The sequence below is a fragment of the Salmo salar genome, chromosome ssa07 (assembly GCF_905237065.1).
Source record: "Salmo salar chromosome ssa07, Ssal_v3.1, whole genome shotgun sequence".
NCBI classification, from domain to species: domain Eukaryota; kingdom Metazoa; phylum Chordata; class Actinopteri; order Salmoniformes; family Salmonidae; genus Salmo; species Salmo salar.
In genome coordinates, this window is record NC_059448.1 from 20,559,585 (window position 1) to 20,812,379 (window position 252,795).

The 252,795-nt window shown below is 43.4% G+C and overlaps 7 protein-coding genes and 2 long non-coding RNA genes across 11 annotated transcripts; 7 read left to right on the forward strand and 2 right to left on the reverse strand.

The window, feature by feature from the left end:
* Positions 1 to 1,137: 1,137 nt before the first annotated feature.
* Positions 1,138 to 23,667, reverse strand: LOC106608779 (arf-GAP with coiled-coil, ANK repeat and PH domain-containing protein 1). 2 transcript variants are annotated; one of them, XM_014206906.2, is made up of 23 exons: positions 23,008 to 23,667; positions 20,251 to 20,308; positions 18,292 to 18,411; positions 18,047 to 18,100; positions 17,804 to 17,862; positions 17,439 to 17,622; positions 16,879 to 16,923; positions 16,606 to 16,701; positions 13,651 to 13,725; positions 13,008 to 13,120; positions 12,623 to 12,674; positions 12,344 to 12,444; positions 11,095 to 11,206; positions 10,767 to 10,975; positions 10,609 to 10,678; positions 8,851 to 8,945; positions 5,297 to 5,493; positions 4,671 to 4,721; positions 4,374 to 4,552; positions 4,162 to 4,271; positions 3,980 to 4,090; positions 3,839 to 3,900; positions 1,138 to 1,907 (listed from the first exon to the last, which is right to left on the reverse strand). In XM_014206906.2, the coding sequence occupies exons 1-23, from the start codon at positions 23,058 to 23,060 to the stop codon at positions 1,810 to 1,812; spliced, it is 2,304 nt and encodes a 767-aa protein (XP_014062381.1). In that variant the 5' UTR covers positions 23,061 to 23,667; the 3' UTR covers positions 1,138 to 1,809. The 2 variants fall into 2 exon arrangements, with proteins under 2 accessions (XP_014062381.1, XP_045577663.1); XM_045721707.1 differs by lacking the exon at positions 23,008 to 23,667 and adding an exon at positions 21,596 to 21,750.
* A 3,240-nt stretch (positions 23,668 to 26,907) lies between these two features.
* LOC106608781 (arf-GAP domain and FG repeat-containing protein 2) lies at positions 26,908 to 43,950 on the forward strand. The gene is made up of 13 exons (XM_014206908.2): positions 26,908 to 27,624; positions 32,184 to 32,277; positions 33,780 to 33,895; positions 35,739 to 35,886; positions 37,215 to 37,341; positions 37,587 to 37,691; positions 38,485 to 38,709; positions 39,954 to 40,026; positions 40,298 to 40,341; positions 40,743 to 40,835; positions 41,079 to 41,198; positions 41,790 to 41,860; positions 42,881 to 43,950. Exons 1-13 carry the CDS (start codon positions 27,458 to 27,460, stop codon positions 42,926 to 42,928), a joined length of 1,431 nt encoding a protein of 476 aa, XP_014062383.1. The 5' UTR covers positions 26,908 to 27,457; the 3' UTR covers positions 42,929 to 43,950.
* An 815-nt stretch (positions 43,951 to 44,765) lies between these two features.
* Positions 44,766 to 130,660, forward strand: LOC106608778 (insulin receptor substrate 1-B). Its single transcript, XM_014206905.2, is given in 5 exon segments — positions 44,766 to 45,603; positions 84,015 to 84,319; positions 86,271 to 89,258; positions 89,260 to 89,422; positions 127,879 to 130,660. Coding segments are annotated over 5 exon segments (3,813 nt in total). The 5' UTR covers positions 44,766 to 45,254; the 3' UTR covers positions 127,887 to 130,660.
* Positions 130,661 to 159,874: 29,214 nt separating this feature from the next.
* LOC106608776 (E3 ubiquitin-protein ligase KEG) lies at positions 159,875 to 163,950 on the reverse strand. The gene is made up of 2 exons (XM_014206904.2): positions 163,424 to 163,950; positions 159,875 to 161,092 (listed from the first exon to the last, which is right to left on the reverse strand). The coding sequence occupies exons 1-2, from the start codon at positions 163,866 to 163,868 to the stop codon at positions 161,034 to 161,036; spliced, it is 504 nt and encodes a 167-aa protein (XP_014062379.1). The 5' UTR covers positions 163,869 to 163,950; the 3' UTR covers positions 159,875 to 161,033.
* LOC106608777 (uncharacterized) lies at positions 163,180 to 166,101 on the forward strand. The gene is made up of 2 exons (XR_001329580.2): positions 163,180 to 163,277; positions 165,580 to 166,101. It is a non-coding gene; the product is annotated as an uncharacterized lncRNA (long non-coding RNA).
* A 10,025-nt stretch (positions 166,102 to 176,126) lies between these two features.
* si:ch73-335l21.2 (E3 ubiquitin-protein ligase rnf152-B) lies at positions 176,127 to 177,283 on the forward strand. The gene has a single exon (XM_014206947.2). It carries the CDS (start codon positions 176,314 to 176,316, stop codon positions 176,959 to 176,961), a length of 648 nt encoding a protein of 215 aa, XP_014062422.1. The 5' UTR covers positions 176,127 to 176,313; the 3' UTR covers positions 176,962 to 177,283.
* A 339-nt stretch (positions 177,284 to 177,622) lies between these two features.
* On the forward strand, positions 177,623 to 196,748 carry dvl2 (dishevelled segment polarity protein 2). The gene is made up of 14 exons (XM_014206899.2): positions 177,623 to 178,109; positions 186,700 to 186,769; positions 188,072 to 188,232; positions 188,916 to 189,025; positions 189,564 to 189,784; positions 189,914 to 189,983; positions 190,469 to 190,608; positions 190,743 to 190,819; positions 190,937 to 191,004; positions 191,660 to 191,791; positions 193,756 to 193,887; positions 194,076 to 194,252; positions 194,476 to 194,709; positions 194,882 to 196,748. Exons 1-14 carry the CDS (start codon positions 177,949 to 177,951, stop codon positions 195,451 to 195,453), a joined length of 2,325 nt encoding a protein of 774 aa, XP_014062374.1. The 5' UTR covers positions 177,623 to 177,948; the 3' UTR covers positions 195,454 to 196,748.
* A 9,094-nt stretch (positions 196,749 to 205,842) lies between these two features.
* On the forward strand, positions 205,843 to 215,799 carry LOC106608774 (cytokine receptor common subunit gamma). 2 transcript variants are annotated; one of them, XM_014206901.2, is made up of 8 exons: positions 205,843 to 206,111; positions 206,517 to 206,647; positions 207,017 to 207,170; positions 207,630 to 207,729; positions 208,033 to 208,208; positions 208,477 to 208,610; positions 213,048 to 213,186; positions 214,329 to 215,799. In XM_014206901.2, the coding sequence occupies exons 1-8, from the start codon at positions 206,030 to 206,032 to the stop codon at positions 214,382 to 214,384; spliced, it is 972 nt and encodes a 323-aa protein (XP_014062376.2). In that variant the 5' UTR covers positions 205,843 to 206,029; the 3' UTR covers positions 214,385 to 215,799. The 2 variants fall into 2 exon arrangements, with proteins under 2 accessions (XP_014062376.2, XP_014062377.2); XM_014206902.2 differs by lacking the exon at positions 213,048 to 213,186.
* Positions 215,800 to 237,140: 21,341 nt separating this feature from the next.
* On the forward strand, positions 237,141 to 239,332 carry LOC123743745 (uncharacterized). The gene is made up of 3 exons (XR_006770579.1): positions 237,141 to 237,264; positions 237,420 to 237,530; positions 238,828 to 239,332. It is a non-coding gene; the product is annotated as an uncharacterized lncRNA (long non-coding RNA).
* Positions 239,333 to 252,795: the final 13,463 nt, after the last annotated feature.

The following is a 252,795-nucleotide window of genomic DNA, read 5'->3' on the forward strand; positions in this document are numbered from 1 at the left end:
ACAGTATTTGACTATAACTTCACATACACATTTTTTGGGGGAAACCATTTTTTTATTTTGTTATAATTTGTATCCAATGGCAGGTTGTGAGCATTTTGAGAAATATGTCAGTCTTACAGTGTCATTATCCTTATACAGCATATGTAGGATGTGAATGATTTGGTGCAGTGAACAAGTTACTTTTTGAATTTGTTTGTTGTACTTAGTCAATTAAAAATGTGCTTAGTTTTGAAACATTAACTATTTTGATAATCTGTTTACATTTGTGCTTAGTTGTGAAAATTGTACCAAATTCAATGAAATGTTCTTATATCTTATGGAAACTGAACTGCAATTCAGTTTTATTGTAAACTGCCAAAGTGTTTCATTGTGGCACATGTATTTGTGTAAATATAACCTATCTGTCTAAAATTAATATTGCAGAATCGACTCCCCTTTTACTGCAACACAATGTACAGGCAATAATGTAAGGTGCAATATGTATGTCCCTTTTGAAAAACATACTACATTTAAGCCGATTGGCCACTCTTTAAGGGCCGCAGATTAAGCAGCAACGCTCCTCTGGTTGTAAACTCTGTGGATTTGGAAACTATAGGTGGTCCTGGGTAAAAATGAACCCCGTTTACTGCAATACAATGTACAGGCAATTAGATCCAGTCAAATACATTTTAGGACTGGTACACAAAAACATAGTTAACACAAAACGTGGTTGTCCATTTAGGCTTGAAAAAATAAACAAATAAATCACATGTACCCTTATACCCATGCAAACATGGCCAGACGTGACTTAAACCAACTCTGCCTCAATTGTAAAGCTACAGGGGATACAAATGAAAGGAATATTTGAGACCTTTCTCTATTAACCAATTAACTGTACATATGTTCCGTTTTCAGTTTGTGAGTGTGTGATATGGGGGTATAGAAAAGTTTATTTAGACATTTATAAAGAAAAACTTTTATATAGCAGCTATGTTGACATTGCCATGTTGATCTGAGCCTTGCTTTTGGCTGTCGCAGATACACCTCTCCCCCCCACTTCACTCGCTATTTTCGTCTACAGTCGACTTCGTTCGGCTTACTGCTTAAACACACCCAGTATATTTAGGTCCACTGAATGACTTTACACAGAAACTGAAATAAACTCTGGTATTTTAATTTTCCGCAAGAAATACATCTCTTGTACCTCACGCAGTCAATAGACCCCCCCCCCCAAAATAAACATGATATACAAAGAAACATCACATCTGAAATTATGAAGAAAAGTACAAGAGCACATACAACAGTTTTACCCTTTGCTTCAAACATATCCCTCCTTTTCTTTCTAGTCACAACAGTACTTTGAGGAGTATCAACAGAAAGCAAAACAGCTATTAAAATTGATTTTTTTTTTCAACAGTAGTTGTGGGAAACCTAGCCTTATAGTCGAGTCAACGAGACGAGATTAGGGTCGGATGGCTCCGCTAGACTATGGTTAACCAAATTAAATTAGGAAATAAATCGTTCATTGGGAAGTTATTACTGTATCAGCTGTCATTATTAGGCTGTACATCTTCTATCTCCTCCAACAAGTGTCTCATGTAGCCACTAAGCCTGAGTGTTCTCCTCTGGCAGCCAAACACAAAGACATTACTGTTGGACCGGAGCCGCTACTAAAGTAATCACCAGCTGAGCAATGACCTAACGCAGAGCAGGTGGCCAGCAAATGTGTGTGTGTGTGTGTGTGTTTGTCTGTGTCGGCGTGTGTGTGTGACAAAAAAAAAAGGAAAACAGCATAACAACAGCACACAAAAGAAACAGCTGTTGGGTAGGTCAAGTTTTAAAGTCCGTGCTGCGGCGTTTGAGTTTCTCCGGGTTGTTAGATGCCATGTGAGAGAAGTCCCTGAAGATGTCCTGGTACGTTTCATCACCTTAGAAAAACAAGACATGAGATGAAAATTCAGGAAAAGAGGATTTAGACATTTATAATTTGCCCACATTAGGCTACTACTATAAACACTCATGCATACACGCGGAGGCACGCACACACACTGTTTACCTGTAGCGCTGTAAGGCGGTGGCATCAAGGGACACACTTTGCAAGCAGCGCAGAGCAGGCAGTCGCCTCATTGGACAAACACAAAGGCTCACAAAACAACAATGAGAAAGCACTGCACATCAGAGACTGACAGAGAAATTAAGCATTTCCGAGTATAGACATTACATGAGCCTCACAACCTCAGTCCTCCAGAGCCAGAGCCAGACAAATTATATGAGTTAGGATATTTCAAACCAGGATTTGAAATAGGGAGTTATTGTGACAGTACTGGAGTAAATAACTTGGACTTGAAACAGACTTGGCAAACAGTTTGGCTATGGAGGAATGGATGGGTCACCCTCTTTCGCATACAACACCGCAAACAATATTACAGCTCTACCCTTTGAGAGTCCACTGTTCCAGCCCAAATTGGTTGCATCAGCTAGGCCTACTGGCTAGCTGATGGGTTTAGACCAGTGGTTCCCAAATGTGTAATCATGGTGCATTGTTCATTGTCCAGATAGACACAAACATGTTTATAACAGCAACGACCCAGGCTTGACCAGCAGCCTAAGACTGGCCACAACATAACCCACCAGTGGGCCCTGAGCCACTGTTAGGACAACACTGAACTACAATGGACAGAGTGGCTCATTACTTTCTATACAGCTTCATGTTCTCAGCACCAAGTTCTAATTCTTAAGCAAAAGCAATGCTTAAATGGTGGCAGTGTGTATTTGAAACCGGTCAAACACAATAATAACCACTTAGGTGTGACAAAAGAGTCCGTTTGAAAAGGTTAAAGTAAGCCCGGGGGAACATACAGTTGTATAATGGAAAAACCCTCAAGTGAAAATACCATTGGTTGTTGGACTTATGCAAGGTGCATAAAATGTACATGACGAGACAACCCTAACAATCAGATTCATTCTTTTTCAAGCAGCATCCTGTGCTATCATACAATACATTCATACATAAGTCCATATAGAACTCTACACTTATATATAGGTGTATAAATACATGTTAAACATGGCCAATGCCCAGTGTTATCATACACTGTGATCTACATTGAGCTTATATGGGCTGTAAAGTGCAGGATGACTAACTGCATTCATTCCTTCTACATCAAAGTGCAACGTGGACTCTCTCGTGGTGTGCATACATAAACACTCCCTTTAAACGTCCCTCCTTCCTCTTCTATGGTATGTTCTCTCCTTTTCCCTGTTTTTCCCTTTACTATTATATTCCCAAAATGGCCGCATCTTCCAACATACAGAAAGACTACAGTATAGAAGCCTCTTGTCCATACATTTACCCTGTATTCTAGTTATCCCTCTACTCAAACTGCATTCACTCCACTCCCTCTTTGGAGATTCAGCAAATGGCCCCTACCCAGTAATCCAGTTAACAACTCTCAGTTCCAGGAACGTTCCCCATATAAGTTCCAAGAACGTTCCCCCTAACCTCTTATTTGTCCAGATTTCTTCTGAAAGCACTCTAGGAAGGGTCCAGTAATGATTCCAGAAATCAATCAAAACATAACTTGAACATCATGCTTGACTGTAATGTTTAAAAAAAAAAAAAAAATCTATTTTAATGTTACCTCAACTTACTGGGAACTGTTAGACGAGTAGCCTACGCACCTCAGAAGTGCCCCTCCTCCCTATCTGTTCTCTCCTCAATTACGATGCCAGTCCACCCCTCTCTACTCATTCTGCCCCCCTAGTGCCCATCCACTCAGTTGGTTCTTCAAGGCCTGAAGTCCCTTCCTGGTTTGGCCCATCCCACTCCCTGTCCCGCCCACTCCCTGTCCCCCTGAGTGACCTGATTGGCCAAAGGCTCCATCCATCTCCCGCATCTCCTTGTTCATCTTGGCAATTCGCAGCCTGTCAGGAGAAAGCAGAGTCGTGAGAAAAATCAATCAAACCTTCTAGTGTCAACAAATCAACTGAAGTTTATACTCACAGGGTGACGATGTCAGCGTTGGCTGTCTCCACGGCGATAGTAATGGGGTCTTTCTGGGTGTTGTCTCTGGCGTTGTAGTCCGCCCCTCGCTTCAGGAACAGACACACAAGCCTGGGAGACGGGGACCAGGTTAGTGCGTGTGTGTGCGTGCGTATGTGTGCGCATGTGTGTGTCCATCCTACCCAGTGTGTCCCAGTATAGTGGCGTGGTGTAGAGGTCCTCTCCTGTTGCTGTCTGCTGTGTTGACATTGGCACCGTTCTGTAGCAGGAACTCACACGCTGCCAAGGAGTTCTGGAGAGACGGGTCAGAGGGCAGGTGAGCATATACGCACAACAGATACATTCACACAAACCTGCTTGCTCTCTTATAAACACTCTCTCTCGCTCTCCTCACCGCGGTGACGGCCTGTAGGAGTGGGGTGCTGGACTCCTCGGCTGTGTTGACCCAGTTGACGTCAGCTCCGTGGGCCAGGGCGTCCGCCATGACAGGGAAATGCTGCAGCGCTGCAGACCGATATAACAACGCCCCGGGATGAAGACCAGACAGGTCCTCCTCTTCGTCATCTTCATCATCTGTGGAGGGATGACAGGGGGTTTAGTGCGCGCGTGTGTGTGTGTGTGTGTGTGTGTGTGTGTGTGTGTGTGTGTGTGTGTGTGTGTGGTGGGCCGTCTCTGTGTGTGTTTGTGTCACCTTTGTGAATGCCCGTATTGTTCTTTTGGACAAGGTCACTCTGATTGAGCCCTGAGGGGAGAGAGAGAGCGTCACATGACATTCCTTCAGTATAGCAACAGGCAACGAGATGACAGGATTATCCTGTTAACTATAACAATACACACATTAAAACAATGTACCAAGCTTGTCGCTTTTTACTGTGTCACCAGGTTTATGGATGATGTGCGTGTGTGTGTGTGTATGTGAGTGAGTTTAGGTGCAGCGAGGCTCAACATTGTGTGAATATCTGATATAAATTCTTTCCTAGCTTGATAAGTTGTGGAATTTCTGTCGTTGGTGTCTATGCTCTTATCTATCCCTTGGACAGACACAAATAACCCACAGCAACTGCATCGCTTACATTCCTGACCTGGACACACATCTGTACTGGATCAGGACTGATATCACTTCAACACCTACCAGTCCATCAGCAGACAGCGAAAAGAACATCAACATCTCTTTAATAGGAAGCAGAAACGTATACACTATTGATTTGAATACCTGATCAGTTGTAATGTAATGCTTAACAAGGCCAGCCTGGTACATGTCTGCTCGGTTTGGCCCTATAGTGTGAATCAGATGAGCGTGTATGTCCTGTCCAGTACCTGCGAGTCGTGGCAGGGTGGCCCGGGTGGGTTTGGGTTTGAGTGGGGGTCGGGCCTCGGCTGGCCTCTCCTGGGTGTTAGCCCTGTTCCTCCGGGCGCTGGAGCGCCGCAGGGGAGCTTTACGTCCCGTCTCCGGGAGTTTCTGGATGAACTTCTTCTCCACGTACTTAGAACGAATCCACGACTCCTTATCACCCCTGAGAGAGCAATAGAGAGAGAGAGAGAGAAAGATGGAGAAAGAGAGAGAAGGGGGACAGAGAGAGATGGAGAACGAGAGAGATGATAGATAGAAATAAAGGAAGGCAAGAGAGTGTCAGATCATTAAAGTAATTTGAGTAAAACAATATATCAAATCAAATGAATTTCATACACAGTAATGCACATTATCAAACCATCTTATCATATTATAACACAGCAATTCAGTTCAATTCAATTTGACAAGCCAGCCCTCCCTGTACTGTATTACAATATGGTTGACTGCATTCTACTTTACATCCAGAACACATACACAAAGCCATGCAGTTGCACAGCACATCTCTGGGGGACAGTTTAGTTATGACACAAACCACAGTCATTGTCATGTTACGACACAAACCACAGCCGTCGTCATGTACCTGTGTCACTTCCTGTCTGAGGTGCAGCAGAAGAGAGGAAAATAGGAAGTCAGATTCAGTGCCTTCGGAAAGTGTTCAGACCCCATAATGAGAGCAAAAACAGGCTTTTAGAAATTTTGGCAAATTTATAACAAAAAAAACTGAAATATCACGTTTACATAAGTATTCAGACCCTTTACTCTGTACTTTGTTGAAGCACCTTAGGCACCGATTACAGCCTCAAGTATTCTTGGGTATGAGGCTACAAGCTTGGCAAACCTGTATTTGGTGAGTTTTTCCCATTCTTCTCTGCAGATCCTCTCAAGCTCTGTCAGGTTGGATGGGGAGCGTCGCTGCACAGCTAATTTCAAGTCTCTCCAGAGATGTTCAAAACGTGTCCTGAAGCCACTCCTGCGTTGTCTTGGCTGTGTGCATATGGTCCTTGTCCTGTTGGAAGGTGAACCTTCACCCCAGTCTGAGGTCCTGAGCACTTTGGAGCAGGTTTTCATCAAGGATCTCTCTGTGCTTTGCTCCGTTCATCTTTGTTTCAATTCTGACTAGTCTCAAAGTCCCTGCCGCTGAAAAACATCCCCACAGCATGATGCTGCCACCACCATGCTTCACCGTAGGGATGGTGCCATGTTTCCCCCAGACGGGACACTTGGCATTCAGGCCAAAGAGTTCAATCTTGGTTTCATCAGACCAGAGAATCTTGTTTCTCATGGTCTGAGAGTCCTTTAGGTCCCTTTTGGCAAACTCCAAGTAGGATGCATGTGCCTTTTACTGAAGAGTGGCTTCCGTCTGGCCACTCTACCATAAAGGCCTGACTGGTGGACTGCTGCAGAGATTGTTGTCCTTCTGGAAGGTTCTCCCAGCTCCACAGAGGGACACTGTCAGAGTGACCATTGGGTTCTTGGTCACCTCTCTGACTAAGGCCCTTCTCCCCCGATTGCTCAGTTTGGCCGGGCGGCCAGCTCTAGGAAGAGTTGGTGGTTCCAAACTTCTTCCATTTAAGAATGATGGAGACCACTGTGTTCTTGGGGACCTTTAAAGCTGTAGAAATGTTTTGGTGCCCTTCCCCAGATCGGTGCTTCGAGACAATACTGTCTCTGAGCTTTCCGGACAATTCTTTCAACCTCATGGCTTGGTTTTTGCGCTGACAGGCACTGTCAACTGTGTAAGCTTATATAGACAGGGCTCCCGAGTGGCGCAGCGTCTAAGGCACTGCATCTCAGTGGTAGAGGGGTCACTACAGACCCTGGTTCGATTCCAGGCTGTATCACAACCGGACGTGATTGGGAGTCCTATAGGGCGGCGCACAATTGGCCCAGTGTTGTCCGGGTTAGGATTTGGCCGGGTTAGGTCATTGTGAATAAGAATTTGTTGTTAACTGACTTGCCTAGTTAAATAAAGGTTAAAAAATATATATAATAATAATTAAAAAATAATAAAAGACAGTGTGTGCCTTTCCAAATCATATCCAATCAATTTAATGTATCACAACACTAATCAAGTTGTAGAATAATCTCAAGGATGATCAATGGAAATAGGATGCACCTGAAGTTTCCAAAACTGTTTGAATGGTGCCTGTGAGTATAACAGAACTCATTTGGCAGGCAAAACCCTGAGACATTTTCTGACAGGAAGTGGATACCTGATGTGTTGTATTGACTTTAAACCTATCCCATTGAAAAACACAGGGGTTTAGGAATATTTTGGCACTTCCTATTGCTTCCACTAGATGTCACCAGCCTTTACAAAGTGTTTTGAGTCTTCTGGAGGGAGATCTGACCGAACAAGAGCCATGGAACGTTGATGTCCCATTAGACACCTGGCGCGCTAGTTCATGTTGGGTACCCTCGTTCCAATACGTTATAAAAGAGTATGCATTCGTCCACCTTGAATATTATTCATGTTCTGGTTAAAAAAGGCCCTAATGATTTATGCTATACAACGTTTGACATGTTTGAACGAACGGAAATATATTTTTTCCCCTCGTTCATGACGAGAAGTCCGGCTGGCTTACATCATGTGCTAACGAGACGGAGATTTTTGGACATAAATTATGAGCTTTTTTGAACAAAACTACATTCGTTATGGACCTGTGATACCTGGAAGTGACATCTGATGAAGAGAATCAAAGGTAATGGATTATTTACATAGTATTTTCGATTTTAGATCTCCCCAACATGACGTCTAGTCTGTATCGCAACGCGTATTTTTCTGGGCGCAGTGCTCAGATTATTGCAAAGTGTGATTTCCCAGTAAGGTTATTTTTAAATCTGGCAAGTTGATTGCGTTCAAGAGATGTAAATCTATAATTCTTTAAATGACAATATAATATTTTACCAATGTTTTCTAATTTTAATTATTTAATTTGTTACGCTGACTTGACTGCCGGTTATTGGAGGGAAACGATTTCCTCAACATCAATGCCATAGTAAAACGCTGTTTTTGGATATAAATATGAACTTGATAGAACTAAAAATGCATGCATTGTCTAACATAATGTCCTAGGAGTGTCATCTGATGGAGATTGTAAAAGGTTAGTGCATCATTTTAGCTGGTTTTATGGTTTTGGTGACCCTGTCTTTGAATTGACAAAACATTACACACAACTCTTGTAAATGTACTGTCCTAACATACTCTAAATTTATGCTTTCGCCGTAAAACCTTTTTGAAATCGTAAAACGTGGTTAGATTAAGGAGATGTTTATCTTTCAAATGGTGTAAAATAGTTGTATATTTGAAAAATTTGAATTTTGACATTTATTTGGATTCAAATTTGCCGCTCTTGAAATGCACCTGCTGTTGATGGAGTGCACCACGGGTGGCACGCTAGCGTCCCACCTAGCCCCAAGAGGTTAATAAACCTGCAATGAAAACACACGGCAACACTATTACATCTTGACTGTGTCTATGTGACCCGAGGAATGAAAATGAGAGTGGGGAGTGAGATACCTTGGACTGGATGGGTGGGGTTTCTTGATGGTGATCTCATCAATTCGCCCCTCGTAGATCCTGTTGATGGCTGTGTTTCCCAACTCACACATCAACTACAGGACAGGGAGGCAGGGAGGATAAACACACACACGTCAGTTGTGTTTTTATTGAATAAAGAAAGTATATATATATATATATATATATATATTTCTACATAGACTTTCAACACATTCTAAAACGCATGTACAGTCGTGGCCAAAAGTTTTGGGAATGACACAAATATACATTTTCACAAAGTCTGCTGCCTCAGTTCGTATGATGGCAATTTGCATATAATCCAGAATGTTATGAAGAGTGATAAGATGAATTGCAAAGTCCCTCTTTGCCATGCAAATGAACTGAATCCCCAAAAAACATTTCCACTGCATTTCGGCCCTGCCACAAAAGGACCAGCTGACATCATGTCAGTGATTCTCTTGTTAACACAGGTGTGAGTGTTGACGAGGACAAGGCTGGAGATCACTCTGTCATGCTGATTGAGTTCGAATAACAGACTGGAAGCTTCAAAAGGAGGGTGGTGCTTGGAATCATTGTTCTTCCTCTGTCAACCATGGTTACCTGCAAGGAACCACGTGCCGTCATCATTGCTTTGCACAAAAAGGGCTTCACAGGCAAGGATATTGCAGCCAGTAAGATTGCACCTAAAGTTGATTCAGCTGTGGGATAGGGGCACCACCAGTTCAGAGCTTGCTCAGGAATGGCAGCAGGCAGGTGTGAGTGCATCTGCACGCACAGTGAGCTGAAGACTTTTGGAGGATGGCCTGGTGTCAAGAAGGGCAGCAAAGAAGCCACTTCTCTCCAGGAAAAACATCAGGGACAGACTGATATTCTGCAAAGGGTACAGGGATTGGACTGCTGAGGACTGGGGTAAAGTCATTTTCTCTGATGAATCCCCTTTCCGATTGTTTGGGGCATCCGGAAAAAAGCTTGTCTGGAGAATACAAGGTGAGCGCTACCATCAGTCCTGTGTCATGCCAACAGTAAAGCATCCTGAGACTATTCATGTGTGGGGTTGCTTCTCAGCCAAGGGAGTGGGCTCGCTCACAATTTTGCCTAAGAATACAGAGATGAATAAAGAATGGTACCAACACATCCTCCGAGAGCAACTTCTCCCAACCATCCAGGAACAGTTTGGTGACGAACAATGCCTTTTCCAGCATGATGGAGCACCTTGCCATAAGACAAAAGTGATAACTAAGTGGCTCGGGGAACAAAACATCAACATTTTGGATCCATGGCCAGGAAACTGCCCAGACCTTAATCCCATTGAGAACTTGTGGTCAATCCTCAAGAGGCGGGTGGACAAACAAAAACCCACAAATTCTGACAAACTCCAAGCATTGATTATGCAAGAATGGGCTGCCATCAGTCAGGATGTGGCCCAGAAGTTAATTGACAGCATGCCAGGGCGGATTGCAGAGGTCTTGAAAAAGAAGGGTCAACACTGCAAATATTGACTCTTTGCATCAACTTCATGTAATTGTCAATAAAAGCCTTTGACACTTATGAAATGCTTGTAATTATACTTCAGTATTCCATAGTAACATCTGACAAAAATATCTAAAGACACTGAAGCAGCAAACTTTGTGGAAATTAATATTTGTGTCATTCTCAAAACTTTTGGCCACGACTGTACAGTAACCCCCCTTGACATTAGTCTAGTAATGCTACACTATTGAGATGCATCCAAAGGTAGCGTAGTGGATGTATTCTTACCCGGACCAGCTCTGGTTCCCAAGAGTCCAGGGTGAGGGAGCGTACTTTGGAGAAATGGACGCCCAGACTCCTGTCAGAAGGACAGAAGGTAGTTACATATTAGTTTGTGTGTGTGTGTGTGTGTATGTGTGTGTGTGTGTGTGTGTGTGTGAGTGTACCTGTGTATCCCCGAGCAGACGATGCAGAGGGTGATCCCCAGGTTGATAGAGGCCCAGTCCGGACTGGGCTCTCCACAGTCACAGCACTGCATGTTCCCCGGGATGGCTTGGACCTCCTCCAGAGCCTCGTGGCCCCCCGTCTTCTCCTGCTCCCCACACAGCCCTCCTCCTCCTGGGCTGCCTCCCGACACAGAGCTGCAATGCTCCCTCTGTGTGAGAGAGCGAGAGAGAGACACACACAAACAAACTTTGTGTAGGGAATGACCTACAAACCTGCTTCTGAAACACATGTGTAGTGAGAATGAATAATGTTTGTATGTTTTCTCACTGGACAGTGTGGGTCTTCTCTGCGTTCCTGGAAGGCTGAAGCGATGCTGTTCTGGACAGCACTGATCCAGCCCTGCTGCTGACGCTCGGAGTCTGCCTGTAACAGACAGCTCCTACACACACAAAATCACCATGTTAACACTAAACAAATACACTAAACAAATATCTAAAGCAACATCAACACACACACACACATCCCTACTTTCCCTCTACCGTAAATTCCGGACTATAAGCCGCAACTTTTTTCCCACGCTTTGAACCTCGCGGCTTAAACAATGACGCGGCAAATATATGGATTTTTCCCGCTTTACATTTTTTTTTTCCAAAAAAACACATTCTGTGACGTGCTCAGTTTTTTGGCGGCATGAAGCTTTCATTAGACCAATGAAATTGCCGAACGGGTTAAGGTCAAACAGTGACGAGAGCGACAAACAATGAAAACGATCCAATATCGGATGAAGCAATTCTGAGGCTATTCAACTCCGACACCGAAGGAGATGACTTCAGTGGTTTCAGTGCACAGGAGGAGGAAGATAGTGACCAATGACTTTCTTGGTATGCTACCGTTTACTGCTAATTTTTTATTTTTTATTACAAGCCGTGTTTCGTTAAAGTCTATTTATTTTTGTTACAAGCCGTGCTTCGTTAAAGCCTATTTATTTTTGTTACAAGCCGTGCTTCGTTAAAGCCTATTTATTTTTGTTACAAGCCGTGCTTCGTTAAAGCCTATTTATTTTTGTTACAAGCCGTGTTTCGTTAAAGCCTATTTATTTTTGTTACAAGCCGTGCTTCGTTAAAGCCTATTTATTTTTGTTACAAGCCGTGCTTCGTTAAAGCCTATTTATTTTTGTTACAAGCCGTGCTTCGTTAAAGCCTATTTATTTTTGTTACAAGCCGTATTTCGTTAAAGCCTATTTATTTTTGTTACAAGCCGTATTTCGTTAAAGCCTGTGTAAAGTTCATTTGTTAAGTTCATAAAGTTCATTTGTGTACCGGTAGGCACCTGCGGCTTATAGACATGTGCGGCTTATTTATGTTCAAAATATTATTATTTTTAAAATTCAGTGGGTGCGGCTTATATTCAGGTGTGCTCAATAGTCCGGAAATTACGGTATATACCGATACACACACACACAAAATCACTATGTTAACACTAAACAAATACCCTAAACAAATATCTAAAGCAACATCAACACACACACACACACACACACACACACATACACACACACACACAGCTGTAGACTCACTTGGATGGAGAGACCACCTCGAAGCAGAATCGTCTCTCGTTGTCAACGCAGACCTTCACTGTACAAAGACGCAGATCCTCAATCACTACTGTGGGCTGATCCTGAGAGAAAGAAGGACACGGTCAGGCTGTGTGTGTGTGTGTGTGTGTGTGTGTGTGTGTGTGTGTGTGTGTGTGTGTGTGTGTGTGTGTGTGTGTGTGAACGTCACTAACTTTGTCTCTGCATGGATTGCTATAAAAAATGCATTGAAAAGTAAAGCAGTGGCTTTCAAAAATTCACCTTGAATTTCTTCTGATAGACCAGTTGATTTTTCTGAATAGAGAACCAGCGCCTACCGTTGTGAGACAGGAGATCAAAAGGAGATGAGAATGAATAATGCAATCATCAGATATATCATGATTCTACCCATCACTTTCCTAGCAGTGGAGGCTGCTGAGGGGAGGCCGGCTCATATCAATGCCTTGAATAGAGTCAATAGAATGGTATCAAACGTGGTTTCCATGTGGTTGACACCGTTCCAGCCCTTTCTATAAGCCGTCCTCCCCTCAGCAGCCTCCTCTGCTTCCTAGGCTATAGCCTTAAAAATATCAGAGAGAGAGAGAAAGGCAGAGAAAGAGAGAGAGAACAACATGCAGTAGAAAGAATGTGTGGTGGGGTAACATACCTGCTCCAGGTCTTGAAGGCATTGCTAGCTCTCTTATACAGGTAGCCCTCCATGGCAATACCGTTGGCGGCATCAGCACAGAAATCCATTAAGGAGTTATCATAGGAGACATCCTGCCAACACAACATAAACACAACGATAAACATTACTGTAGGGAAGGGAAGGGATGTTAGTAAATATCATTGTAATACAGTGATGCCAGTAGACCACCAAGCTATGTCTAAAAGGAAGTGATGACGTCATCAGGTTTGACTAGCTGTATCTTCACAGGTTGGAGACTTCTAGCACAGATAGAATAGGTTCTAAACAAAGTGAACTACATTTTTTAGACTTACCCTTTGCAAAAAAGTCTAAAAATCACATTGTTAGAAGGATTGCAAAGGAGAATTGCCCACACTCACTTCACAGAGGTGGCATTCCCTAAGGGAAATATGCAGATACATGCTAGAACGCACCAATTGGATCGCGCTAGCTCGTGCTTGGCTCTGCCCACCTACTTGCTTGTTCTGCCCTCATCTGTTCCCATTGGAAACAACAAGTTGTGGTCTACCTTGGTTTAGTTACAAAGAAAATTTGCTTCTAGTGTCATAACATGGCAGCCAACTTGGTGGCCTGTGTTTAGTTTGGATCCAGCAGTGTTCACCTTTTTCTTAATGGCCTCGTGTCTCTGTTCCATGTCTCTCTTCTCCCTGGCGGAATTCAACACTAGTTGAGTGTGCTGTGTATGAGAGAAAAAAAAAGAGAGAGTCAGGCACAAACAATTTGATTTAAAAAAACACAGAATACAATATGTTTCAAATGATGCACATTATCTTAAATCACACGCGGCAGTGCAGCATGATAGGCCAGTTTGGCCAGGGAACAAAATATAGAGAATAATGTACACAGTATACTGGAACAGTGTATGTTTTTTATGTAGTTGTAGAGATTAATGTAGAAACTGTTGAGGAAAATCAGGCTAGGAGATTATGGACTTCTGGCTTGGACAGCTTTTAGCTAGATGTCAGGGAATCCATCACTCCAGACTTCGTCCTCTTGGGGAAACAGGAAGGAGGAAGTGCTGAACCTGTCCCAAATCCCTGTTTCTGCATGGAGGATCGAGGAAAAACCTCAAGCAGCTTCCTGTAGCAGCTTTACTTTCTCCCTCTCTCTCTCTCACTAAGGTTTCAGGACTCCCTAAATCTTTCTCAGATTATTACCAATCCCACAAAGTATGACTCCAAACATCCAGAAAAGGCTACTCTCCTTGATGTTATCCTCACAAATAATCCTGACAGGTATCAGGCTGGTGTTTTCTGTAAATACCTTAGTGATCACTGTTTTACAGCCTGTGTTCATAATGGCTGCTCAGTGAAACGACCTGTCCTGATTTGTCATAGACGCTTGCTAAAAAACTTTAATGAGCAAGCCTTCCTTCATGACCTGGCCTCTGTAAATTGGTAAAGAATCAGCTTGATCCCCTCTGTCGAAGACACTTGGACATTCTTTTTAAAAATATTTTCAGTGGTATTATTAACAAACACGCCCCCATAAAAATAATGAGAATTAAAAACAGGTTCAGCCCCTGGTTCGACCATGATCTGGCAGAGTTACTCCACCTCAAGAATTCCATTTGGCGAAAGGCTCGGCAAACGCATACTCTCGTTCAGGCAAATGAGAAATAAGTGCACTCAGGCTATCCGGAAGGCTAAAGTTTGGTCCTATAAGGAGAAGTTCTCTCTCCGTGGGTCTAACCCCAAGAAGTTCTAGAAAACGACCTGGTGAATAAACCCTCCTCCTCACAGCTTTCCCTTCATGTTGATGATGTGGTTGTTACTGACAAGGATCACATGGCTGAGTTCTTTAATCACCACTTCATTAAGTCAGGCGTCCTATTTGACTCCGCCATGCCTCGTTGCCCGTCCAACATTTCCTCATCTCCCACCCTTTTTAATGCGACTAGCCCCAATGCTTTTCCCCTGCCCCGCTACAAAGTTTCTCCTTGCAGGCAGTCACTGAGTCTGAGGTGCTATTAAACTTCACCCCAAAAAACATCTGGGTCATATGGTTTAGATCCTTTCTTCTTTAAGGTTGTAGCCCATATCATCGCCAAGCCTGTCTCTCCTCTCTGGGCAGGTTCCCATTGCTTGGAAGGCAGCCATGGTGAATCCTTTATTTAAAGGGGGAGATCAAGCTGATCCTTACTGTTATAGGCCAATTTCTATTTTGCCCAGTTTATCAAAAGTGTTGGAAAAACTTGGCAATAATCAACTGACTGGCTTTCTTAATGTCTATAGTATTCTCTCTGGTATGCAATCTGGTTTCTGCTCAGGTTATGGATGATGATACCATTGCCCTTGATTCAAAGCAATGTTGTGCTGCTATTTTTATTGACTTGGCCAAAGCTTTTCATACGGTAGACCATTCCATTCTTGTGGGCCGGCTAAGGAGTATTGGTGTCTCTGAGGGGACTTTGGCCTGGTTTGCTAACTACCTCTCTCAAAGAGTGCAGTGCATTAAGTTAAGTCAGAACATCTGCTGTCTCAGCCACTGCCTGTCACCAAGGAAGTAACCCCAAAGCTCGATCCTAGGCCCCACGCTCTTAATTTACATCAACAACATAGCTCAGGTAGTAGGAAGCTATCTCATCCATTTATATGCAGATGTTACAGTCTTATACTCAGCTGGCCCCTCCCCAGATTGTGTGTTACCCCAGCTGCCAAACAAACCATGATTCAGATGATTTAGATTTGCCATCAATGCTCCTTATAGGACACATCACTGCACTCTATACTCTGTAAACTGGTCATCTTTGTAAAAATAATAATAATAAAAATAATAACATAAAAATATATTTATATCAGTTAATCCAGCAGTCTTTAAGCACTTTCTGCAGGTATTTTTACATGTTCTTGCCCTCTTGTTCTTTCTCTCTCTCATTCTGCCTCTCACTCTTTCGCCATTTCCTGTAACAGCAGGAAGAGTTAAAACAGTCTTTGTGGCTTTAATGCTCCAGTGAAAGGTGTCTTGCTTTCCGGTTTCAAGCTTCTCTCTGACTAACCTTCCTGTTAGTTTTAGTCTACTGTTGACTTCAGGCCTAGAGCTCCATGTTTGGCAGCTCTTCCAGTTATGCTACAGTGCTATTCCAGCGTAGCACTAACGTTACTGTTTGACTAGATGAAAACACGCATGCACGTGCTCGCACACACACACACACACACACGAACGCACGCAAGCACAAACTTTCTCAGTCATGTGAAATGTTTCCTGTTGACGGTGCCCACACGGTTTCCTGTCACGATGAGAGGGACGTCACCTTGTGACTTCCTCATCCCTCTGGAGCACATTGTTAGGACTCGTGTACGAATGAATCAATGGAATCGACTATTCGAATAAACCTTTTCACCATCCTTCTAAGAGGAGATGAATTCATCCCCCTCTTCTCTTCCACTCACTCTCATAAACTCTTTTTACCCCGCTCTCTCTCCCTCGCCGTGTTCCCTAATTTCAAAATCTGAACAATGTACTTGAACAGATCTCTTCCTCCGCCTATGAATTTGGTTCATCCAACACACTTATGTCCCGCCCTCCCTCTCATTCCTTCACGTGTCCTTGTTACCTCTTCACTCAGGGTGCGACGGTAGTCGTCCAGCTCCGAGAGGGACTGGTGACCTTGCTGGAAGAACTGGGACTGGGCCTCCATCATAGACACCATCTTGCAGAAAAACACAGAGAAAAGCGTTTTCATACAACCAACTACATACTAAACAATACAGGCAAGCATAAAATGAACTCAACAACTGCTCAAGTAAACAAATTATTAGACACCCACATGTGTGCTTAACCATGCAACGTTTTACAATACTCCCAACGATAACATGACGAAACTCACCGCCATCAGGATGTCCGTCTTCTTCTTGGCCTCGATGACATTGACCTAGGAGAGTTTGTGAACAGGAGGGAACAGAACATGGGTGTGGTTATGATTGCAGCTAGTACGAACCTCTGGGTATTAATAGTGACCAGCCTGCTACAGGGAAACCCTCAGGCAATGCTGTTATCATTCACCACAGCAAAACACATGTCCCTAAACATGGGTGCCGTTGCATATTTTATTAATTATTTTGTTCGAAATATGGCCTGGTCCTGGCATCTGTTATGTGTAAAATGATGTAGCATTCTGTTTGAGGCATTTGAGTAGTGTCCATATTCTCAAAAAGCCATCCGGCTGTGGAATGAGAAAGACTCCTGTCTAGAACTGATCGTTTCAATACTGGCCTGTAATTAAATTTAAAGCAAACCACTCAAAACCATTTCAAAGTCAAACTAACATGCTGAAAATGCATTTGGGAGAGTCAATTAAAGCATGTTTCTACAGCCATGCCAGTGTGTATGCACAGGCAAACACTCACCCCTCCATCTCCCTCAACAATCCACCTTGGATGCCCTCACCTGCAGTACGTAGTCGAGGGCTCCGGAGCGGAAGGTCTTGCGGGCGTTGAGGAGGGCTTGGCTGACCTCTTCTACCTCGTGCTGTTTTCCCCGGGGGGCCTGAGCGTTCCTCCCCAATGCTGCCTCCAGACTCTCACTGCCCCGCTCAAACTCCTTACGCACATCCTTGAACCGACGCACATCCCTGGGAGAAGGAGAAGGAGAGGGGGAGGGGGAGGGAGGGATAAAGCGGTAGCATAACTGAATGCTAGGGAGTGGCCCTTTCAGACCAGAGGTGGGTGGGACTGGATTAGTTGTGAAAGCAGTGTATGGTAGTAGTTTGGGCAAAGAGGACTGAATGAGAAAGGAGTGCCAGACTCACTCACTCTTTCACAAAACTCAGCAACTTCAACTTCACCGACTTCTGTGTGCTTTCAATCACTTCCTATGAGAAAAAGAGAGTAAAAGAGAGAGAGAGAAAGAGACAGAGAAAGAAACAGAGAGAGACAGAGAAAGAGAGAGAGAGAGAGAGAGAGAGAGAGAGAGCTACTCAGACACCTGACATGTAATAGTGGTTGCTACAGTAACTAATGTTGAAAGCTAGTGATGCACAATGGAGTCCAACTCACCCCCTGAGCTTCCAGAATCACTGCCAGCTTCTTGGAGAATTTCTCCAAACACTCCTGGATGAGAAAAGAACATTGAATTAGTCAGTTTAACTTTTTTTTATTATGACGGAATACAATACAACGGAACTTTCACTTCCCTTCATAATAATTTACTATGAGTAATATGACCTGTACAGTTAGGTTCCTTCTACAATGATCCCAAATCAGTGCTTGGAGGTTATTACCCAGAATCTCTATAGACTCACCCCCATCATGTTGTCCCCAGAACAGTGGTGGCCCAGCTCTTTGAGCCCTGTGACAAAGCTCTTGCTGGTCTGACAGTAGGCCCTGCCAGCCTCTAGCATGGAGTGGCACTGCTTCACCAGCTACACAACACAACAAAAGGTGTCAAGATACAACACAACACAACATGGATACTACACAATGCTAAATGAGATGGCATAGCACTACCAACCAATATGATCACTGTTCAGACACAGAATAGGTTGAGACTGAAAAGATTTGGCATGGGTCCCCAGATCATCAAAAGGTTCTACAGCTGCACCATCGAGAGTATCCTGACCGGTTGCATCACCGCCTGGTATTGCAACTACTCGGCATCTGAGCATAAGGCGCTACAGAGGGTAGTGAGAACGCCCCAGTACATCACTGGGGCAAAGCTTCCTGCCATCCAGGACCTACATAATAGGCTGTGTCAGAGGAAAGCCCATAAAATTGTCAGAGACTCCAGTCACCCAAGTTATAGACTGTTTTCGCTGTTACCGCACGGCAAGCGGTACCGGAGCGCCAAGTCTAGGACCAAAAGGCTCCTCAACAGCTTCTACCCCCAAGCCATAAGACTGCTGAACAATTCATAAAATCGCCACCGGACAATTTACATTGAACCACCCCTCCCTCCCTTTTGTACACTGCTGCTACTCGCTGGTTGTTTGTTACCTATGCATGGTCACTTCGCCCCCACCTACATGTACAGATTACCTCAACTGGCCTGTACCCCTGCACACTGACTCGGTACTGGTGCCCCCTGTATATAGCCTCGTTATTCTTATTGTGTTATTTTTTCTTATTACTTTTTATTTTAGTCTACTTGGTAAATATTTTCTTATTCTTGAACTGCACTGTTGGTTAAGGGCTTGTAAAGTAAGCATTTCACGGTAAAGTCCACACTTGTTGTATTCAGCGCATGTGACGAATAAAGTTTTGTTTTGACTCTCAAGACTCTGAACTGTAATGACCAGAGTATGCATCTGAAAATGTTATGCACACCAAACCCTTTAGGGAATTAGGAATATCAATTGATTGAAAGGAGAGTGTGATCAAGTTACATTTTCTCTGGCGACAATAGAGTGGGGAAGCAGCAGTAAAGTTAACTCCCTACAACGCAGGTAAAACACCACCATGTCTCTCTCAGTTCATAGTCACTATTCAGAGAAAAGGGATGTGTACAAAACTAACCCAGTCCAACTACTATTTACACTCTACTGTGTGGATGGCTGGGAATGTTTATACTGTAGAAGTGGTGTTGTGCTCATATCGAGAGCTTTGATACTCGGAGCAACGTAGCAAAAGGTGGGGAGGAGTGTGTGTGTGTGTGTGTGTGTGTGTGTGTGTGTGTGTGTGTGTGTGTGTGTGTGTGTGTGTGTGTCTTGTTCTTCTATCCTTGTGGGGGACCTGAAATCCCCCAAAGTCCCCACAAGGATAGTAAAACAAGATCATTTCTCCCTTGTGGGGACATTTCCACCATCCCCATGAGGACAACGGGTATTTTAAGCTCAGGGGTTAGGTATAGGGGCAGCAAGTAGCCTAGTGGTTAGAGCGTTGGACTAGTAACCGAAAAGTTGCAAGATCGAATCCCTGAGCTGACAAGGTAAAAATCTGTCCTTCTGCCTCTGAACAAGGCAGTTAACCCACTGTTCCTAAGCTGTCATTGAAAATAAGGATATGTTCCTAACTGACTTTCCTAGTTAAATAAAAGGTCAAATAAATAAAAAAAATAGGGTTAGGTTTATGGGTTAAGGTAAGGTTCTGGGTTAAGGTAAGGTTCTGGGTTAAGGTAAGGTTCTGGGTTAAGGTAAGGTTCTGGGTTAAGGAAAAAAGGATTTAGAATGGAAATCCATTTTAGGTCCCCATGAGGATAGAAACAAAAGGTGTGTGTGTGTGTGTATGTGTGTGTGTGTGTGTGTGTGTGTTTCACTGTCGCTCACCTTCTCTAATCGCGTTTCCAATTCACAGACATCTCCTTCCACCACTTCAATGGCGGCCCTGGATGAAACACAGACACATACATTGCCACATAACTTGGCAAATTAAGCCACATCACTTAGGCAGAAGGTATTTTCCCATGCATCCACACCCTGCTTGGGCAATACCATACTGGTCTGAATGTTGAACTTCTGGCACAATGTTAGCACATGTACAGTAAAAATGTCTGTGGCTCCAATCCATTTTATGGGCGGTAATATCAGACGTCATGAGAGTTGAAGCAGTACACTTGATGCTTCACATGGGATCTAGTATACATGGTTAAAGCCTGTAAGAAGGCCAGTGGAAGGAGATTGTGGCTGTTGTGACTGTTTGTCTGAGTCAGTATCTCCTCTCCTCTGTCTGTCTTTCACATCAACAGCCTTACAGTGTGGTTTCCGTTGCCTTCCACTAAAGACAGAGTGATACTGACAGAGAAAAAAGACAAAAAGAGAGAGAAGGACATGCTGATAAACAGAGTTACGACAGAGAGAGAGAGAGAGAGAGAGAGAGAGAAACAGAGAAACAGAACAGACAGCGTCTGTTTGTCTGCTGGCGGTGAAGTAGAGACAGTGGCTGCAGGTCTTGGGTCGGTCAGCTCAGTATCATTCATATTCAAATCGCCTAGCCCAGCGTGACAGGGGTACAAATACAAACAGGACTGCCAAAGGTTTGGTGGAAAATATAATTGATGAGGTTGGAACAAAGCCTGTGTCATTAGACACACATTGTAATCATTACTCTGTGTGTGTGTGTGTGTGTTTCGCGCCTGTGTTTGTATGGTGATAAAAAGGAATGTGCATCTGTGTGTGTGAACGTGCATGAGTAAGTGTGCCTGAGAGAGAGAGAGAGAGAGAGAGACCTCAAGTTTCTGCAATGATCCACCCCCAAAAACACACTTCCTGTCTCCTATTTATCATCTCAGTATCTCTTGCCTACTGTTCCACTCCACAACCCCAGCCCACCCCCATGATTACCTAGCAACGGGAGGCAGCGGTTTGACGTGCTACCCACAAGTACTCGGCCTCTATGTCTGTATGTGTACTGTAGTACCCTCTCGCTTTTCCTCTTTCAATGCCTCTTTCCTGAGAAGTCCCTCTCTCTTCTATCCTTCTTTCACTGATATGTCTGTCTCTTTTCTTCTCTTTCAAAGCCTGTTTTCTCCTAACATCACCCTCTACTCCCTTTCACACTAGCTGTCTGTCTGTCTGTCTGTCTCTCTGTCTCTGTGTGTGTGTGTGTGTGTGTGTGTGTGTGTGTGTGTGTGTGTGTGTGTGTGTGTGTGTGTGTGTGTGTCTGAAGGCCTACCTCTGGCACATTCAGTTTGAACTACATCTAAAACCTTCTCCCTCTCGCTGTTCTTGGTCAAACACGAGACCTTGCCACTGCAACTTGCACCACTGACTGCCACAGCAAGTCAAACTTTCCGACACTGTGTGCCTCCCAGATAGACCATGAGCCAAGAAGGAGGGAGGAGAGAGAGAGAGAGAGAGTTAGATGGGGAGGAAGGGAGGAGAGAGGAAGAGAGAGTTATGAGCTCTTTCACCACTTACAGGTTAATCAAACAAGAATTAAGAAAGGATAAAACAGCCAAGACAAAGACAGAGAAAGGGAGAAAGGGAGAGAGAGAGAGAGAGATGTTTATTACCACTGTTACTCCTGATCTCCCAGACAAAAAAGGGAGGGAAAGCACACCCAATGCAACAAAAAACTATTTTATTAGCTACTTTCAAACCCAACACAAAATCCACTTCCCTTTTGGCTTCAAATTGTGTTCCTTTTAGAGTTTAAATTAAAAATATATATATATTGACTCTCAGAGATTAAGCCAAGCAGAACTCCAAGGTTGGTGTGTGGCATTCGTACATTGATTTACAAACTCGGCTTGCAACCATCTTGGTGGCATATGCTCCTAAATATTGTGCTGTGTGACCTGGAATGTTGATTTGACAGCACCAGTGCACCGAATGGCAAAATTATATTTGTGCCATTGGGCGCAAACACATTTGTTATGTTTGTGTTGTGTGTCCGGTGCAGCTGTTGTTACATTTGTATCATATTTGTTTAAACTAACACTTTAAAGTTGAGACCACCAGTGCTACCAATGAAAATGTAAATTTAGAGCTCTGCTTACAACAATCAACAAAGTTGTATAAATTCACCAATTTATTCCGACACACAAAGCCAGTCCCATTAATGAGAAAAGGCGGTGTCTCGCCCCTCATGTCAATGCCCAGACTCATTTCATTCATCGCAGTGACAAATCTGGTCCCAAGCAAGAGGCATGGCCACAAACCATCTGCAGGACTGACACTTTCTAATCTGACAAGTGCATCCTCTGGTTGTGCTGATTGAACTAGAATGGTGTGACACTGCCAATACTCAGCATCTATTGAGATTTGCTCAGTTACCTGTGCAAACATTTGTAGCACTACTCTATTTCCTAACTGTTAGGGAGGATGCCCTGTGTGTACATGTTACAGTTGTGAAACGATCTAAATAACTGACTGCAAAAACATACAGTAGGACTACATAGGCTACCCTTGATTGCAACTGTAATTTGCCGGCAGTAAGTAGGCTACATACATTTATGCAGCATTTACAAATTAGCTCTCACTTTACAATGCTAATAATGTAACTGCATGAATAATGCCTGTAGCTTATGTAAACGGTTGCCCCAAGTCATTCAAAATATTATTCAAGGGTTAATCATGACCTACCTGAATCGGGGGGAGTCTTTGAGACACTCTTCAAAATCCAGTTTGACAGTCATCCTTCGGTTTTGACACAAATTACAACAATAACACAACCGCAACTATTTATATTGATGTTGAATGTGACATGGGAGTGAGTGCGTGAGAAAATAGATTAGCTCCTTTTGGCCATGTTTTTCCGCAACAAGCAATACTCAAAGTATACTATTTACATATTGAACGTATATTGCATTGTTTTTAGGTTTTTCAATAAATAACTTGTGTTGTCTTGAATTCTATTCTTCTCGACATTAAATCATGACATTACGTATCAGTGAATCGCGCCTTTCTCTTCTTGGAACAACAGGTTATTACGTATTGATTAGAATAAATTAAGTAACCAAATAACTGCAATCGATGAATTTATTATTGGCAAGTTGTTCCACTTCGCTCTTGCTCTGGTGCGCGCTTGAGTCAGGAAAATGAAGAAAAAAAATCCCAACAGTTTCTCGACAGTTTAGATCCTTTCACCGTAAAAAAAAAATCCAACATCAATAAATTAACTGTAAACGTACAGCATTTCCCTCGAGGACCCCGGGGTGACTAGACTGGCACACTAACGAAAAAAATATCCTTCCTATCCTATCTCTCTCGCTTGATGCCTTCGTCCTCCTCCTCACACTATTTCCGGGTATGCAAGTGCCATTGCACTAACCTAACAGCAAAAAGCCAGTTCTTGCAGTGTTGTGGTGGTAGGGAAGTTGTTCAAAAGCAGGGGATATGATTAAATAGGTTAGAAATTGCAATTTTGGAATTAAAATAAGTCGAATATTAGGCTTACATTCATTATAAGAGGCACTGATTATAACCATGTGGTTGCATACATTTTTAGGCGTATTCATAGTTAGCTTAGGCAGCCGATAGTGGGTGGTAATACACTCGTGTCACCCGTCGACCGGCTAAATGAAGCATCCTCTATTCAGGCTGCAAATATATAATTTTACTCCTTGAAAAAGCTTTGATTTCGTGCCGACGGAAAAAAAAAACAAGAAAAATATGTGTAGGCCTACTGTTTAATAAAGCACCATTTTCGGACAATTTAGCATGTTGCACAACCTTGGCTGAACACGGTGTGCAACATCCTAAATTATCAGAAAATCCGAAAATGGTGTTGGAATATTGTGTTATTAAAACAGTACACATATCATTCCAGTTTGCTTTATGCATGAGCCGGTCCACCGGGGGACTCAACTGAGAATGCACATCAGTCATAGAAGATGTAGCGCCCACTATCGGCTGCGTATGCTAAATTAGCGTATACATCTCAGAAAATACCACATATGTCCATGTGGCTTTTATGTTGAGATCACAACTTCTGTGGAGGCTGACGAGCTATAGGAATATATTTGGAGCAAATATAGGCCTACTTTTAGCTCCCACCAGTGCTCCATTACACAAAACCCAGCTAAAAACAAACGTTTCCACAACTGTGGAGAACGTTCCCTTAAAAGTCTCATTAAGTCATTACCTAATGTTTTCATAGGAATGTTCCAGTGATGTGTAAGGAGTTTCCAAGAGACCATTCCCCTAATGTCAAACAGAACTTGCCCAGAATGTGGTTACCATGTTCTCAGAATATTCAATATGAATGTTATAGACACGTTACATTATAACGTTGCAAGAATGCGGTGTTCAGTTTTCTGGGGGTTAGGAGATTATTCCATCAACGTCACACCAAACATACACAGAACATGGTTGCCATGTTCTCAGATAAGAATGTTCTAGACACGATTCATGGAAACATTGCAAGAACATTCCTGTGTCCAATGACGTTTAAAACATAGGACGTTCTGCCATGGTCCCCTGGAGGTTTTGGTTAGGGACACACTCACACAATGCTTTTAACACACACTTTTTCAATTTACATACATTACCAGTCAAAAGTTTGGACACACCTACTCATTCAAGGGTTTTTCTTAATTTGTACTATTTTCTACATTGTATAATAATAGTCAAGACATGACAACTATGAAATAACACATGGAATCAACATGTCTTCACATGGGATTCAAACTCACAACCTCTTGGTTCACAGCATTCCGCACGTTGCGCTACACCACCATGTCTGTGTCAGTTATCAATTCATCTGACTATTCGCTCATCATAGATTTGATTTACTTATTTCAGAATTACAAACACATAGTTGTCTCATGTTGTTGGGGCATATTATTATTTTTTAATGTTACTCCTTAATCAAGAGGTTGTTCAAATCCCAGGTGAGGACAAGTTGAATAATAATTACTGTATAAATGAACATGCACAATGTCATGTATGTCAAATATGTTAGTTGAAAACGCTGTATGTTGAAAACAATCATCAGGGGAATGTTACAAATCAAATCAAATCAAACGTTATTTGTCACATGAGCCAAATAGAACAGGTGTAGACCTTACAGTTAAACGCTTACATATAAGCCCTTAACCAACAATGCAGTTTTAAGAATAAAAAAAAATATATATATATAATACGAAAAAAACAGGTAACGTTACAAAAACGTTCTCTCACAATGGTTCAGTCTTGTATGTATTCCCAATAACCAGTCAATTTGTGATTTATTCGTATAGAGAGAGTGAATGTAGTTTGGTCAATATGTTTTTATGTGAGATAATTATGCTTGGTAAGGGCCATATACTCCCTTAATCCCATACCAATGTTTAGAAAGAGGTACAATTTCGGTGGTTAGGGTGTGTATTCTTGTTTGGCAACCTCTTGAAATTAATGAAGATACTTGTATTTTGTCTTGCTGAGGCAAGAAGCCATCCAATTAACATAAACACAGACACGTGTGCGCATACACACACCCACACACACACATATCGCATCTCCAAGAGGGCTATTTCAAAACAGAATGTTAAAAAGTCCACATATCCTTGAGCATTAGCTCTACCTCAACACAACATACAGTTCTGTGTAACCAGAGAGGTCTGCACGCCACAATAGCTAGTCTGTGGTTGAGTGGCCTACACAGACCTATCATTACAGAGGCTGATGATCTAGACCCATCATTTATGTCTCTCTGCATGGCCTAACACACGTACATGAATACAGACACACACATAGCCTACACGCACACACACACGTATGCACACACGCATACGCACAGACACACACACACACACACACACACGCATGCACACGCACACACACGCATGCACACACACACACATACGCACAGACACACACACATACACGCATGCACACACACACACACGCACACACACACACGCATGCACACACACACACGCATGCACACACACGCATGCACACACACACACACATTAGGGCACAATGTTCACATTAATAGAATAGAGATGTATATTGTTAAAAGGCCTTACTCTGCTGAAAAGCTGCTACATAGTATGCATGCAGGCCTACAATGTTCACATCCTACACCACCATCAGAAGAGCTTGTAGGATCAAATCACAGGTGTGTAACAATTGCTGCAGGGACTCACCCAGGCCGACACCACCTGACCTGCCTGCACATGGCTCTCCTTTGTAACCAAAAGACATCATTACATTACATGCATTGGCTGATCTGCTCTGAGTGTAAACTCTGAAAACAATCTCAAGTGTTAAGGAGGGATTTACTTTGCGTAGGCTATCTATCTTGAATCTGTTTAATTACTACATGTGCGTAATGACGCGTGCGTAAACCCTTTGGGACCTGTATAGTAACCTATCATATATTGCTTTTTACTGTTCTAAATGGATAGGGTTTTATCAGAAATCGATGTGAAGAGTTAACAAATTCAAGACAGCTAAAACAATTTTTTCATTTCGGACGTCATAATGCAATGGGCGTGATATAGTCTCCCCATGACAGGCATTTAATGTGTGTTGCTGTTACTGTGAAATTAAACTCACATCAGACAACTCAAATAAAATAATCTAGTCATATAGAATAGAATTTCGTAATTATAATGGTTCATTTTTTCTCTTCTCTGTTGGTTAGTTTATTTACCGCTCTGTGCTATGTGTGATCCTCTGTCCTTTCCTTAGCTGGCAATCTGGGTTCCAAAAATCTGTCACCATTCCAAAGCAATGCGTCTTCGTATGTCGAGCAGAGAGCGGGGAGAGATATTTAGAGCGAGACATATTTCCTTCTCCACTGCCGAAGAGAATACCGCAGCTATTAATAAATAAATAACGACGTAGTAAAACTGTTTGACAGTATGACAAGATCTCCTCTGACTTCTTCTGCTAAAGACACGAATTAGCCTGACGCAAACATGTCATATGGGTCTCAAATCACGTTAAAGCGAGCTGCATAAATAATGCGTGCGTGAGTAACATATACTGTAAACGAAGGGAGAAATCAGGGAGGATAGCGGAGGGCCAGTGGTAAGCGGCTCACCACTACGAGCCTGTCGTCTGTGCCAGACCAAAGGCGGGGAAAGCGGGCCGAGACATCAACATGTCGAACCGAAAACATCGGGACAACCAAGAGATATGCGCCCGCAAGGTCCGGGAGTTGGCCCAGGCTGGAGTAAACAAACACTGCTTCGAGTGCAGTCAACCCGGGGTGACTTACATCGATATCACCGTGGGCTGCTTCGTTTGCACGTCGTGCTCTGGAATGCTGTAAGTATGGAAAGCTTCTTCTATAACATGCATATTGCGCATAGGCTATTAGGCTACTTATGCCTACAATTATAATAAAACTATACAACTAAGCCCATTGCATGCCAACCCGGACTCATGGGTAGACGTAACATAGTAAATGTAAATTTGTGTTTCTCCAATTAAAATGTTATGTATTAATTTGTGGGTGTCCATGATCCATTTTGTATGATATGTTATGAATTGCAATTCGTACAATATGCTACAAATTACAATTTGTACAATATGTTACCAATTTGCAAAACGAATGATATGTTACGAATTCCAATTTGTTGTGGCTAATGCTAATGTTAGTTAGGCTAGGGTTTAGGGCAGGGTTTCCCAAACTCGGTCCTCAGGACCCCAAGGGGTGCACGTTTATTTTTTTTGCACTAGCACTACACAGATGATTCAAATAATCAATTAATCATCAAACTGTATAGTGTTAGGGCAAAAACCAAAACATCAACCCCTTGGGGTCCTGAGTACGGAGCTCGGGAAATGCTGGGTTAGAGGTTAAGGTTAGGGTTAGGACTTAAGTTAAAGGGTTAAGGGTACAGATAGGTGTTTGCTAACATGCTAAGTAGTTACAAAATAGCTAAAAAGTAGTAAGTAGTTGCAAAGTTGCTAATTAGATAAAATGCTAAAGTTGGCTGTGATGAGATTTCCACACACAACCTTTGGGTTGCTAGAAGTTCCCAGTATACGCCCACCCATCCACCCTGACCAATCACCCAACTTAATTTTTGTTCCTTAATTAACCTTCTGTCTTATGTAACCATACCAATCGTAACATAATTTGAGTGTCACCGGGGGCACACTGCACCGGGTGCACACTGCCTGCCCTCCAGAACATCTACAGCACCCGATGTCACAGGAAGGCCAAGAAGATCATCAAGGACCTCAGCCACCCGAGCCACAGCCTGTTCACCACGCTACCATCTAGAAGGCGGAGATAGTACAGGTGCATCAAATCTGGGACCGAGACTGAAAAACAGCTTCTATCTCCAGTAGGAATGCACAATATATCGGTAAGCATATCGGAATTGGTCGATATTAGCTAAAAATGCCAACATCGGATGTCTTGTTTAACGCCGATGTACAAAATCGATGTCAAAGCTGACGTGCATACCTATCTAACATAGGTAGATGGCGTAATGACGCCACAAAAAATATAGCACTACACGTGCAACACAGCATTCCTAACCTAGCCCACAATGTCTGCTGTGTGGATCGCGCAGTCAACAAGTCGAGCAGTCATTTGAAAGAGTAAGAACATTTCAGTGAGGCAACTCAAAGGCGAAATCCATTAATGCCAAGATAATGGAATGAATTTCCCTTGACAATCAACCGTTCTCTGTCGTGGATGATGTTGGCTTTCGCAGACTGGTCGAGCACCGGTACACACTACCAAGTAGGCACTATTTTTCAGATGTTGCCCTACCGAAGTTACATAGTATTGTTGAAACTCACATCCATGAGCTACTTGCTATGGGTGTCACTGCTATTAGCTTCACAACTGATATTTGGACCAGCGATGTCAGCCCCATGAGCATTATGAGTCTGACAGCACAGTGGGTCCACGAGGATTTCGTACTGAGGAAAGTGCTCAAGAATGTCCTGGTTCTCATACCACTGCTGCCATTTCAATGGCATTTGAGATTGTTTGAAACCTGGAAACATGAACACTCCTAGCTCCATTCGTACAACTGACTCGAGAAATAAGCTCAACTGCGTCTGCAGGTGACGTGATACCCTGTCATGGCATTGAAATGCCTGCTCAACAAAAATGCCAACACAGACCGTCGGTTAACTTGGAAAAATACTCTACTAGAGGCTGTGAACAAGCGATTCGATGGCATTCTCTGAGCCTCTAATTTGTCGCCACCATGCTCGATGCTAGGTACAAGGACCGCTACTTCGATGCAGACAAAAACAGGGTTTACGTGAAATGTTACAGACACAGCTGGACAAGATGGAAACGGACACAGTGACAGTGCCCACCAAGGAAGAGGCCACGGACAGACAGAGCTGAAACTTCACTGCTTGACATGTATGACGAAATCCTGGTTGAGACTGAACAAATGAACAACGAAACAGCACAGCAAGTAAGTGAAAGAAATAGGTTTTGATTTTGTTTTACTGGTAATGGGGACATACGTAAATGCCAACAAAATTACTTTTTGGTCAGTGTGTGTGTGTGTTGCAACTATTTAACTGTACTAGAATGCTTAAAAGGCTGCACAAATTTTAAATATTGGTTATCGGTATCGTTTTTTTGGGGGGCAAGGAAAATATTGGATATCGGACAAAAATGTCATATTGGTGCATCCTTAATCTCCAGGCTTTCAGACTGTTAAACAGTCACCACCTCCCGGCCCAGAACACTGCCCTGAACTTTAGTCACTGTTACTAGGCCGGCTCAATCCTGCACCTTAGAGACTGTTGCTGTAAGGACCGACGCCGGAGACAAGAAGCAGGTACAGGGAGTTGACATTTAATTAGGAACAGACAAAGAGCAAGACATAAACAGCATCAGCACATGGATTCACAATGACAAACGACAATCAATGCAGCAGCGGGGAACAGAGATGGGGAACTGACAAATATAGGGGAGGTAATAGACAGGTGATTGAGTCCAGTTGAGTCCAATAATACGCTGATGCGCGTGACGGGGGGAAGGCAGGTGTGCGTAATGATGGTGGCAGGAGTGCGCAATGCTGGGGAGCCTAGCGCCCTCGAGCGCCAAGGAGGAAGAGCGGGAGCAGGCGTGACAGTACCCCGCACCATCCCGCACCACCCGGCATCCCATCCGGGCGAGCCTGACGGGCCGGCCGAGGGCACGGGTGCTGGACAAGCCGGCTGGGCGTGAAACCCAGACGAACCGGCAGAGGCGTGAGAGCCTGGCGAGCCGGCTGAGGCATAGGAGCCTGACGATCCGGCTGAGGCATGAAGGCCTGTCGTTCCCGCTGAGGCGTGGGAGCCCGATGATCCGGCGGAGGCGTAGCAGCCTGACTAGCTGGCTGGGCATAAAAACATGACGATCCACGTGAGACCTGACGTGGGATGGGCACCTTCTGTGCCAACCGGGGCAAGAAACCTCTCGAGCCAGCTAGGGCGTGACAGCCCGATGAGCTGGCTTAGGCACCCCCGGTTCCATTGGTGTCGGGCCCTGGACCCGACGTCACCACCAACCGGAACGTCAGTACTCCCTGATGCTTCGTATGATAGCTGCTGCATTCTGTAAGGACCGACGCCGGAGACGAGAAGCAGGTACGGGGAGTTGACATTTAATTAGGATCAGACAAAGACCAAGACAGAAACAGCGTCAGCACACGGATACACAATGACAAACGACAATCAGTGCAGCAGCGGGGAACAGATGGGGAACTGACATATAGGGGAGGTAATAAACAGGTGATTGAGTCCAGGTGAGTCCAATAATACACTGATGGTGGAAGGCAGGTGTGCGTAATGATGGTGGCAGGAGTGCGCAATGCTGGGGAGCCTGACGCCCTCGAGCCTCTGGGGGGAAGAGCGGGAGCCGGTGTGACAGTTGCCCTATGTACATAGGCATTGACCACAGGTCACTTTAATAATGTTTACATACTGTTTTATCCGGACTCTGACATTGCTCGTTCTAATATTTATATATCTCTTAGTTCCTTTAGATTTTGGGGATTTGGGTGTATTGTTTTGTATTGTCAGGTATTACTGCACTGTTGGAGCTAGCAACATAAACACTTTGCTACACCTGCTACATCCGTGCTACACCTGCGATCTGTTAAATATGTGTATGCGACCAATAAAATGTAATCTGATTTGATTACTATGTTACGTCAGGTCTATGAGACCAGGCTGTGCATGCCGATAATGATTAACCAGTATGTTGCATCTGCAGATTCAATTTTAGGATGCTGCTGTTACATTTGAGTATTGACAAGAAACTGTAACATGTGTCTCTTCCTCCCCTTGGTGTCCTATGCTACAGTTAATCAGACTACTTTATCATTTTCAGGCGTGTCCGTAGTCGCGCTCGTGTTACGTTTCATTTCGGCATGGCTCCAGGTTTGGCGTTCTCTTCAGGCTCATGTATTGTATTCTGCATGCAGACCATAGCTCAGATCCCCAACAGATTATAGGCTGTGGCTGAGGGACATTTCGCAAGGTTTCACTAATTCGCAGCGGTGAGATTTCAGCACAGGTTTAGAGTCTTGGACATGCTGTCTCACTCCAAAGAACAGTGCATGAGCACAATATTATGTACTGTTGGGTAAGCCTTCTCTACACTGTATACATTTTCACTATGGCCATTTTCACTGTAACAATTCATTTTCACTTTTTCTCACAGTCACCTGTCATTGCATCCATTTTTTTGAAAAATTTAAATACCCTCTGCAGCCCTTTCCTCTTTTAAATGCTGTATCACAAGTGTTCGTCTTTAGCGATTTATGTTGTTATAAATGTGGAGTGCCCCCATTCACATATCTTACATATCTCTTTTATCGGTTTCTCTTTTTCCAATCTCTCTCTTCTCTCAGGAGAGGACTCAACCCTCCCCACAGAGTCAAGTCTATCTCCATGACAACCTTCTCCCAACAGGAAGTGGAGTTTCTGCAAAACCATGGCAATGAGGTGAGTGACAGTCAGGTGGGCTTGTAGGCGGGACTTAACAGTATTACACCTGTATTTCACCCACCTCATTTCAATTCTGGGCATAATGCTCAAATCTCAGCTGGATACTTCAAGATTTCAACAGCAGGAAAAGGTGAACAAAACGCAACCATGACGCATACTTGGACTCCTAACATTCATTATTAAATATATACATGTCCCATGATGAATAGAGCAAGAATAGATTATATAGATATTATAAATAGATATCATAAATGATAAATGTACATCCTTGGGCTGAGGCCACCAGGAGAGGGATTGAGGCCACATGAGATGGATGAATCTATCTCTCTAAGGAATAGTTTTTTAATGTGAACTAGACTAAATAAGGTCCAGCTAAAATCTCATCCATCTTTATGAGATAGAAGAGGATGCTTGATGCTTCCCTCTCTTGTACCAGTCAGACCAATAGAGTGTAGCACTGTTTGGTGGTTACAGGCTGTTTCTGGAGGAATGTAGGTGCTCTGCCCAATTTGTGCAGTGAATCGGATCGAACATCGCAGTTACTGTACACCCAAACCACCTCATCACTGTGTGTGTGTGTGTGTGGGAGAAAGAGAGAATGTGTGTGTGTGTGTGTGTGTGTGTGTGTGTGTGTGTGTGTGTGTGTGTGTGTGTGTGTGTGTGTGTGTGTGTGGTGAGAGAGCGTGTCTGCAGTGAAAGGGATCAAACTTTACAGTTGCACACAATAATACAATTTAGTTAGAAATGAGTTCATGAGTGCGTGCGTACATGAGTGTCTGATTCATTGCACCGATATCGGGTAGAAAAGTCTGGATAGTCAGATTTGGTTAGATCAATGTGTTGATGTTGATGATTCATAATTAATCAGTGAGCTACAGTAGTGTCGATCAGAGGATGTGACTCTAGCATGTTAACTAATGTGTTGGTAGGCAGATGTGTCTATTGCTCATTTTCTACATTATGTGTGTGTGTGTGTGTGTGTGTGTGTGTGTGTGTGTGTGTGTGTGTGTGTGTGTGTGTGTGTGTAGAAATGTTTAACTACACTTGTGGGGTTCAGCAGTCCCCACAAGAATAGTAAACTAACAAATATTGGACCAACTGGGGACATTTTGTTGGTCCCCACAAGGTCAAATGCTATTTCTAGGGCGTTTAGGGTTAAGGATAGAATTAGTGGTAGGGTTAGAATTAGGTTTCAGGTTAGAGTTAGGAGCTAGGGTTAGTTTTAGGGTTAGGAGCTAGGGTTAGGTTTAGGGTTAAGGTTAGGTTTTCGGTTTAAGGTTAGGGTAAGGGTACTGATTAGGGTGAGATTCAGGATTAGGTTTAGGATTTTAGGGAAAATAGGATTTTGAATGGGACTGAATTGTGTGTCCCCACAAGGTTAGTTGTACAAGACTGTGTGTGTATGTGTGGTGCCTATTGTTGATGTTCTACATCATTATTTGTGTGTTCGTGATTGTGTGTGCGCACGTACGTGTGTCTGCGGCTCTGCACGTGTGTAGGTGGGGAGGAGGACCTGGCTGTGTGTCTTTGAGCCAAAGACAGATGGATGCTTCAACACAAGGGACTCACAGAAGCTCAAGGAGTTCCTCCAGGACAAATACGAGAAGAAGAAATGGTGAAAAAAATCAATAAAGATATCATATCTCCATAAAGATATCTACAGTTGAAGTCGGAAGTTTACATACACCTTAACCAAATACATTTAAACTCAGTTTTTCACAATTCCTGACATTTAATCCTAGTAAAAATTCCCTGTCTTAGGTCAGTTAGGATCACCACTTTATTTTAAGAATGTGAAATGTCAGAATAATAGCTTTTATTTATTTTATCACATTCCCAGTGGGTTAGAAGTTTACATGCACTCAATTAGTATTTGGTAGCATTGCCTTTAAATTGTTTAACTTGGGTCAAATGTTTCGGGTAGCCTTCTACAAGCTTCCCACAATAAGTTGGGTGAATTTTGGCCCATTCCTCCTGACAGAGCTGGTGTAACTGAGTCAGGTTTCAAGGCCTCCTTGCTTGCACAGGCTTTTTCAGTTCTGTCCACAAATGTTCTATAGGATTGAGGTCAGGGCTTTGTGATGGCCACTCCAATACCTTGACTTTGTTGTCCTCAAGCCATTTTGACACAACTTTGGAAGTATGCTTGGGGTCATTGTCCATTTGGAAGACCCATTTGTAACCAAGCTTAACTTCATGACTGTTGTCTTGAGATATTGCTTCAATATATCCACATCATTTTCCTTCTTCATGAAGCCATCTATTTTGTGAAGTGCACCAGTCCCTCCTGCAGAAAAGCACCCCCACAACATGATGCTGCCAACCCCATGCTTCACGGTTGGGATGGTGATCTTCAGCTTGCAAGCCTCCCCCTTTTTCCTCCAAACATAACGATGGTCATTATGGACAAACAGTTCTTTTTTTGTTTCATCAGACCAGAGGACATTTCTCCATGTGCAGTTGCAAAGCGTAGTCTGGCTTTTTTATGGCGGTTTTGGAGCAGTGGCTTCTTCCTTGCTGAGCAGCCATTCAGTTTATGTCGATATAGGACTCGTTTTACTGTGGATATAGATACTTTTGTACCTGTTTCCTCCAGCATCTTCACAAGGTCCTTTGCTGTTGTTCTGGGATGGATTTGCACTTTTCGAACCAAAGTACGTTCATCTCTAGGAGACAGAACGCGTCTCCTTCCTGAGCGGTATGACGGCGGCGTGGTCCCATGGTGTTTATACTTGCGTACTATTGTTTGCACAGATGAACGTGGTACCTTCAGGCGTTTGGAAATTGCTCCCAAGGATGAACCAGACTTGTGGAGGTCTACATTTTTCTTTCTGAGGTCTTGGCTGATTATTTTAGATTTTCCCATGATGTCAAGCAAAGAGGCACTGAGTTTTAAGGTAGGCCTTGAAATACATCCACGGGTACACCTCCAATTGACTCAAATGATGCCAATTAGCCTATCAGAAGCTTTTAAAGCCATGACATAATTTTCTGGAATTTTCCAAGCTGTTTAAAGGCACAGCCAACTTAGTATATGTAAACTTCTAACTCCATGGAATTGTGATACAGTGAATTATAAGTGAAATAATCTGTCTGTAAACAATTGTTTGAAAAATTACTTGTTTCATGGACAAAGTAGATGTCTGAACCGACTTGCCAAAACTACAGTTTGTTAACAAGAAATTTGTAGCGTGGTTGAAAAACGAGTTTTAATGACCCCAACCTAAGTGTATGTAAACTTCCGACGTCAACAGTATATGTCAGACGTACCACCTATTTCGAACTCATCCCAACTCAAAGTTGTACACTGAGTTGAATGTGTTAAATGTCCATTCAAATTATTTTTAGCACAATGCATTTACTTACATTGGAAAAAATGATTTTTTTATTAGTTTAGTCTCATTGAACTAAAATCTCTTCTTCAAATGTAGTCACAGCAACATGGAACTATTTTTCAGGCATTTTTCGAAGAACAAGAGCCGGAGGGAGGTGGAGGGACCCTGGAGCCCGCCGGGGGTGCAGGCCTTACCCTCCTCTCACGGCCCCCCACCCACCCAGGCCCCATCCCACGCCATGCCCCCCTCCGCCAGACCCATACGCACACTGGTGAGATACCTATCTCCTCCGATGGATAGAGGGATATTTCATGTATATAAAGCTTTATTAAATTAAATTGAAGGAGAAAGTGAAGAGGAAAGGGGGGAGAGAGAGAGTGAAGAGAGAGGGAGAGAGAAAGGAGGGAGAGAGGGAAAAAGAAGTGGAGAGAGAGAGATAGAAAGTAAGAGAAAAAGAGAGAGAGAGGTGCTACTGTGGAGAAGAGTAAGAGTTAGTGAGAGTTGTTACTGTGGAGAAGAATAATGGAGTTAGAAGTGTTACTGTGGAGAAGACTAATAGAGTTAGAAGTGTTACTGTGGAGAAGACTAATAGAGTTAGAAGTGTTACTGTGGAGAAGACTAATAGAGTTAGAAGTGTTACTGTGGAGAAGACTAATAGAGTTAGAAGTGTTACTGTGGAGAAGACTAATAGAGTTAGGAAGTGTTACTGTGGAGAAGACTAATAGAGTTAGGAAGTGTTACTGTGGAGAAGACTAATAGAGATAGAAGTGTTACTGTGGAGAAGACTAATAGAGTTAGAAGTGTTACTGTGGAGAAGACTAATAGAGTTAGAAGTGTTACTGTGGAGAAGACTAATAGAGTTAGAAGTGTTACTGTGGAGAAGACTAATAGAGATAGGAAGTGTTACTGTGGAGAAGACTAATAGAGATAGAAGTGTTACTGTGGAGAAGACTAATAGAGTTAGAGGTGTTACTGTGGAGCAGACTAATATAGTTAGACTAATAGAGTTAGAAGTGTTACTGTGGAGCAGACTAATAGAGTTAGAAGTGTTACTGTGGAGAAGACTAATAGAGTTAGAAGTGTTACTGTGGAGAAGACTAATAGAGTTAGAAGTGTTACTGTGGAGAAGACTAATAGAGTTAGGAAGTGTTACTGTGGAGAAGACTAATAGAGATAGAAGTGTTACTGTGGAGAAGACTAATAGAGTTAGAGGTGTTACTGTGGAGAAGACTAATAGAGTTAGAAGTGTTACTGTGGAGAAGACTAATAGAGATAGAAGTGTTACTGTGGAGAAGACTAATAGAGTTAGAGGTTTTACTGTGGAGAAGACTAATAGAGTTAGAGGTTTTACTGTGGAGAAGACTAATAGAGTTAGAGAGAGGTGAATACTGTACCTGAATACTGTACCGATAGAGATCCAATGACACAGAGAGACAGAGACGGATGACCAAAGAGAACCCACTCCAGGTCATCTTCACAGCAAAGATAAAGGGGTGAATAACAGATGAAATGTTAAATGAGGATAATGTAACACAGAGGAGAAATACACCAACCCACTATGTGGTCCCCCCCCCCCCTCACATCTCCCCTCTCCTCCAGTCCCAGTCCCAGCTCTCGTCCTGGGGGGACAGAGTCCCTGCCATCTCCCCTGCGGACATGAGGGCTGATGTGTTTACCGCCCGTGCTCCCTCACGCTCCCAGAGCTTTAGAGACCCCCCAATGAAAGGTAGAACCGTTCACATTCTTTTTTGGTACAATGAATAATGGAGCCTGAGGCAACATTGTTTGACGCCTGTTTCTTCTTTCTCTTTCCACCTCTCTCTATCGTTATGAATGTTTCTTTCCCTTTCTCACTCTTTCTGTTTCTCTCCTTGCCAATCTCTCTGTCCTCTCTACCGCTCTCTCTCTCTCTCTCTCTCTGTCTGTCGCTCACTCACTCTCTCTCGCCCTCTCTCTCGCTCTCTCTCTCAGAGTCTCTACTGAGAGGTATAGAGAGACAACGTCCAGGCTCTCTGTCTTCAACAATGGGACCCCAGAGCCACGCCCCCTCCTTTCCAGCCCTCCCTCGACCCTCAGGTAAAGACCACACCCTTCCCTACTTACATATCTCTCCATTTCTCTCTCTCAACTTTTACCTCCTTAGCCAGTAGCACTTTCAAAAACAACTTCACTTTAGTTGTTTTTTTACCTTTCTTTAACTACGCAGGTAAGGCACGAACCCGTACTGTAATTGATTGTGTCCTGAATTTTTATTCAGAGGTATAGAACAAAACAGAATACAATAGAATATAATATAGCCTTGGTGGGAGTGCATACTGGCCAGTAGTCCTGTACTCTTCTGCTATTAATTCTGATTAGTCCGTTTCTCGCTTCAAAGTCCCTGATCGGAGAACTGGCCAGGTCAAGTAGAGACGCACTGTACCCTGAGATAGATAGATGGAGAGAGAGAAATAACACGAATAAAACTATTTTTAGAGAGTGGACAATGCCCCATTCAACAGGGGCCCAATGGTATTTCACAGCTCAGAATTATGCTATGATTCTGTCCAGGACAGACCCTATCTAGGAACATATTCAACTCCTGCTGGCTGCTAATACATGTAGCATGCTATACGTTTGTGCAAAGCTAGGATTTCCCCAATAATCCATTGAGGTTCTATTTGCTATCTTGTTTTGGTGAGGCTATTGGATGGTCAAGTCACATGGAAAAACATGCATGGGTTGCGTCTGAAATGGCACCCTATTGCCTATATAGTGCACTACTTTGTAGGCCCTGGTCAAATGCAGTGCACTATATAGGGAATTGGGTGCCATCTCGGACTCACCCCCAGCCTTCCTTATCTCGGCCATCTTTGTTTGGTCCTCTCAGGTCGTACAGTGTCCTCCTCGGGGGGCTTAGCCCCCTTCAGGGCCTTCCCTAAGTCTCTGAGCGTGGATTTTGGGGGGCTCAGCCAGCAGCAGAGTCACAGTGCCCTCAGCATCAACCCCCCAGCCCCCAGCCCAAACACACACACAAACCACCAGGACCGCTATGCTGCCCTGTCCCAACTAAACAGTGTCTTCTCTGACACGTCGCCTGGACCTGGACCTACAGGTAAGGGTAGAAGGAGTGTGTGTGGGGGGTGGGAGAGGGTGGGTGTGTGTGTGTGTATGTGTGTGTACACATTTTAGTCCTCACAAGAATAGTACACCAACAACAATTCAGAGAAGTGAGGACATTTTGCCGGTCCTCACTCGTAAAAATACTATTTTAGGCTTAGGGGTTAGGTTTAGGATTATGGTAAAGTTTAGGGGTTAGGTAAAATAGGATTTTGAATCCCAAAAAGACCTCACAAGTATAGTAAGACATAGTGTGTGTGTGTGTGTGTGTGTGTGTGTGTGTGTGTGTGTGTGTGTGTGTGTGTGTGTTAACTAAGTGAGTGAGAGAGTGAGATTATTATCAGTTACATTGCATAATGCCTTACTCTAAATGCCAAGGTTTTACTAAGTGAATGATCCCATTGTGTTTTCTGCACTCAATACTAAACCGTTGGGTTGTTACAGAACAACCTTGGAAATATGTTCCAGTTTAGATTTAGCAATACTACTAACTGCTAACTAATAATAACATAAATGTGCAGGAACAATGCCTTAGGCATATATTATTGTTTTATTCCCATGATTCAATACATAGTATCTCTCCCCTGGGCAATAATATACTGTAGGTAGATTTATGTGTATTTTCTTTTGATTAATATAGCATTGAACTATAAGCTGTTTTTTTTTTACACTGCACAGTCAATAGTTACACCTTGACCAATCACACACTGAGCGTGGAAACTTTGCACCCTATGTCAAATCAAATCAATTACATGTGATCTCTGAAATTAGCCCCCAGCTGAGCCCTGTGCTTATAGACTGGGTGGCTGACAACGTTACAAGGCAGAAGGCCGTATGGTGTTATGATTCAGAGAGGTCTGATAGCTAGCAACAATGACAAGAAGCTGCCATGTGGGGAATCGTATGTGGCTCGTCTCAGCTCGTTGTAGCTTTTTATTGATACCATGTCTTGTTTTGAGGTGTTTTGACTCATGTCTTGTCTATGCTAATATTGGCTAAAATTCGCTAGCTAGCTCACCAACAACTGTAATGATGAATTTGAGGGACAAGTGCTCATTGTGCAAATGTATTTATGTTTTCAATAAACATTTGGAGTCAAAATATAGTTTACATGTTGTCAACAATCTAAGCCCACCCTGTCTGTTTTGCCCCATAGTTGCGCACGCGTCGGTTTTGTTGTTAACCCTAGACAACCAACCCGTCTATGGTTTGTCTATTTATTTGAATGTGTGTTTTCAGCGCCCCCCGGCGGACTACCCCAGTATAGCACCCTATTTGGAAACCGCCTGTCCTCCAGTTCCACTCCTGCCAGGTAATGAATGCAATGTCAAGCAAATACACTTAACATTCCTATTTAATGCATTGAAGAAGTGTAGACTCTGTTAAAGTGCACCAGTCCCGGTACAAATACATTGTTTTATTTGCTCAGGATATCTGCATGCCCTTGGTTTAGTAATTCATGACAGACCCACATCATAGCGGGAGGCAACTGCAATATTAAATTGACTTGTTTTTAATGTTCATGCATGTAATAATATATAGTTGGTCTTAACTCTTTCCTCTTCTTTTCCAACTTTCTTCAGCTCTCCAGGCGTGGATGCTGTGTCGGGATCCCAAACATTTGCAAGTAGGCAGTGTTACAAAAATATGAATCAATCATGGAGGCAGAGGCGCAACCTTTGTTTTAGAAGTTGGGGGGGGACATCTTTTTTAATTTAATTTTTTTAACCTGTCGGTTAAACACTCCAGACACCCTACCCGACAGCCTACCGGTCCTAAAGCACACCTTTGCCTCGTTTTGTATCACGCTCCAATGATAAAACTGGAGGGGACAAAAATGCAATTTCAGAATGTCCCTCCCCCCGTCCCCAGTGAAAGTTGCGCCCCTGCATGCAGGTGTATATTTTTCATGAAAAACTTTGAAAGGCTTGAACATATCCATGAACTATTGTCTCTGTCTCTCTCTCGCTCTCGCTATCCTTGTCTCTCTCTCTCTCTTTCTCTCTGTCTCCTACCTCCATGTCTCAGACTTCCCCAACCCGTTCAGCTCCAGTTCCAGCTCTCAGCAGCAGCAGCCTGCCCTGTCCCCCAGTAACCCCTTCAACAGGTCCACCTCAGGAGGTAAGCTGCCAGCAGAGCACTTCTTATTCAGCCTGGGGGCAAAGGTCAACAATGTACAGTAACAGGGGTAACTGTATATAAGTAATTTATAGACAGTCTTCATTAGTTAATAGTTCATGTAGTTTAGGAATCATTAACATACAGTTATAATGGAGATTTGGGACCCCTGGATTCTTGGTTTATTGTAATATTTCAATGTACTGTGTGTGACTTAACACCCTTATGTTGTGTTTCCCTATGCAGGTGACTCCAGTGGGTTCGTCAGCTCTCCAACCTCAGTGTTCCCTCCGTCCGCCACCTTCCCAACTCCCGCTACCCAGAATGCATTTCCACACAAGCATGCCAACAACCAGGAAGCCAACGGCAAGTATAAGTCTATTCTAATTCTCGTGCTATTGTTTTCGATTCTCGCCAAAATAATTTTGAAAATTTTCTCCAACCGTATAGGACAAGAGCACACAAAAAGTGTTTACCATTTGGTGTTCTATATATATACAAATTACAGTACATGCTTTGCCAAGAAACAAAACAGTTCATCACTGCAGTGCTGCATGGATGTGTTCTCTGGCTGGCCTGCAACAGCATACCCTGTCATCTGTTATATATGGGGGTTGGCCTGTGATCAAAAACAACTCTGCCTCCTCAAACCCTAAGAGGCGCCAACATCACAGCTAATGATGATCACAGCGTCTTCTCCCATGCTTACATAATACCAACTCAGTCCCCAAATATAGAGTTAGAACCCATGGATTTAGAATTAGTGAAACTTCCATGGTCTGAGGGTGTGTTGTCTATTCTAGTAATTATAATTCTAGGTTAGCACCCACTTTCATGTTGGATGCTGGATGATTTCAATGTGTTTGAATAGGGTTCTATGTTTGTCAGACTAGTATTGGATGTATTAGTCTTTGGTCCTAATGTATCTCTGATTTTGGGGTGTTGTTGGGTTTGTAGGTTTTGCCTCTTTCCCTGCATCGGACTCTCAACCCAAAGTTCCTCGTCCAATGTCAGTGAACCCATTCACTGTGAGTATCACACCACACCACAGCAACACTACAATAAGCATTGAGTGTACTTCAATAGATTTGCACAGTTTGTTGGGGATTTGGACCGCTACCTGCTTAATTCTCATGCTAATGCTTCATTCAAAAGGTTTTAGAGGGCTTTTCTGGTGATGTAGATGTACAGCAGGAACTCACCCTCTCCCTCCCTCTCTCTCCCTCCATCTCTCCTCACCCTCTCCCACTCTCTCTCTCCCTCCATCTCTCCTCACCCTCTCCCTCTCTCTCTCCTCACCTTCTCTCTCTCTCATCTCTCCTCACCCTCTCCCTCTCTCTCTCCCTCCATCTCTCCTCACCCTCTCCCTCTCTCTCTCCCTCCATCTCTCCTCACCCTCTCCCTCTCTCTCTCCCTCCATCTCTCCTCACCCTCTCCCACTCTCTCTCCTCACCCTCTCCCTCTCCTCACCTTCTCTCTCTCTCCCTCTCCTCACCCTCTCTCTCTCTCTCCCTCCATCTCTCCTCCTCTCCCACTCTCTCTCCCTCCATCTCTCCTCACCCTCTCCCTCTCCTCACCTTCTCTCTCTCTCTCCATCTCTCCTCTCCCACTCTCTCTCTCCCTCCCTCCCCTCTCTCTCCTCACCCTCCCCTCTCTCTCTCTCTCATCTCTCCTCACCCTCTCCCTCCCTCTCTCTCCATCGCTCCTCACCCTCTCCCTCTCTCTCCATCTCTCCTCACCCTCTCCCTCTCTCTCTCCTCACCTTCTCTCTCATCTCTCCTCACCCTCTCTCTCCCTCCATCTCTCCTCACCCTCTCCCTCTCTCTCTCCTCACCTTCTCTCTCTCTCCATCTCTCCTCACCCTCTCCAACTCTCCTCACCCTCTCTCTTTCTATCTTTCCCTTACCCTCTTTCCATCTCTCCCTCCCCATCTCTCCCACCCTCACTCTTTCCATATCTCCCTCACCCTTTCCCTCCTTCCATATCTCCCTTATCCTTTCCCTGTCTTTCCATCTCTCCCTCCCTCTCTCTCTCTCTCCATCTCTCAGGGGAATGTTTACTCGAGTAGAGGAACATCGCGAAACCCTTTCATCTGATACCGGCGCCCCCGGCTACCCCCCAACCACCCCTGGGCACATGAAGACCAGTGAACTTTAGGAGCTTCTGCCATTTCAATGCCTCTAGAGTATTTTCGCCTTCAGAGAGAGGGGAAACCTTCATGCAGGCTCCTCTCCCCTCTACGTACATGTGTGTGTGGAGTCTCTGTACAGTAATGTTGATCTGTTGAAATAACGTGTACAAATGCGTGCCTGTGTGTGTGTGTGTGTGTGTGTGTGTCTGTGAGTGACCATATATTAAAGGTGTTTGTATGACAATAGAATCCACCTCAGGGCTCAGTGGGTGCCATCAACAAGACACATACACACACACACACACACACACACACACACACACACGCTTCGCTGTTTCTCCCATGTCCCGCTTTTGTGCAACAACAGTCCCATTTGTAAAACAGTACGCCAAATCATCACATTCGGCTTGCTTTTTGGAGCCACCTCTGAAAACGGCCTTCAAAAACTCCCCAAAACTAGCCAGTCCAGTTAGTCAGTCAGCGTGTATCAAGTTACAGAAGGGAGAGATATCCCACTTCAAGGCTATGAGAGCTGAACAAGATGACAAGAGCAAAAAATTATGACAAGCAAGCATTTTTTTCCCATAGTGATGGTTATGGCAGCCTTAACACAACATCCTCCTAATGCATGTAGATAGGAGGACATTACAGACAAGCCTGTCTTTCCCCCCATGTGCTGTGTGTATGTATGTGGAAAACACGTTTGTATTGTTTTATGTCCGTTTTTGTCTTGAGTAAATCATTTGTGTTTCAGTCTCAGACTGCATGCGCTTGGAGGGCTTCAAGAGGAGATACTATTGAATGTAAAAGCTATTTTCAAAACAAAACTGTTTTATTTCTCCCTGTAATGGACCAAATGTTTGTTATTTTGGGTGAAAATAAGAGATTAAATTGATCTCGTGCAAACAAAAGAAAGAGTTCTATTGAGAAAGTGTTTGTAATGATGTGTCCATGTTCATAAATTCAAATATTTGTCGCGTCTTTAAACAGTGTCTAGTTCTTTATTCGGTGTGTGAGAGAAAATATTTCATGATATATAACTTGTAACAAACTATTTGGATAATCAAATATTTACCCAAGTAATTGCTTCCGTTGGCTTTCAGCCAATTATGGATAGCCTATTTAAAAACTTCCCTATTGACAACTTGAAATAGGTCAATTCAACCACCAGGTGGCGTATGTTGCACAGTTTTCTAGCCTTGTCCATGAGGTGGCATATACGCTAAGTATACAAAAGATTAAGAACACCTGTTCATTCCATGATATGGACTGACCAGGTGAATCCAGGTGAAAGCTTTGATCCCTTATTGATGTCACTTGGTAAATACACTTCAATCAGTGTAGACGAAGGGGAGGAGACAGGGTAAAGAAGGATTTGTAAGCCTTGAGACATGGATTGTGTATGTGCCATTCAAAAGACTTAAGTGCCTTTTCTAGTAAAGGTGCCAGTCGCACCGGTTTGAGTGTGTCAAGAACTGCATCGCTACAGGGTTTTGGTCCACCACCCAAAGGACAACTTGACACAACTGTGGGAAGCATTGGAGTCAACATTGATTGAATCATGTAATTATGCCTACACAATGTCAATTTTTCCTACTACAATTAAATCGATCGCACTAACAGCTGTAACTGGGTTAAACTAAAAAGCACAAACAAGCCAATGGTACACAAGAGGTTCGTTCCATCATCGGGGTGAAATTTGATGAGGGTTGCATTTCTGGTTATAAAAAGTCTCAATCGTGCAGCACATCAAATGATCTTCAAAATAACGTTGCTAGTTTCACAATATTGGCTGAAGCGCATAGGCATTCTTATAAGAACGAAACGTCATATGAAATTCGATTCAAGTTCGCACATGAACTCAATACTCTCTCTCTTTCCTTCTCTGCATACTGTCTCTCGCCCTCTTCTGTCACTACGGACAAGCGTTGACTGACAGCTTTTCACAGTAGCTCCACGCCATAGAGGGGACAGGAGGGGAGAGGGCAGCAGTTGCCGCGAAGTATTCAGTACACTGCTGCCAAGCTATACAATACATGGATTAAAGCACTCAGCTAGCTAAATAGTAGTAGCAGACACACTACTGCACAGAGAAAGGGAAGGTAATATTTAGTATAGATTTTAAAATACTGGAGTGGACTAGAGGACCTCTCTCCCTTGCATACATGTGTTAAAGGGAGGGAGGGGGACGAGACTCAAGGATGTTTGAATTATCTAGCTAGCGAAAATATTTTTGCTGTCATTGAATAGAAGTTTAGGTTGTAGTTGAGAAAAACAAGAACTCGAGCGCGATGGAGTGCCAACCACCCGACCCGCAAAGCTACGAGGACGTTCGAAAGAACGGCTACCTCCGCAAGCAGAAATCCATGCACCGGCGATACTTCGTCCTCCGGACGGCCTCGGAGAGGGGTCCCGCCCGGCTCGAATACTACGAGAGCGAGAAGAAATTCCGCGGAAAAACACCCGTCCCAAAGAAAGCCCTGGTGCTGGAGACGTGTTTCAACATCAATAAGCGGGCTGATGCGAAGAACAAGCACATGATAGTGCTGTACACCCGAGCGGAGAGCTTTGCCATCGCGGCAGAAAACGAGGCGGATCAGGACGAATGGTATCAGGCCATGGTGGAACTGCAATGCAAAAGTAAGTAAACATATATATATAGCTACCAAACTACAACGAGCTCTGACTGCAACCCGAGCTCTATATGGCTGCCAAGCGTTAGCGAAGTGGCCACAGTATTATCTGAACGTGGCAGTGTAGCCCACTGCAGCAATTGCTGAAATACAACTTATAAGTTCTTCTTTTTTAATGACATCCAGGATTATGTATATGGTTCTCAATGGGAGTAATTTCACATTGCATGTCAGCAGCGAGGGGTTTCCCACTATTTACTACCAGCGCTGTTTTGCAAATGTCGGTCCCGATTTTATCATAATATTTTGAGGCATGCTCTGAAACAAACTGTGGTGTCAAAATATGTCCAAATTACAATGTGTGGTTACTGTACTTAATATGAAATGCTGCCTATGGACCATCACTTAAATATTATGCAAAATTGCAGTGCATACTTCTTAATAATTAATAATTATTTACCAAGGTACACCAAAAACTACAAATCTCATATTCCAAGTTGCCATGTGTGCTTATCATTGACACCACCCTGAGAACATATCTACGTTATCATACTTTCCTTACTACCAGATGGTCTACTTGCTTCAAAAGTTCAGATGTGGACAAAGAGCTGGTGGTTTGTACAGCGTTTTGAGAAGGGGGGGAAAAACAAGTCGTTTCATTAAAATGTTGCCAGTATCAAGAGTAGTCTTAGCTAGCAGATTGTAACGTCTAATGTGATGCTCAATTAGCCTTTACAGGTTCGGTACTGCAGCGATTTTTCAGCCATTGTAAGCCTTGGGTTGGCATAAGCGTTTTTTCAGGTCGCTAAAATCCAAACATTGAATTAATTATTTTTTTACTTTGTATGAATGGGATGGAAAAACGCTATAAGTGTATCCAGATATAAAGTATGCAAAGAAAATAATGTGTGTGTGTGTGTGTGTGTATGTATATATATCTTTATCTTTTTGAGAACTAACAATCACCAAAATAAAAGCTAGACAGTTGGGAGATTTGAAAATTCACAAAACAATTGATTTAGCAGTATTCATTTTGTTATTATGTTTGAGCAAAAGAGCACAGCATTTTTCCATGGCAAAATGCATATAATTGCAGGAAACTAGCTTTAAAACAGCAACATTTTCTCTCCACTCCATTGTAGAATCACAGGAAATTAGCTTTAAAACTACAACAATTTCTCTGGCTGCATGGCAAAATGTTTAGAATTGCAGAAATGTAGTTTTAAAACTGCAACATTTGTATCTCAGCTCCATGGAGAAATTTGTTTTAAAAAATGCACAATTGTCTCTGTAGTGCCAGGATGGGGACCTCAATGTAGCCTCATGATGGCTGACTGTGCTCATTGCCACGCCCCCCTGCCACTCTCACCACCTAAGCCCCTTTCCAATCCAGAAAAAAATCCCTGTACATTTGGCGTAGCACAGAGAATTTTCGACCTACCTTCCCAACTTGGAAGACAACCAATATCTTCTAAACATACAGTGCATTCAGATAGTATTCACACCCTAGACCTTTTCCACATTTGTTTTCTTACAGCCTTACTCGAAAAGATATATATTTTTTTATTAAAAAATAATTCCTCAATCTACACACAATACCCAATAATAACAAAGCAAAAATAGTTTTTTGAAATTATTGTATAAAATGGAAATATCACATTTACACAAGTATTCAGACCCTATATTCAGTACTTTGTTGAAGCACCTTTGGCAGCGATTACTGCCTCAAGTTTTCTTGGGCATGACACGATAAGCTTCGCACACCTGTATTTGGGGAGTTTCTCCCATTCCTCTCTCAAGATCCTCTCAAGCTCTGTCAGGTTCGATGGGGAGCGTTGCTGCACAGCTATTTTCAGGTCTCTCCAGAGATGTTCGATCAGGTTTAAGTCCGGGCTTTGGCTGGGCCGCTCAAGGACATTCAGAGACTTGTCCCGAAGCCACTCCTGTGTTGACTTGGCTGTGTGCTTAGGGTTGTTGTCCTGTTGGAAGGAGAACCTTCTCCCCAGTCTGAGGTCCTGAGTGCTCTGGAGCATGTTTTCATCAAGGATCTCTCAAATAAAAGAAAATTGTTGGTCACATTCACATGGTTAGCAGATGTAATTGTGAGTGTAGTGAAATGCTTGTGCTTTTAGTTCTGACAGTGCAGCAATATCTAACCAGTAATATCGAACAATTCCACAAGAAATGGAATGAGAATATATAAATATGGATGAGCAATGACAGACCGGCATAGGCTAAGATGCAATACATAGTATAGAATACTATGTATTGCATGTATTGCATCGGCAGAATACTATGTATTGCATCGGCAGACTCAGTATCCTTGGTTTCTCAAACGATTGCGTCGCCTGGTTCACCAACTACTTCTCTGATAGAGTTCAGTGTGTCATATCGGAGGGCCTGCTGTCCGGACCTCTGGCAGTCTCTATGGGGGTACTACAGGGTTCAATTCTTGGGCCAACTCTTTTCTCTGTATACATCAATGATGTTGCTCTTGCTGCTGGTGAGTCTCTGATCCACCTCTACGCAGACGACACCATTCTGTATACTTCTGGCCCTTCTTTGGACACTGTGTTAACAACCCTCCAGACGAGCTTCAATGCCATACAACTCTCCTTCCGTGGTCTCCAACTGCTCCTAAATACAAGTAAAACTAAATGCATGCTCTTCAACCGATCGCTGCCTGCACCTGCCCGCCTGTCCAGCATCACTTCTCTGGACGGTTCTGACTTAGAATTTGTGGACAACTACAAATACCTAGGTGTCTGGTTAGACTGTAAACTCTCCTTCCAGACTCACATCAATCATCTCCAATCCAAAGTTAAATCTAGAATTGGCTTCCTATTTCGCAACAAAGCATCCTTTACTCATGCTGCCAAACTTACCCTCGTAAAACTGACCATCCTACCAATCCTCGACTTCGGCGATGTCATTTACAAAATAGCCTCCAATACCCTACTCAATAAATTGGATGCAGTCTATCACAGTGCCATCCGTTTTGTCACCAAAGCCCCATATACTACCCACCACTGTGACCTGTACGCTCTCGTTGGCTGGCCTTCGCTTCATAATCGTCGCCAAACACATTGGCTCCAGGTCATCTACAAGACCCTGCTAGGTAAAGTCCCCCCTGATCTCCGCTCACTGGTCACCATAGCAGCACCCACCTGTAGCATGCGCTCCAGCAGGTATATCTCTCTGGTCACCCCTAAAGCCAACTCCTCCTTTGGTCGTCTCTCCTTCCAGTTCTCTGCTGCCAATGACTGGAACGAACTACAAAAATCTCTGAAACTGGAAACACTTATCTCCCTCACTAGCTTTAAGCACCAGCTATCAGAGCTGCTCCCAGATCACTGCACCTGTACATAGCCCATCTATAATTTAGCCCAAACTACTACCTCTTTCCCTACTTTATTTATTTTATTTATTTTGCTCCTTTGCATCATATTATTTATATTTTAACTTTGAACTTTCTTCATATAACAAATCTACCATTCCAGTGTTTTACTTGCTATACTTTATTTACTCTGCCACCATGGCCTTTCTTGCCTTTACCTCCCTTATCTCACATCATTTGCTCACATTGTATATAGTCTTATTTTTTCTACTGTATAATTGATTGTATGTTGTTTTACTCCATGTGTAACTCTGTGTTTTTGTATGTTGTCGAACTGCTTTGCTTTATCTTGGCCAGGTCGCAATTGTAAATGAGAACTTGTTCTCAACTTTCCTACCTGGTTAAATAAAGGTGAAATAAATAAAATAAAATAAAATAAAATACAGTATGTACTTATGAGATGAGTAATGCAAGATATCTAAACATTATTAAAGTCACTAGTGTTCCATTTAGTGGCCAACGATTACAAGTCTGTATGTAGGCAGCAGCCTCTCTTGTGTTAGTGATGGCTGTTTAACAGTCTGATGGCCTTTAGATAGAAGCTGTTTTTCAGTCTCTCGGTCCCAGCTTTGATGCACCTGTACTGACCTCACCTTCTGGATGGTAGCGGGGTGAACAGGCAGTGGCTTGGGTGGTTGTTGTAGTTGATTATCTTTTTGGCCTTCCTGTGACATCGGGTGCTGTAGGTGTCCTGGAGGGCAGGTAGTTTGCCCCCTGTGATGTGTTGTGCAGACCGCACCACCCTCTGGAGAGCCCCGCGGTTATGGGTGGTGCAGTTGCCGTACCAGGCGGTGATGCAGCCTGTAAGGATGTTCTCAATTGTGCATCTTTAAAAGTTTGTGAGGGTTTTAGGTGACAAGCCAAATTTCTTCAGCCTGCTGAGGTTGAAGAGGCGCTTTTGCGCCTTCACCACACTGTCTGTGTGGGTGGACCATTTCTGTTCGTCAGTGACGTGTGAGCCGAGGAACTTAACTTTCCACCTTCTCCACTGCTGTCCCGTCGATGTGGACGTCTCGTTTATTTTGTTGACGTTTAGTGAGAGGTTATTTTCCTGACACCACACTCCGAGAGCCCTCACCTCCTCCCTGTAGGCTGTCTTGTCGTTGTTGGTAATCAAGCCAACTACTGTTGTGTCGTCTGCAAACTTGATGATTGAGTTAGAGGCGTGCATGGCCACAGTCATGGGTGAACAGGGAGTACAGGAGGGGGCTGAGCATGCACCCTTGTGGGGCCCCAGTGTTGAGGGTCAGCAAAGTGGAGATGTTGTTTCCTACCTTCACCACTTGGGGTCTGCCCGTCAGGAATTCCAGGACCCAATTGCACAGGGCGGGGTTGAGACCCAGAGCCTCAAGCTTAATGATGAGCTTGGAGGGTACAATGGTGTTGAATGCTGAGCTATAGTCAATGAACAGCATTCTTACATAGGTATTCCTCTTATCCAGATGGGATAGGGCAGTGTGATGGCGATTGCGTCCTCTGTGGACCTATTGGGCCGGTAAGCAAATTGAAGTGGGTCTAAGGTGACAGGTAAGGTGGAGGTGATATGATCCTTTAGTCTCTCAAAGTACTTCATGATGACAGAAGTGAGTGCTACAGGGCGATAGTCATTTTGTTCAGTTACCTTTGCATTCTTGGGTACAGGGACAATGGTGGCCATCTTGAAGCATGTGGGGACAGCAGATAGGGAGAGATTGAATATTTCTGTAAACACACCAGCCAGCTGGTCTGCGCATGTTCTGAGGACACGGCTAGGGATGCCGTCTGGTAGCCTTGCGAGGGTTAACACTTTTATGTCTTACTCACGTCGGCCACGGAGAAGGACAGCCCACAGTCCTTGGAAGCGTGCCGCGTCGGAGGCACCGTATTATCCTCAAAGCGGGTAAAGAAGGTCTTTGTTTCTCTGGAAGAAAGATGTCGGTGTCCGTGACATGGCTGGTTTTCCTTTTGTAGTCCGTGATTGTCTGTTGACCCTGCCGCATACGTCTCATGTCTGAGCCGTTGAATTGCGACTCCACTTTGTCTCTATACCGGAGTGGTTTTGGGTCGTCCTCTGGAATCAGTTCAAATGCCTTGGGTGGTGCGGACAAAGGATCTGCTTCGAAAGTGTTATTCCTGGTTGTAGTGCTGATAAGTTGACGTCGCTCTGATATCCAATAGTTCTTTCCGGCTGTATGTAATAACATTACATAGATTTTCTGGGCTAACAATGTAAGAAATAATACACAAAAAAACAAAATACTCAAGTTTCCTAAGGTCTAGAAGCGAGGCATCCCTCTCTGTCAGCGCCATTGGGTTGTACAACTCTCTGTACTTTGCTACGTTCATCTTTGCCTCAATCCTGACTAGTCTCCCAGTCCCTGCCGCTGAAAAACATCCCCACAACATGATGCTGCCATGCTTCAACGTAGGGATGGTGCCAGGTTTCCTCCAGATGTGGCGCTTGGCATTCAGGCCAAAGAGTTCAATCTTGGTTTTGTCTGACCAGAGAATCTTGTTTCTCATGGTTTGAGTCATTTAGGTGCCTTTTGGCAAACTTTAAGTCGGGCTTTCATGTGCCTTTTACTGAGGAGTGGCTTCCGCTTCACCACTCTTTCATGAAGGCCTGATTAGTGGAGTGCTGCAGAGATGGTTGTCTTTTACTGAGGCGTGTCTTGCATCTGGCCATCGGGTTCTTGGTCACTTCCCTGAGTTTTGTCGGGTGGCCAGCTCAATGAAGAGTCTTGGTGGTTCCAAACTTCTTCCTTTTAAGAATGGAGGCCACTGTGTTCTTGGGGACTTTCAATACTGCAGAAATGTTTTGGTACCCTTACCGAGATCTGTGCCTCGACACAATACTGTCTCGGAGCTCTACGGACAATTCCTTCGACTTCATGGCTTGGTTTTTGCTCTGACATGCACTGTCAACTGTGGGACCTGATATAGACAGGTGTGTGCCTTTCCAAATCATGTCCAATCAATTAGAGGTCGACCGATTATGATTTTTCAACGCCGATGCCGATTATTGGAGGACCAAAAAAAGCCGATACCAATTAATCGGCCGAATTTTTGTTTTCATTCATTTTTTCTAAATGTTTTTTTCTTATTTTTTTTTTTTAATCTTTAGTTTTTTCTTTTTTTCTTTATTTGTAATAATGACAATTACAACAATACTGAATGAACACTTACTTAATATAATCCATCAATAAAATCAATTTAGCCTCAAATAAATAATGAAACATGTTCAATTTGGTTTAAATAATGCAAAAACAAAGTGTTGGAGAAGAAAGTAAAAGTGCAGTATGTGCCATGTAAAAAAGCTAACGTTTAAGTTCCTTGCTCAGAACATGAGAACATATGAAAGCTGGTGGTTCCTTTTAACATGAGTCTTCAATATTCCCAGGTAAGAAGTTTTAGGTTGTAGTTATTATAGGAATTATAGGACTATTTCTCTCTATATACAATTTGTATTTCATATACCTTTGACTAAATCAAATCAAATCAAATGTATTTATATAGCCCTTCTTACATCAGCTGATATCTCAAAGTGCTGTACAGAAACCCAGCCTAAAACCCCAAACAGCAAGCAATGCAGGTGTAGAAGCACGGTGGCTAGGAAAAACTCCCTAGAAAGGCCAAAACCTAGGAAGAAACCTAGAGAGGAACCAGGCTATGTGGGGTGGCCAGTCCTCTTCTGGCTGTGCCGGGTGGAGATTATAACAGCACATGGCCTAGATGTTCAAATGTTCATAAATGACCAGCATTGTCAAATAATAATAATCATAGTAGTTGTCGAGGGTGCAACAAGTCAGTAACACAAGAGTAAGTGTCAGTTGGCTTTTTCATAGCTGATCTTTGAGAGTATCTCTACCGCTCCTGCTGTCTCTAGAGAGTTGAAAACAGCAGGTCTGGGACAGGTAGCACGTCCGGTGAATAGGTCCGGGTTCCAGCAGGTCTGGGACAACAGGTCTGGGACAGGTAGCACTAGTGGATGTTCTTATAGGCACTTTAGTATTGCGTGTAACAGTATAGCTTCCGTCCCTCTCCTCGCTCCTACCTGGGCTTGAACCAGGAACACATCGACAACAGCCACCCTCGAAGCAGCGTTACCCATGCAGAGCAAGGGGAACAACTACTCCAAGTCTCAGAGCGAGTGACGTTTGAAACGCTATTAGCGCGCACCCGGCTAACTAGCTAGCCATTTCACATCGGTTACACCAGCCTCATCTTGGGAGTTGATGGGCTTGAAGTCATAAACAGCGCAATACATTGCGAAGGGCTGCTAGCAAAATGCACGAAAGTGCTGTTTTGAATGAATGCTTACGAGCCTGCTGCTGCCTACCACCGCTCAGTCAGACTGCTCTATCAAATCATAGACTTAATTATAACATAATAACACACAGAAATACGAGCCTTAGGTCATTAATATGGTCGAATCCGGAAACTATCATCTCGAAAACAAAAAGTTTTTCCTGTCAGTGCAATTCGGAACCGTTCCGTATTTTATCTAACGGGTGGCATCCCTAAGTCTAAATATTCCTGTTACATTGCCCAACCTTCAATGTTCTGTCATAATTACGTAAAATTCTGGCAAATTAGTTCGCAACGAGCCAGGCGGCCCAAACTGTTGCATATACCCTGACTCTGCGTGCAATGAACGCTAGAGATGTGACACAATCTCATGTTAGCAGGCAATATTATCTAAATATGCAGGTTTAAAAAGATATACTTGTTTATTGATTTTAATGAAAGGCATTGATGTTTATAGTTACGTACATTGGTGCAACGACTGCTTTTTTCGCAAATGGGCTTGTTAAATCAACACCCGTTTGGCGAAGTAGGCTATGATTCAATGATAAATTAACAGGCACCGCATCGGTTATATGCAACGCAGGACACGTTAGATAAACTAGTAATATCATCAACCATGTGTAGTTAACAAGTGATTATGTTAAGATAAGTTTAATGCTAGCTAGCAACTTACCTTGCCTTCTTGCTGCCCTCGCGTAACAGGTAGTCAGCCTGCAATGCAGGCTCCTCGTGGAGTGCAATGTAAGGCAGGTGGTAAGAGCGTTGGACTAGTAACCGGAAGGTTGCAAAAACGAATCCCCGAATCCCCCCTGAACAAGGCAGTTAACCCCAGTTCCTAGGCCGTCATTGAAAATAAGAATGTGTTCTTAATCTGACTTGCCTAGTTAAATAAAGGTGTAATATATATATATATTTATTTATTTATTTATTTATTTATATAAATATATATATTTATATTTATTTATTTTATATATATATATATATATATATTTGGCAAATCGGTGGCCAAAAATACCGATTACCGATTGTTATGAAAACTTGAAATCGGACCTAATTAATCGCCCATTCCGATTAACCGGTCGACCTCTACAATCAATTGAATTTACCACAGGTGGACTCAATCAAGTTGTAGAAACATCTCAACGGTGATCAATGGAAACAGGATGCACCTGAGCTCAATTTCAAGTCTCATAGCAAAGGGTCTGAATACTTATTTACATAAGGCATTTCTGTTCTTTATTGTTTATAAATTAGCAAGAATTTCTAAAAAACAGTTTTTGCTTTGTCATTATGGGGTATTGTGTGTAGATTGATGAGTGAATTTTTATTTTTTTTATCCATTTTAGATTAAGGCTGTAACATAACAAACATACTTTCCGAATTCACTGTACATGTCTAGTTGTAAGGGGTTTGCTGAATTTAGAAAACGCTCCGTTACTAAATGTAAAAAAAATAAATTGCTCCATGAAGTAATCCAATAACGTGTATGCATAGATCGAGACGGGTGATGTAATCATGACATGCAGCACACCAGTGGCGCTCGGTGCCGTTTTTATGAGAATTATTACAGCATATTGGATGACTGTCCTTCATATGCCATTCACCCAGATAAATGTAAAATTGATGAGTTTAGGCTACTACATGATACTCACATTTTCCCTGTACCCATCATGAGGTTGCTACAACCTAGCCTATGGATGAAAGTTTACAACGTATTGTAGGTGCACAGTTCAAAATAAATGTCTGTAACCTTGATTACACACATTGAAACATTCAATACTGCCTTTCACACTCTTGCCTGCATCTAGCTGATCTAGGTTGTAATCATTAGTCCAACAGTTGCAAATGAGAGTTTCTATTGGACAAATTCAGTTATGTTTATCCCTGTTTCATTCCGTTTGCTTCTGTTTAAGAAACGTTTTTCAACAGAATCGGCGGAATGAATACACCCTTTATCACATGCAAACACAGTTCACTTTCATAGCAGCCACATACAAACAGCATGATCCATTTGGTCGTTGTTCCCACATCTACGCACTCCTCCGCTCACCTTTTCCCTTCACTTGTGGACTTAGGTGCACAACACATCAGCTGTCTGTGTTCAGGTGAAAAAATATATATATATATATTATTATTATATATATTTTTTTCATTTAACCTTTATTTAACTAGGCAAGTCAGTTAAGAACAAATTCTTATTTACAATGACGGCCTACCCCGGCCAAACCCGGACGACGCTGGGCCAATTGTGCGTTGCCCTATGGGACTTCCAATCACGGCCGGATGTGATACAGCCTGGATTCGAACCAGGGACTGTAGTGATGCCTTTTGCACTGAGATGAATTGACATTTCATATGTCACAACGATTCATTGATACGTATGCTATGATGCTGGTAAAGTTGTCTCGCGCACCTACAGTTCTGGTCATTAAAAAAAACTAGATAGCTCCTGGATGTAAACAATGTTCTTCCCCAAAAACATAGCAAAACGACATCTGTTTCAGTAGCTATAGTTAGCAAGCTAACTGTATAGCTAGGTGTCATCATCTAAAATAACCATAATTTATAAGACGGTTCTTATTAGATTAATGGTGGTCAGACATATCTATGTGAAGCTAGCCACAATAAGGATTAGCCACAATAGTGGACTTTGCGGTTAGCCTTCAAAATAAAAGTATGGCATTTTACTATTTTGCATTCATTTGCATCACTGTCAGTGACATACTTTTATTTTGAAGGCAAACTGCATTATTCCACTAGTGCCTAATCCTTATTGTGGCTAGCTTCACATAACGCATAACCCGGTCCGTTCGAGCCTCACTAGCTAGATGAAGCTAGCTGGCTTCTTATAACGTTAGCTTTGGGCAACAGGGTTAAGTAGCTGGCTAGCTATTTATTTTCATGAACTGAAGTTCAATTTCAATAGGTGAACAAGTGGCAACCAAGCTAATACTTACTCACAAGGATTCCTAAATCATTGCTAAGAATAATGAAAATGACTGCAATTTGTACTGGTCATTGTTTTCAGGCTGGTTGTATTGGTGCTAGCTAGGTACCAAGCAAAAGCTAGCTACCCCAGTAGTTGCGGTCGAACAAATGATGCTTTATTACCAACGCGGTATTGTAAACACATCGTTCGTGTCTGGGGTTTGCTTGTTTGCAGACTTTTTTGTACAGCTTTGACAGTGCTACTGTATCTTTTTTGACACGCAAAGACCCAAACGGCATTCCATAGTATATATGTCGTGAAGCTAATAGCAGTGATGCTATTACTGTGTAACTCCGGTAGGGCAACATCGGGAAAATAGCGCACTTGGTAGTGTTAACCGGTGCTCAACCAGTCGGCGAAAGCCAACATCACCCATGACAGAGAACGGTTGATTGTCAAGGGCAATGAATTCCATTCTTTTGGATTTAATGGTTTTGACCTTTTGAGTTGTTTCGCTGAAATGTTGTTACTCTTTCAAGTGACTGCTTGACTTGTTGACCGCTCGATCCACACAGCAGACATGGTGGGCTAGTTTAGGAATGCTGTGTTGCACGTATAACACACATTTTTGGGTGGTGTCATTACATCGTGTACCTTCGTTATATTGATATGCACGTCAGCTTTGACATCGGTTTTGCACATCAGGCGTTAAACTAGACATCGGTCGATACCGATGTTGGCATTTTTAGCTAATATCAGCTGATTCCGATATGTTCACCGATATATCGTGCATCCCTATTTTTAAATGTTTCACTTTTTTTTATTTTGTTGAAATTCACTGAGGAGGATGGTTCTCCTCTTCCTCCTTTGAGGGGCCTCCACTGGTGGACACCCACCTGTCTCAATCAGTGAAAGAATATTTGAAATAGACAAAATGGCCATAAATTCAAACAAACCCCCTGCTACTAGTCATTGAAGTTTAGAAACATATACACTACATGGGCAAAAGTATGTGGACACTCCATCAAATTACTGGATTCGCCTATTTCAGCCACATCCATTGCTGACCGGTGTATAAAATCGAGCACACAGCCTTGCAATCTCCATACACAAACATTGGCAATATGGCTGTCCAACAGACGAATCTGGGTTTGGAGGATGCCAGGAGAATGTTACCTGCCCCAATGCATATTGCCAACTGTAAATTTGTTGGAGGAGGAATAATGGTCTGGGATTGTTTTTCATGGTTCGGGCTAGGCCCCTTAGTTCCAGTGAAGGGAAATCTTAACGCTACAGCATTCAATGACCTAGACGATTCTGTGCTTCCAACTTTGTGACAACAGTTTGGAGAAGGCACTTTCCTGTTTCAGCATGACAATGCCCCCGTGCACAAAGCGAGATCCATACTGAAATGTTTTGTCGAGATCGTTTTGGAAGAACTTGACTGGCCTGCACAGAGCCCTGACCACCTCCATCGAACACCTTTGGGATGAATTGAAACGCAGAGTGTAAGCCAGGCCTAATCGCCCAACATCAGTGCCCGATCTCACTAATGCTCTTGTGGCTGAATGGAAGCTAGTACCCGCAGTAGTGTTCCAACATCTAGTGGAAAGCCTTTCCCAGAAGAGTGGAGGCTGTTCTAGCAGCAAATGGGGGACCAACTCCATAGTAATGCCCATGATTTTGGAATGAGATGTTCGACAAGCAGGTGTCCACATACTTTTGGTCAAATAATATCAACTCAGGAAAAAAAAACATCCTCTCACTGTCAATTGTGTTTATTTTCAGCAAACTTAACGTGTAAATATTTGTATGAACATAACAAGATTCAACAACTGAGACATAAACTGAACAAGTTACACAGACATGTGACTAACAGAAATGGAATAATGTGTCCCTGAACAAAGGGGGGGGGGGGGTCAAAAGTAACAGTCAGTATCTGGTGTGGCCACCAGCTGCATTAAGTACTGCAGTGCATCTCCAACTCATGGACTGCACAAGATTTGCCAGTTCTTGCTGTGAGATGTTACCCCACTCTTCCACCAAGGCACCTGCAAGTTCCCAGACATTTCTGGGGGGAATGGCCCTAGCCCTCACCCTCCGATCCAACAGGCCCCAGACGTGTTCAATCGGATTGAGATTCGGGCTCTTCGCTGGCCACGGCAGAACACTGACATTCCTATCTTGCAGGAAATCACGCACAGAACAAGCATTATGGCCAGTGGCAGGCATTGTCATGCTGGAGGGTCATGTTAGGATGAGCCTGCAGGAAGGGTACCACAGGAGGGAGGAGGATGTCTTCCCTGTAACTTATAGCGTTGAGATTGCCTGCAATGACAACTAGCTCAGTCCGATGATGCTGACACACACCGCCCCAGACCATGATGGACCCTCCACCTCCAAATCGATCCCCCTCCAGAGTACAGGCCTCGGTGTAACGCTCATTCCTTCGACGATAAACGCGAATCCGACCATCACCCCTGGTGAGACAAAACCACAACTCGTCAGTGAAGAGCACTTTTTGCCAGTCCTGTCTGGTCCAGCGATGGTGGGTTTGTGCCTATAGGCGACGTTGTTGCAGGTGATGTCTTGGCTGATTTCTTTTGATTTTCCCATGATGTCAAGCAAAGAGGCACTGAGTTTGAAGGTAGGCCTTGAAATACATCCACAGGTACACCTCCAATAGGCTAATTGACATCATTTGAGTCAAACAGAAGCTTCTAAAGCCATGACATCTTTTTCTGGAATTTTCCAAGCTGTTAAAAGGCACAGTCAACTTAGTATATGTAAACTTCTGACCCACTGGAATTGTGATACAGTGAATTGTAAGTGAAATAATCTGTCTGTAAACAATTGTTGGAAAAATGACTTGTGTCATGCACAAAGTAGATGTCCTAACCGACTTGCCAAAACTATAGTTTTGGAAAGTACACATTTGTGGAGTGGTTGAAAAACGAGTTTTAATGACTCCAACCTAAGTGTATGTAAACTTCTGACTTCCAGTGTGTATGTATGTTTGTGTGTGTATATGTGTGTGTATATATATATATATAACACACACACATGTCGTTGTCCTGTTATACACACACACGTATATATACATGCATACATACACACACACACACACACACACACACACAACACACACACACGTCGTTGTCCTGTTATATACACACACGCACACACAGTTATATATTATACACACACACATACAGTGGCAATAAAAAGTATGTGAACCCTTTGGAATTACCTGGATTTCTCCATGAATTGGTCATCACATTTGATCTGATCTTCATCTAAGTCACAACAATAGACAAACATAGTGTGCTTAAACTAATAACACAAATTATTGTATTTTTCTTGTCTGTATTGAATACGTCATTTAATCATTCAGTCTATGTTGGAAAAAGTATGTGAACCCTAGGCTAATGACTTCTCCAAAAGCTAATTGGAGTCAGGAGTCAGCTAACCTGGAGTCCAATCAATGATATGAGATTGGAGATGTTGGTTAGCGCTGCCTTGCCCTATAAAAAACTCTCACAAAAGGTTTTTAGTTTGCTCTTCACAAGAACCATTGCATAATGTCAACCATGCCTTAAAGAAAAGAGATCTCAGAAGACTGAAGATTAAGAATTGTTGACTTGCATAAAGCTGGAAAGGGTTACAAAAGTATCTCTAAAGGCCTTGATGTTCATCAGTCCACGGTAAGACAAATTGTCTATAAATGGAGAAAAGTAAAGCAATGTTGCGGTTCTCCCTAGGAGTGGCCGTCCTGCAAAGATGACTGCAAGAGCACAGCGCAGAATGCTCAATGAGGTTAAGAAGAATCCTAGAGTGTCAGCTAAAGACTTACAGAAATATCTGGAACATGCTAACATCTCTGTTGACGAGTCTACGATACGTAAAACACTAAACAAGAATGGTGTTCATGGAAGGACACCACGGAAGAAGCCACTGCTGTCCAAAAAAAACATTGCTGCACGTCTGAATTTTGCAAAAGTGTACATGGATGTTCCACAGCGCTACTGGCAAAATATTCTGTGGACAGATGAATCTACAGTTGAGTTGTTTGGAAGGAACACACAACACTATGTGTGGAGAAAAAAAGGCGCAGCAAACCAACATCAAAACCTCATCCCAACTGTAAAGTATGGTGGAGGGAGCATCATGGTTTGGGGCTGCTTTTCTGCCTCAGGGCCTGGACAGCTTGCTATCATCAACGGATAAATGCATACCTAAGTTTATCAATACATTTTTCAGGACAACGTTAGGCTATCTGTCTGCCAATTGAAGCTCAACAGAAGTTGGGTTATGCAACAGGACAACGACGCAAACATAGAAGTAAATCAACAACAGAAGAAAAAACAGCTGCTGGAGTGGCCCACTCAGAGTCCTAACCTCAACCCGATTGAGATGCTGTGGCATGACCTCGAGAACAATTCACACCAGACATCCCAAGAATATTTCTGAACTGAAACAGTTTTGTAAAGAGGAATGGTCCAAAATTCCTCCTGACCGTTGTGCAGGTCTGATTCACAACTACAGAAAACGTTTGGTTGTGGTTATTTTTGCCAAAGGAGGGTCAAATCCAAGGGTTAACATACTATTTCCACCCTGCACTGTGAACGTTTACACGGTGTATTCAATAAAGACATGAGTGAATAAAGACATTTGTGTAATTAGTTTAAGCAGACTGTGTTTGTCTATTGTTGTGACGAAGATGAAGATCAGATCAAATTGTATGACCAATTTATGCAGAAATCCAGGTATTTCCAAAGGGTTCACATACTTTTTCTTGCCATGCCTATCAGCCATCTGGAACAGAATAATGGTCAGACTAGATTAGATTTTTTATAGCTAGAGTAGGGTATGTTGGAGCCAATGTGTCACTGCCAACCTGCCTGCTCCTTCTTCTTTTCCAAGTCAACCCAGGCCTTTGCTGAAACATCCAGATTCCTGTTATGAGCCTGATTCACTGTTTACTTAGTATTTTCTCTTTTTCTGCTGACATGACAATATTTGCCCAGACGACATTGATCACAGTGGAGAAAACACTCAAAATTATGAACAAGTTTATACAAGTATCATATGGTTGGATACCTGTGCAGTATACACACATGTCAGTAGGCCTGCTCATTTTCAATAATACTTTTTGGGGGTATTTATGAATATTTGCAATTATGCACACAGTAACAGAAAGCATTGATTTCAATGTAGACACACTTTCAAATCCTTCCTGATATCAGCTGTTGATCAAGCATTTTGTGCAAACACAACGCTCAAGCCAGTGGCTGACTGGCCGCAATCGGCAGGTTTGTTCTGCGGTCTTTCAATGTGAAAGCTCATAGACCGGCAGTGACTGGGGTGGGGAGGACACACATGACGCAATCTTGGCAAACGAAGGTAAGGGGTCATGGTACTTACAGCTGAGCTGCTGGCTTGCATTATGTAAAAGAGCTGATTAGAATGAGGGCACTAAACTAGGTGCCGCAACAAGAGGGAGAGAAACACAGAAACCTCTTACTGTGTAGATGTATTCCATGTCCCAAACATTCTGCACCGGTAACAATGATCAAGAGGTTGAAATAGAAATGGACCTCTTTTAACTTGGTTAACCTGTGCCTTAACTAATGGCGTATGCTGGCATATTACCTCTGCTCCAGGCTGTCTCAGGCTTTAGTTGGCCCTACGAACAGATCTAGGATCAGTTTTCCTTACTCCAGTCCTAACTGTAATCAACTGGACAGAAAACAGCAGCAACAATAGTCTACATAGGCCTAACTGATCCTGGCTCTTTGTCAAACGTTTCTTCCCCACTCGCAGCACTACGCTTGGAAGAGACAGAAGCAAACAGCAGCAGAGGAGCTCCTTCAGAGACCTCCGAGTGGGTATGGGATGTGGTTGCCAGATTGGGGACGAAAGGAGGAGGAGAAGGGGTGTCTCACACTCCAGTTGTCAGCCATAAAACAATCGGAGGCGCTAACTAAATCAACGACTCTGTCAACTGTTTGTCTTGACAAACATTTTGATATCTGTCTCTTGGCATTTCTTCTGTCCATTTTGTCACTGTTTTCTCAGCTTTGTGGTGTTGTTGAATGAGAGCTACATTGTTCAGAACTGCTACCCCCACTCCTCCTGTTTCTTGAGTGTTGTGTCATAGCATGTCCATCTCTCCTCTGTCTGGTCTGAGCTAGCTACATCAATCTACATCCATACGGTTCATATTGCATATAGGGTCTAGGTCATGTGGTTCCAAAATATCCATCTCTTTCATGCTAACGTTTGCTGGATTTTTCTTTAGGGGAATGAGGCCAACTTGTGTGCACACCCAACCTTGGAATTCCAACCTATGTATACAGTAAAAGGGTGTGGCTGAAATGTATGTTATACTGGGGTTGAAAACAGTTGACAACAAGATCCTCACATTTTCAAAGATGCCTTTGTGAAAAGATCTAGGCTAAATGAGCAGAGTTTCTGTGTCAGGGTCCATGCAGTCTTAAGGGTTTTCATCCAGTAAGCTGAAAGTTTATGGGGGTAACGTGAACCCCCCACCTGTAGGGAGAGCAGAAGAATTCACACCCACCCAGACAAATTGGCTTGGCCCTATAGGACAAATGGGGGGGCTGGAGGAGAGATGCCCCATTGCAACGCATATTTTCCTCTCTGGAAATACCTTTTCAGTCAAGAAAATACTGTGCCACTGCCACTTTCAAGTCATGTCAGTCTTCTTGGTCCTGTAGGTGTGGAGGGGTGTTTTTTGACATGCTATGGCTTATATTACGCTTCTGGGCCTAAGCTTTGAGAAATGTGTTGACAATGAGAGGTAGCTATTATTAACTATAGTTGGGGGCAGGGGATACAAAAGGGAGAGAAGTGCATTCTCTCTCTCTCTCTCTCTACATACACACAGAAAAAGCATAACAGACATCACAGCAGTCAGTCTATGCAACCATAGCCCACTTTGAATAACTGCCCCAGTCTCCGATGCTTTCCGTGCTGCGTTCTGGTAAACACGCATGAAGCAGCCAGGGACCGTCTTCATCTTAATATCTTGAAGGCAATCTCCCTCCCTCTGCCAATCCATAATTTGCACAAATACAGTCCAGCTGCCGAGAGAGATATGTGTTAAGCTGGGTTCAAGGAGTCCATTTGGCCAGTAAGAACTGTATCAAGCTGTAAGAGAAGCTTATGTACCAAACTATTTATATTCACTGGAGTGTATCAAGGCTGAAGCAGGGTATAAGTGTGGGGCATCATCATTTGCCAGACAAAGTCCACTGGCTCACTAAGCCACCTGAAGAACTGTTGTTGACCCTTGCAAACAACAGAGCAGTGCAAACTTGAGGTGAGGAGATACACTGTGTGTGTGTGTGTGTGTGTGTAATAAAAAATATATACACACTACAAAAGTAACTGTTTTAAAATGTTTGTTTTTACAACTTTTTTGTTACTTTTATACACCATAATTACCGTAAAACTTCAATTAAACGATTAAACGCTAAGTCTCAGATAGCCACCTGTTAGTGATGTGCGGGTCAGCTGTTTTGTTCACCCGCACCTGCCCGCAATTGCTCATAACCCATCTGCAACCGCCTCACTATACAGTATGTGAAAATCTGAGGCCCGCACCTGACTCTAGCCCGCTAATATAGAAAATGCACTGTAGGCTATAGTCAGAGACGGCGGAAAGATTATTTGACAGGAGTTCATTTAGGTCTCTGTTTCTGCTTATAATTTCCAACATTTTGGTAGGCTATTTGTTAGTCAAGTATAATTAGATAATTGCAACTTCTCTTTTATTTGGTGTTCTATGTGGCCATAGAACACTAAATAAACATTGGTAAAATGTTCTGTCATCTCTGCTTCTTGCGAGGAGCAAATGCATTTAGGGACCGGGAGAAAATGCAGTAACTCCCCATAAAACGGGAAAGATTTTTAGTGCAAAACCTTCAGATGACTTTAGTTTGACCGGTTGTAAGGAAATACAAAGCTGTAATAATGACCCAATGTGTCTGATAAGATTTAATTTTGGCTTGGATGCTTATTTTATGTGGTTGCAATACTATCATCTTTTATGATGCTGAGAAAGATAGGGTAACGTCTGTAGGTGCTAACTTGCATTAGCATTCTCTCAAGATGCTGAAAGAAAGACATATTTCTTCACTCTTTTTTTCCCCCCCGAGTCAACATTTTGGCTACATTTGGTATATCATTTTACTGCAAGAAATGCTTAATTCTGCAGGAGTTAATATTAAGGCTATGTTAGAGGTTAGAGGCCTACAGTCAGTGTCCAGATTTCAGTTTCCATTTAACCCATCTGAACAACAGACTACAGCTCCCCTGACATGCCATAGGCCTATTTGAAGTCCCCATCTCGTGACTGTCGAATCTGTATAGCGCCTCACAATCATCAAACATAACTATCATCCTCTTTTACCACTTCAACAAATCTTTCCCAAACATTACTTTTCTGTCCCTCACTTTTCATTATTTTCAGCTCCCCATTTCGCAGTTTCTCTCTTATTGAATTTGCATCCGTGGATCGATGTTCTAAATAGAGGCATACTAACAAAAAAGAATCGTGACACAGTATGTAAATTATAACACAGTGCAGGAAATGAAGAAATGTATTAAAATGCTGGAATTAAACAATTAAACTATGCAAATGAGCAAAAGCAGTGTGCATTAAGGAAATAGAAGCCTAGCTCAAATAAGCCTGTCTCTAAATGCTTGTTGTGTTCAGTGATTTTAAGCAAATAAATGCCCATGCTATTAATGGAAGTTTTACGATACATGAAGTTCTTTTTAATTTTTTTATTATACACATTACATTTTGGATAGATAGTACTCCGACATCGCAATAGTGTTTTCAGTAATAACTATTACCGATCGTGAACTTTATAATCCAAAACCTGTGCTACTATCAGCCATCCTACCTTGGTAACTCCTTGCACACGAAGTATACAAAACATTAAGAACACTTGCTCTTTCCATGACAGACTGACCAAATGAAAGCTGTGATTCCTTACTGATGTCACTTGTTAAATCCACTTCAATCACTGTAGATGAACGGGAGGAGACAGGTTAAAGAAGGATTTTTAAGCCTTGAGACAATTGAGACATGGATTATGTATGTGTGCCGTTCAGGGGATGAATGGGCAAGACAAAGAATGTAAGTGCCTTTGACACAAGAATGTAAGTGCTTGTGAACAGGGTATGTTAGTAGTATGTGTCAAAAACTGCAACCCTGCTGGGTTTTTCACGCTCAACAGTTTCCTGTGTGTATCGAGAATGGTTCACCACCCGAAGGACATCCAGCCAACTCGACACTACTGCGGGAAGCATTGGAGTCACCATGACAAGTCCATGCCCTGATGAATTGAGGGCATTCTGATGGCAAAAGAGGGTGCACCTCAATATTATTCTATTTGTTAATTTACTTTCTTTTTAACTGCATTGTGGGGAAAGGTTCATAAGCATTTCATGGTCAAGTCTACACTTGTGTTCGGCACATGTGACAAATACAATTTTATTTGATCTACTAGACCATCTTCTGTTGATTTCCACGTGATTTTCATGTTTTACAACTGTGCTGCGATGTCTTACATGAATTATGAACCATTCTAAGTTAAACATGAATGTTTTTCCGAAAAGTATTAGTACATTGTTGATTGATTGACTATGGCTTTCCAAATCGCCCAACACTGCTAATTGAAGGGTTCATTTTAAATGAATGTTGTGATTTGTCAGCCATTCCTGAACCTGTGACCAGAAACAAGCTACATGGGGACAATACCACAATAAATGATCTAGTGATTCTGTTTCTTTGCAGCAAAATCTGCAGTGCTGAGATGATTGTATGCCCCATATATATAACATTGGCAAGAATTTAGTGGCAAGAATTAAAATGTATTAATTTAAATCACATGTCAAACTCATTCCACGGAGGGCCGAGTGTCTGCAGGTTTTTGCTCCTCCCTTGTACTTGATTGAGGAATTAAGTTCAATTATGAAGGAACTCCCGACACCTGGTTGTCTAAGGCTTAATTAAAAGAAAGACTAAAAACTTGCAGACACTAGGCCCTCCATGGAATGAGTTAGACACCTTGAAAACAAACGTACTGTTGAATCAAGCGTTGTTTTGTGTATCGGAAGATCATCTCTTCCCAGCTATTTTGCAACATGTATGGCGCGTGTAAGCTGCCTCCAACGTCGTTTTAGAGAATTTGGAAGTATGTCCAACCGGCCTCACAACCGCAGACCACGTGTAACCACGCCAGCCCAGGACCTCCACGTCCGGCTTCTTCACCTGCAGACCAGCCACCCGGACAGCTGATAAAACTGTGGGTTTGCACAACCGAAGAGTTTCTGCACAAAATGTTAGAAACCGTCTCAGGGAAGCTCATCTGCTTGCTTGTAGTCCTCAGCAGGATCTTGACCTACAATGAACACAATTGCATTTTATGGATGGCAATTTGAATGTACAGAGAATCTTGTCCCAGTATATGAGGCCCATTGTCATGCCATTCATCCGCTGCCATCGCCTTGTGTTTCAGCATGATAATGCATGGCTCAATGTGACAAGGTTCTGTACAGAATTCCTGGAAGCTGAAAATGTCTTCCATGGCCTGCATACTCACCAGACATGTCACCCATTGAGCATGTTTGGAATGCTCTGGGTCGACATGTACGACAGCATGTTCCAGTTCCCACCAATATCCAGAAACGTTGCACAGCCATTGAAGAGGAGTGGGACAACATTCCACCGGCCTCAACCAACAGCCTGATCAACTATATGCGAAGGAGATGTCATGCTGCACACCAGACTGCTTTTCTGATCCACGCCCCTACTTTTTTTTTATTTTTTAAAAGCTATCTGTTACCAACAGATGCGTATCTGTATTCCCAGTCATGTGAAATCCATAGATTAAGGCCTAATTCATTTATTTCAATTAACTGAGTTCCTTATGAACTGTAAGTAAAATCTTTGAAATTGTTGCATTTTAATTTTTTTGTTCTGTGTGTGTGTGTGTGTGTGTGTGTGTGTGTGTGTACAGTTGAAGTCAGAAGTTTACATACACCTTAGCCAAATACATTTAAACTCCGTTTTTCCTGACATTTAATCCGAGTAAAAATTCTCTTGTCTTAGGTCAGTTAGGATCACCACTTTATTTTAAGAATGTGAAATGTCAGAATACTAGTAGAGAATAATTTATTTCAGCTTTTATTTCTTTCATCACATTCCCAGTGTGTCAGAAGTTTACATACACTCAATTAGTATTTGGTAGCATTGCCTTTAAATTGTTTTATTTATTTTATTTCACAATTATTTAACCAGGTAGGCTAGTTGAGAACAAGTTCTCATTTGCAACTGCGACCTGGCCAAGATAAAGCACAGCAGTTAGACACATAAAACAACAACAACACAGAGTTACACATGGAATAAACATACAGTAGGGGAAAAAAAGTCTATATACAGTGAGTGCAAATGAGGTAAGATAAGAGAGGTAAGGCAATAAATAGACCATGGTGGCGAAGTAATTACAAAATAGCAATTAAACACTGGAATGGTAGATGTGCAAGTAGAGATACTGGGGTGCAAAGGAGCAAAACAAATAAATACAGTATGGGGATGAGGTAGTTTGATGGGCGGTTTACAGATGGGCAATGTACAGGTGCAGTGATCTGTGAGCTGCTCTGACAGCTGCTGCTTAAAGCTAGTGAGGGAGATATGAGTCTCCAGCTTTAGTAATTTTTGCAGTTCGTCCAGTCATTGGCAGCAGAGAACTGGAAGGAAAAGTGGCCAAAGGAAGAATTGGCTTTGGGGGTGACCAGTGTTATATACCTGCTGGAGTGCGTGCTATGGGTGGGTGCTGCTATGGTGACCAGTGAGCTGAGATAAGGTGGGGCTTTACCTAGCAGAGACTTGTAGATGACCTGGAGCCAGTGGGTTTGGCGACGAGTATGAAGCGATGGCCAGCCAACGAGAGCGTACAGGTCACAGTGGTGGGTAGTATATGGGGCTTTGGTGACAAAACGGATGGCACTGTGATAGACTGCATCCAATTTGTTGAGTAGGGTGTTGAAGGCTATTTTGTAAATGACATCGCCGAAGTCGAGGATTGGTAGGATGGTCAGTTTTACAAGGGTGTGTTTGGCAGCATGAGTGAAGGATGCTTTGTTGCGAAACAGGAAGCAGATATCTAGATTTAATTTTAGATTGGAGATGCTTAATGTGAGTCTGGAAGGAGAGTTTACAGTCTAACCAGACACCTAGAATATGTGGACAACTACAAATACCTAAGTCAGAACCATCCAGAGTAGTAATGCTAGTTCGGGCGGGCAGGTGCGGGCAGTGATTGGTTGAAGAGCATGCATTTAGTTTTACTTGCATTTAAGAGCAGTTGGAGGCCACAGAAGGAGAGTTGTATGGCAACTAAGCTCCAGACGAGCTTCAATAACACAGTGTCCAAAGAAGGGCCAGAAGTATACAGAATGGTGTCGTCTGCGTAGAGGTGGATCAGAGAATCACCAGCAGCAAGAGCGACATCATTGATGTATACAGAGAAAAGAGTCGGCCCGAGAATTTAACCCTGTGGCACCCCATAGAGACTGCCAGAGGTCCGGACAACAGGCCCTCCGATTTGACACACTGAACTCTATCAGAGAAGTAGTTGGTGAACCAGGCGAGGCAATCATTTGAGAAACCAAGAATGTTGAGTCTGCCGATAAGAATACGGTGATTGACAGAGTCGAAAGCCTTGGCCAGGTCGATGAATACGGCTGCACAGTAATGTCTCTTATCGATGGTGGTTATGGTATCGTTTAGGACCTTGAGCGTGGCTGAGGTGCACCCATGACCAGCTCTGAAACCAGATTGCATAGCTGAGAAGGTACAGTGGGATTCGAAATGGTCGGTAATCTGTTAAACTTGGCTTTCGAAGACCTTAGAAAGGCAGGGTAGGATAGAAATAGGTCTGTAGCAGTTTGGGTCTAGAGCGTCTCCCCCTTTGAAGAGGCGGATGACCACGGCAGCTTTCCAATCTTTGGGAATCTCAGACGATACGAAAGAGAGGTTGAACAGGCTAGTAATGGGGGTTGCAACAATTTCGGCAGATCATTTTAAAGACAGAGGGTCCAGATTGTCTAGCCCGGCTGATTTGTAGGGGTCCAGATTTTGCAGCTCTTTAAGAACATCAGCAATCTGGATTTGGGTGAAGGAGAAATGGGGAGGCTTGGGGCGAGTTGCTGTGGGGAGTGCAGGATGCAAATTGCTGCTTGAAAAAGCTATCCTTAGCTTTCTTAACTGCCTGTATATATTGGTTCCTAACTTCCCTGAAAGTTCCATGTCACGGTGGCTATTCGATGCTAATGCAGAACGCCACAGGATGTTTTTGTGCTGGTCAAGGGCAGTCAGGTCTGGAGAGAACTAAGGGCTATATCTGTTCCTGGTTCTACATTTTTTTTGAAAGGGGCATGCTTATTTAAGATGGTGAGGAAGGCACTTTTAAAGAATGACCAGGCATCGTCTACTGACGGGATGAGGTCAATATCCTTCTAGGATACCCGGGCCAGGTCGATTTAGAAAGGCCTGCTCGCTGAAGTGTTTTAGGGAGCGTTTGACGGTGAGGTCGTTTGACCGCAGACCCGTTACGGATGTGACACACCTCCCCAGACCATGACAGACCCTCCACCTCCAAATCGATCTCGCTCCAGAGTACAGGCCTCTGTGGAACGCTCATTCCTTCGACGATAAATGCGAATCCGACCATCACCCCTGGTGAGACAAAACCGCAACTCGTCAGTGAAGAGCACTTTTTGCCAGCCCTGTCTGGTCCAGCGATGGTGGGTTTGTGCCCATAGGTGACGTTGTTGCCGGTGATGTCTGGTGAGGACCTGCCTTAGAACAGGCCTACAAGCCCTCAGTCCAACCTCTCTCAGCCTATTGCGGACAGTCTGAGCACTGATGGAGGGATTGTGCGTTTCTGGTGTAACTCGGGAAGTTGTTGTTGCCATCCTGTACCTGTCCCGCAGGTGTGATGTTCGGATGTACCGATCCTGTGCAGGTGTTACACATGGTCTGCCACTGTGAGGACAATCAGCTGTCCGTCCTGTCTCCCTGTAGCTCTGATTTAGGCGTCTCACAGTACGGACATTGCAATTTATTGCCTTGGCCACATATGCAGTCCTCATGCCTCCTTGCAGCATGCCTAAGGGACGTTCACGCAGATGAGCAGGGACCCTAGGCATCTTTCTTTTGGTGCGTTTCAGTCAGTAGAAAGGCCTATTTAGTGTCCTAGGTTTTCATAACTGTGACCTTAATTGCCTACAGTCTAAGTTGTTAGTGTCTTAACGACCGTTGTACAGGTGCATGTTCATTAATTGTTTATGGTTCATTGAACAAGCATGGGAAACAGTGTTTAAACCCTTTACAATGAAGATCTGTGAAGTTATTTGGATTTTTACAAATGATCTTTGAATGACAGGGTCCTGAAAAAGGGACGTTTCTTTTTTTGTTTATAAACACACTCACACACACACACTACCTTGACACTCCCACACAAAACCCACAGACATTCACATACACACACACAGACCGACACGACACACATACACATTACACACACACACACACTTTTACACTCATCATATACTGCTGCTTATTTTACTATTATTATTATCTATCCTGATGCCTAGTCACTTTACCCTGCCTTCATGTACATGTCTACTTCAAGTATCTCGTACCTCTGCACATTGATCTGGTACTGGTAATCCCTGTATTTATTTATTTTAAAATTATGCATTGTTGGGAAGGGCTCATAAGCAAGCATTTCACTGTAAAATCTACACCAGTGGTATTTGGCCCATGTTGCAAATGCATTTTGATTTATTTGATTTGAGAATGGCGTTGCAGTAGTCCAGGTGTGATAAAACAAAGGTGTGAATGAGGGTTTCAGCAGTGGGGCCAGTGAGAGAGGGTCTGAGTCGTGAGATGTTTTTAAGGTGGAAGAAGGTCAAGTTAGTTTTGTTCCGGATATGGGGTTCAAATCACAGAGTGGAGTCAAATATAACACCAAGGTTCCTGACTATGGAGTTGGAGTGAATGTTGCAGCTGTCAATTCTCATGTTGAGTTGACCCAGTTTCTTGACGAGGGAGTTCGGGCCCATGAGCATGATCTCTGTTTTGTCGTCGTTTAAAAAAGTTATTGCTCATCCAAGTTTTCACTTTACGGAGACAGTCAACAACAAAGGGGGGTGCCAGAATGGGTTTTGTGTGGTTGTGGGTTTGTGTGTCATCTGCATAACAGTGAAATCTGACTCCAAATTGACAGAGGATCTGAACAAGGGGTAGTATACTAAACATTAATGGACTTAACACTGAGCCTTGTCGGACATCTGGTGATACAGGGGCTGCGGGAGACCTGTAGTTGCCAAGGGAGACAAACTGTTGTCTATTAGATAGGTGGGAGTGGAACCAGGCAATGGGTGTTCCAGAAACTCCAAGAAGCCTCTCAATAAGGTCAGTTAAAATCTTATAACCGACAGTGTCAAATGCTGCAGAGGGGTTTTGTCACACAACACTATGCCACAGATGTCTCAAGTTTTGAGGGAGCGTGCAATTGGCATACTGACTGCAGGAATGTCCACCAGAGCTGTTGCCAGAGAATTTAATGTTAATTTCTCTACCATAAGCCGCCTCTGTATTTCTGTCTATAATAAAGCCCTTTTGTGGGGGAAAAACTCACCCATGGCTGTTTTCCTTGTTTAAACTGTAATTCAGTAAAAAAAAAAAATACTTGCGTATTTTTGTTCAGTATATATTCATTCTGTTTTAGCCCGTTAAAGCCTGATCGTCTTATTATATGCTAAGCCCTTACGATTATAACTAGCTATACTTATTTCACAACTTACCATAATGAGATACAAGTTTCCAGTATACTTACCATAAATCATGCCTGTAAAAGTACCATGATGATCAAGCTGCTAGACACAGCTAGCTGTACATGAGAATTACAATGTATATAACTGTCCCTCCCCTAAAAAGTCTCCCCCTATCCTGAGAAAGCCTTATCAACCCCCTCTCCGAATTTCACGTCTTGCACCTTTCATCACTTTCCTAATCACAGAGTGCATGACACGCCACATGTCCCATACTTAACCACATTATGCCTCCCAGCTTAAACCTAAAGGTCTGAGTTTGGAGATACATTTACTCGGTGGTCATTATAGCCTAGATAGCTGTGGTCAAAATCAACAACAAAAAAACAGGCCAATAACTCAAAAGTGGAACAAAATGAAAAAAAATTAAACTGGCAAGGAAATAGACTAGTGATTACCCAGGCGGCAGGTGCACACACACACACACTAGGAGGCAAACCGCTCATTAAACTATAGTGTCAAACTTGACCAGCAAGCCACAATCCAGAACAAAGGCCCTTCCAAGTCCGTTACTAAGCTCTGATCTACAGTGAGTTTTGCCTTTTCGCCTCACATAAAACACAGTCATATTAGCTGATGTTTGATACACTAACCTCCTCATGTCAGCTCTGATCTACAGTCAGTTTTCCCTTTTCACTCCATATAACGGATATGACTGTTGTCTCATACTCTGACTCCATATCAGTGCAAGTCAAGAGGCCACTTCACCCATGAGGATACACTTGTCTCATGGTTGTAGTGTAGTATTTATACCCAGCCCCTGTCAGTCAGTCATCCAGGCAGGCGGTGGGATCTGGATCTCACCTGTGGCCGCCTGGGCCAGAGAGGCGATTAAACATTAAACCGCTGCTCATCTCCCTAATTAGACAGTAATTATTGTCTCTGAGTCAGCCCGACGCGGCGTTGCCTGACGGGACAACCGGATGGTGTGGGTGTGAACGGCCACTGGAGCTAGCCTAGCGCTATTTTAGCCGCTAAGACCCAGGGGCGGTGTCCCAAATGGAACCCTATTCAGTGCACTACTTTTGACCAGAGCCCTATGGAACCTTGCCAAAGGTAGTGCACTATATAAAGAATGGAGCACCATTTGGGACGCAGACCAAGTGAGCGGTGTGAGTTGGATCAGAAGCCAGCCAGCCCCATCCAGCCGGGTGCCGGATCCTCCCTCCTCCTCCTCCTTTTCCCTTCAACCACAGCCACAGGGCCTCAGCAAGGTCGTTTCCTATGCAGAAAATAGTTTACACCATTAACACCCTGTAATTTCATTTAACATGGGGCTAGACAGTCTTTTGCTGGGTGGGTAGATCCCCTGTTGCGCAATAGCCCCATGTTCACTCTCAACAGTCAACTACTGTAAAATATCAACCTTAAGTCTTGTAGACTTAACATAGATCAATGTAAAGCCTGCTTCAAATGCATGTTATATTTGCAACAAGCACAATTTATCCAAAGGATCGTCAATAAGTGGACCCATATTCTGATTTAAATGAAGGACAGGCCGAGAGAAACGCAATCGAGCTAGTCGATGAGTGTCCATGTCACGCCCTGACCATAGAGAGCCCTTCTTTCTCTATGGTGTAGTAGGTCAGGGCGTGACTGGGGGTAGTCTAGTTTATATTTCTATGTTGTGTTCTAGTTTATATTTTCTATGTTGGTGTTTTGTATGATTCCCAATTAGAGGCAGCTGGTAATCGTTGTCTCTAATTGGGGGATCATATTTAAGTAGCTATTTTTCCCAGCTGTGTTTGTGGGATATTGTTTTGTTTGTGCACCACATAGTCACTTTTAGTTGTTTGTTAATTTGATTTATTTGTTTTTACTTGAAGTTTCACTTTGGAATAAAGATGTGGAACTCTACACACGCTACGCCTTGGTCCCGTTCTTACGACAACCGTGACAGTCCATATGCCACACTGAGCTGGGAGCTGAGGTTTATGCGAGTAGAAACCTTTTTATGGTGATATTGATTTGCTAGTTGATAGTACATTATATAACCACCAGCTCACCCCTCTATGGTGCAGAACCAGGTCAATGGGTTCGTCATAAGGGTTAAAACCAGGGTTCCCAATTACTCTCAGCCGCTGGATGTTTTTCTTCTTGAGCGGATGGTCGGGTCCGGAATATTGTTGTAGATAATTTGGTACACTGCAAAAACAGATATAGTATTTGACAAAAAGAAACCTTGATTACACATTGGGATACAATCATGTACAAAACATTATGAACACATGCTCTTTCCATGACAGACTGACCAAGTGTATCCTTCAAAATGTCACTCGTTAAATCCACTTCTACATCAGTGTAGATAAAGGGGAGGAGACAGGTTTAAATAAGTATTTTTAAACCTTAAGACAATTGAGACATGGATTGAGTATGTGTGCCATTCAGAGGGTGAATGGGCAAGACAAAATATTTAAGTGCCTTTGAATTGGGTATGGTAGTAGGTGCCAGGTGCACCGGTTTGTGTCAAGAACTGCAACACTACTGGGTTCTTCACACTCAACAGTTTCCCATGTGTATCAAGAATGGTCCACCAGCCAAAGGACATCCTGCCAACTTGACACAACTGTTTGGAAGCATTGGAGTCAACATGGGCCAGCATCCCTTTGAAATGCTTTTGACACCTTGAAGAGTCCATGCCTCAACGAATTGAGGCTGTTCTGAGGGCAAAAGAGGTGGGTGCAACTCAATATTAGGAAGGTGTTCTTAATGTTTGGTTTACTCAGTATATACAGTGCACTCGGAAAGTCATCAGGCCCCTTGACCTTTTCCACATTTTGTTACGTTACAGCCTTATTCTAAAATGTATTCATTGTTTTTTTTCCCCCCTCATCAATCTACACGCAATACCCCATAATGACAAACCAAAAATAGGTTTTTAGATTTTTTTGCAAATTTGATAAAAAATGAATAACAAAAATATCACATTTACATATGTTTTCCGACCCTTTACTCAGTACTTTGTTGAAGCACTTTTGGCAGCGATTACGTCCTCGAGCATTCTTGGGTATGACGCTACAAGCTTGGCACACCTGTATTTGGAGAGTTTCTCCCATTTTTCTCTGCAGATCCTCTCAAGCTCTGTCAGGTTGGATGTGGAGCATCGCTGCACAGCTTTTTTCAGGTCGCTCTAGATATGTTAGATCGGGTTCAAGTCCGGGCTCTGGCTGGGCCACTCAAGGACATTCAGAAACTTGTCCAGTAGCCACTCCTGCATTGTCTTGGCTGTGTGCTTAGGGTTGTTGTCCTGTTGGAAGGTCTGAGATCTGCTCTGGAGCAGGTTTTCATCAAGGATCTTGCTGTACTTTGCTCCATTCATCTTTCCCTCAATACTGACTAGTCTCCCAGTCCCTGCCGCTGAAAAACATCCCCACAGCATGATGCTGCCACCCATGCTTCTCCGTAGAAATGGTGCCAGGTTTCCTCCAAACGTGAGGCTTGGCATTCAGGTCAAAGAGTTCAATCTTGGTTTCATCAGACCAGAGAATCTTGTTTCTCATGGTTTGAGTCCTTTTGGTGCCTTTTGGCAAACTCCAAGCGGGCTTTCATGTGCCTTTTACTGAAGAGTGGCTTCCGTCTGGCCACTCTACCATAAAGGCCTGATTGGTGGAGTGCTGCATAGATGGTTGTCCTTCTGGAAGTTTCTCCCATCTCCACAGAGGAACTCTGGAGCTCTCTCAAAGTGACCATTGGGTTCTTGGTCACCTCCCTGACCAAGGCCCATCTCCCCCCATTGCTCAGTTTGGCCAGGTGGCCAGCTCTAGGAAGAGTTTTGGTGGTTCCAAACTTCTTCCATTTAAGAAAGACGGAGGCCACTGTGTTCTTGGGGACCTTCAATGCTGCAGACATTTTTTTGGTACCCTTACCCAGGGGGGATACTTGGGATTAGAATTCCTAAAGTAAAATCACTTTGGGCTGATAACCTGGTGATTTTACAGTATTTTATGTCCAACAACGAAAAGTATATAAAGTGTGTGTGTGTGTGTGTGTGTGTGTGGTGTGTGTGTATTGTATTTATTTTTGTTCAGAAAACTTGGGGGGGCCAAGTTTGGGGAACCCTGGTTAAACTGAAGCCACTTCATCTCCAGCTGCACTGCCATAAAGAGAACTGGACAGGTTAAATTCCCCTGGTGGTCCTCCTCCGCCATGATACTTTGGCTTACCTTGTATTTTTGGGTAAGTGATGAAGGAGAGGAAGCAATTTAGAGTGTGACCTCAAAGGCCTTGACGTGGCGGTGTTTAACTCAGGACTTGGCCAACTGTCAAGGTTTTCAAGATGGCTGCCAGGTTGGTGAGGTTGTTGTGAAGACAATCTGGGGAAGACCGACTAGCACACTAGCTAACCTTCACGCTCACTTTCATGAGGCGCTTCGGGTGATGACAAAGCTGGATGCCTCACTGATAAGTTTGTGAAATGAACCTTGGGGAGGTGGTGGTGTCTTTCTCTCCTCGGGGGCCTAGAGAGGCAGGGGGGTAGGTAATGAGAGAGAACGAGGGAAGGAGAGATTGGGAGTAGAGGAGACAGACTGGGACACTTGGCAGCAAGGGAGAACTTATCAAATCAAACTTTATTTGTCAAATGCGCTGAGTACAACAAGTGAAGACTTTACCGTGAAATGCTTACTTAAAAGCCCTTAACCAACAGTGCAGTTCAAGAAGAGTTGAAAATATTTACCAAGTAGACTAAAATAAAAAGTAATATTTAAAAGTAACACTAAGAATAATTAGGCTATATACAGGGGGCACCGGTACTGAGTCAGTGTGCGGAGGTACAGGTTAGTTGAGGTAATTTGTACGTGGGGGTGAAGTGACTATGCATAGTTAATAAACAGCGAGTAGCAGCGGTGTACAAAGGGGGGTTCAATGTAAATTGTCCGGTGCCGATTTTATTAATTGTTCAGCAGTCTTATGGCTTGGAGGTAGAAACTGTTGAGGAGGCTTTTGGTCCTAGACTTGGCGCTCCGGTACAGCTTATTGTGCTTTAGCAGAGAAAAGTCTAACTTGGGTGGCTGGAGTATCTGACAATTTTATGGGCTTTCCTCTGACACTGCCTATTGTATAGGTCCTGGATGGCAGGAGGATTGGCCCCTGTACTCGGCTGTTGGCACTACCTTCTGTAGCGTCTTAGGGTCAGATGCCGAGCACTTGCCATACCAGGCGGTGATGCAACCGGTCAGGATGCTCTCGATGGTGCAGCTGTAGAACCGTTTGAGGATCTGGGGACTCTTGTTTGTCTCCTGAGGGGGGAAAGGTTTTGTCTTGCCGTCTTCACAACTGTCTTGCTATGTTTGGACCATAATAGTTTGTTGGTGATGTAGACACCAAGGAACTTAACTCTCAACCCGCTCCACTACAGCCCCGTCGATGTTAATGGGGGCCTGTTCGGCCTGCCTTTTCCTGTAGTCCACGATCAGCTCCTTTGTCTTGATCACATTGAGGGAGAGGTTGTTGTCCTGGCACCACACTGCCAGTTCTCTGACCTCCTCCCTATAGACTGTCTCATCGTTGTCGGTGATCAGGCCCACCACTGTTGTCATCGGCAAATGTAATGATGGCGTTTGAGTCGTGCTTGGCCACGCAGTCGTTGGTGAACAGGGAATACAGGAGGGGACTAAGTACACACCCCTGAGGGGCCCCAGTGTTAAGGATCAGCGTGGCAGACGTGTTGTTGCCTACTCTTACCACCTGGGGTGGCCTGTCAGGATGTCTAGGATCCAGTTGCAGAGGGAGGTGTTTAGTCCCAGAGTCCTTAGCTTAGTGATGAGCTTTGTGTGCTCTATGGTGTTGAACGCTGATCTGTAGTCAATGAACAGCTTTCTCACATAGGTGTTCCTTTTGTTCAGGTGAGAAAGGGCAGTGTGGAGTGCGATTGAGATTGCGTCATCTGTGGATCTGTTGGGGGCAGTATGCGAGCTGGAGTGGTTCTAGGGTGTCCGGGAGGATGCTGTTGATGTGAGCCATGACCAACCTTTCAAAGCACTTCATGGCTACCGAGTGCCACGGGGCGGTAATCATTTAGGCAAGTTACCTTTGCTTCCTTGGGCACAGGGACTATGGTGGTCTGCTTGAAACATGTAGGTATTACAAACTCGTTCAGGGAGAGGTTGAAAATGTCAGTGAAGACACTTGACAGTTGGTCCACTCATGCTTTGAGTACACGTCCTGGTAATCCGTCTAGCCCATTGGCTTTGTAAATGTTGACCTGTTTATAAAGGTTTTGTTCACATCGGCTACCGAAAGCGTTTTCACACAGTCATCCAGAACACCTGGTGCTCTCGGGCATGCTTCAGTGTTGCTTGCCTCGAAGCGAGCATGAAAGGCATTTAGCTCGTCTGGTAGGCTCACGTCACTGGGCAGCTCACGTCTAGGTTTCCCTTTGTAGTCTAATAGTTTCCAAGCCCTGCCACAGCCGACGAGCGTCAGAGCCTGTGCAGTAGGATTCAATCTTAATCCTGTATTGAAGCTTTGCTTGTTTGATGGTTCGTCTGAGGGCATAGCGGGATTTCTTATAAGTGTCCGGATTCGTCTCCCGCTCCTTGAAAGCGGAAGCTCTAGCCTTTAGCTCGATGCAGATGTTGCCTGTAATCCATGGCTTCTGGTTGGGATATGTACGTACAGTCACTGTGGGGACGACGTCGTCGATACACTTATTGATGTGGCTGATGACTGAGGTGGTGTACTCCTCAATGCCATTGGATGAATCCCGGAACATATTCCAGTCTGTGCTAGCAAAACAGTCCTGTAGTGTAGCATCCGCGTCATCTGACCACTTCCGTATTGAGCGAGTCACTGGTACTTCCGGCTTTAGTTTTTGTTTGTAAGCAGGAATCAGAAGGATATAATTATGGTTAGATTTGCCAAATGGAGGGCGGGGGAGAGCTTTGTATGCATCCCTGTGTGGAGTAAAGGTTGTCTATGATTTTTCTTTTCTCTGGTTGCACATGTGACATGCTGGTAAAAATGTGGTAAAATTGATTTAAGTTTGCCTGCATTAAATTCCCCGGCCACTAGGAGCGCCGCTTCTGGGTGAGCATTTTCTTCTTTGCTTATGGCCTTATAGAGTTGGTTGAGAGTGGTCTTAGTGCCAGCTTTGTTCTGTGGTGGTAAATAGACGATTACGAATAATATAGATGAGAACTCTCTTGGTAGATAGTGTGGTCTACAGCTTATCATAAGGTACTCTACCTCAGGCGAGCAATACCTCGAGACTTCTTTAATATTAGACATCGCGCACCAGCTGTTATTGACAAATAGACACACACCCCGACCCCTCGTCTTACCAGAGGTAGCGTCTCTGTTCTGCCGGTGCATGAAAAATCCTGCTAGCTCTATATTGTCCGTATCGTGTTTCAGCCACGTCTCGGTGAAACAGAAGATGTTACAGTTTTTGATTTCCCGTTGGTAGGATAATCTTAATCGTAGGTCATCAATTCTATTTTCCAATGATTGCACGTTAGCAAGAAGAACGGATGGCAGTGGGAGTTTACTCACTCGCCTATGGATTCTCAGAAGGCTGCCCGATCTGTGGCCCCTTTTCCTGCATCTTTTCTTCACGCAAAAGGCGTGGATCTGGTCCTGTTCCAGTGAAAGCAGCATATCCTTCTCGTCGGACTCGTTAAAGGAAAAAGTTTCTTCCAGTCCACGGTGAGTAATCGCTGTTCTGATGTCCAGAAGTTATTTTTGGTCATAAGAGACGGTAGCAGCAACATTATGTACACAATACGATATAAAATAAGTTACTCAACTTCACTGCTGCTCTTCATTATGTATTAACACCTACCATACCAACACATATGCTCTACTTCACAACAGGGCTACTCCACAGAACCATGTCCATACTGTTGACCTTCATTAAACAGGGTAGCCTAGCCAGTGTGTGATAACAGTTATCACTAGGTCACACTCCGGTCATCGCTAATGGAAAGGGCTCGTCAATATCCCATTAGCCAGCTAGCACACACAGCTAGCAGCCCTGCAGGTTCATGGGCAAAGGACAAGCAGCTGTTATGGCCCCCAATAAAAGCTGACCTGGATAAGGAGGCTGGGGAAATACCGTGGTGCTTTGGCGCCAATGCCCTAAGTCATATCTAATGGCCTGTGGAGAGAGGCCCAGCAAGAGATTCTAGTCTATATGGTCATATTTGTCTCAAGGGGAGGGGACAAAAGGTACAGTGAATAGAGACGTGTGTGTGCTAGACTTCACACTGCAGTTGGTTGTAGACTAGCCACACGTGAAGCAGAATGTATGTATGTAGTTAAGTAATTTATTACAACCTTATTATAACCTATCTTGTATGAATAGTGTGTGTGTGTGTGTGTGTGTGTGTGTGTGTGTGTGTGTGTGTGTGTGTGTAAAACGGCAGACATTTACAGCCATTAATAACATGTTCGGGATTGGAATGTTGCAGTAAGGTCGAAATACAGTAAAGATAGGCTACATGAATAGAGTAGAAAGCGTTCTATTCATACTGCGGTTGGCTGTAGCCACTGACTAACCACGTGGAAAGGCCATGTGAAGCTGAATGTTGCAATAAAAGTTGCCTTATGGTTGTCATGCTAACATGAACCGTCTTACTGTTCACCCAGAGAGGTGCTCCATGTAGTCCAGGTGCACAATGTCACTTTGACTATTATTGCCATAATGTTTTCTTATGAATCATCAAGACTGCTGCTGAGGGCTTAATAAATGATCACTGTGCGTGAGGGCTGAGCTCATTTGCAGTGTTATCTATCCAGGATGGGTGTGAACGTTTAAACGTTAAGACAACATTGGGATGTTAACGTAAAGAAAAAATCCCTAACCAAAAGCAATGGTTTTTTTTTTCCTTACACAAAATTAAAATCACAGTGCATTTATCACAAAACTACCACAAACAGGTCCCAATCATCATCATTAAGGGAACATTTTAAATGAACCGATTTAACAAACGCATCAATGCTGTAAGGAGATATGTATCCTTCGTGGAACTAGCCAGCAGCAGGCAAGCTACAACAAGCTAAATCAGCTGATGAAATCACTGGCGACCGATATACTTGCACATATTTTGTGTAGGAGTAGAGATCCCTTTTTGTCAACTTTCTTACTGTATCAGAGTATGAGTCTGTCTGCCCCAGTGCCCATGTTTCATAGCGAGCGAGTCATGCACCAGACAGGCAGCGGTAGACAATGGCATGCGCGTTTTGGAATATTGATAAGTGGCAGTTGTGACGTCAAGTACGCATAGTCTCATTGCTCATTTTGGCCAAAACACTTGAAGACTCAAGTGATCACTATTGAACACAACAGCAAGTGGCACTTGATAAAGGGCTTAGGGGCCAAATGTTCGGTTTGAGATTCAGCCTAGGACTGAGGAAGGTAGAACTTGATGGAAAACAGTTTTTTTAAACATTTTCCATTTGTCACATCCTTAATATCCAGGTGACTTCATGCTGGTGGTCCATCCCTGGTCTGTGTGCTGGACTTGACTGTACGGTTACCTCACTGGCTTTGCATTGCGTGAGCTAAAACCCTGCTCCTTCTCCACCGCTGGCTCTGTTAGCACTACTCTGCCAGGGAAAGGTCCCTTGGAGGAAGGACCAGTCACATCTATAATTCACACACTTCTGTGTAATATCAAATCCACCTCCCTCTTATGTAACGTTAGATGGATATAGCTTATTTGGTCACTTTAAGGCTATAAGAATTTCAACAGAAAGGGTACCAGTGCTACTGAGGTTTTCGGCTGCTCTGATTGCTGCAGAAGGTGCACATGGATCCGTGCGTGCATCTCATTAGCAGGTGTAGGAGGGGAAACGGTGGCCTTGCGAGACCCAAGATCAAAGAAGGAGTTTGTAGGGTTATTGAGTGTTGAAGTGGGATTCACGACGCACAGCTGATTTCTAACAATGTTTTAATAACAAACACAGACCTGCTTCACAAATAGCTGAGGAGTTTTCTAGGAGAAAATAAATACTTGGTTTAGCAGTATTTGGCATAGGGATCTGAGGCCTTGTGTGGGAAGGAAGGACAGTAGAGTGGAGTGGGATGGTAAGACGGTGACCGGGAGGGAAATGGTAAGGGAGCCTTGACACTGAAAGAGAAGAAGTGTAAGGGAATGAAGGGGATATATTTTTAAATCGATTGTTATTGAGTCTTGTTCAATGCCAGTCAGTACCATCCAGGAAGTCTACCTATTTTCATTCCTCTGATTTCATTAATTCTTTCTTTACATTTTTTCTCTTCTCCCTTCATTTTTTCTCAAGGATGTTTTGTTTCCGATCTGCGTTCCCTCATCTTTCTCAGTCCCTTTGCCGCAAAATCTCAAAAGCATCTCTTTCCTTTTAGTAAATCCAAATGCAGCTGGCAAGACAGGACTACACACACACACACACACACACACACAGCGGCCCATTAAATAGTAATGTGTGGCTCAAGAGTGACTCATCTAATCTAGGGGACGTGCCTCATACACAGCCACTGGTCTACTGTCTAAGCCACTGGCATGGACTCTAACAGAACACAACAGCTATTCTGGTTCATCATTCATTTAGTTGTAAGAGAGCCAGAAGAACAGACATGCAGGTTCCCCATACTGCGACCGCAACTAAATGTTTTGGAAATGGTTGTGGAAAAGTTAGTCATAACGGAGGTTGAGTCTGTCGTTGTGCGTTCGTGCCGAAGGTTTTTGTATATATATGGTTGTGATTGCTGGGTTGAAGAGAAGGCACGGTAGAGGCAGAGGAACAAACACACACACACAGAGGGCCAAGTTTCCCTGCACCTAATTGAGTCTCTACTATCCAGAAGACAAGACAATGCCACTTCTTGGAAGTACGTGAACACATGCCCACTCTCAAGTCTGATAATAATGTTGGAGGTTATGGAGGAGTGGAGGGTCTCTTCTGTTAAGGTGAAGTTGTCAGAGGTGCCTGTATGAGCTAGTAGTCTAATTGTATAGTTTCAGAGTGTGTGGGTCAGTCAAGGGATCATTGACCCCATTCTTATCCTATGAAAGCAGTTATTAAACAGGTGTTCTGGTCAGCTTGCATACCATTGATATTGACAGAGGATGTCATTGTTCCCTATCAGACCAGGTGAGCTCAGTCTCAGGAAAGGTGTGGTCTTCTCTCTCTATACGGTGAATGAGCTGTAAATGAGTGTCTTCCTACTGTAACTGAACTCTATACAGTAAATTAGCTATTCTATAGGGTTCTAATGTATTCAGAACATCTCAAATCTGCAAACACCAACCAAGTGTATGGAAAGAACTCCGCATAAGGGCCCCAGATGGTAGATGGTATCTGTTGCAGTGTCAGTTAAATTATTTTCACAACAGTTTTGTCTTTTTTTTTTTTTCATAGTCATTGTCCTTTTGAAGTGTTTGAATCCTCAACAGTTAGAATTTTCCGTGTGTGTGGCCACCGAGTTGGAACATGCAGGTGCAGGGAGAGCGGGACTCGCAAGCCACTGCATGCTCGCCTGAAAAGCGGATTGTTCAGAATTTGCTAAAAAGCTCGATATCAGCAGAGCTTGCATAATGGCGGAGGCTTGTTCTCGTGGGCTACGTAAATAGTGCTTTCACCTCACATTCCCTCTGGCAACTGATGCACGACGGTCATGTTGGTCCTTTACAACGTTGGTGATTTACCACTTTGTTTCTTTGTGAACCTCCTCACAACCCACATTAATAACTGATGTCTCTCTCTCTCTTTCCATCCCTTTATCCACCCACCTGCTTCTACCCCTGTATTCCATCCCTCTCTCCACCCACCTGTCCCTCATCCTTTCTCTTTCTTGTTCCATTTCTCTCTGTCCCTCTCAACCACTTTTCCTTAACTCTCTTCTCTCGGTCTTTATACATCTCTTCCCCACTCTCCTCCTTTCCAGGTAAGACGCCTACTACTGACACGGGTGCTGGAGGGGACTACGGCGTGCCCACCCCAGGCCCTGCCTTCAAGGAGGTGTGGCAGGTCAAGGTGTGGCCTAAAGGGCTGGGTCAGGCCAAGAACCTGGTGGGTGTCTACCGGCTGTGCCTGACTGACAAGACGGTCAACTTTGTCAAGCTCAACTCGGACGCGGCCGCCGTGGTCCTGCAGTTGATGAATGTGCGCCGCTGCGGTCACTCCGAAAACTTCTTCTTTGTGGAGGTTGGTCGCTCTGCGGTCACGGGCCCCGGGGAATTCTGGATGCAGGTGAGATGAAATGTAACACAGGCCCAGTCTCTGGGGTTACAGCTGTGAATGGCTATGGTGTTTTAATTGGCAAGCAGTGTATTCCTCCTGATGCATGACCATTTGATGTTGGCTAAATTCAAAGGAAAAGTTACAGTAGGGAATTTGTTAAGGGTTTGGTTGAGGTTAGGTTAGGTTAAAGCAGGGGTCCCCAATTACAGTACATTCAGCCGTGGGCTGATTTTTCCTTTAGTGGGATGGTCGGGGGGGGTACATAGTTATAAAACAATATATATACAGTACCAGTCAACTTTGGACACACCTACTCTTTCCAGGGTTTTTCTTTATTTGTACTATTTTCTACATTGTAGAAAATGGTACAAAACTATGAAATAACACATGGAATCATGTAGTAACCAATAAAGTGTTAAATAGATTCTTTAAAGTAGCCACCCTTTGCCTTGATGACAGCTTTGCACACTCTTGGCATTCTCTCAACCAGCTTCATGAGGTAGTCACCTGGAATGCATTTAAATTAACAGGTGTGCCTTGTTCAAAGTTCATTTGTGGAATTTATTTTTTCCAAAATGCGTTTGAGACAGTCAGTTGTTCTGTGACAAGGTAGGGGTGGTATACAGAAGATAGCCCTATTTGGTAAAAGACCAAGTCCATAGTATGGCAAGAACAGCTCAAATAAACAAAGAGAAACGACAGTCCATCATTACTTTAAGACATGGTCAGTCAATGGGGAAAATGTCAAGAACTTTGGAAGGTTCTTCAAGTGCAGTTCCAAAAACCATCAAGTACTATGATGAAACTGGCTCTCATGAGGACCGCCTCAGGAAAGGAAGATCCAGAGTTACCTCTGCTTCAGAGGATAAGTTCATTAGAGTTAACTGCACCTCAGATTGCAGCCCAAATAAATGCTTCACAGAGTTCAAGTAACAGACACAACATCAATTGTTCAGGCCTTCGTGGTCGAATTGCTGCAAAGAAACCACTACTAAAGGACACCAATAAGAAGAAGAGACTTGCTTGGGCCAAAAAACACTAGCAATGGACATTAGACCGGTGGAAATCTGTCCTTTGGTCTGATTTGTTCAAATTTGAGATACTTGGTTCCAACCGCCGTGTCTTTGTGAGACGCAGAGTAGGTGAATGGATGATCTCCGCATGTGTGGTTCCCACCGTGAAGAATGGAGGAGGAGGTGTGATGGTGTGGGGGTGCTTTGCTGGTGACACTCAGTGATTTATTTAGAATTCAAAGCACACTTAACCAGCATGGCTTCCATAGCATTCTGCAGCAATACGCCATACCATCTGATTTGCACTTGTTTTTCATCCGGACAATGAACCAAAACACTCCTCCAGGCTGTGTAAGGGCTATTTGACCAAGAAGGAAAATGATGAAGTGCTGGATCAGATGACCTGGCCTCCAAAATCACCTGACCTCATCCCATTTGAAATGGTTTGGGATGAGTTGAAAATCGGGATGAGTTGAACCACAGACTGAAGGAAAAGCAGCCAACAAGTGCTTAGCATATGTGTGAATTCCTTCAAGACTGTTGGAAAAGCATTCCTCATGAAGCTGGTTGAGAGAAAGCCAAGAGGTCATCAAGGGTGTCTACTTTGAAGAATCTAAATTCAAAAATGTATTTTGATGTCTTTAATGCTTGGTTACTACATGGTTCTATATGTGTTATTTCATAGTTTTGAGGTCTTCACTATTATTCTACAATGTAAAAAATAAAGAAAACCTCTTGAATGAGTAGGTGTGTCCAAACTTTTGACAGGTACTGTATATGTACTTTGTTTTGCTCAGAGAACTTGGGGGTGCAAATAAAATCACGTGGGCTGAATTTGGGCCGCATATTGGGAAACCCTGGGTTAAATGTTAAGATTATAGATTAGGGGTTAGTTAGAACATGTGGTTGTAAACACGTAGAGTATGACTGTGTTGTGCCTCATGCAGGTGGATGACTCAGTGGTGGCCCAGAACATGCATGAGACCCTACTGGAAGCCATGAAAGCCCTGAGTGAGGAGTTCCGCCAACGCAGCAAGTCACAGTCCAATTCTGGGCCAGGTGGGGGAGCCACCGCCTCCAACCCCATCAGCGTCCCCTCGCGACGCCACCACCCCAACCCGCCCCCCAGCCAGGTGGGCTTCACCCGTAGGCCTCGCACCGAGCCGCCCGGAGGGTCTGGAACTGGAGGCAACAGCGCCAACACATCACCCACCCCCCGCCACAGTTTCCCCAGGTCAGGCACAGCCAGCGACGGGGGTAAAGGAGAAGAAGGCGTGGGGGGAGCGTGTGGAGGTGTAGGTCAGAGTTCCAGTCCTACCACCAACGGGTCCTGCTCCACCACGCCCATCCTCAGGTCCAAGTTGGCCCGTTCTGCCTCCACCCCAACCAAGAACAACTCCCTGAGCCTGATGCGCTCCGTCTCCACCCCAGCCCCCTCCCAGGCTCCAAGCTTGTCCTCCAGCTCCAGCCATGGCTCTGAGTTTGGGGTAGTGGTGGGTGCAACCGGAGGAGGTGGAGGAGCAGCAGGGACCGGTGCCTACAGCCGCCTCCCCTCCCACAACGCCTCCGTGTCAGGCTCCCCCAGCGATTATGGCTCCTCGGATGAGTACGGCTCCAGCCCTGGGGAGCACTCTGCCCCCTCCCCCAACATGCCTGGAGGGTCAGCCAGGTCAGGCCGTTATCAATCCCTGGATGACGAGGCTGCTAACTACATCCTAATGGGCCAGCGTGGTGGTGGTGGAGCTCCAACATCTGGCTCTCTGCCTGCTGGAGCATCCAGCTCAGCCCCTTCCCACCAGCCCCAGACCAGGAGGGTCCTGCGGCGCTCCTCTAGCCGGGAATGTGAAGCCGAGAGGCGGTTGCTGAGCAAGCGGGCGTCCCTGCCTCCCATGGCCCTGGAGCGCCTGGCCCCGCGACCCCACAGGGGGGAGGAGGAGCAGGATGAAGACGCGGCGGACTACGCCATCATGTCCCGCAGCACCAGTGGGGATTCCTTCACCACCTGCATCTCCTCACAGAGAGACTCTGAGATGAGCCCCGGTGGAGGCGGGGGATACCTGGACGTGGCTGTAGAGTTGGTTGGTAGTGGAGGTATAGTGCGGGATAACGGCTATATGTCCATGCTACCGGGAGGAGTTACCCAACCTCCAGTCTCCCTCACCCACTCGCTTTCCGTCTCCGTCGCCGACTCGGAGTCCAAGCCAGCGGATGACTACATGGCCATGACTCCTAACAACAGCGTGTCCCCCCCGCAGCAGATCCGGCCCCCTCCCGGCTCCGGCGACGGCTACATGATGATGTCACCCAACAGCAGCTGTTCTCCGGACCAGCGTGGCTGCTTGGGAGGCGTGGCCTGGGTGGACAGCAGCAGCGCCGACAGCCGGGCGGGCAGCGACTACATGAACATGTCCCCCATCAGCATCTGCTCGGCCAACAGCAGCCCCCCTCCCCCCGAACAACCCCCTCAGACAGACCACCACCCCTCACTGCAGGCCCCCAAGATGGTCTACTCCTACTACTCACTGCCCCGCTCCTACAAACACACGCCACCTGGTGGACACTTTGAAGACGGCCCCGGCCGAGGCAGGAGGCCCAATGGGAGCAGTGATGTTAGAGGAGTTGGCAGGGCGGTGGTGGTTCGTCAGGACCCCAATTTGGGTGCAGTCCAAGGTCGCCACCTGTCCCTCTCCTCGTCCTCATACTCCTCCAGCTCTGCCAGCAGTGAGAGCCTAGGGGAGAACGAGGACAGGGCTCTCCAGGGAGCAGGGTCCTCAGGTGGGGGAGCTCACTCTAAAGACATGGGGCTCCTCCAGCAGAGACGGGCAGCCCCCAAGCAGGGCCAGCAGGGGGGACCCAGGACCCGACCTGTCAGCCTGTTTGTGGACGTGTCCAAAGCCAACACCCTCCCCAGGGTCCGTGAGAACCCCCTCCCCCCGGAGCCCAAGAGCCCAGGGGAGTACGTCAGCATTGAATTCAAGGGAGACAAAAGCACCAGAGGAGGGCCAGGAGGTGGGGGAGGGAGGGGACTCAGACACGGGATGTCCCTGCCTCACGGCTCCAGCCAGCGCCCTTCACACCGGCCCGCCTCTTGCCTGGGGGGGTTCCTGCCCCTCTCCCGAAGCCCCTCCACCCCCCAAACCCCCCTCACGCCCCTCACCCCTCCATCCGCCTCAGAGTATGTCAACATGGACCTGCGGCCCTCACCGTCCCCCTCTCCCCTCTCCCTGACACCACTGAGCTTCCCCTCCTTCCCCACCCCACCAACGCCCCCTCCAATGATCCTGGTCCCCAAGGCCCGCAACGAGTACAGGGTGGCCCTTCAGCAGCAAGGCGGGCCAGAGGGTGCTGAAGCGGGGCCCAGGACAAACAGACAGACTACCCATGTAGTGGTGACTCAATCAGAGTCCCCTACCTCCTGCGGGGACTATACAGAGATGGCCTTCAGCCTGAAAAACAACACCGTCCCCAGCTCCACGTCCAACAACACCTTCCCCAAATCCCCCTCCCCAGCCGGGCCCGATCCCCCAGTTCCTGTCGTCACCCTGGGCCTGGACTTCCCCCTGCCTAAACCTGGGCCCAACCCGGACCACGGGGCTAAAGTGATCCGGGCCGACCCCCAGGGCCGCAGGCGCCACTGCTCCGAAACCTTCCTCGCCTCCCCCTCTCTCCCTCCCCCGTCCTCCAACTCCTCCTCTGCTGCCTCTCTCTTCCCGGAGCAAGCCCAGGCCGTGGCTCGCCGGCTTGGGTTTGAGGGCATGCTGTGGGGGAATGGAGTGTCGGCCGAGCATCTCCCCTCGCAGTTCCTCCACCCTGGGCCTGGTCTACCCGCTGCCCAGGCTTTGTCCATGGAGCAAGGCCTTAACTACATAGACTTGGACTTGGCCAACAAAGAGAGCCCTCATTCAGCCTTAGACGGGTCCTCAACCATACAGGCTATCCCCCCCTCGCCTCTACTCGTCCGTACTGAATGGGGGGGTGGGGGTGTCCGGGGCGGGCATCGGGGGCAGTGGAGGCTCCAACCTCAACACCTATGCCAGCATTGACTTCTACAAGTCAGAAGAGCTGCGGACGCATCCGAATGGAAACAAAGACGGTACAGGTGAGAGTTAATTTCTACTCATTTTGCCATATTTGGGGGGGGGGGAGTCTAAATGTCCTCTCTCTGTGATGTTTTGTGTACAGCTTTGGTTGCTCTCCTGCTTCTCTTCCTATACCACCCCTCTCTTTCTCTCACTCTATTTCTCTCTCTCTCTCCTCCATTCCTGTCTCCTGCTGCTACTGTCTACATTTTTCAGATGAAACGGTGGCATTTTAGATTCTGTCCATCTATGCTTATATGCAGGCCCACCTGGTGCTGGATTACCCAGCAGTCACCACAAGCACAAACACACACACCAATCAGGTCTTTGTTACTGTCTATTTACGCCTAAATTAGAAGAGATATGGTGAGTCTGCTATCTTTAGCTAAGTACATATGGTTTTTATCTTAGTACATATTTATGCAAGTTTATTAGCAGGAAATGGCTTCAAAATAGAAATGTGGAAAAAAGTAAATAGTTGGACTCACACTCAATATCACCAGCTGACATGTAGCTTATAACTCCTATCCTAGCCTTGCACTTAGCTCCATTTCTGACAAACATGTTCTCTGAGAGAAGCCACTGTCCTCCCTGACTTAGCCAGAATTGGCTCATTAGAGAAGTCTGTCTGCTATTTAAATAGATAGACCCCAGTTAAACCCTGAGTGGGGATTTATAAACCAGATTAAGTAGTGAAGTGCTGAGTCGTGCTAGGCTAGCTAGCTTTCAAACAGTGGGCCTTTATGGAGAATGTTAGCACCGTTAGCGAGCCTTCAAACAGTGGGCCTTTATGAAGAAAGTTACCCCTGTTAGCTAGCCTCCACAGTGGGTATTTTGGGGAAATCTCTGGCTGTGCGTGTTAGCATGGTCGCGTCAGCGAGGCAGCGTGGGGCAGAATGTTACACGTTGGCTGGGAATGTTGAGAGGGGGCCAGTGTTTCACTACCGCAAACTGCTCCCAAATCAAATGCCTCTGTACAATGTCCCCTCCTCCCTTCATCCCTCCAGTCTATTCCGCTTCCCCCCTTTTTCTTCCTCCAATAAATGATCCTTTTGTTCGGGTGTTTCTGCCGTGGTGTCTTTCTTTCTCTCTCTCTCTCTCTCTCTCTCTCTCTCTCTCTCTCTCGCTCTCTCCTGTCTCTCGCTCTCTTTCTCTCCTCTCACTGTCTCTTTCTTTCTGTTCTTTCCCCCCCATCTCTCACTCTCTCCCTCTTTTTTCACATTGGCTCGCTCCATCCCAGAACGATTCTCTTATTGAGAAGAGAGGAAAGAAACTAGGATAGAGAGAGTGAAGTGTGGAGTACCCAAAAGTACAGATTGATCCTTGGATTACGGAGCGGTTTGGAAGCAATGAATCGTTTCGTCTGTGCATTTATTTAGGCCTAAAAATGTTTGGTCAACTAACTCCATGGTAATTGTGGGGATTTCTTTTTTCTGGCCTGCGTGTGTGTGTGTGTGTGTGTGTGTGTGTGTGTGTGTGTGTGTGTGTGTGTGAGAGATGCAAACTAGTCACTTTTCGTCGAAATTCACCGTTTTGTATCGAAAATAGGTGATTTGTGTAGATCCGATGAGAAAAGTGGGGGGGGGGGTTTGGATCACTATTGGCTGTAACGAACGAGTGATGCGCATTTGGCGCAATAGTGGCTGTATCCAAGGCTCAGCCAATCGTTCACATAACAACAGAATGCAGCATGCATTGGTTCGAATCCAGGCTGTATCACATCCGGCCGTGATTGGGAGTCCCATAGGGCGGCGCACAGTTGGCCCAGCGTAGGTCGTCATTGTAAATAAGATTTTGTTCTTAACTGGCTTGCCTAGTTTAAATAAAAGGTTACAAAAAAAAGCATGCGACTGAAGAGAGAAGAGACAAGCAATTTTCTAGTCACAGCATCAGCACATGCTCTGGAAAGAAAGCTGGGAGTGGAAAGGCAGGTAGGTGAGAAGCCTGACCACGGAGACGGGGTTGAGAAGGTGATGAAGCCTACTTAATGAGTTGTAACCGAAAAACAACTGGCATTTAGAAAGTTTGAGGTGAGGGAGAAAGTGTGGTGGAACAAGTATTGTTAGCATTGTTAAGTATCTTGCTAGCTGGATCAAATTCTCTGTTAGCTAGCCAGAGAAATGTTGAACAACATTAGTCAGTCAGCTAACGTTAGCTAGCTAACGTTAGTAACCTAACCAATTTGCTATAGTATTAACTGGTATACGACTCCTTGCCATTCCTCAAGTTATAACGCGTTAGTTGCTTACTGGACCCTGGCAATCTATGTGAAATGTTTACTAGTTAGTAGTTATTTCATTAGCTAGTTATCTGTGAACCAATGTTTTCCCTCTACAGTATGTGGTTAATTTTCAGAATGAGAGAATTAGGTGAAAATGAGACGTTGCTTGTTAAGCAAGTGGATTTAGGCATCAAGCGTAGCTGGAGCTGGGCCTGGCTCAGGCTTGGATGCCACTAGAGGTGAAAAGAACACCACACACTTTCCCTCTTTCAATACAGTGGATAAAAAGGGGTGATGCCAGGTGTACTCTCTGCCTGAAAGAGATCAATAATGCCAACAAAGGGTCTCATGCTCTGCTGGCACATTGTAGAACAGGCAGAAAGTGTACAATGTAATAATGTGCAGTGTAGCCCAAAGATATTGCTTTTATTGTGTTGAACTTGACAGTAACTGTGAGGAGGGATTATTATATATTTTTTTACTCAGTGAATGTTATTTTTGCACACATGTACAGTAGCCTTGTGCACTTGATTGATGTCTACTATAGTGGCCACTATAATAGAGAAAAAAATAAAATGGCAGTTTGTTTCATTCTATTTCTACTTTAAGATGTTTTTTTCCGAAGTGCAATATTTAGATGTGTGTGGTCACAAGCATTCTATTATAAAGGCTGTTATGGCTAACTGCAATATTAGTGTATTGTTTTTTCTCAATACTTGAGTGTAATTTACAGTAAAGTCTAGGCAACAAATAACATTGGATTGCACTTTTTATTTTAAACAGACTGATCATGTAGATCATAATTTTTTTATGTATTTTTCATTTCATTTTTTTACCCCTTTTTTCTCCCCAATTTCATCTTATCCAATTGGTAGTTAGTCTTGTCCCATCGCTGCAACTTCCGAACGGACTCGGGAGAGGCGGAGGTTGAGAGCCGTGCGTCCTCCGAAACACAACCCAGCCGTGACGAAATACTTCTTGACACAGTACCCACAGTACCCACACAGTACCCACCAGCCGCACCAATTTGTCGGAGGAAACACCGTACACCTGGCGACCGTGTCAGCGTGCATTGCGCCCGGCCCGCCACAGGAGTCGTTAGAGTGCGATGGGACAAGAACATCCCTGCCGGCCAAACCCTCCCCTAACTAAGATAACACTGGGCCAATTGTGCCCTTGGGTCTCCCGGTCGCGTCCGGCTGTGACAGAGCCTGGCCTCAAACCAGGATTTCTAGTGGCACAACTAGCACTGCGATGAAGTGCCATCGAGCACCGCGCCACTTGGGAGGCCCAATATTCATTGTTAAATTAGTTAAAACCTGCATTTCCTCCTAGCACTGACTTTTCTTGCATGTTTCAATGCCAAAAAAAAAGGTGCCACCTTTTTGGGCTCCCAACCGGTTTGCATCCCTGATGTGTGTCAAATGAAATTTTATTGGTCACATACACATGGTTAGCAGATGTTTTTGCGAGTGTGGCTAAATGCTTATGCTTCTAGATCCGACAGTGCAGCAGGAGCTAACAGTATCTAACAATTCCACAACAAAACCTAATACACACAATCTAGTAAAGGAATGGGATGAGAATATATAAGTATAAAATATATGGATGAGCAGTGACAGAGCGGCTAATATGCAATATATGGTAAAGAATATATAGTGAAGGATACAGTATATACATATGAGATGAGTAATGTGAGATATGTAAACATTCTTAGTGGCATTATTAAAGTGACTAGTGTTCCATTTATTAAAGTGGCCAATGATATCAAGTCGGTAGGTATGCAGCCACCTCTCTGTGCTAGTGGTGGCTGTATAACAATCTGATGGCCTTGAGATAGAAGCTGTTTTTCAGTCTCCCGGTGCCAGCTTTGATGCACCTGTACTGACCTCGCCTTCTGGATGGAAGCGGGGTGAACAGGTAGTGGCTCGGGTGGTTATTGTCCTTGATGATCTTTTTTGCCTTCCTGTGGCATCGGGTGGTGTAGGTGTCCTGGAGGGCAGGTAGTTTGCCCCCGGTGATGCGTTGTGCAGACCGCACCACCCTCTGGAGAGCCTTGCAGTTGAGGGCGGAGCAGTTGCCGTACCAGGCTGTGATACAGCCCGACAGGAGGCTCTCGATTGTGGATCTGTAAAAGTTAGTCAGTGTTTTGGGTGACAAGACAAATTTCTTCAGCCTCCTGAAGTTGAAGAGGCGCTGTTGCGCCTTCTTCACCACACTGTCTGTGTGCGTGGACCATTTCAGTTTGTCGTTGATATGTACACCGAGGAACTTTCCACCTTCTCCACTGCTGTCCCGTCGATGTGGATAGGGGGTGCTCCCTCTGCTGTTTCCTGAAGTCCACAATCATCTCTTTTGTTTTGCTGACATTGAGTGAGAGGTTATTTTCCTGACACCACACGCCGAGGGCCCTCACCTCCTCCCTGTAGGCTGTCTCGTCATTGTTGGTAATCAAGCCTACCACTTGTGTCGTCTGCAAACTTGGGTTGGAGGCGTGCATGGCCATGCAGTCATGGGTGAACAGGGAGTACAGGAGAGGGCTGAGAACGCACCCTTGTAGGGCCCCAGTGTTGAGGATCAGCAGAGTGGAGATGTTGTTTCCTACCTTCACCACTTGGGGGCGGCCCGTCAGGAAGTTCAGGACCCAGTTGCACAGGGCGGGGTCGGGACCCAGGGTCTCAAGCTTAATGATGAGTTTGGAGGGTACTATGGTGTTGAATGCTGAGCTGTAGTCAATGAACAGCATTCTTACATAGGTATTCCTCTTGTTACGAATCCCTTTTGGCCCTGCAGTCTAGGGGGGATGGAAATGGGACCCGTAACATAACTCCTGCAAATTATAATCGTGACAAGTAACAGTGAGAACAAATAACCACAGACAACTGAAATCTACCGTCAAACACTCAGGGCTTATTTTAAACACACGGTAAAGGGGTGTGAGAAAAGGGGCTGAGCTGGACCCAAGCAAAGAAACAATAATCCAAAACACCCCTAAGCTAGACTAGCCTACTTCAAGAACAGCTAGCTAACTAACCAAAAATACAGTGGGTGGTCCGCCCAGTTCTAACTAGGGTACTTAGACAAAGTATTCCTACGGGTAATGTATGCCCATGGGCGACTTGTCTTGGTACCCCCTTTTCCCACCAAACAAACAAACAGTCAAACAACAAAACAATACTCACAGGATAACCAGACATATGTGACATGTAGTTGCAAAACAAAAGAGATCAATACAGAGCGATAGAGCTGGAGACACAGAGATTAAGAGAATGAACACAAACATTGATCTGGGGAGAAAACAGCTGAATGGGTTTTTAAACCAAGGGAAAGGGGATGTGATTGGATGAGGGAAGAGGAGCAGGTGTCTTCTGTTTGGGGACTGATTGGTGACTGATTGGGGAGTGATGATTGTCACCTGTGAGGGGAGAAGGAGAGAAAAGAAATACACATACAGGATACACACACAGGATACCTGTATCCGTAACACTCTGTTCCAGATGGGATAGGGCAGTGTGATGGCAATTGCATTGTCTGTGGACATATTGGGGTGGTAAGCAAATTGGACTGGGTCTAGGTTAACAGGTAGGGGGGAGGTGATATCCTTTATTCTCAAAGCACTACATGATGACAGAAGTGAGTGCTACAGTGCGATAGTAATTTAGTTCAGTTACCTTAGCTTTCTTGGGAACAGGAACAATGGTGGCCATCTTAAAGCATGTGGGGACAGCAGACTGGGATAGGGATTGATTGAATATGTCCGTTAACACACCAGCCAGCTGGTCTGCGCATGCTTTGAGGATGCGGCTATGGATGCCGTCTGGGCCGGTAGCCTTGCGAGGGTTAAAACGTTAACCCCGTAATTTCCGGACTATTGAACGCACCTAAATATAAGCCGCACCCACTGAATTTAAAAAATATATATTATTTTGAACATAAATAAGCCGCACATGTCTATAAGCCGCAGGTGCCTACCGGTACATTGAAACAAATGAACTTTACACAGGCTTTAACGAAACACGGCTTGCAACAAAAATAAATAGGCTTTACCGAAACACGGCTTGTAACAAAAATAAATAGGCTTTAACGAAACACGGCTTGTAAATCCATATATTAGCCGCGTCATTGTTTAAGCCGCGAGGTTCAAAGCGTGGGAAAAAAGTTGCGGCTTATAGTCCGGAAATTACGGTAAATGTTTTACTCACGTCGGCCACGGAGAAGGAGAGACTACAGTCTTTGGTAGCGGGCCGTGTCGGTGGCACTATATTGTCCTCAAAGCGCGCAAACAAGTTGTTTCATTTGTCTGGGAGCAAGACATCGATGTCTGCGACGGGGCTAGTTTTCCTTTAGTAATCCTTGATTGTCTGTAGACCCTGCCACATATGTCTTGTGTTTGAGCCGTTGAAGTGCGACTCTACTTTGTCTCTATACTGACGCTTTGCTTGTTTGATTGCCTTACGGAGGGAATAACTACACTGTTTGTAGTCGGTCATGTTTCCAGTCGCCTTGTCATGATTAAATGCGGTGGTACGTGCTTTCAGTTTTGCGCAAATGCTGCCATCAATCCCCGGTTTCTGGTTAGGGTAGGTTTTAGTAGTCTCTGTGAGTACAACATCTCCTAAACACACGCGTATACGTCAATGTTATTGTCTGAGGCTACCCGGAACATATCCCAGTCCACGTGATCGAAACAACATTTGTGAAGCGTGGAATCCGATTGGTCAGACCAGCGTTGGATAGACCTAAGCATGGGTGCTTCCTGTTTTTAGTTTCTGCCTATAGGAGGGGAGCAACAAGCTAGAATCATGGTCAGATTGTGTTACTCGTTTGTGTACTGCAATCGATATGCTGATAGAATTTAGGTAACCTTGTTCTCAGATTAGCTTTGTTAAAATCCCCAGCTACAATACATGCAGCCTCCTGATATATGGTTTCCAGTTTGCATAAATTCCAGTGAAGATTCTTGATAGCTGTCTTGGTATCCGCTTGCAGGGGGATATACAGTTGAAGTTGGAAGTTTACATACCCCTTAGCCAAAAACATTTAAACTCAGTTTTTCACAATTCCTGACATTTAATCCTAGTAAAAAATCCCTGTTTTAGGTCAGTTAGGATCACCACTTTATTGTAAGAATGTGAAATGTCAGAATAATAGTAGAGAGAATGATTTATTTCAGCTTTTATTTCTTTCATCACATTCCCAGTGGGTCAGAAGTTTACATACTCAATTAGTATTTGGAAGCATTGCCCTTAAATTGTTTAACTTGGGTCAAACGTTTCAGGTAGCCTTCCACAAGCTTCCCACAATAAGTTGGGTGAATTTTGGCCCATTCCTCCTGACAGAGCTGGTGTAACTGAGTCAGGTTTGTAGGCCTCCTTGGTCGCACACGCTTTTTCAGTTCTTCCCACAAGTTTTCTATAGGATTGAGGTCAGGACTTTGTGATGGCCACTCCAATACCTTGACTTTGTTGTCCTTAAGCCATTTTGCCACAACTTTGGAAGTATGCTTGGGGTCATTGTACATTTGGAAGACCCATTTGCGACCAAGCTTTAACTTCCTGACTGATGTCTTGAGATGTTGCTTCAATATATCCACGTAAATTTCCTTCCTCACGATCCCATCTATTTTGTGAAGTGCACCAGTCCCTCCTGCAGCAAATCACCCCCACAACATGATGCTGCCACCCCCGTGCTTCACAGTTGGGTTGGTGTTCTTCGGCTTGCAAGCCTCCCCCTTTTTCCTCCAAACATAACGATGGACATTATAGCCAAACAGTTCTATTTTTGTTTCATCAGACCAGAGGACATTTCTCCAGAAAGTACGATCTTTGTCCCCATGTGCAATTGCGAAGCGTAGTCTGGCTTTTTTATGGTGGTTTTGGAGCAGTTTGGCTTCCGTGCTGAGCAACCTTTCAGGTTTTGTCGGTATAGGACTCGTTTTACTGTGGATATATATGCTTTTGTATCCGTTTCCTCCAGCATCTTCACAAGGTCCTTTGCTGCTGTTCTGGGATTGATTTGCACTTTTCGCACCAAAGTACTTTCATCTCGAGGAGACAGAACGCGTCTCCTTCCTGAGCGGTATGACGGCTGCGTGGTCCCATGGTGTTTATACTTCCGTACTATTGTTTGTACAGATGAACATGGTACCTTCAGGCGTTTGGAAATTGCTCCCAAGGATGAACCAGACTTGTGGAGGTCTTGGCTGATTTCTTTTGATTTCCCCATGATGTCAAGCAAGAGGCACTGAGTTTGAAGGTAGGCCTTGAAATGCATCCACAGGTACACCTCAAATTGACTCAAATGATGCCAATTAGCCTATCAGAAGCTTCTAAAGCCGTAACATCATTTTCTGGATTTTTCCAAGCTGTTCAAAGGCACAGTCAGTCAACTTAGTGTATGTAAACTTCTGACCCACTGTAATTGTGATACAGTGAAATAATCTGTCTGTAAACAATTGTTGGAAAAATGACGTGTCATGCACAAAGTAGATGTCCTAACCGACTTGCCAAAACTATAGTTTGTTAACAAGAAATTTGTGGAGTGGTTGAAAAATGAGTTTTAATGACTCCAACCTAAGTGTATGTAAACTTCTGTCTTCAACTGTACATGGCTGTGACGATAACCGAGGAGAGTTCTCTTGGGAGATAATACGGTCTGCATTTGTTTGAGGAATTCTAGGTCAGGTGAACAAAAGGACTTGAGTTCTTGTGTGTTACAATTACACAATGAGTCTTTAATCGTGTGCGTGTGCGTGTGTGTGTGTGTGTGGTATGTATGCTCTTAGTACAGCCTCAAGGGTTCATTGAGTCCATGGGAGCACTTCCCAAACTTTAACAGCACATGACTGCAAATTGACACTAGAAAATGCAGGAGGCCCCACTTTGAAAAATGATATTCCCGAGTTACCGCTGGGTGTTCGCAACACATAACAACATGAATGTGCATCCTAATAGTAGTTGAAACTAAGAAAGTTTTATTCTATAACCATTTGAAGAGATTACAGATTTTCTCATGGGACCCCATTTCAACTTTTGGTGACCCCACATGGGGTTCTGACCCCAGATTTGGGAACCACTGATCTAGAGTGTGATCATTTTATGTGTTGTTGTACGGGAGCTCATACTGTAAATGATTTAGATGACAACTGCATACGTGTCCCTTCCTGAAGCAAACAACCATGTTGTTCCACCTCATGCCTGTGTGTTTCAACTACAGCACCTGGAGAAAGGTTATTTCAAACTGAGTGGGATGGATGGGATGAGTGCATGTGTTTACCAAGGAGTGAATCACATTTTTCTTTCTCCCCTAAAAAGTCTGAGGATGGAAATCAAATCACCCTGTGTAGGCCATGCCAACATGTTCCAGTAAGACTTGACTCTATTAACCTTCTCATCACAATGTCGCTACTTGCCCCTCTATCCTTGCTCGTTTGAAATAAACGACCAATGCTAAACCGACATCTAGCCCCTACCCACTGTGAGTTGCCCCCAACCACTGACACAGGATCTCATACTTTTCAACCTTTTCATTTCAATAAATCATATTTTATCTCCCTAAAGAGGTGGCACAAAAACTCAGACTAGTGAGACACAAAACAGTGCAAGAAATGAGGTAAAACAGTTCAAGAAATGAGGTCACTGCCCATTTGGTATAGCCTGGTCTAGCCGGTATACATGCCAGTAGCATGTCGCTGCCCAGTAACACTGTAACGCTACTCTGCTTCCTGGCAAGCCTGAGGGCGACATGGCATGTTGGCACCTCCTGAAAGCCCCATGCCACGTGTGGAATTCCTGCTTGCTCGGGGGGCACACACACACACACACACACACAGGGGTACACACACACACACACACACACACAAAGGGGTACACAGACTTGGGAGGGAGGGGAACAATAAGAACCATTTACCCAAATCTAACTCTCTCACCCTCTCACACACACACACACACACACATAGAGAGATCTGGCCTCGCCTCACTGTGCTGTGGTGGCTGCTCATCCTGTGGTAAGTGCCTCAAGAGATGTGAGGGATAGAGGGAAGTTGAGCCAAGGTAGTTTAGAAGTATTTAATCCATCTCCCCCCTCCCTCTGCACCCCCCACCAGAAAGAATGGCTCTCCTTGTTGTTGGAGTTATATTAGAGCTGCCACCCAATACACACACCCCCCCTCTCTCTCTCGCGCTCTCTCTCATACACACACACACATTGCCCTGACCATCATCAGCGGAGTTCCATTTAGAGACAGTTTTACATAACAGGACTAGCCTATAACCCATGGTTCCCCTGGATTACAGGACAGAATACTCAGACTAACAGACTGAACAAGTCTACTCTGTCATTTAATCCCTGACCTGTAACCATAGCGATGCTTATTTATATGCTCCCAGTATTTTAACTCTCCTTTTGGACTTGTTGTATGATGACGGCCGTCAGTGCACAGCATGTGTACTGCGTTTGGTGTACAAAATACCCTACTTTTTTACATAGTAGTGTAATACTTGCAGACTACAGCATCTGACTAGATATGACATTCTGTACAGTTAGTCATACAATTAGTTGCCCCTTGGTGACATTTTGACACTAAAAATATACGGAGATGTTACCAATACTCAACGTGACACAATTCAAAAAGTATTTCCTAAACGGTCAAATAAAGTGTTACGGGAGGTTTTGAATATTGTACAGCTCGCCTATTGAATCACATGCATCACTCCCTGCCTTCTCATGGATCATACCGAAACAGGTTGTTATGAAATGAATGCTGCTACAGACATTACGTGATACGATCCGTTTTGATAACGTCTCCACATTCTTCCACTTTCAAATGTTAGGCTAGTTTCTCTAATTTAGTGCATGCATTCACATGTAGAATCTGGATTCGACTGTACTTTTGTTTTCTATTTCTAAGGCCATAATTTCCATGTCTATAGCCATGTGAGTGAAGTCTGGTCCTGGAGGTCCTTGGGGACCAGATCCAGTGGTTGTTACTGGCTCAGCAATGGTTCAAGTCAACAGAAGAGAGATGGAGATTAGACTATGTTTGTAATCCTCTGTCTAGTTCTACCCATTTATATCCCGCTGTGATCTACTGTAATGTATTCTCCCCCATGTGCCAGGCCTGTACACCACGCTCAGCAGCCCACCGCAGATTATACACAGCCTATATTGGGTAAAATGTGAGCTCTGTTATGGATTTACCTCTAATCTAGATATAGAACTGATTACTATTGTCAGTGTTGCAGTTCTCTTAAAACAATGAATGTCCTAATCGTGTCTATGGCAGAATTGGCCTGGAAGTTCCACTGTTTTAGAAATATAAAATACAATATAAATACATTATACAGTCACTATATATTTCTAATGTAGCAGAACCTAACCCAGCTCAACCTTTTCCTGTTTTAGTCATGTGTTGTTTCCTGTTAGGGCTTGTACATCTGTCCTATTGCCATCTACAAATGATACTGGATATTGCTTTCCACAACTCAGTAGCTACAGCACTCTACTCAACCAGTGATCTCACGGTACAGATATGCTTGTTACAGACTTGTATGAAACCATTTCAAGGATATTTTTTTAAGCTCCCTGTTGTTATCCTGTGTTGGTCTGAGTCTCACAGTCCCTTGTAAAGTACATAGTGGTGTGCATCCCTAATGGCATCCTATTCCCTATGGGCCCTGGTCAAAAGTAGTGTACTATATAGGGCCGGTATTCCCAAACTGTGGTACGCTTACCCCCAGGAGTACGCGCAATGCCGTTGGGGGTACGCCAAATTAAAAAATTTTATAATACATTTTCAAACAGTCCATTTATATTTTCCAACTGGGCTGTACATTTGGGTGCTGTTTTTTTTCTTGCCTGAATAACCTCATTTCACTGCCAAAAATAAAATTCAACCATCTAGTGTTCAGCGAAATAACAACACAATGTTAAATACAGGTAGCCTAGTCAAATAATCAACATCCAATCACATTAACTGTTACTCTCTCGCGGGAATTCCACTATCGGTCGGTATGTAGCCAAACGTAGCTGCTGCTCACGTTGATATCTGTACTGATGGCGCAAAAGCCATGACAGGGAGACATAGTGGAGTGGTAACGCACGAGACGCCACTTGGGTACACTGCAACATCCACCGAGAGGCTCTTGCTGCCAAGGGAATGCCTGACAGCTTGAAAGACGTTTTGGACACTACAGTGAAAATGGTTAACTTTGTTAAAGCAAGGCCCCTGAACTCTCGTGCTTTTTCTGCACTATGCAATGATATGGGCAGCGACCATGTAACGCTTTTACAACATACAGAAGTGCGCTGGTTATCAAGGTGCAAAGTATTGACACGTTTTTTAAAATTGAGAGATGAGTTTAACATTTTCTTTACTGACCATAATTTTCACTTGTCTGACCGCTTGCATGAAGACGAGTTTCTCACACGACTGGCCTATCTGGGTGATGTTTTTTCTCGCCTGAATGATCTGAATCTAGGATTACAGGGACTCTCCGCAACTATATTCAATGTGCGGGACAAAATTGAGGCTATGATTTAAGAAGTTGGAGTTCTTCTCTGTCTGCATTAACAAGGACAACACACAGGTCTTTCCATCATTGTATGATTTTTTTGGTGTACAAATGAACTCAAGCTTACGGACAATGTCGAATGTGACATAGCAAAGCACCTGATTGAGCTGGGTGCGCAATTACGCAGGTACTTTACCGAAACGGATGACACAAACAACTGGATTCGTTATCCCTTCCATGCCTTGCCTCCAGTCCACTTACTGATATCTGAACAAGAGCCTCATTGAAATTGCAACAAGCGGTTCTGTGAAAATGTAATTTAATCAGAAGCCACTGCCAGATTTCTGGATTGGGCTGCGCTCAGAGTATCCTGCCTTGCCAAATTGCACTGTTAAGACGCTGATGCCCTTTGCAACCACATACCTATGTGAGAGTGGATTCTCGCCCCTCACTGGCACGAAAACTAAATACAGGCACAGGCTGTGTGTGGAAAATGATTTAAGACTGACACTCTCTCCAATACAACCCAACATTGCAGAGTTATGTGCATCCTTTCAAGCACACCCTTCTCATTAACCTGTGGTGAGTTATTCAAGATTTTCGATGAACAAATGAGGTTTTATATGTTAGATGGCTAAATAAAGAGCAAAATTATTGATTTATTTGTGCCCTGGTCCTATAAGAGCTCTTTGTCACTTCCCACGAGCCGGGTTGTGATAAAAACTCACACTCATTCTTATGTTTAATAAATGTATCATATAGTGTGTGTGTGTGTGGCAGGCTTACAATGATGGCAAAAAACAACATTTGAGAGTGTGCTGACCCTGGTGCTAGAGGGGGTATGCAGCTGGAGGTTGAATGTTTGAAGGGGTACGGGACTATCAAATGTTTGGGAACCACTGATATAGGGAATATGATTCAATTTGGAACGCAGTAGTGTTTGGGTGAGCACCACATTCCATTTAGTGACATCATCTCTCTAGTTCTCTCATTACACCAAGTCATGAATCCAGTTGAATGTTAGTGAAGTAGCTCGATGTACCCCTACATGGGTGGACCACAACCCAAACCAAAATCCCTGGAAGTGGGTGATCTAACCACACACACAGCAACAGTCAGCAAAACGTGATGTGGTGCAGCAGCTTTCAACATCAGGGCACCACACGGTCCCAGTCCACACTGGAACACAACACAGCATAGGCAGGGGAGGTTTACCACACACACACACACACTCACTCAGAGGTTTTTTATCATAGAGCTCAACAGAGTGGATCTTTCCACTGTACTGTTGAGAGTAGGAGAGTGATGTGAGACAGCAAAGCACACGGGCCAGCAGAACAGGACAAGTAAAACCAGAAATGACATGTTTGTTCTGTGTCACCGTAATGTCACATGTGACCTAAGTTTACCAGTGTACATTTTGTAAGAGAGTGTGTGTGTGTATTTATGTCCTTTAAAGTTCACCTGCTCGTGTGTGTTGCGTCTGTCCCTGAAGTACTGGCTTGCGCGGCCTCATCTCCGAGAGAGAGAGAGAGAGAGAGAGAGAGAGAGAACGCCGCAAATGTAGTAATAACCACTTGTTTCATCATATGCATAATATTACCATCATTTTGCTTGTCAGTTGTATTCTATAATGTTCCGTAATCTTTCTGCTCCATTCTATTCCCTCTATGTTGTAATGTTCTAGGTCAGTGGTTGATATTGATGGAATTCGAAAGCCTTTTTACTGCTTGTTGTGGACAGTCTACAGTGTTGGCTTTAGTACACAGGCTGGAGAATGGAGCGCTACACTTGTCATGGTGATAGTCCGACTCAGAAGTTGCACAGGAACAAATATTGAGAGAGAACATGGGAGGGAGAGGGGAAGAAAAAGAGGGAAGGAGAAAGAAAGAAAGAAAGAAAGAAAGGGGGGAGAGGGAAGGAGGGAGAGAGCGAAGGGGAGGGAGAGAGTGGTTTTCTTGGAATTTTTGCCCGCAGGAGAGGAAGTGTGTTTAGTTTAGCGCTGTTTCCTTAGCGATACAAATGAAAGAAGTACAAATAAAGTCTCTCACTCTGTCCTGCTCTTTATCTCTCCATTTAGTCATTTAGCAAACACTCTTATCCAGAGCGACTTACAGGAGTAATTAGGGTTAAGTGCCTTGCTCAAGGGCACATCAACAGATTTTTAACCTAGTTGGATTTGAACCGGCGACCTTTCAGTAAATGGCTCAAAGCTCGTAACCACTAGGCTACCTACCACACGGCCCGTACACCCTTTCTTTCCTTCTCTCCTTCTGTCTGTCTCTCTCGCCTTCTCTCCTCTCATTCTCTCTCTCTTTCTCCGCCACTCTATCAGTTAACTCTCCATGTTATCCTATCAGTCTCACCTCTTTATCTCTCCTTCTCTCACTCCACTCTGTCCAATCTCTTCCAACCATCTCCCATATTCCCATTTGTTTGTCTCCTCAGTTCCGTTCTGCAAGCACACACGCACACACACTTGGTGGGAGGTTGCTGATGGTGCTGGGAAATGTTGTGTGTGAGTGTGACCTTGTTGTTCATGGAGGTCATGGTGAAAGACCTGACTAGCTTCATTCCTATGCTCAAGAGAAAGGCAAGGTGGGAGAAAAGAGGAGGAGAGAGAGATATGGGGTGATAAGGAGAACCCAGTGTCACAATAGACCTCAGTGCTTTTGTGTGTATTGTATGTCTGGGCGGATGTACACGGATATCTGGGTGTGTATATTTGTTGAGTAAATGCAGTACGCCACTCTTGTTAAGGTCCAGTGTTTCCCCAAGGATTTTACACATTTTGCCATGGGGCTGAGGGAACATTTTCATATTTAAAGCTAATTTTCTTGTCAATTAAACACATTTTTCCAAGTCTTATGCCTTGTTCTTATGCCATCTAAGTGACTCAAACCGTAAAACAAAATCAATGGGGGCCCCATGCCATGATGTATTTTTAATTTAGTCTAGTTTTTATTTAGGTGATTGTTCGTTCTCAAAGATGATCTTATTAAAAAAATATACTGCTCCACTATATTTTCTACATATTTTATGTCTGGTTTTAGCCGTTGAAGTTCACACTGAAAATGCTTTACCTTCCCGAAACTTCTGCTGCAGAAGGAAAAGAGAGAGCCATAAGAGAACTAGTTTTGATCAGTCATTGAAATAAAACTGCTGAAAACAAATTGTCTCACTATTTAAAAAGACGGAGAACCAGCTATGAAGTAAAATTACTGTAGTTTTGGTGCAGGTACAGCCGACTAGCTCAAAAATAGTATAGCGATATTGTAAAAAATAACATTGCGATCTAAACTCAGCAAAAAAAGAAATGTCCCTTTTTCAGGACCCTGTCTTTCAAAGATCATTCGAAAAAATCCAAATAACTTCACAAATCTTCATTGTAAAGGGTTTAAAAACTGTTTCCCGTGCTTGTTCAATGAACCATAAACAATTAATGAACATGCACCTGTGGAACGGTCATTAAGACGCTAACAGACGGTAGGCAATTAAGGTCACAGTTCTGAAAACTTAGAACACTAAAGAGGCCTTTCTACTGACTCTGAAAAACACCAAAAGAAAGATGCCTAGGGTCCCTGCTCATCTGCGTGAACATGCCTTAGGCATGCTGCAAAGAGGCATGAGGACTGCAGATGTGGCCAGGGCAATAAATTGCAATGTCCGTACTGTTAGACGCCTAAGACAGTGCTACAGGGAGACCACGTGTAACAACACATGCACAGGATCGGTACATCCGAACATCACACCTGCGGGACAGGTACAGGATGGCAACAACAACTTCCCAAGTTACACCAGGAACGCACAATCCCTCCATCAGTGCTCAGACTGTCCGTAATTGGCTGAGAGAGGCTGGACTGAGGGCTTGTAGGCCTGTTGTAAGGCAGGTCCTCACCAGACATCACCGGCAACAACGTCGCCTATGGGCACAAACTCACCGTCGCTGGACCAGACAGGACTGGAAAAAAGTGCTCTTCACTGCCGAGTTGCGGTTTTGTCTCACCAGGGGTGATGGTCTGATTCGCGTTTATTGTCGAAGGAATGAGCGTTACACCGAGGCCTGTACTCTGGAGCGGGATCGATTTGGAGTTGGAGGGTCCGTCATGGTCTGCGGCGGTGTGTCACAGCATCATCGGACTGAGCTTGTCATTGCAGGCAATCTCAACGCTGTGCGTTACAGGGAAGACATCCTCCTCCCTCATGTGGTACCCTTCCTGAAGGCTCATCCTGACATGACCCTCCAGCATGACAATGCCACCAGCCATACTGCTTTTTCTGTGTGTGATTTCCTGCATGACAGGAATGTCAGTGTTCTGCCATGGCCAGCGAAGAGCCCAGATCTCAATCCCATTGAGCACGTCTGAGACCTGTTGGATCGGAGGGTGAGGGCTAGGGCCATTCCCCCCAGAAATGTTCGGGAACTTGCAGGTGCTTTGGTGGAAGAGATGGGTAACATCTCACAGCAAGAACTGGCAAGTCTGGTGCAGTCCATGAGGAGGAGATGCACTGCAGTACTTAATGCAGCTGTTGGCCCACCTTTTGTTCAGGGACACATTATTCAATTTCTGTTAGTCACATGTCTGTGGAACTTGTTCAGTTTATGTCTGTTGAATCTTATGTTCATACAAATATTTACATATGTTAAGTTTACTGAAAATAAATGCAGTTGACAGTGAGAGGACGTTCATTTTTTTGCTGAGTTTATGTGGTAAATTATATCCTGATATATGGATTTTTTTTCCCCCTCCATCACTAATATCAAGTTCACTCAGTGACAGTTAAGAAATTATTCTCTGACAGACAGGGATGGGCAAAATTTCAAAATACAATTGCAAAATACCATGAAGATGAATATATCAAAATAAACTACAAAATACTTTTTTGAAGTGTATTTAATTAAAATACATTTGCAAGTAGACGGCCGAACAGCAAGAACATTCTCAGTAATGGTAATAGAAACGTTTTACTTGCTATGGCTGTGATATGTTGTTGTTTATCTAGTTCAGGTATTCCCAAACTGGGGTACACGCAATGTCGTTGTGGGTACGCCAAATAAAAATGTGATACAATTATTTTATGTTTATTTTTATTTTTAGTACTTCTTTTCACAATTTCCAACAGTCCATTTATATTTTCCAACGGGGCTATACATTTGGGTGAGGTTTTTTTCGCCTGAGTTGCCTCGTTTTACTGCCAAAAATTTAATTTAAACCATCTACTGTTCAGCGAAATAACCCAATGTCAAATACAGGTAGCCTAGTCAAATAAATAACATCCAGTCACATTAACCGTTACTCTCTCGTGGGAAACCTTCACTCTTGCGCAGACATTTAGAAACGAAACATGACAATTTGAAAAATAAGCCTTGGGAGTTTTTTGAGCGAGAATAAAGACAACTTTCGAGTAGTAAAACATGTATAAAAGCAACAGATACCATTAATAAGAAGGGGCTAGAAGAGTCTTATATGGTGAGCTACCGAGTGGCTAGGACAGGCAAGCCCCATACTATTGTGGAGGACTTTATTCTTCCTGCTGCCGCGGATATGGCTGAGACCATGCTGGTGGAAAAGGCAAAAAAAAAATATAGAGACAACGTCAGCTGCACCATCGAGAGCATCCTGACCATAAGGCGCTACAGTGGGTAGTGCGAACGGCCCAGTACATCACTGGGGCCAAGCTTCCTGCCATCCAGGACCTACAGTTGAAGTCGGAAGTTTACATACACCTTAGCCAAATACATTTAAACTCAGTTTTTCACAATTCTTGACATTTAATCCTAGTAAAAATTCCCTGTCTTAGGTCAGTTAGGATCACCACTTTATTTTAAGAATGTGAAATGTCAGAATAATAGTACAGAGAATTATTTATTTCAGCTTTTATTTCTTGCATCACATTCCCAGTGGGTCAGAAGTTTACATACACTCAATTAGTATTTGGTAGCATTGCCTTTAAATTGTTTAACTTGGGTCAAATGTTTCGGTTAGCCTTCCACAAGCTTCCCACAATAAGGTGGGTGAGTTTTGGCCCACTTCTCCTGACAGAGCTGGTGTAACTGAGTCAGGTTTGTAGGCGTCCTTGGTCGCACACGCTTTTTTTTTTCTGCCCACAAATTTTCTATAGGGTTGAGGTCAGGGCTTTGTGATGGCCACTCCAATACCTTGACTTTGTTGTCCTTAAGCCATTTTGCCCCAACTTTGGAAGTATGCTTGGGGTCGTTGTCCATTTGGAAGACCCATTTGCGACCAAGCTTTAACTTCCTGACTGATGTCTTGAGATGTTGCTTCAATATATCCACATAATTTTCTTTCCTCATGATACCATCTATTTTGTGAAGTGCACCAGTCCCTCCTGCAGCAAAGCACCCCCACAGCATGATGCTGCCACCCCCGTGCTTCACTGTTGGGATGGGGTTTTTTGGCTTGCAAGCCTCCCCCTTTTTCCTCCAAACGTAACGGTGGTCATTATGGCCAAACAGTTCTATTTTTGTTTCATCAGACCAGAGGACATTTCTCCAAAAAGTACGATCTTTGTCCCCATGTGCAGTTGCAAACCGTAGTCTGGCTTTTTTTATGGCAGTTTTGGAGCAGTGGCTTCTTCCTTGCTGAGCTGCCTTTCGGGTTATGTCGATATAGGACCCGTTTTACTGTGGAAATAGATTCCTGTTTCCTCCAGCATCTTCATAAGGTCCTTTGCTCTTGTTCTGGGATTGATTTTCACTTTGCACCAAAGTACGTTCATCTCTAGGAGACAACGCGTCTCCTTCCTCAGCGGTACGACGGCTGCGTGGTCCCATGGTATTTATACTTGCGTACTATTGTTTGTACAGATGAACGTGGTACCTTCAGGTATTTGGAAATTGCTCCCAAGGATGAACCAGACTTGTGGAGGTCTACAATTGTTTTTCTGAGGTCTTGGCTGATTTCTTTTGATTTTCCCATGATGTCAAGCAAAAAGGCACTGAGTTTGAAGGTAGGCCTTGAAATACATCCACAGGTACACCTCCAAATGACTCAAATTATGTCAATTAGCCTATCAGAAGCTTCTAAAGCCATGACATAATTTTCTGGAATTTTCCAAGCTGTTTAAAGGCACAGTCAACTTAGTGTATGTAAACTTCTGACCCACTGGAATTGTGATACAGTGAAATAATCTGTAAACAATTGTTGGGAAAAAATACTTGTGTGGCTAGGACAGGCAACTCCTAACCGACTTGTCAAAACTATAGTTTGTTAACAAGAAATTTGTGGAGTGGTTGATAAACGAGTTTTAATGACTCCAACCTAAGAGTATGTAAACTTCCGACTTCAACTCTATATAATAGGCAGTGTCAGATGAAAGCCCATACAATTGTCAGAGACTCCAGTCACCCAAGTTATAGACTGTTTTCTCTGCTACTGCACGGCAAGCGGTACTGGAGCGCCAACAGCTTCTACCCCCAACCATTACACTGCTGAACAATTCATAAAAATCGCCACCGGACAATTTACATTGACCCCCCCAGCTACTCGCTGTTTGTTTGTTACCCATGCATAGTCACTTCGCCCCCACCTAAATGTACAGATTACCTCAACTAGCCTGTACACAGACTCGGTACCGGTGCCCCCTGTATATAGCCTCGTTATTCTTATTGTGTCACTTTTTATTCTTATTTTTATTTTAGCCTGCTTGGTAAATATTTTCTTCTTCTTGAACTGCACTGTTGGTTAAGGGCTTGTAAGTAAGCATTTCACTGTAAAGTCTACACTTGTTGTATTCGGCACATGTGGCAAATAAAGTTTGATTCAATTTTTTGATTTGAATGCCTGACAGCTTGAAAGATGTTTTGGACACTATAGTGAAAATGGTTAACTTTATTAAAGCAAGGCCCCTGAACTCTTGTGGATTTTCTGCATAATCCAATGATATGGGCAGCGACCATGTAATGCTTTTACAACATACAGAAGTGCGCTGGTTATCAAGGGGCAAAGTATTGACAAGTTTTTTTATTTATTGAGAGACAAGCTTAAAGTTCTCTTTACTGACCATCATTTTCACTTGTCTGACCACTTGCATGATGACGAGTTTGTCACACGACTGGCCTATCTGGGTGATGTTTGGTTCTCGCCTGAATGATCTGAATCGATTACAGGGACTCTCCGCAACTATATTCAATGTGCCGGACAAAACTGAGGCTTTGATTAAGAAGTTGGGGCTCTTCTCTGTCTGCATTAACAAGGACAACACACAGGTCTTTACATTATTGTATGATTTTTTTTGTGTGCAAATGAACTCAAGCTTACGGACAATGTCGAATGTGACATAGCGAAGCACCTGATTGAGCTGGGTGCGCAATTACGCAGGTACTTTACCGAAACGGATGACACAAACAACTGGATTCGTTATCCCTTCCATGCCCTGCCTCCAGTCCACTTACTGATATCTGAACAAGAGAGCCTCATTGAAATCGCAACAAGCGGTTCTGTGAAAAATTGAATTTAATCAGAAGCCACTGCCAGATTTCAGGATAAGGCTGCGCTCAGAGTTTCTTGCCTTGGCAAATCGCACTGTTAAGACGCTGATGCCCTTTGCAACCACATACCTATGTGAGAGTGGATTCTTGGCCCTCACTAGCATGAAAACTAAATGCAGGCACAGGCTGTGTGTGGAAAATGATTTAAGACTGACACTCTCTCCAATACAACCCAACATTGCAGAGTTATGTGCATCCTTTCAAGCACACCCTTCTCATTAACCTGTGGTGAGTTATTCACAATTTTCGATGAACAAATAAGGTTTTATATGTAAGATGGCTAAATAAACAGCAAAATTATTGATTATTATTTGTGCCCTGGTCCAACATTTGAGAGTGCGCTGACCCTGGTGCTAGAGGACGTATGCAGCTGGAGGTTGAATGTTTGAAGGGGTATGGGACTATAGAAAGTTTGGGATCCACTGATCTAGTTGAATGCACTGACTAAGTCACTCTAGATAAGAGTGTCTGCTAAATGACCAAAATATATATGTGAAATGAACATGCCAAAATTAATACTGGGTATTATTATTATTGGCCTCGTTTTGGGGTCATGTCTAGGTGGGATACAGCTTAACCTACTTTTCCTAACCTGCTACATAAATTCTCCTAAACCTGCTATGAAAAGTCAATTTTTACAAAAGCTGTATCTCTTCTAGACAAAACCTTGTTTCTGGGCGGAGCTCATTAGAATAATACTCAAAATACTTTGAAGTTATCCATTTTTACACAAACATTTATATTTAGTTAATTTAGCAGACACTCTTATCACACCACAGTGCCATCAGACTTCTAATACCAATGTAGGGTGAAAGGGGACCACAAAATGGTGGACCTCTATAAAAAAAAATGGTATAGAAAAGTATTTTTGTATTTAGAAAATACATATTACAGCTGTAAAAAGTATTTTTCTACTAAGTATGTAGTTCAGTGTAGTGTAATACAAATGACAAAATACTGAGAAGTAATTGAAATACATATTTCAAATATATAAATGTAATTAATGTAATCTCTGCGCACACACACACACACACACACACACACTCGTTCTCACGCCGTCTGCCAGTCTGGTTGATTCTAATGAGGAGATATAATGACTCAGTAGGCTAGTCATGTTTAGACTGCTCTTCTGCTTTATTCAAATGCACTGGGGAACACACACACACACGCACACACACACACACAGTGTTAAAACCTCTCTGGTATCATTGGGACGCTAGCGTCCCACCTCGACAACAGCCAGTGAAATTGCAGGGCGCCAAATTCAAACAACAGTAATCCCATAATTAAAATTCCTCGAACATACAAGTATTATACACCATTTTAAAGATAAACTTCTTGCTAATCCACAGTGTCCGATTTCAAAAAGGCTTTATGGCGAAAGCACACCATGTGATTATGTTAGGACAGCGCCTAGCCACAAGAAACCAGACAGACATTTTCCAGCTAAGGAGAGGACTCACAAAAGTCAGAATTAGTGATTAAATGAATCACTAACATTTGATCTTCATCTGGTGGCACGCCCAGGACTCCATGTTACACAAATGTTTGTTTTGTTCAATAAAGTAACTGTTTATGTCCAAAAACCTCAGTTTAAATTGGCGCGTTATGTTCAGTAATGCATTGTCTCAAATAACATCCGGTGAAATTGCAGAGAGCCAAATCAAATTACAAAAATACTCATCATAAATATTGATGAAAGATACAAGTGTTATACATAGGATTAAAGATAAACGTCTTGTTATTCCAGCCGCTGTGTCAGATTTCAAAAAGGCTTTACGGCAAAAGCACACCATGTGATTATGTTAGGACAGCGCCTAGCCACAAGAAACCAGACAGACATTTTCCAGCTAAGGAGAGGACTCACAAAAGTCAGAATTAGTGATTAAATGAATCACTAACATTTGATCTTCATCTGGTGGCACGCCCAGGACTCCATGTTACACAAATGTTTGTTTTGTTCAATAAAGTAACTGTTTATGTCCAAAAACCTCAGTTTAAATTGGCGCGTTATGTTCAGTAATGCATTGTCTCAAATAACATCCGGTGAAATTGCAGAGAGCCAAATCAAATTACAAAAATACTCATCATAAATATTGATGAAAGATACAAGTGTTATACATAGGATTAAAGATAAACGTCTTGTTATTCCAGCCGCTGTGTCAGATTTCAAAAAGGCTTTACGGCAAAAGCACACCATACGATTATGTTAGGACAGCGCCTTGCCTCAAGAAACCATACAGACATTTTCCAGCCAAGGAGAGGACTCACAAAAGTCAGAAATAGCGATTTAAATTAATCACTTACCTTTGATGATCTTCATCTGGTGGCACTCCCAGGACTCCATGTTACACAATAAATGTTTGTTTTGTTCGATAATGTCCCTCTTTATGTCCAAAAACCTCAGTTTTGTTGATGTGTTTAGTTCAGTAATCCAAAGGCACAAAGTGCGCTCTCAACATCCAGACGAAAAGTCAAAAAAGTACAATAAAAGTTCGTAGAAACATGTCAAACGATGTTTAAAATCAATCCTCAGATTGTGTTTGTCATAAATAATCAATAATATTTCAACCGGACAAAAGCTTCGTCAATAGAAAAGGAGAAACAAGAAAGGCGCGCTCCCGATCACACGCTGGACTCATGTCTGGAAATGTCCACTGTCCACTCATTGAAAGTGCTGTATCTCACTCATTTTTAAGAGTAAAAGCCCGAAACAATGCCTAAAGACTGGCCACATGTAGAAAAAGCCATAGAGATCGTGAACTGGGTCCTAAGTCTTTGTATGGTGGATAGGCTTTCAATGGAAAAACAGCCTTTCAAAATAATAGTACTTCCTGGATGGATTTTCCTCAGGTTTTCGCCTGCCATATCAGTTCTGTTATACTCACAGACATTATTTTAACAGTTTTGGAAACTTTAGAGTGTTTTCTATCCAAATCTACCAATTATATGCATATCATAGCTTCTGGGCCTGAGTAGCAGGCAGTTTAATTTGGGCACGCTTTTCATCCAAAATTCCAAATGCTGCCCCCTACCCTAGTGAAGTTAAGGCAACATGTCACTTGGCAGTCAAACCAGTCAATGGGGCACCGGACCATGCCCAAGACGAGGGCGAAAGAGTGGGTGTGTTCCTCAAATCAAAGTTGTTAGATGGTAATACGCTCTCTGGTTGCTGTGTTTATATATACAGTACAGTCACACACGTGTTTGGGGCTCCTCAATAAGAAAGGCTCAGACTGATCTGGAAGCCAATCAAATCACAGGAAAAAGAGATCGGCGAAAAGCCTCTCACCTAATGCCCAAAGTCCTCCGCCAGCCTCAAGTCTGCTTTCTTGGCAGTACACCCACACACTCTCTCCTTTTCTCTTCCTCTCTCACCACTTTTACTCTCTCCCCCTTCCTCCCACCCTCTCTCTTCTTTTCTTCTTATCATGTTCTGTGGATTAAGGAGAGTTCCGCCTGGTGTGTGTGTGTGTGTGTGTGTGTGTGTGTGTGTGTGTGTGTGTGTGTATACTAGTACAGTATATAGTTCCTTGATGGTTGTGGCTGCCTGCCAGGAACTTTGTGGATCAGTTTTACAGTAGTACAGAGCAGTGATTGTCTGCTGTGGTATGGTGTGTGTGTGTGTGTGTTTGTGTGAGCAAGTGCGCTGTGGTGTGTGTGTGCTCGTAGTACGGGCTCAGGGGGTCATTGAGTCCATGGGAGCACTTCTCTATTCACTCTCAATGACACACACCCTCTTTCAGGCATTTCCTGTCTTTCTTTTTCACCCTCTCTTTGTTTTTGCCATTTTGTTTGTTTGTTTCATCTATGCTCCATCTTTCTTGCATTCTCTCCCTCTTCTCTACCACTCTCTCTGTTTTTGCATCCTCTCCTCTTGCTCGTCGTCTTGCTCCAATCAATCTCTCTCTTTCTCTCTCCGTTGCACTCGTTCGCCACGTTGCCTTCTCTCTTTATCTCCTCTCTTTTTATTTATTTTTTTTATTTCACCTTTATTTAACGAGGTAGGCCAGTTGAGAGCAAGTTCTCATTTACAACTGCGACCTGGCCAAGATAAAGCAAAGCAGTGTGACAAAAACAACAACACAGAGTTACACATAAACAAACATACAGTCAATAACACAATAGAAAAATCTATGTACAGTGTGTGCAAATCTAGAAGAGTAGGGAGGTAGGCAATAAATAGGCCCTAGCGGCAAAATAATTGCAATTTGCATTAATACTGGAGTGATAGATGTGCAGATGATGAATGTGCAACTGGTGTGCAAAAGAGTAAGAGGGTAAGTAATAATATGGGGATGAGGTAGTCGGGTGGGCTATTTACAGATGGGCAATGTACAGGTGCAGTGATCTGTGAGCTGCTCTGACAGCTGCTGCTTAAAGCTAGTGAGGGAGATATGAGTCTCCAGCTTCAGAGATTTTTGCAATTCGTTCCAGTCATTGGCAGCAGAGAACTGGAAGGAAAGGCAGCCAAAGGAAGTGTTGGCTTTGGGGATGACCAGTGCAATATACCTGCTGGAGTGCGTGCTACAGGTGGGTGTTGCTATGGTGACCAGTGAGCTGAGATAAGGCCATGCTTTACGTAGCAAAGACTTATAGATGACCTGGAGCCAGTGGGTTTGGCTGCGGATATGTAGTGAGGGCCAGCCAACGAGAGCATACAGTTCGCAGTGGAGGGTATTATATGGGGCTTTGGTGATAAAACGGATGGCACTGTGATAGACTACATCCAGTTTGCTGTGTAGAGCATTGAGGGCTATTTTGTAAATGACATCGCCGAAGTCAAGGATCGGTAGGATGGTCAGTTTTACAAGGGTATGTTTGGCAGCATGAGTGAAGGATGCTTTGTTGCGAAATAGGAAGCTGATTCTAGATTTAATTTTGGATTGGAGATGCTTAATGTGAGTCTGGAAGGAGAGTTTACAGTCTAGCCAGACATCTAGGTATTTGTAGTTGTCCACATATTCTAAGTCTGAACCGTCCAGAGTAGTGATGCTAGTCGGGCTGGAGGGTGCGGGCAGCAATCGGTTGAAGAGCATGCACTTAGTTTTACTAGCATTTAATAGCAGTTGGAGGCCACGGAAGGAGTGTTGTATGGCGTTGAAGCTCGTTTGGAGGTTTGTTAGCACAGTGTCCAAAGAAGGGCCAGATGTATACAGAATGGTGTCGTCTGCATAGAGGTGGATCAGAGAATCACCAGCAGCAAGAGCGACATCATTGATATATACAGAGAAAAGAGTCGGCCCGAGAATTGAACCCTGTGGCACCCCCATAGAGACTTCCAGAGGTCCGGACAACAGGCCCTCCGATTTGACACACTGAACTCTGAGAAGTAGTTGGTGAACCAGGCGAGGCAGTCATTTGAGAAGCCAAGGCTATTGAGTCTGCCGATAAGAATGTGGTGATAGACAGAGTCGAAAGCCTTGGCCAAGTCGATGAAGACGGCTCTCTTTTCCCCTTCAGTTTTGCAACACCTCCTTCGCTTACTCCTCCTGTTCTCCCGGTGTTGAGTAACTATTGTCATCAGTATTGCTGCGAACCCTAGTGTTCTAGAAGTTACTGTCCCTAGCCCGGCCTCTCTCTCACTGGATTTGTCTGTAAAGAGCTTAGCACCGGTGGGCTTTTGACAACACTGCTAATGATAATGAGAAGTTCTCACGCGGGGAGGGGGGAGACGTGTGTGTCACAGGCTGGGGTCAATGCTGAGGCAGAGGGTCTCATGGGTCGGTGGGAGAGATAAGAGAAATGTAAAGGGCACGTAGGGGTCAGGGGTTATAGTGCATGTAGAGGATCAACCCAGGGTGATAGAGAGAGGGGATGTGGTGTTAGACTGAGTTGAAGGGTCAGGTTAGTGATATTGGATCAGAGGATGACTCACTGACTGCACATACACACACACACACACACACACACACACACACACACACACACACACACACACACACACACACACACACACACACACACACACAGGCCTATCTTTGTGTAGATCTCGGCGTACACACTGATTCTCTCACACACACACTCTCTGAGACACCCCCCCTCAGGGCAAAGACTGGTTAAATCATGTAGAGGAGAACAATGTGTGCTCCAACTAGAGATAGTTGAATGATGTCATCAATGTGTCAGCGAGGGCAGGCAGAGGTAGATGACAGTGAGAGTGAAGATGTTTGTTCTGTCCCATTATGTTGCCTGGAAATGGTCGTTAACCTTCAAGGTTTCTGCCACTGAAACAGAAATAAAGGTCTCCTGCAGAATGTCATGGACACTCTGAGGAGTGTGTCATCGTGGAGGCTGTATTTTGTGTGTGACTCAATATGTTGTCACAGAAATGCCACAGAGGATAGTGTTTGTGTGTACCTGAAAGCGTGTATTTGTGTGCTTCTGTGTCTGCATCTCTGCGGTGCGTAAGCCTATCTTTATTGGTATGTGTACTGCTTTAATATGTGTGTTTGTCAATTATGTACATCTGTGTCTCTGTCTCTCTACCATTTTGAACACGTCCCATCCCATTCGGATTGTGATGCTCAGTGAGCCAGCATCAGTAATTAGCATCCGTCACACAATGTTCTCCCCACCGAAACATGTAGGACCTAATCTTTGGTGCATTAGGCCTTATAAAAGGATTGACTCACACTCCAGGGATGGGGAGGAAATGGGCACTATACCCCCCCCCCCATTACCACTGGCTTGGAGTGTGTGTGTGTGGTTGGAGGGCTGGCTTACGTCAACAAATGAGTGGAGCGAGGGATGACAGATCAGGATCCCACATGCCCTCCCTGGCTTTGTCGTTATTTTTTTCATTTGATATACATTTTTCCTTTACCTAGCCTAGTGGGCTGGAGTGGTGGGGTTAGGTGTGTGTGTGTGTGTGTGTGTGTGTGTGTGTGTGTGTGTGTGTGTGTGTGTGTGTGTGTGTGTGTGTGTGTGTGTGGTCATGGAGTGGTCACGTGTTTTCGTAGTGAGGTCAACTGCAAATAAATTGAAAAGGCTTTTAGAGTACAAATTAATATAAATCATATTAGGAACCAAAACACGCGTCAAGCGCCACTGCTGTGCGTCATGCCAGGGCTAATTTACATATGTAGTGGTGACTGTGCGCCCAGGAGTCGGGCAGAGTGGTAACATTTGCATTATGCATGACTGTGTGTGTTTGTGTTGTTGAGTGTTGTTGGTTGAGATTGTGTGTGTGTGTGTGTGTTTTGTAAAGGGAGAATGTTGTGTGTTTTTTGTGTGTGTGTGTGTGGTCTGTGAAACGTGTGTGTGTGTGTTGGGGGCATAACCTCCTGGGATGGTTAAAAACAGCAGCGGTGCAGTGACATGCTTTATGACTAGCTTTCACCACAGACAGCTACTGTTACCCTGCTGTCCAGCATGACCACTGGATCCTACTGCTCTCCCTTACACACACACACACACACACACACACACACACACACACAGACCTATTTCCACCTATACGTAAAACATTTCTGCACGCTTGACTGTAAGTCACTTTGGATAAAAGCATCTGCTGAATGCCATATATATAATTGATGTATTATATATTTAACCAGCAACACTCCCTCCTCAGCACACACACACACACACACACACACACACACACACACACACACACACACACACACACACACACACAGCCCCATACAGTGTTCAGTCTCTGCCTTGTCTATGCTGCTCAGACCAGGTTATCTGTTCACCACAGAACTCCAAAAAATAACATTTTATTAGGATGAGGAGAGCAAGAAGCCACACTGTAAATCTACCAACCTACGTACATGAGAGGGAGTGATGGAATGAGTGAGAGAGATGGAGGGAGGGAGGGAGGATAGTGAGGGGGTCTAGGAAAGAAGAAGTAGAAGATTATTTCTGGTTTCTCTTTCTTTTTCCACTGGTGGAGAAAAGGGAAGGAGGGAAGGGCCCCTACTGGAGCGCCCAGCATTCCCCATGCTCATACACAAATATTTGCGGTGCCATGTTGGGCCATGCCTGGCTGTCACATACACACTCACACACACACACATCCACACTCATCCACATACACACGTTCCACGCTCACAAACTCTTACATACACACACACACACACACACACACACACACACACACACACACACACACACACACACACACACACACACACACACACAGTCTCTGAATTAAGGTACTAAGGTTACACATGGTAACTCTAAACACCACAGGGGGAGGAAAGAGGGAAGGGTTTGGAGGACGGACTGTGAGGGGGTCTGGATTGATGGGACACCACTTACAACTTTATTAATGATTACACAATTTATCAGGAGATCTCAGGATGGGGGTATGGACTGGCGACATGGACACAGACACACACACACACACATATCAGTTTCTCCCTCCTAAGTCATGGGACAATGTTTCTTAATAATAAAGCTTGGTCAGCAGTTTTGTTCTCTCTTTGTCGAAATTTCCCAAAAAGTTTGTCAATCAATCCTTTTGGGGTTCTAGACTAGTAGCCAAAACCTCTGACTTTGCAAAATGCATATCAAGTGAAACAAAGAAACAGGGGATGTGAAATAGCCTTTGAGATGCAAGTTTTTTTTAACCCTCCCCTAACCTCTAACCTTAATTAACCACTCTGCGAGTACACACAAAACTGACCCAAGATCAGTGTCTGGACTCTAGAACCAAAACCTTATTTACTCTACATACAGTGAGGGGAAAAAAGTATTTGATCCCCTGCTGATTTTGTAAGTTTGCCCACTGACAAAGAAATGATCAGTCTATAATTTTAATGGTAGGAGTGGGACAAAATCCCTCCTGAGATGTGTGCAAACCTGGTGGCCAACTACAAGAAATGTCTGACCTCTGATTGCCAACAAGGGTTTTGCCACCAAGTACTAAGTCATGTTTTGCAGAGGGGTCAAATACTTATTTCCCTCATTAAAATGCAAATCAATTTATAACATTTTTGACATGCGTTTTTCTGGATTTTTTTGTTGTTATTCTGTCTCTCACTGTTCAAATAAACCTACCATTAAAATTATAGACTGATCATTTCTTTGTCAGTGGGCAAACGTACAAAATCAGCAGGGGATCAAATACTTTTTTCCCTCACTGTAGAGCGATTCCACCCCTAAACGGTGCAGAATAGCGTTGAATGTTAGCCTATATGCCTCATCTGTTGCTATCTCGTCTTGTGTTCTACTTCAGAAGGGTGAATGAAGTACTGCGTTTTCTGGGAAGGGTATTAAGAAGAACTACAGCGGAGTTGCCGGAGGGCTAGAGCCCCGTGCTGCCTTGCCTCTCCTTTATGGTAGTAAATCACCTCTCTGAACTGAACAGTGTTTATTCTGGAGCTTTCTCAGAACACTTTGGCAGAAAAGTGGCAGAACTGGTAGAGCGACGGAACAGAGAGGGGGGGAGAGGGGCTGAGTCAGCAAATGGGCTGGTTGGGGGGGTGTACGGTGTGCGTGGGTGTTTTTATATAATTATTTAGCAGAATGTTCCCTCCTATAATTTCAATTTCTGTGGATAAATTAAATCACTGTATGATTTATGTCCAAACTGTTGAACATAAGGAATAGATAAAGCATACTTGAGCCCTGAACTTATGCCCTACAACACAGTTCTCTAATGCTAATTTGCATTATGGAATGAATATTCGCGTGTAGCCTACTGCCTTGTGTGCATTGCTGCGGTTATAATGTAAAGAAATAATAGTTGATCAACATTTTATGCTAAACATTCTGATCTGTTGCATGAGCCTCGTTGCCATTTTTTTTTTTAAATGGGGATGTAGCCTAGTCCTACTGGTTGTATGAATTTGTTATCTGTCGTCCCACAACTGTCCCAGAGTTTGTTTGGAATAGGCTATTTCTTTCCGCACAGAACGACAAGCTGACCAATAGAATAGGTCAACTTTTCTACTATGGGGGATAGTAGATTGAGGTAGGCTAGTGATTTTGCTGTTTGTTACTCATCTCATTGGCTGAGGAAAAGTAAAATGTGGGCAGTTATTCTAACATAGGCGTGTGAGTTTCAAGCTTGGGAAAGCACATTTTCACCATAAAAATGCACCTTTATAATAAAGCATTCCTTGCATCCTCTCATTTGCAGACTTATGTAAAATAGCCTAACTTATTTCCAAGTTGATGATTAGATTGGATAGTCATAATTTAGGCTAATAATATAGCTTAACTCAATCACTGTTTGCAAAAAAGACTGTTCAATGCAGAACGTAGTGGCTTAAAGTAGGCCTAGGCTATATCAAATAGCCTACATTTATTCTCCTTCCGTTGCACAGGAAAATTATGACCTTTTTCTAAATGCAATTCTACTACACTTTAAATGACTGGAGACATTAGCAGAATCTTTTTTAATACAACAAAAATGACCGGGTAGCCTACTCTGCTGACACTGACAAACAGATCAATAAAAACGACGTTTGATCCATATATTAGGCCTACGAAAGGGGAGACTGTCCTGTGTCTGTCCGATGTTTTTTTATTTACATTTTATAAACTTGTATTTAACCCTATATTTTTGGCACTAAATAGTCGCCATATATACAAAAAAAATCATTTCTGGAATTTCTTTCCTTAATGCGTTTGAACCAATCAGTTGTGTTGTGACAAGGTAGGGTTGGTATACAGAAGATGGCCCTATTTGGTAAAATACCAAGTCCATATTATGGCAAGAACAGCTTGAAATAAGCAAAGATAAACAACAGTCCATCATTACTTTAAGACCGCCTTTCTTAACGTATGGGTCGTCGCGGACCTGTTAATGGTGGGTCGCGACGTGTCAGTGTACATTTATAATTGTTAAATGAATTACTGGAATTGATTTGGCCAAGTGGATCTGCGCTCTCTGTTCAGTGCGCTACCTGTTTAAGCAGCGGTCTCTGCTCAGTTTGGCAGCTGCGCGAGAGGGAGAGTGAGATGCCTGTGTGTTTCGCGGTTTACCGGATCTTTTTTCTGCAGTTCTCTTGAAGATCACTCCGCGACACACACGATGCAGCGCTGTCGTTCGGCAGCAGATGATGCGCTGTCAGCCACTGACTTGTAATTCCCACTCGCCATCACTCACAGTTGTCATCCAATGGACTCATGCTAGCCGGAAGTTCTCACTGGATTGTCATGAAACGCATATACAGCGATGAGTTTCTTTCTCTTTCATACGAACTTAGAACGAGGAGCGCCCACAATGTGTTTTGTGTGTGGAAGTGCTTAGTAATGAGACTCCCATAACGAACAAATTAATAAAACGACACCTCCTGACCAAACATCCACAGCATGATGGTAAACCCAGGGAGTTCTTTCAGAACAGGGCAGAATGCTTCAGGAAATGGTGCTTCGACAGTGGAAAAGTAAGTCAGCTAGCAAGGCATTGTTGTCATTTTATAACAGTAATAAGGGAGTACTATCTCTCATAGTAGTAGATGTGAGTTTCTCTTTCAAACAATCCCCTGGCCTTGTACACAGCTAATAGCTAACATTCGCCAAGGCGAGCTAATTGTTATTCTTAACTGGAATAAACTGATTCAAGCAAGATGCTTTTTGAGGCAAACACACACAGTTCTGGGTTGCTCATCTACAGCAGGAAGCAGTCTCCTCTCTGACTGAGAAAGATGTTCTGGTCCAGTTTGGCACCACATACCTATGCGAGTCAGGGTTCTCAACTCTGACATACTTAAAAAAACAAGTACAGAAACAGTTTCAAGGCTGAGCATGACCTGTGTTGCACTGTTAAAAACAGAGCCCAGAATAGACCTGCTCTCATTAGGACTGTGTGTGTTTTCTGGTCTACAGATGTGATCAATCAGTTTATTCCAGTTCAGAATAAAAAAACATGTATGGTGTTTTAACGGCAACAGTTCCAACCTAGACTTTCTTTCAACAATCATTTCTACAATAAGATGTACAGTAGGCCTGACCATTTTTCATCTGTACTGTTACGTAGGGTTGCACTATCAAAAAGCCTGTGTGTGTGTGTGTGTGTGTGTGTGTGTGTGTGTGTGTGTGTGTGTGTGTGTGTGTGTGTGTGTGTGTGTGTGTGTGTGTGTGTGTGTGTGTTCTGTTATTTGTCTGTGTGATGTGATCAATCTGTTTATTCCGGTTCAGAATGAAAATTATTTATTGTATTTTAACAGCAACAGTTCCAACCTAGACAGATATTTAAGAGTGTATTTAATGGGGGAAAATAAACATTAATAAATATTTATATGGATATTTAATTTCATTGTTATTTGTTTTTGTCTATATTGCATTTGTTTTAGGCATAAGGGCAATGAAATGTACCGATATTTACTTACGTATAGTTGCATATTCCTAAGCTTCGGTCCCAGGAAAACACAGAATTTCTCATTTGGGTCCCAGGCTGAAAAAGTTTAAGAACCCTTGCTTTAAGACATGAAGGTCAATTTGGAAAATTTAAAGAACTTTGAAAGTTTCTTCAAGAGCAGTCTTAAAAATCATCAAGTAAGACACATCTCATTATCAACTGTTCAGAGGAGACTATGTGAATCAGGCCTTCATTGTCAAATTGCTGCAAAGAAACCACTACTAAAGGACACCAAAAAGAAGAAGAGACTTGCTTGGGTCAAGAAACATGAGCAATGGATATTAGACCAGTCGAAATCTATCCTTTGGTCTGATGAGTCCAAATTTGAGATTTTTGGTTCAACCGCAGTGTCTTTGTGAGACTCAGAGTAGGTAAACAAATGATCTCCGCATGTGTCGTGGAGGAGGTGTAATGGTGTGGGGGTGCTTTGCTGGTGACATCGTCAGTGATTTATTTAGAATTCAAGGCACACTTAACCAGCATGAATCTATATGGTCCAAATCAGGATGATCCATACTTCTTCTAAAACATTTATACCAATTTATTGAACTTACAGGCAACAAATGATCAAATCATTATGGTAGGAGACTATAACACAGTGTTAAGTACCTCAATGGATCGTAAAGGTAATCACTCTACAAACTATCATCAGCGTGCCCTTAAGGAAATCACACATATTATGGACACATTAGCAATAGTGGATATTTGGAGCCTAAAAAACCCCGACCTAGTGAGATATACATGGAGGAGACTTAATCAAGCTAGTCGTCTTGACTACTTTCTTGTCTCTTTCTCTCTTGCATCAAAGGTTAAATAAAGTTTTAATAGGAGACAGAATGCAATCGGATTATCATCTAATTGGCATTCACATAATTTTCCACGTGGACGGGATATTGGAAATTTAATCAAAGTTTACTGGAGGACAACTTATTTTTAACTAAGACAAAATAATTTATAACTGAATTTTTCAAGTATAATATACAGTTGAAGTCGGAAGTTTACATACACTTAGGTTGGAGTCTTTAAAACTCGTTTTTCAACCACTCCACAAATTTCTTGTTAAGAATTGTTGCACATTGATTGTGCTTATAAAGCACATTTCACTCCAGCTGCAATAGGAGCTGTAGCAGCCACTCTCACGCTGTCTGACTGATTTTCCGCTTAAACTAGGCTCTGTATCTGTATGCTGTGCGGGTGATAAATAAGAATCATAACGACTAACAAAATACACACGCCAATTTAATTCCAATAAAATATTAAAATGCATGACTGGTCAAATGTATTTAGATCGACTGGTATTTTTTTTTATTTCACCTTTATTTAACCAGGTAGGCAAGTTGAGAACAAGTTCTCATTTACAATTGCGACCTGGCCAAGATAAAGCAAAGCAGTTCGACACATACAACAACACAGAGTTACACATGGAGTAAAACAAACATACAGTCAATAATACAGTAGAAAAATAAGTCAATATACAATGTGAGCAAATGAGGTGAGATAAGGGAGGTAAAGGCAAAAAAGGCCATGGTGGCAAAGTAAATACAATATAGCAAGTAAAACACTGGAATGGTAGATTTGCAGTGGAAGAAAGTGCAAAGTAGAAATAGAAATAATGGGGTGCAAAGAAGCAAAATGTAACGAGGGTCGTATAAAGGGGACCAAGGCGCAGCGTGTAGAGTGCTCATAATTACTTTAATGATGACACTTAAACAGAAAACGACAGCCAACATATCCATCAGGTACTACTTACAAAACGGGAAACAACTACCCACACCAACACAGGAAAAATAGGCTGCCTAAGTATGGCTTCCAATCAGCGACAACGATAGACAGCTGCCTCTGATTGGAAACCATACCTGGCCAAAACATAGAAAACAAAAACATAGAATGCCCACCCATCTATCACACCCTGACCTAATTAAACAGAAAAACACAGCACTCCTAGGTCAGCGTAACACAAAATAAATAAATACAATTTTCATCAATGAATAGGCTAAAAAGCATTGTTTTGAAATTGGCCGGTGGCTATTTTTATTTATCGTCTTTACATTTATTTTTTGGGGCCAAAATCCGTCTATTACCGGCTAATGTTGTGATCCACAGCACATACATCTCCCAGATGTCACACGCACAGAGAGAGAGAGAGAGATCGCCTTACTCACTCGATCTCTCTCGCTCTGCTCTTTGCACTGATCCCCTCTTCCCTACTGGCTTTCATAACACCCTCTCTTTGCTAGGCAGAGGCCTTCCTATGGTGATGGGCTCTTGGTTAAACAGAATGTTATATAACTTGACAGCTGTGGCTCCTGGGGCATGGAAGTGATTGGCGGTGCAAGGGTCAGAGGGGAGAGCGAGTGTATGCGATTTTGTGCGTGTGAGAGAGACGTGTGCCCACTTGCGCAGTAGCAGTATGTGCTCGGCCAGTGTCAGTCTATTGAGGGACACACAGATCTAAACTAAGTCCAGTGACCCCATCGCAGACAGACAACTGACGCAGACAGACAGACACAACTCTGATCAACAGACTAGTGTGTGTCACACACAGAACAAGGCATTGCATCTTATATTCATCTTACATCATCGCAGAGACTGACTCACAGACTGACAGATGCTAGGGTGACACACAAATACACTCAAATGAATCTACTTAAAGGCACAGAGGGTGCCTTATCCTTAATGAGCCACTAAAGTGAGCCGTCAAAGAACCGGACATTGACGGCCCCAGGCAGACACACACACACGCACCACATTGACTGCTTCATCCAGTGAGCCATCACTTTGACTGCCACAGATAGACACATAGACCGACTGACATAGGGACTGATGTAGAGAGGGAACATTTTATAGGCCAGACATTGGCTGAGATCATAGCCCCATCTGGCTTTGGAGTTAAAGAGCCAGTCACACTTACTCACAGAGGCATCATCGATTAGAGCCCAGAACGGAGAGATGACGCAAGGAAATGATTGAAATCGATGAGAGAGAGAGAGAGCGATTTAAGAGAGAGAGAGCGATTTTAAAGTAGTTTAGAAAAGGAAATGCTTCCTGTCTGGTTGCATATAGACCACACTGATGTCAGTAGTTAGTGTGTGTGTCATGGTTCGCATTTAGATTATATATACTCACTGACCCCGGCCTAATGGATTGGTGTGTTTTTGCGTGGGGGGGGGGGTGTTAGGTTTACAATTAGGGTGAAGGATATAATTGGGGTTAGAGCAGGGTTTCCCAAACTCGGTTTTGGGCCCTGAGGGGTGCTCATTTAGTTTTTTTGCCCTAGCACTATACAGCTGATTCAAATAATCAACTAATCATCAAGCTTTAATCATTTGAATCAGCTGTGCAGTGTTAGTGCAAAACGTGCACCCCCCCGGAGTCCTGAGGTCCGAGTTTGGGAAACGGTGGGTTACGGAAAATAGGATTTTGAATGGAAATACATGTTTGTGCCCCATGAGGATAGAAGAACAAAACGTGTGTGTGTGTTTAGTATGCTCTTATGTGCCATCCATATTTACCCGGTCACTGTGTCCTCAGTGTGTGTGTGTGTGTGTGTGTGTGTGTGTGGTGTGCCAATGCGTGGGTGTGTGCGCCCTCACAAATAATTGCCTGTGAGCGCTTCTGCACCAATGTGTGTGTACCAATGCGTGCCCTGTCTCCTCCGGTCTCCCTGGGTCCATTGGGCTGATTGTTTGTTTGGCTCTCTCAGGCTGAGCTGCACTAGCTGCTGCTGTTAGCTGGCACCGTCTGTGCCGGGACGCTAAATATAGCACTGCACCAGGAAGAGAAGAAGGGGGCGGTGGGGGCACCAAAAATATAGAGGAGGCACTTTTTTTCATCGACAATTAGAGAGCAGGGCTGGGAAATTTAGGAAAAGGAACAAAGGACTCCTTTCTCTCAATCAGTCACCATTCGTCATTACTGTTTTGGTTGATTTGATGTTTCCATCATGCGGCCCACCCGCCCGCAGCGTTTCCTCGTAATTAAAGTGGCCTTTAATGATGATGTTAATTACATGACTATTGTTATTATTATAGACCTACAGTACATACTCATTTTTTACATTTACATTTTAGTCATTTAGCAGACGCTCTTATCCAGAGCGACTTACAGTAGCGAATACATACATTTCATACATTTTTTTCTCTGTACTGGTCCCCCGTGGGAATCGAACCCACAACCCTGGCGTTGCAAACACCATGCTCTACCAACTGAGCCACACGGGACCATACTCGTCATGTGTGACCGCTAGTTACCCCCTAATAAAGGGACATCGACCAATCGAGAGGAAGATGTATGAGAGTCGTGTTATGGTGTGCATTTTCAGTCCTTTTCCTCTTCGTAGCATCAATATCCTCTGTCAGTCCGTCAGTACGACCCTCGAAGGCGTTATCAATCGTACAAGAGGTTCCATAACAAAGACAAGTTTGTGTGTGTGAATTTGGAGCTCTCAACGGTTCCATGTTATTGAAAAAATGAGGACATTTTCTTAATGACATACTTGCTTTAGTTACGTAATATAACAGGAAAAGTGTAAATTGACCTAAAACAATAGATGCATACACACACACACACACCCTGCAGTGGTGGTTGCCCTCTCTTTCCCCTTATTTTTTTCCCCCTCTTTCCCCAAATTTTTTTCGTTCTTTTCCTCTCCCTCCCTCTCTCTCCTCTCGCTCTGTGCGGTCTCACTCGCCTCCCTTCCATCCCTCAGTTGAACTTCTCTGTATATGTAATTAAAGGAACACAGTGTTCCCCTGTGGATAAGCAGACATAGATATCTTATTGTAGATTTGAAAACAATGTTTGTGATAATGTGTGGTAGTCAGTAGATAAATGTAGTAATATTTGGTTAATCTTCATATCATATGCTATTGTTTACTGGTCTTCTAACCCGGCCATTTACTCTCTGTTTTCAGAATGCTGATGTCTTTGCCCTTGCCTTGGAATTATGGGAAATAAATAAGAGATCCTGAAGCTCCTCCTCCTCATCCTTGTGTGACAGCCAATGGGAAGACGGGTTGCACTGGTCACACCTCTGAAGCACTTTGGAAGGACTGATGGAAAACCTTTATTTTTTTGCTTTCAGTTTATTGGTTGTGATGACCAATGGGGATGCGTGCCAATGATATTCTGAAAACCTATTGGTTGCACATAGCCTGAGAAGGGAGGACTCTAAGCCAATCAGAGAAGAGTATAAAGACTGACTGCTGACTGGGAGCCAATGATATTTTTCGATCATCAGCTTAAATGGAAACCCAATTAACCAATCAAAAAGAAGGATTTAATCTAATGACGGCTGAATATACAAAGTATAAAAACAAAAAAATATATAGAAATATATATCTGCTCAAAAGTGCCTCATTTTTTTGATTGTAGACATTTTACAAAGAACTTCAACTTAGCATTGACTAAGGAAGTGAAGAAGCTTCAGTATTTGTGCTTGTTTTGAAGTAGCAATATGTTGTGGCAGGTGTAAGAATAATAAGGATGATGATGATAAAAATACCAATTAGCTGGCCTTTACTGTCTTACTGTGAGAGATGTTGGCAGCATAGCTTCTATTCGCTTTAAGCTCATTGCTTTAAGCTCATGTAACTGACAGATTTCTCCCTATCTCTCTCCCTCTTTCAAAATCTCTATCTCTCTCTGCCCATACCTCTCATCCAAGATTGCAGTATTCTATATCACATACCAATCCACCCACATACTTTACAATAAGACAGTCACCCTTCACTGTGAATACTGTCTCTGGCGCTGGACAATATGTATTTAACACACAAAGACAAACACTTGGCACTTGTTGCAGGTAAAGACAGGTGCTCTGTTCCAAAATCTACATTAACATACCACTTGGAATGAAGTGATGCGTTGTGGAATGCATGCATTCTGAGCAGTGGTGGAAAAAGTACTCAACTGTCATATTTGAGTAAAAGTAAAGATACCTTAATAGAAAATGACTGAAGTAAAAGTGAAAGTCACCAGGTAAAATACTACATGAGTAAAAGTCAGAGTATTTGGTTTTAAATATACTTACGTATCAAAAGTAAATGGATTTGCTAAAATGTACTTAAGTATCAAAAGTATAAACAATTTCAAATTCCTTATATTAAGCAAACCAGACGGCACAATTTTAATTTTTAAAATGTATTGTCAGGGGCACACACTCAGACATAATTTACAAACGGAGGATTTGTGTTTCGTTAGTCTGCCAGATTAGAGGCAGTACGGATGACCAGGGATGTTCTCTTGATAAGTGTGTGAATTGAACCATTTTCTTGTCAAAATGTAATGGGTGTCAGAGAAAATGTATGGAGTAACGAGTACATTATTTTCTTTAGGAATGTAGTGAAGTAAAAGTCTGCAAAAATATAAATAGTAAAGTACAGATACCCCAAAAAACGACTTAAGTAAAAATACTTTAAAGTACTACTTAAGTACTTTACACCACTGATTCTGAGTGGTGTAAATGGGCTCCTGTGGATGTTGGAACATAGCCATTCAAAATAGGGGAGAGTGGGGTAAGATGAGCTCAACCACTCAACATACCCCATTCTCCTCTACCTGGGTTGGTCAGATTATTATAGCATTTGTGCTAGGTAGATGGTAAATCCCTCAGCATTGTGCTAGCTAGGTGGTAAATGGCTAGTGTTGTTGATCACAGCTCAGATATAGGTATGACATTATTATCCTACTCAATCCAATTATCAGTTAAAACGTTAGCATCTATTATCTCAAGACAGTTGCAGGTCTTTTCATCCCCATCGTGTCAGGAGCCTGTAAGCGATAGGATGGTAGCTATAGTGTCCATAGAGATAATGGAGGCGCTGACATTAGCTGTGCTAACTATAGCCCTCGCTAAAGTCGTCTTGGCTAACGTCTGGATTTGATAACATGGGCCTCGCTAGCTGCGGGGAACGTGCTAACTTCAGCCTAGTTATTAAAGTATTTTGTTAGGGGGCATAGATGGCCACAACCCTCCTTTCTGTTTCTCATTCTCCTGTTTTCTCTCTCTTTTTGTCTCTTACTTTAAACTCTTTCTGCTATGCATTAGCACTAAAGTGCCTGTCTGTATGTCTGTCTGTCTGTCCCTTTCTTCCCCTTTAGCACTATCAGGGCTATCCTCTCAAAATATATATATTGTCTATTTTTATGTATATTGTTCTCTTAGCGTATGTACAATATTGTGTAACCTCAAGGTACCCTTCCCTTATTGAGGATTCAATTATGATGTTCAAGGATGTAGTGACCCATGAAATGACTTGACCAATTGCCCCTGACTTCATCACGTGTTTGTATTGGGTTGGTGCTGGAAAATGTAGGCCCCGAGGAGGACCCCATTGAGGACCTCGTCTATGGATGGCCGTATTAGTGCCAAAACAAAAATACGCTGTGACTCTTTCAGACAATACATTAAAAAGCTACAGTAGCTACTTTGAATAACTACTATGAGCTCTCAAGTTCTGACGTTTTATATTTTTCTTGGTTGTTAAATGCTATTATAACCTTGCCTGCTCTCTTGTTGTTTTCTTTACCACCGTAAAAAACCAAAAAAACCTGTCTTGGATGTTTTGAGATATCTTGCCTCATAGTTTGCCTCTGGGACACTTGTGAAATTGTACTAAATGAACAATACTTACTGTAAGTTGCCAATATGAGCAATCACAGAAAGAGAAAAATAGGGGGGGAAACACCTTTAAACAGAACGAAATGTGTCTGTCCGTTTCACTACCACCACATTTGTATATGGGCTGGCTGTCTTATGCACTTCCTTCTCATTTGAGTCACGTGACTTTTGGTAGCATAACAAAGCGGCTTTATTGCTACCAGATTGGGATCTGTGGTCAGGACAATTGGCCATAATGGTTTCTTAATGCAGAGGTGGGGTTAGGAAAGTAGTTGGGACTCCAACCTCACTGTGCCGGGTTTGTTTCTGTTCACTGCATGGCACAAAGAGGCAGCGACACACACACACACACACACACATTAAACACAAACAGTGTTTTGGAAATGTTATATTTTTCTCATAATGACTCAACAATCTTCCAAACTAAAGCCAGATCCTAGCTTCCAGTAATATGGGGGAAAATGCACAAAAACAAGCTTAGTGCAAGAGTTAATTCTGAAATCAAAGTTAAATCCAACACTTTATGGCCTCAAAAGTGGACAATGCCCATGAGCTCATTCACTGTTGAGTTCTAGATGACAAACTTGAATTTTGGAGTGAAGTGTCACTTTAATTCTTAGAGAAGCAAGGTACTTGGAGGCAAGAGTGTCATTTCTCCATTTAACATACCTACAGTAGCGACCCGTCATTCAGGGCAGGTGGGGCAGAGCCCTACCTGTTTTAGCCCCACCTGTTAAGCTAAAAAATATATATACTTTTTTAGTTTTATATGTTTCGCATGTTATTTTGGCATTAGTACATGTCACATCAGTTTGCAAACAATGTAAAAACATTTTTTGGTTGAGTTAATAAAGCTGCATAAAAACATGGTCTCTTTTTTGCTTTCTTGAGTAAGGCAGCTCCAAAATGCAGGTGTTTCTGCCTAGATCAGTGATTTCTGTGGTGGTGGGGCAGCCAGCTGAAAATACGGAGCATAGGAGTTGGTAATGTTCTCTAGTTGCACCGTGATTGGCTCAGTGTTCTGTCACTCATGGGACCACGCAGCCGTCATACCGCTCAGGAAGGAGACGTGTTCTGTCTCCTACAGATGAATGTACTTTGGTGCAAAAAGTGCAAATCAATCCCAGAACAACAGCAAAGGACCTTGTGAAGATGCTGGAGGAAACCGGTACAAAAGTATCTATATCCAAAGTAAAACGAGTCCTGTATCGACATAACCTGAAAGGCCACTCAGCAAGGAAGAAGCCACTGCTTCAAAACTGCCAAAACTGTCACCGCAAAATCTACAGGGAGAGCTTGAAAATTCAAGCCCCTTCGGTGCTGCCATAAATTTACATTAGAAGTACCCATCAAAGAAGGCTCAAAGCGATTGGCCACAGATAAAATGATGTTAAATCACGTTATATCTACCATAACTTTGATTGGACTTATCACGTCAACATCATACTTTCAAAATCTTAGCTAGCAAGCTAGACATCAGTCATCATCATGAATTAAGTCGACAATCTACTGGCAAATCCTTTTCAATCCTTGTCATATGAAGAGAAATTATAGATAAAACGTATCATTGCTCATCGGCCATTGGAAATAAACATTGCACAACAAGTTGGAAATCACAAATTCAACAATGAGTTGTTTGGAAGGAATCTGTGGCAAACTGTAAGTGTTACAAAGCAATCACTAGCCTGCTATTCATTGGAGAGGGTGTGTGGTCCAAGTCTGTGTTTAAGGGTTTCTTTTCCAAGCTTAAAAGGATAAACATTCACATGCAACACCATGGCCAGTAAAGGTTGAATACATTGGCCATGCTGTCAATCCAGCATGACTTCAGTGAGTTCAAGACAACTGGGAACTGAAAAAAAACGAGCTCTGACTGAGAAAATACGTTTTGAACGGTCATCTAACTCGCAATTCCAAGTCATAAACTTGGCCTCTTCCTAGAGCTCCAACCTGAAGATCACTGACGTCATGATTCGACCTTGTTTTTTTCCGTGTTCCCAGTTGTCTTGAAAGCACCGTAAATGCAGAGAATGCCAGAGTTTGATGGCAAAGATTGATGACAAAATTTGCCCACGACCACCGCGCCACCTTCCTGTTCAAGTGAGCACAGCACAACATGGTGAGTCCAAAAATGTATTGTATGCTGCTGCATAAATTATGTAATATGCCAGGGAGATACAGTTGAAAGTTTACATACACTTAGGTTGGAGTCATTAAAACTTATTTTTCAACCACTCCACAAATTTCTTGTTAACAAACTATATTTTTGGAAAGTCGGTTAAGACATCTACTTTGTGCATGACAAGTCATTTTTCCAACAATTGTTTACAGACAGATTATTTCACTTACAGTGAATTATATCACAATTCCAGTGGGTCAGAAGTTTACATACACAAAGTTGATTGTGCCTTTAAACAGCTTGGAAAATTCCAGAAAATGATGTCATGGCTTTAGAAGCTTCTGATAGGCTAATTGACATCATTTGAGTTAATTGGAGGTGTACCTGTGGATGTATTTCAAGGCCTAACTTCAAACTCAGTGCCTCTTTGCTTGACATCATGGGAAAATCAAAATAAATCAGCCAAGACCTCAGAAAAATAATTTGTAGACCTCCATAAGTCTGGTTCATCCTTGGGAGCAATTTCCAAAAGCCTAAATGTACCACATTCATCTGTACTAACAATAGTATGCAAGTATAAACACCATGGGACCACGCAGCCGTCATACCGCTCAGGAAGGAGACGTGTTCTGTCTCCTACAGATGAATGTACTTTGGTGCAAAAAGTGCAAATCAATCCCAGAACAACAGCAAAGGACCTTGTGAAGATGCTGGAGGAAACAGGTACAAAAGTATCTATATCCAAAGTAAAACGAGTCCTGTATCGACATAACCTGAAAGGCCACTCAGCAAGGAAGAAGCCACTGCTTCAAAACTGCCATAAAAAAATCCAGACTACAGTTTGCAACTGCACATGGGGACAAAGATTGTACTTTTTGGAGAAATGTCCTCTGGCCTGATGAAACAGAAATGGTACTGTTTGGCCACAATGACCATCGTTATGTTTGGAGGAAAAAGGGGGAAGCTTGCAAGCCGAAGAACACCATCCCAACCGTGAAGCACGGGGTGAGAGCATCATGTTGTGGGGGTGATTTGTTGCAGGAGGGACTGGTGCACTTCACAAAATAGACGGCATCATGAGGAAAGAAAATTATGTGGATATATTGAAGCAACATCTCAAGACATCAGTCAGGAAGTTAAAACTTGGTCTCAAATGGGTCTTCCAAATGGACAATGACCCTAAGCATACTTCCAAAGTTGTGGCAAAATGGCATAAGGACAACAAAGTCAAGGTATTCGAGTGGCCATCACAAAGCCCTGACCTCAATCCCATAGAAAATTTGTGGGCAGAACTGAAAAAGTGTGTGCAAGCAAGGAGGCCGACAAACCTGACTCAGTTACACCAGCTTTGTCAGGAGGAATGGGCCAAAATTCACCCAACTTATTGTGGGAAGCTTGTGGAAGGCTACCTGAAACGTTTGACCCAAGTTAAACAATTTAAAGGCAATGCTTCCAAATACAAAATGAGTATATGTAAACTTCTGACCCACTGGGAATGTGATGAAAGAAATAAAAGCTGAAATAAATCATTCTCTCTACTATTATTCTGACATTTCACATTCTTAAAATAAAGTGGTGATCCTAACTGACCTAAGACAGCGAATTTTTACTTAAATGTCAGGAATTGTGAAAAACTGAGTTTAAATGTATTTGGCTAAGGTGTATGTAAACTTCTGACTTCAACTGAATATATACTGTAGCTAAGAAAGTAATACTAAGTGTATGTTGTGTAGTAGGCTGTTAGTAGCCCTTGTGCCTCACCCTAATAATTTGGTCCCTTTCCCTTTTTTCATAGCTTAGCCTACTCTTCTGACTTGGGGGTGCACATGTAGCCTATAGCCTGTTTTAGAGAAATGTTATCATCAAATATTGTAAGAGCTTTCGTTATCTGCTTATATGCACCCTTTATATATCCTACGGTTCTGACTTGGTGTACAGGGAGAATACTGTAAGAACAGCCCATGTTCTAAATTCTGTCACTGAACATTTCAAAAGTGCTGAACAAATAATTATATTGACTACATCCGTCTTAGCTTGCTCATTAATGTCTTAATCGAAATTACGGATTGCCTTTTCTCCACTCATCATTCCCTTATGCCATAGTTTGTACATCTCAATTGTCAGTAGAAACCACATTTGTCTAAGCAAGTCAGCCATATCAGCTATGTTTTTTAAAAAGGCAGTAAATGAGGCTGAATGAACTGTTTCACTGCCAGACAAGGCTCCGCTGATAGCCAGGTGTAGCGATGGTAAGGATTCACTTCATGGTGCTGAAACGAAAGCTCTGCTGTTGGGACAGCTTTATGTAGGCCCTGACAGTTTGTGGGCACCGTTTGTCGCCATCATAGTGCAATTAATATATTGTTTAGTGTTGTGTAGTGGCTTTGCTGGCATGCATCTAAAACATTTTTGGGAGTTTGCCCCACCAGGATTTACATGCTAAAATCAACACTACATACCGACCACCCTGTTCCAAACGGAGAGCCGAGCCATGCTATGTTAATATGAAATTAATTGATGGTCATAATGATGTGTCATGAAGTTTAATGTGTCAGATAAGTTGCTGTTCTCCATCACGATAGGGGGCTCTAGATGTTCTACGGAGGAGGGGAGGAAGGGAAAAGGCAGTTTGGGGTTCTAGATGTTCTACGGAGAAGGGGATGAAGGGAAAAGGCAGTTTGGGGTTCTAGGTGTTCTATGGAGGAGGGGATGAAAAGCCAGTTTGGGGTTCTAGATGCTCTAGGTTCTAGAAAGGGAAAAGCCAGATTGGGGTTCTAGATGTTCTAGGTTCAAGGAAAGGGAAAAGCCAGTTTGGGGTTCTAGATGTTCTAGGTTCTAGGAAGGGAAAAGTCAGTTTGGGGTTCTAGATGTTCAACGGAGGAGGGGAGGAAGGGAAAAGCCAGTTTGGGGTTGTAGATGTTCTAGGTTCTAGGAAGGGAAAATGCAGTTTGGGGTTCTAGATGTTCTAGGTTCTAGGAAGGGAAAAGCAGTTTTACAGTGTTTCTTTCTTTCTCTTATTTATTTTATTTCAGGGATAATTCTGAATGGGAAATTGTGATGATATTTGCCTGTGCTTGAGAGAGGAAAAAACTAAACAGCAAAAAAAAAAAAGGCTAACAAAGAAATGTGCCGTTTGTTTTTATTTTGAAGATGAAGATGGAATTGTCCTTTTATCAAAATCTCATAAAAAGAAGAGTTGACTGGATGGATGTCTGTGGGGAGGGACAGATGGAGACATTAGGAAAACATGAAGACTGATAAGCAAAGTGACAGGCACAGACAGTTATACAGGCTCAGGCAAGAGATGACATTTGCACACTGAACTATAGTGACAGACAGACACACACACACACACACACACACACACACAGAGAGAGAGAGACACACACTCACAGACACACACTCCCACACACTCACAATCAAACTCATGAAGGTTTTAACAATCACAACTCAGATATTCTGATGGCATGTAAAATACAACTGTTTAATGATTTAATTACTGTACACACAAAGCCATTGAATTATATTAGTCATCATCTCTCAGTGATAAGATCAATGTGACTCTGTAGTGGCAAGATGCCAACAGGGTTTATCACGCATCTGACTGGAATGATGACCAACTGCTTTTATGTGTGTGTGTGTGTGTGTGTGTGTGTGTGTGTGTGTGTGTAATGCTCTCTCTCATTCACAGTTTCATTGGGCATTAAGATAAGTCAGTATCTCACATCTCCCTCCCGCTTTTCTTTCACTCTTTCTAATACCTAATGAAGTGTGTTGTCTGTCTCTCCCAGATGGCCAGGAACCTGGACCCCAAGTGATCTGTCCACTAAATCCCAGTTGGCCTGAATAGGAATGAACACACACACACACACACACACAGCCTGCGCATGAATGAGAATGAAGCAGATGCTCTCACTTTCTCTCATCCCTGCCCTATGAATAGGAAGAAATATGTGTGTAAATTGCACGTCATCACCTGTATGTATGAGGGCAGGGATGGACAACTGGGAAAATAAGTTTTGAACGGTCATCTAACTTGGAATTCCAAGTCGGGAACTCTGGCCTCTTTCTAGTGCTCCGACGTGAAGATCACTGACGTCATGATATGACCTTGTTTTTTTCCGTGTTCCAAGTTGTCTTGAAAGCACCATAAATCCAAAGAATGCCAGACTTTGATGACAAAGTTTGATGACAGAATTTGCCCACAAGAAGGACCAACGCGCCCCCCTTTTGTAGACCCGCGGATCATTCGGGGTCTCAGTTTACTGTTGAGAGTTAGAATAGTACAATACACAAAGTGCAATTTCGATATTTGGTTGTGCATCAGCAGTTTTTATCTTGTTCTGACAGTCACTCAACTGACCAAATTTTTTTGATTGGTAAGTTAGTCTAGCGGCCAGCTATCTACACTTGCGGTAATCATGGTCAAATTTCTCACTCGGATATCATAGATTTCTCGCCACCCCATAGCGAAATGTGTAGAATTGCACAAAATGAATTATAAAATTGCAAAATCTTCTCTCAACACCATGGCAAAATGTGTAGAATTGCAGAAAACGTGCTTTATAACTGCACCATTTTCTCTACTCCCCAAGGCAAAATTTGTAGACATTTTTCAAGAGGGCGGCTGCTAAAATATTTTGCTTGCAAGGTGGGGGGGGCTTCTTTTTTTGTTGCTTAGGACCCCCAAAAACGGCTAGGGCTGGCTCTAACTGAATGTGTGGGTATGCAGACCTGCAAGCCACTGCGGCCTACCCATGATGAGTTCTGATTATATGTGCCTCCCTCACCAGAAAGCCAACAAAAGCTCTATATGTATAGAACCAGTCAAAAGTTGGGACACACCTAGTCATTCAAGGATTTTTCTTTATTTTTTACTGATTCTACATTGTAGAATAATAGTGAAGACATCAAAACTATGAAATAACACACATGGAATCATTTATTAGCCAAAAAAGTGTTAAACAATTCGATATAGATTTTATATATTAGATTCTTCAAAGTAGCCACCCTTTGCCTTGATGACAGCTTTGCCCACTCTTGGCATTCTCTCAACCAACTTCACCTGGAATGCTTTTCCAACAGTCTTGAGGGAGTTCCTACATATGTTGAGCACTTGTTGGCTGCTTTTCCTTCACTCTGCAGTTCAACTCATCTCAAACCATCTCAATTGGGTTGAGGTCAGGTGATTGTGGAGGTCGGGTGATTGTGGAGGCCATGTCATCTGATGCAGCACTCATCACTCTCCTTGGTCATATAGCCCTTACACAGCCTGGAGGTTTGTTCTCGGTCATTATCCAATTGAAAAACAAAAAATAGTCCCACTAAGCGCAAACCAGATGGGATGGCGTATCGCTGTAGAATGTTGTGGTAGCCATGCTGGTGAAGTGTGCTTTGAATTCTAAATAAATCAGAGACATTGTCACCAGCAAAGCACCCCCACACCATCACACCTCCTCCTCCATGCTTCATGGTGGGAACCACAAATGCAGAGATCATCTGTTCACCTACTCTGTGTCTCTCAAAGACATGGTGGCTGGAACCAAAAATCTAAATTTGGACCAAAGGACAGATTTCCACCGGTGTAATGTCCATTGCTTGTGTTTCTTGGCCCAAGCAAGTCTCTTCTTCTTATTGGTGTCTTTCAGCAGTGGTTTCTTTGCAGCAATTCGACCATGAAGGCCTGATTTGCGCAGTCTCCTCTAAACAGTTGATGCTGAGATGTGTCTATTACTTGAACTCTGTGAAGCATTTATTTGGGCTGCAATTTCTGAGGCTGGTAACTCTAATGAACTTATCCTCTATAGCAGATGTAACTCTGGGTCTTCCTTTCCTGTAGCGGTCCTCATGAGAGCCAGTTTCATCATAGCGGTTGATGGTTTTTGCGACTGCACTGGAAGAAACTTTCAAAGTTCTTGAAATGTTCCACATTGACTGACCTTCATGTCTTAAAGTAATGATGGACTGTTGTTTCTCTTTGCTTATTTGAGCTGTTCTTGCCATAATATGGACTTGGTCTTTTACCAAATAGGGCTATCTTCTGTATACCACCCCTACCTTGTCACAACACAACTGATTGGCTCAAATGCATTAAGAAGGAAAGAAATTCCACAAATTAACTTTTAACAAGGCACACCTGTTAATTGAAATGCATTCCAGGTGACCACCTCATGAAGCTGATTGAGAGAATGCCAAATTTGTGCAAAGCTGTCATCAAGGCAAAGGCTGGCTACTTTGAAGAATCTCAAAGGGAGGGACATGTCCCACCCATAAACACACATGGTCACAGAGACTCTAAAATTCCAGAAAGCTTGGCCCTAGGTGAAGTAAGTATTGCAGCTAACCGCTAGCTGACCACTAACTGCAAACACACTGCTTCCCTCCGTTAGGGCTGCTTGTACATAACAGCGACCATTGTGATCAGCCAGGTGACAGGACAGTAGAGGAAAGTCTTTCAAAGAGCCAAACAGTGGATGGATGGATAGAGAGGAAGAGAGGAGAAAAGAAGGGTTGAGATGCAGCCCTTAGAGCCCCCACATCGAAAAGAGAGAGTGCTCGAGTGAGAGACCGCCGCCATCTGGTCGTCATGGAGACGCAGAGTCAATGCTTGTGTTCCGTTGCGTTGGCGGCAGCTCCACAGTTGACCCCTCCCATGAAAGAGAGAGCGAGAGAGAGAGACAGATGAGTATTCTGGGATGGTGCCAAGACGAGGTAGAGGACACTGGGTTCAGACGGGCACCCGTCACAGACAGACAGTGATGTCATAAACCTAGAGGAAACAAGGGATAAAAATAGAAAAAGGGAGGGGGAGAGGGAGGGAGGGAGGGAGGGTGGTAAGAGCTGAAGATGGGGAGTGACAGAGATGGAGAGAGCAGCTTGGAGGCCAGTAGTAGACAACTGGTAGGTCTGTGGGAAGATTCAGAGGCCCCTCCCCTTCTCCTCCAATGGGTTTTGTTCAGGGGACGAGGAGAGAGGATGCAAGGATTATGCAATTGAGATCTTCCCTCTGTCTGCAGTGTTTGGGCTGTTAGCCAAGCCTCCATCTGGTGTGTGTGTATGACCTGTGAACTTTAGTTGTAAAACTAGGCGGAGGGACATGTCCTCTGTATAGCAGCATCTTTTGGCTCTCACCCTCAGCCACGTGTTAGGGTGAGCGAAAGGAGCATGCAGACCCACACACACAGACTAGACAATTGTAGGGCATTAACACATTAACAACAGATGTGTGTTTACAGTGTCTATGTTATACTTATCAGTAGACTATAGGGGAAACCAGAAACAACTGATGATATGATACTGGGCACAGTCCATACTAAACCATCATTGTATTTGAGGAACCAAAATGTACAAAAAGCTTTTAACATGTTTCAGAATTACTTGTGTGTGTGGGGGGGTATTTAAAGCCTGTCTATGGGGGATTAAAAAGTATATTTATTAGATTTGAATCAATATAAAAAATTTAGGCTGGATACATTTGAATACATTTTATTTAATTTCCCATCTGTTGTTCATCACCTCCAACCCCCATGATGTAGCAGCATGTAACGGTACTCACATCCATCGGCACGTGGGTAATAATACAGGAAGTTTTCCTGCTTTATGACTTCCTCTCTGGCACGGACAGACAGGAGCTCACTCCGTGTTTGTCACGGCAATAGCCAAGCTCTCTGAACCACACACACTGAAATACACTGTGATACCAGTGGATGCTCCTCAGAGGAGGAAGGGGAGGACAATCCAACTCAGTAAATTTCAGATTTTTTTACATTTTAAAACATTAAAAAAAAGTTTTCTTTTTAGATAAAACGACCTATTGGAGCTCTGTCAGCATGAACTGACAGAAACAAAGGATCAGAGAATTAATCTAGTACTGAAAGCATAAGCTACAACTATCTAGCACTGCAGTGCATAAAATGTGGTGAGTATTTGACTCAAAGAGAAAGACAATAGTTGAACAGTTTTGAACAAATGAATTTCTTCAAGAATTAAAGAGAAGCAGCAGAGAGAGAGAGCGAGAAAGATCTAGCTATATTTCATTGTATTCTTTTCACTTTCACTTACTTAGCTAGCTAATGCAGCTACCTAATTTAGCCTGCTCAAACACCTGGCTGAAACAGAGGTGAATGCTATTTATGTTAGCTAGGTGGCTATGGCTATCCAACACTTGAAGGTAAGAGGATGAGAGCTCGTAGATGCAAGACGGAAATATACAACGAACAAAGTGATGATGCTGTTTCTATGTGGCTGCTATCAAAGTGACCAGTGTGTGTGAGTGATCAGGGGGGTATTCATTCTGCCGAATCTGTTGAAAAACTTTTCTTAATAAACGGAAGCAAACGGAACAAAACGGGGATAAACTTACCTGAATTTGTCCAATAGAAACTCTTCTTTGCAACTGTTTAGACTAAGGATTACAAATTAGGTCAGATAGATGCAGGCAAGAGTGTACAACACAGTATTGTCTGTCACCTTGATTACTCCAATTTGTCTCTCGACCTACATTATAAACTTAACCTTTTTTATTTTTTTATTTCACCTTTATTTAACCAGGTAGGCAAGTTGAGAACAAGTTCTCATTTACAATTGCGACCTGGTCAAGATAAAGCAAAGCAGTTCGACACATACAACAACACAGAGTTACACATGGAGTAAAACAAACATACAGTCAATAATACAGTAGAAAAATAAGTCTATATACAATGTGAGCAAATGAGGTGAGATAAGGGAGGTAAAGGCAAAAAAGGCCATGGTGGCAAAGTAAATACAATATAGCAAGTAAAACACTGGAATGGTATATTTGTAGTGGAAGAAAGTGCAAAGTAGAAATAGAAATAATGGGGTGCAAAGGAGCAAAATAAGTAGGGGAAGAGGTATGTGTTAGGGCTAAATTATAGATGGGCTATGTACAGGTGCAGTGATCTGTGAGCTGCTCTGACAGCTGGTGCTTAAAGCTAGTGAGGGAGATAAGTGTTTCCAGTTTCAGAGATTTTTGTAATTCATTCCAGTCATTGGCAGCGGAGAACTGGAAGGAGAAACGGCCAAAGGAAGAATTGGCTTTGGGGGTGACCAGAGAGATATACCTGCTGGAGCGCGTGCTACAGGTGGGCTGCTATGGTGACCAGTGAGCTGAGATAAGGGGGAACTTTACCTAGCACAGTCCTTCTCAAATAGTGGGGTGTGCCCCCCTGGGGGGGCTCGGAGCAATGCCAGGGGGGGCACGTGTGACCCCGGGGAACATGTCTTTTTTTGCCGCAGGGAGTAGGGTTTTTTTTGCACCGAACAAGAGCACGCAGCACAGAGCAGGAGATATGAAGTGCAGATAACAAACCCTTAAGAGACACCATGGAAAAATATTTAACAGGGATGAAAAGAAAGACAGAGAGAGACGGAGATAATGAGGCAAACGTAAGTCTCCCGAAAGCTAAGACGAGGAAATATGACGAAGCGTATGTAGCGCTTGGCTTCACTGTGACTACGGTGGGAGACGAGGAAAGACCAGTATGTTTACTGTGTCTAAAAATGTTGGCAGCGGACAGCATGAAGCCAAATAAATGAAGGCGTCACTTAAAGACATTACACCCCAATCACGCTGATAAGCCGCTTGAGTTTTTTCAGCGAAAACGTGCCGAATATTGCCAACAATCGTCCCGCTTTGTGAATGCTACTTCAGTAAACCAGCAAGCACTGTTAGCATCATATAAGGTGGCGTACGACCAAATTGCTCAGTGAAAAAAAAACGCCCAATAGCAGAGGAGCTGATACTGCCTGCAGCATTAGACATGGTCTCTGTCATGCTGGGTGACGCAAGTGCTGCAAAAATAAAAACTATCCCTCTGTCCAATGACACTGTCGCCAGACGTATAAATGACATTGCTAACGATCTTAAAGAACAGCTGGTAGATAAACTCAAAGACAAACGTTTTGCCTTACAGTTCGATGAAGCAACTGACAGCAACAAAGACTGTTTGTTTATCGCTTATGTACGTTTTGACATGACAAACTCCCTGTGTGAGGATCTACTTTTTTGTAAATATGTCAGAGACAGAGCCACAGCTGAAGAGCTATTCAAAATGCTGGACTGCTTCCTGACTGAGAATGGGCTAAAGTGGGAGAACTGCATTGGTGTTTGCAGTGATGGTGCACAGACCATGGCAGGGATGAGAAAAGGACTTCGGGCACTCATCAAGAAGTCCTCACCTAATGCTGAGTGGACACACTGTGTTATACACAGAGAAGCATTGGCGTCAAGGCACCTTTCCTCTGAATTAAGTGAGGTTATGACTGACATTGTAGGTGTAGTCAATTTTATAAAGACCAGACCACTAAAAACAAGAGTCTTCTCTGCTATCTGTGAGGAGATGGGAGCTGAACGTCAAGCTGTGCTGTTTCACAGTGAAGCAAGGTGGCTGTCACGATGGAAAAGTCTTGTCCCGAGTTTTTGAGCTCAGAGAGCAGATAAGAATGTTTTCGGAGTATGACCTCGCAGAAAAATTTTGTGATGAGAACTTCCTGGCAAAACTGGCCTACCTGAGTGACATATTTGGAAAGCTAAATGAACTAAATCTACAGCTTCAAGGGAAAGATAAACGCCTCCCTCAGGTCACAGACAAGATCAGCTCTTTCACTCGAAAGCTTGCAATGTGGGGCAGGCGACTTGATGAAGGAAATACTGATTCATTCGAGAACCTGCATGAATTTGTTGACACTACTGACTATGATGCCACCTCAGTGATTCCATATATTAAGGAGCATATTTCATCACTGATGGGATTCTTTAAAAAGTACTTCCCTGAAAACAGTTCCCAATATGACTGGGTGAGAGATCGTTTCAATGCACCAGCTCCAACTGGTTTCAGCTCTGCAGAGGAGGACCAGTTCATTGATATGACGTCTGACTCCACATTGAGACTGAGGTTCACATCACAGACACTGAGTGAATTCTGGCTGAGTGTAGAGAGGCAGTATCCACTCTTAGGGCAGAGGGCCATGGGCATTCTTCTTCCTTTTGCAACATCTTATCTTTGTGAGACTGGCTTCTCTGCTGTTGCTGCACTGAAGACCAAGTACAGGTCCCAGCTAAACATTGAGCAGGAGCTGAGAGTTGCAGTATCATGCTTCAAACCCCGCTTCGAAAAACTGCACAAATTGTTTTATTCATTTTTGTTTTATAGGTCAAAGTGTTTCATATATTGTGCTCCTGAGTTAATGTTGCTGATCAATTTGAATTTATTATTATTTATTGATTATATTTCATTTTCTTTTTCAGTATCAAATGGTCAAAAAATGTTTACAGTTTAAATAAGGCTTGAATTTTTTATTTTATTTCAGGCAAATTGATGCACTTTAAGTCTTTTCTGTTACAGACTAAAAAACAATGTTAATAAAGTTATTCTTTGTTGTTAGTTGATCTATATTTCTTTCTTTTTTTCTTTTTTTGTTTTCTTTAATGTTAATAAGGATACAATGTTATGCAGAGGTGTACTTATAACAATTTTATAGACAAATTATACTATTTACAGTTGCGGCGGAGAGTTGGGGGGCGCGAAATGTTTACTTCTTTCTAGGGGGGGCGTAACAGAAAATAATTGAGAAGCACTGACCTAGCAGGGTCTTGTAGATGACCTGGAGCCAGTGGGTTTGGCAACGAGTATGATGCGAGGGCCAGCCAACGAGTGCGTACAGGTCGCAGTGGTGGGTAGTATATGGGGCTTTGGTGACAAAACGGATGGCACTGTGATAGACTGCAACCAGTCTATTGAGTAGGGTATTGGAGGCTATTTTGTAAATGACATCGCCGAAGTCAAGGATTGGTAGGATGGTCAGTTTTACGAGGGTATGTTTGGCAGCATGAGTGAAGGATGCTTTGTTGCGAAATAGGAAGACAATTCTAGATTTAACTTTGGATTGGAGATGTTTGATGTGAGTCTGGAAGGAGAGCTTACAGTCTAACCAGACACCTAGGTATTTGTAGTTGTCCACATATTCTAAGTCAGAACCGTCCAGAGTAGTGATGCTGGACGGGCGGGCAGGTGCGGGCAGCGATTGGTTGAAGAGCATGCATTTAGTTTTACTTGTATTTAAGAGCAGTTGGAGGCCACGGAAGGAGAGTTGTATGGCATTGAAGCTCGTCTGGAGGGTTGTTAACACAGTGTCCAAAGAAGGGCCAGATGTGTACAGAAGGCTGTCGTCTGCGAAGAGGTGGATCAGAGACTCACCAGCAGCAAGAGCGACATCATTGATGTATACAGAGAAAAGAGTTGTCCCAAGAATTGAACCCTGTGACACCCCCATAGAGACTACCAGAGGGCCGGACAACAGGCCCTCCGATTTGACACATTGAACTCTATCAGAGAAGTAGTTGGTGAACCAGGCGAGGCAATCGTTTGAGAAGCCAAGGCTATTGAGTCTGCCGATGAGGATGTGGTGATTGACAGAGTCAAAAGCCTTGGCCAGGTCAATGAATACATAACCTTCATAGGATAGGTTGTAGCAACCTCAGATAGGGAACATTTGAGTATCATGTAGTAGCCTAAACCTATCGCTGTTATATTGAGCTGGGTGAATGGAATATGGATGACAGTCATCCAATATGCTGTAATTGAAATAAGGCAATGCTCATAAAAAAACGCCACTGTGTGATACAGATCCTCATTCACATGACACACATCCAATGAAGAGTACTTACATTTTTGAGTTTTTCTTTTGCAAGACTCGATAAACTGGTCTACATAGAACATTTTTCCAGGAATCAAACTCTACATTAGAATACCGTCTCCTTCCCATACTAAGATAGTGTGTTGTTTTTAAAGCTTTAGATTTCTGTCTTGTGCGCTGGCACTAAGGGGATAAATATGTTTTTCTAGACTGATAAAGATCTGAACTCGAGATAATAACCGTACTGTTTCATGCATTTCAGTTAATCTGGTCGCAGTTGTAAATGAGAACTTGTTCTCAACTAGCCTACCTGGTTAAATAAAGGTGAAATAAATAAATACAAAAGAATCACCCTTTCCTTCACATTCTCCTTGTTTAATCATTTCCATTCTATTTGGTGCACTTGTTTAAGTTAATTTCTTATGAAAAGGTTGAGGGTAAACTTTGCTGCAGTGCAATCAGCAGAATTACTACAGTTCAAACTAATATGGATATAGTCAAACCCAGCAAATCCAATACTTCTGGCATCTGAAGTAATTTGATCTGCAAATGCCACAGCAGACTCAACCATTTCTAATGTATTTTCAGCCCCTTTTCTCGCCCCCCCCCCAGTCTCCCCTCCTCCCTTCCACTCTTTCACATAGTGTACTTAGCCAAACAAAAAGCCTTTCTCTTTCTTTCTTTCTTTCCCTCCCTCCCTGCCTCCCTTTTTCGCTCCCCCACCCCGTAATCGTACTGCATGGGGAATGTGGAAATCATTTTTGATGTGCCTAGTTTATGTAATGCTGCGTACGTAGTCAACTCGGTTACTCTGTCATTTATGTATCAGAGAGAGTAAGAGAATGAGTTAGAAAACATAAAACTGCCACATGGAGCGAGAGAGGGACAGGGAGTAAGAGAGGGAGGAGAATAAGGAGGAGGGGAAGAGGAGGAGATGACTGGGAGGCCTATGCTTTATTTTCCTTGAAAGCTCCCTGAAAACCACAGACACATGGTACAGAATTCCCCTCAGAGTGAGAGAAGGAGGGGGGCCAGGGGGAGCCAGTTTTAAAGAGAAAACATGTCACACACACATACACACACACACACAGATACATACACACAGATGCATGCACACACAGACTTGCACATACACATTCATAGGCATGCACACGCTCACGGGCACACAGAGAGAGAGCTTAGAAAGACCTGCCAGTTTACCTTTGCTTTGTAACGTTCCAAATCAGACAGACATAGTTCATGGGACAAGAAAACGCTCCCCTTACACAATATGGCTTTAATGGGTTTGAACTCTGAAGGGGGGGGGGTGCTGTAGGGGAGTTGCATTAATCCAATGTACAATGTATTTCAACTTGATTGACAGATCCCTCAAGCTTACCCCTAGCCTTGGCCCCCCCACTGCTGGATCCTGAATGGAAGTGGGTATTTTGGTGAGGCTCACTCGCTGGGAAAAGGTTAAGGGTCATCCTTCATAAATGACTGTTAGCGGTGTAATTTGAGCAATAGCATGGACACATGGAACCGTGCTAAATCACTGGTGGCTGGACCAAAGCAACAACATCCCTGTACTTGTGAAATGTTTGACTCTTGTTGATTCAGACTGTGGAAAACTCACAGTAAAACCAAACTAAACTGAGGCCTATGGCTATTCTAGCAATAATGGTTATTATCCAGTAAGTATTATGTGCAAAGAATGTGTTTTATAGTTTTCTTTCATCTTTTTGAGTTGTGTTCTTTCCATATTTCTCCAGATTCCTGTAGTAAGTAACCTAACATGACACTTCTTCTACTAGGGGAAACCAAAGGGAAATGACAAGAAAAAAACCCCACCCCTTTTGGTTTTCAATGATAGCACATGCCACCTTGTGGATAAACTAAGCACTTGGAAAACGTGAACATCAGTCATAGACTCCAATGCAAGTCTAGACATGCTATGATGATGCTTCAACTGGACTGCATTTAGGCCTATGTCATCTTGTCAAGAAAGAACATTTCAACACATTTTTCCATCTCAATTGACCTATTTTTCCATCTCAAGTTGTGTGTTCTCTTTCTGGCAGCAAGGTCAAATAAACCACACTTTTGATAAAATAATTTGTAAAATAGACTCTCATTTTGGCATTATCATAAAATGATAATGTAATTTTGTTGGACATCATCATAAAAATAATTTCTTACAAAGGGTTGAACAAAAAAAATGTCCATGTTGTTTGTCAACTCAGGGACCAGCATGCCAAATCCTCCCCACTCCTCAAGCCCTGATAAGGGATGGAAAGTCTGTGTTAGCTGATTGGAGAGGGCCTCTCTGGCTAAAGGGGACTAAACTGATGGGAAAACTATCATTTTATCAACAACAAAAAGAATCCAATGTCTTTCTCCTCCATAATTTCCACCAACTAATAATACCCATGACAATATAAAGACATTCTTCCTAAACAACCCTGATATTATGTTCAGTGGACCATGAGTGCGTCCCAAATGGTACCCTATTCCCTATATAGTGCACTACTTTTGGCAAGGGCCCATTGGCCTCCAGTCAAAAGTAGTGCACTAAATAAGGAATAGGGTGCCATTTGGTACACAGTCGTGTCTGACCCTTGGAGGTTTCCCACATTGAAAAATGTATTGGTTTTATTTTAGAATGGGCCTCTTGGGGTGAGATGTTAAACCATTATTTATTATAATCTATAATTTTGTCTGTTTACTGTATTTTGTCCTTGGGATGTCAGTGCTTGAAGTGTATAACTGTTGGTTAATATAATACATTTATAGGCTAAGCCCATGCCAGATATGGATAACCAGATAGATGTAGATAATTAGAGACTAAAAGGTTATTGGTGAATTATTCAATGTGTGAATATGATTAATTCCACATACAGTACATTCTTCCCAAAGAGAATGTATAACTGACATTACACATTAGCAACACTCTATGAAGTCACCTGTATAAAATATACTTAAGTATCAAAAGTAAAAGTATAAATAATTTCATATTCCTTATTGAGAAAACCAGACCACACCATTTCTTGTTTTTTTTAATGTTCGGATAGCCAGAGGCACACTCCAACACTCAGCCAGCATTTAAAATGAAGCATGTGTGTTCAGTGAGTCTGCCAGATCAGAGGCAGTAGGGATGACCAGGGATGTTCTCTTGATAAGTGTGTGAATTGGACAATGTTCCTGTCAAAATGTACTTTTGGGTGTCAGGGAAAATGTATGGTGTAAAAAGTGTATTATTTTCTTTAGGAATGTAGTGAAGTAAAAGTTGTCAAAAATATAAATAGTAAAGTACAGATACCTATAAAAACTACTATAGTAGTACTTTAACGTATTTATACTTAAGTACACCACTGAAATTTACAAGCACAACAATATTCTGAATAAATACTTGGGAACAGGGCTATGGGGCCAGGTCACATCTTTCATGAATTCAAACCAGACTTTATTGAGGAGAGAACCTGCAGATGTCCTCAAATAGTTAAGTTCTGATGCCTCTTCAGATTGAGGCATTGTCAGTAGACTGCAGAGGGCACATCCGACCCATCTAAAGGTACATTTTCTTCACTTCTCATGCCCCGTTTCACACTAATGAAGACCCCTACCTTACTTTGGATGTCCCGTTTGACACTACTGACATCCACCTCTCCACTCTGAGCAGCATCAGCTTCACAGGGGAACAGTGGGAGCGGGACAGCCTTCACGTCCCCTCCTTTACCTTGGGGTGACCACGACCCTCTGGGTGTTGGTTGATCCTTGTCCAATGCACCTCCATCTTGGCCTGACACTGTGGTAGTGGATGTTTGGCTTTACACCGGGTCTGAAGCCTCCCTTGGGTCGGACTCCACTGAAAGAGGCACTTCCTTGGATATCGTTGGAGGGAGAGGAGGCATCGGAGGAGGAAAGATGATTTTGGCCCTTCACCTGCTTTCCCTTGACAGGTTTGCCCTTTATAACGCTGCTGGTGGAGTTGCGACTCTCAGCGAGTTCAGTGGTGCTTGGATCTGGTTAGATTTGGACACCGGGAGGGCTTGGGTGGACACTGGAGGCAGAGATGGGTGTAACTGGGGGTGGATGCTCTTCACTGGCCTCAACTGATCCAGAGACAGGTGGAACCTTACTGGGGGTGGGGGTGGTTGTGGTGAGAGGCACATTTTGGGCACCGAGGTCAGCATCTTTCTTTGTCCTGGGTTGACCCTGCTTTGCCCATATGTTTTTGGAAGCCCATGAAAGCATAGCCGTTCTAGCTTTTTGTGAGTTTACCAGATTTGTACCAAATGGGATTGCTTGACATTTCGTTGCTTTCTAAGTCATGCAGGGGAGACTTGTGGTCTTCATAACTAGAGTGATCATCAACAGTTTTGTGAGATAGAGCACTACTTTGGCTCTGATCGGCTGATGTATTAGTGGAAGTGGACTGGATTTCAAACTAAGGACCTAGTTTAGCCTGGGAGCTTTATGTCCAGATCACCTTCATTCTATTTGGACCAAGAACCTTTGGGCCTTCTGTAAATTCCAGACTCCAACTTTTCAAATTTAGACTTGAAAGGGGATGAGCGTATTGGACCAGGTTTAGCCTCTCCAGTGGTAGAACTGACATGGACATCATTGTTGCTGGGAAGACCAGAGCTTGGCTGGATATTGTTTAGAGTCTCACTCTGGGGAGATGGTGGTTGGGTTGGGGCTGGTTTGAATCCCTTGAAAACATGGCAAGTTTTAGCATTGTTATCCTTGCCAGGTGTGTAGCTGAGAAACCAAGGCCTACTAACTCTCTGGGTAGAGCGAGGCATGTCGGAGGTAGTAGTCTGCACTGAAGAAGACATGAAATTGCTGGGGGAATGCAGGCTGCTTCGAACAGAAGTATCAGAAGATTGTTGGACCACACTGGAGATGGAAGTTTCAGTGATAGGCACATTCTGGATTGCAGCGTTAGTGCCCTCCATCTGTAGTGAAGCAGAACTGCAGGGAGGTGCATTGAACCCCTTTGAGCAGAGACACTCTGAAGTTCTTGAATTGCCTGAGACCTGACGTGTAGGAGCTGTGGTCTGTGTCAGACCTTACCACTTTAGGAGTAGGTTACATTTTTCTATGTTAATTTCCACCATGTGTGGAGTCTGTATTGCTAGAGACAAGGTTATCTTCTGTGGACATAAGTTGGACTCCTCGTGGGCCTGATTTGAATGTCCTTGGGACTAGAGTATCGATTGGGGCGGGGGAAGCTGTAGTGGAAGCTACTCTATTCCTCGGGTCAAAGCCATACTTTTTAAATATGGATACCTACTGACAGAACCCATTTTCATGTCCCTAGGTGTACCATGGTTTATCTCCAGACAGTACTTTGACTCTTTGCAGTGTTTGTGTTGATTGAAGGTCTGATAGCAACAGAGGGTTGGTCTTCTTCACTCACGATGAGAGCCAATGTTGTCTTGGGAGCTTGATATTGGAACCCTCTGAACCCAAAGTGCGTGTTGACGTTTGTGGATCTTTCAGGCTTGTAACAGCATGTGGCTCCTCCGTTCTGACCTTTGGCTCCTCCGTTGTGTGACCTCTGGCTCCTCCGTATTGTGACCTCTGGCTCCTCCGTATTGTGACCTCTGGCTCCTCCGTATTGTGACCTCTGGCTCCTCCGTATTGTGACCTCTGGCTCCTCCGTATTGTGACCTCTGGCTCCTCCGTATTGTGACCTCTGGCTCCTCCGTATTGTGACCTCTGGCTCCTCCGTTTTGTGACCTCTGGCTCCTCCGTTTTGTGACCTCTGGCTCCTCCATTTTGTGACCTCTGGCTCCTCCGTTTTGTGACCTCTGGATGAGTTTCTTAGCCCAGAACAAACAGTAGCTACTCTTGGTTTTGAAAGACTGGCCACGGGCAGGACTATAAGGTGCAGCTTTTCTCTCTGCAGGCTCAGAGGGACTTGGGTGGGTTGAGTTGCAGTGGGAGCTACTGCGTTAAGGAAAGAACCAAACCTACTATGAGGTTGAATTCTGCTGAAAGCACTTCTAGCCTGAGTATCTACCACTTTAACAGGGGAATAGCATATAGGGCTACCTCCACTTTGGGCAAAGCTAGCACTGTCAATTATGGAAGGGTTTGGTGATACTAGTAGTATGTTGGGCTTCACTGGTACTGTAGCATCTACTTAAAAAAAAAAAAAGCTGATTGGCTCAGAGTTGGTGGGTGCACTTGTTCCTGTCGTCCATTGGCAGACTTAAAGGATATAGGGTACAATTGAGAGCCTATGTAGCCATAGCCCCCTTGCGACATATGTGGATCTTCTAGGCCCATGAACACTGGGGTTTCCTTCACTTTGGGTAGAAGAGGAGGCACCAAGTCAACTGATTGTCTTCACTCCTTCACTGGAGTCCTTATGAGTGGTTTCAGAGGTGCTAGAAGTGGGTTGGGATTCCCCCGAAGAGGTAGGAAGACAGAATCTTTCTGTACTTGGGTTTGTCATTGTTGCTTACAGGGTTTTCAGCCTGTTGAGCTGGGATGGGGGTGTGTTCAACGACAGGAGAGCCAAATCTGTCCTTGACAGGTTGCAAACTACTGGGGGCAACATGGCTACTTTGTATCACAGGGTTTTTGACTGACTGAAAGGTAGTGGAGGCTCCCCAGGTTCTGGGGACAATTGGGCTACCTAGGCTAGAAGGGTAGGTACGGTAATGGACAGTCTTTTTAGGCACAGAGCTATTTGGAAATCTGCTAGAACGACTGTTGAGGGGCTAATACTCCTCTCCATCAGGGGGACCTTCTCTCTGGTTGGCCACAATGTTGTTGGTCCCAGGTTGGATTCCTGATCTTAGGCTAAAGATCCTCTGAGCCTGGCCAGTTTGGAGATGGTTGGGGACCGGTTGACTAGGGCTAAATCTCAGGCTGTGGCTGGGGTTGTAGAGAGGCCTCCAGCTTCTGAGCTCCTCTGTGCCAAGAGAACATCTTTTTTCCTGTACTGTTCTGCTGCTTATGGCTACAGGGAAATGAATAAGTCACATCATTCAGTTTCATAAAACACGTTTAAGTATAATTTATGTATTTCATTATAAATGTCTGAATACTAAAACCTCAATCAACACATTTCTAAATAGTGATTATCAAGTTATGGTATGAATTGCCTTGCTGAATTAAATGAACAATGTGTTTTTGTTATAAGTAGTGCCCAGAGTTTTTTGTCCTTACATAACATTTAATATTTGTTTATAGGTCACTAATAAAGTAAGATATGGAAGTTCATTGAGCTTGTTGATGTTTTCAAACACATAGCCTAAACCATCATATCTGGTCAAGGTAAACAATTTCATGTCACAAGATATCTTGAGGTCAAGCATTGACAATTTGATAAACACACAAATCATGTAAGGACACAATCGGAACAATAACCCTGAGTGCCTGGATATTGTTAAACATTTGCCCAACTGTTGTGTATTTAGGTCTATAAGACAAACAAAAACTATTTGAACTTTATGGACATAGGTCTAAATGACCCAAAACAACCTTTGCTCACTTTTTATGCAATAACACAAGCATGATAATTAAATCAAATCAAGCTTTATTTATACAGAACATTTCAGATATGGAATGCGATGCAGTGTGCTTAACAGGAAAAAATCAATAAAAAACAAATAAAAGCTGAAATATTTACTGTACAACAAACATATGATAAAAAATAAAAGATTTACACAAACTGAACGAAAAGCACCATCAGGAAAAGCAAAGCTATTCCAGAGGCTGGGGGGGATAATAAGTAAAGGTTGCCTCTCCATGCCTCTTGGTCCTAGGCTTTAGGATAGTTAAAAGGCCAGTGCCAGAGGACCTGAGGGACCTACTGGGTACATAACTTAAAAGCATGTCTGACATGTATTGGGGTGCACAATCATGGATTGATTTAAAAACCAATAGAATAATCTTAAAATGTATTCTAATACTCACAGGCAACCAGTGCAGAGACCTTAAAACCGGCGTAATGTGTGCTCTCCGTCTGGTCTTGGTCAGTACCCGTGCTGCAGCATTCTGTATGTTTTGCAGTTGATCAATGGCTTTCTTGGGTAGATCAGACAGGAGAGCATTACAGTCTCTCTGTATCAGCCTGAGAGAGAAGCAGACGCATCTTGGCAATATCCGTCAGGAGGTAAAAAGCAATTTTGGTCACATTCCTAACGTGTGATTCGAAATTAAGTAAAGAATCAAAAATAACACCTAGGTTTTTTACCTGGTGTTTTATCTTTATTGCCTGTGAATTAAAATGTGTGGCTAGATTCTCTCTCTGTGCTTTGGCTCCAACAATAAGTACATTGGTCTTGTCTTGATTTAGCTGGAAGGAGTTGTGAGTCATCCAAGTATTTAAATCACTAATACAGTTTAATAATTTATCCGTGGAGCTAAAATCCTCTAGTGACACAAAGGTAAAGTTGTGTATCGTCTGCGTAGCAGTGAAAATCAATGTTGTGCTTTCTGTTAATGCTGCCAAAAGGGTAACATATATATATATATATATATATATCTCCTATCTGGTCTACTTGATCAACTGCAAAACATACAGAATGCTGCAGCACGGGTACTGACCAAGACCAGACGGAGAGCACACATTACACCGGTTTTAAGGTCTCTGCACTGGCTGCCTGTGAATTAATGTGACAAGATCCTGAGGCCCATTGTCGTGCCATTCAATCACCTCATGTTTCAGCATGATAATGCATGGCCCCATGTTGCATCTCTATACAATTCCTGGAAGCGGAACATTTCCCAGTTCTTCCATGGCCTGCATACTCACCAGACATGTCATGCATTGAGCTTGTTTGGGATGCTCTGGATTGACGGGTATGACAGCGTGTTCCAGTTCCTGCCAATATCTGGTGACTTTGCACAGCCATTGAAGAGGAGTGGGACAACATTCCACAGGCCACAATCAACAGCCTGATCAACTCTATGCGAAGGAGGTGTGTCGCGCTGCATGAGGCAAATAGTGGTTTTCTGATCCACGCATCCCACGTTTTTTTTAAGGTATCTGTGACCAACAGTTGCATATCTGTATTCCCAGTCATGTGAAATCCATAGATTAGGGTCTAATGAATGTATTTCAATTTACTGATTTCTTTATATGAACTGTAACTCAGTAAAATCTTTGAAATTGTTGCATTTATATTTTTGTTCAGTTTAATTGCCTTGTTATATATGCCAAGTTGCTCTCCAATGGTGGAAAAAAGTACTCAATTGTCATACTTGAGTAAAAGTAAAGATACCTTAATAGAAAATGGCTTAAGTAAAAGTGGAAGTCAGCCAGATAAATACTACTTTGAGTAAAAGTATAAAACTATTTGGTTTTAAATATACTTACAGTAAGTATTAAAAGTAAATGGAATTGCTAAAATGTACTTAAGTATCAAAAGTAAAAGTGTAAACCATTTCAAATTCCTTATTTTAAGCAAACCAGACAGCACAATGTTATTTTTTTGATGTACTGTATAGCCAGGGGCACACTCCAATACTCAAGACATACTGTAATTTACAAATGAAGCATTTGTGTTTAGTGAGTCCGCCAGATCAGAGGCAGTAGGGATGACCAGGGATGTTCTCTTGATAAGTGTGTGAATTGGACAATGTTCCCGTGAAAATGTACTTTTGTGTGTCAGGGAAAAAAGGACATTATTTTCTTAAAAAATTTAGTGAACTAAAAGTAAAAATTGGCAAAAAATATAAATAGTAAAGTACAGATACCCCAAAAAACTATTTAAGTAGTACTTTAAAGTATTTTTACACCACTGTTGCTCTCTCAGAATATCATAATGGTCCTGCAACTTTGACTTTCTCCAATTTCGCTCTGCCTTTCTACAATTTCTCTTTAATTGATTAGTTTCCTCACTCATCCAAGGGGCTCTCCATTTGGATGTGTCCTTCCTCAAATGTACTGGAGCTATGGCATCAATTGTTGTCCTTGCTATTAAAGTTATTAACTAAATCATCACAAGAGATAAGGGGCGGCAGGTAGCCTAGTGGTTAGAGCTTTGGACTAGTAACCGAAATCGTTTTGCCCCTGAACAAGGCAGTTAACCCACTGTTCCTAGGCCATCATTGAAAATAAGAATTTGTTCTTAACTGACTTGCCTAGTTAAATAAATGTAAAATAAAAAAAACTTAAACAAGCATAATACTGTACATTTTCTCTCTCTCACCACTTGATGGAGCTAAACAACTAACATCTACAGCAGCTATCACCAGACACACAAACAGAAGTCTGTAGGACAAAATAAAGTTTTATTACAATAGTGCACTGACTATTGTGAGAAAACGGTCACTTTTCTATATATAAATGTTAATGGTATCAGTAACTTTCATTAGGTTAGTGACATCAGTTACGTTCCTTAAATATAATTCAATTTCTCAATGCTATCACAATACAAAGTGTTGGGAAATAGTCTGTTGAGATGTTGAGGCTACTTGAGTAAAGGCCGATTGCAGTCAAATACGTGATTTCCCTGTATTTTATATACACTGAGTTTACAAAACATTAGGAACACCTGCTCTTTCCATGACATAGACTGACTAGGTGCGAGCTATGATCCCTTCAGCCTTGTTCACACTGCAGGCCTTAATGCTCAAATCAGTCTTGTTTTTCAAATCGGTTTTGGACTATCATCTGTCCCAACAGAAAGTTACAGGTGACCAAATCGGATGTGTGTGCGTTCAGACAGCAGTCATTTGCTGACATGGCTACGCTAATTGCCCTAGTATTGGCGGGTGTGTGTGCAGTGGCGTAGGCTGATTGGTGGTGGTGCTCATGCTTAGTTCCTATCACTCAGAAGTTATGTAGCAGTTAAGGTGACAATGCCTCCCATGGACATTTCCCAGTTGCTTTGAATGGTGAAAATCATAGTGTTCGAACACTTCAAAAGCCTCAAAGGACAAGATGATGTAACTTTCAAAACAAGTACGTTTTGGCTGGTCACAGCAGTCAACTAGCTAGCTAGGTAGCTGTTTAGCTTTCTAGCACATCCACTAATTTGTAAACAATTAAGTTAGTTAGCGATCACATGTCCTTGTCAAACTATCAACAGAGTAGCTAGCAAACAACAAGATCTGCCAAATAACAGTTTAAAAGCAACTTCAGGGCAAATAAATCAGATTTGACCGTTCAGACGAGCGCATGGCCAGGAATCAGATGTGTATCGGACTTCAAACCACTTAGGAAGGTGGCTTGAAATATCCGATTCCATGTGCTTTTTGCTGTTCAGACTACATGAATAAGAACAGATTCGAATCAGATATGCAATGTTTTTCACTTCCAATCTGAACATGTCTTAAGAGTCCTTGACACCGTTGCTGACCATCCACCAACCAACCAAAAGACAGAAATGCAGACAACACAGCTCAATCGGAGAGTAGTAGATTGTAACTGACAAACAAAGATTTCAAGGTAAAAGCCTTAGAATAGGCCAGGGAATCAAGTTAGCTCTATTGTTACTCTTGTTACATTTCTATTTGCATTCTGCCAATCTTCTGAATCTTTCACCTCACTGAACACACCCCCAGGCCCATGTGAACACAGGTACAACCATTCATGTCGATTGCCTCCTCCAGAATTTCGGAGGAAAAATTATACGTCATAGTAAAATTCAAGGGAAGGCATTAACCTGATGGAAACTTGGTTAATGCCTTTCGTAATTTGTCGGCAAACTTTTCAAATGTTGACAAAACAAAATACGCTAGACAAGATGGGATCTTTTTGTGTTGGTAAAATTAATTATGAGAGAAATTGTGGTGGAAATGCCTTTATGTGCAAATATGGATACATACTGAACAAAAATAGAAACACAACATGCAATGAGGAAAGCAGTCAATTAAATTAGGCCCTAATCTATGGATTTTACATGACTGGGAATACAAATACGCATCTGTTGGTCATAGACACCTTAAAAAAATGGGCCTCACAATGAGCCTCAGGATCTCGTTATGGTATTTTGTGTATTCAAATTGCCATCGAATAAATGCAATTGTGTTCGTTGTCCGCAGCTTATGCATGCCCATACCATAACCCCACCTCCACCATTGGGCACTCTGTTCACAACGTTGACATCAGAAAACCTCTCTTTTTTTCTGCTCATGAAACATGGGAAATACACTTAACGTGTTGCGTTTATACACTGCTCAAAAAAATAAAGGGAACACTTAAACAACACAATGTAACTCCAAGTCAATCACACTTCTGTGAAATCAAACTGTCCACTTAGGAAGCAACACTGATTGACAATAAATTTCACATGCTGTTGTGCAAATGGAATAGACAACAGGTGGAAATTATAGGCAATTAGCAAGACACCCCCAATAAAGGAGTGGTTCTGCAGATGGGGACCACAGACCACTTCTCAGTTCCTATGCTTCCTGGCTGATGTTTTGGTCACTTTTGAATGCTGGCGGTGCTTTCACTCTAGTGGTAGCATGAGACCTGAGTCTACAACCCACACAAGTGGCTCAGGTAGTGCAGCTCATCCAGGATGGCACATCAATGCGAGCTGTGGCAAGAAGGTTTGCTGTGTCTGTCAGCGTAGTGTCCAGAGCATGGAGGCGCTACCAGGAGACAGGCCAGTACATCAGGAGACGTGGAGGAGGCCGTAGGAGGGCAACAACCCAGCAGCAGGACCGCTACCTCCGCCTTTGTGCAAGGAGGAGCAGGAGAAGCACTGCCAGAGCCCTGCAAAATGACCTCCAGCAGGCCACAAATGTGCATGTGTCTGCTCAAACAGTCAGAAACAGACTCCATGAGGGTGGTATGAGGGCCCGACATCCACAGGTGGGGGTTGTGTTTACAGCCCAACACCGTGCAGGACATTTGGCATTTGCCAGAGAACACCAAGATTGGCAAATTCGCCACTGGCGCCCTGTGCTCTTCACAGATGAAAGCAGGTTCACACTGAGCACATGTGACAGACGTGACAGAGTCTAGAGACGCCGTGGAGAACGTTCTGCTGCCTGCAACATCCTCCAGCATGACCGGTTTGGCGGTGGGTCAGTCATGGTGTGGGGTGGCATTTCTTTGGGGGGCCGCACAGCCCTCCATGTGCTCGCCAGAGGTAGCCTGACTGCCATTAGGTACCGAGATTAGATCCTCAGACCCCTTGTGAGACCATATGCTGGTGCGGTTGGCCCTGGGTTCCTCCTAATGCAAGACAATACTAGACCTCATGTGGCTGGAGTGTGTCAGCAGTTCCTGCAAGAGGAAGGCATTGATGCTATGGACTGGCCCGCCCGTTCCCCAGACCTGAATCCAATTGAGCACATCTGGGACATCATGTCTCGCTCCATCCACCAACGCCACGTTGCACCACAGACTGTCCAGGAGTTGGCGGATGCTTTAGTCCAGGTCTGGGAGGAGATCCCTCAGGAGACCATCCGCCACCTCATCAGGAGCATGCCCAGGTGTTGTAGGGAGGTCATACAGGCACGTGGAGGCCACACACACTACTGAGACTCATTTTGACTTGTTTTAAGGACATTACATCAAAGTTGGATCAGCCTGTAGTGTGGTTTTCCACTTTAATTTAGAGTGTGACTCCAAATCCAGACCTCCATGGGTTGATAAATTGGATTTCCATTGATTGTTTTTGTGTGATTTTGTTGTCAGCACATTCAACTATGTAAATAAAAAAGTATTTAATAAGATTATTTCTTTCATTCAGATCTAGGATGTGTTGTTTAAGTGTTCCCTTTATTTTTTTGAGCAGTATATTTTTGTTCAGTGTAGAAGTAAACTTGGAGTCACGGGTTGATATATTGTGTGGTCCTCCCACTACGACTCAGGAAAGCATGCAGTTTCTTAGGCTACAGATGAAATAAATTATGAACTTCACAGGGTGGTGAAAGTGCATGGTGATGAGCTTTATGCTCCTTTCCAATGGTAACATGATGATCGATGCTTGGCTGCTGTTTGACAAATCAAAATAATCTCGCTCTTTTGTCTATAATCTCATCATGTAGGCTATACCCGCAATGTATTTGCAGGCTCCATATGCAAATTGTTGGCTGGCGCGCAACTTCCAAGACCAGAGTGGGCACATTCGCTATATAACACAAAACATTTTGTGACAAAACCATCAGTAGAATTGAAAATAAGATGGAAACCCATTAAACGTATATTTTCTAATCGGTAGCCTACTAGGGAATTTAAACGCAGAAGAAATGTTTATGTGGAGTACGTCATCACGTACATCTTTTTATTTGCAACAAGTCAATTTGATCGAAACGTCTCTGGTGGGAAAATGTGCATAATGTTTTTATGCCATTGTTGAATATTCGCATGAAAATCTGTTGCTAATTGGATGGAAATGTAGCTTTTGTGAACATTTATTTTGTTGATTATTGGATAGGCCTATATGGTATGAGCTTAAACTCTGTCTTCTATTCATAATAATGGTAAACCGAGCAGAAGTTCATAACTGTATCCTTTATTCACCTAAATGATGAACTTATTCTTATCAGTTACAGCTGCAACTTATTTATCCAGGCTATATATGAAAATGAACGAACAAGACAATAATATTGGTATGCCTATATGCTTTTATTACAAAAAAACGTAGGCCTACAAGAGGTGCACAATCAATGAAAGTGAAATAAATACACTGAATTACATATTGAATTATATTAAGTTTGTGCTTGTGAACTTAGCACCAACAATATTAAATACATATTCTAATCGTTGGAAATGGAAAGTCATAGGGTTTGGCCTGGGTAGGCCATCATTGTAAATAAGAATTTGTTCTTAACTGACTTGCCTAGTTAAATAAAGGTTAAATAAAATAGGCTACTTCAAAGCACCAAAGACAATTTCATACAAAAACATTTCATTCGGTAGCCTCATGGCTTCAGAGAAAAGCCTATATATGGTCTTGTCATTTTCGGCCTTTACAATTCTGTTTTACCATTGTGTTTATGTTTGGTCACCACCAAATTATGACATGCAAGTGAGAAGAAATTGACATTTAGGCCTAGTTGGCTATTATAGAATTCACAGGCAGCCCAATTCTGATATTTTGTTTCCCCAATAATGGGTCTTTTGACCAATCAGATCAGCTCTGGAAAAGATCTGATGTGAAAAGATCTGATGAGATTGGTTAAAAGACCAATTAGTTCAAATAAACTCAGAATTGGGCTGCCTGTGTAAACAACGCTATATTCCTGCTAGTTTATTCTTACAATGTGTGTTTCTTTTTACAATGTGTGGAGAAAAAAAACAACTTTCCTCAAATTGACCAAATTCACATCCTATCTTCCTAATGGTGTGCTGCAATCTAGGATCACATGGTAAAATCACGTGGAAAACTGGTAGGGAGTAGGGAGTGAGCTTCATAAAATGTATATTTAAACATACTTTTTTACCATAGTTCACACATTGTACAGCCCGTACCGACAGGTAAATAGGATTATAGAATTGCCTTCAGTGACGGGTAAAGTTTCTCGTAAATAAACCGGAGGGCTGGTAAATATGTTATTCGGGGTAAGGGATGTCGCCTTCAGCAACGGGAGATCAACGTGTACAGGTCTCCCGGTGCGAAGAGGCTATATTCTTGCTTGGTCCAACTGGACCCGCCAGTCTTCTACATTCTAAATACTGTAGCGTAGGCTCGTGGACAGCAACGCCCTCTCTGATCAATCAGGTGCAGCAGCAGCTGTTTACTTTTTTTCCAACGAAGTCCTCATCAAATGATGTAGCATGACATCATGGCAAGGTCTCGTAGGTCCTCATCAGTCATACAATCTGTAAAGGGAGAATAAATATGTAGACGTATGAAGAAAAAAAAAACTATAAATAGTAGGCTTTTTTTGCATAACCACGGGAAGTAATCTGGAGAAAACAAACATATATACAGTGCCATGCTAAAGTATTCATGCCCCTTGGTGTTTTTCCTATTTTGTTGCATTACAACCTGTAATTTAAATGAATTTTGTTTTGGATTTCATGTAATGGACATAAACAAAATAGTCCAAATTGGTGAAGTGAAATGAAAGAAAAAAAACTTGTTTCAAAAAATATTAAAAAAACTGAAAAGTGGTGTGTGCATATGTATTCACCCCCTTTGCTATGAAGCCCCTAAATAAGATCTGGTGCCACCAATTACCTTCAGAAGTCACATAATTAGTTAAATAAAGTCCAGCTGTGTGCAATCTAAGTGTCACATGATCTCAGTATATATACACACCTGTTCTGAAAGGCCCCAGAGTTTGTAACACCACAAAGCAAGGGGCATCACCAAGCAAGTGGCACCATGAAGACCAAGGAGTGCTCCAAACAGGTCAGGGACAAAGTTGTGAAGAAGTACAGATCAGGGTTGGGTTATAAAAAAATATCAGAAACTTTGAACATCCCACGGAACACCATTAAATCCATTATTTAAAAAAATGAAAGAATATGGCACCACAAACCTGCCAAGAGAGGGTCGCCCACCAAAACTCACAGACCAGGCAAGGAGGGCATTAATCAGAGAGGAAACAAAGAGACCAAAGATAACCCTGAAGACCACGAAAGCTCCACAGTGGAGATTGGAGTATCTGTCCATAGGACCACTTTAAGCCATACACTCCACAGAGCTGGGCTTTACGGAAGAGTGGACAGAAAAAAAGCCATTGCTTAAAGAAAAAAAATAAGCAAACACGTTTGGTGTTTTCCAAAAGGCATGTTTGAGACTCCCCAAACATATGGAAGAAGGTACGCTGGTCAGATGAGACTAAAATGTAGCTTTTTGGCCACCAAGGAAAACACTGTCTTGTGCAAACCCAACACCTCTCATCACCCTTAGAACACCATCCCCACAGTGAAGCATGGTGGTGGCAGCATCATGCTGAGGGTATGTTTTTGCATCGGCAGGGACTGAGAAACTGGTCAGAATTGAAGTAATGATGGATGGTGCTAAATACAGGGAAATTCTTGGCAGAAACCGGTTTCAGTCTTCCAGATATTTGGGACGGAGGTTGACCTTCCAGCAGGACAATGACCCTAAGCATACTGCTAAAGCAACACTCAACTGGTTTAAGGGGAAACATTTAAATGTCTTGGAATGGCCTAGTCAAAGCCTAGACCTCAATCCAATTGAGAAGCTGTGGTATGACTTAAAGATTGCTGTACACCAGTGGAACCCATCCAAATTGAAGGAGCTGGAGCAGTTTTGCCTTGAAGAATGGGCAAAAATCCCAGTGGCTAGATGTGCCAAGCTTATAGAGACATACCACAAGAGACTTGCAGCTGTAATTGCTGCAAAAGGTGGCTCTACAAAGTGTTGACTTTGGGGTGTGGGGGGGGGTGAATAGTTATACACACTCAAGTTCTGTTTGTCTTATCTCTTGTTCGTTTCACAATAAAAAATATTTTGCATCTTCAAAGTGGTTGGCATGTTGTGTAAATCAAATGATACAAACCCCCCAAAAAATCTATTTTAATTCCAGGTTGTAAGGCAACAAAATAGGAAAAATGCCAAGGGGGGTGAATACTTTCACAAGCCACTGTATATACAGTACCAGTCAAAAGTTTGAACACACCAACCCATTCAATGTTTTTTCTTAATTTTTACTATTTTCTACATTGTTTAAACTATTATTCTACAATGTAGAACAAACTATGAAATAACACATATGGAATCAATTAGTAACCAAAACAGTGTTAAACAAATCCAAAGATATTTTATATTTGAGATTCTTCAAAGTAGCCACCCTTTGCCTTGATGACAGCTTTGCACACTCTTGGCATTCTCTCAACCAGCTTCACGAGGAGTGCTTTTACAGTCTTGAAGGACTAAAAATAAAGAAAACCCTGGAATGAGTAGGTGTGTCTAAACTTTTGACTGGTACTGTATATATTTCACAAAAGTAGTGCACTGGGCCTTTAATAGTCCTGTGTTAGCGGACACACAGACGTCCGCTGCGCAGGCAACCCCGCTATGCTTCTTTGGGTAGGTACAGAATATAATAACTTAAGTAGTGAAAATGCCATAACAGTAGCCATAGGCTATAAATATAATCTAATTGAATATGAATAGTCGTGTTTTATTATTGTGAAAACTAAATTACAGTACTGCAATAGAATAGAGCAATTTACCCGCTCTCCGTTGGTCATGATTCCGAGTTAATTTGCCCCAGACGCGCCTCAGCGAACAGCGGAACCTTCCAACTATGGAACCCGAAGATGAGTCCCTTTCCTCGGCTGAGTTCTCCTGAGAAGTCTCATCATCTTCACTATCCTCCTCGTCGTCTGTCATGCTTAGTACGCCAGATAACACCATGCGCTCAAGAATACCTTCGTCTACCCGAAGCGCTGCCCTCACTTTACCCGAGACCGACGTTGTGTACCGGCACAGTGGGCAAACAATTGTCTTGTCCTGCCGCGAACATTCCTTCCTGGATTCCACTTCACATACCGAGGGTCGAGAAAGAGTCACGATACAGCTCTCACAAAAGCTGTGCTTACACTGTAACTCACGAGGACACCGACGATCCGTGTTGTAGCTTCTGTAACAAATTCCGCACTCATGTTCTGAACACATTTTTGTTTCTCTTTGGGTGCTGTTTATTCAACGAGAATGAACTATCGGAATGATGAGACTATGAAGCTACAGTGTGTTTTGATTTTTAGAGGGGGAAGTGCGTGGGAGGAAGGGACTCACTTGACACCTTGCCAAACATACTGTCAACAGATGACTAATCTTTTAAAATACAGTGATGTCATCAAAGAGAGAGGCAATTCCCACATAGGCTCATCACTTGTTTATTTATTTTTATTTTATTTCACCTTTATTTAACCAGGTAGGCTATTTGAGAACAAGTTCTCATTTACAACTGCGACCTGGCCAAGATAAAGCAAAGCAGTGCAACACAGACAACACAGAGTTACACATGGAATAACCAAGCCAATAACACAATAAACAAGTCAATGACACAGTAGGAAAAAAAGAAAGTCTATATACAGTGTGTTCAAAAGGCATGAGGAGGTAGGCAATAAATAGGCCATAGGAGCGAATAATTACAATTTAGCAGATTAACACTGGAGTGATAAATGAGCGTATGATGATGTGCAAGTGGAAATACTGGTGTGCAAAAGAGCAGACAAGTACAAATAAAAACAGTATGGGGATGAGGTAAGTAGATTGGGTGGGCAATTTACAGATGGACTATGTACAGCGGCAGCGATCGGTTAGCAGCTCAGGTAGCTGATGTTTAAAGCTGGTGAGGGAAATAAAAGTCTCCAACTTGTTGACTGTTAACACAGCCGCAAAGCCAAATTACCTACAAAGGCATAAGGTTAGCAGTGTGGTTAGGGTTTACAATCACATTTTAAGAAGGTAAATGGTAGAAATGGGCGGGGTTTAGCCATAATTATGACTTTGTGGCTGTGTTAACTTGTGACAACCCTCACATTGTTGAGCCATAACCCTTCTCCCACTCTTTATCCACACTTCCTTTAAACTGTATATATAATAAAGTTAGTAGGCCATTCTGCTACAGTTTGGCCATTGTCTGTCTGATATTATCACAAACATTTCCAAGATATAATAGAGAACCATAAATGTAAGACAAAGTGCTTGAGTCAGGGTTTCCTGTCTTGTGAAATACAGTGATTATGATATTATTCTGCATCAAGCTGGCCCCTGTCTGTGCATCTGTCTGTATGTCTTTCTGTGGGGAGAGGAGAGACCGGGGAAGATACTAGTGAAAGTCTTTATAGAATTCCAGATTCCTTGGTAAAATCCCTCTGGGCTTTTTCGTTGATGACATCAGACTACTTTAACTGCACCAAACAGGACAGAACAGGAGTGAGCCATGACTAGCCTGGTTGCTGTCTCTGTTCAGCTACTACATTAAACTCCTTGCCACTACCTGCCATTTCCCATAGACAGGAGTGGGGAGTGGAATGTTAGCTAAAAAGACTGGCACCCAGACTAAGCTATGACTGCAAGGAGATCAGACTGACACAACTTCCTATGCTATCCCATAGCCTATCTGCTAATACCATAACCCATAAATAAACCCACATCAGTCACGTATGACTACTCTTATTAGTCACACTGGCTCAGACACCCTTTGAATTCCATCTCATTTGATATGCCCTTGATCAGCTTAATAAACTTCGATATTAAACAAGCTGATAGTTATACCACGTGCTCTGCAAGAATCTGTTATGAAAACACAACAACAGATACTATTGTATATGTTTCTGTTGGCCCTCCGTAATCCCTCTACTGGCTTTTCCCTTCCCAGAAATCCCAGCACCTCCCTCTTCCTGACACTCTCCGGGGTTTGTCGGGTTGAAGACGTGACAACAGTCTTCTGTCTCCACAGTAATCCTCCAGACAAAGCCCTGGACCTATCAGGTGACCCGGGAACTCTTTTCATGGAGATTTCCTCCTCCTCCTACAGTCAAAGCCAAGAGTAACGGGATCTTGGGAAGGATGAGACATCTGAAAGAATCTAGACAGTACTCTTTGATGTGTTGTGTCCTCCGGAATCATTTTCCTCTGTGCTTAACACCTGTAGATTTACTTACCGTAAAAAGGGATCCTGTATGTAGTTATGTTAAGAACAAAACAGTTTAGAACTTGTACTGAACAGAAAAAGAGGCATAGGGCTGGTTCCCCGGACCCAGATAAAGCCTATTCCTTGACCAGAAAACATTTCAATGGAGATTCTCACTGTACACTTTACTTTCCTTTACATTCTCTTTCTCATTCCCTTTCTTGTTTCCAGTTCAACCCCCATAAAATAAACAAATGACACACTGTTTGACCTTTGTCATGGGAAATACCTAGATTCCTTCATTTGAAATAACACCCACATGGGTTCATGTCTATTTTGAAAGTGAGTCATCCTATAGTGAGTGAAAGATTGCAACATCCAGTCTTGCACGTACAGTATGATGACTCAATAAGTTACGACCTCATGAACTGTCATACATCACCAGACACGCCACATTGGGTTTCTTCACTGTACCCAAACCAAAAACTGATTGAACGCGCTGCTCAGTTATGTACAGAGCCATGTCATCATGGAATGCTCTGCCACCAGAGGTTAATCAGGCAAAAACCAAGTTTAGCTTTAAAAAACGGATTAAAAAAACATAGCTTTTCTCAAACATGGCTTTCGGACAAGATACCCCCCATGGCTATACAACTCAATGGATTCTCCTTTCAGTGAGTGGACAGGTCAGTGGAGTCAGGGAAATGAAGAGCGGTCTGCCTCTTCATCAACAACAAATGGTGTGCTGACTAGAGTGTAGTGGAACTCTCGACCCATTGTTCACCCGTCTTGGAATACCTGATGGTCAAATGCCGACTCCACTTCTCGAGGGAGTTTTCAGCTTGCACTGTACGTGCAAGACTGGATGTCGTGACTGTTATATACATTTCACCTCAGGACAAGAAAAATAACAATCTGGAACTTAACGAACTGTAAGAGACTATCAACACGTCTCCGGCGATAAAGACCACTGTTACTCTACCACAAGCAAGCACACAAGGCCCCCCCCCCCACCCCCCTCAGCAAATTATATCATGACTCTGTACTCCTGCTTCCTGTTTACAAGCAGAAGTTCAAAACAGGAAGTACCCGTGACTCGCTCCTTTGAGAAATGGTCATCAGAATCAGAGATTATGCTACAGGACATCTTTGTTAGGGCTGACTGGAATATGTTCGGTCTCTGCTGATAAAAATCAACACGCTTATGACCTTCGTCACCGGCTTCATTAGGAAATGCATCAGCATGAAAGTTTGCTGCTTTCCCAATCAGCAGCCCTGGATTAAGACCGAGGCTGGCACTAAGCTAAAGGACATGGCTACCGCACCCAGGGCTATCTCAGACAACCCTGAGGCTACGGCTGAGGACAGGGGCCAAAGGAAGACCCAGCCGTGATCTGCCCAATGATACCTCTCTACCAGTTGAAGTCAATACATTTTTATGCACACTTCGACAATAACAACACCGTGCCATGCGTGAGGGACCCTACCGACCCAGAGGACTGGGTGATCTCGCTCTCCAAGGCCGATGTGACTAAGGTCTTTAATCAGGTCAACATTCGCAAGGCCTCGGGGCCAGACGGTATTCCAGGGTGTGTTCTCAAGGCATGGGCAGAACAGCTGGCAGGCATATTCACAGTCATTTTCAACCTCTCATTGGCCCAGTCTATAATCCCCAAGTCTTAAGGTTACCCCCATCATTCCTGTTCCCAAGAACATTATAGCTTCATGAAACAATAACTACCGCCCTGTAGCACTCCTGTAGCACTCACACCTGTAATAATGAAGTGCTTTGAAAGGCTGGTTATGGCGCACATCAACTTCATCATCCTAGACACCCTAGACATACTCCAATTGGCTTACTGCACAACAGATCCATAGACAACCAAATCTCAATTGCTCTCCACACTGTCCTCACCCATCTAGATTATCACCTTGGACTTAAAATGGTCCACACACACACACAGTCTGTTGAAAAGGTTTAGCATGGGCCCTCAAATCCTCAAGAAGTTTTATAGTTGCACCATTGAGAGCATTTTGACTGGCTGTATCGCTGCTACAGAGGGTGGTGCGGACAGCCCAGTACATCACGGGGCCGATCTCCCTACCATCCAGGACCTCTATATAAAGCAGTATGAAAGGAAGGCCCGGAAAATCATTAAAGCCACCCAAGCCATAGACCCATCATACTCAACTCTGGACCTCGAAGCCAGTTCCACACCATTTTTTCATTGTTCCCTTTAATCAGGAACTGATCTAGACCTGGGACACTAGGTGTGTACAATTTATTATCAGGTAGAACAGAAAACAAGCAGGCTCCGGACGTCATAGGGTAAGAGTTGAATACCCCTGCGATAGACTGTTCTCTCGGCTTCTGCACGGTAAGCGGTACCAGTACATCAAGTCTGACACAAACAGGCTCCTATCTCCAAGCTATAAGACTGCTAAATTGCTAACAGAATGGCTACACAGACTATCTGAGCTGACCTTTGTATTACATTTTGCACACTCACAGGACTCTACACACTCACACTCCAACTGACTCTACACACACTTCATCATATCTTGATGCTTAGTCACCTCTATCACTCCAGTATCACTGCACATTGTATATATGGTATTGGAACTGACCTTGTATATAGCTTACTTACTTATGTTCTTCTTAATTCTTATTACCTTTATTTAACTAGGCAAGTCAGTTAAGAACAAATTCTTATTTTCAATGACGGCCTAGGAACAGCCTTGTTCAGGGGAAGAACGACAGATTTTGTACCTTGTCAGCTCAGGGATTCGATCTTGCAACTTTTCGGTTACTAGTCCAACGCTCTAACCACTAGGCTACCCTGCTGCTGCTGATTACGGCATTGTTGGGTTTAGAGCTTGCAAGAAGGCCATTTCACTGTACTTGTACACGTGACACTGAAATGTGAATTGTCTGCACCCCGTGGTCTCATTACTGGTGTCCCCCAGGGCTCGGTTCCAGACCCTCATCTTTTTTTCTCTACATAGCAAATCACTCGGCAGGTAGCCTAGCAGTTAGAGCGTTAGGCCAGTAACCAAAAGGTTGCTGGTTCAAATACCCGAGCTTACAAGGTGAAAAATCTGGCGACGTGCCCTTGAGCAAGGCACTTAACCCTAATTTGCTCCAGGGGTGCCATACTACTATGGCTGACCCTGTAAAAACAACACATTTCACTGCACCTATCTGGTGTATGTGACAATAAAAATCTCCATGGTCTCTCCTATCATTGCTATGCAGATGACTCAACTATTTTTCTCATTACCCCCTTCTGACACCCAGGTGGCGACACGCATCTCTGCGTGCCTGGCAGATACCTCAGCTTTGATGTCGGCCCACCACCTCAAGCTCAACATCGACAAGACGGAGCTGCTCTTCCTCTTGGGGAAGGCCTGCCCGCTCGAAGATCTCTTCATCAAATTCGACAACTCCACAGTGTCAAACACCCAGAGTGCAAAGAACTTTGGCGTGACTCTGGACAACACCCTGCTGTCCAGGATCTGCAAACATCAAAACAGTGACTCGCTCCTGCAGGTTCATCCATAGAGTACAACCTTTCCTCACACAGAAGCAACGCGGGTCCAAATCCAGGCACTCGTCATATCAGGTCTGGACTACTGCAACTCCTTGTTGGCTGGGCTTCCTGCTTGTGCCATCAAACCTTTGCAACTTATCCAGAATGCCGCAGCCCGCCTGGTGTTCAACCTTCCCATGTTCTCCCATGTCACCCCACTCTCCACTGGCTTCCAGTTGAAGCTCACATCCACTACAATACCATGGTGCTTGCCTATGGAGCAGCAAAGGGAACTTCCCCTCCCTAACTTCAGGTTATGCTCAAACCCTACATCCCAACCTGAACACTCAGTTCTGCCACCTCTGGTCTCCCTGCGGGAGGTCAGCTCCCGCTCAGCCCAGTCAAAGCTCTCCTCTGTCCTGGCTCCCCAATGGTGTAACCAGCTTCCCCCTGATGCTACGACAGAAGAGTCCCCGTCCATCATCCAAAAACGTCTGAAATCCTACCTCGTCAAAGAGTATCTTAAATAAGACATCTCAGTCTTATTTCTCCCCCCCCCAAAATTAAATAAACCTTGCATTTTTCTACTAGCACTGCTGATAACTTCTTTATTTAGGAAAAATGTACTTACTATGACTGTGATATGTGGTTGACTCACCTAGCTATCTTAAGATGAATGCAGTAACTGTAAGTCGCTCTGGATAAGAGCGTTTTCTTAATGACTAAAATGTCAATCTTTCAGGGATTTTTTGTATTGCTTGTTAAACAAAATCGCTCTAAAAAATAATATAATTTCCCAATTAGTTTTTTGAGCATACAATATATGTATTATTTAGTATATACAGTCTTTTTTTTATCAAGGGTGCCAATAATTATGGGTCAGACTGATATTAATGTATAATTGTAACACATTCACACACACAAACCATACCACATTGTGCATGCACAGACACACACGCTAACACAATATTTGTGAAATGGGCAAAGGGTGATCTGTTTTTGGCTGCCTATTTTCTTTATTTATTCTTTATTTGTCTAGGCAAGCCAGTTAAGAACAAATTCTTATTTACAATGACGGCCAAACCCTAACCCGGACCAATTGTGTGCCGCCCTATGGGACTCCCAATCACGGCCGTTTGTGATACAGCCTGGAATCGAACCAGGGTCTGTAGTGATGTCTCTAACACTGAGATGCAGTGCCTTAGACCGCTGCGCTACTCGGGAGCCCAACCGCTGACCTAACTTCCTGCATCTGTATCGGGACCTTATTTGGCAGCATACAGTACATGCATGATCAGAGACATGTTTTTCTGTAGATAATTCACAGAGGATGTTAACATATGCAAGTTCCATTAGACCAGCACCAGTAACTCAACTATTTATCAGGCTGCTGCTTTTTGAACTGATACCAAAATCATAAACAAATGACTTCCCATCTTGATTGACATCCACAGCAATTTGACTCACAACAGCATGTCTTACGCTGTCATTCTGAATAACCTGTACATTGACAAAGACAATGTAAATACAAATACTGTACTGTCAGGACAGTGAGAAGTGTCAGGGTTAGTGGAGGTGGCTACTACCTATTACGTGTCCCTGGCTACTAGTTACCACCACATCACCTGGAGATGAATTCATTAACGTCAGGGCAACCAGGAGACACCCCTGGGTCCAGTAGGAGAGATGAAAAGACGTCAAGGGATGGGTAAAGCAAGGGAGGAGAGGAGATACAGGGTGAAGAAAAGAAAGGGAGAGTGAGCGAGCCAGCATAGATAAGAGGGAGAGAGGTAGATTTGATGTTTACTATATGTGGTGGACAGAAAAGGAGGAAGATGTGTTTTATGGCTTAGTGAGAACTTTGGTACCGAGCGGTGATCCGAGGGGTGTGTGACTGTGTGTATGAGGAGGTAAGTCTTTCTTATCTTCCGCCCACACTACATCGTGATGAATTGTCAGTGAGTGTCACACCTATGGTGTTTTGATATCAACTGATGTACATGGATAAAGTAGCAATGTATTAATACACAGGCTATCATAACCGTTATATGACACCATGAAGAAGGCCTATATATTATTTGTTGGGCTTTCAAACTATAGCAACATTTTATTAAGTTAATCGCAGGATTTGCTGTGATTAATCGCGGTTAATCACAAATTCGGAACTTTTTTATTTAACTAGGCAAGTCAGTTAAGAACAAATTCTTATTTACAATGACGGCCTAGGAACAGTGGGTTAACTGCCTTGTTCTGGGGCAGAAGGGCAGATTTTTACCTTGTCAGCTTGGGGATTCGATCTTTCGGTTACTGGCCCAACGCTCTAACCACTAGGCTACCTGCCGCCCCAACACGCTCAAATTAAGCTGTAGTTTAAGATTTTTCATACAAAAAACATTACAAGAATATTGTTGTCTTGATTTTTGTCTAAAGTAACGGTTAGCTAAATTAGGTAAATTGAGAAAGCACACTTTAACCTCAATCTCATCTTATTTTTACATTCCATTGTTATGTTTAGTTGCATAGATCAGTGGTTCCCAACCTTTTTGGGTACTGTACCCTAAAACACTTTGACCTGCCTGTAGTACCCCCTCATGCTTGTGCGACCGGAGTGATTCATAGATTCATAGGTGTAAATTTGACAAAATGTGAGTTTATGCACCCAGTGAAGTTTGGCAGACTTGTTTTCAATGTCAGGGAAGTAGGAGTTGAACTCACTGTTGAGTTTGGATAAATGTGAGCGTACTATTTGCACCATAGGAGCACCGTAAAAGGTTTGGTGTCATGCTGCTGGAAACAACTTATTAACCCCATCTTCACATTTCCTCTCCCAGAGTTTGATCTTCTTCATGAATCCACACACTTTGTCATACATGTTTAGAATGTGTGTCTTTACCAGAGGCGTAACTTTCACTGGGGACGGGGGACCCGGGGGGGACATTATGAAATTGCATTTTTGTCCTCCCCAGTTTTATCATTGGAATGTGATACAAAACGAGGCCACGGTGTGCTTTAGGACCATGCGGACACCTCCGAGCGATCGGATAGGCTGTTTGGAGTGTTGATCTGACTGGATAAAAAAATATTTATATATATTATGTCCCCCTCACTTCGAAATCCAAAGTTGCGCCCCTGGTCTTTACCTTGCAGAGTTAGATTCAGGTTGTTCCGTTTGCTTAACACATCAGCAAGATAGGCAAGGAGGGCTCCCTAGTCTGTGTTCCACAAGGGGTGTGAGTGCTCAGACAGAAAATCACTTACTTCAGCACACAGCTCAAAAATCCTCTGTCGCGTTTTCCTTCTGTAGAGCCAACGGAGGTCGTCGCTATGAAGCAGTAGCTGCTGGTGCACAGTCCCACTGTCATCACAGACAGAGCCTTTCAAACATTCGGTGATTCAGAGGCCTGGACATTATAAAGTGAATCACTTTCACTGCGTCAAAACATCATGTATCTCAGGACTCATTATCTTGCTGGCCAGTGCCTCTCTGTGAACGATACAGTGGGATTTACCTTCTTTATGTGGCCAATTAACGTTCATCATTTCCCTCTCCCAGGCATTGATGCAGCACGATCCCGTGCCCACATGAACACAGGATTTCAAATCCAGATTGTGCTCTGTGAAAAAGCAGTCAATGACGTTAAACACAACCTGTACTTCTCCCCGTAAGCTTCTTGAAGAACAGAATGTGCTCATTCATTACCGAAATGTCTCTGTATCACACAAACGCAATCAACTGGGCTTCCCCATTGACATCAGTCGATTCGTCCAACTGCAGAAAAAATGCAACTTATTTTTACCAATTGACCAACAATATTAACGCCCATGTCATCGATCCTACGGCACACTGTGTTATTTGACAATTGTAACGTTTTCAGTGCATCTACTTCTGTCTTACCGTTCGTAGATTCTGTCAGGATAACAGCAGCAGGCATTATTGCCCTTGGAGCAAAGGATCACGTGCACTTGGCGTGAGCAGAGGATCAAATGTTGAGCCAACGGGCAGGCGGGCAGAGGCCAGTAAAGTCAAAAAGTAGGCCTAAAAATATAAATTAATTACATATTTTACACCAGTGACCACAGTAAATGTTTTCCTGCCTAATAACATTTTAATAAATTGAATACATATTTTTTGGTAATATTTTTCCCAATCTTTTTTCTTCTTCTTCCAAATACACCCTGGGGACTGCCCACCTACCCCTAAGGGGATGTGTACTCCCAGTTGGGAAACACTGGCAAAGATTATGTACACTGCTCAAAAAAATAAAGGGAACACTTAAACAACATCCTAGATCTGAATGAAAGAAATAATCTTATTAAATACTTTTTTATTTACATAGTTGAATGTGCTGACAACAAAATCACACAAAAATAATCAATGGAAATCCAATTTATCAACCCATGGAGGTCTGGATTTGGAGTCACACTCAAAATTAAAGTGGAAAACCACACTACAGGCTGATCCAACTTTGATGTAATGTCCTTAAAACAAGTCAAAATGAGTCTCAGTAGTGTGTGTGGCCTCCACGTGCCTGTATGACCTCCCTACAATGCCTGGGCATGCTCCTGATGAGGTGGTGGATGGTCTCCTGAGGGATCTCCTCCCAGACCTGGACTAAAGCATCCGCCAACTCCTGGACAGTCTGTGGTGCAACGTGGCATTGGTGGATGGAGCGAGACATGATGTCCCAGATGTGCTCAATTGGATTCAGGTCTGGGGAACGGGCGGGCCAGTCCATAGCATCAATGCCTTCCTCTTGCAGGAACTGCTGACACACTCCAGCCACATGAGGTCTAGCATTGTCTTGCATTAGGAGGAACCCAGGACCAACCGCACCAGCATATGGTCTCACAAGGGGTCTGAGGATCTAATCTCGGTACCTAATGGCAGTCAGGCTACCTCTGGCGAGCACATGGAGGGCTGTGCGGCCCCCCAAAGAAATGCCACCCCACACCATGACTGACCCACCGCCAAACCGGTCATGCTGGAGGATGTTGCAGGCAGCAGAACGTTCTCCACGGCGTCTCCAGACTCTGTCACATCTGTCACGTGCTCAGTGTGAACCTGCTTTCATCTGTGAAGAGCACAGGGCGCCAGTGGCGAATTTGCCAATTTTGGTGTTCTCTGGCAAATGCCAAACGTCCTGCACGGTGTTGGGCTGTAAGCACAACCCCCCACCTGTGGACGTCGGGCCCTCATACCACCCTCATGGAGTCTGTTTCTGGCCGTTTGAGCAGACACATGCACATTTGTGGCCTGCTGGAGGTCATTTTGCAGGGCTCTGGCAGTGCTCCTCCTGCTCCTTCTTGCACAAAGGCGGAGGTAGCGGTCCTGCTGCTGGGTTGTTGCCCTCCTACGGCCTCCTCCACGTCTCCTGATGTACTGGCCTGTCCCCTGGTAGCGCCTCCATGCTCTGGACACTACGCTGACAGACACAGCAAACCTTCTTGCCACAGCTCGCATTGATGTGCCATCCTGGATGAGCTGCACTACCTCAGCCACTTGTGTGGGTTGTAGACTCCGTCTCATGCTACCACTAGAGTGAAAGCACTGCCAGCATACAAAAGTGACCAAAACATCAGCTAGGAAGCATAGGAACTGAGAAGTGGTCTATGGTCACCACCTGCAGAACCACTCCTTTATTGGGGGTGTCTTGCTTATTGCCTATAATTTCCACCTGTTGTCTATTCCATTTGCACAACAGCATGTGAAATTTATTGTCAATCAGTGTTGCTTCCTAAGTGGACAGTTTGATTTCACAGAAGTGTGATTGACTTGGAGTAACATTGTGTTGTTTAAGTGTTCTCTTTATTTTTTTGAGCAGTATATTTGAGATGTTTTCAATGTATTTTGAATGCTTTCAGACAATGCGATTACCGGTAATCATGATTTAAAAAAATGCATGTACTAAAATTACAAAAACTTAACTTGAGTTAACTGATTAACTCTGACAGCCCTAATGTTTTGTCATTCTGTGTCAGTTGTGTCTGTGCATGTCTAGGAGTTGGAGCAAGTCATTAGAATTATTGTCAACCAAATTACACAGGGTAAATGTTGACCAAATTTGTGTGGAATATCTATTGAGGTTATTGAACAAAATCAAAGCTATAACTTCATTACTATGATTTATTACATGTACAGCTGGGTCAATTCCAGTTGTAAACGTGTTTCTTACAATCTCTGCTCCTGTGGCCCAATTCAAAATAGATCCCTACAGCTAGGCAACTGCTCTCTTGAGTCAGGCTTGCCTTGCTCTGTCCCATGTGAGTGGAGGGTTGGGACTAGAATAGCACTGTTTATGAAAGTACACTGTGATCTTAATGAGGTAAACACATAAACGCCTGAGGAAATATCAGATGAGTACAATACAGTGGGTATAACCCTTTGCCATAATGTATGCTACACTTGAATTGCATATTTTGGTTCATTGGCCCTATTATGCAGCAGTGGAACAACGCTCAGAGATTAGATCAATGGCAGTTTACTTGAAACGAATCTATATTTCACTAGTCAACTATCGGTGGAATTCAAAGTCAGTAGGCTTGAGGCTGTTCTTCTGCATTGTATGAACTTTGCGTTGGTGTTGTTAGCGCAACAGCAGAGAGAGAGAGAGAGAGAGTTAATATAACATCACTTCCATCCACAGCTCCTGTCCTCCTTTGTTTCTCTACTTTCACTTTTCCGCCTTTACTTAGTCTGAGTGTGTATCCTGCAGTCAGGCACTCTATTTCCTCAGACAATTTTATTTTCTCTATGTTACACACATACTGAAACAGGATGAAATGGCCTATACTATAGGAACACGTATACTGTACATATAAGAATATAATCAATATTTGATCATATATCTCCCTCCAGGTTCTGCAGACATAGAAGAGAACATCTGACAGTCCCAACAGCAGTCTAACCCTGAACCCCCATTCCCACCTCCATCTCACCCTCTCACTCACCATGGCTGAGCCCCCGGAACCAGTGCTCTTCCAGGGGCACCCAGTCTCAGCAGCCACCCCCAGCCTGGTGGAGTCCACAGATGTGGAGTGTCCCATCTGCTACCAGGAGTACAACCAGAGCAGCAAGTGTCCTCGCATGCTGGAGTGCCTCCATGTCTTTTGCACCGAGTGTCTCCAGAGGATCCAGCTGTCTCCGTATCCAACTGACCCCTCGGACCCCCAGAGCCCTCCCAGTCCTGCCATCTCCTGCCCCCTTTGCCGCCACCCCACCACGCTGGAGACAGGTGACCCCCTCACCTTGCCCTGCAACTCCCGCATCCTGGCCCAGCTGTCGCCCATGGCCTTCCGCATGCCCACATCTGTGGCCGCCCGACTGGCCACCGTCACCCAGAGGGTGGTCCTCTCCCTGGAGGCCAGCAGGGATTCTCGCTTCATCATCCTGCCCACAGTGAGCCTCCGGGTGGAGCAAATGCACCCCAGCGATAGGCCCCACAGCGGAGGTGGAGGCCTGGTTGATGAGGTGGAGGTGCTGCAGCACCACAGGAGGAACCTGGTATGTGTGCAGCTTCTAGCCGTGGTCTTCTGGGTGTTGTTTGGGGTGACCTGCGTAGTGGTGGTAGTGTTCGGGCCAAGCTTCTTCTGCAACTGAGGGGAGGATGAACACTTTTACATGTATCCTTTCTTCTTTCCTTGATTACTTTCTAAAGTAAGGAAATATTGTATTGTCAAAATATTTGAATATGGCCTCGATCCAGAATGAACTATAGGCCTACCTCAAACAGCCTTGAAACTGTAAATTACAAATATGCTTACAAGATCAAAGTTGATGTATACAGCCTCATAATCAGTTTTAGTTGATGTAAGTAGCGCTAATGTTGTTCAGAAAATTCTGTATACAGCTCTGTTTTTCTGCTATGCACTGATTTAGAGTTCCCTCTAGTGGTGTAATATAGGCCGTTCTCAACTGTGCAGATGGGCATTATGGAGTTGTTATTATTACATTGTACTACAGTCCTTGGCTGTTTATTAAAAGCATTTCATATCTGTTTGATGTTTTGACTTCCACGTGTGTGTGTGTGTGTGTGTGTGTGTGTGTGTGTGTGTGTGTGTGTGTGTGTGTGTGTGTGTGTGTGTGTGTGTTTAGCAAAACGGTTATGATCATGAAGATGAATTATGTTGTGGAATAAAATTCCTGGAATATTTCTACAGACTATTGGATACAGACAGACGGTGGCACGTTGAGCAAAAACGTAAAGGGAGCATACCTGACGTCATACGCCGCGTTGGCTTGTAATAGTCGAGAGAAAAGTTTTAGACCCCCCCTTATGTTTTTGTTGGGGGAGAAGTTGTGGGTAGCGGATCCTGTGAATGTAGCGTGTGCGTGGTTTTTAACCCCTTCGCCGTTAGGGAATTATATTTTTTTCTTTGGGGGATATAAACTAAGGCGATATGTTCGTGATATAAGTAAATGTTAAACTTTTTTATTAGTTCTGGCCAGGGCAAACTCACTGCTGGCTAGTGTTGTAAGAGCACTTCTCCTCACCCCCCTTCTCCCGTTAGCATAGCTAGTGTTAGCTAACTAGCTACCTTTCTCTTCCATAGTTTGTGGTACAGCTGAAAAAAAGTTGCTGGTGAAATGGCGGAAACCAAAATAATATACCACATCGACGAGGAGGAGACGCCGTATTTGGTGAAGATTCAGATTCCTGCCGAAAATATCACTTTGTTGGATTTTAAACAGGTCTTGAACAAGCCCAACTACAAATTCTTCTTTAAGTCTATGGACCAGGACTTCGGGTAAGTGAGAGCCAGTGATGCATGATTGTGCAGGGTCGCGTTGTGGGTTTCAGGCAAATTATGATAATAAAGAAAACCAACCGAGTCCAGTAGTTGATTAGATACGTTGTTGCAAAGTCTATTTATTTTTTACATTACTCCCAAAGACACAAAGGGTGAACTGTTGCTACACTTTGTTAACGTTAGTTACAATAGCTAAGTTAACTAGTAACCATTTAACTACCAACTTGCATGATCCAATGTTGCAAATGAAAGGTGTCATTCAGTAACAAGGTTTACAGATTTTCATGCGAATATTAATAAAACTGCATAAAAATAACATGCGCATTTTCCCACCAGAGATGTTTCTATCAAATTGACCTGTTGCAGCAGATAAAAGGCTTTGCGTGATGACATTGTGCACATAAAAATTCAATGGTGTGCAATTCGGGGCGTTCCTGCCCCACCCCTTCGAGCATCCCAATGGTTCCATCATGAACCCCCCAAGTACCCCATTGGTCTATCCCCCCCCCCCCGGTTCAAAAGGGAAATAAAACTATCAGGTTTTTTTTGTGCCCGCCCCCCGGAGTATGCCTTGCTAGCCAGCTGGTCGCTACCGCCTGCCGAACCCGTGCCCTTACTGTTGTTAACAGAGCTGCGGGAAAACAGTGCCTGCCACTGGGGGCTAAGGACACGTTGTCACCCCGCCTCCCGCTAGCACAGCTGGGGGGAGGATGGGGGATACACCGTGTGCTAGCTATCTTGTTAATTAGCGTCACCGTCTGCTGGTTAGCTAGCACGCAGTGTCACTCTCGCCTGCTGTGTACTGGAGAAAACCGTGCCCGAGTGGCAGAGGGCTGTGGCGACACTGTGTTAGCTAGCTTGCTAGTTAGGGACACTGTTAATTAGCTAGCACACAATGTCCTTCGCTCCCGCCTGCCGAACATCTGACCTCGGCATCGTTGACAGAAATGCAGTAAAACGTTGCCCGTTAGGCAGGGACGAAGGACACTGTTTATCGGTGTACGGCTGGCCAGCTGCTGTTGTCGGCCTCACCCCTTCTGTGGGGTTTATTGGTGGCAGGCATCCAACGTTATTGTGCATTAACACCACCTACTATACTGGAACTCCCCCGCATCTTAAAAATTGACCAATAAAAGTATAAATAGCTGTTCCTGCAGATGCTGAAATGCCCACATGCAGGAATGCCCTGAATTGCAGGTCGCATTTGCACTTTTGTCGTTAATGTCCCATGTAACAAATAAAAAAATACATGTTAAATGGGTTTCCATTGCATTTTCAACTCTACTGATGGTTTTCTCAAACATTTCAAATCAAATTACACATGGCTAGCAGATGTTAATGCAAGTGTAGTGAAATGCTTGTGCTTCTAGTTCCGACAGTGCAGCAATATCTAACAAGTAATCTAACAAATCCACAACAACTACCTAATACACACATCTAAAGGGATGGAATAAGAATATGTACATATAAATATATGGATGAGCGATGACCAAGCGGCATAAGCAAAATGCAAAGGATGGTATAAAATACAGTATATAGATATGATATGAGTAGTTTAAGATATGTAAACATGATTAAAGTTGCATTATTTAAAGTGACTAGTAATCCATTTATTTAAAGTGGCCAATGATTCAAGTCTGTATATAGGCAGCAACCTCTCTGTGTTAGTGATGGCTGTTTAACAGTCTGATGGCCTTGAGATAGAAGCTGTTTTTCAATCTCTCGGTCCCAGCTTTGATGCACCTGTACTGACCTCGCCTTCTGGATGGTAGCGGGGTGAACAGGTACTGGCTTGGGTGGTTGTTGTAATTGATGATCTTTTTGGCCTTCCTGTGACATCGGGTGCTGTAGGTGTCCTGGAGGGCAGGTAGTTTGCCCCCGGTGATGCGTTTTGCGGACCACACCAACCTCCGGAGAGCCCTGCGGTTGAGGGCGGTGCAGTTGCCGTACCAGGCGTTGATACAGCCCGACAAGATGCTCTCAATTGTGCATCTGTAAAAGTGTGTGAGGGTTTTAGGTGACAAGCCATATTTCTTCAGCCTCCTGAGGTTGAAGAGGCATTGTTGCGCCTTCTTCACCACACTGTCTGTGTGCGTGGACCATTTCAGTTTGTCCGTGATGTGTATGCCAAGGAACTTAAAACTTTCCACTTTCTCCACTGATGTCCCGTCGATAGGGGGTTCTCCCTCTGCTGTTTCCTGAAGTCAACGATAATCTCCTTTGTTTTGTTGATGTTGAGTGAGAGGTTGTTTTCCTGACACCACACTCCGAGTGCCCTCACCTCCTCCCTGTAGGCTGTCTCGTCGTTGTTGGTAATCAAGTCCACTACTGTTGTCATCTGCAATCTTGATGATTGAGTTGGAGGCGTGCATGGCCACACAGTCATGGGTGAACAGGGAGTACAGAAGGGGGCTTAGCACGCACCCTTATGGGGCCCCAGTGTTGAGGATCAGCGAAGTGGAGATGTTGTTTCCTACCCTCACCACCTGGGGGTGGCCCATCAGATAGTCCACGACCAAATTGCACAGGGCCTCAAGCTTAATGATGAGCTTGGAGGGTACTATGGTGTTGAATGCTGAGCTGTAGTCAATGAACAGCATTCTTACATGGGTATTCCTCTTATGCAGATGGGATAGGGCAGTGTGATGGCGATTGCATCGTCTGTGGACCTGTTGGGGCGGTATGCAAATTGGACTGGGTCTAGAGTGGAAGGTAAGCTGGAGGTTATATGTTCTTGACTAGTCTCTCAAAGCACTTCATGATGACAGAAGTGAGTGCTACAGGGCGGTAGTCATTTAGTTCAGTTACCTTTGCCTTCTTGGGTACAGGGACAATTGTGGCCATCTTGAAGCATGTAGGGACAGCAGACTGGGATTGGGAGCGATTGAATATGTCCATAAACACACCAGCCAGCTCTTCTGCGCATGCTCTGAGGATGCGGCTAGGGATGCCATCTGGGCCAGCAGCCCTGCGAGGGTTGACACATTTAAATGTCTTACTCACGTCGGCCACGGAGAAGGAGAGGGGGGGCCTGCAGTCCTTGGTAGCGGGCCGTGTTGGTGGCATTGTATTATCCTCAAAGCAGGCAAAGAAGGTGTTTAGTTTGTCCGGAAGCAAGACGTCGGTGTCCGTGACTTGGCTGGTTTTCTTTTTGTAGTCCGTAATTGAATGTGGACCCTGCCACATATGTCTTGTGTCTGAGCCATTGAATTGCGACTTCATTTTGTCCCTATAATGACATTTTGCTTGTTTGATTGCCTTACGGAGGGAATAAGTACACTGTTTATGTTCAGGCCATATTCCCAGTCATCTTTCCATGGTTAAATGCGGTGATTCGCATTTTCAGTTTTGTGCGAATGCCGCCATCTATCCACGATTTTTGGTTAGGGTAGGTGTTAATAGTCACAGAGGGTACAACATCTCCAATGCACTTCCTTATAAACTCACTCACCGAATCAGCTTATAAATCAATGTTATTCTCTGAGGCTGCCCGGAACATTTCCCAGTCTGAGTGATCCAAACAATCTTGAAGCGTAGATTCCGATTGGTCACCAGCATTGAATGGTTCTTGTCACGGGTACATCCTATTTGAGTTTCTGCCTATGGGACGGTAGGAGCAAAATTAAGTCGTGGTCGAATTTACCCAAGGGAGAGCAGGGGAGGGCCTTGTATGCACCAAGGAAGTTAGAGTAGCAGTGATCCAGTGCATTTCCCACGCGAGTGCTACAAACAATGTGCTGATAGAATTTAGGTAGCCTTGTTCTCAAATTTGCTTTGTTAACCTGTTAGGGCTAGGGGGCAGTATTGACACGGCTGGATAAAAAAACGTACCCGATTTAATCTGGTTACTACTCCTGCCCAGTAACTAGAATATGCATATAATTATTGGCTTTGGATAGAAAACACTCCAAAGTTTCTAAAACTGTTTGAATGGTGTCTGTGAGTATAACAGAACTCAAATGGCAGGTCAAAACCTGAGAAGATTCTGTACAGGAAGTACCCTGTCTGACCATTTCTTGGCCTTCTTTGTCATCTCTATCCAAAACAAAGGATCTCTGCTGTTATGTGACACTTCCTACGGCTCCAATGGGCTCTCAGAAGGCGGCAAAAAGCTGAATCGTGGCTTTGCAGGCTCTGGCTGAAAAAAAGTAGCGCGTTTGGGTAGTGGCTGGTTACAGTACTGTGAGACTCAGGCGCGTGCCCGCGTCGACCGAATGCTTTGTTTTCTTTCCTCTGTTTACCTAAACGCAGATTCCCGGTCGGAATATTATCGCTTTTTTACGAGAAAAATGGCATAAAAATTGATTTTAAACAGCGGTTGACATGCTTCGAAGTACGGTAATGGAATATTTAGATATTTTTGGTCACGAATTGCGCCATGCTCGTGACCCTTATTTACACTTCGGATAGTGTCTTGGAACGCACGAACAAAACGCCGCTATTTGGATATAACGATGGATTATTTTGGACCAAACCAACATTTGTTATTGAAGTAGCAGTCCTGGGAGTGCATTCTGACGAAGACAACAAAGGTAATCAAACTTTTGTAATAGTAAATCTGATTTTGGTGAAGGCTAAACTTGCTGGGTGTCTAAATAGCTAGCCCTGTGATGCCGGGCTATCTACTGAGAATATTGCAAAATGTGCTTTCACCGAAAAGCTATTTTAAAATCGGACACCTCGATTGCACAAAGGAGTGCTGTATCTATAATTCTTAAAATAATTATGTTTTTTGTGAACGTTTATCGTGAGTAATTTAGTAAATTCACCGGAGGTTTGCGGGGGGTATGCTAGTTCTGAACGTCACATGCTAATGTAAAAAGCTGGTTTTTGATATAAATATGAACTTGATTGAACAAAACATGCATGTATTGTATAACATAATGTCCTAGGTGTGTCATCTGATGAAGATCATCAAAGGATAATGCTGAATTTAGCTGTCTTCTGGGTTTTTGTGACATTATATGCTAGCTTGAAAAATGGGTGTCTGATTATTTCTGGCTGGGTACTCTGCTGACATAATCTAATGTTTTGCTTTCGTTGTAAAGCCTTTTTGAAATCAGACAGTGTGGTTAGATTAACGAGAGTCTTGTCTTTAAAATGCTGTAAAATAGTCATATGTTTGAGAAATTGAAGTAATAGCATTTCTAAGGTTTTTGAAAATCGCGCCACGGGATTCAACTGGCTGTTGCGTAGGTGGGACGAATTCGTCCCGCCTAGCCCAGAGAGGTTAATCGGTCGACCTCTTATTCTGTTCATAATATTCTCATGCAGGCTATACCCGCACTATCTGCGAGCTGTTGGCTAGAACTCAGAGTTGGCAAATTTGCTACTTAACGCAACATCTTTTTGTGCCAAAACCATCAGTAGAGTTGAAAATGCTATGAAAAGCCGTTTTACTTATTATTTTTTATTCGGTACATGGGAAAACAAATTTTATGTGTACTACGTCAGCACGCACAGACTTATCCGCAACAAGTACATTTGATGGAAACACATCTCTGGTGGGAAAATGTGCATTTTTTATTTATGTAGATTTTAGAATATTCGCGTGAAAATCTGTCGCCAATTAGTTACAAAATTGTCTAGTGGGAGAAAATAAGTGTCATGAGAAGGGGGAAACGCTTGAGTTGATCTAATGTTTGGAATAGGGGTATGTGATTTTATCTTTAGACAGTTAATGCAACAAGGTGACACATTTGGTTGGCCTGTTAGGCTATTTTAATAGTATTTAAGTGAATTCAATAAGCACAATGTTCCGTAACGTTACCCAATGTTGTGTTTGACTGTTGCCTATCAAAGAGGGAGGGGGATGTGGGGGGTCAATGACTGCACAAAGAAAGCCAAACCATCTCTCTATCCATCACACCCCTCCTGATCTCTCATAGCTAAGACCAGGCGAAAATACTAGTATCGAAATATGGGTCAAAGCATAACTTTCGCCATAAATACTGTCTTTACATTGGACACCACAATGAAGAAAAACTCACCCTGGCTGTTCTCATCACTAATTCCCATCTCGCTCTCTCTCCGTGAGCTTGTGAAATCCTCAGCTTTTCTTCCCTTTTGGGAACTGGACCAAGTTTTTGTCTCCCCTAACACCCTAGCTTGGCTGGCTGCAACCCCTGTATTCCTCTCTCTCTCGCTCCTTCTTTTCTCCCATTTAAATCCTCCAGACTGAAAGAGCTGTCTCCTCTCACAATTAATCTTTCTTTGGTGGCTGCCCATCAGTTGTGCACTTCCTTAGGTTGAATGGAATGCATGTTTGTGGTGGAGTTGGACTGATGAGACCTAGGGCTTCTGTTAAACTCATTACTTGCAGTTAAACTGCTTAAGTTTTGTAAAGTTAGTAAAACGTACTTTGATGTCTCTCTCGGATGTTACTGAACGCGAAACCAAAACACCATGTTATGTTATTAAAACAGGCACCAAAACAATGGAATGCTCCTGCTTCATTAGTGGGGCTCCCGGGTGGCACAGCGGTCTACGGCACTGCATCTCAGTGTTAGAGACGTCACTACAGACCCTGGTTCGATTCCAGGCTGTATCAGAACCGGCCGTGATTGGGAGTCCCATAGGGTGGCGCACAATTGGTCCAGCGTCGTTAGGGTTTGGCCGGGGTTGGCCCTCATTGTAAATAAGAATTTATTAACTGACTTGCCTAGTTAAATAAAGGTTAAATCAATTTTTTAAATGTAGTTGTAGTCAAACAGTTGGAAGTGTCTGACTCCTGGGTTCGTTAGACCTACGCCTACTTCTACCACAACCGCAACATTTTGAAACATCTCAAGAGAGTCAGTTACAAGTAGGCTACATTTAAACCCAGCTCAAAGGAGTCAGCTGCCCAATCAAAACAGAGCTAGTCAGCCTGTGTTTGCCTGTTCTGTGTGTGTTTTGTTTCCTGGAGTGTGAGCCAGCTGTCAGACAGGCTGTGTGTGGCAGTCAGAGCAGAGCTGAGCAGTGTGGAACAGAGTAGACCAGATCGGGGACCTGGGGTTGGACAGAGGCCATTTGCTTGGTGTCTGGCCGTGGCAGAATCAACAGGAAGAGAGAGGAGTGGGGTGGGGAAAAGGGGGAGAGGGGTCGGGGTAGTGGAAGTGAATGGTGGTTTTGGGTGTGTTGTGCGAGAGATTAGTAGATGGGAGAAAAAAATGTGTTTGTTTGGGATGTGCGAGGCAAAGAAGTAACTTCTAGGAGGGAGGTGCTGGGCAAGAATTTCGGGTTTTAGGATTCCAAAGGGATTCTGAATTTCCAAGATGTGTTTGTGTTGTTTGAGACATTTTTGAGTGAGTTGGTGAAATAGTTTGAGGTGAGGTCATTTTGTTAGGAATGCTGAGGTATGCAGACTATTACCCTGTTAGGGATAGAATGTTGCATCTGTCCCTTTCTGGATGCAATCTGAGTCTGCCCTCTTAGCAAGAAAGAACAGGATAGACCGAGGGCAAGAGAAAGAGGGCAACCGAAGGCTTGAAAGAGAGCGAGAGATGAGAAACAGGGCACAATAGGGGGTAAAGACGGGTTCTCACATTCACCCACTCCAGCACTGTCACACAAGGCCCGCCTTCCCGGTGCCCACAACAATCTGGCCCTGTGCTGCTTACACTCAAAACAACAGCTGCTCACACTCACCCACAAAACCAACCCTCAACAGCTGCTCACACTCACCCACAAAACCAACACTCAACAACTGCTCACACTCACCCACATAACCAACCCTCAACAGCTGCTCACACTCACCCGCAAAACCAACCCTCAACAGCTGCTCACACTCACCCGCAAAACCAACCCTCAACAGCTGCTTACACTCACCCGCAAAACCAACCCTCAACAGCTGCTTACACTCACCCGCAAAACCAACCCTCAACAGCTGCTTACACTCACCCGCAAAACCAACCCTCAACAGCTGCTTACACTCACCCGCAAAACCAACCCTCAACAGCTGCTCACACTCACCCGCAAAACCAACCCTCAACAGCTGCTCACACTCACCCGCAAAGCCAACCCTCAACAGCTGCTTACAAAACCCCAGAGTGGGGCAGAGCCGACCATACTACACCCCCCGCCACACACGCGCACACACACGCACACAAAATGGTGCATATGTACACACACACACTAGCCAACCAAACCACACACACAAAACATCAGGCGTAGAGGCAAATGAAGATGAAAAAGCTTAGCTGTAAGTCTTTAGTCAGTCAGTTAAATGTTTCCTCTACACAGTACTCATGTCCAGCTCAGGTCCTAAGTACTGCAGTAATAACATAGTGGCTCAGACAGACAAATATTACACAGCAGACTCTGTCTCACTAACGTTGTATAAGTGGATGCAGAGGAAAAGAAGAGTAATGGATTTCTAAGTCTCAAGAACCAATGGCTGGTCCGTGAAGGTTGCAGGGAGTGTGTATCTATCTCCGTTGTGGTTTGGTAAGGACGCTGAGTCATTGGGAAACAAACACAGTGGTGACCTCGTGTTGCTCTTTACGTCGGTCTCTGCATATGGGTTTACAGTAAGTGTTTGTCTCTGTTTTCACTTAGCCTAATCTCTCTCTCTCTCTCTCTTTCTTTCTTTTTTGTTTTGTTTTAGGGTGGTGAAGGAAGAGATCTCAGACGACAGTGCCAAGCTCCCCTGCTTCAACGGACGAGTGGTGTCATGGGTAAGGGCAAACTGGTAGAGGTAGACAGTCCACAGCTATCTTGGACCAGTGAAAGGCCAGCAGTAGAAGGGAGACAGGGGGAATTCCTCCCAACTCTTTTTCCAGGACTGAATTGTAAAAGTCAAGTTCCCAAGTCGGAACAATACTGCTGAATTGGACCTAGCAGTTCAAATGTATCATAAACTGCTCAAAGTGAGCGTTGAACCTGAGCCAGAGATGTAGGCTACAGACTCTGGAAAACTCGGTCTGAGTTTCAGAGTTTAAAACGATCTCCATATTGGCGTCAAGTTCCAAGACCATTACATGATCTTCTAAGAATGCCAATTAGAACGTTATTGTCATGGAACGTTTGGTGCTAACATGGCGGCCATTTCTTTACCGACCTCTGTGGCTATGACCCTGCTTTAACTACTAATAGAACACTGACAAAAACCCACGATCATGAACACCTTGGTCTGTGAATGTAACACTGACAGAACCAAGGTATTTCCTACATCCTCAAATGTGCTAACTTATGATTATATTACCTACCCTAAAGAACATGCAGGAAATGAGTCCTGGAGACAAAACATTGTGACTTGTCCCGGTTGGGAGGAAAACATCTGCTAAGTGCATATGAAGGAGAAGAAACGAGAGAGAGGGATTAAAAGGGTTGGACTAAGAGAGGAGGCCATAGGGACTGACACATGATAGGATGGAGGGTCCCAGAGGGATGACTGCTCTATAGTCGAACAGCCATTTAGAAGAACGAGGGAAGGAAGAGAGCTTAAAGAAAAGAAAGGGGGGAAAAGTGTTCTGTGTCTCTGACACCTTAGAGGGGATATTCAATCAAAACGGCAAACTGGTTTTCAGGGGAAGGTTCAGGACAGAACTCTATCCATGAAACTTGAACACATTTGAATGGATTCTTTGTTCAGTCTCCTTTGTCATAGAGAAATTTAAATGTATAGAAACCCAGAATCTTTGTTGAAAGATAGTTTGTTAGCTTTTTAGCCCCTCTCCAGGCAGACTGGTCTGTGCAGGAGTATGTTGGGTCTGTAGGGAGTAGGTAATTGGACGCCTTTGCGCAAGGTTAGGGATGGGCAACTGGCGGCCCTTTGAGTAAAAAAAAAAACGTAAGTTAACCCCCCCAAAAATTTACTGACAACAAAAAAAAACGAAAATAATAATTCCTCTTCTTCCTCCTGATTTACATTTTTTTATCCTCCATCCTCACTATCATCGCCTTTCAACTCCTTTTCCCCTCTTTCCCTCCTCTGTCCACCCCCTCCAAATCTCTGTCTCTCCCGCCGCTCTCCTCAGTTGGTTTCATCAGACACGCCAGGAGCAGCAGAGCCTGTATCACCAGTCCTTCCTCCACCCCCAGCAGAAGTCCGGCCCCCGCCCTCACCCCCTCCTCCTCTCCCACCCCCACCTGTCGAGAGGACTGGGGGCATCGGTGACTCCAGACCCCCATCGTTCCAGTACGTGCGCACACCCTCTCCCACAGTCCCAAATAATCAGTGTTCTACTCTAATGTGTCTCGTACTGTATCTAACGTATTCTATGACAGAATACCTCAGTCACTCCAGCTATCATGTTACCTACTGTTAAATACAACGGCCCATTTGAACATGATCTTTAGCTTGTGCTGCCCATTGACAGTAAGCACCTGGTCTGGGAACAGGTTCTAGTTACTATCTGTCTAGGTTATAATACACCGCAAACCTGGGTTCAGATAGTATTTAAAATCATTAGCTGCACTGTATTCAGTTTTCCTGGTGCAATGGGACCAGTGGAATGGCCCCAAAAGTACAAACCCGCCCATCTAGCACTCAAGGCAGACTAAAGTAATCACTCAAAGTTCTTGAAAATTAAGATTTCAAGTACTATTTGAACCCAGTTGTGATATACAGTACCTTTACTAGGCTTGATCCATTGCTTCCTATTCATACACGTCCTCATAGGTCGTAATACGATCTGTGTTGTAGCCTATATTATTAGACGTTAGGTGTGCGCTGCTATTTGTGTTTTATTAGTAATGCATGTCACAGAGCCAACACACAATACCATCTTTCATTCACCCATAGAATTCGAATGAGTAGAATGGACGTTCTCGTTCAGGCAATTCTATGTTTTCCCTACTTTAACCCTCTCCCCTATGCAGTCCCAATGCAGCAGGCAGTGTGGAGAACCTGGACGACCAGACAGAAACAGAGTCTGTGGTGTCCTTCAGGAGAGAGAGACCCAGACACAGGGAGGCCATGGAGCAACATGGTGAGCACTCTGCACTGCCCGCTCTACTGTCACATGATGGTTTCCACTAGATCGAACAGCCACAAAGTCAAAATGGCTAATAGACCAGCCACAAAGTCAAAATGGTTAAATTGTAAAAACTAATGAAAACAAGGTTGTTATTTTTGGTCCTAATTTAAGGTTAGGCATAAGGTTAGCAGTGTGGTTAAGGTTTAAAATCTCATTTAAAAAATATACGTTTTTTTAAATATGCAGGGTTTAGGACTTTGTGGCTGTGGTAACTATTGACGAACCATGATGGAACAGCACTGGGTCATGTTCAGTAGGGCACTGTAATGGAACATTTTGCAATGGAAAATGACAATGAGTGTTTCTTATTGGGCAATGTCAGGCTTCCCGTTTCAAAATGTTTTGTGTCTACTGAACGCAACCCTTGTTCTAGTGGTAATAGCATGAATAAACAACATGAATAACATGAAATCCATAGTTAACCCTCTATCTCTCTTCCTCTTTTCCCCCCCCCGCTCTCCTATCTCTCTCTCAATCTCTGGTGCGTCAGGGCCTAGGATGAACGGCCAGAGCCGCATGGAGCGCCACCTAGCGGGCTATGAGAGCGCTACCACGGTGATGAGCAGCGAGCTGGACACGACCAGTTTCTGTGACTCTGAGGATGACGACACCATGAGCCGGTTCAGCAGCTCCACAGAGCAGAGCACGGCGTCCAGGCTGCTCAAACGCCACCGCAGGCGCAAGAAACAGCGCCCGCCCAGGCTAGAAAGGGTAATGAATGCACTAGTCCTTCTTCCCTCTCTTCATTTTTGACTTAAGTCTGCGACATAAACCGTTTTAAGTCAGAAATATCCCATTCTGCGTTGGAATTGATTGTGTTTTCCCTTTTTCTTGTCCCAGGCGTCGTCGTTCAGCAGTGTGACGGACTCCACCATGTCTCTAAACATCATCACCGTCACGCTCAACATGGGTCAGTACCGTTTCTCCGTCTGTTCTCCGACACCACTCTCCTTCTCATGTCATCCGTTTTTACATCTTCCACCCATCTCTCTGACCCTCTCTCTGACTGTCGAGCTCGTTATTTTAGACCACCTAACCAGTACTCTGCGCGTCCATTTTGGAAAAACCTCCATTCGTTCTGGAAATAGCTGGGTGAAACCTGCCTGATCTTTGCAATAGCTCACATTCTGTGAAGTGAAACAAAACGTAAGCGCTCAGTGTGCTTTACCGGGCTATAGACATCCGCCCCTCCCAACACGTTTCTGCCCTGTGACCTGAACTCCATGTCTCAGCACCGCTTCCTCCCCTCTCTCCCCCTGTCACGTCTCTGTCCTTCTGTCGTCACTTGCTGTCACACCAACTCTTACCACCACCTCTCAGAGGTTCTTTATCTCAGGGAACTTTCTTCCTAAAAGTTTTAAGATGAAATAACCGATATCCTCTTCCCTCCCACAGAGAAGTATAACTTCCTAGGCATCAGCATCGTGGGCCAGAGTAACGAGAGAGGGGACGGGGGAATCTATATCGGTTCCATCATGAAGGGAGGGGCCGTGGCCGCCGACGGACGCATCGAACCCGGGGACATGCTGCTTCAGGTGTGTGTGTGTGTGTGTGTGTGACTGACGGGTAACAAGATAGCCATATATAACGGGTGATTGCTTACATGAGGTATTTGTTCTCGAGTTAGGATTGGACCGTTCATATCGACGGACTCTCTTTCTCCCTCAAGGTGAACGACATCAACTTTGAGAACATGAGCAACGACGACGCGGTGCGCGTGCTGAGGGAGATCGTACACAAACCAGGGTGCGTTTCAGACCTAGGGACATCAGTACATTTACACAGTCGAGCCCTTTTGTCTACGCTCAATGGGAAATGCCAGTTGACATGCGATGATGACCTGTCCTTCCGTCTCTCCCTCAGGCCGATCATCCTGACGGTGGCTAAGTGCTGGGACCCGTCACCTCAGGGCTACTTCACCCTCCCCCGCAGTGAGTAGCAGCCTGCACGCCTCGTCTCTACCATAGAGTTGTACAGCTACTCTGTCTCTATGGTCTTTGACACTGGGTGTACATAACATTAGGAACAGCTTCCTAATATTGAGTTGCACTCCTTTTTCCCCCTCAGAACAGCCTCAATGTGTCGGGGAATGGACTCTACAAGGTGTCAAAGTGTTCCACAGGGATATTGGCCCATGTAGACTCCAATGCTTCCCACAGTTGTGTCAAGTTGGCTGGATATCCTTTGGTGGTGGACCATTCTTGATACACACGGGAAATTGTTGAGCGTGAAAAACCCAGCAGCGTTGCAGTTCTGACACACTCAAACTGGTGCCCCTGGCACTTAAATCTTTTCTTCTCCCTTCACCCTCTGAATGGTACACATACACAATCCATGTCTCAATTGTCTCCAGGCTTAAAAATCCTTCTTTAACCTGTCTCCTCCCCTTCATCTACACGGATTTGAAGTGGATTTAACAAGTGACATCAATAAGGGATCATAGCTTTCACCTGGATTCACCTGGTCAGTCTATGTCATGGAAAGAGCAGCTGTCCCTAATGTTTTGTATAGTGGAGCCATCAATACTTTATGCTATGAAATGCCAAAGGAATTACGTTTGAGATCTCGTCTCCCCCTTCGCTGTAGATGAGCCGATCCGGCCCATAGACCCAGCAGCATGGGTGAGCCATTCGGTAGCCCTGGCGGGGGCCTACCCTCCCTACACCGGCAGCTCTGCTCTCAGCACCATCACCACCACCTCTGTCACTGAGACAGAACGTGAGTACCGCATGCTCTTTCTTTTTTTCTTATCTACTCTCTCTCTTTAGCTACTCTCCATATTACCACTCTCTTTTCAACTTTCTCACTCTTTTAAACTCCTCCATTTACCTTCTCGCTCTTTCTCTCTCCACTTGACTGACCCCAGTCTACTCTCTCTTGTCTCCTTCTCTGTTTCTCTAATTTCTGCCCTCCTCCCTCTCTCTGGTATCTTTTATTTTATTGTGGTCCATCCATTCCTTTGTCGCGTGTCAGGCGTTTTATACCCTGCCTTGGCACAGGAAGCACCGGCCACATCTGTCTTTCTCTTCTAGTCTACAGTTTTTTTATGTGGTCAATGATGGCTGTCTACCTCCCTACGTTTTTATCCACCCCTTTCTAAACTCAGCAGAAAAAGAAACGTCCTCACTGTCAACTGCGTTTATTTTCAGCAAACTTAACATGTGTAAATATTTGTATGAACATAAGATTCAACAACTGAGACATAAACTGAACAAGCTCCACAGACATGTGACGAACAGAAATTGAAAAATGTGCCCCTGAACAAAAGGGGGGTAAAAATCTAATGTAACAGTCAGTATCTGGTGTGGCCACCAGCTGCATTAAGTATGGCAGTGCATCTCCTCCTCATGGACTGCACCAGATTTGCCAGTTCTTGCTGTGAGATGTTACCCCACTCTTCCACCAAGGCACCTGCAAGTTCCCAGACATTTCTGGGGAGAATGGCCCTAGCCCTCACCCTCCGATCCAACAGGTCTCAGACGTGCTCAATGGAATTGAGATCCGGGCTCTTTGCTGGCCATGGCAGAACACTGACACTCCTGTCTTGCAGGAAATCACGCACAGAACGAGCAGTATGGCTGGTGGCATTGTCATGCTGGAGGGTCATGTCAGGATGAGCCTGCAGGAAGGGTACCACGAGGGAGGAGGATGTCTTCCCTGTAACGCACAGCGTTGAGATTGCCTGCAATGACAACAAGCTCAGTCCGATGATGCTGTGGCACACCCTCCACCCCCAAATTGATCCTGCTCCAGAGTACAGGCCTCGGTGTAACACTCATTCCTTCGACGATAAACGCGAATCCGACCATCACCCCTGGTGAGACAAAATCACGACTGGTCAGTGAGAGCACTTTTTGCCAGTCCTGTCTGGTCCAGCGATGGTGGGTTTGTGCCCATAGGCGACGTTGTTGCCGGTGATGTCTGGTGAGGACCTGCCTTACAACAGGCCTACAAGCCCTCAATCCAGCCTCTCTCAGCCAATTGCGGACAGTCTGAGCACTGATGGAGGGATTGCGTGTTCCTGGTGTAACTTGGGAAGTTGTAGTTGCCATCCTGTACCTGTCCCGCAGGTGTGATGTTCAGATGTACCGATCCTGTGCAGGTGTTACACGTGGTCTGCCACTGTGAGGACGATCAGCTACGTCTCACAGTATGGACATTGGAATTTATTTCCCTGGCCACATCTGCAGTCCTCATGCCTCCTTGCAGCATGCCTAAGGCACGTTCACACAGATGAGCAGGGACCCTGGGCATCTTTCTTTTAGTGTTTTTCAGAGTCAATAGAAAGGCCTCTTTAGTGTCCTAAGTTTTCATAACTGTGACCTTAATTGACTACCAAGCTGTTAGTGTCTTAACGACCGTTCCACAGGTGCATGTTCATTATTTGTTTATGGTTGATTGAACAAGCATGGGAAACAGTGATTAAACCCTTTGCAATGAAGATCTGTGAAGATATTTTGATTTTTACGAATTATCTTTGAAAGACAGGGTCCTCAAAAAGGGACATTTCTTTTTTTGCTGAGTTTATATCTCTCTCTCCTCAATCCTACCCCCCTTTCTCTCCTTTTATTTCTCCCTCTATCTTCTTCCTTTTCTTTATTTCTCTCTCCCCCTCTCTTTCTCCCTCCTTTTCAATATCTCTTACTTTTCAATATCTCTTACTCCTTACTCTATCGCTCCAGGTTTTGATGACTTCAACCTGTCCCTCCACTCTGACATGGCATCGGTGGCTAAGGCCATGGCCTCCCCAGAGTCTGGCCTGGAGGTCAGAGACAGGATGTGGCTCAAGATCACCATCCCCAATGCCTTCCTGGGTGAGTTAGAGCATTGGGGGGGGTTAAGAGGGCCATAGTCAGGCCTCTGTATCAAAATAATAAAGGGACATTTAAAGGGATCAAACGAATGACAAACTCTTTTCTCTCTCTCTCTCTCTCTCTCTCTCTCTCTCTCTCTCTCTCTCTCTCTCTCTCTCTCTCGTGTGTGTGTTTGTGTCTATCTCCAGGTTCTGATGTGGTGGAGTGGCTGTACCACCACATCGAGGGCTTCCAGGACCGCCGCGAGGCCAGGAAGTATGCCAGCAACCTGCTGAAGGCCGGCTTCATCCGCCACACGGTCAACAAGATCACCTTCTCAGAACAATGTTACTACATCTTCGGAGACTTCAGCGACTGTGAGAACTGTGAGTACCAGGGGGCCACTTATGCTGGAGAAAAATCACTTTGATTGCTTGGATTCTTTTGTTTGAATTAATTTATTTGTGGAAAGGTTAATGCCTATGTCTTCTTAATAGTTGTAAGAGCTTATTCAAACCCTTTGGCCAAATTAGTTATTCAACCAGTTAAAGTTTAACTCGCTCTCCTCGCCCCCTCCCTCCTTACTTCTCTCCTCCCCGTCCCCCTCAGACATGGCCAACCTGTCCCTGATTGACAACGACGGCTCCAGCGGGGCCTCCGACCAGGACACCCTGGGCCCCTTGCCCCTCCCGGGGGCCACACCTTGGCCCCTGCTACACTCCTTCCCCTCCTTCCAGTACCCCCACCCCCACCCCTACTCCAGCCAGCCCCCACCCTACCACGAGCTGTCCAGCTACAGCTTCGCTCCAGGCAGCACGGGCACAGCCAGTCAGCACAGTGAAGGTAAGACTAAGGGGAGAGGTAGGGAAAGAGGGCCAGGGAGGGTGTCACATTGGTGGCCAATGTCCAAATTGTGACTGCATTGTGACTGCATTATGGAAACTAAAGAAATAACCATAAATGTGTGAGAGCTGGCAGTTCTAATCAGTTCTAACCCCTGTGTTTATCCCCCTAGGGAGCCGGAGCAGTGGGTCAACGCGGAGCGAGGGGGGTGAGAGGCGACGAGGCAGTAAGGGGGGTCAAGGCAGTACGGCGGGAGGAGGAGGAGGAGAAAAGTCCCCCTCTGGAGGAGGGGAAGGGGGGGACTCTCGCTCGGGCAGCGGCAGCGAATCGGAATACTCAGTCCGCAGCAGCCTGAGGCGGGGCCATGGCTCGGCCACACCTAGCGAGCACAGCCACTCCTCCCAGCGCTCGCATCATCACCATCACCGCATGCCACCGCCCCCCCACATGTCGCCCTATCCCCCGGGGATGCCCATGCCCTACAACCCTATGATGGTGATGATGGTGCCACAGCACCCACACCCACACATGGGACCCCCAAACATGGGACACCCCCACCAGTACCCCCAGCAGCACCCCTCGGTCCCCATGCACCCGGGCATGGGCCCCTCTGTTCCTGGAGGACCACCCGGGGCCCCCCCAACCCGTGACCTGGGCTCTGTTCCCCCCGAGCTGACGGCCTCGCGCCAGTCCTTCCACCTAGCCATGGGCAACCCCAGCGAGTTCTTTGTGGATGTCATGTAGTCTGATGATGTGTGTGAAGTGAGTGACCATTGATGTGAGGTTTAGGAGTGTTTCACTCTTTGGGGACTGAATATTCTAGTCTATGCTGGTAATTAACTTGTGGTCTGATTAGGACCTAGTAGATTGGTGTCACTCATTTCTTGTCTGGTAAGAACAGGGTTCAACAGTGAGTCAGAGGAATTTTGGCACAGTATCATAAAAGACATGAAATGCATCACGTCTGGCTTCCCTTTTCTGAATATACTGGCATACTGTATTTTGACTTGCAACTCCAAAACATGCTGCTGGACTCTCCATGTCAGAAAAGCAACTCTTCTCGTTTCATTTAAAACGTGTGTGTATTGGTTTAGTTCTGCTTCTGAAATCACCGATTTTTGAAAATCACATTTTATTGGTCACATACACATATTTAGCAGATGTTATTGCAATTGTAGTGAAATGCTTGTGTTCCTAGCTCCAACATTTAGTTAATAGCGTTTGGCTGACTGGGTGGGTGTGAGTAACTGTAGTGGTCGTTCATTGAAAGGACTGAAGTAACGAACTGGCCAAATGAGCTGTCGCCAAGTGTACTGAGAGGACTCGGACAGTAGAGGGCGCCACTTGCTCTTTTATATTGGGGGAGGTGAAATTGATCATGTTTCTAAATTTACCTGAGTGTTGATAGTGGCATTTGGGGCTGTTTCACGTGACTCATGAGTGCCTTATTTTCAGCCATTAGCCTCCTAAAAGACATGTATGAAATGTATTCTGTCTCAAGACCATTCTTTTTTTCATGAATTTGTGTGCCAACTAGTTTTTATTGTATTATTTTTGCATTTGTATTTTTGCCTTTGTATATATCTATAATAACTCCCATGTAAATGCAATAGAATAGTGAACTTGTGAAGCTAGAGGTCAAACAATGACAGACAAACTTCTGTCTGGCAATCAGAGGATAAAGACCTCAAATGACAAGAATGGGTACCATGTCTAGGACTATGTGGTATAACAAATGGTACTTCAGGCTGACAAAGGCACACCAAAAACTACTTTTGGGATTGAATCATGAGTTCTCTCTTCAAATAACTGTGATTTTCCCCCCTCATCCTCTTGCCTCATATTTTGTATGTTAATGACACGCATAAGCATCCATTTTGTACGAAGGAATATATAGAAGATGACAACGATGATGTATAACCGAACCATAAAGGTGCTAAATGAAGTATGGCAGTGTCACCTTGGTGTCTTTCTTGTTTGATTTCATTATTGTCACTTTTTGTTTCTGTATTTTAGAATAAATTTGTAACAGACTGAAATTGAAAGACTTTTTTTTTTTTTTTTTTACAATATCTTGTGAATGTAAATAGATTTTAGAGAAATATTAATGTGCACCAACTTTACAGAACAGTAGATGGCGCTATGGCATGCATTTTCTTTGAAGAAGTTTAATTTTCTTGACTCTTCCCACTTTGAAATAAGGAAACCAGACTTTCTCGTGCTGCCGAAGTCTGGGGTGTATTCATTAGTCGGATTCTGTTGCAAAACGTTTTGCAACAGAAGCCGTTAATTCCAAACGAAAAACGTGAGTTTCTATTGGACAAATTCAAGTAGTTCCTTCCCCATGCACGACCTGTGGGTTGGCATCACCGTGGGTGTTCATCGGCTTCAAGGGCATCCTGCTGTATGGCAACCCTGCCCAGAAAGAGAAGTACCTGCCCAAACTAGGCACATGTTAGAACCAGACAAAGACCCTATAGGTTGAAACGTGGCATTAAATAAACTGAGCGTTCAACAGTGCGTGAGTATTTATTTATCTTTCAAGAAAGCTGAAGCTAGTATCATATTTTTTTTATAGAAAGAATGGTGTGAAAGCTTAGTCGAACTCATTCGACTAATGTGCTTCAGACTGGCATAGTCTTTGTATCGCGCTGTGGATCAAATCCTTTTTTTTACCCCTTGAGAGAGAGAGGCGTTCTGTCTGACTCAGCCGGACAGTGGTTCTGATGATGCTTCTATTACGTCCTTCACCCTCAACAGATCTGGACCAGGTAGTTGGGCGAATGCCCGCACACGCATATGAGGAAGTTTTCCTGACAAACACATCCCCCTAGTCCAGATCAGTTATATCCACATGGGAGCCGTGTGGTTCACTGTGCTTTCACAATTTATCCCGGCCGTTCTCGGGTTTACATTTCCTATTTTACTGTCCCTCACAGCAATGGAGGCCTGACTGAGTACTAGTGCAAACAAACCACCCCTGACTTTACAGTAGTACTCACTAGCTTGACTATTCTGAATGTCAGAATATCGTCATATGCACGAACTGTTTCGGATGGGAAGCATGACATGCCTTTAGGGGAAACGGCACCACTGTTCGCCCCACAGCCTTGGTTATTGTTTTTGTTGTAGAACTGAGCGTCGCACTAAAAAAATGGCAGTATTAATGCTGCTGTTTTATCACGCGTGCAATGATGTCAGAGTTTTTTTAGTGTTTGCAGTAACTTCCTTGTTGTAATATTCCATACGGACGTTTCAGTTTCACCACCCTTACGAAAAAAGATTGCAGTTAGAGTGCAGTATAACTGCAGTACGCTGCAAATACTGCATCCAAAATGTTTCTTTTTTTTACTGCAGAAATGTTGCAGTTCAACTGTAGTACACTGCAGTTATTCTGCAAATACTGTGTCCAAAATACCGATGTAAAGACAGTTCCAGGTTGGATATTCGCCGGATATTCGCCTGTAGTCTTCATTACGTCCACCAACTGCGGTTAGGGACCGTCAACGTAGTGACAAATCACATTTTTCAAATTTCAATAGCTATTTAACCATCACTCCTAAAACTTTCAAAACTGGTTCTAGCTAACCCGATGGCATAGAGACATATTGCACACATTTCTTTTTTGTCGATTTACATCTCGCACTATTTTAAATTTATTTATTTACATTTTTGAATTTCAATATGTGACCTAATGACTTCAAACAAGGTTCAGAATGTCCACTGACTACCTTTCTATATTGCACACCCTTTAGTTTGTCCATTTTCATCTCGCATGTTTTTACATGAATTTTTCAAAATGTAATATTGCAATAGCTCCTTGGTCATGTGACCTAGGGACTTCAAACAAGGTTCAGAATGTACACTGAGTGGGCCTACACATTGCACACCCTTTAGTTTGTCCATTTTCATCTCACATGATTTTACATACATTTTTCAAAATGTACGATTTCAATAGCTCCTTGTTCATGTGACCCGACTTCAAACATGGTGCAGAATGTACCCTTCTATATTGCACACTCTTGTTTGTGTACTGTAAAATCACACGGTGTAACGTACATTTTTCATAGTTTTAAATATTAATAGCTCCTTGGTCATGTCAATTACACACTACTGTGCAGTGGATATACACCCATATTGCATAACCTCTAGTTATGTCTCTTCTATATTGTTGTACATTAATATTAGTTTGACAATTAGGGGGTTCAGTCCAGTGTTGTGTTTACCCTTTTCTTTAATATTTATCTATAATAATTGGTAGTTCTAAGTACTTATTTTCCTTGTTTTTTCCCCCACAGTATTTAACAGCGGTACACAATAGGAGAGAGACAGATATCTCCTTTCGCAGTTAATATCAATCATAAAGGTGAATGCACCAATTTGTAAGTCGCTCTGGATAAGAGCGTCTGCTAAATGACTTAAATGTAAATGTAATAAAGGAAAAGGGTAAAGTACGAGAGTCATGCTATTAATTGTCCAAAGCAGGGATGGAGAGTGAGCTGATGAGGTAGGCTGCAGTGGGTTTGCTGGTCAATACATATACTGAACATGTAACCACAGTAATGGTGGCCAGTAAATCAATGAATAAAAATGTAATATTGACAAATTAAACAGAAATTGTAGACCTTTAATCTTTTCCAACATGTCAACAGACACTTAACTTCAAATAAGTATGAAACATTTCACAGTGTTAACTTTCTCTTTATCCCTGGTTGATGTACATTTCAGAGCGTCTTCAGTGTGGATGGGGTATATCATACATTTTCAACAACAAAGACAGCACTTCCAGTTTGTGTTCTTTACTCTGTTGACCTCTTGTCTTCATTCCTAGTTACAGCACATGGAACCACCGTTGGCATGCAAAACATTCAATCTAAAACAAAACAAAGCGTAACACGTTATAAATAATAGCAAATATCAATGCAGTACGACGAATGGCGAATTAGCCATCCATTGTGTTATATCATAAATTGTCTTACATGCCGTCACAGTTGTCAAAGATTATAAACATGTTAAATAAAGTTACTAACCCAGTCAGTCTTTGGGCCACATCCAGGTTCTTTATCAGTGGCACACATGAAGCATTTACATTTAAATTTTAGTAGACGCTCTTATCCAGAGCGACTTACAGTAGTGAATGCATACATTTCATACATTTTCTTTCTCCGTACTGGTCCCCCGTGGGAATCAAACCCACAACCCTGGCGTTTAAACATCATGCTCTACCAACTGAGCCACACGGGACCGCAGTTGTTGGCTTTGTTGAACTCTGAAATCATAGGCATGAACTGAACATATGGCTGTCCCACACAACTACATAAAAATAAAGAATTTACATTTACTTTGAATTAAATGTCATTACATACCAGACATTTTTTGTGTATCCTCAGCCATTTCTTTTTGCAGTTGCTCCATGTGTTTTTGAAGGTTCCATATCAATTTGGGAGGGGATGTTGGGGAAGTTCTGTGCAACTTCCTTGGCCATCCACACCAAAAAAATAAAATAGAGCTTTTGACCTAATTGTCACATAACAACTAACCATTCATTATTGAAAATATAACTATCAAACCTGCATTACAAAGACCCTGCAGCTGAAGGTGTCCTGCTGCATGGTGTGAGTTATTTCTCCTCCTTTCCACTTTATGTCCACCCAGTCGTCATGGCAGGATCCATGGAAAGGATCTTCAAATTTTGAAATTCTCTTTTTTATGTAAACATAATGGAATTCTGATTAGTTATAGGCAAATGAATACACAAGTCAAATTTGTATGCTGTTTTCCTTATCACTATAGTCTAGTAGTAATTTAGTAGTAGAGGTAATTTCCTTTATGCCCCATTCTACACAGCCTAAATTATAGGCACTGAACCATTTACAGGACAATAATAAAAGTAGCATACAGGATCCAACTCTATCACAGAGTGAAATGTAGAGCGTTTGTAGACTTTAAGAAAAAAATGTTAAGTGACAGTTTCATTAGTACGTGCTTAAAGTCATATCACAAAGATCACAGATGACAGTGCCCACCAACTCTATGACAATAGAGAATGAATTGTAAGCACCAAAGTGTGTTTGTAAAAATAATATCTGAAAATGTCAGTTGTTGAACATAATACTTCTATTTGCAATAGCAATTTATGATATATGCAGTTGAGGAATATTCCATGTACCAACACTACATGTAGAACGGACATAAGACATTCCCACATACAGAATAATAAAAAAATATATATATATTTCACCTTTATTCAACCAGGTAAGCCAGTTGAATGTGGCCTGGCCAAGATAAAGCAAAGCAGTGTGACACAAACAACAACACAGAGTTACACATGGAATAAACAAACATACACATTAGAAAAGTATATATACAGTGTGTGCAAATGAATGATAATAAATAAATAAATATTTACTATTTCGCAAATAAACACTGAAGTGATAGATGTGCAGAAGATGAATGTGCAAGTAGAGATTCTGGGTTGCAAAGGAGCAAAAAAAAAAATATATATAAATAAATAACAATATGGGGATGAGGTAGTTGGATGGGCTATTTACAGATGGGCTATGTACAGGTGCAATGATCTGTAAGCTGTAATATGAGACTCCAGCTTCAGTGATTTTTGCAATTCGTTCCAGTCATTGGCAGCAGAGAACTGGAAGGAAAGGCGGCCAAAGTGGGAATTGGCTTTGGGGGTGACCAGTGAAATATACCTGCTGGAGCGCGTGCTACGGGTGGGTGCTGCTATGTGACCAGTGAGCTGAGATAAGGCGGGGCTTTACCTAGCAAGCACTTATAGATGACCTGGAGCCAGTGGGTTTGGCGACGAATATGAAGCGAGGGCCAGCCAACGAGAGCATACAGGTCGCAGTGGTGGGTAGTATATGGGGCTTTGGTGATGAAACGAATGGCACTGTGATAGCAAATTGGATGCAGTCTGAGTAGAGTGTTGAATGCTATTTTGTAAATGACATCACCGAAGTCAAGGATCGGTAGGATAGTCAGTTTTACGAGGGTATGTTGGCAGCATGAGTGAAGGATGCTATGTTGCGAAATAAGAAGCCAATTCTAGATTTAATTTTGGATTGGAGATGCTTAATGTGAGTCTGGAAGGAGAGTTTACAGTCTAGCCAGACACCTAGGTATTTGTAGTTGTCCACATATTCTAAGTCAGAACCGTCCAGAGTAGTGATGCTAGGCTGGCGGGCAGGTGCGTGCAGTGATCGGTTGAAGAGCATGCATTTAGTTTTACTTGCATTTAAGAGCAGTTGGAAGGCCACGGAAGGAGTGTTGTATGGTTAGTTAACAGTGTCCAAAGAAGGTCCAGAAGTATGCAGAATGGTGTCGTCTGCGTAGAAGTGAATCAGAGAATCACCAGCCGCAAGAGCGACATCATTGATGTATACAGAGAAAAGAGTCGACCCGAGAATTGAACCCTGTGGCACCCCCATAGAGACTACCAGACCTCCGATTTGACACACAGAACTCAGAAGTAGTTGGTGAACCAGGCGAGGCAGTCATTTGAGAAACCAAGGCTGTTGAGTCTGCCGATAAGTTCCTAACTTCCCTGAAAAGTTGGATATCGCTTGGGCTATTCGATGCTAATGCAGTACGCCACAGGATGTTTTTGTGCTGGTCAAGGGCAGTCAGGTCTGGAGTGAACCAAGGGCTATATCCGTCCTGATTTTTTTTTTAAATGAACGGGGCATGCTTATTTAAGATGGTGAGAAAAGCACTTTTAAAGAATAACCAGGCATCCTCTACTGACGGAATGAGGTCAATATCTTTCCAGGATACCCGGGCCAGGTCGATTAGAAAGGACTACTCGCTGAAGTGTTTTACGGAGCGTTTGACTGTGATGAGGGGTGGTCGTGTGACCGTGGACCCATTACGGACGCAGGCAATGATCGCTGAGATCCTGGTTGAAGACAGCAGAGGTGTATTTAGAGGACAGGTTGATATCCTGTGGCAAGGAAGTAAACCCCCCAGCACGCTGGTAGATTCCACCAAGCCACGGATGTGCCCCCGAGACAACTGCTCAGTCCACAGACACCACACAAAAATAACATTAACAATGCCCAACATATTCCAAAATGAAACACGGCGCTAAGCCTATCAGGGGAAAAAGGGCTATAGCTCCGGGTAGTAAGGTCCACTACCCTATCCAAATCTCCCACTGAGGTACACAGCTGATTGCATTCACCTCAGACCAATGTCCCAACAGCAAGTAGAACAAGCGTTTCCAGGCTGGGCAGGGGCCTGGAAACTAACCAATGTACACTCTCCAACGCAACACACAAACCAAACAAATAGAGACAACCAGTACCGAGCACCAAACTCAAACAAACCAACAAAATACACAAACAAAGCACCTACAGAATTTAACATTAACTCCACGTTTTTTCCCAAACACAAGTTCAAGATCCCGGACGAGCCCCCACTTGTTACGAACCGGCTCAGAGTTCGCAACAAAAGGGAGACAACGTGGAGACAAGGAATATCAAAATACATATTTATTAAATAAAGTAACTAAAAACAACAGTGTGTGTAATCAGTAATGTAAGTGAGTGTTTTGCACGCCTGAATGTAATAGTGCAGGGTGTTGAAAGGTGCCAAAGCAAATAACCAAAAAGCCACAACTACCACAACATAAATCAACAAACATGTCTGCATGGGGAGAGTCTCCCTGTTGACTGTGGAAGAGGTCTATTTATCCTGGGACACACCCGATGTTTCCCATGTAGCTGACGACCCTCCCAACTCCGCCCACCGGCATCCTAATAAGGAAACAAAAACAGAGAGAGAGAATACGGCAGACAGAGTGGGAGGGTCGTCACAGAGGTTACTCATGGACAGTAATTAGTTTAAAAAAAAATTGTTGCATTGATGCATTGTGTCTTCTAACTGTCCAAGAATAGGATCCAAAGTGTTAGTAAATATTTGTTCCCATAAATACAAAGGAGGATGTCTCTCCTCATACCTCTGTCACTTTAGTCAGACTGCCAGACTGTGCACCTCAGAGCCAATCAGGAGAGAATACATACAGGTCAACGGTGCCAATTGAAAGTCAAGGGGTGTGTCTGTGCCTTTTGGATTTCTCTCTCTTTACAGAGAACCCCTGTGGTTCAAGTCAAGAGCTACCCTTTCCCCTTTCAGTCTGCTCTGCGCATGTCTGAAAGTGACAGAGCCAGCAGCCAAGAGAGTTTTCACAGTATGGCATAAAGAATTATTACACTTATGAATGTAGGTAAAATGCTAATATGTATTAGATCCAGTACAATGGAATAACTAAAACCTGAATTTGAATGCAGCGTGTTCCCATTCCTCCTTCTCTTTCTGTCCAGCAGGGTCAACCAAAAACACTTGAACTAATGGTTCATGCAGATACTGGGGATGCAATATAGAAATGTATTGATCCCTTAAATGATTTTACTATTAAATGACCCATATCACAACCCTCAAATCTCTTCACAAAAATGTACCTAAATCAATTTTGGAAAAAGGATTTTACTCACAAAAGACGTTGCAATTTATTTCTCCAGTTAGAAATAGTAGGCCATGCATCAAATAACTATTTTCATCTGAAAAACAAACCCTCAAATACACTATTGCATTTTGTAAGTTGTCTGCAGGTGGCTTGTTGTGAATGCACTCAAATATCAAGTCATTATCAGGTTATGTAAACTGCGTTCTAATACTCAACGTACAAGGATTTGTCTTAATGTACAGTATATGAAAGGGATGCTATGAAAAGGATTCTTTCACCTTATCAAGCTCACTCTAACAAATCACTGCCTATTACTGTGATTAAAAAGAGCATATGAAACATTGTTTTTCATGAGGCCTACCTGTGCGCCTTCCTTTAAGCACCTCTGTTTGAACACCTCTCCTGTCCTTGATCCATACCACATACAGCCATTTGCGGATCTTTTCAGTGTCCATGTGAAAGATAGTTATTGAGAGGCTGGAACATTTGTTAACTTAAAAAAAAGTTTAACACCCATGTGAAATGAAGGCCTGCAAAGCTTACAGATTTAAGTCTAATAGCATGATATGAAAGTAGACAAACATCAGAGTGTGTGATATGAAGGTATAGTCAGTGGATATTCTGAACCTTGTTTGAGGTCAGTAGGTCACATGACAAAGGAACTATTGAAATTCTAAATTTTGAAAAATTAATGTAAAATCATGTGAGATGAAAATGAACAAACGAAAGGGTGTGCAATATAGAAGGGTAGTCAGTGGACATTCTGAACCTTGTTTGAAGTCACTAGGTCACATGACCATGGAGCGATTTAAATTTTACATTTTGTAAAATCTTGTGAGATGAAAATGGACAAACTAAAGGGTGTGCAATATAGAAGGGTAGTCATTGGACATTCTGGACCTTGTTTGAGTCAACTAGGTCACATGACCAAGGAGCTATTGACATTTGAATGTAAAAAAAGTTTGTACTTTGTTTACGCTCCCTAACTAATTCAACTAGGAATACAAAATGCTGCTCACATTTCCACATGTTTATTAGCTTTGGAAAGCGAATTAATGTCCAAATCGTGAAAATAGACCTGTGCAATGTTGTGCGCAATCTTTCCAACATAATTAAACTTATTTGGAGTCTGTGGCTCAAGTGGTTTGAAAGCTATTGAAGTTAATTGAATGCGCGAATATCTGTTGAATATCCAACTTGAAACTGTGTTTACCTTGGTGTCCAAAATACAATAGTCGACTGCAGTTACTGCACTTTTATGGCAGTTTCAAAACTGCAATCTTTTTTTGTAAGGGCATTAAGGATTCCATCTTTAAAAGCCAGTTAAGAACTTGCCTTCTGCCTGTAAGAAGCCACCTCGCTGTGAAGGGGTTGCTGGAAGGGTTAGCTAGTGTCGGTGTGGTAACCAGCTGGTTTTCTGAAAACAAGCTAATGATTTGAGATTAATCTTCCTGAATCCTGCTATGGCAAGAATCAACACGCCTGGTTGCATGCATACCCACCCACCCACCCACACACACACACACACACACACACACACACACACACACACACACACACACACACACACACACACACACACACACACACACACACACACACACACACACACACACACTGCCCTGCCCTATTTCCATCAGCAGTATGTGTATTCATCACTTTTCAGGAAGAACAGATTACCAGCGGTACTCCGGATCTTTTTATAACCCCTGTGATCGAGACATCAATCACTATCCTGTGACCAATCAGATCAGAGGCAGTTGCATTGTTCTCGCAGTTATGGAGGCCACTGCTTGACAATTCTGAGAACCTTACCTTTGGAATTCCGTACAAGACAACATGATTTTGAAACATTTGAAATGTATCTTGGTTCTACAATACTTTATTCATTTGGTCGCAACAGAGATTGCAGCTGAGAAAGGTAATGCAATTGTGTGGACTTTACATTACCTTTAAGTCATACTGTATGTGGCACAAGTTGTTTAATCATTTTCAGTAGGAAAGCCTTTTATGAAAGTACATGTTGGATTCCTGAGCCAAATCCGCATCCATTGTAACATGTTATTTTGACAAGGACTACGATTATTAGCCTATTCTTTTTGATGTAGCCTAACTATAAAGCATATGGGTTATTCTTGTTGTGTGGCCTTGTTACTTTGCCCCCGTGAGTCATATTGTTCAGAAATTGTAACTAGGGTCTACACCAAACAGATTTGTGGATCAGGCATACCAAGGATGATGTATATAGTTATAGCATATATAGCAGTTGGTCATCACATTGCCATACAGAGTAGTTTACACTGCTCGTCTTTTGTCACCTCTTCAGCTCTCCCTGAGCCGCTCAACCTGTTATTGACGTGGGAGTCTGAATTCCGTATAAAGCTGTCGTGGAACGCACCAGAGGATTTAGATGCATCATGCAAGGTGAACTACATGATCATTACAAGGATCGGAGAGGTGAGTCGACTGTTTCACTCGGGCCCATGAAAGGGACATTTATTTTAATACAAATATTAATTTGGAATTTATTTAAATACAGACTGGTTTGTACGCATAGACTGAATGGGAACACATATTCATGCATATAATAGAAAACAATTCATGCAAAATATGAATCACAATTCAATTTATATCAAAAGCCAAGTAAAATATTTATTCACCAATTTCAAAACTTTTCTTATAGCTACTTTATAAATTATAACATCTTAAAGTATGAGAAACATCTGATATGAAGTGATGTTAACCTGTTGGCCATTTTAATATACACCATAATAATTTACGATATAACATTGAATTCGAAATTACAGATAACATTTTTCTTTGCAGAGGAGACCCAAAGTAGAGACAACTTTCAAGTTGTATAAAGAGTATAGACTCTCTATGGAAGATGCGGTGAATTACACAGTGCAAACAAACCCCAAACACTGTACAGGCAGAACCATAAGCAAACCTGTCAGCAAATCCATCACTAAACCCACAGGTAGGTAACAATCACTGGGGCAAATCCTAACTTTGAATATTCACTTAGCCTCCCACTGAAATCATTGCATGACTAAGTGAAAAGTTGACTTAAGTGGAAGGATTTTTCCCTATATGAATTGGGACAGGTGAACCCCTCTGAACTATATCCAATGTGTCTACTATAATATGAACAATGTGCTGCGATTAATATTGTTTTACATGTTTGAAATTCCCTTGCATTTAATTATAGTTTACAGTAGGTACTGTTCATCCAATAAAATATTGAACAAAGGGTTGAGCAAACAGCCACACAGCTTAAGGCTATGCTCCTAGTAAAGTGTTACCAGAGAGGATGGAAAACCTTAATAGGTCAACATTTAAATCTCCATCTCTCTCTTTGTCTGATCCTATTTGTGTAGTCTGCCATGAGTCTGTGTTCTCTCTCTCTCGCTCTCTCTCTCTCTCTCTCTCATAACAGAGTTGGTGAAGAATTTCCAGTGTTCCCTCTACTCCTCTAAGGCAATGAACTGCAGCTGGCTCCCAGCCAATCAGGCCTCAGACCTCCAGCTCTACTATGGGTGAGAACTAGTCTACCTCCTGTCAAAATCCCCTAATCCATCCCTACCCAATTCAACAGATAACAACTGAACTGGTAAAATAACTCCTGGAACACAGTGAATATTTGTGTCAATTGAGCCTTGTCAGTTGAGCTGTGCCAGTTTAGCTGTGTCGGTTGAGCTGTGCCAGTTTAGCTGTGTCTGTTGAGCTGTGTCTGTTGAGCTGTTTCTGTTGAGCTGTGTCGGTTGAGCTGTGCCAGTTTAGCTGTGTCGGTTTAGCTGAGCAGTGACAGATTGTCATCCCTCTCATCCCTTATGTTTCAGGTACCTTGATCCCTCCCACATAGCAGCATGCAGTGAGTACCAGTACAGAGATGATCAGAGGACAGGATGTCACCTGAAAGGATCCTTCCTTCAATATGACGTCTACTTCAAGGTCAATGGGACTCTCGATGGCTTATCTGTACAGAATAACTTCCTGGTGCTTCCTAGATATCATGGTAAGAATAACTCCATACCAAATTTTTTAACAGTTAAAAACAAATGTTTACGATATCCTCATGGTATAATCTGAAAAACATTCAAACACATTTACCTCAGGAAGTGAAGTCAGTAAAAATGTCTTTAATATAAAAATCTATATCTTTATGAAAATAGACCAACCAGTGAGTAATTATATGATACGACTATTCTCTCAAGTATGCAGTACTGTTTATTACCAATACTCTCATTTATCTAATGTTATACTGTATGTCTGATTCTCTTCAGTCAAGCCCCCGGCCCCTAAGGTGAAGATCACAGAGGAAGGTCAGAATCTCATCCTGAGCTGGGACCCTCCGGACATAGGCGCTGTCCACTGCTGGAATTTCATCTTAAACTACAATAAGTGTCAAGAGTCTCTGGTAAGCCCTGGATGTGTGGATATTTTTATTTATTTATGTCTCCCTTTATTTATCCATGAAAACTAGTTCATAACAAATTCTTATTTACATTGACAATCTGGCAAGTGCAGTTATCTTTTATGCTTCCCAGAAAAGTGTTTCATTTAAACTTTGGTTATTAATGGGTTGCATAAATACTTTGGAAAGTATTCAGACCCGTTGACTTACTCAACATTTTGTTACGTTACAGCCTCATTGTGAAATGAATTTTTTTAAATCCTCAGAAATCTACACACAATAACCATAATGACAAAGACAAAAAAGGTTAAGACATTTTTGCAAATTTACAAAAAATAAAAACAGATACCTTATTTACATAAGTATTCAGCCCCTTTGCAATGAGACTCACAGTTGAGATAAGGTGCATCCTGTTTCCATTGATCATCCTTGAGATGTTTCTACAACTTGATTGGACTCCACCTGTTGTAAATTCAATTAATTGGACATGATTTGGAAATGCACACACCTGTCTATATAACGTCCCACAGTTAAGAGCAAAAACTAAGCCATAAGGTTGAAGGAATTTGTGCGTAGAGCTCCGAGACAGGATTGTGTCGAGGCACAGCTCTGGGGAAGAGTACCAAAACATGTCTGCAGCATTGAAGGTCCGCAAGAACACAGTGGCCTCCCTCATTCTTAAATGGAAGATGTTTGGAACCACCAAGACTCTTCCTAGAGCTGGCCGCCCAGCCAAACTGAGTAATCGGGGGAGGGCCTTGGTCAGGGAGGTGATCAAGAACCTGATGGTCACTGACAGAACTCTAGAGTTCCTCTCTGGAGATGGGAGAACCTTCCAGAAGGACAACCATCTTTGCAGCACTCCACCAATCAGGCCTTTATGGTAGAGTGGCCAGACGGAAGCCACTCCTCAGTAAAAGACACATGACAGCCTGCTTGGAGTTTACCAAAAGACACCCAAAGACTCTCAGACCATGAGAAACAAGATTCTCTGGTCTGATGAAACCAAGATTGAACTCTTTGGTCTGAATGCCAAGCGTCACATCTGGAGGAAACCTGGCACCATCCCTACGGTAAAGCATGGTGGTGGCAGCATCATGCTGTGGGGATGTTTTTCTGCGGCAGGGACTGGGAGACTAGTTAGGATCGAGGCAAAGATGAACGGAGCAAAATACTGAGAGAACCTTGATGAAAACCTGCTCCAGAGCGCTCTGGACCTCAGACTGGGGTGAAGTTTCACCTTCCAACAGGACAACAATCCTAAGCACACAGCCAACACAATGCAGGAGTGGAATTGAGACAAGTCTCTGAATGTCCTTGAGTGGCCCAGCCAGAGCCCGGACTTGAACCCGATCTAACATTTCTGTATAGACCTGAAAATATCTGTGCAGCAATGCTCCCCATCCAACCTGACAGAGCTTGAGAGGATCTGCAGAGACGAAAATGAGAAACTCCCCAAATACAGGTGTGCCAAGCTTCTAGCGTCATACCCAAGAAGACTAAAGCAGGAAGTACCAGTGACTCGCTCAATACGGAAGTGGTCGGCTGACAGTGGTCGGCTGATGTTACGCTACAGGACTGTTTTCCTAGCACAGACCGGAATACGTTACAGATTTATCAAATGGCATTGAGGAGTATACCACCTCAGTCATCGGCTTCATCAATAAATGAATTGACGACATCGTCCCCACAGTGACCGTACGTACATATCCCAACCAGAAGCCATGGATTACAGGCAACATCCGCATCGAGCTAAAGCCTAGAGCTAACGCTTTCAAGGAGCAGGACACTATTCCGGACGTTTATCAGAAATCCCACTATTCCTTCAGACGAACCATCAAACAAGCAAAGCATCAATACAGGATTAAGATTGAATCCTACTACACTGGCTCTGACGCTCATTGGATATGGCAGGGCTTGAAAACTATTATGGACTACAAAGGGAAACCCAGCCGTGAGCTGCCCAGCGAGCGTACCAGACGAGCTAAATGTCTTTTATGCTTGCTTCGAGGCAAGCAACACTGAAGCATGCAGGAGAGCACCAGCTGTTCTGGACGTCTGTGAGATAACTCTCTCGGTAACCGATGTGAGCAAGACCTTTAAACAGGTTAACATTCACAAAGCTGTGGGGCCAGATGGATTACCAGGACATGTACTCAAAGCATGTGCGGACCAACTGGCAAGTGTCTTCACTGACATTTTCAACCTCTCCTTGACCGAGTCTGTAATACCTATATGTTTCAAGCAGACCACCATAGTCCCTGTGCCCAAGGAAGCGAAGGTAACCTGCCTAAATGATTACCCCTCGTAGCACTCACGTCGGTAGCCATGAAGTGCTTTGAAAGGCTGATCATGGTTCACATCAACAGCATCCTCCCAGATACCCTAGACCCACTCCAATTCGCATACCACCCCAACAGATCCGCAGATGATGCAATCTCAATAGTACTCCACACTGCCCTTTCCCACCTGTACAAAAGGAACACCTATGTGAGTGCTGTTCATTGACTACAGCTCAGCGTTTAACACCATAGTGCCCACAAAGCTCATTGCTAAGCTAAGGACCCTGGTACTAAACACCTCCCTCTGCAATTGGATCCTGGACTTCCTGACGGGACGCCCCAGGTGGTAAGGGTAGGCAACAACACGTCTGCTACGCTGATTCTCAACACTGGGGCTCCTCAGGGGTGTGTGCTTAGTCCCCTCCTGTACTCCTGTTCACCCACGACAGTGTGGCCAAACACGACTCCAACACCATCATTAAGTTTGCTGATGACACAACAGTGGTAGGCCTGATCACCAACAACGATGAGACAGTCTATAAGGAGGAGGTCAGAGACCTTGTAGTGTGGTGCCGGGACAACAACCTCTCCCTCATTGTGACCTCGACAAAGGAGTTGATCGTGGACTACAGGAAAAGGCAGACCGAACAGGCCCCATTAACATCGATGGGGCTGTAGTGGAGTGGGTCAAGAGTTTCAAGTTCCTTGGTGTCCACATCACAAACAAACTATCATGGTCCAAACACACCAAGACCAAGTGAAGAGGGCACGGCAACACCTTTTTCCCCTCAGGAGACTGAAAAGATTTGGCATGGGTCCCCAGATCCTCAAAAAGTTCTACAGCTGCACCAATCGAGAGCATCCTGACCGGTTGCATCACCACCTGGTATGTTCACTGCTCGGAATCTGACCGCAAGGCGCTAAAGAAGGTAGTGCGTGCGGCCCAGTACATCACTGGGGCCAAGCTTCCTGCCATCCAGGACCTATATACTAGGCGGTGTCAGAGGAAAGCCCCCAAAAATGGCAAATCCAGTCAACAAAGTCATAGACCGTTTTCTCTGCTACTGCACGGCAAGCGATACCGGAGCATCAGGTCTAGGACCAAAAGGCTTCTTAACAGCTTCTAGCCCCAAGCCATAAGACTGCTGAACAATTAATCAAATGGCCACCGGATTATTTACATTGACACCCCCATTTGTTTTTTACACTGCAGCTACTCGTTGTTTATTATCTATAAACTTCACCCATACCTATATGTACAAATTACCTCGACTAACCTGTACCACCGCACATTGACTCGGTACCAGTACCCCCTGAATATAGCCTAGTTATTTTATTGTATTACTTTCTTTTATCTTTTACTTTAGTTTATTTGGTAAATATTTTCTCAACTCTTTCTTGAACTGCACTGTTGGTTAAGGGCTTGTAAGTAAGCATTTCAGGGTTGTATTCAGCGCATGTGACAAAGTTTGATTTGATTTTGATTTGACTCGATGCTGTAATCGCTGTCAAAGGTCCTTCAACAAAGTACTGAGTAAAGGGTCTGAATACTTATGTGAATGTAATATTGACGTTTTTTTTAAATATAAATTAGCGAACATTTCTAAAAACCTATTTTTTCTCTGTCATTATAGGGTATTGTGTGTAGATTGATGAGGGGGAAAAAATAATTTAATCAATTTTAGAATAAGGCTATAACGTAACAAAATGTGGAAAAAGTCAAGGGGTCTGAATACTTTCCAAAAGCACTGCACGTCACTCAGTTGCGCCATTGTTATACAGGTCAGTCTCACGGAGATAATATTTCCCTATTTTGCAACAGGGAACTTTTCAGAACCTGTCTTTGTAGAAATACTTAATGATCCATAAACAAATACACAGATAAAGAGGCTTAAGTCTAGCTGGCTGCAGACAGAATATGTGTCAGATGAAGGGTTGGGTGTTCTGCTATTGTCAACATGAGACAGGCCACGTATGTGAATTACACCAATAAAAATAGAGCTTTAGTCACTGGACAGTATTTACAGACCTACTGAATGTGTTAGAATAAAGGGCTTTGGACATCTGCTGTGTGTTTGTGTGTGTGCGTGCATGGGTCTGTCAGTCAAATAGTACACTATTTGAGTTCCACTCATGGTTCTGTGTACGTTTCTTCCAGAGTAAGGAAATACAATTGGAACATGTACCAGTGAAGGTTTCATATGACAAGAGATGCCAGTACAGAGTCAAGCTTAAAGCAGTCTATACGAAATGGTGTGGGGAGGGAGGCAGCGACTGGAGCGAAGAGGAAATCTATGGTACTTTCTCCTCTTTCTTTCTCTACATTCTCTCCCTCTTTCAGAACACAGATAGTGATGTCCTGTAATTGTGTTACCAATTGGGTTACCAAACCACCATGCTTCCGTTATAAAAAAAAATAGAAGACAAATAGAATAAAACATATTTAATATACCAGTAGTCTATAGTCTGTATAATAGTATATGTCGTTTTAATAGAGTCCCTGCCCATCTTCTAAAAATGTCTGGAACGCTACCTCTTCAAAGAATATCTTAAATAATCTTACAGCGCCCCCCAAAAATATATATTTTTAATACTAACTCACTTGCTGTAATGGAAATTATATGATTAAAGGTTTGACTAAATGATTTCACCCTGAAAATGTATAACCGAGTGATTATAATGTTAATGTACTAATGTGTGTGAGTAGACTGTTTAAGACTAAGACACTGTTACCATTTCAAAATGAACAGGGCATAGTTGATAGGACGACCTTGTGAAAGGAACAGGAAAATGGGCCTCCCTAAGTTAGGGAGGGGAACAACTGCCCGAAAACAGCTAGGCTGGCAAAAGATAAGGAGACAAGTGGTCTGTGTACTGTGGAAAAATACAGCCGCCTAAAGCGGGGTGGAGTTCTCTACTGATGTAAGTTCATTTATATGGCGAAATGTGTAATATACAAGGCTGTGTGCATTGTATGGATTTTAGAGCTCTCGTAAATAAACGTTCTGACCATTGTAAGCTGGGTCTCCGTCTGCTTCATTCAACCAGAATCTTACACCCTCTGGGGGGCAGACTGAGTAGTTAAATTGAAGTTCGGTTTAAGAACATTGATAACTTCATTCACGTAACACTTGCCTTTTGTGAACTCGCACTTGACTTTTTTCTCCTGTGCTAGCACCGACTGCTGATAGCTACTTTATTGAGAAAAAATGTACTTACTATGACTGAGATATGTGGTTGTCCCACCTACTGTAGCTATCGTAAGATGAATGCACAAACTGTAAGTCACTCTGGATAGGAGTGACTGCTATATGATTCAAACGCAAATGTGTTTAGATTGAGTTGAGTGGAAAAGAGAAAAAAGAGGAAATGTGATTTCACTCAAGTAATTGCCATTTTGGTGGTGCATTTTGGGCTTATTCTTTTTGTTATTTTTCAGGCGCAGAAATACGTTTTCCCCAAGATTCCCCCAAGGACCTTAACTGCACTGCTTAAGAGTGTCCGGAGTGCGAGCTCTGCAATCGATCATAGATCAGCACTCCAACTCTGAAACCACTCATGACCGCAACTTTTCCTCTCTCTATACCTCTCTCTTTCCTTTCCTCTGTACTGCTCAAGCAGCTCTGGATTTCTGTGCAGCTGCTCTCTATGCTTCTCCACCCTAGCTTTTGATGCAGCCTTCTTTCTTTTCTTATCTGCCAAGTCGTTTATCTGCCAAGATAACAGAAGTTTAGATTAATTAGATTGTTCTAGATTATTGCGCATCCCCTAACGGGGCATTACACTCAAAAATGTAAAGTTTGGCACATGTTTGCACACTTCAAAAGTAGTCTTATGTCTCAAAAGTAGACTTAAAGGGATAGATCACCCAAATTACAAAAGTACATTGGATTCCTTACCCTGTAAGCAGTCAATGGACAAGGCAAGACAGCAATCCATGCTTTGGTTTATAGCACAAAACCAGTTGATATCCCTGATTTATAAGCATTTTCACATTCCATGTCCAAATCATCCCAGTGCCAAAATTTGATTGTCTAGCTCAATAAAGTTAGTTTAAGATGATTTGGACATGAAATGTGAAATATGCTAATATCACAGATATTCAGTTAAATTGGTTTTGTGCTATAAATGTTAAAAAGATGGAGACAGTGACCAGGTAAACAAAACCCAAGCATGGATTGCTGTCTTCTCTTGTTCATAGACTGCTTACAGGGTAAGGAAGCAAGCAGCATACTACCCTGTACCCCACTGCTGGCTTGCCTCTGAAGCTAAGCAGGGTTGGTCCTGGTCGGTCTCTGGAGACCAGATGCTGTTGGAAGTGGTGTCGGGAGGGCAAGTAGGATGCACTCTTTCCTCTTGTCTAAAAAAAGATATATCCAAATCCCCCGGGGCAGTGATTGGGGACATTGCCTTGTGTAGGGTGCCGTCTTTCAGATGGGATGTTAAACGGGTGTCCTGACTCTCTGTGATCACTAAAGATCCCATGGCACTTATCGTAAGAGTAAGGGTGTTAACCCTGGTGTTCTGACTAAAATCCCAATCTGGCCACCTAATCATCCCCAGCTTCCAATTGGCTCATTCATCCCCCCTCCTCTCCCCTGTAATTATTCCCCAGGTCATTGATATAAATGAGAATGACTTCTCAGTCAATTTAACTGGTAAAATAAGGGTTAAATTAAACTAACACAAATTACATATTGGTTTATTTAACTATCCATTTAAAACCACATCCCAGGCCATTCATTGTGTAGATACATATATATGCAAAACCCCCAAAATGAATGAAAAAGATAAGCACCAAATAAGATCTGGAAATTATATGGTGTTGATATTTTCCTGTTGGTGTTGAGGCATACAGCTGGCATGGTGTTTGTATTCATCTTGTGAAAAGGAGAAAATAAAGAAATTAATAATTATAAGAATGTCTGGGTTTATGGGTGTGTGTCTCAGTCCGCATTGTTCCTTGAGGGGTTGTTTCATCTGTTTTTAAAGCTGTTTTTGATTGCCTAAGTTACCTGAGGTGGAAGATAATTCCATGTAGTCATTGCTCTATACAGTGCTGTGCGTCTCCCAGCCTCTGTTCTGGACGTGGGGACAGTGACGAGACCCCCCTAGTTACATGTATTGTGGGGTATGTATAGGTTTTTAGCTATGTGTTAACTGGCCGAACAGACAATTTGGTACTTTCAGCACATCAATACATCTTACAAAGACCATCAGGGATGCAGTCAATCTCATTCTTCATTCTGAACCAGGAGAGACTGACTTGCACGTTATTGACATTTGAGGGCCAGACGTGCTGCTCTGTTGTGGGCCAGCTGCAGCTTTTCTAGGTCCTTTTTTGTCGCACCTAACCATACAACTGGGCAATGGTCAAGATACGACAAAACCAGAGCTTGCAGTGTCACAGTTGACTTGGACTGGTGTAGAGGCGGAATCAGATGCAGGAGACAGGTGCTGGAGGTGAGTGTCTTTTAATAAATTGACACACACAAAAAGCCGCGAGGCACAGGGCGCTACATACAGTCTGCCTGGGAAAAACACATTCCCATAAACACGAAAAAAATATATTTACACGGCACAAAAGCAAGGGGCGCAGCCCGGTAAATCTTCTGACGAAAACTGTCAGTAAAAATGTATAAATCACGGCCCACCGTCCTGAGTGGACAATAAACAATCCCGCACAAAACCCCAACTGAAAACACACACTAAATAAGGCCCCACTAATGACAGACACAAAACAGGTGCGGAACAGACAGACAAAACCAAAAGACACAGAAACAACGATCGGTGGCAGCTAATAGGCCGGCAACGACGACCGCCGAGCGCCGCTCGACCGAGGAGGGGCGCCACTTTCGTTGGATCCTGTGACATGCAGGACTTGTTTGGTTGCATGTGATGTTAAAAAAGCAGAGCATCTCTTTATCACAGACAAACCTCTCCCATCTTTACAACAACAGAATCAATATGCTTTGACCATGACAGATTACAATCTAATACAACACCAATAAGTTTAGTCTTTAGTGGAAAAGATAAACACCACAAGTCTGGAAATGATTTTCCATTAGTTTTGAATTGTTTGCATTGTTATAGCTGAGCCGGATTTACAAAACATATGGTCTAGGATGGGGACATCTGTTGACAGAACACCACTTTTGAGTTCTAAAAACATCAGATAAACTTTGGATTTTTAATTGTAATGTGCCTTTAAAAAAATTATAAAAATGGGTACTTTTTCTTTTAGCAGTGGTCGGACGCGAAAGGGTCACACAGGGGTTGTGGTTGTTCAGATTTTTTTTCTTCAGGTTTTTGCACTCAAAATCACACTTTTCTAATAGAATAACAACAAAATTGGATGTGCTAACAATGCTTAAACCCCATCAGGAGACAATTTTTTTAGGTCTGGGAAAAACCTGAGAAAAATATATAATTGCAGTGTGGTTGCCCTTTAATTCAAGTGTGCATGCAGCTTGAACTGTTGTTTGGTTAGCAGTGTATCTGTTGCGCACATAGTATGATGGAGTTGCATTGTACATGCATCAGAAACAGTTTCTATCATTGCCGTAACTGAACTTTGAATTACTGTAACAGACAACCATATGGCATGGTATTGATAAATGTGCATTCCGGTAATGAGAAGGCCAATAGCAAATTTAGCTAACCATGGCAGAAGCCATTATGACTCAGCTAAAAAACTTACATCATCAATTCATGCTCTATCTAATCTATTATACTGTAAATAGTTTCATCAATAATTATTCTCAAACATAAATATTACACAGTTATGGTAATCTAAAATGGGTAAATGGTGTGTAAGAGGACAATTATCACATTAAAACATAATGAAAGAGAAAAGACTCGCTTACCTTGTAGCCATCTTTGATCTTCTCTTCTTAGTAATGTATTATGGGTCCATTTTTTAAAATATATATTTTTTTTTACAGGAACTGTACTTTTTAAGGGAACTGGAAGAAAAAAAAACCACTACGGTAATGAGAAACAAGTGCTCGGACACACGTTTTTTTTTGTCTAAAATAAGACTTGTTTATAATGTGAATACCCAGAAATGATAATTGTCTTTGAATATGTACCACTTTACACTTTATAAATTAAATGCATGTAAAGTCCTGCAAAATTGACCTGGACATGTTACGGTAATGAGATTGAGTAAACACAAAAATAATATTGGAGCCCAAAACAAGTTAAAGAGCCAAAAACCAAGCATATATAGCTGAATTCATAACAGACATGGTTTCAGTTGGGATTCACCCACATAAGTAATAAATAATCAACCAGTACAGATAACAATTGCCAAACTCGCAGATATCAATTGCCATAGTCAACTCAATCATCTTTTTCCAGCCAAGGTAGGATTTACCCTCCATCCTCCTTCTCTTCCAAACATCTCCTTTCCAGTTTGAAGGGTATTTTCCTGGAGGGGGATGATGCTGAGAGATTCAATGGAGGGGGATGATTCTGGGAACACAAGTATATATAAATAATATACAAAGGACAATTGGGCTAGGGGGTACAATATCACATTACACAAGGACCTTTTTTGTTAGTAGAGTACTTCATTGTCTTAAAATATAGTTCAATTTCTTTTTGGAAGGTAAGAAAATGTGGCGTTTGTTTGTAAATTTACATTTGTGAATATGACATTTGGCCAAAAGAATAATAAAATGAATTGCATAAAATTGTTTCATCTTATTTCTATCGTAGGTAAAGAATCCAAGCAGTACATCTCTCCACAATAGTGTAAAATCTTCATAAATATGTTCAATTATAAATCTACTGATGTCTTGCCACAGTATCCTTACATGAATACAATGCCAAAAAAGATGCAACACTATTTCTGGGTGGTCAGTTTCACTGGAACTTAGTCAATATTATAATTGCAAACCAACATGAAGTTAAGGCCACCAAAAGCAGAGAAGACATGATGAGGAATAAAATTCCACATAGAAGTGGGTCTTCTTATGAATTGTTTTATCCAATTGATCTTAAAAGTATTATTTAAGGTAGTAATGTCCAGAAAATACAGCCCACCATACTCATAAGTGTTCATTACAACAGATTTCCTGATGTAATGTGTAAGGTTTCTCCACAGAAAGTTGAAAAGCATCTGGTCTATCTCCTTGCTTATTTTACCATCAAGATATAAAGATAGAATGCCATATGTTAGCCTAGAGATACCTTCAGCCTTGGTTATTCGGACTCTTCCTTTTAAAGATAAGTCCCTCTGTAGCCATTGATTTAGCTTCTTCTGGGTTTTTTTAATAAGAGGGTTCAAATTTAGTAAGCCTCTAGATTTCTGATCCTCAGTAATGGTTATGCCTAAATATGTAAGTTCTTCTTTCACTGGAATACCATAATATGAAGGTGTCACACAATCTTTGACAGCCATGACTTCACATTTATTAATGTTAAGATATAGACCAGACGCTTTGGAAAAGGATTGTATCACATTGATTGATATGGGAATTTGGTTAGCGTAGTATTGTCAGCCAGCTGGCTTATAATAATTTCTTTACCAGCTATGGAAATACCTTGTACAGGACTATTATTTAAAGAATTTGTAAGAAGTTGGGTGATTAATAAAAACAGATACAGAGAGATAGAACAGCCTTGCCTAATTCCTCTCTTTAACTCAAATCTAGGTGAGGTGCCATATGTCAGTTTGATAGAGCTGTTACCATTTGTATTGAGTCTTATTAACCTTACAGAAAAAAATCTCCAAAGCTTATCTTATAGTCATTATTAAGAAGACAAATTGGACGCCAGTTATCGATGAGGAGCACTTATTTTTCAGGCTTAGGTATCAGTGTTATTAACCCCTGACTCATTGTAGGAGGGAGAACATTGTTTTTAAAACTCTATAAAAAAAATTATTAAATAGGAAGAGAGCTACTTGTTCAGAAAATAATTTGTAAAATTTTGAAGTAATTCCATCAACATCTGGTGATTTATTGTCCTTTAAAAGTTTGATAGACTCTAAAAACTCTTCAACTTTGATGTGTTCATCACACGGTTTAGATTCTGTATCATTGATACAGTGAACATTATTCAGTGAGTCAAAAAACATTTGTGGATTCGTGACAGTACGTACAGTTGAAGTCGGAAGTTTACATATTGTCACGATTCTCTAAGACAGAACCCTTAGAATCAGACCAGGACAAGGTGAGTAAAATGAAAGTGAGTATTTATTGGTAGTCTTGATGTGTATATTGAGTAATCCAGGAGACGGAGCGGCAGCGGAGGTGAGTCGATGAGAGTAAATGGGTTGATCCAATGACGCCACTGTATCCACCGACGGCCAGGCAAGGGAGTTGAATGTTCCGGGAGAATGACTGTAGACAGAGTAAACGGGAGTGAGTAACCAGCAACAAGTACAAAACAACAAAACAAGCTCAGGAAACATGAGGCTGATACGCTGGCACAACATACTGTTCGTTGCTAACGATCCGGCAGGGAATGGATGTCAGGTCAGAGCTTATGAAGAGGTGATGATCAGGACCAGGTGTGCAGAAGGTTGATGAGATGCAGGTGCGGGTAATTACTACATCTCCCGCCTAACTTCGTTGCCTAGCAACCAGACAGGGTGCGTTCAGGAACCTTAGACAACACTCCAAACAAAAAACAGTCAGCTCAGGCAAAAACAAACTCAGGAAGTGGGATTCCTGAAACATATACCTTAGCCAAATACATTTAAACTCAGTTTTTCACAATTCCTGTTATTTAATCCTAGTAAAAATTCCCTGTCTTAGGTCAGTTAGGATCACCACTTTATCTTAAGAATGTGAAATGTCAGAATAATCGTCGAGAATGATTTATTTCAGCTTTTGCTTCTTTCATCACATTACCAGTGGGTCAGAAGTTTACATACACTCAATTAGAATTTGGAAGCATTGCCTTCAAGTTGTTTAACTTGGGCCAAAAGTTTTGGGTAGCCTTCCACAAGCTTCCCACAATAAGTTGGGTGAATTTTGGCCCATTCCTCCTGACAGAGGTCGTGTAACTGAGACAGGTTTGTATGCCTCCTTGCTTGCACACACTTTTTCAGTTCTGCCCAGAAATGTTATATATGATTGAGGTCAGGGCTTTGTGATGGCCACTCCAATACCTTGACTTTGTTGTCCTTAAGCCATTTTGCCACAACTTTCAAAGTATGCTTGGGGTCATTGTCCATTTGGAAGACCCATTTGCGACCAAGCTTTAACTTCCTGACTGATATTTTGAGATGTTGTTTCAATATATCCACATCATTTTTCTACCTCATGATGCCATCTATTTTGTGAAGTGCACCAGTCCCTCCTGCAGCAAAGCACCCCCACAACATGATGCTGCCACCCCTGTGCTTCACGGTTGGGATGGTGTTCTTCGGCTTGCAAGCCTCCCCCTTTTTCCTCCAAACATAACAATGGTCATTATGGCCAAACAGTTCTAATTTTGTTTCATCAGACCAGAGGACATTTCTCCAAAAAGTACAATCTTTGTCCCCATGTGCAGTTGCAAACCGTAGTCTGGCTTTTTTATGGTGGTTTTGGACCAGTGGCTTCTTCCTTGCTGAGAGGCCTTTAAAGTTATGTCGATATAGGACTCATTTTACTGTGGAAATTGATACTTTGTACCTGTTTCCTGCAGCAACTTCACAAGGTCCTTTGCTGTTGTTCTGAGATTGATTTGCACTTTTCGCACCAAAGTACGTTCATCTCTACGAGCGGTATGACGGCTGCGTGGTCCCATGGTGTTTATACTTGCGTACTATTGTTTGTACAGATGAACGTGGTACCTTCAGGTGTTTGGAAATTGCTCACAAGGATGAACCAGACTTGTGGAGGTCTAGGCTGATTTCTTTTGATTTTCCCATGATGTCAAGCAAAGAGGCACTGAGTTTGAAGGTAGGCCTTGAAATACATCCACAGGTACACCTCCAATTGACTAAAATTATGTCAATTAGCCTATCAGAAGCTTCTAAATCCATGACACCATTTTCTGGAATTTCCCAAGCTGTTTAAAGGCACAGTCAACTTAGTGTATGTAAACTTCTAACCCACTGGAATTGTGATACAGTGAATTATAAGTGAAATAATCTGTCTGTAAACAATTGTTGGAAAAATGACTTGTGTCATGCACAAAGTAGATGTCCATTCAAACTTGACAAAACCATAGTTTGTTAACAAGAAATTTGTGGAGTGGTTGAAAAACAAGTTTTAATGACTCCAACCTAAGTGTATGTAAACTTCCCACTTCAACTGTAGTATGCTTAATGGTCATAGTATAGTATGCCAAAAGTTCCTGGATGTCATACTAAATTTGCCAAAATATGAAGTATACACGCAGAGGACACTATTTCCATACTTTAGGGCCCATAATACAATTCTTCAGGAAATGAGCGTGGCTTCGCATCGTTTTCAGATTTGAAGAAAATGGCGGAAAATATGCAGCTGAAGTACAACGAGAGCAGATACAAATGAATTGCTTTAACTATTTATGACAAATATTAAGAAAATGTTGAGCAATGTAATAAAGTAATGACTTTTCAAATAAGTTACCTTACACGTTATATTGGCTGACAATTTGTTAACTACGCTGTCCTTACGAACCACATAGCATATCATTACAGCAGTATGTACTCTTATGTTAGCTAGCTACCTAACGTTAGGCGGCTATTTATACATAAAACTTGCCAGTATATTAACTATAGGGTATCTAACTACCCAACGTTTATTGACTTGATTATTCCCGTCATTCTTAGCTTAGCTAAATGGTATAGTTGTTGTGCGTTCTCAATGGACATTCGGGTGCTTTTGTAAATTCGCTCTGGCTATCTACTCGGATTTCAGAGAATTCTCGTCTGAGTGTACCAGAGCACAGAATAATGCATTTCCGAGTACTCAACCCCCGTTGAATATGGCCGGTGTCAGTAAACGTTGGCAAAAAAAGAGTAATTAAAGCAGCACAGCAGCACTAATAGTATGTAGTATATACTCATGAAGTATGTAGTACACAGTATGTTAGTATGGGTATTTCTAACAATGCTCCAGTTACCTCTGCTGCAGAGGATAAGTTCATTAGAATTACCAGACTCAGAAATTGCAGCCCAAATAAATGTTTCACAGAGTTCAAGTAACAGACGTCTCAACATCAACGGTTCATAGGAGACTACATAAATCAGGCCTTCATGGTCGAATTGCTGCAACGAAACCACTACTAAAGGACACCAATAATAAGAAGAGACTTGCTTGGGCCAAGAAACACAAGCAATGGACTTTAGACCAGTGGAAATCTGCCCTTTGGTCTGATGAGTCCAAATATCCGATTTTTGGTTCCAACCGCTGTGTCTTTGTGAGACGCAGAGTATGTGAACGGATGATCTTCGCATGTGTGGTTCCCAACATGAAACATGGAGGAGGAGATGTGATGGTGCTTTGCTGGTGACACTGTCAGTGATTTATTTAGAATTCAAGGCACACTTAACCAGCATGGCTACCACAGCGTTCTGAGGTGATAAGCCATCCCATCTGGTTTGCGCTTAATGGGACTGTATTAGATGACCTGGCCTCCACAATCACCCAACCTCAACCCAATTTAGATGGTTTGGGATGAGTTGGACCGCAGAGTGAAGGAAAAGCAGCCAACAAGTGCTCAGCATATGTGGGAACTCCTTCAAGGCTGTTGGAAAAGCATACCAGGTGAAGCTGGTTGAGAGAATGCCAAGAGTGTGCAAAGCTGTCATCAAGGCAAAGGATGGCTACTTTGAAGAATCTAAAATATATTTTGATTTGTTTAACACTTTTTTGCTTACTACATGATTCCATATGTGTTATTTCATAGTACAAATAAAGAAAAACCCTTGAATGAGTAGGTGTGTCCAAACTTTTGACTGGTACTGTATGCAAATAAGGTATCTGTTTTTTATTTTAAATAGATATGCAAACATTTCTAAAAACCTGTTTTCGCTTTGTCATTATGGGGTATTGTGTGGAGATTGATGAACGTAACAAAATGTGGAAAAAGTCAAGAGGTCTGAATACTTTCCGAATGCACTGTATTCTGTGTTTCAGGTAATTCATCTTTAAAAACTCCCTAGTCCTTGCCGATGACAAGCATACCTATAACATAACATTTAATCACAACCATGCTTGAAAATATTAAGAGTGGTACTTAGCTTTTTATTCAGGACAAAAAGTTAATTTCTTTGCCACATTTGTTTTTCAGTATTACTTTAGTGCCTTATTGCAAACAGGATGCATGTTTTGGAATCTTTTTTATTATTTCACTCTGTCATTTATGTTATTGTGGAGTAACTACAATGTTGTTGATCCATCCTCAGTTATCTCCTATCACAGCCATTCAACTCTGTAACTGTTTTAAAATCACAATTGGCCTCATGGTGAAAATCAAGAGGTTTCTTTCCTCGTCGGCAACTAAGTTGGAAAACCTCCCTGGGTTTTGTGATTGAATCTGTGCTTGAAATTCACTGCTATAACAGAGGGACCTTACAGATAATTGTATGTGTGGGGTACCGAGATGGGGTAGTCATTTAAAAATCATGTTAAACACTATTATTACACACAGAGTGAGTCCATGCAACTTATTGTGACTTGTTAAGCACATTTTTACTTCAGATTTATTTTATGCTTGCCATAACAAAAGGGTTGAATACTTAGACATTTCAGCTCTTAATTTTTTTATTAGCTTGTAAGCATTTTACATTTTAGTCATTTAGCAGACACTCTTATCCAGAGCAACTTACAGTAGTGAATACATACATTTCATTTCATGCATTTTTTTTTTGTACTGGCCCCCCGTGGGAATCGAACCCACAACCCTGGCATTGCACACACCATGCTGGCATTGCAAACACCATGCTCTACCAACTGAGCCACAGGGAACCTTTCTAAAAACATAATTCCACTTTTACATTATGGGGTATTGTGTGTAGATCAATTTAATCCATTTTAAACTCACACTGTAACACAACAAAATGTGTAAAAAGTCAAGGGGTGTGAATACTTTCTGAAGGGACTGTATATGAGTAGTACATGATTTAGTTCTTTCAAATATTAGTACATATATTACATATATGTATATTAAATATATTTCAATATATCAGGCTTCGGTATGGGGAATCGTGATTGGCCCCTGCATGTTGCAGCCGTCGTCATTTCAGCCATGGTGGTTATACTTGCCATCGTGATTAGTGTTTGTATAAGGATGTGAGTGCACATCAAATATGTACTTTTAATTCATACACTAAATAAGGGATACTACACATAGTGATGAATTATTGTAGGTCCTTTTTTATAACTTGTATGACATTACTGTGTTTATTCTGCCTATAGACAAGGACAACATCCTCAATGATATGTTCAACAACACTAATGAGATGAGCGCTATGTGAAACCTCTACATCCCAGCTCAAAAGGAAGTAGACTGTAAGATCACCCAGAGATATGTATATAATGATGAGATGCTCATGTCTCAGCTCTAACAATGGGAGTTGTTGTCCTAAAGGTGGGAAGGCAACAAGCTGGGGTCCAAAATAAGCCCATAGAAATGCATTGGGATAATTTTGGACAGATTTTGGTGAGAGTGAAACCTCTCGTTTTTCTATTGGGGGGGAAGAAGTTATCTGAAAAGGATGTGAAATTGCAGCCTGATCTCATATACTCGACATAACATAGTAAATGTAAATCTGTGACACAAGTGGCGATTTCAGCATGTTAATGTTGGTGGGGCAACAAAAAAGAAATAAAGTGGGATGCATGCCAGCAAAGCCACTGCACAATACAACACTAAACAAAACATTAATTGCACTATAACGGTGACAAACGGTGCCCACAAACGGTTAGGGCCTACATAAAGCTGTACCAACAGTATGATATGTTATGTTTGGTATGGTTACATAAGACAGATGGTTACTTAAGGCAAAAGCGAAAGTAGGGTGGTTGGTCGGGGTGGAGGGGTGGGCGTATAATGCGAACATCTAGCAACCCAAAGGTTGCGAGTTTGACTCACTACGGACAATGTTAGCTAATTAGCAACTTTTCAACTACTTACTGCTTTTAGCTACTTTACAACTGCTTAGCATGTTAGCTAACCCATTCCCTAACATTAACCCCTTTAGCTAACCCTTCCCCTAGCCTTAACCCTTTTAGCCAACCCTAACCTTAACCCTTTAAAAACAAAAAAAAACTCCTAAACTTAACCATAACTCCTAGCCTAGCTAACGTTAGCAAGCTAGTTAATGTTAGCCACCTACCTAGAATTAGTAACATTATCATGTTTTCCAATTTCGTAACATGTTGTACCTTTTAACATTTGAAACATATAATACTAATTGTAATTCGTAACGTATCATACGAAATTGGTGATGGACAACCACGAATGAATACAAACCATATGAAACATAACATATCATATTAAATGAAGACAGTCGTGAAGAGGGCATGATAAAACCTATTCCCCCCCAGGAGACTGAAAAGATTTGGCATGGGTCCTCGGATCCTCGTTTCACAGCTGCACCATCAAGAGCATCCTAACGGGTTGCATCACTGGCTGGTATTGTAACTGCTCGGGCCCTCGACCGCAAGGCACTACAGAGGGTAGTGCGTACCGCACATTACATCACCGGGGCCAAGCTTCCTGCCATCCAGGACCTCTATAACAGAGGAAGGCCCTAAAAATAATCAAAGACTCCAGCCACCCTAGTCATAGACTGCTCTCTCTGCTACCGTACGGCAAGCAGTAACGGAGCGCCAAGTCTAGGTCCAAGAGGCCTCTAAACAGCTTCTACCCCCAAGCCATAAGACTTCTGAACATCTAATCAAATGGCTACCCAGACTATTTGCGTCCAAGGATGCGTCGCTAGCTAATCAAGCCAAAGCAAACTAGCTACCTAGCTAGTACCTACCCTTAAGTTCTTGACTTTTTCTAGATAGTACTTTCCCAGTTGTAACGTTATAGCAGATAGCTAGCTTCAGAACATTACTGCATGTTAACTTCATGCAATTTTGAGTTGTAGTTTAGACAAAGACTTCCGCGCCCCAAAATAAACAATATGCGCAAGAGATAACAAAACAAGTGCTGTTTGTCACGGTTCTGTGCATCCCACCTGCCTTATCTGGGTGAGCAAAGCTGTATGTAGCCTATATTCCTGTGGCATTGTTGTCAGTTATGTTGACTTGTTTCTTGCATGAACAGTTCCATTACATTATACATAAGTCATTGGATGAAGGCGTCTTCTCTACGGGGACGTTTTGTTAAGAGCCCCGACGCACAATCTGAACATTAACCAGCGTCGGTTGCGGTACGGTTTTGGAAGCATTAAGGACCTTGTCTTTAATTTCAGCGAGAAATAATTTTCAAAAAACAAATGGTTAAATTGATACACACCTTGATAGTGTTAGTGTTCCCACATGGCCATATCTCCACGTTGCAGCGCTTGTTTACGGAAAACAGTGCTAATTAGCTATCTTGGGTGCTTAGAACGCCTGTGTGTAAGCATAACTCGGGAAGTCTATCACAAGTGTAGTTCTGTCAGATGGAGGCATCCATAACTGTATGGATCCGTGCAAACTGCTACAGTAAATGTATATTTTTTTATTCAAAAGATTATTTCTTGCTGATGAATGATGAGCCATATGTTTCAAAAGATGTATCGCAAGCGATGGTTATTGACGTTTCTAAATGTTAAAACACAGCGTCGGTATTGTAGGTCACATGAGCCAGTCCTGGGCAAAGCTAATTGCTGAAAATTGTAGGGAGAAGGCACAATGCCGCCTTGAGTTTGAGAGCTAACCATAACCCTTACCTTAACCATTTTAAATGTTAGCTTCAATGGGGTAATGTCAGAGTTGGACATCCCAAGAAACTTAGATAGCAAGGAGCGTCAGCTTAAATCCCAAGTCTAGTTATTTGATGGAAATGTGCTTGTCTGGTTGAAAGAGAGAATGTCCTCATAAACCCCAATCTCATTCTATCTGGTGCAAAGTTCACAGTGGGAATGCTGAGGTGGCATGCTTCAGTTTTCTCAGTCTGAGGACAAGACAGACAAACATCACCAAATCCATTTGGCCATGTCGTTTCATTTGGTCTCATAATGATACGGAAAATGTAGACTATTTCAAAAGAACAGAATACTATATTTTGAGTTGACTCTATAGACTGTTATATTAAATATCGACCCGAGGTTCAACTTAAAGGCAAGGGCATCTTTTAAAACTATTTTGATATTCACCCCATGTCTTGATAATATGAATGAGAATGTAGTCCATTTTGTTTTGAAATCAGTATTTCTCCATCTCTCCCATTGTTCCCATTTTCAATAAAAAGATATGCCTGAGAGATTCACATGACTATAACATTGAAAAAAAGTGCTGCCCTACCCTGGCTGGGGAGGACACTTGTGTATATAATAAGATTTTTGCAACGTAAGCTTAACTTTCTGAACATTCGAGACGTGTAGTCCACTTGTCATTCTAATCTCATTTGCATTAGCGTAGCCTCTTCTGTAGCCTGTCAACTATGTGTCTGTCTATCCCTGTTCTCTCCCCTCTGCACAGGCCATACAAACGCTTCACACCGCGTGGCCGCTGCCACTCTAACCTGGTGGTCCCAGCGCGCACGACCCACGTGGAGTTCCAGGTCTCCGGCAGCCTCTGGAACTGCCGGTCTGCGGCCAACAAGGCAGAGTTCATCTCAGCCTATGCTACCCTCCAGTCCCTCGACTTCTTGGCGCTGACGGAAACATGGATTACCACAGATAACACTGCTACTCCTACTGCTCTCTCCTCGTCTGCCCACGTGTTCTCGCATACCCCGAGAGCATCTGGCCAGCGGGGTGGTGGCACTGGAATCCTCATCTCTCCCAAGTGGACATTCTCTCTTCCTCCCCTGACCCATCTGTCTATCGCCTCCTTTGAATTCCATGCTGTCACAGTTACCAGCCCTTTCAAGCTTAACATCCTTATCATTTATCGCCCTCCAGGTTCCCTTGGAGAGTTCATCAATGAGCTTGACACCTTGATAAGTTCCTTTCCTGAGGATGGCTCACCTCTCACAGTTCTGGGTGACTTTAACCTCCCCACGTCTACCTTTGACTCATTCCTCTCTGCCTCCTTCTTTCCACTCCTCTCCTCTTTTGACCTCACCCTCTCACCTTCCCCCCCTACGCACAAGTCAGGCAATATGCTTGACCTCATCTTTACTAGATGCTGTTCTTCCACTAATCTCATTGCAACTCCCCTCCAAGTCTCCGACCACTACCTTGTATCCTTTTCCCTCTCGCTCTCATCCAACACTTCTCACTCTGCCCCTACTCGGATGGTATTGCGCCGTCCCAACCTTCGCTCTCTCTCTCCCGCTACTCTCTCCTCTTCCATCCTATCATCTCTTCCCTCTGCTCAAACCTTCTCCAACCTATCTCCTGATTCTGCCTCCTCAACCCTCCTCTCCTCTCTTTCTGCATCCTTTGACTCTTTATGTCCCCTATCCTCCAGGCCAGCTCGGTCCTCCCCTCCTGCTCCGTGGCTCGACGACTCATTGCGAGCTCACAGAACAGGGCTCCGGGCAGCCGAGCGGAAATGGAGGAAAACTCGCCTCCCTGCGGACCTGGCATCCTTTCACTCCCTCCTCTCTACATTTTCCTCTTCTGTCTCTGCTGCTAAAGCCACTTTCTACCACTCTAAATTCCAAGCATCTGCCTCTAACCCTAGGAAGCTCTTTGCCACCTTCTCCTCCCTCCTGAATCCTCCTCCCCCTCCCCCCCCTCCTCCCTCTCTGCGGATGACTTCGTCAACCATTTTGAAAAGAAGGTCGACGACATCCGATCCTCGTTTGCTAAGTCAAACGACACCGCTGGTCCTGCTCACACTGCCCTACCCTGTGCTTTGACCTCTTTCTCCCCTCTCTCTCCAGATGAAATCTCGCGTCTTGTGACGGCCAGCCGCCCAACAACCTGCCCGCTTGACCCTATCCCCTCCTCTCTTCTCCAGACCATTTCCGGAGACCTTCTCACTTACCTCACCTCGCTCATCAACTCATCCTTGACCGCTGGCTACGTCCCTTCCGTCTTCAAGAGAGCGAGAGTTGCACCCCTTCTGAAAAAACCTACATTCGATCCCTCCGATGTCAACAACTACAGACCAGTATCCCTTCTTTCTTTTCTCTCCAAAACTCTTGAACGTGCCGTCCTTGGCCAGCTCTCCTGCTATCTCTCTCAGAATGACCTTCTTGATCCAAATCAGTCAGGTTTCAAGACTGGTCATTCAACTGAGACTGCTCTTCTCTGTGTCACGGAGGCTCTCCGCACTGCTAAAGCTAACTCTCTCTCCTCTGCTCTCATCCTTCTAGACCTATCTGCTGCCTTTGATACTGTGAACCATCAGATCCTCCTCTCCACCCTCTCCGAGTTGGGCATCTCCGGCGCGGCCCACGCTTGGATTGCGTCCTACCTGACAGGTCGCTCCTACCAGGTGGCGTGGCGAGAATCTGTCTCCGCACCACGTGCTCTCACCACTGGTGTCCCCCAGGGCTCTGTTCTAGGGCCTCTCCTATTCTCGCTATACACCAAGTCACTTGGCTCTGTCATATCCTCACATGGTCTCTCCTATCATTGCTATGCAGACGACACACAATTAATCTTCTCCTTTCCCCCTTCTGATAACCAGGTGGCGAATCGCATCTCTGCATGTCTGGCAGACATATCAGTGTGGATGACGGATCACCACCTCAAGCTGAACCTCGGCAAGATGGAGCTGCTCTTCCTCCCGGGGAAGGACTGCCCGTTCCATGATCTCGCCATCACGGTTGACAACTCGATTGTGTCCTCCTCCCAGAGTGCTAAGAACCTTGGCGTGACCCTGGACAACACCCTGTCGTTCTCCACTAACATCAAGGCGGTGACCCGATCCTGTAGGTTCATGCTCTACAACATTCGCAGAGTACGACCCTGCCTCACACAGGAAGCGGCGCAGGTCCTAATCCAGGCACTTGTCATCTCCCGTCTGGATTACTGCAACTCGCTGTTGGCTGGGCTCCCTGCCTGTGCCATTAAACCCCTACAACTCATCCAGAACGCCGCAGCCCGTCTGGTGTTCAACCTTCCCAAGTTCTCTCACTTCACCCCGCTCCTCCGCTCTCTCCACTGGCTTCCAGTTGAAGCTCGCATCCGCTACAAGACCATGGTGCTTGCCTACGGAGCTGTGAGGGGAACGGCACCTCCGTACCTTCAGGCTCTGATCAGGCCCTACACCCAAACAAGGGCACTGCGTTCATCCACCTCTGGCCTGCTCGCCTCCCTACCTCTGAGGAAGCACAGTTCCCGCTCAGCCCAGTCAAAACTGTTCGCTGCTCTGGCACCCCAATGGTGGAACAAGCTCCCTTACGACGCCAGGACAGCGGAGTCAATCACCACCTTCCGGAGACACCTGAAACCCCACCTCTTTAAGGAATACCTAGGATAGGATAAAGTAATCCTTCTAACCCCCCCCCCCCCCTTAAAAGATTTAGATGCACTATTGTAAAGTGGTTGTTCCACTGGATATCATAAGGTGAATGCACCAATTTGTAAGTCTTTCTGGATAAGAGCGTCTGCTAAATGACTTAAATGTATGTAAATGTAAATGTATAATACTAGGCAGGCAAACTAAATAAGACTATTTTAGTATTTTATTAACTTAAGATTCTCACCAAGACAAGCAGACAGTCCAAACAGACAAACAGTCCAGTAGGCTTGCATAAATTGTACAAGAACTGTATAGGCTATTTTAAGCGAATGAATGCAAGTATGCTGCTAATGAGCTATAACTTGGCCCAATCGATTACCTTGAAACTATCCTCTTTGAACTGCCAGAATGAATAAATGGGTTGGATGGATGGCTTCAATTGTCCAGCAATCGAATTGCAAATTGTTCATATGCTAATAATCCAAATATTCAGTTTAAAAAGACCTTGCACTGCTACCCTTAGCATTAATTATTCTTAGAGGAGGTCATAACCAGGGGCTCAGCCCTGAAGACCAGGGGCCAAGAGTGTGCAAAGCTGTCATCAAGGCAAAGGGTGGCTATTTGAAGAATCTCAAATATAAAATATATTTTGATTTGTTTAACACTTTTTTGCTTACTACATGATTCCATATGTGTTATTTCATAGTTTTGATGTCTTCACTATTATTCTACAATGTAGAAAAGAGTAAAAATAAAGAAAAACCCTTGAATGAGTAGGTGCTCTAAAACGTTTGACCGGTATTGTAAGTATTGCAGCAGCATACGCTACACCTAAACATTAGAAGTGTGACATGCTGGGATGAAAACGAGACTATTTTTCAGCCTGATCAACTGTAGGCTACTAATAAGAGCAGCTGCATACAGCCTATGTGCCCTGTCCATCTGGTCAGGGTAAACTAATTGGTACCGTTATGTATTTATAGTCCATTTGTGGGTGTCAGGAGAAAATGTGAATGTGATCAAATTAGGTTTATATTCAACATTGGGCTGGCTAGGCTGCCTATATGTGTTTAATCCAAAATGATTAACTGGAATTGATCAATCAACATAATACTGGTGGCAGATGTGAGTAAATGTATTGTAAGGCCTACAGTTGCATAGGCCTGTATAATGCGAACATGCATAGAGCAAGCTCAACCCTGTGAGTTCAATTGTCTATCAGTTGTTGTCTATGTGTCTGGGTAGAAGAAATCCCCCTCCTAATCTAGTCTAAATATAATATGAACAAATATAAGGTAGCTGCAGTTTGACAGGGTCCCCCCCAGGGCCAGGAGTTATTTTCAGGAGTTTTTAAAACCATGTGACCTGATTAGGTAAAACAGGTCCCACAAAGCCCATATAAAACATTTTTACAACTGATTAATCATTGTCATATCTTATATGGTCCAGAGTTTTCCTAGTTAGGTTAACATATAAGGAAAAACTCCAGGCCCAGGGGGTAAAAATTGCCCCACCATTCTGGGACCTATGGTGCCACCAGTCTGCTTGCAGTTGTCAGTTATCGTCAGGTATGTGGATGATCAGGACTTTATTCAGGAACGTTTCTTGGGCTACTTTGATGTGTCAAGTGGGTGAGATGCGTAGTCTGTTTGACTTTATGAATTTTGAGATGTCTGAGTTTAACTTCATAGAGAAATTCGTTGTCCAAACCTACGATGGCGCAGCTATAATAGAATTCGATTCCAAGATGGCATAGCAGTCGGACGTGTGTTTTTTTTCTTGTCCCGTCCTGTCCCGTGTAAATATCGTTTTTACTTGGGGTTTTTTCTGTATATATTTCGTATATATTTTAATATCACTTTCCATCTGCGGACTGAATATACTTTCCTGCAACCCGCCTCACCCAATGTGGTACGGATCTGCTATTTTTATACTTAAGAACCGGAACCCCTATCAAAAGCTACTTGCTAGTAGTCAGTTAGCCATTGCTAGGCCCATCTGCTAGGCCCATCTCCTGGCTAGCCGAAGAGGTCCATCAGCCACTCCTTGGGCTACAATACCTATTTTGCCAATTGGCCTGGACCCCCGCCGACCCATCATGACTGGACTACCGACTTAATCCGCCCGAGGGTTTTTTTCAACTGGCTTCTCCATCGCGATGTCCCCTGAATGCCCACCCGCTAGCCTGCTAGATGTGGCCTGCTAGCTGTCTAGAGCACATCGGGCTGTTAGCTTAAGAGGTCCATCGGACAAATTCTTTGGCCACTATACCTATTTTGCCATTTGGCCTGGTCTACCACACGGAGCCCTGCTGATTCGTCCTCTGAACCGGAACCCACAACAGAAGCTAGCCAGCTAACTGGCTACAAGCTAGTAGTCAGCAAGCCACTGCTAGCGGTCATCAGCTACCTTTAGCCCGGACAACTCTCACCAGTCTGCACAGCGTGACTCAAACCAGAGCAAATCGGACTTATTTTTCTCCATATCTCTGGATTCCTACCGCAAGTTCTGAACCTTTTTTCACCTGGATCATCACAGCTAGCTAGCTGCTATCTGAGTGGCCGCTCCTGGCTAAAGTCTCTGTCCTGAAGCAAGAACCAATTAGCCTGGAGCTAGCCTTGCTAGGCCCATCTCCCGGCTAGCCGAAGAGGTCCATCAGCCACTCCTTGGGCTACAATACCTATTTTGCCAATTGGCCTGGAACCCGCCGACCCATCACGACTGGACTACCGACGTAATCCACCCGAGGGGTTTTTTCAACTGGCTCCTCAGTCACGACGTCCCCTGAATACCCAACAGCTAGCCTGCTAGCCACAGCCCACTAGCTGTCTAGAGCACATCGGACTGTTAGCTTAAGAGGCCCATCGGACAAATTCTTTGGCCACTATACCTATTTTGCCAATTGGCCTGGTTTACCACACGGAGCCCTGCTGATCCGTCTGCCAACGTAACAGCACGAGGGAACAAGTCTCTTACCGTTGCCACTTGCTATAGACCACCTTCTGCCCCCAGCTGTACCCTGGACACCATATGTGAATTGATTGCCCCCCATCTATCTTCAGAGCTCATGCTGTTAGGTGACCTAAACTGGGACATGCTTAACACCCCGGCCATTCTACAATCTAAACTTGATGCTCTCAATCTCACACAAATTATCAATGAACCCACCAGGTACAACCCCAAATCCGTAAACTCGGGCACCCTCATAGATATCATCCTAACCAACCTGCCCTCCAAATACACCTCTGCTGTCTTCAACCAGGATCTCAGCGATCACTGCCTGCGTCCGTAATTGGTCTGCAGTCAAACAACCACCCTTCATCACTGTCAAACGGTCCCTAAAACACTTCAGCGAGCAGGCCTTTCTAATCGACGTGGCCAGGGTACCCTGGAAAGATATTGACCTCATTCCGTCAGTAGAGGATGCCTGGTTATTATTTAACAGTGCTTTCCTGACCATCTTAAATAAGCATGCCCCATTCAAAAAATGTAGAACCAGGAACAGATATAGCCCTAGGTTCACTCCAGACCTGACTGCCTTTGACCAGCACAAAAACATCCTGTGGTGTACTGCATTAGCATCGAATAGCCCCCACGATATACAACTTTTCAGGGAAGTTAGGAACCAATATACACAGGCAGTTAGGAAAGCAAAGGTTAGCTTTTTCAAACAGAAATGTGCATCCTGTAGCACTAACTCCAAAAAGTTCTGGGACACTGTAAAGTCCATGGAGAATAAGAGCACCTCCTCCCAACTGCCCACTGCACTGAGGCTAGGAAACACTGTCACCACTGATAAATCCGCGATAATTGAGACTTTCAATAAGCATTTTTCTACAGCTGGCCATGCTTTCCACCTGGCTACCCCTACCCCGGTCAACAGTCCTGCACCCCTCAATGCAACTTGCCCAAGTCTCCCCATTTCTCCTTCACCCAAATCCAGATAGCTGATGTTCTGAAAGAGCTGCAAAATCTGGACCCCTACAAATCAGCAGGGCTAGACAATCTGGACCCTCTCTTTCTAAAATTATCCACCGAAATTGTTGCAACCCCTATTACTAGCTTGTTCAACCTCTCTTTCGTATCGTCTGAGATCCCCAAAGATTGGAAAGATGCCACAATCATCCCCCTCTTCAAAGGGAGAGACACTCTAGACCCAAACTGCTACAGACCTATTTCTATCCTACCCTGCCTTTCTAAGGTCTTCGAAAGCCAAGTTAACAAACAGATCACCGACAAATTTTGAATCCCACCGTACCTTCTCCGCTATGCAATCTGGTTTCCGAGCTGGTCATGGGTGCACCTCAGCCATGCTCAAGGTCCTAAACAATATCATAACCGACATCGATAAGAGACAATACTGTGCAGCTGTATTCATTGACCTGGCCAAGGCTTTCGACTCTGTCAATCACCACATTCTTATCGGCAGAGTCAACAGCCTTGGTTTCTCAAATGACTGCCTTGCCTGGTTCACCAACTACTTCTCAGACAGAGTTCAGTGTGTCAAATCAGAGGACCTGTTGTCCGGCCCTCTGGCATTCTCTATGGGGGTGCCACAGGGTTCAATCCTCGGGCCGACTCTCTTCTCTGTATACATCAATGATGTCGCTCTTGCTGCTGGTGATTCTCTGATCCACCTCTACGCAGACGACACCATTCTGTATACTTCTGGCCCTTCTTTGGACACTGTGTTAACTAACCTCCAGATGAGCTTCAATGCCATACAACTCTCCTTCCGTGGCCTCCAACTGCTCTTAAATGCAAGCAAAACTAAATGCATGCTCTTCAACCGATTGTAAGTCGCTCTGGATAAGAGCGTCTGCTAAATGACTTAAATGTAAATGTAATGCTGCCCACACCTACCCACCTGTCCAGCATCACTACTCTGGACGGTTCTGACTTAGAATATGTGGACAACTACAAATACCTAGGTATCTGGTTAGACTGTAAACTCTCTTTCCAGGCTCTCATAAAGCATCTCCAATCCAAAATTAAATCTAGAATCTGCTTCCTATTTCGCAACAAAGCATCCTTCACTCATGCTGCCAAACATACCCTAGCAAAACTGACTATCCTACCGATCCTTGACTTCGGTGATGTCATTTACAAAATAGCCTCCAACACTCTACTCAGTAAATTGGATGCAGTCTATCACAGTGCCATCCGTTATGTCACCAAAGCCCCATATACTCCCCACCACTGCGACCTGTATGCTCTCGTTGGCTGGCCCTCGCTTCATATTCGTCGCCAAACCCACTGGCTCCAGGTCATCTATCAGTCGTTGCTAGGTAAAGCCCCACCTTATCTCAGCTCACTGGTCACCATAGCAGCACCCACCCGCAGCAAGCGCTCCAGCAGGTATATTTCACTGATCACCCCCAAAGCCAATTCTTCCTTTGGCCGCCTTTCCTTCCAGTTCTCTGCTGCCAATGACTGGAACGAACTGCAAAAATCACTGAAGCTGGAGACTCATATCTCCCTCACTATCTGTAAGCACCAGCTGTCAGATCAGCTCACAGATCACTGCACCTGTACATAGCCAATCTGTAAATAGCCCATCCAACTACCTCAGACTTTCTCTATTGTATTATTGACTGTATGTTTGTTTATTCCATGTGTAACTCTGTGTTGTTGTTTGTGTCGCATTGCTTTGCTTTATTTTGGCCAGGTCGCAGTTGTAAATGAGAACTTGTTCTCTACTAGCCTACCTGGTTAAATAAAGGTGAAATACATTTTTTAAAATACAAATAAAAATGTATCTGTTTTTATTTTTTATAGCTAAGTCTCCTCCTGTTCCCTAATTAAGAGGTGATGACTAATCCACTTCACTACCATTGTCAACTTTCTCCTGATATGAACTGAAGCCTCATCTCATGTGCCCGCTCATCCACTGGCACATTGCATGTTTCCCCTGCAAGCACTGTGAGTACTCCTATCAAATTTTTCTCATTACTGTATGTAGAGTCAATCACATACACAAACACAATCACATTATTACACATCAATGATTTTACTCCTTGCTTGGACTAACTCATTCTTAGCTCTTTTGTCTAACTGTGTAGTGTGGTGTGTTATAGTTTTTTGTCTTCCCAGTCGAATCCTGTCCTGCAGTGATCAAGTCTCTGAACACCTCAATTCACACCTCATACTCTCATTCAATCACTGCTGTGATCCCTTTCCAACACTGTGTAAGTAGACCTCTCATTCCTATTCCTCATAATATTATACTATAAATGTATTTATTAAATGCTTTAGGTTAAAATAATTAGTCTTTGACGAGTTTTGAAATACACTTAGTCATCTCTGTGCGTTCCGCGCCTATACCGTCGGTCTGCCATCCTCCTCAATTTTTCAACTCACCAGCCTTCACTGGTTCCAATTCATCCCAAAGGTGCTTGATGGGGTTGAGGTCAGGGCTCTATGCAGGCCAGTCAAGTTCTTCAAACACCGATCTTGACGATCCATTTCTGTATGGACCTCGCTTTGTGCACGGGGGCATTGTCATCATGCTGAAAAAGGCAAGGGCCTTCCCAAAACTGTTGCCACAAAGTTCGAAGCGCAGAAACGTCTAGAATGCCATTGTTTTCTATAGCGTTAAGATTTCCCTTTACTGAAACTAAGGGGCCCAGCCCGAACCATGAAAAACAGCCCCAGACCATAATTCCTCCTCCACCAAACTTTACAGTTGGCATTATGCATTCGGGTAGGTAGCGTTGTCCTGGCATCCGCCAAACCTAGATTCGTCAGTCGGACTGCCAGATGGTGAAGCGTGATTCATCACTCCAGAGAACGCGTTTCCACTGCTCCAGACTCCAATGGCGGCGAGCTGTACACCACTCCAGTCGATGCTTGGCATTGCGCATGGTGATCTTAGGCTTATGTGCAGCTGCTCGGTCATGGAAACCCATTTCATGAAGTTTCGTCAAACAGTTATTGTGCTGACTTTGGACAGATGATTTTTACACGCTACGCACCTCAGCACTTGGCGGTCCCGTTCTGTGAGCTTGTGTGGCCTACCACTTAGTGGCTGAGCCATTGTTACTCCTATACTTTCCACTTAATAACAGCACTTGCATCTCTAGCAGGGCAGACATTTTAAGGACTGAGTTGTTGGAAAGGTGGCATCCAACGACAGTTCAACGTTGAAAGTGACGCGATCTTCAGTAATGCCGTTCTATTGACAATGTTTGTCTATGGAGATCGCATGGCTGTGTGCTCGATTTTATACAACTGTTAGCAAAGGGTGTGGCTGAAATATCCGAATCAAATAAACAAGACATACATATGGGAAACATTGGCTTTCATCTAATGCGTCTGACCTTCTCCACAACCCATGTTGCCTGAAAGTATACTATATATACAAAGGTATGTGGATACGCCTTCAAATTAACACAATAATGGCTTTATTATTCTTATTATTGATGACAGCATGCCAAAGGCCAATTACATGGTTGCTAATCGGCTTCTCTCTTTTTTTATTTTCAGAATTATGGAACAGCTACGATGCTTTCCTGCAAGGCTTGGCGAAGACCAACAACGGAGAGGAGGGCTGGCATCGAACATGTTTGGTGACTCTTGGCACTACCCACGTCACCATTTGGAAGTTCGTCAAGTTATTGCAATGACAGCAGCAAAGTGGTGAAATGAGAATGGAGCAGCAACTTACTGCCGTTTCTCCGCCATGGCAAAAACCCTGCTATGGCAAGCAACAGAATGATCTTAAGTCACTGGTTCAGAAGTACAACACACCTGAACAGCTGGAGACTCACCTGAAGAGCGTTGCCTACACTTTCAAGTTGCAGTGGAGAATACTCCAAAATCCAAGTTGCACCTATCCTACTTGGACATATCTTCAAGAAACATTGATTTCAACCCTTTCAATGGTCCTCATGAGACCAGAATATAAAGCACATTCTTGGAAGATTTGTTCCTGAACTTGTTTTTATGGTGCTGCATTGTCATGTAGCTTACTTTTATTTGTGTGTAAATGTTGGTTATTCGAAATAAATGTTTTAGGCTTACTTATTTTTGCCCCATAATTTTTTGTTGAAAAATAAAAGTTTTATAGTGAATGGTTGGTGTTAATGGGTGGTTGAAAAATGAGATAAAACGAAAATGCATTACTTAAAACGAAAATACATTGTAGAAACTAGATATTGGCCATTTTTACTCTTCAGTCTTTATATAACCTTGTGAAAAAATGTATATACAACATTCTGCCCATATGAACAAAGGTATATAGGCCTAGGCTACAATATTCTGCCCATACGAAGGAAGGTGGGCTATTTACAATATTTGTAGCCGTACATTATTTAATTAAAAGCACAACAGACGGAGAAAAAAGTGGTGGAGGTCGGGCTGCCTTCTGAGAATTCGTAGCCGAGTGAGTAAACTTCCACTACCATCCTGTCATAAAATAAGTTGTACTCATCCTTGAAAATGTCGTACTGGAGAGAAGAGGACCAAGGCGCAGCGAGACTGTGAATACTCATACTTTAATAGACTCCAGTAAGGCATCCACAGGAAAACAATAACACGACAATAACAGTCTGACTAGGCACACGGCTAAGCACAGAACAATTCCCCACCACCCCAAAGACAAACACACACACCTATATAGGACTTCCAATCAAAGGCAACTATACACACCTGCCTTCAATTGGAAGTCCCAATCATCAACCCAACATTTAACCAACACAAACATGCCACGTCCTGACCCCAAAACTAAAACACTAGCTCCATCTGCTGGTCAGGACGTGACACATCCGTACTATTGGCCAATGTGCAATCACTGTAAAATAGAATGGATGATTAAAAATATCCTACCAATGGGACATTAAAAACGGCAATATCTTATGTTTCACAGAGTCGTGGTTGAAAAAATAAAACAATGCATGAAATGTATGCATTCACTACTGTAAGTCGCTCTGGATAAGAGCGTCTGCTAAATGACTAAAATGTAAATCTGACCATAATTATATCATTCTGGTTTACAAGCAAAGACCAAAGCAGGAAGTACCAGTGACTCGCTCAATACAGAAGTGGTCAGATAACTCAGATGCTATGCTACAGTACTGTTTTGCTAGCACAAACGGGAATATGTTCCGGGATTCATCCAATGGCATTGAGGAGTATACCACCTCAGTCACCAGCTTCATCAATAAGTGCATCGACGATGTTGTCCCCACAGTGACTGTACGTACATATCCCAACCAGAAGCCATGGATTACAGGGAACATCTGCACCGAGCTAAAGGCTAGAGCTGCCGCTTTCAAGGAGCGGGACACTAATTCGGATGCTTATAAAAAATCCTTTTACACAGTCAAAGTGTCAATACAGGATTAAGATTGAATCCTACTACACCAGATCTGAAGCGGCTGGGCTTGAAAACTATTACAGACTACAAAGGGAAACCCAGCCATGAGCTGCCCATTGATGCGAGCCTACCAGACGAGCTAAATGCCTTTTATGCTCGCTTCGAGGCAAGCAACACTGAAGCATGCATGAGAGCACCAGCCGTTCCGGACAACTGTGTGATCACGCTCTTGGTAGCCGATGTGAGCAAAACCTTTGAACAGGTTAACATTCACAAAGCCGCGGGGCCAGATGGATTACCAGGACGTGTACTCAAAGCATGTGCGGACCAACTGGCAAGTGTCTTCACTGACATTTTCAAACTCTCCCTGACCGAGTCTGTAATACCTACATGTTTCAAGCTGACCACCATAGTCTCTGTGCCCAAGGAAGCGAAGGTAACCTGCCTAAATGATTACCACCCCATAGCATTCATGTCAGTAGCCATGAATTGCTTTGAAAGGCTGATCATGGCTCACATCAACACCATCATGCCGGAAACCCTAGACCCACTCCAACTCGCATACCGCCCCAACAGATCCACAGATGACACAATCTCAATCACACTCCACACTGCCCTTTCCCATGTGGACAAATGGAACACCTATGTGAGAATGCTGTTCATTGACTACAGCTCAGCGTTCAACACCATAGCTCATCACTAAGCTAAGGATCATGGGACTAAACACCTCCCTCTGCAACTGGATCCTGGACTTCCTGATGGGACGCCCCAGGTGGTAAGGGTAGGCTACAACACATCTGCCACGCTGATCCTCAACACTGGGGCTCCTCAGGGGTGTGTGTTTAGTGTCCTCCTGTACTCCCTGTTCACCCACGACTGTGTGGCTAAACACAACTCCAACACCATCATTAAGTTTGCTGACGATACAACAGTGGTAGGCCTGATCACCGACAATGATGAGACAGTCTATAGGGAGGAGGTCAGAGACAACAACCTCTCCCTCAATATGAGCAAGACAAAGGAGCTGATCGTGGACTACAGGAAAAGGTGGGCCGAACAGGCCCCCATTAACATCGACAGGGCTGTAGTGGAGCGGGTCGAGAGTTTTACTAACGAACTATCAAACACACCAAGACAGTCGTGAAGAGGGCACGTACGCACTACAGAGGGTAGTGCGTACGGCCCAGTACATCACTGGGGCCAAGCTTCCTACTATCCAGGACCTATATACTAAGCGGTGTCAGATGATGGCCCAAAAAATTGTCAAAGACTCCAGCCACCCAAGTCATAGACTGTTCTTTCTGCTACTGCACGGCAAGTGGTACTGGAGCGCCAAGTCTAGGACCAAAAGGCTCCTTAACAGCTACCCCCAAGCAGGGGCGGAAATCCCGGGGGGACGGGGGGACACGACCCCCCCCCCCCATCCTGGGAAAAATATGATTTGTCCCCCCCAATATATCACTGAAACATAACTATGTAATTTAAATAATATTAATAATACACAATGAAAGCAATTGTGCTGATTATAGACACTTAATAGCGCGTTTTTAAGTTTCAAAAGATTGCGACCCACCCTTTGCCTCACAATGGTTTGATCCACTGCCAGTTCCTTAGCTTGCTAGGTAACAGAGAGGTCGTATCTACTGTCTGAAAGGCACTCAATGCACGTATCTGACGTGAGGTTAATCCAGTCAATCGCGCGCACACACTAGCTGAATATGCAGAGCTAGCGCGCAAATATTAACTATTAAGCTAGCTAGTACCTATTCCATTTATGTGGCGTCGTCAAAGATGGAATCAGCATGCAGATGATGTAAGTTAGTGCTTCAAAGTCCCTGTGATAGGGTTAGTGATAAACTGAAATCCAAACTGAACAGAACTACACTCTCTTCTACCATTGTCTTAAATATATTTAATGGTCTCGTTGCAAAAGCTAAATTGTCGCAAGGGAACTTTTATTTATTTATTTTATTTCACCTTTATTTAACCCGGGTAGCAAAGATTATAGCAAACACCACTGAAACTGAATTGGTGCTCGCTAGCTTTGCAAATTCAGCTATTGTTGGAAGCCAGCCAATATAAAACAAACTATTAAAATTACAAAAGGTTGCAGCATATGTTGTGTAAATGGTGAACTCATACAGCTGTCAACACTTGTCATTTTAATCCGTTTCACATTTGCTAGCTACCTTTTAGATCGAAGCCCAAATAGAATGATTGAAGATGATAGAAGCCCATCTCCTACTGTAAATAACCTACACACTGTGTGTGTAGCCAGCCAGCCAGCCAGCCAGCCAGCCAGCCAGGTAGAAAAATGGCAGAAAAATAAAAGACGGACATCAGAGTATTTTTCAATACACCAAAACGCATAGTAAGAACCCTAGTAGCCTAATATCTCAAAGACTAGTTGATAAAATGTTCATAAGAAAGAAATGAAATTCTAATGGAAATGTTTCACAATGATGTCATTAGGCAGAGCAGGCAACAGATGGCACACAGACAGCAGAGTTGGGGACAGATATGTAGGGACAGACTGGCAGAGACAGGGAGTCTCAGGTAAGTTTGTTGAGTCTTTGTTTGGCAACATTATGAAAGGTTCTCAATTTTTTTGACTTGTAAAATAGGAACATAATTGGAAAATGCCATGGATACCCCCACTCTCAACTTAAACTGGTGACTGAACTAAGATTTGTTAAAGGCAATGGTATTGCTGTTGTGATTAGTTGTGTAGTTTTGGGTACCGGTAGTTAGGAGTACGGCAAACACCTTATTTCTTTGGTTCCTCAATATACATTTACCATATTACAATGTAGGCTATGTGTTACAACACTACTTTTGGTGTCCCCATCAGGAATTGCTCTTGAGAAAATGTCATGTAATTGTCCCCTCCAAAGTTGATATCAGATTTTCGCCCCTGCCCCCAAGCCATAAGACTGCTGAACGATTAATCAAATAGCCACCTGGACTATTTACATTGACATGCCCCCCTCCCTTTCGTTTTACACCGCTGCTACTAGCTGTTTATTATCTATGCATAGTCACTTTACCCCTCCCTACATGAACAAAATAACTTGACTAACCTGTTCCCCCACACATTGATTCAGTACCGGTACCCCTGTATATAGCCTTGTTAATGTTATTTTTATTGTGTTACTTTTTATTTTTATTTGACTGTTTTTACTTTGGTTTATTTAGTAAACATTTTCTTAAGTCTTTCTTGATCTGCATTGTTGGTTAAGGGTTTGTAAGTAAGCATTTCACGGTAAGGTCTACATCTGTTGTATTCGAAGCATGTGACAACTAACATTTAATTTGATTTGCAGATCTACAACTCCAACTGTGCAGGCTTTTGTTCCAGGAGAACTTTAACACACCTGTTTCAAATAATCAAACAATCGTAGTACTTTATCTGGACCATGATTAGTCGAATCAGGTGTTGAATCAGGCGCTTTAGTGCAGGGCTTGAACAGAAACCTGCACGCCGAGTAGCTCTCTAGGAGCAGACTTTGAGACCCCGGCTCTAAACCAAGTTGATGTTGTGTGATCCACTGACATCATGAATCCTGTCTCCTCCACCGGTATGGCAGGCTGGTGGAGATTGTGGGCATGGATGACCTGGGGGTATAGCAACCCTGCCCAGAAAGAGAAGTACCTGCCGAAACTAGCCACAGTTAAGAACCAGCCAAAGACCCTATAGGTTGAAACGTGGCATTAAATAAACAGTGGAAGCCATCAACAGTGAGTGAGTATGTATTTATCTTTCATGACAGCTGGAGCTAGAATAATTTTGAGGGAGAAAGACTGGTGTGAATGCTTAGTTAATCTTGTTTAACTACTATTCTTCAGACTGGCTTAACCTTTGTATGGTGTTGTGGATCAAATAGGTCCTGTGTGTGGGACTGATAGATGTTGTACTTTCCTCCTTGTATGTATGTGTGTGTGTGTGTGTGGGGGGGGGGGATAGAAAAGCAGTGTTCTGTCTGACTGAGCCGGTCAGTGGTTCTGACGCCGCTTCTATTAAGACAATAGCAGTACGCTCGCCCTATGGAGAGTAACTTATGCTCAATGGAGGCAAGATCTGGATCACACTAGTCTAGGTTCTTCAGTATGCATTCACATTCAGTGAATTTATCCCGGGCATCAATGGTTTACATTTCACCTATCTTACTGTCCCTCATAGCAATGGGGGCCTGGCTGAGATCTTCACAGTATTCTCCAAGACCCCGGTGAAAGATGAAAAGGCGGGAGAGATGAAGGACAAGATCACTGCCTTCGTGGTGGAGAGGAGCTTTGGAGGAATGACACAGTAAGTAGTTAGACGGGTGGATGTGGTTAGCGAGGGATGGGATAGATGGTTAAGAGAAAATAAGATTAATGTGTTATACTGACCTTTTCAAGTGGAAAATCTGGTTATTACATTTTTACAAATCCTCTGTTCTATCTTCCAACCTTGCCCGCCTTCCCTCACCTTCCCCTCAGCCCCCTCTACCCCTGTCCTCATCTTCTTCTCCTCCTTCTACCCCTTCCCTTCCCAGTGGCCCCCCAGAGAAGAAGATGGGCATCAAGGCGTCCATCACGGCAGAGGTGTTCTTTGATAACTTGCTCGTGCCCGCCAACTGCGTCCTTGACGAGGTGCGTGGCGGCTTCAATGTGGCTATGAACATCCTGAACAACGGGCGCTTCGGCATGGCCACCGCCCTCTTCAGCACCATGAAGGGAGTCATCACCAAGGCTGTAATTTATCAGTAATAATGAGTATTGCCTTGAGTTCAACCACCCACCAACCCACCCACCCCTGATTTTACACTAGTACTCACTAGGTTGACCACTAGTTTCAACACATTGGACTAGTGTAGAGCAAAACATATGGACATGTGACTCCGCCCACCTTTCTTTTAGGTCTTATGGTTTAAGATTGGAACCCACCCATGTGGGCCTGGGCGTTTACCTTATTTTACTATTTCAGTATTGATACAGGAACCGGTTTGGGTTTTTACTTTACCTTCTATGACGGCATTGTTTGTTTTGTTAAATGTGATATGCAATTCTGGAGCGTGTAATGTCCGACGTTACGGTTTACTCCGTTTGCTGCTTGAGTTGTCTTTCTCCCTCTCGTCCTGCTGAATGCTGCTTCGCACACCAAGCCCTGCCCCCTGTCACTCAAGGAGAGAGCAGTTGCTCAACCACGGAGTTACGAGTGCTTTCTTGCCGTTCATTCGGCTGTCTCCATGGTCAAATGCAGAAAGATGTTTGGGAGAACGATGCTGCTTTCTACAAGCATTCTATAATTACACTTTTAGTGTGTGTATTGTACTGTCTGCAAACTACTGCTTGCTTTTGTTCCTACCCTGTCAAGAATTCCTCCCTGGCTTATTAATTTATTGTCTCGTCAAACAATGTATTAAATGTGCTGCACACTATATTCCAACTATAGAATTAGATTAATCATTCTGTTTCCATGATTCCAAAACTTCACCAATTATTTAGGCATAGATTTTTGGACCATATTATGCAGCTCTGTGGGGCACAGTGTGGAATTTATAACAAAAATGCAGAAATTGGTGAAAATGCTGATAAATTATTTTTGTTTGAAGTTGGATTGAACAGTATAAAACATTCCGAATGGAGAAAGACCAATTGAAATAACTTATAATTAGTGTTTCCACGCTAGGGTCATGATCTACTCATAAAGCATATTCAGAACATTTTTATTGTTCAAAAACATAAAATACCTGTCAAACTGTAAAAAATGTGAAAAATATTGTGACATGATATTTTGTCAATTGGTAGTATTTGACTTAGCATCCCTTCAGCAGAAATGCTTTCTCTTTCATTTCCTCTCAGTCTCTCACTTTGTTGGTAAGCTAACATATTTTTTTATATTCTCTTCAGTCTGCTGCCTCCAGCCTTTTGCCACTCTTGTTTCCTTTGTAGTGGGTGGGATGGAATTTCCCCACTATACATTGTACAGGTTGGCACTGGTTTCTACAGTGCCATATCCTGTGGAAGCATTTAGGGTGCAGCGTGATTACATTTATGTATTTATTATTAAATTATTTACAGATTTTTTATTTGCAGGAGCTGTGAAAATGTGGAGAAAAACAGCAGATAATCATGTTACTAACGAACAGTACACAGTACAACTGCAAAATGATATGCAATCAAGCAAACACCCCAGTTACCATAAACAAAGATGTTGTAGTGAAAGTGTATTCTGTGGTGGGTCTTTCTCAGTAATTTGGTTATTTTGCTACTTCTAGCCCCCGTTCTAGATGGGAATCGTGGTTGTTTGTATGTTTGAGAGGCAATCCTTCAGCTCACTGCACATGGGTTGTGGTTGCAGCTCACCCCAACACAGACCACTTGGTTAAGGCCTCGAGTCTGCCTTTGCTTCCTCTGTTGCTAAATGCACTGATGAAATGCCCCCAATAAAAAAAATACAAATCGTGTGCAGTCAAAATGACTGCTTTAGCGGTTCTAGTGTTAACCACACCTATAACCTATGAGTGAGCTCAGAATTGGCAAGACATCTCACCTTCATGAAGCCCATGCCTCCCATGATCTGAATTCACTCATCAGTTACTGTCCACACTACTTCCTGTTAATAGAGAGAGAAAGTGTCAACATGCACACACACACCATCGGATCATTCATTTCGCAAGAAGGCTCTTCAATAAATTGTCCCCCTAAATCTTAACTCTGACACAGCCATTTCCACTTCCCCTGTTAACAGCTAGACTTCCACATAATAAGGAAGAACACAGATAAACATAGAGAAACAAGATGGCAGATATTGTTGTCCAATGGATAGGGTTGAATATGTACAGAGGCAAAGATCTTACGGATGGCAGCGTCAATCTGGACTGCATGGACCACAACAGTGTTAGTTGCCAGCCAATGTAAATTAGAGGGTGTGTGTGGTGACCTGTCCTCTGTGATAGTACATCATGGCCATGTGGGCCACCTTTTCCTGGATCGCTCTATAGTTGTGGATTTTGTCAAACTGGATCCTGTTGAGCATGAGAGAAAAAAGTCAGCTAAATTAAGAAAAAAGTCAGCTAAAACTCCTCAAGGTATATTCATGTATTCTTAACCCACAGTAAGAGAGTAGTTCCCCTTGCCACCATTGTGCTTTGACTTCTACCTATTGGGGTTTCCAAAAGAAATGCCCCAAAATCTATAAAAGGTTGAATTGAGTGGTACAAATACTATTGTTCATTGTCACAAATTGAGGAAGCTTATACTTAGTCTAGCTTTGTCAGAGAAAGAGAACTGTGAACAATAAGAAACATCACATCTTGAGAAACAGGCTTGAATACTGGGTCTTGTTTACATGTTTTGGGGATTGCCATTATTTAAGTCATGCCACCCTCTGTCCTTTACTTTTTCTAAAGAAGACTATACAGTATAACACACTGTTAGTGTTAGAATCTTAATATCACACAGAACTGGAGTTAGAACTAGTTTTAGGAGGGCATGTAATTTAAAAAAAAAAATGGTTTCCCCCAGTTTCCCCTCCTCCTTGACAGTAGGGTCTGCTCTGCTCCTTCTGACAGTTGAAAGTGCGGTGTCCAGCTAATAATCACCCCTGAACCTAAACTATACCGAAACTAATTTCACACATAACAACAGATTCAATAAATTAAGTAAAGGATGATGGGGAGAGTGGGTGAGTTGATGAGCGAGGGGAAGCAAACGATGCCTAATTGCCTATTTACTGTATGCAACAACCAACTGTGAATGAAGAACAGAGCTGGACATTCTATTGTATTGAAACACTAATTATAATCATCAAATGTTATGCACCCTATACCAGTCCACCGACTCAAAGCAGTCTTATCAGGGTACTCTGGCCTACCTGGAGTATGCTACACAGTGAGAGCGTGCGTAATTATACATGCTTAACAGCTTTCAATATCTGGAAAAATATCCGCAGCAGCTGAGCGATTGTAGGAGAATGTAGTGATGATGTAGTCTTATGTTGGCAAGGGGAGAAATGTCACCATAGATCATTTATTCACTTCACTGTCAATGGCGATGCTTGCAAAGAAAGCAAGTCTGACTTGCACCATGAACAAATTGAGATGGGAGCTTCCTCCCTCTGCGCAAAATAAGTAACCTGCACAGCCGTTGCAACCTTGCTGAAGAAAAACAAGACGACTGGGACACAATAATGAGAAAACCGGAGACCATTACTGTCACGACTTCCGCCGAAGTCGGCCCCTCTCCTTGTTCGGGCGGCGTTCGGCGGTCGACGTCACCAGCTAACTAGTTACCACAGATCTATGTTTCCCTGTTCGTTTGGTTTTGTCTTTATTTTACACACCTGTTTCATATTCCCTGATTATGTTCATTATTTAACCCTCTGGCTTTCCTGTTTGTCTTGTCTGTGATTGTTTCCTGTTTTGTAGTTGTTGGAGGTGTTCCTCCCTACCACGCCTGACTCCGATACTTCTCCTAATGAAAAGCATTACAATTACGCACTACCAAACAAAGATGTGTCAAGCAAGTGAAAGTTACATTTGTCAACTGTTAGAAGGGATAACAGCTAAATGGAACCCAACTGATGACATTGCTTGAAGACGCAAACAAGCACCAGCTGACAATAATTGACTATTTTTGACTGCTGTCATGCGGACACTTATATTAATTACAATGCCATTATTGCTTTTGTGCTGAGTTTTACTATTTATCAAGGCCACTTGGCGCTTATAATGATGTTTAGGCTGCTGATGTTTTTCATAATTTGACAATGTGTCTTGACCATGGTAGGGGTATTTTTGTTATAAAAATAAGCTGTTACCGTGTTCCAACACATGCTTTCTTTTTCATAATTGTAATAAAGGCACTCGACAAATAAAATAAATAGAAGTTTCGATTTTTTTATTTATAATTTTTTTATTTTTAATATATATATATATATTTTTTTAAATATTATTATTTTCGTATTATTATTATTTTGTAAATGTAGCCTACAGTAACATAAATGAGTGGCGCAGCGGTATAAGGCACTGCATCTCAGTGCTTGAGGCGTCACTACAGACACCCTGGTTCGAATCCAAGCTGTATCACAACTGGCCATGATTGGGAGTCCCATAGGGCAGCATGCAATTGGCCCAGCGTTGTCCGGGTTTGGCCAGTGTAGGCAGTCATTGTAAATAAGATTTTTTTATTAATTGACTTGCCTAGTTAAATATATATTTTATAAAAAATGCTATTGTAGTATTTAAAATAAATACAAACTGTATCCTAATGTTACCGAATGCCTTCATAAACGCAACCAAATTATTATTTTTGTGGCACTCCAGATTGAATTTAGAACAGAACCGAAATCCTAAAATACACTGCTCAAAAAAATAAAGGGAACACTTAAACAACACAATGTAACTCCAAGTCAATCACACTTCTGTGAAATCAAACTGTCCACTTAGGAAGCAACACTGATTGACAATAAATGTCACATGCTGTTGTGCAAATGGAATAGACAACAGGTGGAAATTATAGGCAATTAGCAAGACACCCCCAATAAAGGAGTGGTTCTGCAGGTGGTAACCACAGACCACTTCTCAGTTCCTATGCTTCCTGGCTGATGTTTTGGTCACTTTTGAATGCTGGCGGTGCTTTCACTCTAGTGGTAGCATGAGACGGAGTCTACAACCCACACAAGTGGCTCAGGTAGTGCAGCTCATCCAGGATGGCACATCAATGCGAGCTGTGGCAAGAAGGTTTGCTGTGTCTGTCAGCGTAGTGTCCAGAGCATGGAGGCGCTACCAGGAGACACGCCAGTACATCAGGAGACGTGGAGGAGGCCGTAGGAGGGCAACAACCCAGCAGCAGGACCGCTACCTCCGCCTTTGTGCAAGGAGGAGCAGGAGAAGCACTGCCAGAGCCCTGCAAAATGACCTCCAGCAGGCCACAAATGTGCATGTGTCTGCTCAAACGGTCAGAAACAGACTCCATGAGGGTGGTATGAGGGCCCGACGTCCACAGGTGGGGGTTGTGCTTACAGCCCAACACCGTGCAGGACGTTTGGCATTTGCCAGAGAACACCAAGATTGGCAAATTCGCCACTGGCGCCCTGTGCTCTTCACAGATGAAAGCAGGTTAACACTGAGCACATGTGACAGACGTGACAGAGTCTGGAGACGCCGTGGAGAACGTTCTGCTGCCTGCAACATCCTCCAGCATGACCGGTTTGGCGGTGGGTCAGTCATGGTGTGGGGTGGCATTTCTTTGGGGGGCCGCACAGCCCTCCATGTGCTCGCCAGAGGTAGCCTGACTGCCATTAGGTACCGAGATGAGATCCTCGGACCCCTTGTGAGACCATATGCTGGTGCGGTTGGCCCTGGGTTCCTCCTAATGCAAGACAATGCTAGACCTCATGTGGCTGGAGTGTGTCAGCAGTTCCTGCAAGCGGAAGGCATTGATGCTATGGACTGGCCCGCCCGTTCCCCAGACCTGAATCCAATTGAGCACATCTGGGACATCATGTCTCGCTCCATCCAACAACGCCACGTTGCACCACAGACTGTCCAGGAGTTGGCGGATGCTTTAGTCCAGGTCTGTGAGGAGATCCCTCAGGAGACCATCCGCCACCTCATCAGGAGCATGCCCAGGCGTTGTAGGGAGGTCATACAGGCACGTGGAGGCCACACACACTACTGAGCCTCATTTTGACTTGTTTTAAGGACATTACATCAAAGTTGGATCAGCCTGTAGTGTGGTTTTCCACTTTAATTTTGAGTGTGACTCCAAATCCAGACCTCCATGGGTTGATAAATTGGATTTCCATTGATTATTTTTGTGCGATTTTGTTGTCAGCACATTCAACTATGTAAAGAAAAAAGTATTTAATAAGATTATTTCTTTCATTCAGATCTAGGATGTGTTATTTTAGTGTTCCCTTTATTTTTTTGAGCAGTATATTTAGCTAGTCATTTGTTATGCTAACAAGCTAGCAAGAGGTAGCATAGAAGCAGCATCAACTTCCGGTAGACAGGTGAAGCTCTAGTACACTCAACTGAAACAATACCGTTCGTTTACAGTATACTAAAATGAACTAATATTATATAGTATGTATACTCATTAAGTATGTAGTATACAGTATGTTAGTATGGGTATTCGAACACAGCTCTAGGGTTGCTACCCAAGCCGGCTGGTCGTTCGCTCTATTAGTTCGGTTGCCAGAGACGCGACCCAGTCTTTCAGTCTTTTTGTTCTGTATCGATGGACGCAACACAGTCGTTCGTTCTAAATGTTCCATTGCCATACCTTCTGGCAACGTTCTTATCCCTTGCTTGCTAGCTGGCCAACTATGGCTAACTTACAGTCACTTCAAACAGTGCAGACAGAATAACAACAGTAGCTTCATTTGTTTAAGCTGTATTCTAGTGACCTTTATTTGGATACATTCATAACAATGAGCTAATGATGCACGATTTCTCCTGACATAGAAAATGTACTCTCTCGTTGGGAGGTTGTTGTTCAGAGGAGCTAGACAACAATTTCATAGATTTAGCCGGGGGTAACTTGTGGAGTAGACACCATCTGGATTAGGCCCACCCAAATAAACAGCAACGCACACCTCAGAAACCTAAGTCATGTTGAAACAAGGCACTGTTGTTATGGGTAATGGAAACATTGCTGAAAATGACATACAAGTTCCTAGGAAAAAGTTGTGAAAGATTGTTGAAGATGATACAGCAGCAAGAGACGAGCCTTGCTGTGCTAAAATGTAGGTCACAGTTTGTAAATGTATGTATTTAAAACCTTTTGGCCCCAGCTCATAGAATAAAAGGTACAACCCAAATTATACCAAGCAGGTCGTTATTGTAAGAGAGAATGTGTTCTCAATTACTAACCTGGTTAAACAAAAATGTAATAAATAACAGATCATTAATCTGCTCACCATCCCTGGTCCAGGAAAGCCCCTGGGTGTGCAGGCTTTTGTTCCAGCCCAGCACTAATACACAAACTTTAGCTAAGCCTAATCGATAAAGTGTATTATTGATGGACTGGAAACAAAAGCCTGCAAGCCAGGTAGCTCCCCCGTACCATAGCTTGTGACAACTGCTGTAGGTCGTCCTCTATTAGTTATTGTACTGCACTGTACTGTTGACCACTAATCAGGAATACAG

Coding starts and splice junctions, on each gene's coding strand:
- LOC106608779 (XM_014206906.2), bottom strand. CDS start 23,060: ATGACTGTCAAACTGGATTTTGAAGAGTGTCTCAAAGACTCCCCCCGA. Junction 5,494..8,850: donor CCCCACCCATCCAGTCCAAG/GTATCTCACTCC, acceptor TTGCTCTCTCAG/GGGTGATAAGGAGTCGTGGA. Junction 4,722..5,296: donor CACCCTGCCACGACTCGCAG/GTACTGGACAGG, acceptor CTCTCCCCTCAG/GGCTCAATCAGAGTGACCTT.
- LOC106608781 (XM_014206908.2), top strand. CDS start 27,458: ATGTCGAACCGAAAACATCGGGACAACCAAGAGATATGCGCCCGCAAG. Junction 27,625..32,183: donor ACGTCGTGCTCTGGAATGCT/GTAAGTATGGAA, acceptor CTCTTCTCTCAG/GAGAGGACTCAACCCTCCCC. Junction 38,710..39,953: donor GCCTGGACCTGGACCTACAG/GTAAGGGTAGAA, acceptor GTGTGTTTTCAG/CGCCCCCCGGCGGACTACCC.
- LOC106608776 (XM_014206904.2), bottom strand. CDS start 163,868: ATGTGTTCAGAACATGAGTGCGGAATTTGTTACAGAAGCTACAACACG. Junction 161,093..163,423: donor TCATGACCAACGGAGAGCGG/GTAAATTGCTCT, acceptor CTCCCTTTACAG/ATTGTATGACTGATGAGGAC.
- si:ch73-335l21.2 (XM_014206947.2), top strand. CDS start 176,314: ATGGCTGAGCCCCCGGAACCAGTGCTCTTCCAGGGGCACCCAGTCTCA.
- dvl2 (XM_014206899.2), top strand. CDS start 177,949: ATGGCGGAAACCAAAATAATATACCACATCGACGAGGAGGAGACGCCG. Junction 189,984..190,468: donor CACCGTCACGCTCAACATGG/GTCAGTACCGTT, acceptor TCCCTCCCACAG/AGAAGTATAACTTCCTAGGC. Junction 190,820..190,936: donor GAGATCGTACACAAACCAGG/GTGCGTTTCAGA, acceptor TCTCTCCCTCAG/GCCGATCATCCTGACGGTGG.
- LOC106608774 (XM_014206901.2), top strand. CDS start 206,030: ATGATTTTGAAACATTTGAAATGTATCTTGGTTCTACAATACTTTATT. Junction 208,209..208,476: donor GGTGCTTCCTAGATATCATG/GTAAGAATAACT, acceptor GATTCTCTTCAG/TCAAGCCCCCGGCCCCTAAG. Junction 213,187..214,328: donor GAGCGAAGAGGAAATCTATG/GTACTTTCTCCT, acceptor GTTATTTTTCAG/GCGCAGAAATACGTTTTCCC.